Source organism: Medicago truncatula, chromosome 7, assembly GCF_003473485.1.
Source record: "Medicago truncatula cultivar Jemalong A17 chromosome 7, MtrunA17r5.0-ANR, whole genome shotgun sequence".
Classification (NCBI taxonomy): domain Eukaryota; kingdom Viridiplantae; phylum Streptophyta; class Magnoliopsida; order Fabales; family Fabaceae; genus Medicago; species Medicago truncatula.
Genome location: NC_053048.1, coordinates 35,449,962 through 35,722,829, shown reverse-complemented (window position 1 = coordinate 35,722,829; position 272,868 = coordinate 35,449,962). Strand labels below are relative to the sequence as shown.

At 32.6% G+C, this 272,868-nt stretch overlaps 29 protein-coding genes, 1 long non-coding RNA gene, 2 other non-coding genes and 1 pseudogene across 46 annotated transcripts; 13 read left to right on the top strand and 20 right to left on the bottom strand.

The window, feature by feature from the left end:
• Positions 1–447: 447 nt before the first annotated feature.
• Positions 448–11,075, bottom strand: LOC11435890 (O-glucosyltransferase rumi). 2 transcript variants are annotated; one of them, XM_039827641.1, is made up of 8 exons: positions 10,943–11,075; positions 10,454–10,673; positions 10,190–10,354; positions 2,573–3,120; positions 2,003–2,195; positions 1,854–1,918; positions 1,355–1,565; positions 448–884 (listed from the first exon to the last, which is right to left on the bottom strand). In XM_039827641.1, the coding sequence occupies exons 2-8, from the start codon at positions 10,454–10,456 to the stop codon at positions 621–623; spliced, it is 1,449 nt and encodes a 482-aa protein (XP_039683575.1). In that variant the 5' UTR covers positions 10,457–10,673; positions 10,943–11,075; the 3' UTR covers positions 448–620. The 2 variants fall into 2 exon arrangements, with proteins under 2 accessions (XP_039683575.1, XP_003623906.3); XM_003623858.4 differs by having other exon boundaries at positions 10,454–10,650.
• On the top strand, positions 6,284–9,945 carry LOC11435889 (uncharacterized). Its single transcript, XM_003623857.4, has 2 exons — positions 6,284–6,979; positions 8,974–9,945. The coding sequence occupies exons 1-2, from the start codon at positions 6,419–6,421 to the stop codon at positions 9,733–9,735; spliced, it is 1,323 nt and encodes a 440-aa protein (XP_003623905.2). The 5' UTR covers positions 6,284–6,418; the 3' UTR covers positions 9,736–9,945.
• On the bottom strand, positions 10,775–11,484 carry LOC112416762 (transcription factor bHLH93-like). The gene is given in 2 exon segments (XM_024771246.2): positions 10,775–11,218; positions 11,220–11,484. Coding segments are annotated over 2 exon segments (528 nt in total). The 5' UTR covers positions 11,454–11,484; the 3' UTR covers positions 10,775–10,924.
• Positions 11,485–18,887: 7,403 nt separating this feature from the next.
• On the top strand, positions 18,888–26,904 carry LOC11436932 (DEAD-box ATP-dependent RNA helicase 8). Its single transcript, XM_003623855.4, has 10 exons — positions 18,888–19,704; positions 21,680–21,740; positions 22,598–22,832; positions 23,783–24,021; positions 24,568–24,819; positions 24,903–25,083; positions 25,384–25,472; positions 25,554–25,627; positions 25,713–25,840; positions 26,386–26,904. Exons 1-9 carry the CDS (start codon positions 19,364–19,366, stop codon positions 25,789–25,791), a joined length of 1,551 nt encoding a protein of 516 aa, XP_003623903.1. The 5' UTR covers positions 18,888–19,363; the 3' UTR covers positions 25,792–25,840; positions 26,386–26,904.
• Positions 26,905–29,331: 2,427 nt separating this feature from the next.
• LOC11427502 (DEAD-box ATP-dependent RNA helicase 8) lies at positions 29,332–49,839 on the top strand. 5 transcript variants are annotated; one of them, XR_005643166.1, is made up of 11 exons: positions 29,332–30,164; positions 45,249–45,309; positions 46,024–46,258; positions 47,107–47,345; positions 47,504–47,755; positions 47,839–48,019; positions 48,326–48,414; positions 48,496–48,569; positions 48,648–48,775; positions 49,373–49,391; positions 49,428–49,839. XR_005643166.1 is itself a non-coding variant. In XM_039828143.1 (11 exons), the coding sequence occupies exons 1-10, from the start codon at positions 29,803–29,805 to the stop codon at positions 48,724–48,726; spliced, it is 1,533 nt and encodes a 510-aa protein (XP_039684077.1). In that variant the 5' UTR covers positions 29,333–29,802; the 3' UTR covers positions 48,727–48,775; positions 49,373–49,839. The 5 variants fall into 5 exon arrangements, 3 of the variants coding, with proteins under 3 accessions (XP_039684075.1, XP_039684077.1, XP_039684076.1); XM_039828143.1 differs by adding an exon at positions 43,392–43,662 and having other exon boundaries at positions 29,333–29,854; positions 49,373–49,839; XM_039828141.1 differs by having other exon boundaries at positions 49,373–49,839.
• A 1,855-nt stretch (positions 49,840–51,694) lies between these two features.
• Positions 51,695–59,317, bottom strand: LOC112416284 (uncharacterized). 2 transcript variants are annotated; one of them, XR_005643257.1, is made up of 3 exons: positions 58,987–59,317; positions 55,393–55,462; positions 51,695–53,038 (listed from the first exon to the last, which is right to left on the bottom strand). It is a non-coding gene; the product is annotated as an uncharacterized lncRNA (long non-coding RNA). The 2 variants fall into 2 exon arrangements; XR_003006618.2 differs by lacking the exon at positions 51,695–53,038 and having other exon boundaries at positions 54,532–55,462.
• Positions 56,162–56,233, bottom strand: TRNAN-GUU (transfer RNA asparagine (anticodon GUU)). The gene has a single exon. It is a non-coding gene; the product is annotated as a tRNA-Asn (tRNA).
• Positions 59,318–62,850: 3,533 nt separating the features above from the next.
• LOC11432226 (kiwellin-1) lies at positions 62,851–64,020 on the bottom strand. The gene has a single exon (XM_003623849.3). It carries the CDS (start codon positions 63,856–63,858, stop codon positions 63,289–63,291), a length of 570 nt encoding a protein of 189 aa, XP_003623897.1. The 5' UTR covers positions 63,859–64,020; the 3' UTR covers positions 62,851–63,288.
• Positions 64,021–72,634: 8,614 nt separating this feature from the next.
• LOC11433167 (transcription factor MYB17) lies at positions 72,635–76,306 on the top strand. Its single transcript, XM_003623846.3, has 3 exons — positions 72,635–73,120; positions 74,479–74,608; positions 75,397–76,306. The coding sequence occupies exons 1-3, from the start codon at positions 72,985–72,987 to the stop codon at positions 76,043–76,045; spliced, it is 915 nt and encodes a 304-aa protein (XP_003623894.1). The 5' UTR covers positions 72,635–72,984; the 3' UTR covers positions 76,046–76,306.
• A 306-nt stretch (positions 76,307–76,612) lies between these two features.
• On the bottom strand, positions 76,613–78,022 carry LOC11427501 (remorin). The gene is made up of 4 exons (XM_003623845.1): positions 77,986–78,022; positions 77,806–77,893; positions 77,429–77,510; positions 76,613–76,807 (listed from the first exon to the last, which is right to left on the bottom strand). The coding sequence occupies exons 1-4, from the start codon at positions 78,020–78,022 to the stop codon at positions 76,613–76,615; spliced, it is 402 nt and encodes a 133-aa protein (XP_003623893.1).
• A 2,978-nt stretch (positions 78,023–81,000) lies between these two features.
• LOC11436931 (LIM domain-containing protein PLIM2b) lies at positions 81,001–82,574 on the top strand. Its single transcript, XM_003623844.3, has 5 exons — positions 81,001–81,256; positions 81,611–81,707; positions 81,825–81,856; positions 82,085–82,174; positions 82,290–82,574. The coding sequence occupies exons 1-5, from the start codon at positions 81,122–81,124 to the stop codon at positions 82,572–82,574; spliced, it is 639 nt and encodes a 212-aa protein (XP_003623892.1). The 5' UTR covers positions 81,001–81,121.
• Positions 82,575–84,747: 2,173 nt separating this feature from the next.
• On the top strand, positions 84,748–89,592 carry LOC11435888 (serine/threonine-protein kinase rio1). Its single transcript, XM_039827976.1, has 12 exons — positions 84,748–84,906; positions 85,199–85,327; positions 85,570–85,662; positions 86,111–86,190; positions 86,341–86,454; positions 86,802–86,875; positions 87,177–87,253; positions 87,759–87,842; positions 87,926–88,018; positions 88,132–88,239; positions 88,319–88,390; positions 89,245–89,592. Exons 1-12 carry the CDS (start codon positions 84,748–84,750, stop codon positions 89,590–89,592), a joined length of 1,431 nt encoding a protein of 476 aa, XP_039683910.1.
• Positions 89,593–92,141: 2,549 nt separating this feature from the next.
• Positions 92,142–94,810, top strand: LOC25498886 (pentatricopeptide repeat-containing protein At2g22410, mitochondrial). The gene has a single exon (XM_013593868.3). The coding sequence runs from the start codon at positions 92,333–92,335 to the stop codon at positions 94,040–94,042; it is 1,710 nt and encodes a 569-aa protein (XP_013449322.1). The 5' UTR covers positions 92,142–92,332; the 3' UTR covers positions 94,043–94,810.
• A 2,893-nt stretch (positions 94,811–97,703) lies between these two features.
• On the top strand, positions 97,704–114,927 carry LOC11435887 (K(+) efflux antiporter 2, chloroplastic). Its single transcript, XM_003623842.4, has 21 exons — positions 97,704–97,894; positions 98,304–99,941; positions 100,221–100,392; positions 100,478–100,568; positions 101,986–102,122; positions 102,225–102,284; positions 102,397–102,516; positions 105,616–105,684; positions 106,897–106,962; positions 107,160–107,249; positions 109,066–109,170; positions 109,855–109,983; positions 111,380–111,589; positions 111,908–112,057; positions 112,247–112,300; positions 112,374–112,432; positions 112,942–113,008; positions 113,081–113,257; positions 113,423–113,479; positions 114,008–114,082; positions 114,437–114,927. The coding sequence occupies exons 2-21, from the start codon at positions 98,377–98,379 to the stop codon at positions 114,563–114,565; spliced, it is 3,582 nt and encodes a 1,193-aa protein (XP_003623890.3). The 5' UTR covers positions 97,704–97,894; positions 98,304–98,376; the 3' UTR covers positions 114,566–114,927.
• A 1,561-nt stretch (positions 114,928–116,488) lies between these two features.
• On the top strand, positions 116,489–119,040 carry LOC11435886 (uncharacterized). The gene is made up of 2 exons (XM_003623841.4): positions 116,489–116,819; positions 118,554–119,040. The coding sequence occupies exons 1-2, from the start codon at positions 116,615–116,617 to the stop codon at positions 118,775–118,777; spliced, it is 429 nt and encodes a 142-aa protein (XP_003623889.2). The 5' UTR covers positions 116,489–116,614; the 3' UTR covers positions 118,778–119,040.
• Positions 119,041–119,633: 593 nt separating this feature from the next.
• Positions 119,634–124,051, top strand: LOC11426920 (bifunctional protein FolD 4, chloroplastic). 2 transcript variants are annotated; one of them, XM_013593867.3, is made up of 6 exons: positions 119,634–119,965; positions 121,004–121,054; positions 121,165–121,493; positions 122,868–123,104; positions 123,244–123,411; positions 123,570–124,051. In XM_013593867.3, exons 1-6 carry the CDS (start codon positions 119,815–119,817, stop codon positions 123,738–123,740), a joined length of 1,107 nt encoding a protein of 368 aa, XP_013449321.1. In that variant the 5' UTR covers positions 119,634–119,814; the 3' UTR covers positions 123,741–124,051. The 2 variants fall into 2 exon arrangements, with proteins under 2 accessions (XP_013449321.1, XP_003623888.1); XM_003623840.4 differs by lacking the exon at positions 121,004–121,054 and having other exon boundaries at positions 119,637–119,965.
• Positions 124,052–125,003: 952 nt separating this feature from the next.
• LOC11436930 (phosphomannomutase) lies at positions 125,004–129,011 on the bottom strand. The gene is made up of 12 exons (XM_003623838.4): positions 128,756–129,011; positions 128,442–128,537; positions 127,935–127,979; positions 127,734–127,800; positions 127,339–127,415; positions 127,177–127,212; positions 127,021–127,076; positions 126,846–126,945; positions 126,647–126,742; positions 126,469–126,558; positions 125,425–125,476; positions 125,004–125,252 (listed from the first exon to the last, which is right to left on the bottom strand). The coding sequence occupies exons 2-12, from the start codon at positions 128,508–128,510 to the stop codon at positions 125,197–125,199; spliced, it is 744 nt and encodes a 247-aa protein (XP_003623886.2). The 5' UTR covers positions 128,511–128,537; positions 128,756–129,011; the 3' UTR covers positions 125,004–125,196.
• Positions 125,483–126,462, bottom strand: LOC112416511 (uncharacterized). Its single transcript, XM_024770514.1, is given in 2 exon segments — positions 125,483–125,997; positions 126,000–126,462. Coding segments are annotated over 2 exon segments (243 nt in total). The 5' UTR covers positions 126,196–126,462; the 3' UTR covers positions 125,483–125,950.
• A 1,649-nt stretch (positions 129,012–130,660) lies between the features above and the next one.
• Positions 130,661–133,017, bottom strand: LOC11427500 ((+)-neomenthol dehydrogenase). Its single transcript, XM_039827503.1, has 5 exons — positions 132,550–133,017; positions 132,202–132,451; positions 131,756–131,815; positions 131,469–131,648; positions 130,661–131,238 (listed from the first exon to the last, which is right to left on the bottom strand). The coding sequence occupies exons 1-5, from the start codon at positions 132,567–132,569 to the stop codon at positions 130,861–130,863; spliced, it is 888 nt and encodes a 295-aa protein (XP_039683437.1). The 5' UTR covers positions 132,570–133,017; the 3' UTR covers positions 130,661–130,860.
• A 400-nt stretch (positions 133,018–133,417) lies between these two features.
• On the bottom strand, positions 133,418–140,729 carry LOC25498884 ((+)-neomenthol dehydrogenase). Its single transcript, XM_013593862.3, has 9 exons — positions 140,695–140,729; positions 140,252–140,498; positions 139,293–139,334; positions 139,025–139,198; positions 138,165–138,541; positions 135,459–135,663; positions 134,889–134,930; positions 134,547–134,720; positions 133,418–134,068 (listed from the first exon to the last, which is right to left on the bottom strand). Exons 1-9 carry the CDS (start codon positions 140,712–140,714, stop codon positions 133,691–133,693), a joined length of 1,659 nt encoding a protein of 552 aa, XP_013449316.2. The 5' UTR covers positions 140,715–140,729; the 3' UTR covers positions 133,418–133,690.
• Positions 135,045–136,575, bottom strand: LOC120576889 ((+)-neomenthol dehydrogenase-like; annotated as a pseudogene).
• A 670-nt stretch (positions 140,730–141,399) lies between the features above and the next one.
• LOC11433166 (NAD-dependent malic enzyme 59 kDa isoform, mitochondrial) lies at positions 141,400–148,170 on the bottom strand. Its single transcript, XM_003623834.4, has 19 exons — positions 147,862–148,170; positions 146,998–147,094; positions 146,724–146,842; positions 146,461–146,628; positions 145,431–145,559; positions 145,170–145,230; positions 144,800–144,903; positions 144,644–144,727; positions 144,421–144,527; positions 144,164–144,266; positions 143,751–143,858; positions 143,508–143,573; positions 143,346–143,418; positions 143,174–143,260; positions 142,949–143,003; positions 142,791–142,862; positions 142,329–142,391; positions 142,011–142,125; positions 141,400–141,772 (listed from the first exon to the last, which is right to left on the bottom strand). The coding sequence occupies exons 1-19, from the start codon at positions 147,982–147,984 to the stop codon at positions 141,701–141,703; spliced, it is 1,806 nt and encodes a 601-aa protein (XP_003623882.1). The 5' UTR covers positions 147,985–148,170; the 3' UTR covers positions 141,400–141,700.
• A 5,052-nt stretch (positions 148,171–153,222) lies between these two features.
• Positions 153,223–157,419, bottom strand: LOC11432225 (uncharacterized). The gene is made up of 2 exons (XM_003623832.4): positions 157,109–157,419; positions 153,223–153,611 (listed from the first exon to the last, which is right to left on the bottom strand). Exons 1-2 carry the CDS (start codon positions 157,292–157,294, stop codon positions 153,525–153,527), a joined length of 273 nt encoding a protein of 90 aa, XP_003623880.1. The 5' UTR covers positions 157,295–157,419; the 3' UTR covers positions 153,223–153,524.
• A 1,900-nt stretch (positions 157,420–159,319) lies between these two features.
• Positions 159,320–160,435, bottom strand: LOC11432224 (NAD(P)H-quinone oxidoreductase subunit S, chloroplastic). Its single transcript, XM_003623831.4, has one exon. The coding sequence runs from the start codon at positions 160,012–160,014 to the stop codon at positions 159,535–159,537; it is 480 nt and encodes a 159-aa protein (XP_003623879.1). The 5' UTR covers positions 160,015–160,435; the 3' UTR covers positions 159,320–159,534.
• Positions 160,436–160,574: 139 nt separating this feature from the next.
• On the bottom strand, positions 160,575–164,932 carry LOC11431657 (uncharacterized). Of its 3 annotated transcripts, XM_039828179.1 has the most exons (8): positions 164,800–164,932; positions 164,108–164,293; positions 163,663–163,990; positions 163,479–163,572; positions 163,235–163,356; positions 162,986–163,135; positions 161,092–161,184; positions 160,575–160,888 (listed from the first exon to the last, which is right to left on the bottom strand). In XM_039828179.1, the coding sequence occupies exons 3-8, from the start codon at positions 163,981–163,983 to the stop codon at positions 160,838–160,840; spliced, it is 831 nt and encodes a 276-aa protein (XP_039684113.1). In that variant the 5' UTR covers positions 163,984–163,990; positions 164,108–164,293; positions 164,800–164,932; the 3' UTR covers positions 160,575–160,837. The 3 variants fall into 3 exon arrangements, with proteins under 3 accessions (XP_039684113.1, XP_024625745.1, XP_003623877.2); XM_024769977.2 differs by lacking the exon at positions 164,800–164,932 and having other exon boundaries at positions 164,108–164,786; XM_003623829.4 differs by lacking the exon at positions 164,800–164,932 and having other exon boundaries at positions 163,663–164,786.
• Positions 164,933–168,178: 3,246 nt separating this feature from the next.
• LOC11427499 (ribosomal lysine N-methyltransferase 1) lies at positions 168,179–176,292 on the bottom strand. 2 transcript variants are annotated; one of them, XM_024769494.2, is made up of 16 exons: positions 176,157–176,292; positions 175,938–176,028; positions 175,012–175,186; positions 174,811–174,916; positions 174,005–174,087; positions 173,550–173,576; positions 173,354–173,466; positions 173,075–173,188; positions 172,637–172,717; positions 172,409–172,473; positions 171,699–171,755; positions 171,515–171,586; positions 169,653–169,895; positions 169,111–169,226; positions 168,752–168,847; positions 168,179–168,604 (listed from the first exon to the last, which is right to left on the bottom strand). In XM_024769494.2, exons 1-16 carry the CDS (start codon positions 176,202–176,204, stop codon positions 168,445–168,447), a joined length of 1,647 nt encoding a protein of 548 aa, XP_024625262.1. In that variant the 5' UTR covers positions 176,205–176,292; the 3' UTR covers positions 168,179–168,444. The 2 variants fall into 2 exon arrangements, with proteins under 2 accessions (XP_024625262.1, XP_003623876.2); XM_003623828.4 differs by having other exon boundaries at positions 168,179–168,601.
• A 2,697-nt stretch (positions 176,293–178,989) lies between these two features.
• On the bottom strand, positions 178,990–181,154 carry LOC11427498 (putative FBD-associated F-box protein At1g61330). Its single transcript, XM_003623826.3, has 3 exons — positions 180,183–181,154; positions 179,910–180,059; positions 178,990–179,349 (listed from the first exon to the last, which is right to left on the bottom strand). The coding sequence occupies exons 1-3, from the start codon at positions 181,152–181,154 to the stop codon at positions 178,990–178,992; spliced, it is 1,482 nt and encodes a 493-aa protein (XP_003623874.1).
• A 2,556-nt stretch (positions 181,155–183,710) lies between these two features.
• Positions 183,711–190,605, top strand: LOC11436929 (SPX and EXS domain-containing protein 1). 2 transcript variants are annotated; one of them, XM_003623825.4, is made up of 13 exons: positions 183,711–184,211; positions 185,287–185,397; positions 185,719–185,757; positions 185,890–185,982; positions 186,076–186,192; positions 186,513–186,608; positions 186,883–186,996; positions 187,270–187,323; positions 187,546–187,593; positions 188,296–188,446; positions 189,379–189,544; positions 189,762–189,831; positions 189,914–190,605. In XM_003623825.4, the coding sequence occupies exons 2-13, from the start codon at positions 185,299–185,301 to the stop codon at positions 190,160–190,162; spliced, it is 1,296 nt and encodes a 431-aa protein (XP_003623873.2). In that variant the 5' UTR covers positions 183,711–184,211; positions 185,287–185,298; the 3' UTR covers positions 190,163–190,605. The 2 variants fall into 2 exon arrangements, with proteins under 2 accessions (XP_003623873.2, XP_024627231.1); XM_024771463.2 differs by lacking the exon at positions 183,711–184,211 and having other exon boundaries at positions 185,290–185,397; positions 185,719–185,752.
• Positions 190,606–192,009: 1,404 nt separating this feature from the next.
• Positions 192,010–199,827, top strand: LOC11436467 (pentatricopeptide repeat-containing protein At1g62930, chloroplastic). 2 transcript variants are annotated; one of them, XM_039827793.1, is made up of 4 exons: positions 192,010–193,782; positions 194,253–198,891; positions 198,961–199,032; positions 199,560–199,827. In XM_039827793.1, the coding sequence occupies exon 1, from the start codon at positions 192,080–192,082 to the stop codon at positions 193,697–193,699; it is 1,620 nt and encodes a 539-aa protein (XP_039683727.1). In that variant the 5' UTR covers positions 192,010–192,079; the 3' UTR covers positions 193,700–193,782; positions 194,253–198,891; positions 198,961–199,032; positions 199,560–199,827. The 2 variants fall into 2 exon arrangements, with proteins under 2 accessions (XP_039683727.1, XP_039683728.1); XM_039827794.1 differs by having other exon boundaries at positions 192,011–193,782; positions 194,408–198,891.
• An 892-nt stretch (positions 199,828–200,719) lies between these two features.
• On the top strand, positions 200,720–211,063 carry LOC11426919 (SPX domain-containing membrane protein At4g22990). 3 transcript variants are annotated; one of them, XM_024770704.2, is made up of 14 exons: positions 200,720–201,280; positions 201,992–202,053; positions 202,229–202,387; positions 206,247–206,328; positions 206,423–206,483; positions 206,575–206,695; positions 206,786–207,097; positions 207,228–207,341; positions 207,586–208,046; positions 208,387–208,673; positions 209,176–209,363; positions 209,533–209,723; positions 210,136–210,269; positions 210,438–211,063. In XM_024770704.2, the coding sequence occupies exons 5-14, from the start codon at positions 206,431–206,433 to the stop codon at positions 210,674–210,676; spliced, it is 2,100 nt and encodes a 699-aa protein (XP_024626472.1). In that variant the 5' UTR covers positions 200,720–201,280; positions 201,992–202,053; positions 202,229–202,387; positions 206,247–206,328; positions 206,423–206,430; the 3' UTR covers positions 210,677–211,063. The 3 variants fall into 3 exon arrangements, with proteins under 3 accessions (XP_024626472.1, XP_024626474.1, XP_039683726.1); XM_024770706.2 differs by lacking the exon at positions 202,229–202,387; XM_039827792.1 differs by lacking the exons at positions 200,720–201,280; positions 202,229–202,387 and having other exon boundaries at positions 201,650–202,053.
• Positions 203,329–204,731, bottom strand: LOC11435884 (40S ribosomal protein S21-2). Its single transcript, NM_001378307.1, has 3 exons — positions 204,661–204,731; positions 204,454–204,586; positions 203,329–203,560 (listed from the first exon to the last, which is right to left on the bottom strand). The coding sequence occupies exons 1-3, from the start codon at positions 204,708–204,710 to the stop codon at positions 203,498–203,500; spliced, it is 246 nt and encodes an 81-aa protein (NP_001365236.1). The 5' UTR covers positions 204,711–204,731; the 3' UTR covers positions 203,329–203,497.
• Positions 204,137–204,234, bottom strand: LOC112416846 (small nucleolar RNA R41). The gene has a single exon (XR_003007357.1). It is a non-coding gene; the product is annotated as a small nucleolar RNA R41 (small nucleolar RNA).
• Positions 211,064–252,428: 41,365 nt separating the features above from the next.
• LOC11433163 (digalactosyldiacylglycerol synthase 2, chloroplastic) lies at positions 252,429–255,655 on the bottom strand. The gene is made up of 4 exons (XM_003623811.4): positions 255,365–255,655; positions 254,708–254,974; positions 253,292–253,641; positions 252,429–253,146 (listed from the first exon to the last, which is right to left on the bottom strand). The coding sequence occupies exons 1-4, from the start codon at positions 255,644–255,646 to the stop codon at positions 252,651–252,653; spliced, it is 1,395 nt and encodes a 464-aa protein (XP_003623859.1). The 5' UTR covers positions 255,647–255,655; the 3' UTR covers positions 252,429–252,650.
• Positions 255,656–272,868: the final 17,213 nt, after the last annotated feature.

Sequence of the window (272,868 nt, the reverse complement as noted above, 5' to 3'; positions counted from 1 at the left end):
ATTTGATGTATAAATAATATACAATCGATTAAGAGGAACCATTGGATGTGAAATTATCTAAGTCTAATCCCAACACAACTTTCTCTAACTTGTCTTAACTTGCTTGCAATCCTGCTACCAAAACAATTTTACAAACCTTAATTTAGAATTTCAGTGAATTTAAGAATGATTGAAACTAAGCGTGGTCTATGTGGTTTGATACTTTTTTATTTGAAACCGGCATAATACTTATTGTTGTACGAGGATAGGTAAGTACGTCATAGTTTGATTTTCCTGTCTTTTTACAATATTTGTTCCATTCAGATTGTTAGACGGACTTCAACTCATTACACATTCAACTAATGTTGACTTGGGCATAACGGCTATAAATTCTAAGATATAAGTATTCCAATCACTTTATTTGTATCACTTTTGTAGATATTGTGTCGCTTTATGTTATTAACTTAACTGTTGTGAGTTTGTTTTCAACTACATCCTTTTTCTCGTTTAGCCTTGTATTGTTTTCGATGTAATATACATATTTGAATAAATGAATATCTTACTTTCAGCCAAAATAATTTTCTGCTCATTGTTTACAACAATGGCTACAATTAATATACCCTTTCATACCTTGTTTGTAATCATAAATAAGGAGAAAACATAGTACATGGAAGTGTATCACTTGGTGACTTAACCATGGACTCAACCATAAACTCCCTCCATATACCACCCATTGGACATGCCAAGTTTTCAGAACAAACCTCAACTGCTCCTGCAGGTATGGTTGCTTCAAATCTCATGAGCTTTGCATATTCAGTCAATAGATGTAACATATAATCATACACCAATTTCATATTTACGTTCTCTTCTATGAATCTTGTCCCTTCTCTGCCAATCTCTTCTGCCTGTTGAATTATGTATTAAAAAAATCTCAGCCACGATTAACAATAATTATGAAGCAAATTAACTGAATTTTGATTAACAGAATGACTAAATTGAAAACGTTTACAAACTTAAAGGACTTATGTGTGACCAAAATAACTTAAACGACAAATCTATTAGAAGTCTTAAAAGGACTTGTGTGCGACTAAAATACTAACTTAAAACCAATCTGTTACAAACCTCAAACTTAAATGACTCCTAATATAATTTAACCAAAAATATATTATATTGACATTTTTTTGTGTTAAAGATTCTAGCGGCAAAATTAACACAGATTAAATGCAAAGAAATAGAGAATTGCGAATTCGAACTTACGTCACAACATATCAAATGTCTCTCCAATCTTTTATCATTTGAACTTTACTTATAGACATGTATTGACATTTTATATGAGAAAATATTATAGTATTAGGGGAAGGAATATAGGGATTACCTTCCCTGGATGAGTATTGCCCCAATCAACAGCATACTTAATATCTTGACACATGTTTTGCTTGTTGATGGGCCAGTAGTGCTTATAAGGTACTAGGCTTCTTGTAAAGAAATCATAATATCTTGGCTTTATGAACAATGTCATTGAGTCACATGCTATTATATATTTTTCACTCACAGACCATGATCTCCCTTCCACGTAAATCTTGTACCTTCATAAAAAAAGCAACACAAGAAATGTAGCAATTTACTAAGTGACAAACCTAAAGGTATTGGATTTTGATTTGGTTTAGTAACTCCGTCGCCCTGATTTCAAATTAACAGTTGAGATTTTAACTTATTTTGTTAGCGGATATTATAAATCGTCTAATCTTTGATCTTAGATTAACAATTGAGTTAAAAAATTGTGTATAACTATGTCTTTTGTTTAGATCATGATTCGTAATACATAGCAATAAGTTATGAAAAACGCATTAAAAAGTTATTAGATACTTAATTACCTGTGTGTACATTGATCTTCTAGTTTTGTGCTATTGAACCCATGTTCAATTTCCTTATTCCAGTGCTAAAAACAAACAATATTCATTAAAATCAAGTTTTCATAAAACATTTGATAATATTATTCATTTGATAAATTATATATATTTACCACTGAATATATACGAGCATTCCAATCATGCTGGTCTGTGACATTACACTGCCTAAGCTTATACCTTTGTGAGGACACATGTGTGTTTCCTTTCCAAAAAGCATAGGGAATCCTATCCTTCCATGTGATCTTCTTGTTGCTTTCTTGTATATCCTTCAACACTTTCTCCCATGGTTTTATTCCAGTCTCAGCCCTTCAAATTTACGTTGAAATATTTCAAAGTTTAGAATCTGAATAAGATGCATGAGAATCTCATAAGGTGAAAAAAGTAAGGGTTAATGGTGTTTTACCCCCCTGTAATATAGGTTATTTTTTGTTTTCCCCCTGTAAAATTTTTTTTTAATTTACCCCTTGTAAAATTTTTTTTTTTTTGAATACCCCCTAATAGGTCATAAAAAAACGGCTTTTTTTTTTTGCCGAATTTTTTCGTTTTTTTATGACCTATTAGGGAGATATTCCAAAAAAAATAGATATTTTACAGGGGGAAAAATCAAAAATAATCTATATTACAGAGGGTAAAGCACCATTAACCCAAAAAGTAATGACCTAAATTGAATGGAGAAGACTTACCAACCCCAAAAGGACCAATCAGGAAAGACAATATCAAGAGCATCATTTTGTCCACAATAACTAAAAATAGGTGGTAGTGTCACAGATTGTGATCCTTGAAATCTTTTTTTATCCAATACAGTTCTATCACCAGTCTCAAACAATAGCTCCAAATCTGGTACTCTCCCAGGGTACAACCTTAAAAGTTGTACTATTCCCCATACAGTGAACAAATCCCTTGTTTGAAATGAATCTGCATATGTTTCTACATAAGCTTTTCCTTTTTTAATCACAATTCTAAGCTGTGAAATATTTTTTCCACTTTCCACCGTTTCCCTTGTGATTCCTGTACTCTTCCATGGTTCCAAATCTTCATGAATCCATCTAAAGTGCTCTGGACATGTTGATGTAGATGATGATGGATCTTGATCTTGATGAAATGCTTGAATTGGATGATGATCCTTTTGGCATGTTCTTGTCATGCTTCCATTAAAGCAGTTTAGTGTGAATTGTGTTTGTTGCCTTTTGATGATTGTAATTTTGGAAGGTGAAGTGCTTTTTGTTTTGAACTGATCAAAGAAAAGATGTAAAATGACTTTGCTATCTAATTAACGTTAGAGAAATGTTAAATAGTGTCCAAGGACATTAGTTAAAAAGACAAACTTAAAAATGATTATCGAAAACTAATAATTTTTGTTGTTTATTATGAAATTCTTACTCTTTTTCCTATAAATACTTAATTATTTATTATCTTATTTTAAATATTTTTTTCTCTACAATAAGCAATTAGATGCTTTTGACAAAATAATCATTAATACTAGTTAAAATTTTGAAAAACCAAATAAAGAAGAACAAAAGCTTTGGAAAAAAAATGAAGCGAGTAAAACGTTATCATTAAAATGATTTAGAATTTAGACAAAACACTTTATCAAGTGTGAAACCTCAAATGAACTTGACTAATCTAAATCAAATCAAACGCACTCGTTAAAAAAGATAAAACTCTCTTAACATTATTTTTTCTCGTATGTGTAGCTTAGATGATAAAATGTTATAGCGACATTCAATTTATTAAATCAACGATAGACTATTCAATACTAACAAAGAAACACTCTCAATATCTATATTTTTATTTGTTTATAAAGCTCAGAAAAAAGAAAGAAAGAAAAAACCTACCTCATTATCCCCTTAAACTTAGATTTTATTCAAAAAATAGTTTACTACCCTTTTGGTTGATTTTCATTTGTATGTGAGAAATTGGCTCCTCTATATGAACAGAAGGTTACAACCTTAATTTCATGTACCCACACAAAATCTCATTTGGTAGACAAATATGTACCCAAATCTTGTCATTTGTTTAGAAAAATAAAAATAGAGAATAGATGAAGAAATTGAAGATAAACTTACAGGATCAAACTGGCTGATGTAGGTGTTACGGTAACTTATAATAATCAAATTGATGAAGAAAAATGTGCTCACTAATACCCATCTAACCATGCTAACCTTATGCTTCATAAACATTCAAACCAAATGCAACAAGTGTAGAATGGAGTCAACCATAATATATCTACCAGAGATTCAGAATTATTATATTATCATTTTATTTAATAAGAGTTATTATATTATCATTGTTTTGACAAGAAATATGGGAATACACTTAAAAACAAAATATGAAAATATTTCCTGTTGGAAACAATGTAATATGTTGCCTAATTTGCTAAACAAATATTGGGTCAATACCTTCTTTTGAAAAAGATATAAATATAATAAATTGGATCGATACCCCGTACAGATATTATTAGAACATCCCTAAAAAAAATTATTAGAATGGCTATTTATGTATAAATATATTATTTTCCTGCGACCTTAACTTAATTGATAGAGACATAACATAAACAGCCCGTTCTTTGTCTTTCAAGTTGGATCGGAAGAAAAAACTCAGTTTTCTTTTCTTAAACCTCAAAGCATTGTTTGGATTATTAAAGAAAGTGAGAAGAAAGATTGTTAAAGGAAAGAAAGTAAGAAGAAAGTTAATAGAAAATGAGATGATTGTTTCAGCGTTTGATATGAGTGGAAAGTGAAAGGAAAGATAGAGTTGTGTTTGTTGAATGACATTATTGTCCTTATACAAATGCAAAAAAAAAAAAAAAAAGTGGCATTATCCGTTTATTTTGAAAAATGAAGATGATCATTACTCAACAATTTCATTAAAATAAACTAAAAATTTATAAAGCATTAAAAAAATAGAGTTCTCTCAAAAAAATAAAAAATAAAGAGAATAAAAAAACATAATTCATAATAATCAATTAAAAATATATTATTTTATTAATAAAAAATCAAACATAGAAATATTTTTATGCATATGCATATTGTGAGTCGGCATGGCAATAGAGCGGAGTGGGGACGTGTTTTGCCTCCCACATCCCCATCCTCTAATCCCATGTCGTTACCCTACCATATCCAACGGAGATGAGAAATTGAATCTCATCCCCGTCCCCAATGGGTTTAGGTATTCCCGCCTCATCCCCGTTCCCATAGTGAATCAATTTTTTTTAATTAAAAAAAAAAGTTTTTTTAAGCTTCAATGGTAATGTTGTAATGTATTATTCAACAATTTGCGCTCATTTTAACATTTTCTTACCGAATAATTCGATTGCTCCTTTAACTATCAATAAAAGTTTTTATATCATGACAATTATCAAACCAAATAACATGCCATATAATTATCAACCCCCTCAACAAAAACAAAAATATGACCTTTCTACAGTCGGGTAGGGTTTGAGTATGGGTTCGGGGTGGATATATATATATATATCCCCGCTATCCGTCCCGTACCCGTATTTTGAAATCGGGAAAAACTCAAACTCATACCTAAACCCAATCAAATCGGGATTGGTTTGGGCAGATATCCATTAACACGAGTTTTGTTGTCATGCCTAATTGTTAGTTATAAATTGTAAAATATAATAATATATAAAAATAAGATAAACAACAACAATAAAATATGCTCCTAAAAACAAAAGAAAAAAACATCAATAAAATATTATATAACCAGTTTTTTTTTTTTTACAAGGTATTATATAACTAGTTAATTGTTATACTTTTATTTTTGTCCATTTGATTATATACCATCTATTATTATTTTTTTTTAAGGAATATCATCTATTTCTTTGTTTCTTCTTAATTTAGGTGGATTAGTTTTTATTGTGGACCCCACACAATTTAATAATTTGACCATGAAAAAATGGAAAAAATGTGTAGAACCTACAATAAAAATAATCCTCCCATATTGAAAATAAAATAGATGAAAAACCTTGTTCAAAACAATAGATGAAAAATATTAATTATATAATATTTGAATGACATTTTTTAAACTTATTTCTATCAATTAACATTATTCTTTTATTATTGAAAAAAAATCATGATTCTTTTACAATTTATTTATTATTAATAATGAATAAAAAGTATCTCTAAATTTTATTTTTCTTTTTTATTAATAATGTAATATTTGTAATTTATAAAATTGAAAACATTTATTTGATTTTTACGAAACATTTTTCTTTTTTCTTATCTTGTTTTCTTTTTTACAACATTCCACCTCTTCCTTCAAAAACCAATACATATTCTGTTTAGACCATTTCAAAATTAAAATTTACTGATACTTAATTTAATTAGATAAATATAAATATTTAAAAAATGATTTAAGGATAAAATTATATTTTCACAGTAAAACTTCTCATTTGCTTTGTGTTCATTCCCATTCTTACAATCACATCAGGTTTGATTGCACGATATTCCCTCTCAAAAACAACAACGAGCTATTTCCTCTCTGTTCAGTAGAATCATCGTCCCTACCAAGTGTTTGTGAAAATGCCAAACAGAAACCCCACCGTCGTGTACCCACCTGGCGCCCCACGAAGATCACCGAGACTCGTCCTCCTCCATGAAAACAACAACCCCACAACCCCAAAACCCAATTCCACTAACAAATCTTCAACCCAGTCAAGATCCAAAACCGTTAGGGTAAGAAAATCACCCAATTTGAGCCATGAAGTTCCGTCACGTAGACGATCTCCTAGATTCTCCAACAAAAATGATGTTAAAGTGAGTGAATTTGGTTCCTGTGATGAGGGAGTTGTGGTTGAAGGTGGTAGAAAAAGGAGAAGAAAGCGTGGTGGCCATGGAATTGAGGAAGGGGGGAAGAAGGAAGAGATTGAAGGTGGAGAAGAAGAAGGGAAAAGGAAGCACGATGGTTGTGAAATAGTGGAAGACTTGAGGAAGGAAGAAGTTGAATGTGGTGTGAAAAGGAAGAGAAAGCGCGTTGGTGGTGAAGTTGCAGAAGGGTGGACTAAGGAACAAGAATTGGCTCTGCGAACGGCTTATTTTACTGCAAAGCCTAGTCCACATTTCTGGAAGAACGTTTCAAAACTGGTATGTTATCCCTCTGTATGTAAGATTGCAATTTTAGAACAAGAATTGATTTTAAGTGAAAGCAAATTTAATCATTCATGTATGAATATTTGATCGGAAATTGTTAAGTTATATGAGATACTATTAAGAAGATTAATGGGTTGGATAGAGATGTGATATGTGACATAATATTATGGCTTTATTTGATCCATGTAGTCGACCATATTTAGTGTGATAAGGTTTGGTTGTTGTTGTTGATGTGTTCAATGACTTCAGTAAGCTAAATTTGTTCGGTATACTATGAAATTCGTCAAGTATCAGCAAGCTTCAACACTATTAGTAAATAACTAGATAACGTGTCCTAGGTTTAAACTAGTTAGTAGTGTGTTTGTATAGAAAGGTCTTCTCAGGAGAGTCAAAACACAGGTGATGCCTTAATCTCAGAGCGGATTAGTCTGCAATTGTGAGATTTGAAATTTCTGGGTGATTAACCATTTGCTCAAAAATAATCGCTCAAAGATGACGATATTGGTTTGTCACGGACTTATCTTATGCCATTGTTTTGTAGTTTTTTTCAATGTTAGGGAACAAATACTTTTGTTTGAAATGTATGTGAAAGCAGTGCTGCCGCTGTGATGCTGCACACAATGATAAGCAAGGAATTACAGCAGGGCTTACAGCGGTAGAGTCGCACATAGTGTGGTGGTCGCTGTAGAACTATCAAATCTAATTATAGTGTTTAATCCAATGGTTTTATAGAAGGCATTGCATCAGGGTTTACAACGGTAGAGTTGCACACAGTGTAGTCGTTGTAGAACTGTTGAATCTATGAAAAATATCTGTAGTTGGAGAAGAATCTTAAGTAAAAACGAAGTTAATTATTCATGTATGACTATTTTATAGAATTATGTGTCCAAATGAGGAAGACCTCGAAATACTATATGAGAAATTATTAAGAAAAACCTAGTGATTAGTGAGTTTGATAGAGATTTAATATATAACATATTGTTTATGGCTTTGTTTAATTCACGTAGTTGACCCTACTTAGTGGGATAAGACTTGGTTGTTGTTGTTGATGTGTCTAAATGGCTTCAGTAAGCTAAACTTTTTTTGGCATACTATGGAACCCGTCAAGGATCAACAAAGTTCAACACAGTTGGTAAATAGTTGGATCATGTGTCCTAGGTTCAAACTAGTTGGTGTTTATAGAAAGGCCGTGTCCGAAGAGTCAGAGCGGATTAGTCTCCAATTGTGAGATTTGAAACTTCTGAGTGATTCACCATTTGCCCTCAAAGACGATGACTTTGGTTTATCACTACCTTATCTTATGCCTTTGTTTTGTTGTTCTTTTAATACATTGCTTGAAATATCACTTGAAAACAGTCCAGCCGCTGCGATGTGGCACACAATGATAAAGATGGCATTGCAGCAGGGCTTACAGTGGTAGAGCTGCACAGAGTGCGGTTGGATCTAATTATAGTGTTTGATCCAATGATTTTATGGAGGCTGCACAATATCCAGTATGATAACTGTTGGATCTCGATGTTTGGGATGTAAACCGTTTCTAATATGCTGTTGTTATAGAAAAGCTTTCTTTGTGTTTATTTCCTAAAGGTAACTGTTAAATATAAAATATGAAACCTTAAAAAATTAAAAAAAAATAATATGAAATCTTTCATGTCTATCGAATATCGTTTTTGGAATAGTTTATTTATGATATGATATTAGAGTTTCCATGACCAAGTGATCTATCTAGGCGAGCATTTGCATTATTCAGAGGTTAAGCTTTCAATTGCATGGGGGGATATGTTAGATATAAAACCATTCATACATCTTTATGAAATGACAGAATCACTTTAACTTTTCGGATTACTGGTTAATGATTGTTATTTGTAACCATCACAAAGAAAATTGTAATAAAATTCTAATTTGTTGATGGTTAATTGATTGCCAGATAAGTGCATATGTGCTAATTTGCTCTGGTCATTGAAATTGCTGTACAAAATCTGTTGCAGGTACCTGGGAAGTCTAAACAAGATTGCTTCGATAGAGTTCACCACGACTTCCACACACCACCTCAATGTCAGCCTCGATCAAGGGCAAAGGCAATTGACTCATCACCCCTTCATCGATTCTCAATATCTGCAAGTAAACTGCTCATACCTACTGGAAAGAAGGCCGGCAAATCAAATATTCTCAAACCAAAGAGCATCGTAGCTCAGAAGTCTATTGAGAATCTGCTACAGCGCCATCTTAAAGTTGATCAAAATCATAAAGGGGACATATTTTCTGTTCTTGAACCCAACATTGATTTTTCTACTAATGCTATTCTGCCTAGTGAAGAACTTTGTACTCCCAAGCAACAAAAGGAAAATCAAGGGTTCCTACAAATTTGCAATGAGAGATCGTCATCATCTTCAATTCATAAGAAGTCTCTTTCTAGATTTAGTGGCTCATCAGGTGTTAAAGATCTTGCTAGTCCACCTGTGCTAAAGCAAGTAAAGAACAAGGTGCAACATGAAAAATATGTCAATCAATTAAGATTTAGGGACCTTAGGAGAAGAGCAGCATCTACATGGACAAACAAATCTGTAGCTGGAGAAGGAAAAGGCATTCGGAAAACTGATGTTGTTAAAGCTGCAAAAGTTGCATTGGTTTCTGAAGCTAGAGATGCTATCAATAAATTTCAGCAATCCCAAATCAATTTCATGGGCGACACTTGTAGTTCTGACGACGACAATGACGATGACATTGGAGTTGAAGGTGAAAGCCCATAGGCTCTTCTCGAGCTAATTGACTGAAACTTGTTGAAGAATTGCATGTACAGTTTCTTTTGAAGTTTTAGGCATTGTAGCTAGTCAAAATCTAGTTTTTGGAAATCCCAAGTTTTGTAGATGTAGCATTACTTGTAGTAGTTAATAAAAAGAAGCAATCCGCTTTTTTGTTGTTCCAAACTTCCATTGTAATACGGCAATGAGAATTTTTTAGATGTAATGCATTTAGATTAGGCTATAGAGCAATGATTACTGTCTTGTATCAGTCTAGGTACTTTGCTTGAAAGTTAATAAAAAACTTTTCATAATCAATAACCCTTTGGAATTAATTTTACCGCAGTGAAATCAACCATATACTTAAAGCTCAATAGCATAGTTTTTAGTAAAATGACAGTGACACAGTGTAATTCTGCCAAATTCGATATCCATCCGAACATGCAGTAATACAATTACTAACCTCTGAGCAAGATGCTTGCAATGAAAAATCATTGAAACTGCTTATAACACACTGGTGAATCTCAAGGCCTAATGCTTCTAATGTGTTCACTGTTGACAGTAACAATCCTGGCTTTGTGGCACAGCAGATACTGATTCTTGTGTCCTGCTCTCTCTCAACATCAAACTAAAAGAAAAAGAAAAGAACATTACATTGATTACATTTATTCATGAACTTGGTCTATGATTATGCATTAGTTGTTCAAGGATAGGGGAAATTTCTTACCATTACTTCATTTGGCTTTAACTCCTTAGAAATTCCTAAAATGTTTATCTGATTTGTTCCTTATTCCTCCATTTCTTCTTGTAACTTACTAATCCTTTCTAGAAGCTCTTTCATGTAATCAATTGTATCTCCAAGAATTGATGTCACATTTTCTTGTTAGCTCAAATACATTTATATCAAAATCAAACACCAAATACCTGTTGAGAAGCTTAATTGACTTCTATTCAATGAGATATAACATCATAAGAATAAGGTAAAAAAACACTAACATTTGTACCAAAAATAAAACACACATGCATATACATACTATGAGCATTTACATTAACACCAAACACAACACTAATGCTTGACACCGATAATAATTTGACAAAAAAGAATAACTGAACATAATTATATATATCGGTGTCGTGTCAAACACCAGACATATCTTCAATCTGAAGTGTCGGAGCCAGACAACATAAAACATAGACATTATATATATTGAATCACCTTGCTGATCTTAGGTACAATTGACCTAAGCATGGAAAGCCTGTCATTCAAACGCTTTCTTCTTCTCCTTTCAACCCTTTTGGATTTGGCTTTTTTCTCATCACACAAACCCATGTTAAAAACTGGAGTCTCACTAACTTGTTCCTCAACTTTGCAGCTGATTTTACTTTGTTCCAAACTCTTGTTCTCACTTCCAACAAATCCAAACTCTTCAATACTTTCTTGTTGTGGTAAAAGTGGTGCTGAATCATCAAACTCAGGAACTGAGAATCAATCAAGATAGATAAGGATATGATGATGCATCAGTTCCATAAGGACATTCAAATCTATGGTCTAATGGTGTTGAGAATGAAGCAAATGAAGGGTTTAAAGATGGATTGATGAGAAGATTTTCATCAAATGAGTCAAAGGTCCAACCATTAGGGAGTAGTAACTCATTCAAACCATTGGATAAAGTATTCCATGTGTCTTTTCTTGGAGCTAGTAGCTCCTCAAGAAAACCAAGTTCCATTTTTCTCTCTCTTTTCCCACTTTTGTGAACTATGAATAAACTAAGACTCCGTTTGGTTCAATGGAGGGGAGGGGAGGAGTTTTAATGGAACGGATGGAAAGGGAAGGAATGGAAGGGGAGATATATCAATTAAATATATGTTTGATTCAAATGATGGGAGGGAAGGGGAGTGAAGAGATTTTAATTAAATATGTGTTTGGTTCGTACGGGGAGGGGAGGGATTTTAAAACCAAATTACTTTTTTATCCCTCTAACCTTAAAACAATATTATGATTTTTATATTATTCACTTCATAAAAATTTAAACATAAAAACTCGTAACCAAAAACTCCATAAATAATCAAACACAAAAGTTTTAACAAAATATTAGGTATTCATAAATATTAGAGCACTTCTAAAATAATCTAGTACAATATAAAAATATTTATAAAAAATTTATTGTTAGAAATTATTTTTAAAATATATTTATAAAAAATCTTCTACAAATTTTATTAATTATGTTTTAATATATAATACAATTAAAAACTATAAAATAAATATATCAAAATAAAAAAAATAAAAGCAACGTTAGTCAAAAAAGTGAATTCACGTAAAAAAAAAAATTAGAAGACAAGAATATGCAGTTCTCGGTATAAAAAAAAAATTGACATTGGCATGTTACAAAAAAGATGGTAATAAGTAATATGTTGAAAACACTTAAATTTTTAATAAGGACGGATTTATCATTTAAAAATAAACATGAGGATAATTATGTCAATGTAATTAAAATTGCATTAACTCATCTCTCTTTCCCTCCCCTCCCCTCCAAAAAACTCCAATTTGAGGGGGAGCAATAAATTAACTTATGAGGGATTTTGCTCCCCTCCCCTTCTAAAAATTGAACCAAAACACAAAATTTTTAAAATATTCCCTCCCTTCCCCTCCCCTCCCCTTCAAAACCCGCGAACCAAACAGACCCTAAAGAAAAACCAAACAGAAAAGTCTTTAACAATGGGATGAAGTTGAACAAAATGGGAGGAGTTTCAAGTTTGGTTAAATAATGCTATGATAAGTAATTATATGTACTAAATATATATTGTGTACCAATGCTCACTCTAACACCTACTTTCTAACACTATCTTTTTTGTATTGGACTCCCTCGCGGTTAAGGATTTTCTGCATTCATGTGGTAGACACATTCAAAGTCATTCTATCAAGTCGGACAATTCAATTTCATACTCGATATTATAAACTCTAAAATAAAAATTAAGCTTCATTTTTTTGGATTGTCCAATCTTAATCAAACAATCATCAATGTTTGGAATGTGACATTCCTCGTCGTTTGGGAATTCAAATTCCACTATTATATACTCCCTTTTCAAGAATGAGTCATGTATTACTCCGACTTTAAATATAAGCAAAAAAAAAGTTACCCAAAGTTGATACATTTGATTAAAAATTTAAATCAAATTTATGTACTTTCTTTGACGTTTTTTTTCCTTATATTCTCATTCTTGAAAAGGGATAATGTACATTAAAAAAAACATGGTACCATGAATCTACATAAATTTATTCCAATAAGAAGGAATTAGCGAAAAGAAAGCATTAAAGTGAATATTGATCTCTATCATCCAAGTTAAAATAAGGAATTTTTTTTTAGAGTAAGGAAGTGTCACATATGGTTTACAGGTGTCATTTAATTTGGGAAAGGCTTGTTTTTTCCCACCATGGGAAAGTTAGTTTTTAACCATTAGATTAAAGAGGAGTACTAATTTTATCATGGTCTATCCACACTATATTTTTTTCTCTTTCTCTTTCACCATTTTCTTCAACCTCCATCATTGTTCTCCTCTCCACTTCTCTACCTTTTCTCATAAACCCCCAACACAGTCACCACTAAACAAACTTGGTAGATATCTCATGGTGACAAATAGAAAATTATAGTCATAATAATAAAGGAAAATGGGACCTTATTTTAACTAATTATTTCAAAGAATTAAAAAAAGATCTAAAATCGTATAACAAGGAAATTTTCTTCAATGTTGAAGGTTGAAGGTTGGAAGTAGTGTGTTGCTAATTTTCTTCAATAATTTTCCAGCACTTTCATCTTCTTCAATGAGTTTCGTTCAACAACTTCATTCTCTTACTCAAGTTACAATTGTGAATTTCCAGAAACCAAATCACAATCCCGCACTGTCGTTGATAGGATAACGAAAGAAAGAAGGCACGAGAGCTTTAGGAAGGAAAGGAATTTAATTTGGAATCTGCGGCGACCGGAAATTCGAGAGCAGCGGCCAGAAAGAGTTGTTGTGGTCGGTTTAGAAAGTGAACTTGGGGGTGCCGTGAGGGAGAAGATGATCACAATATGTTAAGTTTGTTTAATGGTGACTGTGTTGGGGGTTTATGAGAAAAGGTAGAGAAGTGGAGAGGAGGACAGTGATGGAGGTTGAAGAAGATGGTGAAAGAGAAAGAGAAAAAATATAGTGTGGATAGACCATGATAAAATTGGTACTCCTCTTTAATCTAATGGTTAAAAACTAACTTTCCCATGGTGGGAAAAAACAAGCCTTTCCCAAATTAAATGGCACCTGGTTTACAATAGACCATGCTTGAAAATTGCATAAAACTCTACCAACCAAAAATAATGTCATTATCTAGAAGTAGAAAATCATGGTTTTACCAGTCCTAAAGTGAATTGCATAATATATAGTTTTTAGAATATTGATAATATGAAGTACTAGATTATACAATCTCACAATTTCAATAATCAACTTACTAAGATTACCTCAATGATTAATTTTCATTCTCTACTTTAGCAATCATTTAGGCTTTGTTTGGCTGGCAAAAGAAAGTTCAAGAAAAGAATGTAAGAGGAAAAATTGTAAAAGGAAAGATTGAGAGTGGAAAGTGAGAGGATTGTTTTAGTAGTTTGGTATGAGAGATAGTAGAAGGAAAGAAAGATAAATAGTCATACACTTCTTTTTCTTATAAATTTTGTTATAGACCAAATTTTGTGGTGGATTTTTTTGGTTACATAACCCATCATAATTTTAGCAGAGATGTTTTTTTTGTGTTAACCTTTCGATTTTCATTGAATGAGTCCTAATAATATGAAGTTTGGACGAAAAGTAATTAAAGCCTAGAAAAAAATTAGTAAAGGTCGTGCTGTCATCACATCAACACAATTTTAATTATAAACCCTAAAAATGATCTTAATGAAGTACATTTAAGTTGTATAGAAGTAAAAAAATTACAACTTCATGGAAAACACTAGTTACATCACTAATAAATAAACAAAATTAGGTCTCAAAACATAACTAAAAAAACTACATGAGTTGAAGTTATTCCCAACTTCCCGCACCTTGAGTTAATCTCCTAGCAAATTTGATAAATGCAGCAAACCATTGGAATAAATGCTATTCCGAGATGTGTAACGCCCCAATATTATTTAATTATTATTGGTCGATTTAAAGTCTTTTTATATATATATATATATATATATATATATATATATATATATATATATGATTTTATATTATTATGTGGTGTGTTATATTTTATTAAATAAGTTATGTTACTATTTAATAGAATATGTGGGAATTTAGAATAATTGGAGTTTTGGGGGTTATATTTTAATTAAAGGAATTAAGTAGGAGTTAAGTGTTATAATTGGGGAAGTTAAGAATAGGGGAGAAGTTGGGAAACTGTCAGTCAGAAACATTTTCACGTGGAAGCAGTTTTTGGGAGAAAAACCAAGAGGGAGCCTAGACTATCGAAGAGAAGATCGTGTAGAGATTTGTTCATCAATCTAAGGTAAGGGTGAGACTAACACTCAGTAATCATAGTATATAATTCTAAATTTGTGAATTAACGTGTTGTTGTTCTTAGGTTGAATAATTGGGATTAGGTTTTGAGAATTGCAATTAGTTATTAATTGAATAGAAAATCCATAGAATTTGTGCACGGATGGTGTTTCGATTATAGATTATTCATAGTCTAATGCTCCAATCAGTTTTGGGGTTGGGTTAATGAAAATTGAGATTTTTCCTTGAAAAGTCGGTGTCTAAACGTTTGCAAATAAGAGACTATGTGAGGTTTGAGGAAAATGACCTTTGGGATGGTTGAGACTTGAAATTGTTGTAGATTAAGATAGAGCAAAGTGTTAGGAGCGTGTAGGCGAAAACGGCACCAAAATCCGATTAACGGTTTGAATTTTTCGCGCGAAATGGTGAAAATCGCATTTTTTGATAAGCAGATTTCTGGACCTGATGCTGTTAAAACGTGTCACAATTTGGCAAGCGTGACACGATTTTGTTGGCCGAAAATTCAATGGTTCTGGGCACAAAAACGTGGCACGATTTTCTAAAATCGTGACACGATTTCTGTGAATCAGATCCTTCTTATTTCACTATTTTCACCCCTTTCCGTTTTGAATTGGGTCTTAGTGTAAACATGAAAGTTGTAGATAATTTTGTTAGCTTTCCAATGGCGTTGGTTTGACTTGAAAATGATTTTTAGTTTTTGAGATATGATGAAAATACTCAAGGGAGGTCCTAGTGAAATCTTATGAAAATTTAGCATAACCGTTTCCAAGTTAATCGAAAACTTATGGGATAATTCCAGGACTAAAAACTAGAAGTACTATGAGTTCAATTAAGGTGTTTAAGAGTATTTAACCCATGTTGTGAGTTGATCCTTTGGTTAGGAATGAAGGTTTATTAAAATGTTGTTGATGTTCAGTGAGTCTGATAAAAGATGGTTGAGGTTGTTAATGTTATAGTAAATTTGCAAATGTCTTATGTGGATTATGTATGATGTTTAAGTAGTGTTGACTATCATTTGGTATTGTCATATTTTGAGATGTTTATGTGCTACTAGTGTTGCTGTTGAATCTTAATTACGATGTAAATGTTGGTTTAAGTTGTAAGCGTTGTTGGGTTGAACGTTGCCGAATAAGTCATAAGTATGTTATGCAAATTATCGATGTTGTCATCATCGTTGGTGTTGTTGTTGAAGTCGTAGTTGTAGCCGTTGTTGGTGATTGTTTATGTCAGGTGTTTTATAAGAGGTGGTGTACTCTTACTTGTCCTGTTTATAAGAGGTGGTGTACTCTTATGTTGTTGTGTTATAAGAGGTGGTGTACTCTTACTTTGTCGTTTTATAAGAGGTGGTGTACTCTTATGTTGATTGAGTTATGAGAGGTGATGTACTCTCACGTTGTTTATGTCGTTGATTAAGTTGTTGTTGTTGTTGTTGGGAGAGTTGTTGTCGTTGTTGTAGAATCTTGTTGTTGTCGTCGTTGTTGGTTGAATTAGTAAGTGTTACTAAAGTTAAAGAAGTAAGAATATTATTATGATGATTTGTTGTTGTTTACATTGTTATAAAATGAGGTTTATGATATGTTGAATATAAGGTTGTTATGATGTTACATGATGATGGTTATGAATGTTGTGATGATGATTACATTATGTTAAACTATAAGTTGTTAGATGCATTTGATGAATTATATGCTTATTATTATTGTTTGTGAAATCTCACCCCTTCTGCTTGAAAATGTTGCCCTTCGTATGAGTAACTTGCAGGTTTTAAAGGTTAGTAGGAGCGGTGGCTCAAGTGTCTTAGGGCTCTGATACGTAACGGGATGGGAAATTGTTGCTAAGTTTATCATTCCTTTATGTATCAATTTTGGAACATGTTGTTGAAGCTTTTATTGTCGTTGAATTAATTCTGCTGCAAAGTTTTAATTATTGCGTTGTTGAAATTTGAAGGATTATTATTTAATTATTCAATTTGTGATTTTTAAGAAAGGTAGTGTAACATTCCGTTTAAGGTGTTTTACTTTGATTAATTTATGAAATTTTTATGTTGGGAAAACGGGGTGTTACAAGATGCACCAAAACCATGCCACAAATTCTTACTCTTCTTGTTATCAATGAGACAAACCTCACACCATGAAGTAAACACATATCTTTGCCATATTCTACTCAAACTCAACAAAAAATAATACAACATATTTATTCTCTCAAATAAGATGAAAGTAATTTAGCAAATCTTCACACAATTACACATCATTGAATAGAACCAAACCCTATCATGAACTTTATTTGCTTCATGCGTCTACACTCGATGTTAAGAGAAAAAAAAAGTGTTATTTGAACAACCAATTTGGTGACAGCTTATTTGACAACTATATTTTACAAAGAAAAAAGTTGTATTGGCACGGAAACCATAACAGTAGAGATAAAGTAAAAAGTAATGTGATTACGAGAGAGAAAGTTGTTGCAAAAGTTGTCACTAAATAGATGTTTAAATATCATTTCTAAAAAAAAAAAAAAAATAGCCTTGCTCCCTTTTAACTTGTTAGCCTCACAATCAATCCACCAACAATTCTATTGTATTTGTTTGAACAAAGCTATTTAACTTGACATAAAAAAAAATTAAAAAGTAAAAACAAAACAAGGACGAAAACCAAACAAAAAATTTTACAGGGTGGAAAATCAGAAATAACCTATATTACAGGGTGATAAAATACTATTAACTCTTTTCCATTCTGCTCTTACTTTTCCTTCATTAACTTTAGTCATAAATTGAGTCGAAAATCCTACATAAAATACCTTGGAAATGAAATCAAACGATAGTAAAGAAACAAAGTTTTTTTTGAAGAGAACAAAGAATAAAAGAGAACACAGACATTTTGAATCCATGTTTGACCCGTGCTAAAAAAAATGAAACATATAAATTTTGAAATTTCTTTTCTATGTATGTTTTGAATTTTTTCTTGTAATAGATTTATTTTCCTGCAAAAATATTTTTTTTTGCTGTTATGCCTTCGAATAACAATACTTACAATAGATGATACATAAGTTATTACCATTCTATAAGAATTCGTCACAGTCGTCGTCATTTGCATGCTTTTTGTCTAGACGATTGTCACATTTTCTTCCTCTTCAATTTCAACTTACCCTTCTCTGTTTCGAGTTCATCCTCGTTGATTATCATTTGGTTACTCTTTGTCTTCGAAGGAATCACCTATTGATAACCCACTCATACAATTTATATCTATTCAATTTCATATACAAAAAGCATTCTATGCGATTAGATTTGGAAAAGGGTAGATTAGTAACTATGTTAGTATATTATTATTTGTAGTTACAGTGGATTGGAGAAGATTGAAAAATAGGCGTTTATTACTTCATCCGTTTTAAAATGAGTGTCACTTTAGTCAAAAATAATTGTTTCAAAATTAATGTCGTTTTACATTTCCAATATAACCTTAATTTTATTCTTCCAACTTTTATTTCTCACACAATTTTCAATGCAACTTTAAGTTTGTTTTGTTCCTATAAAATAAGATTATTTTATTAAAATTTCTATGATATTTAACTACTTTATTCCGTTACTTAATCGGTGTGTAATTTGTTAAAAAATTGAGGAGTAAATTAGAGTGTTCGAAACACACAAATCCACTAACTCCATACAAACAAACAAGTTTTTTTTATGAACAATTGGAAATTGAGACTGAAACCTTACTCTTCTTTCGCCCTAACCCTTCAAATCAATTTTCCTCTCTTCGATCTCTTCAACAAATCGCTCCTCGATTCAAAACCTAATCATCAAAATCAAACCCTCAAACATTTCTTGTAGCGTAGATCTGTACAAAAATCCTCACTTTTTGGTCAAATTTTCAACCCTACCCAATTTTTTTGGGTGATCTTGTAGTTGTATCATACCCTTAGAAATTTCACATTTTTCTTCCCATATTTCTTTAGTTTAGTCTTTAATCGTAACCCCATTTTGACAAATCTCAGTTTCACGGGGTTCCGCTATAGTTACCGTTTCGGTGATTCAGAAGAAACCCTAGGTTTGTAGTTGAGTTTAGTTGATTGTACATTCTTTTTGGGTAGAATTTTTTTGGATTTGAAACTTTGAATCATGAACAATAACAATAGAGGGAGATATCCACCTGGGATTGGGTTAGGACGAGGTAGTGGTGGTGGTGGTTTGAACTCAAACCCGAACAATGCAAACGCCGGGTTTCAACAGAGACCACATTATCAACAACAACAGTATGTGCAGAGGCACCTGATGCAAAATCAGAATCAGCATCAGCAACACTATCAGCATCATCAACAGAATCAACAACAGTATCAGCAGCAGAATCAACAGCAGCAACAACAACAGTGGCTGAGGAGGAACCAGTTGGGTGGTGGTACCGACACCAATGTTGTCGAGGAGGTTGAGAAGACTGTACAGTCTGAAACAAATGACCCTAGGTGATTGCTCTTTTTTTTGTTTGACTTTCTACATTTGTATATTTGTTTGAGTGTTTGTCTTGTAATTACGATTTGTTTGTGTTTCAATGTTGTTCAATAGTGGTTACAACATAGTGGAATTTGAACAAACAGCTATTGTTCCACGAATATGCTATTAATAGTACAAAATATTGTGAAATAACGGCTGTAGCAAGCAGCACTATAGGAGTGTTGAGTAGCAAAATTTGAACAACCCGCTATTTTCCGTGATCTGCAATTGCCAATATTGCTGTGTTTTTTTTTACTGTGTTATACAGACATATGCATGTTGATGGAAATAATGAATACAGTTTGTATGTTTGTCGTGTTGAATTTTGGATTATTGATGTTAAGGCACAGGACCTTTTCCGTATTTATGAATTTCTGAGTGAGTGGTTAGTTTGCCCAAGTCTATCAGATGATATGTAATTGAATTGTACGAGAGAAGCTTATATTCTTATGAAGGATATTTGCTGTTAATGTTTGTTGATTTTGATGGCTTGAGAGTTTGAGATCAGTTTCTTCTTCTTCTTCTTTCTTTTACTGTTGAAAGTAAGGTAGACAAAATCGCGATTTGGAGCGTAGAATCTTACTCTTTCACGATCTTGCAATCCCTTGCCGTGTTTGTGAGTGGCTTGAATCAGAAATTAGTGGGAGCGGCTGGGATCGCTGCACATAGACGTGAGGCCGGTAGAAATGAGTGATTCTGCAGATGCTGATTGTGTTACGCTGAGATGTGTTTCACGGGTCGGGTATGCGCCCCACTTTTTTAAAACACCATAGGCTTAAGAAAAAACCTAGAATACCATGCAAAAGGCTACGACTTTCAGTTTCCAACTCACTGTTACCTACTACTTATATACTTTGCCTATTAATTTACCGTTTTGCTTTCTTCTGGTTTTTTTTTTTGGTGATTTTTTTGTTGCCAACTTGAGACGTATAATAATAAAATTTTGCATTAAAAATAATAATGAAAGAAAATATAGTATGCTATATTGCTTTTTAATTAATAAGTATACAATTTATTTGTTTATTGATTGAGTAATTGTGGTTTTTCAAAGTGGTTTTCCACTTATACTTTTTATGCATATCATAGTAGTCAATAGCGCCGCTATAGCGGCCGTGCGGTGCGGTGCCGGAGCGCTACGCAACAAGCCATAACGTTGCGGTGTGAGATAGCAGCGCAACGCTTTGTAGCGGTTTTGCAGTTTAGAACCGCTATTTCATTTTAAGAGAAAATACAAAATTGTCCTCGGTTTAAAAAAAAAACAAGGGTATTTCTGTAAATCTTCCTCTGCTTTTCTGTAAAACTTCTTCACCTCTGCTGTAAATCTTCCTCTACTTTGTCGTGTTTGCTCTGTTATCCTGTTATTTTTTTGTTTAACAATCTCAAAACTCTGTTGTCCTGTTACTTTTTTGTTCTAGTTTTCTTTGTTATTATTGATTCCAAACTCCATTCTGCTCTCTCTGTTTCTGTTTGTAGTTTGTACAAACAATCCTCTGTTTTATTCATATAAAACTCTATTCTGCTCTCTCTGTTTCTTTATTTTTGTTGTTTTTGTTTTTATGAAATAGCGGTCATAGCGCTATGCGCTATCCCGCTATAGCATTTTTGGGGTCGGCCGCTACGCACCGCTATCCGCTCTTAACTACTATGATGCATATACATAATTCTATATACATGTTTCAAAGTCAATTTATGAGCCTGATAGGATCTTACGATCCGTGTTACGCTGCCCCAATTTACACCGATCCTGCCCCGATTTGGTTGTAAGCAATCTATCTGCTTCCACTATGGTTTAGTTAATTTTCCAATCTTAGATGATTTTTTTACAATCAATTTCCAATACTTTGCTGTTGCAAATTTAATCATTACTGCCAGATAAAGCTAATGTGTTTGTTTTACCTAAGGAATGAATGTCTTCTAATTTTATTCTCAATTAATTTTGTTTGTTAGTTCACAAGATTGGAAGGAAAAACTAAAGCTTCCACCAGCTGATACACGCTATAGGACAGAGGTATGATTCTGAACAATTAAAAGCTATTATCCTATATATTATATATATATATATTTATATTCCAATTTCCAAGTGATTGTTGATTTAAAATATGCATTATGTTTTGATCATATATTTTGTTTGGGATTTGCGATCTTTGAGTTTGTACAGAACAGGACACATCTTTTATGGAGTTGATTCTATGAATAGGTTTTAGTTTTCATTTTGTTGATTCATGTAATTTTTTGTACCCTATACAGGGGTGGATCCAGACAATTGATATTGGTATGGCAAAATTTGCAAAGCAACTATATATATTAACAAAGTAAAGCTTTAACAACTTAAAAACTATAGCAAAGTGGTTTGGGTGAGAGCATTTTACCATGGTGTTACAGGTTCGATTCCCTGCAACACCATTTTTAATATTAATAATTTAAAAAAAAAGATCAAAAACTGCAACTCGCCGAGAGTTGAACACAGGATCTGCAAGCCAACCATCAAATGTATACCGTTAGACTAACAAAGAAACTTCAATACATTGATGACTTATATTATATATATACTTAATGTATATCTGGTGTGGCAACTGCCACACCATGTTTCACAGTAGATCCGCCCCTGACCCTATAGCCCATGCTTTCAGTTATTAGACGATTAAAACTTTAAAATTCAGAGTATAAACATGCTTGTAAAACGGAAAACTCTTCTAGTATTATAGACTTAATTTCTTTTTAACAAGAATTTTTTATCCTAAATTAAGTGCTACATGTCAGATTGTGGCTATATTTTCAAATGATATTTCATAATATCCTTTTGAAGGCCTGCTAAATGTTATCATCTTGGGGTAGTCTTGACCTTATGTTAATTTTTCTTCCCAGGACGTGACAGCAACTAAGGGAAATGAGTTTGAGGATTACTTTTTGAAGCGTGAGCTGCTAATGGGAATATATGAGAAGGGGTTTGAAAGGCCTTCCCCTATCCAAGAAGAAAGCATTCCAATTGCCCTTACTGGCAGTGACATTCTTGCTAGGGCTAAAAATGGAACAGGCAAAACAGCTGCATTTAGCATTCCTGCATTGGAAAAAATTGATCAAGATAACAATATTATTCAAGGTGTGTTCCTTCTCTTTGTTTACGCGAGGATATGAAGTCTAGTATAAATGATTATGCCCTATTATGTCTCTGTTTCGTTGTGGTAGCCTACTGCTTGTTGTCAGCACTCAGCTAGTTCAATAATATCATTTTGTGAATATTCAGAAAAACAAGTTTGGCTACATATCTGTTTTCACCATTTTGACCAAAAACACTTGCATTTCGGGCTCAATTTGTTCCTGAGATTTTTCATTTTTACTATAAATTTTAAAATTTCCTTGGAACAACCTTATTTTTAGTGGATAAGTTGTTGTTTTAGACATCGGATTAATGCTGTCAATAATATCAACATGCGATGAATGCACTCTCTCCCTAATGAATTATAAGCAAAATTCTTCATATATTTTTCGAATGCAATATAAGCAAATTGCACTACTCTCTTATTTAATGTTAGCATACATCTCATTTGATTTTTGTATTTTCAATGAATCATATTATTAGTCATGAAGGGTAATTTAGGCAATGTGCTTGTTTATTATTGAAATTGCATTGATTAAATGTGATCGACTACTTTTCTTAATATGCATAATTTGGTCAAATTTCACTTATATTTCACGCCGGAGGGAGTATAAGTTAGGTTAGGCTACTATACAGTATTTTGTGTATCCATCAATTGTTCCCTGTTCTTGATATTAATTCATAATTTATTATTTATAGATAATTGCTCAACAAAATTGTGTTATGGCCTACTGAGTCTTCTATTTTTTTTCATAACAAATGTTCTGATAGTTTCTTGGTGCCAATTGTCAAAGTTAATTGAAAATAGCAAAGGATGTGTTTTGTTGTATTGATGCATGCTTTCATTTTTAATTGCTTTTAGTTATTTCATGACTAGTTTGTTTTTGAGTGATTATTGATTTAGGTTCTACCAATGTTTTGATCATTGCCTTTTATTTTGTTCTGTGATGCAGTTGTTATACTCGTTCCAACACGAGAATTGGCTCTGCAAACATCTCAAGTGTGTAAAGAGCTTGGAAAGCATTTACAAATTCAAGTTATGGTCACAACAGGTGGTACCAGCCTGAAAGATGACATTATGCGTTTATATCAACCTGTTCATCTGCTAGTTGGTACTCCTGGAAGAATATTGGATCTTGCGAAGAAGGGTGTCTGTGTTCTGAAAGATTGTTCTATGCTTGTCATGGATGAGGTAATGACTGTTCACCTGAATTTTACTAAGGGTCTTGCTAACACGTGCGTTCATGAATCCAAAAGTATATATTTTGCGTTGATTTTTTAGTTTTTTTATACTTTTAAAGAATTAAATGCACAGCTTTTGAGACAAGGTTTATATTGAGTTCCTTAACATTTTCTCTTAGGGCACATGTTAGCATTTTCCATTTACTAATCTATATAGCATTCTGTAGAGGAGCATTATTAACTGTTCTTGATGATATTGTTTTACGGAAGAGGACTTAAGATGAGAGTACGGAATGTTGTGTTGTCTGATATCTGGTTATGTTTCTGTTTGGTCTGATAGGATAAGGAATTTCTATCCTTGTGTAAGTTGTGTTGCTAAGTTTGCAGCAGATGCAGCAGCTCTATTTGATCTCTAATTTGTGTTGATCACATATGTCTGATCATCTTCACCTTTGTGTCCTTTGCACGTGTTAATGCTATGGCACTTTTAACATCATTACTTTTAGTAGCAAATCATACATCAAACAGAGTTTTTATATATTTTTCTTTCTCTCAGGCTGATAAACTTCTCTCCCCAGAGTTCCAGCCTTCAATAGAGCAGCTGATTCAATTTCTTCCCCCAACCCGTCAAATCCTAATGTTTTCAGCTACATTTCCTGTTACTGTAAAGGACTTCAAAGATAGATATCTTCGTAAACCGTATATCATTAACCTTATGGATGAGCTTACTCTGAAGGGTATTACACAATTTTATGCATTTGTGGAGGAGAGGCAGAAAGTCCACTGCCTAAATACTCTTTTTTCTAAGGTATGTGATGTCCATGACAAGATATTGTAGATTTTATTATTTGCAAGATTTGAATATGATAGTAATAATGGCTTCTATTTCAGCTGCAAATAAACCAATCCATCATCTTCTGCAATTCGGTGAATCGAGTTGAACTCCTTGCTAAGAAAATCACAGAACTAGGGTATTCATGTTTCTATATACATGCAAAGATGTTGCAAGACCACCGTAATAGAGTTTTCCACGACTTCCGCAATGGTGCATGCAGGAATCTCGTTTGTACTGGTATGCTAATGTTAATGGCAATTCAGTATCCTGCTATAGATGAGCAAGAGTGTTTTTTTGTTTGTTTGTATTTACTGCGACTTTCTTAAATATGTAGCTTTTTCTTATCTTATTTCCTTCATTTTCTGATATTATATCCATTCATTTGTTGGTCAGTTTTATAAGTTAATAGTATCATAATTTATATAATTAATGTAATTCATTAATGCAATGGTGATATTTTGAGTGATAATGTGTTATAATAAAAGATTTATAACAGATCTGATGATTAACTTCTTGTTTTTCTCATTTGAAACACAGATCTTTTCACTCGAGGAATAGATATCCAAGCAGTGAATGTTGTTATTAATTTTGATTTTCCCAAGAACTCAGAAACATATCTGCACAGGGTATGTTTGATTTCTTCCTTCTCCCCTACCTCGATAATGATTCTCTCTATGGGTTCTCATGAATGTTCTGTTGATATGCAGGTTGGTCGATCCGGGAGGTTTGGGCACCTTGGTTTAGCAGTGAACTTGATAACATATGAGGATCGCTTCAATCTGTAAGTATTTTTGTTGGATATGAATTTGAATTTTAGAGCTACTTTCTGTTGATTTCTGATGTGTCTGTATCTCTATGTTGTCCAGGTATAGGATTGAACAAGAACTTGGCACTGAAATAAAACAAATTCCGCCATTCATTGACCAGGCTGTATACTGTCGGTGATTGGTGGTAAATACCTTGTTTGTATTCTCAACTGTGGTGAATCACAATGGTAAGTGATAGGAAGCATTTACCTTTAATATTTATGATGATATTCAATATTGTGAGAATTTATGATCTAATGATGATAGCCAATCTTGTTTGTGAGATTTTATTATGACTAAGTGAAAATAGTTATTTTATTTTTCTGTAATTGTCTGCAAGTTTGTTTCTTTTAGAAACAAATTGGACATACTTTTCTCTGTTTCATTTTTATAAAAAGTTAAGTAAGAGAAATATTTCCATTTGGCTTCTCTATTTTGAAGCGGTGCATAGAGGATTAAGTGCAATGACAACTGTTCATTGAAGAATCAATGGGATTAAATTAACAAACCATATAATCATTTAAATCTCAATCACTGGTTTTCCATTGAACCAGTATAATTCTGCACTTTATCTTCTAAATGCACCCCTCGTCTGGAAAAGTCAAATTCACTTCCATTTCTATAAGAAATAAGCCAAAGCTTAACCAACTAAATGATTTTTTATTCTAATTTAAATATTCTTTTAACTTGCTGTTGTTTCTCTCTCCGATTGATGTGTATGTTTTTTTTCCAGCTTGACGTGACTGCCACACAAGCAGGTGTGAATGCTCTGTTTGAGGATGCAATAAGGAAGTTAGGGTATTGTTGGACCCTTTTGTTGACTGTTTTGTCGTTAATTATGCTCCGAGTGAGTATGCAATAAGAGGAAGTTAGGGCATTTATAGACCCTTTTGTCGACTGTTTTGTTGTTAATTTCCGCTTTTAAGAGCCCTGAAACATGCTTAGGACCTAAAGTTGAACAACAGGGTTTTAAATGCCAGATAGTTGTTCGGTCTTGTTTTTGTTTCCGTGGATTGCATTTGCATATGTGGTTGTTAGCGACTGTTATTACTCTAGATTTTTCCCGTTTTCGTCGGTAAGCTGTTTAGGAATATGCCTTACTATGATGCTCCCCTTCCTTATTGGCTATTCCATTATGTCATTTGAGTCTTTTGTTGTCATTGTGGTTCACACAATGATTTTCTTGTTCCCTTGGGAATTTGCTTCTCATATTATGTTTGCATGTTAAAAGGTGATGATGGTATATCTTCAATTTCTCTGGATAATTTATTTGGCACTATTGTTTTCATCCTAGCTATCCACGGATGACATTCGAGGTTGATCATCAATCAGTTCACATGATAAAAGTGAAAAACGGTTTACCACAATTAGGAGGTTCTTGTGACCTCTTTTGTGTTGGTTTCTTTTGAATGGCAAATATATTATATATAAATAAAAATTAGAAGTACAAACGTATATAAAATTGAGTACAAGTAGTAGTCATGGGATGACAAAATCAAAGAATCTCTCCCGCATTAAAACAAGAGCGAAAGCTGAAAGGTAAAACAACACCAAAAAAACCATCATTCATAGAAGGAACAACTTTGACTAGAATGTTTTCTTAATAACCATTTTCAATAGGTGAATTTAACCTTATCCACCTGCAACCTGTGCGTGCACAAACGTCTCCTTATCCAAAAAGGTGAGCATTTTGAGATCGACACGTGGTCAACACAATAGTTTGCCGGTAAATAAGAAACATAACCTCTCCTTTTTCCTCCACCTAAGTTTTATATAATACTAAGAAGATTCGCTAAATTTGAAGGGAAAACAAACTTCCACTCCAACCACCTAAACACAAGATACCACAACCTAAAAAAAGACATGTGATAAACCAATTGTACATGCACATTAAAGAAAACAAAAGAAATACCACCAGGATCAACTATAATTCTTCTTGAAAAAAATCTTATGTCGAGTCGGAATCTTAACCTGAAGGAGCTGTTTAGAGAAGACAAAATTTCCACAACCTTGAAAAAAGTTGCACAAATTTTAAAGGGTTAGATATGTTATTTGTCCCTACAAAATTATCCTTCACACAATTTTAGTCCATCCTAAAACCAAATTTGTTTATTTTTTCTTATATTCTTAACTTTGAGAAGAGATTCACAAGAAAGAGGGTATTTGAATTGTGTTGCAACCCTTTGAATTTTTTTTTCTGCTTTTGAACTTTGAGAAAAGATTCAAATTTGATAATCTGAAATATATATCAAAATGAATTTAATACTTGAAGATGTTGAATGAACGCACTTGCTAATGAACTATCGTTATATTTGATGACACATTTTCCCTCAATCCTAACGTCCACATGACCCACCACTCGATTGTTGAGGCCAATAGTGATCCCTTCACTAAAGTCGTCATTGCGTATTCCTATAGACTCGTCGATTAGAGTGTTGAGTTAATCAATTATGTATTAAATTTGGGGTTTGAACCGTGACCCTTGCATATAAAATGTGATGTTCTTACCGATTAACTGAGTTATGCTCACAAGAACTAATAAATTGGATGTTAACTAAGTAAAATAATTAATTAAGTGTTTTAAAAAAATGTATAATTGAGTTTAAGGAACCCCAAATGTGTGCTACTTGTGCCAGAGTAAGTGTTGGTAACTTTTATTTGTTATGGAGACTTAAGATTATAGGGTTAAAATGGAATATTGAAAGAAGAAGTTCATGCTATGATTCTTTCTTTTATTTATAAAGCTTTTTCGTGATAACAAGAAATAACCTTAGAGCATCACGTACAAACACAACAATTACATAATAAGGGATACATAATTATTTACTTACATCACTTCTTATCTAATCGTCGAGTTGTTAAACTTACTAAATTTAACCGTCCTTCTCTTAGATTGCTTAAATTAAATTGTAGCATTACCTTTCTATGCTGCAAATTATGGGGAAGTTGAGTGGAGCTCTTGTCGAAGATCCACATTTACATCTCAATAAATTTTTAAATGTGTGGCAGGCAACTTCATAACTTATGGAATCACTTGATGTTGCGTTCAAGTTAAGGTTTTTCCCGTACTGACTCGAGGATAACTCTAAGTTGTTTAAGTTCTATATAGAAACATTCTATTGTTATATGAAATACTTTGACTAATTTTTTTTAACAAATATTTTACTCCTATTAAGAATTCAAGTATAGGGAATGAAATTACTTTATTTAGGCAAGCAGAAAAGAATCCACTATTTGAAGCAAAAAAAGATTGAAATAGATGATAAGGTGAAGTCATCATCATCATATTCACGTGTGCAATTAAATGAAGACTTTTTACATATGTTTCGTCATATGCATCAGACATAAATCAAATCCCTAGTCAAATAGTTAAGGGGTCTCTAAACAAGGTGCCCTTTAGCTTGTGACAATAACTCATTTATGTAGATAACTAATGTACAACGTCATCAAGATGATATTCCAGTCAAGGTTTCGGGTTTGGTTTTTTCTAGTGTCAATTTTGATGGATTAAGTCCGTACAAAACTACGATCTAACTTTAAATGGACTCCCACAAATGAATGGTGGGATTAGACCTCTCGAATTAGTCGGCTCTTAGGTCGAAGACCCTTTTTTAATTATTTTTTTTTAAAAGATGGCACCCCACTTTAGAGGAAGAATTGTTTGATACATAGAGACAACTCTTAGAGCGCCTTTACCCTACCGACCTTGACGCTTGAGGTGTAAAACTTAGGGAAATGAAACAACACTAAGACTGAAACATAGAGCGCCTTCACCGTAACCCTTCAAATCAATTTTCCTTTCTTCGATTTCTGCAACAAATCGCTTCTCGATTCAAACCTAATACTCAAACATCTCTTGTAGCGTAGATCTGTACAAAAATCCTCAAATTTTTGTCAAATTCTCAACCCTACCAAATTCTTTTGGGTGATCTTGTAGTTGTATCATACCCTTAGAAATTTCACATTTTTCTTCCAAGATTTCGTTACTTTAGTCTTTAATCGTAACCCCATCTTGAGAATTCATCGACTTACGGGGTTTGAGTATACTTATCGTTTCAGCGATTCAGAAGAAACCCTAGGTTTGTAGTTGAGTTTAGTTAATTGTACATTCTTTTTGGGTAGAAATTTTTCGGATTTGAAACTTTGAATCATGAACAATAACAATAGAGGGAGATATCCACCTGGGATTGGGTTAGGACGAGGTAGTGGTAGTGGTAGTGGTGGTGGTGGTGGTGGTTTGAACTCAAACCCGAACAATGCGAACGCCGGGTTTCAACAGAGACCACATTATCAACAACAACAACAACAACAGTATGTGCAGAGGCACATGATGCAAAATCAGAATCAGCATCAACAACACTATCAGCATCATCAACAGAATCAACAACAGTATCAGCAGCAGCAGCAGCAGCAGCAACAGTGGCTGAGGAGGAACCAGTTGGGTGGTGGTACTGACACCAATGTTGTCGAGGAGGTTGAGAAGACTGTACAGTCTGAAACAAATGACCCTAGGTGATTGCTCTTTTTGTTGCTTGACTTTTTACATTTGTATAATTGTTTGTGTGTTTGTCTTGTAATTACTATTTGTCTTGTGTTTCAATGTTGTTAAATAGCGGCTACAACGACACTATAGCACTAACAAACTGCTGTTGTTCCACTATTTGCTATTTAGTACAAAATATTGTGGATAAGCGGCTGTAGCAGCACTATAGCAGTACTATAGCAGTGTTGCGTAGCGGAATTTGAACAAATCACTATTTTCCATGATCTGCAATTGACAATATTACCATGTTTGTGACTCTGTTACTCATATGCATTTTCAAATAATGAATACATTTTTGTATGTTTGTGGTGTTGAATTTTTGATGTTAGGGCATGAGATCTTTTTCGATGTTTATCTATTTGTGCATGAGTGGTTGTTTGCCCAAGTGTATCAGATGATATGTAACTGTTCGAGAGAAGCCGATATTCTTATGAAGGATTTTCTCCGTTAATGTTTATTGATATGGTTCACGTGTAATTTTGATAGCTTGAGTATATGAGCTCAGCTTTTTTTTTTTAATTTCTTTTACTGTTGAAAGCAATTTATCTGCTTCCACTGTAATTTTCTTATCTTAGAGTGCAGTGAATCTTGTTTTTATTTGCTTTTTTCTATCTGTTGAAAGCAATCTATCATATTCTCAATTAATTTTGTTTAGTTCACAAGATTGGAAGGCAAGATTAAAGATTCCAGCTGCTGATACACGCTATAGGACAGAGGTATGATTCTGAACAATTAAAAGCTATTATCCTTTATATATATATATATATATATATATATATATATATAATCCAAGTGAGGTAGACAAAATCGCGATCTGGAGCATAGAATCTTACGCTTTCAGGATCTTGCAACCTCTTGCCGTGTTTGTGAGTGGCTTGAATCGGAAATTAGTGCGAGTGGCTGGGATCGCCGCGTGCATAGACGTTAGACTGGTAGAAACGAGTTCTGCAGATGCAGATTGTGTTACACGGAGATGTGTTTCACAGGTTGGGTCCGCTTTCCTTTTTTCAAAATGACACTGGCTTACAAAAACCCCAAAATACCATGAAAGGCTGCGACCTTCAGTTTCAAACCCATTGTTACCAACTACTTACACGCTTTGCCTATTAATTTACCGTTTTGCCTACAGAGGTATGATTCTGAACAATTAAAAGCTATTATCCTTTATATATATATATAATCCAAGTGAGGTAGACAAAATCGCGATCTGGAGCATAGAATCCTACGCTTTCACGATCTTGCAACCTCTTGCCGTGTTTGTGAGTGGCTTGAATCAGAAATTAGTGCGAGTGGCTGGGATCGCCGCGTGCATAGACGTTAGACTGGTAGAAACGAGTTCTGCAGATGCAGATTGTGTTACACGGAGATGTGTTTCACAGGCTGGGTCCGCTTTCCTTTTTTCAAAATGACACTGGCTTACAAAAACCCCAAAATACCATGAAAGGCTGCGACCTTCAGTTTCAAACCCATTGTTACCAACTACTTACACGCTTTGCCTATTAATTTACCGTTTTGCTTTCTTTTTATTTTTGGTAATTTTTTTGGTTGTCATACTTAATACATATAATGATAAAAGTTTGCATTAATAATAATAGTTATTATGATTATGATGATGATGACAATGATAATAACGAAAGAAAAGATAGTATGCTATATTTTTTTTTTTAATAAGTATAAAATTTATTTGTTTATTGATTAAGTAATTGTGGTGTTTCAAAGTGTTTTTCCACTTATATATATTTTTTAGGCATATGCATGATTTTTTATATACATGTTTCAAAGTGAATTTTACGACCCTTGTTACGATGCCCTGATTTTCGATCTTGTGACCCACCCCACCCTGTTACTGCATCTCGACTTTGACTACCTTGATTCCAAGTGATTGTTTATTTAGAATATACATTATGTTTTGATCATATATTCTTTGGGGTTGCGATCTTCAAGTTTGTACAGAACAGGACACATCTGTTGTAGGAATTGATTCTCTGCATAGGTTTTAGCTTTCACTTTGTTGATTCATGTCATCTTTTGTACCGTATAGCCCGTGCTTTCAGTTATTAGACGATTAAGACTCTAAAATTTATAGTAGAAACATGCATGCTTGTAAAACTGAAAACTCTTCTCTAGTATTAATCATTTATTACACCTCTAGAAATCTAGGAAATAATATTTTTTATTATTATAGAATTAATTTTTTTTATCCTAAATTAAGTGCTAGATGTCAGATTGTGGCTATATTTCCAAATGATATTTCATAATATCGTTTTGAAGACCTGGTAAATGTTATATCATCTTGGTGTTAGTCATTTAAACATTGTCCAGTCTTGACCTTTTGTTAATTTTTCTACCCAGGACGTGACAGCAACTAAGGGAAATGAGTTTGAGGATTACTTTTTGAAGCGTGAGCTGCTAATGGGAATATATGAGAAGGGGTTTGAAAGGCCTTCCCCTATCCAAGAAGAAAGCATTCCAATTGCCCTTACTGGCAGTGACATTCTTGCGAGGGCTAAAAATGGAACAGGCAAAACAGCTGCATTTAGCATTCCTGCATTGGAAAAAATTGATCAAGATAAAAATGTTATTCAAGGTGTGCTTCCTTCTCTTTGCTTACTTGAGGATCTGAAGTTATACATGTTTATGCCTTATTATGTCTCAGTTTCATTCTGGTAGCCTACTGCTTATTTATTGTCAGCACACTCATCTGTGTTTTATTAAATTTGAAAAATAAAAATAAAATGGAATTTGTTAAAGGGTAGGTCCTGCTAGTTTAATAATTTCGTTTTGTATTCAGATAAACAAGTTTGGCTACATATCTGTTTTCACCAGTTTGACCAAAAACACACTTACGTTTTGGGAGCAATTTGTTCCTGAGATTTTTCATTTTTAATATAAATTTTGGAGTTACCTTGGAACAAACTTGTTTTTAGTAGATACGTTGTTATTGTTGTTTTAGACATTCCATCATTGCTGTCAAGAATATCAACATCTGACGAATGTACACTCTAATGAGTTATAAGCACAATTTACTTCATATGTTTTTGGAATGCAATATAAGCAAATTGAAAAGTTTTCTTATTTAATGTTAGCATCTCTAAAATACCCCTCATTTAATTTAATTTTTGTATTTTCAATGAATCAAATTATTAGTCATGAAGGGTAATTTAGGCAATGTGCTTATTTTTTTCTTTGAGATTGCATTGATTAAATGTGATCAACTACTTTTCTTAATATGCATCTTTTGGTCAAATTTCACTTATATTTCACGCCGGAGGGATTATAAGTTAGGTGAGGCTACAATACAGTCTTTTGTATATCCATTAATTATTCCTTGTTCTTAATATTAATTGTTAATTTACTGTTTATAGATAATTACTTGACAAAATTGTGTTTTTTGTTGCCAATTGTCGAAGTTAGTTGAAAATAGCAGAGGATGTGTTTTTTGAGTGATTATTGATTTAGGTTCTACCAATGTTTTGATCATTGCCTTTTATTTTGTTCTGTGATGCAGTTGTTATACTGGTTCCAACACGAGAATTGGCTCTGCAAACATCTCAAGTGTGTAAAGAGCTTGGAAAGCATTTACAAATTCAAGTTATGGTCACAACAGGTGGTACCAGCCTGAAAGATGACATTATGCGTTTATATCAACCTGTTCATCTGCTAGTTGGTACTCCCGGAAGAATATTGGATCTTGCAAAGAAGGGTGTCTGTGTTCTGAAAGATTGTTCTATGCTTGTCATGGATGAGGTAATGACAGTTTACCTAAAATTTACAATGGGTCTTTGCTAACATGTACCGTAATGAATCCATAAGTAGAAATTTTGCATTGAAAAAAACTATTTTTAAACTTTTACAAAATTGAATGCATGACTTTTGAGGCATTTCTATCCTTGAGTAAGTTGTGTTATCAAGTTTGAAGCAGATGCAACAACTCTGTTGCATCTGATTTGTGTTGTAAACATATATCTGAACATGTTCACCTGTGTCCTTCACTAATGTTCATTCTATGGCACTTTAAACATCCTTGCTTTTAGTAGTGAGTTATACATCAAACAGAAGTTTTATATCTCTCTCTCTCTCTCTCTCTCTCTCTATCAGGCTGATAAACTTCTCTCCCCAGAGTTCAAGCCTTCAATAGAGCAGCTGATTCAATTTCTTCCTTCAAACCGTCAAATCCTATTGTTTTCAGCTACATTTCCTGTCACTGTAAAGGACTTCAACGATAGATATCTTCGTAAGCCGTATATCATTAACCTTATGGATGAGCTTACTCTGAAGGGTATTACACAATTTTATGCATTTGTGGAGGAGAGGCAGAAAGTCCACTGCCTAAATACTCTTTTTTCTAAGGTATGTGATGTCCATGCCAAGATATTGTAGGTTTTATTATTTGCAAGATTTGAATATGATAGTAATAATGGCTTCTATTTCAGCTGCAAATAAACCAATCCATCATCTTCTGCAATTCGGTGAATCGAGTTGAACTCCTTGCTAAGAAAATCACAGAACTAGGGTATTCATGTTTCTATATACATGCAAAGATGTTGCAAGACCACCGTAATAGAGTTTTCCATGACTTCCGCAATGGTGCATGCAGGAATCTCGTTTGTACTGGTATGTTAGTGTTAAGTGTTAATGACAATTCAGTATCCTGCTATAGATGAGCAATCATGTTTTTTGTATTTACTATGACTTTCTTAAATAGGTAGCTTTTTTTGATCTTATTTCCTTTATTTTCTGATATTATATCTATTCATTTTTCGGAAATAATTTTTATAAGTTAATAGTAGCATAATTTATATTGAAAAGTGCTGTTCTGACATCAAAAGTTTCCTAAAAACACAAGTAAATGACGAAATTACCCCCAACGGTAGTTAAGTACCGTTGGGCAAACCGGCAGCAGTTAACTACCGCTGAATTCAATTTTTTCAATTTATGTCACTGTAGTTGCTTCAAGCTCATCATCTTTTCATAACAAAAAAGGAACTAGAAAGCATTAGTAATGAATAATGATTAATGACGGTATGACACAAATAACATTGGACAAGCTAGCTGTCAACATGAGAGAAAGAAAAAAGTGGGTTGATTTGATTTAACATCGATGGCAAAAGAAAGTAAGCATTGGACTAGCTAGCTGTCAAAGAGTAGAAGAATGGGCAAGGAATCTTGACCCTTTTTGTTTTCTTTCCAAATGAGGAGGAGGTGCCTCTGCCAACATGATATACAGTGAGCACACATGCACTCAGTGTGTTTGCGTAGAAAACAACTAAATTTTCATGCTCCACAGTAGTTAACTACCGTTGGAGCTTTTTTTTTTTTTTTAAGCTGTGTTGGTATACAGCGGTAGTTAACTACCGCCGGATCTATCCAGCGGCAGTTAACTACCGTTGGGGGCAAAAACATCATTTACATGTGTTTTTAGGAAGTTTTATATGTCAGAAAAGCAACTGTCATTTATATTTATATGATTAATGCAGTTCATTGGTGCAATGATGATTTTTGAGTGATGATGTGTGTTATAATACAATATATATAACAGTGATGGTCAACTTATTGCTTTTCTCATTTTGAAACTCAGATCTTTTCACTCGAGGAATAGATATCCAAGCAGTGAATGTTGTTATTAATTTTGATTTTCCCAAGAACTCAGAAACATATCTGCACAGGGTATGTTTGATTTATTCATTCTCCCCTACCTTGATAATTATTCTCTTTATGGGTTCTCATTGATATTCTGTTGATATGCAGGTTGGTCGATCCGGAAGGTTTGGGCACCTTGGTTTAGCAGTGAACTTGGTAACCTATGAGGATCGCTTCAATCTGTAAGTATTTTTGTTAGGGATCCGGCTCCTCTAAAGCGAGCAACTCACTTTAGACTAAAGTTAGCAACTCACTTTAGAGAGTAAAGTGGACAATATTAACCATTAATTAAAAAAATTCAAAGTAGATATTGTACGTACACAACAACAAATCACGAGTTTGTTATAATAATAACCCTTGATTTTCTCACTTTATTCTTTACTCTTTACTCGCTTTAGTGGATCCTAAGCCTTTTGTTAGATATGAATTTCAGATCTACTTTCTGGTGATTTCTGATGTGTTTGTATCTCTATGTTGTCCAGGTATAGGATTGAACAAGAACTTGGCACTGAAATAAAACAAATTCCGCCATTCATTGACCAGGCCATATATTGTCGGTGATTGGTGGTAAATACCTTGTTTGTGTATTCTCAAAGTGCGGTGAATAACAATGGTAAGTGATAGGAAGCCTTTTCCTTTAATATTTATGATGATAGTGAATCTTGTTTGTTTCTTTTAGAAACCAACTCTATTTTTCTCGGTTTCTTTTTTCTATAGAGAGAAGTATTTCCATTTGGCTTCTCTATTATGAAGGGGTGCATAGAGGATAAATTGCAATTACAACTATTCATTGAAGAATCAATGGGGTTAAATTAACAAACCATATAGTCTTTTAAATCTCAATAATTGGTTTTCCCATGAACCAGTTCAATTGTGTACTTTATCTTTTAAATGCACCCCTCTTTTAGAAAGGTCAAATTAATTTCCATTTCTATAAGAAATAAGCCAATGTTTAACCAACCGAATGATTTTTTTATTCTAATTTAAATATTCTTTTTACTTGTAGTTGTGCACTATATATTTATTCTTTTACTGCTTTGTAGACTAGAATTCATTTATGTAGTTGCTGTTGTTTGTCTTGCTGATTGATGTGTATGCATCTTTTTTTCAGCTTGATGTAACTGCCACGCAAACAGGTGGGAATGCTTTGCATGAGGATGCAATAAGGATGTTAGGGTATTGTTAGACCCTTTTGTTGACTATTCTGTTGTTAATTATCCTCTGCGCGAGGATGCAACAAGGAAGTTAGGTTATTGTTAGACCCTTTTGTTGACTGTTTTGTTGTTAATTTCTGCTTTTAAGAGCCCTGAAACATGATTAGGACCTAAAGTTGAGTAACGGGGTTTTAATTGCCAGATAGATGTTTTGGGTCTTGTTTTAGTTTTCGTGGATTGCATTCGCAAATGTGGTTGTTAGCAACTGTTATTACTCTAGATCTTCCCGTTTTTGTTGGTAATCTGTTTAGGAATATGCCTTACTATGACACTCCTTCCTTTATTGGCTATTCCATTATGACATTTGAGTTTTTTGTTTTGTCGTTGTGGTCACACAGATTTGCTTGTTCCCTTGGGAATTTGCTTCTCGTTATTATGTTTGCATGTTAAATGGTGATGATGGTATATCTGCAATTTCTTTGGATAATTTATTTGATACTGTTGCGTACATCCGAGCCATCCACGGATGACATTCGAGGTCATCAATCAGTTCACATGACAAAAGTGAAAAACATGGCATCAACCAAAGCAAAAATGCAACTCCAGTAGCTAATGTTCCAACCATACATAAGCTCATAATGTGGTATGAATTAGTCAGGTACTTGGTATGTACTCCATCTAACAACATTTTGTTTAAGGCTCTTCAATAAAATTATGTGATGGTGTGGAAAAACAAATTAACATCTCCTTTACATTATGTGACAGTGTTAGTAAAATACTTCCTACCATTACTTCAATATAAAAAATCACACTATCATTAACATCAAGAGTTACTGAGTCTGAGAAATATAGGAGTAGTTTTTTTTCTCTCATGGAAACTGCAACTTTGCATTTATTACGTCTTGATATTAATTTTTTTTTTTTTTTTTATCATTTTTTGTTTGATTCTTTAGGATTTATTTAGGTCATGACATCTATGTATAGATTAGTGGCCGGGGCCATAGATCATGCTAGTGATCAATTGTTATTTATAAGACCAAGATGGTGATTATGTTTTATAGGGAAGTGTACGTCGTTACTTTGTTAGGGGAGGAAAAAACACTAGTAGCAATGATCAAATTTTGGACCTCCATAATACTTCTGATGCTGACATGGTGCTATTTAAGATCAAGAAACACATTTGTATCTCTAACAAGTTAGTACCTTGTTTTTGAGGCACCTACTGTCGTGGTTGAACCATCCGGTTGAAAGTGCAACTACTGGAGTGTCATTACTGATTATCACATTCGGAAGGGTCACATCCATCTCCAACTTTTCTCCTCTTTGTTGTTTTTCTAATGTTTTATGTTTTGGAGGAGACTTAAGTTAATATACATAGAGAACTCTCTGTAAAGTAATTTAGTTGGCTTTGTAATAACAAGCAAAAGAAAAAGATAAATAGAAGTTGTTAGATTTTGGGTCAAAGTTATGTGTTCTAGGCTGCTGATTGCTGAATTTAGCCTAAATGACAAGCACAAAACACTATAGGATCCCTTTTGAGGTCAAAGAACAAGTTCTACACTATCATATATGACAACTACAAATTCTTTTAGTAGATTCTTTTTAAAGATTTTTAACTATTGACAAAAGATAGTGATTTGTTAAAATGGATGCTGTGAGGTTTCAGTTGAATCGGTATGCAACTAACAGATTAATTATTTTCATTATCAATGTTTGAGAATCATGTTGAATTTGTTGACACAAAATGAGTTTTATACAGTAGCTCTTAAAAGAACAATTGGATATGCTAATGTATGTTCAAGTGCTGAGAACCAAAACTAAAATTTAATGTATCAAATCAAGTTTTGGTTATGGAAGAACATATACAAGAGCAATTGGAATTTAAAGAGAAGTTGAAGTTCTAGACTAGACTCTGAAGAAGTATAACTTCTGGAGGATCAGACTTTGAAGTCCTGCACTCTGAAGAAGTACCTTCCAAAGGACATCAGACTCCGAAGGTCAGAAAGCTCCGAAGACTCTGAATGACACGTCAAAATTGTCGTCTTCTGAAGATGTCACTATCAGACTTAGGTAGTACACTTTGTCTTCTTACCACTTGCAGAAACAAACAAAGAACTTCAAAGACAATTGTAATGAACGGATAATTTCTTTTGAAGCAAGGGGATTTCAAACGACTTTTCAACGACATTAACCAAATCAAGAAACATTTTAACATCTATGATCAAGCTTATCAAAAATTAAAATATGCGCTGACATCTCTCCATTGTCTATTATATCTTTCTCTACACATGGAGCTGAAGACTTTAATAATTAAAGTGTCATTACTCAGTCAAAATCAAAGCGCATTTGAACTTCGAATTTCTTACAAACTTATCATCTTAGAAATTCTTAAGTCTCAGAGTCTACTATGTTTTGTAATTGTTTACACATCTGGTTGTATATTAAGTGTAAAACCAAACCATCTCTTATTTGATTAAGATAGAGTGTGAGAAGTCTCTTTTAGTTGTGCTTGAGCATTTAGTTTTTTTATTATGTGATCGAACGTTTGTAATCTTTAATGATTATAGTGCAAATCTCTTCGAAGTGAAAATCTCTTACTTTACTTATGTCAAATAACTTAACCTATCACTAACATTGTGTGAGATGTAATTTTTTTTTGTTAATTAATTTTCAATTCAATTTAAAATAATATTTTTATTACAATTTAACATTTACATATTTTTTTGTTGAACAGCAAATTTAATATGTACGTTTTTTAGACACAAAATTTAATACGTACGTTGATCCCTCGTGCTATCATACTAGTAATGCTAATGTTGTTTAATTAAACTTCCTAAAAAATTGTTGTTTAATTAAACGTTTTTATTTAGTTTAAACGTGAGATTTCACAATTGTATGTAAAATTTATTAAAAAGTTTTTATTCTATTTTAATCTCAAGATCTTGTAGTTGTGAGTTTCATCGAAAAGAGGGGTATTATTATTTTTTATTTTTTTGAAAGAAAAAGAGGGGTATTGTTATTTCACCGATATTGAAAAATGGGCAGCACAAATCCACATGAGAATTGTTGTTGACACATTGCATAAGGCTGAGACACACGAGTAAAATACGTTTTTGCCCCCTCAGCAGTTAGCTGCCGAAGAATTCAATATCCGGATGCAGTTAACTGCCGAAGGAAAACCTCGGTAGTTAACTGCCGAGGATTTTCTGCTACAAATCTGACAGAAGCTCTCTCATCCATTATTCATCCCATCTCATCTTCCAAAATTTCAAATCTCTCTCACAAATCTCTCTAAAAAACCCAACCAAATTTATTCAACAAAATCACAAGTAAGTAATTATAATGTTATTAACTTACATTTTAGTTATTATAAATGTTTTTATTTGTTAGTTTTTGAGTAGATTTTTTTTTTTTTTAGTTTTTGAGTAGATTTACATGTTATAATTAATTTTTAGAGTAGATGTTAGTTGATTAATGTTGTTAAAATATTTGCATGATGTTTATGTTATAATTTAGAATTTTAGGGTTATTTATTATTTTGGTGTTTTATATTTATTTTTTTATTTTAGTTTTTAATTAGATTTACATGTTATAAATCATTTTTAGATTAGATGTTAGTTGATTAATTTAGTTAAAATGTTTGCATGATGATTATGTTATAGTTTAAAATTTTAGGGTTATATTTTAATTTGGTGTTTTATATTTATTTTTTTATTTTAGTAAGAGTATATGATTTATTTTAAGAGTAAATATAAGTTGAATAATTTTGTTATATTTTAGGTTATAACAAAAAAATTTATGTTAAACATAAGTTGAATGATTTATGTTATAGTATATGATTAATTTTTTTATTTTAGTAAGAGTATATGATTTATAATTTTAGGGTTATTTTTATGATTTTTAGAGTCTATGTATAATTTGCACATCAAGTGTTTGATGAAATGTTTGAATGAGTTTTTCATCGATTTTTTTTTTATTTCTTATTGTGTAGATTTGAAACAATTGTCGGGTGGATCGACGTTCATGCACAATTCAACGGCGGAGAACCTCAGAGGTTGAAGGTTCGGTGCCTTGGTGTAACGTTAAGAGGTCTCAAGGATGAACTGACTGAATTCAACCAAGGAGTCAACCCCATAGACACAAGGAGGGTGGAACACGTTCGGTATAAACGTCCAACGCTCGACGAGAGGAGAGTATCATTCACTTGGGTGAAATTAACGAGCGACAAAAACGTGACGAGCATGTTTTGGGAGCACAGCATGTTCCAGTGGATCGATATGCGGGTGACGTTGCTGAGATCAACTGAAGATCGTCATTAGTTAGGGTAAGGTGCATTCCAACTGCAACAATTGTCTTACCTCTGAAATGGGGTAATTCAAACTTGCCAAACAGCCAGGACTAAAGCATTTCGCTCGACATTCATGTTTGAGTCCTATTGTTTGACAAGTTTGAATTGACCCAATTCAAAGGTAAGACAATTGTTGGAGTTGGAATGCACATTCCAACGTGCATTCCAACTCCAACAATTATCTTACTCTGAATGGGACAATTCAAACTTGTTAATCGGCAGGACTCCAACATTCGATAAGCGTCTTGCACGCTGGTATTCAAGTGTCAAGGAATGAACCTCATTCTTTTGACACTTGAATACCACCGTTCAAGATGCTGATCGAATTACTAGAGTCCTGTTGGTTAGCAAATTTGAATTTGCCCCATTCAATGGTAAGATAATTGTTGCAGTTGGAAGGCACATTCCGGAATGTAATGTAATGTGATAACATATATTTTGTTTTGAATGGAACAATAATTATCTTATTTATTCACTTTTGAATTTATTTATTCCTTACACAATTTTAATTAGTTGAATTCACGTTAGATTTAATTAGTTTTTATTTGAATACGCAATTTTTCAAAACGCGACTTTAACCGAAATTATTTCAAATGCGATTTTATTCTAAGTACCATAATGTCAAACAAAATGTGCGCGACACAAAAATAAAACATAAAAAATCCAAAACAATCAGACATTAAAAGTCTTTACATTCATTCTTCCTCGTCACACAAGTCAATCGGGTTGCCCGCTACAGTCCCTGTGGCGCCTTGTTTTTGTTGAGGACCAAAATAACATGTCCTCCCGCTCCTCCTCAACCTCGAGTGATTGTACACCGGGACCTTCGAACCCTTCTTTTTTTCGGAACCATCACAAACAATTCCGTGCCACGTCATATGCGATTTTTCTTTGTTCTTCTCATCACCCTGAACATTACCCTGATTCTGATTTTAAGACATATTTACATTAAAAAAAAATGGCGATCAAAACCTAACTAAACAACAATGCCATAAAATCGTAAAATAAAAAACTATACCTAAACCTAAACTATCATCAAAACCTACACCTAAACCTAAACAATTCTAACAATTCTACAACGATTCATCAAAACCTAAACCTAACAATTCAATAAAAAGTTCTCTAACAATTCTAACCTAAACTATCCTAATATATCATAAAATCAACAAATCAATATAGTCGAACCTATATAATCAAAATTTAACAAAAAAAAAAAAATAATTCAACCACAAAACAACAATGCAATAGGATTAAAAAAACTTACTTGTTTATGTGATTGAAATTGGATTGGAATGACTTGAAATAGCTCAAAATCGCACCTTGAAGATCAAAAATCGTAACAATAGAGTTTTGGAAACTCCTATGTCTGTTCTTATAACATTTTTCTCGACAGTTATCTGCCGAGGTTTTTCCTCAGGAGTGAGTTAACTACAGCCAAATTTTCAATTCTTTGATAGTTAACTGCTGAGGGGACAAAAATGTATTTTATCCGTGATTTCCTTATCGAATGCGGGAACAACAATTCTCAATCCACAAACTAACAAGTTTTTTGTACGTACAATTCGAAATGAAACAACATTGAAACTGAAACCTTACTCTTTTTTCGCCCTAACCCTTCAAATCAATTTTCCTCTCTTCGATTCTTCAACAAATTGCTTTTCGATTCAAACCTAATCATCAAAATCAAACCCTCATACATCTCTTGTAGCGTAGATCTGTACAAAAATCCTCAATTTTCGGTCAAATTCTCAACCCTACCCAATTTTTTGGGTGATTATCAATTTATCATACTTTTAGAAATTTCACATTTTTCTATGCACTTTTCGTTAGTTCAGTCTCTAATTGTAACCCCATTTTGAGAATTAATAGTTTTACGGGATTTGGGTATAGTTATCGTTTCACTGATTCAGAAGAAAACCTAGGTTTGTAGTTGAGTTTAGTTTATTGTACATTATTTTTGGGTTGAAATTTTTTGGATTTGAAACTTCGAATCATGAACAATAACAATAGAGGGAGATATCCACCTGGGATTGGGTTAGGACGAGGTGGTAGTGGTGGTGGTGGTGGTTTGACCTCGAACTCGAACACCGGGTTTCAACAGAGACCACATCATCAATATCAACAACAACAACAGTATGTGCAGAGGCACATGATGCAAAATCAGCATCAGCAACACTATCAGAATCAACAACAGAATCAACAGCAGAATCAACAGCAGCAGCAACAACAACAGTGGTTGAGGAGGAACCAGTTGGGTGGTGGCACCGACACCAACGTTGTCGAGGAGGTTGAGAAGACTGTACAGTCTGAAGCAAATGACTCTAGGTGGATACTCTTTGGTCTTTTGACTTTTTACATTTGTCTATTTGTTTGTGTGTTTGTCTTGTAATTACGATCTGTCTGCGTTTCAATGTTGTTAAATAGTGGTGCTATAGCGCTATTGCATAGCGGAATTTGAACAAACTGCCATTGGTCCACGATATATGATTTAGTACATAATATTGTGAAATAGTGGCTATTTGCGCCACTACATAGTGGAATTTAAACAAACTGCTATTTTTCCATGATACACTATTTAGTACAAAATATTTTGGGATAGTGGCTATAGTGGTGCTATAGCATTTTTTTTTTGTTTTTTGAAGGAAGTGCTATAGCATTGTTGTGTAGTGGAATTTGAACAAACCACTATTTCCGTGATCTGCGATTGCTAATATTGCTGTGTTTGTGACTGTTATGCAGACAAATGCATTTTGATGGGAATAATGAATACAGTTTATATGTTTGTCGTGTTGAATTTTGAATTGTATGAGAGATGTCTATATTCTTATGAAGGATATTTGCTGTTAATGTTTGTTGATTTTGATAGCCTGAGAGTTTGAGCTCAGTTTTTTTTTCTTCTTCTTCTTTCTTATACTGTTGAAAGTAAGGTAGACAAAATCCCGATCTGGAGGGTAGAATGTTACTCTATCACGATCTTGCAATCCTTTGCCGTGTTTGTGAGTGGCTTGAATCAGAAATTAGAGAGTGGCTGGGATCGCCGCGCATAGACGTGAGACCGGTAGAAACGAGTGCCCCGCTTTTTTAAAACACCATAGGCCTAAAAAACCCTAGAATACCATGCGAAAGGCTGCGACGTTCAGTTTCTAACTCATTGTTACCTACTACTTACATACTTTGCCAGTTTGCCTATTAATTTACCGTTTTGCTTTCTTGTATTTTTTGGTGATTTTTTTGTTGCCAACTTGATACATATTATATTAAAAGTTTGCATTAAAAATAATAATGAGAGAAAATTTAGTATGCTATATTATATATATTTTTTTGGTACAATGCTATATTATTTTTTAATTAATAAGTATACAATTTATTTGTTTATTGATTGAGTAATTGTGGGTTTTCAAAGTGTTTTTCCACATACATATTTTTTATGCATATATATGATTCTATATACATGTTTCTAAGTGAATTATGAATCTGATAGGATCTTACGATCCGTGTTATGCTGCCCTGATTTACGATCTTGTAACCCCTTCCCCGATCCTGCGTAGGATTTGGTTGAAAGCAGTCTATCTGCTTCCACTGTGGTTTAGTTAATTTTCCTATCATAGATTGCAGTGACTCTTGATTTTATTTGCTTATTTCTATCCAGTGAAGAATCAGATTAGAGTTTTTTTTTTGCTTCATATAATCAAGAACTTTGGATGATTTTTTTACAATCAATTTCCAATGCCTTGCTGTTGCAAATTTAGTATGGTATGGATTGATGTTTGTTCTATCATGAGTTTGTGACAGGTTTGAAAATAGCATGTAAAATTCAATCATTAGTGCCTGATAAAGCTAATCCGTTTGTTTTTCCTAAGGAATGAATGAATGCCTTCTAATTTTATTCTCAATTAATTTTGCTTTTATAGTTCACAAGATTGGAAGGCAAGACTAAAGCTTCCACCAGCTGATACACGCTATAGAACAGAGGTATGATTCTGTACAAATAAAAGCTATTATCCTATATATACTCCAATTTCCCAGTGATTGTTATTTAAGATATGCATTATGTTTGATCATAAATTATTTGTTCAAAAAAAAGTGATTTTTATTATGGAAAACAAACACAAAATAGATTCTAGTTTTTCATAAAATCTCTAAAAAATAATCTCTAAATTGTTTTATGTCAAAATGAATTTTATTTTAATCCGTAACAAACAGGCCCTTTGTTTAGAATTGCGATCTTTGAGTTTGTACAGAACATGACCACATCTTTTGTAGGAGTTGATTCTCTGAATAGGTTTTAGTTTTCATCTTGTTGATTCATTTAATTTTTTGTACCCTATAGCCCATGCTTTCAGTCATTAGACAATTAAGACTTTAAATTCAGAGCATAAACATGCTTGTAAAACCGAAAACTCTTCTAGTATTAATCATTTATTACTCCTCTAGAAATCTAGGAAATAATCTCGTATACTACTCAGTCTCACTCTTCAAATATTATTATTATAGACTTAATTTTTTATCCTAATTTTTTTTTTGAACAAGAATTTTTTCTCCTAAATTAAGTGCTAGATCAGATTGTAGCTATATTTTCAAATGATATTTCATAATATCCTTTTGAAGGCCTGCTAAATGTTATCATCTTAGGGTAGTCATTTAAACATTGTGTAGTTTTGATCTTATGTTATTTTTTCTTCCCAGGACGTGACAGCAACTAAGGGAAATGAGTTTGAGGATTACTTTTTGAAGCGTGAGCTGCTAATGGGAATATACGAGAAGGGGTTTGAAAGGCCTTCCCCTATCCAAGAAGAAAGCATTCCAATTGCCCTTACTGGCAGTGACATTCTTGCTAGGGCTAAAAATGGAACAGGCAAAACAGCTGCATTTAGCATTCCTGCATTGGAAAAAATTGATCAAGATAACAATATTATTCAAGGTGCGCTTCCTTCACTTTGTTTACGCGAGGATCTGAAGTCTAGTATAAATGATTATCCTTATTATGTCTCTGTTTCATTCTGGTAGCCTACTGCTTGTTGTCAGCACTCAGTTAGAGGAGTGTCCGAGGATCTGAAGTCTAGTATAAATGATTATCCCCTTCCTTCACTTTCGTTTCGGGACACGCCTAATCCGAGGTGTGTCCGTGCTTCATAGCATGTGATGAAGGCACTCTCTCCCTAATGAATTATAAGCAAAACTCTTAATATATTTTTTGAATGCAATATAAGCAAATTGCACTACTCTCTTATTTAATGTTAGCATACATCTCATTTGATTTTTGTATTTTCAATGAATCATATTATTAGTCATGAAGGGTAATTTAGGAAATGTGCTTGCTTATTATTGAAATTGCATTGATTAAATGTGATCAGCTACTTTTCTTAATATGCATAATTTGGTCAAATTTCACTTATATTTCACGGCGGAGGGAGTCTAAGTTAGGTGAGGCTACTATACAGTATTTTGTGTATCCATCAATTGTTCCATGTTCTTGATATTAATTCATAATTTATTATTTATAGATAAATTACTCAACAAAATTGTGTTATGGCCTACTGAGTCTTCTATTTTGTTTCATAACAAATGTTCTGACAGTTTCTTGGTGCCAATTGTCAAAGTTAATTGAAAATAGCAAAGGATGTTTTTTGTTGTATTGATGCTAGCTTTAATTTTTAATTGCTTTTAGTTATTTCATGACCAGTTTGTTTTTGAGTGATTATAGATTTAGGTTCTACCAATTATTTAATCATCACCTTTTGTTTTGTTTTGTTTTGTTTTGTGATGCAGTTGTTATACTGGTTCCAACACGAGAATTGGCTCTGCAAACATCTCAAGTGTGTAAAGAGCTTGGAAAACATTTACAAATTCAAGTTATGGTCACAACAGGTGGTACCAGTCTGAAAGATGACATTATGCGTTTATATCAACCTGTTCATCTGCTAGTTGGTACTCCCGGAAGAATATTGGATCTTGCAAAGAAGGGTGTCTGTGTTCTGAAAGATTGTTCTATGCTTGTCATGGATGAGGTAATGACAGTTTCCTGAAATTTACGAAGGGTCTTGCTAACATGTGCGTTAAAAAATCCAAAAGTATATATTTTGCGTTGAAAAAAGCAATTTTGAACTCTTAAAGAATTGAATGCACAGCAATTGAGCTAAGTTTTATATTTCTTTCTCTCTCTCAGGCTGATAAACTTCTCTCCCCAGAGTTCCAGCCTTCAATAGAGCAGCTGATTCAATTTCTTCCCCCAACCCGTCAAATCCTAATGTTTTCAGCTACATTTCCTGTTACTGTAAAGGACTTCAAAGATAGATATCTTCGTAAGCCATATATCATTAACCTTATGGATGAGCTAACCCTGAAGGGTATTACACAATTTTATGCATTTGTGGAGGAGAGGCAGAAAGTCCACTGCCTAAATACTCTTTTTTCTAAGGTATACGATGTCCATGCCAAGATACTGTAGATTTTCTTATTTGCAAGATTTGAATATGATAGTAATAATGGCTTCTTTTTCAGCTGCAAATAAACCAATCCATCATCTTCTGCAATTCGGTAAATCGAGTTGAACTCCTTGCTAAGAAAATCACTGAACTAGGGTATTCATGTTTCTATATTCATGCAAAGATGTTGCAAGACCACCGTAATAGAGTTTTCCACGACTTCCGCAATGGTGCATGCAGGAATCTCGTTTGTACTGGTATGCTAATGTTAATGGCAATTCAGTATCCTTCTATAGATGAGCTAGGGTGTTTTTTTTTTTTGTTTGTATTTACTGCGACTTTCTTAAATATGTAGCTTTTTCTTATCTTATTTCCTTTTATTTCTGATATTATATCCATTTATTTGTTGGAAATCAGTTTTATAAGTTAATAGTAGCATAATTTATATGATTAATGTAATTCGTTAATGCAATGGTGATATTTTGAGTGATAATGTGTGTTATAGTAAAAGATTTATAACAGATCTGATGGTTAACTTCTTGTTTTTATCATTTGGAACACAGATCTTTTCACTCGAGGAATAGATATCCAAGCAGTGAATGTTGTTATTAATTTTGATTTTCCCAAGAACTCAGAAACATATCTGCACAGGGTATGTTTGATTTCTTCCTTCTCCCCTACCTCGATAATGATTCTCTGTATGGGTTCTCATGAATGTTCTGTTGATATGCAGGTTGGTCGATCCGGGAGGTTTGGGCACCTCGGTTTAGCAGTGAACTTGATAACCTATGAGGATCGCTTCAATCTGTAAGTATTTTTGTTTGATATGAATTTCAGAGCTACTTTCTGTTGATTTCTGATGTGTTTGTATCTCTATGTTTCCAGGTATAGGATTGAACAAGAACTTGGCACTGAAATAAAACAAATTCCACCATTCATTGACCAGGCTATATACTGTCGGTGATTGGTGGTAAATACCTTGTTTGTATTCTCAACTGTGGTGAATCACGATGGTAAGTGATACGAAGCATTTACCTTTATTTATGATGATAGTCAATCTTGTTTGTGAGATTTTATGATCTAAGAGTGAAAATAATTATTTTATTTTTATCTGTAACTGTCTGCAAGTTTGTTTCTTTTAGATACAAATTTATTTTTATCTGTAACTATCTGCAAGTTTGTTTGTTTTAGATACAAATTGGCTCTACTTTTCTCTTTTTCTTTTGTAAGATAAGTAAGAGAAGTATTTCCATTTGGCTTCTCTATTTTGAAGGGGTGCATAGAGGATAAAGTGCAATGATAACCGTTCATTGAAGAATCAATTGGATTAAATTTACAAACCATATAGTCATTTAAATCTCAATCGTTGATTTTCCAATGAACCAGTATAATTCTGCACTTTAACTTCTAAATGTACCCCGTCTGGAAAAGTCAAATTCACTTCCATTTCTATAAGAAATAAAGGCAAAGCTTTAACCAACTAAATGATTTTTTGATTCTAATATTTTTTATTTTTTTAACCTGTGCAATTGATATTTGTAGGCTAGAATTCATTTATGTTGTTTCAGTTGTTTCTCTCTCTGATTGATGTGTATGTATCTTTTTTTCAGCTTGATGTGACTGCACCGCAAGCAGGTGTGAATGCTCTGTGAGGTTGCAATAAGGAAGTTAGGGTATTGTTAGACCCTTTTGTTGACTGTTTTGTTGTTAATTATGCTCTGTGTGAGTATGCAATAAGGAAGTTAGGGAATTGTTAGACCCTTTTGTCGACTGTTTTGTTGTTAATTTCCTCTTTTAAGAGCCCTGGATCATGATTAGGACTTAAAGTTGAATATTTAAATGCCAGATAGATGTTGGGTCTTGTTTTGGTTTCCGTGAATTACATTTGCATATGTGGTTGTTAGCGACTGTTATTAGTTTAGATTTTCCCGTTTTCTTCGGTAAATTGTTTAGGAATGCCTTACTATGATACTCCGCTTCCTTTTTGGCTATCCCATTGTAACATTTGAGTCTTATGTTGTCATTGTGGTTCACACAATGATTTTCTTGTTCCCATGTGAATTTGCTTCTCATATTACGTTTGCATGTTAAATGGTGATGATGGTATATCTTCAATTTCTTTGGATAATTTATTTGATACTATTGTGTTCATCCGAGCCATCCATGATTGGCATTCAAGGTCATCAATCAATTCATCCTAGCCATCCATGGATGGCATTCAAGGTCATCAATCAATTCACATGACAAAAGTGAAAAACTTAGCAACAATGGTATACCACAATTAGGAGCTTTTATAACCTCTTTTGAGTTATTCAATTATATTTCACTACTTGCTGCTACTATGTAAAGATGCATTTAAAAGCAGAAATATGAACTGCTGGATAGTATGATTGAATATCTATGTATTATACTGGGAGCGTGCCATTAAACTATCGTAATGCATTCTATCACTAAGGATTGAGTTTAATTCACCGAGTCAATCCCAAGGTATAAGGGGGGTAGAACTAGATATTTGTAGGAAGTAGGAAACCATTGCAAAATTACAATTGAGAAGCCAAAAAATTATATCTTGAATCAAAATACTTTATCTCAAGACGGACGGAGCATTTACATCATATGCAAACAGCTTTTGTGTAGATCCTTTTTGCCTTAGTGTATTTAGTGAAGATTCTTGTTGATCACATAAAGAAATTTGATCAAGATAATATGTATTCGTTTTGATCCTTAACTATATGGTTCTAGCAATTTTTACTGGTTGATTTTATTCTTGTGTTTAATGTTATATTTATGATTTGAAATGATGTTTTTGAATCTAAGGTTAGAATAATCATATATCAATACGTCAAAGTTCTAGACATGGAATTTAGGTTTGATAATCACTTTGAATATAGGAACTTAAAGCTTTTGTATCGTTTAATAGTTCGGGAAATTGACATTTAAAAGATTCAATAGAAATCATGACATCATTTGGACACGAATGATGTTGTTGAGTGATAATATAATATCGAGTAAAGCTAAAGTTTGTTTAAGCGATCATAAGAATGCACTATTTAATGCTTGGTCATTGATTCTAACCCCAGATATGAATTACCCACCTTGTCTCAATTTTAATCAATTAATTATTTGAACCATAAGTTTAGAACGATATCGATTGTTGAACGGCTCAAATATCGTGCTAGTTCCTATGGAGACAACACACAAAAATACTAACTTTTGATCCCACATCACAAACCCATAAATTAAACCCATCAAATCCTTTTCTCTCACCCATCATCACTATTATTTACACCATCATCACAAAAATTACCGAAACAGTAAACACATTCACCACCTCATGTAGAAAAGAGAGAGAGAGAGAGAAAAAACAGATTTGGAGAAGAAGAGATCGGGGTTCAATGCACTTTTCCTGGATTTGTTTAGATTTGGGGTATAAGTTTCAATGCTCAATTTGGATTTGAAATGAGTTAACCATGTAATGTAATGAATAAATGTACAGTGCTTGCTTTATGTCAAAAATCAGTGTTACAAATAATGAAAGATACAATTAACCACATACTAATTAGTATTCATAATTAACTACATATTTAAATTATGTTGGTGAGTAGTAAAAAATGATATTTATGTAAAAAATTATATCTAAATAACATTTCACATAAAATTTTGACATCGTAATTGCACATTATTAATCTTATTTTTAGAATTGTTTTATCCCATTTTTTTAAAATGAAAAGAAAAATGCATCGGCTAGCTAGCAGGTAACAAGACTTATTTTTTTTTTGGTAAATTGCGAAGAAAACAATAATAGCATGTCCCCATGAACATAACTCAATTGGTAGAGACGCATTGTTATATAAAGGGGCCAGGGTTTGAACCCCGAACATCTCACTTATTCACCTTGAAAAAGGTGAATTCCACTCTACTACTTGACCAAAAAAAATATATATATAAATAAATAATTTTGCAAAGCTCATATCTATTTGCGATCTGCATTCTAAAATAATAACAATCACTAAAACCATGTTTCCCTTGATAACCAACACTGTTACCATTCACAATTTAGGAGCACATAGTAGAGAACTCTCGAGAATTGGAGTGAGAATGGAAAACAATTATCCCTATGAAACAACTAATGATAACAATTAGCAATACAATTGTCCCTTTACATAGGAAAGGATTGCTCTCTCGTCTGTCAAATTTGACAGGTATTAGAGACTAGCATTCCATGATGGTTTAACATTTTCAGATGTAGTTGCATACCATTAGAGGAAAAATTGGGAGCAAGGAAAGGATTGAGCATATTATTTTCAATCAAATCCTTGACTTAACTTCAACATCATGGATGTCAACATATTATGGAACCTGGTAACAAAGGGGGGCAAACTCTATCCAATCCTTATACCAAAATTAAAGATCACCAGCTCCTACCTGAATCTCTGAGAATAATTCCGACCTTAGTAATGAAGTTCCAAACTATGGAACCTAAAATCTTTCACCCGACCGTAAGCAATTTGTAGTTCCCACACCAGGTTTCCAAGCAAAGTATTATTGACTTTTGTGGCCATTCTCACACCTAAGCTACAGATGTTTCTAGCCAAAGTTATCACATTCGATGTTCCTTTTCATATAAAGTCTCTGGTTGTCTTATTCCAGCTAACCATGGATCTTGTTTCTTTCCCTGCAAATAACACTTTGAGCATGGAAAAAAGAGGTGTTGTTATTACCAAACTTAATTTGTTGCTCCCTGGGTTTTAGATACCGATGCAACTTCTCCTAACAAAGAATTCTATTATAAAAAAACAAATACAGAGAGTCAATATTCTAGAAAACCAAACTTTATGGACTCCTCCTTGGCTTTATTCATTGCAGAAACAGACCTGCCTCATTCTACATATCAAGCATTTTCATCCAACTTATGATAGTTCGTTAGTTCTCATGAATGATCCATGTAGCTTCAAAATGAAAGGGGCAAGGGCGTTTAATTTGAGGAAGACACCCCAACCTCAAAAGGATGGGATTACAATCCAAGTGTTGGCAACACGAGATCTCTACAGAATGTCATTCTAAAGCTAGCCAATCATCATCTATAATGATTTTTAGTAAATGACTTTATATCCTTTCCATCGTCTGTGCCATTAAAATCTTCCTTCAACGATGTCCATTACTATCAATTCAAATCTTTCAAGCACCTGGGCAAAAGCTTTAACTCTTACCAAGAGAAAGTTTCCCTCTATTTGGTACCCTGGAAATCATACCTTGATGAAATCTCCCATTGTAGTCTGCAGACGCCAATCACAAAAGTAGTGAATGTGACCAATTCAAGCATAAGACTAGCATATATACCAATGCAAGCAATGAATCACACTAGCATAAATACCAATGCAAGCAATGAATCACACTAGCATAAATACCAATGCAAGCAATGAATCGTGCGGGTCCTATAACATATTATAGATGAAAATGACTAATAAGTGTAACTTTTCCTTGAATTGAGACAAATGCAAATCTAGTTTTTTTCATTGATATTGTTGAACTACTCCCCTCATTGCCAGCAACTCGCAAAAAAGATAGAAAACTATTGTTTTATTTTATATCGAAGAAAAAAAATGATGAATGTGACCTATAGTTGACAACAAGTGCTAAACAATTTCAGTAATATCAACATAGAAAAAGTAAGGTATGAAGGCAGAAACGGAAAAACAATTGAAGCCCTTCATGTAGTTTTCAAATAGTGTACCTTACAAATGAAATATTAATTGGATACCATATGTTCAAAGGTTTGAAGGATTGAGTTTCTAACAGGCAAGAAGAAATTCTCTTCTGCAGAAGGCAACTCAGATGTTCCATTAAAATAAAAGTTTTGCCAATTGTAAGATTGTATTGCACAAGCAATCCCATTCAGTCATTTTTTTCACAGCCAAGGAGTACATAGATACATTTACCTTTAATTATAAAAACGTATCTTAAAAATTATTTTAAAATGATTAAATCCCCTTTGTCAAAATAGCAAGAATACAAACCTGCAATATTTCTATGGCTATACAACTTATTGTAATTTATTCCATTAACTGAAGGACAATGGGGACACTTAACAAATATGACTATGTTTCTACTATCAAAATCTAAGCTTTTGCTTCTCATGCAAAAACATAGAATATTGATTAACCATCAAAAATATATTGTCAAGGAAACAATAAATTAGTATTCTATTGTTGTGTATGATACATTTAAATAAATGGAAGACAAATCCTTAAGTAGTTTAATAAAAAACATCATGGCCCGGTTTGATCACTCAGAGTTTTGCACTTGCTAATAGTATGTGACAATTGGAGCTTGAAAAATTGTACTAAAAATTAAAATAAAGGATAGTTACTTGGTTATAGAAAACTGGTACGAAGTTTCGTTCAAAAGTCCATTCTGGTTAGGAGAGCTGTATTATTATACCCCTTTTTAGGCTTTAGCTAGCTTTACATTGAAACCTATGAGACAGTTCTGGGTTCGAATACTTATATCGGTTCCTTCACTTGCACCCTAGTTTAGTTTCATCTATATTTGGACTGTTGGTAATGTTCCATTTCTACATCTGATTTGATATTTAATCCTTTTATCCACTCATTTATGCTTTAAGTCATGAACTTGGTTCTCGGGGTGCAACCGAAGTCCTGGTAGTATACTAGATCTGGTTTCTGGCGTGAACATAGTAGTTAGCAAACAAAAACCCCATGTCAAAACCTTTTTTCATTTGAAAATTATCCCATTCTGAAGTTGAGCCTTTTTTACATGATTTGCTACATACTACAATGTCAGTTTGAGTTTTACTTACAATTTGACTGAGATTTTGTGTGCAACTCTTTTCAATATTTATAGATGGAATAACAACAAACTAACTTATTCCAACTCATATTTACAAGTTTGATTTTCCACATTCTTAATCTATGATTTAGGTGGTATTTTCTCACAATTTCAAGGCAATTACCTAGCACTACCACCTTACTTCATCTCCAATTGATCTGTTGTGTACCAAGGTTGATAACACTCATATGGAAAAAGAGAGCCTAGGCCTGGATTTCTAAGCTATCTAGCGTTTCTTGCCATTTTTCAAATGACCTATTTTCAAACTTACCAGAACATAATAAATCAATTAAAATATGTGGTGATAAACACACTTCCAAAATCTAAAATCAACCTTACCCCAAATCTCATGAATTGATCGAATTTCAAACAAGCATTCAAAGCATATTATAACAGAACCTCTCATCAAACAGCAACAATTATAATCATATTTATGGAGGAATATCCCAACTATGCATACTTGTAGAGCAGAACAAAATCTCAGATGTACAAAAACAAAGCATGTAAATCTCAATAACATGTAGATCATTCACACAAGACTTTTAACTCATGAAAGTCCCCTGCTATCTATCATATTTGAATTTACTTTCTAACAGAAAATTAAGTCATGCACAAACCTCACCATGCAGCATGCAAACAACATTTCACATACCAATGTGTACATACTTAAAGATCCTAAAATCTTTTATTTTTTACTTTGTGCATGTTTATATAATTCATTTCAAAGATCACTCCCTTAAGTTTGTTGATTCAGTAAATTCCTCCCTACAATTTTCTAAACCTGAAATTGAAGGGAAAAGAGAACTTCCTTCCAACGTCGTCTTTGCTTGACCGCCAGCAAGAATCCTCCTCTTGATTTAGCATACATGCATGATCAAGGAATACAAAAAATGGTTAGAAAATAGTAGGATTAAACCATTACATGAATGAGTTATGCAAAGATCATCAACAAAGATGATTACCACCCACTGCATCATACTCTAAGATTGTGAAGATTTTACGCATGTGAGCCACCCGAGATCTGGGCTTTAGCCCAAATCAGCTTGCACAGCTGAAAATTTACCTTAGCTATATATAGATCTCAGGTTAACAACCAAAGTATTTAACTCAAATTAAATTTACTTTTTCAAAAAGCTTCCACATGTCATATTTTATCACAAAAAATTACATAAAAAAAGCTTCAACATATTTCCTATTGATAAATCACGGTTATTTTATCCCCATGTATAACTTCTCTCATGATGTTAAGGGTAACACTTCTCCAAGTATATTAACACGTTTGAAATGACAAACCAGCACTTCATGAGTTGGGTCGCTGCAGTGCTAGGGCCCAATACAAGGTGTTTGCGTAATTAGTAAGGTATCTATGTAATAGGAATGTTCTACTTAAATACCTCATATTGGATTCTAACATGCAGGTTCTTTTCATGGTCTCAACTAGAAAAAAAACACAATAAACTTTCCACCTTTGATGTCCCACTATTCTGCTAGTTTAGAAACTCAGGGGAAGGACAGGGGTCACTAGGTCAGAAAAGCGATAACTCAAAATTCTCCTCAAGTAGGATTTGAACCTACGACCAATCGGTTAACAGCCGACCGCTCTACCACTGAGCTACTGAGGAACAATGGACTTAAGTTAAGGAAGCCGACTCTCGTTCTTTGGACACCAACCTATGATCGAACAAAAAAGGGTTTGTGACTCTTTTCGACATACACCAGGAGAAAAGGTTACGATAGCAAGCCACTCCGTGCAGCGGTCAACCATCCACTCTCGAGATTCATATTGATCAATCGATCTCTGCGTCCGCATTTGCCTATATTTCTATAAAGCAGAGGATTGAAGGTTCTTGTGAAAATGTTTAGCCTAACAACATGTACCAATAAAACCAGAAGGGTTTGTGAAAATTCCATTTACCTTGGCTAAGGAAAATATCCATAATTCATATTCCTTTTGGGTCATCGAGACATCCTTTGTTCCATCTCATTGTGGCAGTTTACAATTAAGAAATTGCATTCAGGGTCATAAGAGCACAATGGATCCATCCTTTATATTAAGAATACAAATTCATACCAATATCACATTTAGGGCAATAAGCAACTTTTGCACTATGAATGAATTGTTCATCGTGTTTCCTTTAGGGTATCGAGGCATCCAAACATTTGCACCATTTTTTAAACAAATAGTATACATTAATTCCTTTCGGTCATCGAGTAATGGATTACATTGTGAATATAGTGGCCACGGTATTCCTTTTAGATTCATCTAACCATCCAACAATAAATTTCTACAGATTCATTCCTTTAGGGTTGTCAAGGCACCCTAACCGTTTTAAAATTTAGGCTCGTATACGAAGGATTTGTCTATATTTGTATGAAGCAGAGAATTGAAGGTTCTTGTGAAAATGGTTAGTAGCCTAACAACATGTACCGGTTATTAAAAAACCAGAAGGGTTTGTGAAAATTCCATTACCTAGCCCAACGAATAAATTATCTTTCAAGACATCGGTGCCAAAAGGGTATCCATACAAAAGCAGAGTTTGCTGAATCATTCTGGTACTACCAATTCCACTATTAAAAAATTCAAGAATTAAAACCTGAAAAAGTGTAGAGATGTTACCGTTGAAGGTGAAACTGCAAATTTTTTATATTCCGTTTTTTAAAGAAGATGAAAGGAGCGTGTTTCACCTTCTTTAAAACATATCAGAACCTTCAAAGACAAAAATAGAGAAGTATTGAAGCAACCCATATAGCAGTGGCAAAAAGGTCATAAAAGCACAATGAGTACAAACCTTTATATTACGAAAAAGCACTACAGTAAATTAATGGAGCATATAAAATTCATATATCTTTTTGGATCATTAAGGTTTCCCACATAGCATGAAATGACAAATCACGGTCTAAAAATGAATTCAAGGTCATAAAAGCACAACGAATACAAACCTTTATATTATGAACTCAAATTCATATCATCGAAGTGTTAATAATGTTCCTTTTAGGGTCAAATCAGGCATCCAATACCTCAAAAATTTATGGAACAAATAATATCCATGATTCATATTCCTTTCGGGTCATTCAGGCATCCTATGTTCCATCTCATTGTGGGAATTTACAAGAATTACACTCAGGGTCATAAGAGCACAACAGATCCATCCTTTATATTATGAATAAAAATTCATACCAATATCTATGGCATCATGCAACTTTTACACTATGAATGAATCGTTCATAGTGTTTCATGTAGGGTCATCGAGGCATCCAAGAACTTGCAACATTTTTAAAACAAACAATATCCATTAATTCCTTTTGGGTCATCGAGACATTATGAATGAATAAAAATTCATATCGATATCACATTTAAGGCATCGAGGCATAATGTTTGCTTTAGGTTCAACGAGGCATCCAAACACTTGCAACATTCATGGGACAAATAATATCTAGTTCCTTCGAGTCGAGTCATCGAGGCATCATAATAGTATCAAAATTTAGCCGCATATATCATATAAATATGAGTGACAATTCAAAGTCTAGAATTGCACTCAAGATGATAAAATCACCGAGGCATACAAACACTTGCAACATTTATGGGACAAATATTATCCATCAATTCCTTTCGGGTCATCGAGAGTATCAAAATTTAGGCGAATATATCATATAATATGAGTGACAATTCATAGTCTAGAATTGAACTCAAGATGATAAAATCACTGAGGCATCCAAACACTTAACATTTATGGAAAAAATAATATCCATCAATTCCTTTCGGGTCATCGAGGCATCATAATAGTTTCAAAATTTAGCCGCATATATCATATAATAAACGAGTGACAATTCATATTCTAGAATTGCACTCAAGATGATAAAATCAGTGAGCCATCCAAACGCTTACAACATTTATGGGACAAATAATATCCAGTTCCTTTCGAGTCGAGTCATCGAGTCATCATAATAGTATCAAAATTTAGCCGCATATATCATATAATATATGAGTGACAATTCAAAGTCTAGAATTGCACTCAAGATGATAAAATCGCCGAGGCAACCAAACACTTGCAACATTTACGGGACAAACAAATAATATCCATCAATTCTTTTCGGGTCATCGAGGCATATAATATATGAGTGACAATTCAAAGTCTAGTATTGCACTCAAGATGATAAAATCGCCGAGGCAACCAAACACTTGCAACATTTATTGCACTCAAGGTTTTGTATATAACCTTTTTAAATTTGTTGTTAAAGCAGAAGATTGAATAAGCAAGAATGATGGAATGGCTATCCCAACAACAAAATTCCCAACACGTACCAATTGTATAGCATAGGGTTTATGAAAATTCAAGAATCAAAACCTTAAATCAAGATAGAGTTAGAAAAGTACCATCGAAGAAAAACCCATAACGAGACAACGAGACGAAACCACCAACACATCGTAACCTTCAAATTGCGACGGTTTCACATCATAACGCGACAAACCCCATAATCTGAATTGAAAACCCCAAGGTTTTCATCGGTGATCAACTGAGTTAAATTCTGAGACTCGGTGTGATCCGACTCGGCGCAACCAACCTTGCAGTCGTTAAAACTCGGTATCTTCGATCAGAGGTTTGAGTTTGAAACGATTTATTGAAGGAGTTGGATTTTGTGAAACATCGATGAGGAAGGGTCTGAACCGCGAAAGAAGAATCGCGTTTGGAGCGAAAGAAAGGAAAACAGCGTGTCTCCAATTTATAGATTTTGCTCCGGGCTTTTCTGTTTTTTGGGCCTAGTCATTGTAACCCTAATTCTAAATATTAATATTACTTTTTTACTTATATGCACTCCCGTTTTTACTTTCTATTTATTATATTATACTACTTTATATAAAAGCTTAATAGCGGTTTTGACCCCAAGTATTAACAGTTTTTTAATTTTTTAAATTATTAACTTTTCCTTCTATTTTTTTTTAACACATGTGACACCTATTTGGGTGCCACGTATGTATTGACCCAGTCAAAATTACATAAGAGGCAATACTTAGAGGGTTGAATTGTATTTTATTTTGTTAGGGACCAAAATCACAACTTCTTGATACTTAGGGGCCAAAACTGCTATTAAGCTTTATATAAATGATTTATTGTAGAGACGATGCGTTGCAATGTGTGGAAGGCAGAGTTACCTTGAATTTATCGCTTATTCACTTTTATATAGCCAACATGCAATTATTTGAGAGAAGTGATTTTCTAATAAAAAAATTAGTAATTTTAATTATGTCTAGATGAGAGAAGGTTATTTGTTAAAGTAATTTTGACAAATAGAAATTGGCTTATGCTTGATGTAAAGATCTAAAACTAATGTCTAGATTATTTTACTACTATTGCTAAAAAAAAGATTATTTTACTATACTGATAATAAACAAAGATTAGCTTATGCTTAATATAAATTACAGCTTTTGTTTTAATCTTAAACAAACAAACTGTTCCCCTGACAAAAAAAATTGTTGTCTAGCTTTGCAACGTGAAGATATGATATCCATTTTTTTGACAAGATATGAGTCATATAATTTTTTTATTGGAATAATTGAAAATTTGTAAGGATCATCGTTGTCCTTTTTAAAATGTTATAATGTGTGCTTATATTGTAGGCCAAATGCATCCAACGGTTCTTTTCTACAAAGTTTTTTTTAGTATGGTTTTAATGGGACATATCCTTCATGTTGAACATCTCATTCTCTAGCAGAAAGGTACAAGAAAAAGGAAAAAGGAGCAAAATCAGTAATTATAATTCAAAAAATATAAGTATGGTGTCAAACCAAAAAATAACACACGAAGTAATGTGATCAGTAAATCAAACTTTACAAAATCTACACTCAAACTTTACAAAATTGTTGCATTTTCTATTATCATTGAAAACAAGCCTACTTTAGTACTATTGCAAGAAGCAATTGCAACTGGCCAGCTTCCCACATTTTTCTTGTGACTTCATGATTTCTTATTGAGTATCCTGATTCTCATTATATGTTCCATCATGATTCATGAATGATTAAAAAAATAGTACCAAAGTTTATTCATGCCTTAAAGTAATGCTCACAAACCTCCATGAGAACCTCGTTGATACAATCGAATAAAAGCTTCCATTGGTGGCAAAGCATGTTTGAGAAGAACTCTTATTTTAGTGGTTGTACTATTATTTTAACCGGATATCATGAATGAATGTGTCAAGAGATTAAAATTAATATGATAAATAAAAAGGTTGGTTAGTTTTTGAAAAAATTCTTCCAATTTTTCTCTATATATAGGATTTTATTTTATCCTTTCCAAAATTATTTTAACAAGTTAGATCTGTTCCCTGAACCTTAGGTTGCAAAAGCAATCTTTAATTGTTGCACCATCATTAAGTTTATGATAACAACACACATAACATCTCATCTCATATCCCATCTCATATACATACATTAAATAGAATGTTTAACTACACATGTCTCCTTAATAATCTCAACAAACTTTAGACGTGACATTCATTGACAATTGTTTAATCATGTGCAATATCTATACTATATATAAAGAAAACAACTCTTTCGACTCTTTTAGGTTGACTTTTTCTTTTTTCAAAAATGCCTTTAATTTTTAATACAAATAACATATGTAACAAATGGATAATAATAAATTTAAACGATACGAATACTGATAAGTGCTCAAAAAAGTGATATATTTCTTATGTTAATTTAGACACTTTAGTGATTTGTTTTGCAAATTACTTAAGGGAAAAGCTACAATTTGATGCAGTTATGCCGTTTATGCTTTAGTGCCTTATTCTACCCCTTTTTGTGCAGGAAAATACAAGCAAGAACAAAAAATCAACCAAAGTGCAAAAGCTGAGTTTTTGGCGTTTTTGGCTTATAGCGAGTTTTGTCGAGAGCCAACTCGCCATAAGCGAGTTTCAAACGAGTTCAAAAAGTTTAAGAGGATAAGGGACACGTGGAGGTCATCCATTGGAGCAGAGTAGATTTTCGAGCAACTCGATATAAGCGAGTAAATTTCGCTATAAGCGAGTTTGACAGATTCAGTCATGTAAATAGCTTTTCTCTCATTTTCTGAAAGCTATCCATTATTTTTGATATTTTCTGATTTTTAGAGAGAGAGAGAAAGGGCATTTCTAGAGAGAGAAACATGAAGCAAGAGTGTTAGAAGTGGATTCTTCCCAAGATTTGTAGAGAAATTATGAATCTTGTCATGAATCTTCATATTTTCTTCCATTTTTGCAAAGCTACTATGAAAGTAAGTAGCTAAATCTATCCTTTGAGGTTAGAGGTAGTTTTATAATTCTTAAGAATCTTATCTGTTGAAAGTGATAATCAATTATTTGCTTTTTCCTCTTCTAACGGTTGGCTGAAGAGTTGTTAAGTTGATTGATTATTTCCAAGGATTCATCATACAAAAATTCAACTCCAGTAGCAAATGTTCCAACTTCCAACCAATACATAAGTTTATAATGTGGTGTGACTTAGTCTGGTACTTGGTTTGTACTCGATCTAACAACATTTTGGTTGTGTTTGGTAACACAAAAAAGCTAGCTTATAGCTTGTTGGATTAACTTATAAGCTCGTTAGATGAAAACGTGGCGTGTTTGGTAACAAGCTTTTTTCATGAGCTTATAACGTTTTTTGAAAAGCTATTTCAAGTAGCTTTTTAGCTTATAGCTGGTAGCTTTTTATATTTTCTTCCAACTTTAACCCTACTAATTTAAATTAATTATTTTTTTAATTAAACAACTACCCATGTTCATCTTTATAACCGCCCCATTTTTTCCCTTAAAAAAAATGTCAGGTTGTTTTTTTTAAGGAGCACTTTATATATATATATGTGTGTGTGTATTTTTAAGGAAATTCTTTATATTTTGCTATAACTAACTTGCCGTACACCACACAAAAAATAACTAGCCCATTTTTTTTTTAAAGGAAAAAATAACTAGTCTTTTGTACGTTGTAAAATTTTATATATTCTAGCTCACATTTTGTTTCCACTTTCTCTTATTTAATTTGGGATTCATAAAACATAGATCAAAATTGTCGGTGAATTTTTTTTTTAGGATTAAAGGTCGAAGAATTTTTTTATGGAGACTAAGACCAAAAGTTTGAATATTTCTAGGACCAAAAACATATTTAACTATAATTAAAAATATTAAAAAATAAATACATTACAAAAAAATGTGTGTGTCCATATGTATATTAAAAAAAAAAAAATGTCCTTTTATACTTATCAGCCACTTCAACAACTAATTTTACCAAACACATTATTTTTAATAAGCAAGTTTTTCAGCTATAAACTATCAACTATCAGTCACAAGCTATCAGCTAGCTTATAACTTATTTTTATCAAAGAGCCTTTTAGGCTCTTCAATAAAATTATGTGATGGCGTAGAAAAACAAATTAACATCTCCTATGCATTATGCGACAGTGTAGTGTAGATAAAGCTTCTTGTTCTGCCAACTGTGTTTAGTAACGTAGTACTTTTTTGTTATCAAGGCAAATATTTAAGTTTAGGATTGAGCTTTATAAATAGAAGTATGTACGAGATTTTCTTAATTTATAACAGAAGGGTAACTACAAGTATATCATACACATATAATGAGAAATGAGAAATAAAAGTACAGAACGCCACTAAATTAAATCAGACACAAACATTGATTTCAACTCATACTATATCAAGCATCTGACCATGTAATGTCAAGGCCACCCCATTGATCTTGAGGCACACCTAAAGCTTCCCACACAGCCTTGGAAGCATCAACAATGTTGTTTGGACAAGGAGGTTGGTAATCATGTTCTTCATCACATCCCTTTGTGGAGTCACACTCATCAACAACCATGGCCACCACACTTTTCCCATTCGCACTAATTGTAATGTTTTTGAGACACCTGCTCTCGTGGTTGAACCATCCGGTGGAAAGTGCAACAACTGGAGTGTCATCAGAATGGTATTGATTATCACATTCTGAAGGGCCACCTCCATCACCACCATTTTGAAAACTATTAAGAGTGAGATATGCCTTGGTGTAAGTAGACACTGCTGGAGAACATTCATAAGTTGTGTACATTTTTTCTTGTACACAACAATCAGAATCGTTCTCTTGATTACATTGTCCTGGAGGAGCATTTTTTCCTTCAATTCTACCGCTTGGGCGGCAACTCTGAGCTTCCGAGTATACAGAACTTGTTAAAACAAGAGTAATAATGAACAAAAGAAAAGAAGCTTTGGGGCAAAATCTCTTCATCTTGTGTTTCAAACTTTATGTTTCTCCTCTTTGTTCTTCTTAATGTTTTATGTTTTGGGGGAGATTTTAGTTGGTATATATAGAGAACTCTTGGCTGCCATTGTAATAACAAGCAAAAGAAAAAGATATATAGAAGTTAGATTTTGGGTCAAAGTTATGTATTCTATGCTGCTGAATTTAGCCTAAATGACAAGTACAAAGTACTATAGGATCCCTTTTGCGGTCAAAGAACAAGTTCTAGACTACCATATTTAGACTATGGCAACTACACATTCTTTTAGTTGGTTCTTTTTAAGGCTTTTAAACTATTGATAAAAGATACCGATTCATTAAAATGGATGCTGTGAGGTATTTTTATTTGGTAGACAACAAAATAGATTGAATTAACATTAATAAATCAAATAGATAAGTGAAACTCCAACCAATTTCAATTATGCAATATTTATTTTTATTTATTATGTATTAAAACGTAGACATCTGATAAAATTTCCATCAAGCAACTGGTATTTTGTCTTTGTTGTAACAAGAAAATGTTATTTTTCATGTATTAATATTGTTACAAGTTATTATTAACCATTTGCATCTAGTAGTAGTGCCAGACAAGACAACTTATTGCATAAGCAAGACAAATTCGATTGTAGGCTGTGATTCATTCATTTTACCTTGCAATATTATATTTTACTTCTTGTCCTTTTTCTAATTAATAAAAATTAAAATTTTAGAAAGAAGAACTTGTATATATGCATTATGGAGTGGGATATTAGTTCTGCTTTGTGTCTTACATCCAGAAAAAACAATAACTATTAAAGGATTAATAAAATACAAAGGCGTTGTCTCCATCAGAAAACAAATAAAATATTAATCAAGAAACACATATAGCTACTTAAACTTGTACATATAATATTTTTAAAATTAATTTGAACTACATGCTTTCTTCTTCGACTGTAAAAAATAATAATTAAGGATTTAAAAATGTACAATTAGTATTACTTCTTGTAGTTGTTATTTGCACTAAACATGCAAGGTAGGACTCATTGCCTTGACCCTAAAACAAACATTTTCTTTTCTTATCTTGTCTTGTTATTTCGTAGACAAACGATACGATTTGCTTTATCAAAATAAGGAGTTATCTTAATCTAAATATATCCATTAAGGAGTAAGGAGTTATCTTACTACTTAATAGTATAATAACCATCATAGATAAGTTAACATAAAATATAGATGTTGCTTCAATATATATGTTTGTTTGTGCGTGCATTTACTTAAACTAATTTACATAACAAACAAACCAGTGACCAGTACCTTGGTTGGACCGATCACTAGAGAATTTCAAGCATATGATTTTTTATGTCATTCTCGAGTATAAAATATATTCTATTTAGATTGACTTTCATGTTATGCTAAACATAAATATCTTGAATATTGTATCTATTGAGATCTAATAGTATATGAAAGGAATACACAATCAAGTTTAACATTAATTATTTGTAATACTAAAGACACCATGAAAGAAATACTACATACTAATAAACCAACACATCCTTAAACCCAACAAATACTAATTATTTGTAGTTGTCTATAGCCAAAATTTTGAATGAGTTGGATTGAGGAAAGCCTCCTCAACATAATTTTCATGTAACTCTACTAAGACCCTTGTTGATGCTCTCCAAGAACAAAAAAGTTTTTCATATTTTGGTGCATCTTCTATTTTGAACTTGAGTCGACCATTAATAATCTTTGGTGGAATCAAAATCAACCTCTCCAAGATTGTTGCTCTTTGCAAAACTTGCTTTACTAATTGAAGTTCAGCTGACATATATTCAAAATTTCTGATTACTACAACTTTGAGTTGAGTAAATCTGTGATTGCAGTTGTCAATGTGATGTTTATGATACAATTGCCAATATATTGCAAGGTCAAATTGGTAATCATTTAACTGCACATATAATTTAAAGTCAGGCACAAGACAACATAAATAAATCATAGATATATTTTTAAATTTAGATTCATATCAATCAAGATTAATTAATGGTTACTGTTAACTAATTATTTGAAAATGAATTAGTTGTACTCACATCAATGAACAATTTTTCTAAGGATGGACAATTTTTGGCAAACATTGTTATATCATATGGATTGCAAGACATTCCCCCTTTCATAAACAATTGAAGCTCAATCAGATTCTCAAACCAATATTGGGCTTCTTGATATATCCCATTACGAATCCTTGCAGCGACACTCTGAAATTATAAGATTTGATAGTTAAGACTTATTAATAAAGAGAAATGATATTTGCAAAACAATTTTCGTTTACGTTATGCTCTTATTTTTGGGACAATCCTCTCTCTCTCTCTCTCTCTCTCTCTCTTATTACGTTATGTTCACATTTATGAGAAAATATTGTTTTTTTTAGATTTATTGAATAACTGATGTATCTGAATTATAATATTGTCCAAATACATAAGTTATTTAATGAATCATAAAACGGAATAGTTACTTATAAATGTGACTTGAGGGAGTATATTTCTTTGTATATCTTTGGTTGTTTTGTTTGTTGTACCAAAAATAGTTGTTTAAATAACATACCGGCATCATTTGACAATAATAATAAATGTATAAAGACATATAACATGCTATAATTTGTATGGAATTAAATAGATTAGTAAAGAACAAAATGTAAATCAAAGTAGATTAAGAATATACCTCAATAAGTAGAGGTGTAGTGGTGAGAACGGAGACATGAGAGAGATCTTTGACTAGAGCTTCCAAATGATCAAACTTCATGTAGTTTTGGGAAGGTATAAAGTAAAAGAAAGCTTCATACAATTGCATCCCTTGAATAATTCGAACTATTGAAAATTTTCCATGATAAAAAATTGAATGAAGAGTTGGTGAATCAATTTCAATCTCTTTCAAATCTCGACAGTCTACAATTTTTAATTTTTTGAAATATTTATTTTCTCTAGCAATTAAGTTCAATTTCTTAATTGTGGAGCAATTAATCAAATCAATAGATTTAAGCATTTTACAATGCTTAATCAATACATCAAACATATCTTTAGTCATGTGGAGGTTACATAGACTTAACGTTTGCAGAAATTGCAAGCCATTGGGAACGTTTGGACACTGGATCGCACATTTAACCAATTTCAGTGTTTTTAACTTGGATAGTGCATTAAAAACATTAAAATCAACTGTGAAACCAGGTTGGTAAAAATGCAACTCAAGATCTTCTAGATCCTTCTTAGTGCATATTTGTAACCATTTCCTTACCAAAGCTTCAATCCCAACGGGATCGATATGTAACATAAATGATTTAATTTTTTCACCTTTGTGCGAATTGAATAAACGATCAATGGTTGCAGCTTGATATCGTTGAGTGTATCGAAAATGGAAGTCCTTACCGAACAAGAATTGACGATTATGACGCAATGAACTTTTGTACATAGGAGACACAGTTGATGCAATCACTATTGCATCTTTGATTGGTAAAAAGGTGAAAATGTGTTTAATGATATCCTCTGGAAGATTACAAGGTGAATCGATTTTGGTTTTCTTTTCTTTGGAAAATTGCTTTTGGTTTTGGTTTCGATAATTGGCCATTGGTAAAGAGATTAGCAAAAACAATGAAGAAAGGAATAAGAGCAGGGTTGGATTTCATGTGTGTACCACTGGACTGAATTTATAGATTGAAATTCATAATTAAAAAATAAAAATAAAAATTGTATTAATGAGAAAATGAGTTTTTTTATAAGATTTAAATTAAAGAAACATTTTCCAGACACTAAATTAGTAAGGATTTAATGCATACACACATAATTGAAAATAATTTTTACACCATGGATCAATCGTTGTCGTTTCATCATTAAAATGACTAATTAGTATCTAACCAGTCGAGTCTAGTCAAAAGAAAAATATCTTACCATGTAAGTTTTTACATTAACTTTTTTTCTTCATATTATGCGCAAATTCATTTTTTTAATATATATATGTAATTATTATTTTTAGACCGAATTCTCCCGATATGGTACAATAAATTAATTTTTTTCTTCATATTATGCGTAAATTCATTTTTTAATATATATGTAATTATTATTTTTAAACCAAATTCTCCCAATATGGTACAATCTCAACTTCAAAAGAGAAATTCAACGAATCGGTAAAATAACTCCAAAAGTTAATTTTCTAAAAAAAAAAAAACTCCAAAAGTTAATTAGTAATTATTTTTAAAAGAATTAACTTATATATGATAACAATAATTATTATACTAAATACATTTTTTAGGTTTATCATATAATCGGTACGAAGTTTCCGTCGTCATTTAGCAGTGGTTAATTTTCTTTCAGGAACTTATGAACATAAGGTGGTTTCTTGATGACAGAGCATCATATGATACTTTAGGCTATGCTTTTAGTCATTTTCTTTACATTTGAAGATAAATTAAAAATTATTTAGAGGAGTTGTTTATGGTTTGAGGAACATATTTTATTCATTTGAGTCATTGTAATTTAGTTTCTTCTCTAATCATGCAACTTCATAGACGTTTTGACAAAGAAAGACACCACATGGAGGATCAAGAGATTTAAAGAATGATATTCGATGGTACTTAAAAGGTTTTTGAAGACAATACAAGTTAGCAAAATTCATCCTAGTTCCAACACATTTCAAGATGGAAGAACGTTCGAAAATGACGAAAAACCGCATAATTCACCACATGGTGCCCCTCTGATTTTCAGAGAGGGTTAACACAAGAAAAAGTTAGATACTTTTTTTTTTAGCCCTATAAAATTATCAAGTTTCATTTTTCTTCCCTATTAAAAAAATTGTATATTCTCGTCACTACAAAATTATCATGCAATTAGTTTTATTCCCTATGCAAACTTATTGAAACAAAAGATTTTTAATTAGCCTTCAAATTTTAGAAGGATAAATATGTTATTTGCCTTTAAAAATGAGAGTTTATTAATTCGATAAAATTAAAATAAAAAATAAGAATAGAAGTAGATGAAATTTGGAATCGAGAGAAACAGAAATTCTATCACACAAGTAAGAGGTGAATACAACAATGTGGCCATCTGCATACATAAACACATCTCCACCATGGCCAATCATAATCCCTCTTCATGCTTATCTTCTTATTATTTGATTTTGTGGGAGGAATGTCAGTAAATAAATTCTGAGAAGGAGGAATTTTATGAGATCTGAAAAAAGACATCAAAGATTCAATTTTACAAATGACTTATTTCAATCTCGTTGAAACTTTGGAGTGTAATAATAGACGCGATGTGCTTGTTCATCAGAGGTTGTTGCACCGAGTCTTTAACCGGTTCTAATAAGTGGGTACGGCCGTACGGGTTTAACTTTTTTTTTTTCTTCCTGAAAATGGGGTTGATTTAGTTTTTTAACAAATGGATTTTTTTTTAAAACTCGGTATCCGATCCAAGAATTGTCTAGTTCGAGGGGACCAATCCCACCGCCGACTTGCGAGGGACCCGTTTAAAGCCAGAGCAAGCTCTATATGAACTTAGCCCACCGAAATTGGCACCAGAGGGAGTCGAACCTGAGACCTCTGAAGGAGCAAACTACTCCAAGACCCCAAGCCAACCACTAGGCCAACCTAAATGGGTTGATATGGTTTTTTTCTTAATTAAACAGTTCTAGTAATTTGGCTCTAAATCAGTTTAAGTAATCCAGTTTTTTTGCACACCCCTAAGTGTCATGACTACACGCAACAAGACAAGTGTCAAGAGGAACACATGTAACAATTCAAGTGTTACCTATGCAATAAACCAAGTGTTGTGACTCACGAGGAATACATACAACAAGCCAAGTGTCAAGATGAATGAATGCAACAAGTTAAGTTTTACCCATGCAACAAATCAAGTGTCAAGAGGAGTACATGCAACAACCAAGTGTTACTCATGCAATAACTCAAATGTCATGACGAATGCATGCAACAATTCAATTGTTATCCATGCAGTAAAAAAGTGTCATTAAGATTACATGCAAGAAGTCAAGTGTTATTCATACAATAAAACATATCTCTTTCTTCTGCCCTCATTAGGGCTGGAAATGAGTCGAGTCGAACCAAACTGCCTGAGCTCGGCTCAACTCGATAAGAATTGGTTCGGCTCGAGTTCGACACGAACTATTTTTTTCAGCTCGAGTTCGGCTCGTTTAAAGTTCACGAACAGTTCGGTTCAGCTCGTTAGGTTCAGTTCGGTTGCTCAACTCGTCCAAAAAAAATTATAAAAAAAAAAGTTAATTTATAGATCTTTGATATTATATATATATATTAAAATTAAATATTGAATTAAAATAAAAGTTCCCACAAGCATGCATGTAATACACATAAATTATATAAAGTTAAAGGTTGCATAAATACGAAGAAAAATATCTGATACAAGTAACAGAGACAAAAAATCCAACAAAATTCAATTAGCTATGAACAAAATTCATAATATTCTTTTACTTTTATTCAGCCACATTTGCCACATTTGAATTAATTTTTTTAAAAAAACTACCTCAAATTGATTTATATATATAATCGATAATCGAGTCATTTCATGAACCTAACGAGTCGAACTATATGTAGCTCAAGTTCAGCTCATTTAATTAACGAACTTAATTTTTAGCTCAATTCCAGCTCGTTAGGTTCATGAACCAAGTTCAACGGATTAGATATCGAGTCGAATGTCGAACTATAATCGAGTTGATTCGGTTCATTGCCAGCCCTAACCCTCATGAATCCCACCCCCTTTCTTTTTCATTAACTCACAAAACCTCCACTCTCTTTCATCTCATTGTTTTCTTCTGAAAATGACATCTCTCTTCTTCTCTCATCAACCACAACCCTCTCTATTTCTTATGGATCCTCTCCTCCCTCTCCTTATGTGCTTGCTCTCCGCAAATCCCGTGATATTTAGAACATGCATCTCTAATGCAGCTTCTTCAATCAACGAATTCTTCTATGACTCTGTCAACACCTTAATTCAAACCGCCAAAGGGCCCACCTCCGACGTCAAACCTTCTGTTAGGTCAATATAATATTTTTAGAAATTAGACAATAACATGTACACCCTCCGGTCACTAATATAAGCAAAAAACTACATTCTAGGTTCATTCATTTAATGATGTATGTGGTCTATAATAAAGACCATATGCATCATTAAATAATGAATGAATCTAAACTGTAAACTTTTACTTATAATAGTGATCGGATGGTGTATAATATTGTTAGAAATCTAAATCAGACAATGACACATATATGTTTATATTCTTTTCATTTCATCTTCATGATGACGGGAAGAGCAAATAATTTTGTCTACTCAATTTGATTTGGATTCTAAATACGATGTCATCCATGTAGTAAATGAGTATTGTATGTCACGAATTTTAATTATTTTTTATGTTTGAAAATATCAGGAGAAATTTTTGTGTAGGAACGAACCTAACTATCATTCTTACAAACAATAAATTAAAACATGACACGTCATTTTTTTTCTTTCTTTTAACCATGATTGGTGGTGGTGAATACTAACCGCAAATAATGGTTCAGAGAGAGAGGAGGAGCAGTTATTTTTCATTTCTTAAATTATTTCCTACACAAGAATTTCTCTATCATTCAGTACTTTTATTGTTGAGATCATTCAGTATTTCCTATATATATATTTTTTTTCAAATCGTGAAGCAATACTTGAAATGGTTTGGGGTTAGAGCAATTAATTAGTGTCTATTTCAAAGAAATCGTGTGATCTGAAATTTTGTTGAAGATTGAAGTAAGATAAGAAATGAAATTTAAAAGTTCACGAATGGATAGATTTTTTTAAAAGATCAATTAATTTTACACACTATTCATAATCTAAAAATCCATAATCGCAGCCCAATTCACGATATATAAATCAAACACTATTCTAGGAGAATTTGAATCCATTTTATTTATCAATCCTACCTCACCATTTTAAATCTTAATTCATTTCCTTATTTTTCTCTTATGGCTTGCACAATCCTCTATCATTGCTAATGTACCAATTTTGTCTCAAGTATTCATTTGTTGCGTATTAGAATCATCTCATTCAAAATGTATAAAAATACACCAACGTATGCGCGTCGCGCGAGTCACATTCTAATATTTTCTATTCCAACAAAGTGTAAATGAAACCCTAGTCTTTATCTATGGATGCAGAGATGTAGAATGATCAATTCACTCTTATTTAGTTTTTGTTAAAAGTCTCACATAAGATGATAATTGATTTGGCGAGAAGGTCCTTACTTTACAAACTAATTTTGTAATAGTTGAGATAAACTTGATCTAAATTAAAAGATAACATCAAAGTCTATCTAAGATCTATTAGTTGCCCACTATTTTGGGTCACGGTTATCAGACTACTACGCAGGTCATGCTCTAGATATTTAGATTGTCATTTAATTGAGAATGTGTGTTGATGAAATATACTATGAAAATGTATTTATGTAAGTGGTGGACAGTCTTCACCACAGGAGCCATTGCACATGTGCTAACAAACAGATGAACTAAGCTAGTGTAAAAGTAGAATACTCAAGTATTCATTTCATGGTGAGTGACTGTGTTGGTACCCTATGCAAACCCTAATAATTGCACTCTCCATAAATGCTAATGTCCTTCTCTTTTAACTGTCTGTGTTGGTTTTCAATCCTACGCTGACTTTTCTGCAAGAGAATCCAACATAAATGCATTCCATAGTTGTTCTGTCTCTGCCATTAATGCTATCACTATCATCTTGACTGCAAATTTTCTCTCTCATCCTAGTTCTGTGCAAAATGAAAACCAAAAAAATCTCTTTCACTGTTTCAGCAAGTTCTTAATTTGTCTCAATGATGATGCAACTTCTCCAATGCTACAGAACATGCATTTATTGCTAATAAATCCAGCTTGAAACTCGCTGATGCTGCATGCCCCCCATCCAGTAATAATGCCACCTCAGATCAACTTTTTCAACATCCATGTTCTTCCCTATTTATTATCTCACAATACTCTTGAGTCTAGTTCAAGTGTTGAAAACATGCTCTAAATTCTGCATTTTTTGTTGTCACCTTTTCTTTATTAATGTGTACTAGCTGTTCTTGAGAAGTGAAGAGAGAAAAAAAATGGGAAGGACACCTTGTTGTGATAAGAAGGGTTTGAAGAAAGGACCTTGGACTGCTGAAGAGGATGAAATTCTTGCTAACTATATTAAGAAGAATGGTGGTCATGGAAGCTGGCGTTCTCTTCCCAAGATCACAGGTTTCATTTCATCCTTTATATATGTCTTTCTTTTTTGCTTCTATTTGACTTGCTAAGTGCATTTTAGGGTTGTTTGTGAGTGCATGTTTTTTTAAAATAGTTAGCTAAAGCTGTAGTTTTGTAAAATCATGGTGACCGGCTACATGTGATTCTAACAAACTCAGTGTGATATCAAGTGAAATCACAGTGTCACTGTGATTTTGTCAAACTTATAGAAAATGTCAAGTTCAAAGTCAAACCTAAGTAATATTAAGGATTTGGAGACTATAAGTTTTCTTAGAGAAAATGTCTGCTGTTGCAATTTGAACCAACATTTTGATGTTTTATGTCTTCACTGCAAATTAAAATATTCTATATGTTTGAATAAACTTTTTTCAAGGTGAAAAAGATATTTCATAGAGAACTTTCTTAACTTTTCTTTGGAATCAGTTACAAACCTTGTTTTTAAGTAACTTTTTTTGAACAATGTTTTTAAGTAACTTAGAATAATTTTTTTATGTCTCTCAATAATGGTGGGCATATTTTAAGCACTGAGCTATAATAAAGTTTAGAACAAAAGTGGGGTCATGGAGTGAAGGGGAAGAAAGTTCCTATCTTTGGCTTTATATACATCCATGGTAGTTGCTGCTTTTTTGCGACACTAACACATCACTTACCAATTTAAGGACTCTTTAACATGTGAAGGGATGCTATCACTCTTAACTCCTTGTCTCCCACTCTATTTTTTTTCTTGAGTTATTAAAAGTTAAAAAAACAGGAATGTGTCAAAAGCAAAATAATTTGAATAGCAGACATATTTAATGCCATGCTTGGAACATTATAATTACTCTAAATTTTATTTATTTATAACCATTTTATTAGTCCAAAAGTATCCATCAACTTTGTCAATAATTAATTTATGCTAAAAAACCTTGCTAGCCATCTTAAGTGAATTCTCCCTTCTCAACCATATTTTTTTTTTCCTTTCTACAATACTTAAGGAATCCGAGTTGGTTTCCACTCGAAATAACAAAATGTTGGTATATTAGTTGCTACATTAGATTTAGAAAAACAAAAATATGCTTTGATTTTTATTGCTCTCTTGTTTTAATTTGTTTTAACCTTTCAATATTCCTAACCAAAACTTTGGTTTTCATTTTTCATGCAGTACTCTAATAGGTTTCAATTGTAGACCAGCTAGCCACGTGGCAAACAATGATTTATTTTCTTTGGACACTTTTTCTTCTATGTTCTTTAATTAATAACCATTGTCAAATTAAAGAAACAAAATAACAACAATAATTGATATTTTATTCTGTTTGTCAGCCCAACATTAATTAAAGACTTCATGTTTATACAGATTAGTAATTTACTTTCAGGTCTTCTTCGTTGTGGTAAGAGTTGTAGGCTTAGGTGGACCAACTATCTAAGACCTGACATTAAACGTGGACCCTTTACTCCTGAGGAAGAAAAATTAGTCATTCAGCTTCATGCTATCCTTGGAAATAGGTAAACAGTTCAGCATTTATTATTAAGCTTGTTTTCAATTCATACAGTTTCTTTGGTAGTGAAGTATTTGCTCTTCAGTTTTGTCTCATCCTTCACAAATCTAGATTCCTCTTCATGAGATCCACTGTTGTTGTGAAACTTTTAGATCTCTATAGAATATATCATAGTACTTTATCATAAAACATAATTTTGAATAGAGGTCACATTTGTGTCACAAACTTTGATATTGTAGAAAATTGTGTTTAAATGCTGAGGATTGCCCCGAGCATAAGGCGACCAAAGCCTTCGCTCTAGACTTATTTTATCAATAACAAATTAGACCCCCGAATAAAAATATTGTTTAGGATAAGTAAATTGCGTGTATAAAATTTACTAAGTTGTTATGAAGCATAATTCGCAAAGAGCTCTACTTTTATGCTCGGAGACTTAAGTTCAAAACCTACATTGTGCAAGTTATAATTATTCAAGCTCAACTTAACTAAAATACATGGCTGTGAAGTTAAAGCAAAATTACTTTTCGCCCTTATTTAAATAAGTCTTAGGCATACAACTGTGTTGAGTCGGTCCGGTAAATACTGCTGATGTGTCCTCGACCGCAGTTGCAGAGACATCAAATACTTTGATGTCCTGACCAAGATTCCAGTTTCATAATTTTTTTCCCTCAAAAATCCATGATCATTGAATCTAGATAGTTGGATGCATTCTTTGAACCTTAATCAGTTCAAACTCTTTGAGTTTATTAACATATAACTTACAAAAATAATTCAACAAATTTAACAAAATTTCAGGTGGGCTGCTATTGCATCCCAGTTACCCGGAAGAACAGACAATGAGATAAAGAACTTTTGGAACACACATTTGAAGAAACGTCTCAAAAGCTTGGGAATTGATCCAAAAACACACGAGCCAGTAGCCTCATTAACTAGTTACCCAAATCACAAGTCACATGCATCGGTTTCAACACGTCACATGGCTCAATGGGAGAGTGCAAGGCTTGAAGCAGAAGCAAGACTCTCAATTGAGTCATCACACTTCAACAACAATCCTAATTCCTTCACAAAAACTGATTCTTCTTCTGATTATTTCCTCCGTATATGGAACTCTGAAGTTGGAGATGCATTTCGCAAGGTTCAAAAACCAGATACAGATCATATTAACATAATCACTAGTTGCTCTCAGAGTCCTATTTCTGCAGGATCATTATCTTCCAACAAATGTGACTCCATTTCTGCTGTTACAGCAAGCAATAGTATTGTGAAAGAAGAGTTGGATTGGAGGAACTACAAGTTTAGTGCTGAAGATGTGCTTCTTGAGTCTGATTCATCAAGCTCCAATGACTTGCAAGATTCATCAGACACTGCTTTGCAGCTCTTGTTTGATTTTCCTATGAACAATGACATGAGTTTCTTAGGAAACTCTTTTGCTTCTCCTTTTTAGGCATTTGTCACTACTAGTTGGACTTGGAGTTGGAAAAAAATGAAATATTTTCTAATTCTTTCATCATTAAATTTTGTGATGGAATTAGGGAAATATTTTGTATTTTCTACTCTATATTTATCTTGCTAATTATCTTTTTCTTGTTGTGTGTATATCTATGATATTTGTTGTTTTCTGTTTGGTGTTTTGTAGTATTTCTATCAATGCAATTCAAGAGGTATGAGAATGAGATGACTTTGTGGTAGGTTAGCATTGGTGACATTGAGGATTTTTAATTGCAACCTTAGCTGTTCCATTTGTACACAACATTTTGACATCAATCTTTTACACTAAATTAGATGTTTAACACAGTTCAAATATGTAGTTAATTCTATTTAGACAGTTAATAAATATAACAAAATGTCGCAACTCGAACACTGCATTTATGCCAGTTATCTACAAAAGGCATTAACCAAAACTGTTTATTCTTCGGACAATTTTCTTGTGTTTTTTGCACACAAACATATTGAGGTCAAAGACAAAATTTGCTGCAACTACATATTTATTTTGTTGGAAAAAGAAAAACTATCAAAAACATCCAATGGTCTTTTTTGGAGTGGTTCCAGTTGCACGGTATTTAGCAGCCATTTCCTGTACCTTAAGAACCTCTTCACCTCGTTTGGCTTCAATCATTGCCCTCTTCTCCTCTGCTTCCTTGTGAACTAATGCTATCTTGTTTCTCATTATTTCACCATATCTTGCTTTCTTTCTCTCTAGTTGTTCCTGCTCATGTAAATAATATGTTATTCGAGAGTTGTATATGAAGCACCGACACGATATGGATGCCGATACACCGACATTGATAATAATTTGATAAAATGACATAACTCAATGTAATCATCATAGTCCGTGTCGTGTCGACACCGACGCATGTCCGAAACCATAACACACCTAATCTGAGGAGTGTCCGTGCTTCATTTGTATTGTGTGTAATAGTTGCTACTTCAAATAAATTTTGAGATAAGTTAACCCCTTTTACTTGCATATGTGGCCATTTTATTTTTACACATAAGTATTTCCTTTAACTTTGAACTTTTTTTATTAGCATGCATAGCCCTTTACTTTATAAAAATTAATGTCTTTGAAGGTGTTCTCTAGTGTTATGATATGAGCTCTAAGAAGGATTCTTAGAGCTCGATCTTGGCTGTTAATATTTCCTTAACAAATTAATCACTAACATTTGTTTATAAAAATTAATAGCAAATAATCATTTTACATGTGAACCTAAAGCTATAATTTTAATAGTCTTACCCTTGACCATGCATCTTATTTTATATGTAAGTTTTTTTTGGCATTAGTCAAGAAATATAATGTTATCATGTTGAGAATTAGGTTAGTAATTACCTCAATTTTTTTGAGCTCAGCTTCTAGAGCTGCCTTTTTGCTGTCTTCCCAAGCAGCAATGGAAGAGATGTGCTTGTGAGCTCTGTTAACAAATTAAATCATTTCCAAAATTTAGATTGAGAATTCAGAGAATAGTAAAATACAGAGATGTACTAAAAAAACATTAAATCAACATTTGAAATTTGTAAAAATATTTATTACATAATTTATCAATTGGTCATTTGTAAATTCACATAATCTTTTCAGTTTTGAGACTAGTGTGAATTATGATTATTGTCTCATTCATGCAATGTAATAGTGCCATACAATGTTTCTTGATTAAATAAATAAACTATGCTTATAACTAGAAAATGCAAAAACACATGAAATAGTCATACTTGTTATCTGCTTTGGTTTTTTCACTTTCTTCCCATGCTTTCACATAACATAGCTTTTTCTCTTTGGTCACTTCTGCTAGAACAATATCTGTACTCCAAAAAAAGCACACAAAGTCAATTGGTTATTCGGTACGACGTTGTTTGATGATACCTCAATTACAACCAGATGTGGAGATGAACCAGATGATGATTCTGATTTTACTTGTGTCTCTGCCATTGTTATTGGAAGAATTGGAAGAGAGAGACGCAATGCAAAAACAGAGAGAAACAGAGAAAGAAGCTGCGTTTTTGGAGTTTATATGTTTTTATCTAGAAAAGTTGCATGAAATATGGTGGGCCCCTTGTGAAGAGGATGTTTTTTGGGGGATCACCAAATTTGCGAGCATGAGCCATATGCAAGAGTTTTGAACCGTTGATCACAAAATTACGAAGCTATTTATGGATTTTTATATGCCAATGGCCCCATAAACCCAATAGGAAAAATTATAAACTTGAAACATACACATTCAAACAAGGGGTTCCACTTTGGTGATTTGAGTTTGATGATGAATTCTCAATATATGCTCTATTAGTTAAGCTTATTTCTTATTTCATTCCCTATGTTAACACATTTTTAATTCTTTTTTTTTGCTTCTAACCCTATTTGTAGCTAACCATTTTTCATTCTCTTTTTGCTTTTACTGTATGGTGGTTAAGTTTTGTTAGTCAATTTTGACATTTGATGATCACCAAAGACTTAAGATTCTATTAGAGTGAGTGTCATGAAGACGTTCAAGGAAGTTCAAATTGATTCAGAAGTCGATTGAAGAATTCTAAGACCACTACCACTTTATCAACTTTTTCTTATTAGCCGATGTGGGGTACCACTTGTATTTTTTCTTAATTCTTAGTTGAAACACTTCCAACTTAATGAGGCTTAGATATAGTTGGCTTTATATATGCGTTGAAAATTAAAATATTTGATTTTTTAAAGAATAATTTTTAACTTTGTAAAAAAGGGAATAATTTTTAATTTGAAATCATTGAAGAGTGTCTTCGAGACACTAGTTAACAAAGCTTAAAAAAAATCAATGACCGATGTTGAGTTCATCCCTTTTATTTTCATGTGTTCAATGATACTTCTTCCATCTGAAAGTATAAGCAAAAAAATTATGCTCTTTTTTTTCCTAAATTATAAGCGAAAAAAAAAAAACTAACTTGATCCTATTTAATTACGGTGTTTAAAACCATCTTTTCCAAAGTGAAATTAAATGCAAATTGCATTAAATTTGGACCCTTCTATTTTCTCCAAAACCAAGAACCAATTAAAATTGTTTTTACATATTCTCATTTCAAGTTTTATGGAAAATGCTAGATCCAGCGACAGGCGCTTTCACGATATTTTCCCGACATGAGGTGGCATGTGGTGATTTGCTACTTCCCCCTCCGTGTTTGCCGCTCATAATAGAATTTCACAGGTTAACTTCATTTCATGAGCATTTCTAGATATTAATTGTCGCTTTAAATAGCAGTCCTCTATTTTAAAAAATTGAAAGTAGAGCATCTTTCTAAGATAAAAATTGACACCATAATCACATGGTCCTTCCGTCCTAAAATATAAATAAATAAATAAAAATTAATTCAGACTTATCAATAAAACTTGGAAAATGCTAGAACCAGCGACAAGCGCTTTCGCGACATGCAACATGCTAATATGAAGCTTCTGGTTATAGTTTTATAATGACCGTGATTCCAAACACATTGATAGTTTCATATCTTTCACCCACATATATCAAAATATATTCTTTCTATTATGATTATGTCAAAAAAGCATATAATTATGTGTCTGTAGTTACGAGTTATTATGTTGTAACAAAGATGCATCAGAAAATGTTGGATGTGTTTTTTCTTTTATCAAGTAGTGCAGGATTAAACTCACACTATAAGTATGAAGAAATAGGAAATTTAGGTTTCAAACTCCGACCCACTGGTATTTTGATATTTAAGGCATTAGTATCTCATAGATTTGTCGACCCCATTTAGTGGGATAAGGCTTGGTTGTTGGTTGGTAGTATCTCATAGATTTGGAGCCAATAATATAGAGTTATGTCACTATAGCCTTCTTGAAAATTGATTGAGCAAATTTTTAATAAACCGAGGTATTTTTTGTTAGGTTAAATAATTTTTTGTCCCTATTAATATATCAAATTTCATTTTTAATCTGCCTACAAAATTTCAAATAGTTTTGCTCGCCTAAATGTTTTTTTGTCACGACTTGTTCCCTGCTTTTAGGTAAACTCATGCGCATTCTTCCAAATTTTGAGTTATTTTTTAAGTCATGCTTAGTACTTTATAGAAATCTCTTTCAAAAAAGTTTAATTTTTTTAACAAGAAATAAATTAAATACGAAATTTTATGCTTTAACGCTTAAAAATTTATTTAATTCATATTTTGTTAAACACTTTTAAATTTTTGTGGGAGTGATTGTTATAATATATATTTTAAGCATCTCTATAAAAAAAGTCACTCAAGAATGTGAAGGGTAAGTGTGAGCTGACTTAAAAACAGAGATGAAAAGTCGTGACGGAAAATATTTAAGGGACGAAAACTTGTTGACAATTTTTTAAAGGGATGAAAATCAAAATTTGATATTTTTTTGAGGAGGAAGTTTTAGATATTGATAGAGAGAAAAAACTTATTTAATTTTTTTTATTTCATTATGTTGTTGTTATCAATATTATTATTATTATTATTATTATTATTGTTGTTGTTGTTGTTGTTGTTGTTGTTGTTGTTGTTGTTCCTTTAAAAAAATTATTAATGATGTTATTGTTATTATTATTACTGGTAATATTCTGGTAATACTGTGTGTGTGTTCATTTGTTGATATTGTATGGTATTATGGCAGGTTAATTATGAAATTCTAAGACATTCATTGTATTTGACAAATTTAGGAGCCATACATGAATAGCAAAATAAAAAGTTGGAGTTATTTTGGTTATATACACATTTATTTCCAACTGTTGAAAAGGTCAGAGATCAACCTGTTTTCACTCTAAACAACTAGATTGTATCCACAAATTACAACATATTATTTTTACACCATTTCCTTAATTTGTGAGGTCTCTGATCACTAGTCAATAATTTACCACAGCAATCAAATCCTTTGTTTAGAAATATCAAATACCTTTATTCAATCCCATATTTATCATCATGAGGTGCAAGTAATGAGTCTCGTTTTCTCTTATCCTCAGATTCTGTGTTAAAGGGAAGAAGAAGAAGAAGAAGAAACACAAGCAGAAAATAAGGCTTGATAAATAATTAAAGAAACAACAAAATGTCATTCACTGGAACTCTCGATAAATGCAAGGCTTGTGACAAGACTGTTTATGTGGTTGATTTGTTAACTCTTGAAGGTATACCTTACCATAAAAGTTGCTTGAAATGCACTCACTGCAAGGGAAATCTTACGGTATGCTTCTTTATAATTTTATATTGTTTGATTCTTGAATCATTATGATTGAATATTTGAATTTGGCATCAATGGTTTGTCTTTCCTATTAACGACCCCTTGTCGAAACATGCAATTATTTAGCAAATTACATGCACATTTGATATAAAGTGAAATATGGTTATGACTATTTTGGATAAACCGGGTATCCTTTATACACAAGTCGGGTAGGACCATAGTATGGACAACAAAGTTCTTTCTCAAGAGTTTTTTTTTTAACTCTGCCGCATTCTTAAGGTTGGATTTGCACATAGAAGAAAAAAAGTATAGTTTAAACTTGTGTCTAAGTTGGGTTTCATCATATATGTTGGTCAGATGAGTACTTACTCCTCAATGGATGGTGTCCTCTATTGCAAGCCCCATTTTGAACAACTTTTCAAGGAATCTGGAAATTTCAGCAAGAACTTTCAAGGTAATTAAGATTTACGATGTAAAACATCTTTTGTTATCGATTCTTTGTTTTCTACTGTTATTCAGTCACAATCTTGCTAACATATGATACTTTATTTTCATGGCTTAATTCTGGCAGCAAAGTCTTCTGAGAAGATAAATGAGTTGATGGTATGTTCACTATCCAACCTAAACAAAGTGTTACTATTTTGAACATTGTTTTAAATTGCGGTCGTAGTTAAACATCAAATTTTATATTATGGGAAAATGCCGTTGATGCAGCCAAAGCCTTAAAATACTTTATATCGCGGCCACAATTGGAAATCATGATTTTCTGTGTCTTTAAGTATTCTTCTATACTCTTTCTAATATATATGTTATAATGTTCTTCCTTTACAGAACAGGACACCCAGCAGACTCTCCTCTATGTTCAGTGGAACTCTAGACAAATGTGCAGTTTGCACAAAAACTGTTTATCCTTTGGAAAAGGTTTGTAATATCACCAAACTCAATTTTATTGTAAGATTCATTTAAGATTTAAACTCTTTATAACCGTGTATTGACTAAACCGAACTAATTATAAAAAATTTGCTCGGTGAAATAGATGTCATTGGAAGGGGAATGTTACCACAAGAATTGCTTTAGGTGTGCTCATGGAGGTTGCCACCTTACACATTCTTCCTATGCTGCACTAGATGGTGTCCTCTATTGCAAGCATCATTTTCAACAGCTTTTCATGGAGAAAGGAAACTACAATCATGTGCTTCAAGCTGCTGCAAACAAAAAGAATTCCACTCCACCACCTGAACCGGCTGATGAGGAAGAACCATCAAAACCAGAAGAAACTGAGGCACAGGCAGAAGAAAAGTCTGAAACAGCAGAAACATGAATTGCTTCTTCCACCCCCTTTTGATTGAATTTCAGTATTTAACATTTTTTACAAATTAGTTTTAATTATAAGCTAATTTGAGAGTTTAATTAATTTATGTATTCAGAAAAAGAGTTGTTCAATATATACATTATATTAATTATATTATTTCATTTTTTTGGAGGTTATTCTCGTGGAGTCATTCCACTACCATGTAATAGTAACATCTATAGTAAAGTGAGATAATTTAATATTGTCCATAGATTTATGTGTCTATCAATTTCTACTAATTCAGCTAGCATAAAAAAAAAAAAAAAAAAAACAAGTGAAATTAAAGAACTTTTTTTTTTTTTTTGCTAAGCAAGGAAAAAGACAGACATCAGGGAGGCCACACCGACATCCCAACTAGGTTGGCATCCCGGAAAGCCTCCATCCTATGCCCGTCAAACTCTAAAATTTTATTAAAAAAGACTACTAAAATTTATAATTGGGCAAGCCAATTCTATCTCGAAAGAAATCCATATACAACTCCGCTGGAAGCCTGTCTAACCAAACATAACCTTGAACTACATTCCAATATTCATTGGGCAGTAGCACGAGTTTTTCTCCATTTATTATAATCACATATGTTGAACCTATGATGCAAGTTTCATCTGACTTTTCAGCATCTCTAATTTTTTTTTTGCACCTAGGTATGCTCTCTTGAGTGTTTATTTGGCTTTTCTCCTCAAATGAGACTCTTTGAAATTCTTGTCAAAATAATTGTCTTGCAAATATTTGGTAACACAATCTCCAACCAAAGTATCAAAGATTCCTAAGTACTATGTCTCACCAATTTGCTCTCTTCGTAACACAACTAAATCAAACTCACAGACGTCAGAATCCCCATTAATCCAATCATGCTCCACTACATGATGACCATGTGATATTGGCTTCAGTCAGGATTGCTTGTTTCCAACTCCATTATTTCTTCTTACCTTTCTATTTCCTAAACATGAAAATTAAGTGCCTTGACTTTGAAGTGAAAATCGCTGATTCCCATTTTTTTTTTTTTAAAAGTCATACACTCTAATATACCAGTAGAGAGAATTCATTGACGAGTTGGAGAAGGTCCCTAGAGCGGGTGCTATATGGCGGCTTCCCATCAAAAAGTTCTTTACGCATCATTTGTTTTTGCTTCAATTAAGGAACACTTAAAGTAATAGACTAATGATTCAAAACCAACTTAAGATTGGGACACCACATCTCCATCTAAATATTAAAATTCTGAGTGAATATGTGGTGTCAAGATCTATAAGATCAAATTTCTTCATTTAATAATTAAATTTAACAAATTAAAGCTAAACCGGTTCTAATTTGAATTTTAAATAAAATATAATTTAATTTTTAGATCAATTTTAACAAATCAAATCTATAGTAATCCTAATTCAAATTATGAATCAAATATAATCCAACCATTAAATCAATGGTAAACTTATCCTTTTTTTTAATAAAGGGAAAAATAACAATATGAAGGCTAAGAAACAAACAAGATAAAAAGTTCTCTCTACAATCATTAGCCATTAGAAGTTGGAAAAAGAAGGGAGGATTAGACAATTTATACAAAAATTAATGAGTCCATTATGACCAAGATTACCTAGATTATCGGCGCAACAATTAGAGTTAGAGTTATAAAACCAAATACATTAATTATTCAATAAATCTAAAAAGTCAATTGTTTTTAATAATAAGGATTGGAGAGAGTATTGACAAGGGATAATTGTGTATATAAAACTCGTTTGGATTTACTTATTTTTGAGCTTATAAAAAAGAAGATTAAGCAAATAAACAAGTTTTTATGTGAATTCATAAGTTGTCATCGACGAAAATTGTATCTTACCTTGATAAACTAAAAACTTATTTATTTGTATAAGTTCAAAATTAAGTCAGTCCAAACATGCCCATAATTGAAAGAGGAGGGGGTAATGTTGAGTTTTTTAAAGAAAGGTAAAAAATTCCAGGGTTTTGGTTATTAGTAGTCTAGCTTGACGCCCACGTTTCTGAATTATTACTAATTACTAACTTTTTGATTTTGTTTGACGAATGAATTATTACTAAACTTGTGCACACTAAAACTAAAGCAAATTAGGGTTTTTGCATCATCACTCTTTTCTGCCTTGGTTTGTTTCTTTCGGCATTCAAAGCGGCCATAACAATGGTCATGGAGGTCGAACAGAAAATCGATGATGATGAACTAGAATCAATGGCCATTGAGGTGGAACAACAAAACAGTTATGAAGATGATGAATTCAAAAGCGATGATCATGACTCGTTTTCCTCAGGTTCCGAATTTGATGATGCTTCCCCATTAGAGGTTCCATTCTTCATAACCCTCTCTCTCTCTAACGACATTACCATGCATATTTGTATGCTTTCATCTGTAGACATCACATGTATGTGTGAGTTTCACATGTTGCAGTTGTTTTCGTGTGTATGTGGTCTTCAACTGTGACATATATTTTATTGATTCGCAAATGTTACTATGAATCATTTAAATATATTGGTTTGGTTTTTCTGTTGTGAGATGATTTGTTTGATTTTGTGTTCTGTGCAATGTGTTTTTCGGTTCTAGTTTTAAGCTAAGTTAGATGTTATTGTTGTTGCAGGATTTGGAAGGAAGAATGAATATTGCCATGTCTAACAGTGTTACAACAGAAATTCGTGGATGTGTGAAAGAGATGGCCATTGGTAAAACTAAAACTAATGACAAAGCCGACCGAGCCACTGTTGAGAATGTAAACAATAATTATTTCATAGCATTTAGTACCTGAATTTTTCTTTTGTCTCGCACTAGGGCATTGGTTAAGAAATCAATGAATAGAGATTATTTATTGGAAATCACAACATCTAGTATATATTAGTACTTTCAAAAGCTGCACTTGTCAATAGAAATTTTCTATTTTTTACTTAAGGTTTCCTTGTTTGCCTTAATTCATTCTCAATAATTCTTGTGCAACTAACGCTAAAAATCCCCTAGGCAATTGATCCCAGAACGCGCATGGAAATATACAAGATGATGAACAAACGTTGGTTTCAAGATTCCAATGGATGCATTTTAACTAGAAAAGAAGTATGTCATACACCAGAAGCTTTTACTTACATGTTTCAGTTTTGTTTTTGTGATTTTGTAGTCAAGGTTTTATGATGGGGATTGGATGTGGATAATTGATTCTATTTGTTATACATATTTATTTTTACTTAAAGTTTCCTTGTTTATCTTATTCATTTTCAATAAATACATATGCTCCTAACAATAAAATTACAATAGGTAATTGATCTCAGAACGCGCAAGATGCTGAACGAAGAAGATTTGTTTCAAATTCAATGTATGAATGGATGCATTTCAACTGGAAAAGAAGTATGTCGTACACCAGAAGCTTTTATTTACAAGTTTCAGATTTTTTTATTTTTATTTTTTGTGATTTTTTTATTAAGGTTTTATGATGGGAACTTAATGTGAATAATTGAGTCTATTTGTTATTATACTTATGTCTTTACTCTCTTTTGTTTTCTAACAGGCAAATGTTTATCATGCTACAAAATCCGATGGTCGAGAACTTGCAATTAAAATATACAAAACATCTGTTCTGGCATTTAAGTGAGTACTACGAGTATCAGATTGTTCTAACTTCTGTTATTTTATTTCATATTATCTTGATTCTTGAACGCTGAAATATTAAGAAAGAATTACACAGGCTGCTATAATATTTTATTTATAAACTGACTTTTATGATCTAATTGATATCAGGGATAGAGCTAGATATGTGAAAGGAGATCGCCGGTTTGAAAACGAGTACTGTGGGTCTAATCCCCGAAAAATGGTAAAAACATGGGCAGAAAAGGAAAGGAGTAATCTTTCGAGGTTTGCATTTGCTCTTTTTTCATTCCTGTTTTTCTCTTCTGTTGGATTTTTTCTTCTTCTGTTGGATATGCACTTAACTGAAAAATGTTAAAGATAGTACTGATGTAAAATGTGATATATTAAATTACACTGTCAACAAAAATAATATGAAAAAAAGAATTGAAGAAAGGAGAAAATCATTCAAGTTATCCACTATTTTTTTTTTCCAACTGTATTATATTATTATGGTGTTAAATGGCCTCCTTTATGTATAGTTTCTTCTTTCATATTTTTCCAATTAAGAAAGAGTTTGATTAGTTTTTTGCCTAAGTTGTTCTTTCTTTCTCCCTGTCTGTATTGGAGTGCAGGCTAAAGGCAGAAGGAATTAGGTGCCCTAAACCATATCTTCTGAAGCAACATATCCTTGTTATGGAATTTATTGGTATTGCTTTTATCCTGGATTTTGATACAATCTGATTGTCCGATTATAGTCAACTACTCTTAATTGTGTTTGTTATATTGAATACCAGTGTATATATGTCAACATTTGATTAAAAAAGAAAGAAAAATGGAAAGTAACGTAGTGCATCGTTCAATAATGATCAAATGCATTATCAGTCCTACAAAATTCCAATTTCTTGGTGTAGCGTATCATCTCGTTCTTGTAATACATACTGCAGTTTAGACAGAACAAATGCAAGTAGGAGTTTAACTAAAGTTCTCTGGTTATTTGAGTCATGCAGGAAAGGATGGTTGTGCCGCTCCACGTCTCAAAGACGCAGATTTATCTTTAGACAGGCTACGGGAAGGCTATGTTGAGGTGTGTCATACAGTAGTCTAGTAAAGTTAGCATGGTTTAGAATGTTGTTGGGATGCTTTAATATATGGCTCTTGTTTTGGTCCTCAGAAGCCTTTTATCTAGAATGGTTACTAAAAGCCAGAGTTGTTCAATAGCGGCTACAGTAGCACCATAGCGCTCCCGTGTAGCGGAATTTCAAAAGATTGATATTGTTCTGCGATACGCTCATTAGTACGACGTGTTGTTGAATAGAGGATATAGTTGCACGATGTAATACTGTAGTGTAGCAGAATTTGAACAAACTGTTTTTCTTTTCCTGCCTTCCTCAATTGACAACACTGCTAAAAGCTCACCTGTGTGATTAAAGTAGTTTAGAAGTCTACACTATCTTATGGGGCATCATTTAAGGATTATCCATGGAAACACTTCTCACACATTTCCCATACCTTTCTAAATTATAAAGGTGCTAAAGTTTAATCTGTTATGCCAATTTTTGAGGCTGACACTATGAGCTTTTGTGTTTCAGATGATTGTTGCAATGCGGACATTATATCAGAAGTGCAGATTGGTGCATGGCGACCTCAGTGAATATAATATACTTTATAATGAGGTGAATACTTCTTTGGGTGTTTATATTTTAGTGACGAAATGTCTCTCTATACATAGTTTACTTATTTATTCTTCATTTATCAGGGTCACTTATATATTATTGATGTTTCTCAAGGGGTTGACCTTGACCATCCTCTTGCTTTTGAGTTTCTGATTGAAGACTGTATTCACGTATCCGTAAGTTCCTCCCGAGGCACTATCTGTAAATCACATATCTCTTGTCATCTTCCTCATGTGTGGGGGGCTAATAAGAAAAAAAAAGTGATTTTAAGTACTTGTTTTACTTGCAGGATTTCTTTAAAAAGCATGGTGTAGGTGTCATGACAATAGTAGAACTGTTTGTTTTTATTTTTGATGCATTGATTGCCGACGATGCTGTGGATAGTTATTTGGAAGAGGTATTTGTCGTTAATTTGTCATTGATTACATTCTCTGAACAACTTTAAACATATGCTTATCATTTTCAACATTTCCCAGGTGCAACAAAAACTTTTGGCCAGAGGAGATGTATCGATAGAGGATGAGAATGCAGACCGTCTATTTGCGAAGGTAACTGGCCATATAAAGTTACTTTTTGTATGAATGTAAGAATATGAATCAGAACGCAAGCAAATGAAGAAAAAACTGAAGTCAGAAATTTAGCGAGTATAGTCTTAGATATTTGTATTTAAGCAAAAAGGTGTAACAAGCTATGGAGATAAGCCCCTTCGGATACTAGAACTCTTGCCATACAGAAAACACCACTACAATGCTGGAAACGCAACTATTAGGCACTAAGTTTTTTTATAACTAAAAATAAGAGTATAAGCGATGTTGTGAAAATTGAGATTCAACCTAGGATCGGGAGGGGACAGTTTTATGGAAAACTGATCCGGATAATAAAACAAGCCAATGTGCATGACTTTCCGCCTTCTTGAATCTGATGATCACACAAGAAAGACCCATGTGAAAGTGAAATGCAGCTACGCAGCACAGAATGGGGGGATCTCGACTTGTGAAATTGTGCAATCCCACAATTAAGATTGTGATTTTAATAACATTGAGTCATCAAGTATATAAGCATAACAACTATTCTAACACTTCTATTTACAACTGATTCTAAATATAAGTATTCCCAATTAGATATGATATTAGTGCAGTAGTTTGTTATTAATTTACATATATGATAAAAATGTAAAATTCATACTTTTGTACCAAAAAAAAAAATGTAAAATTCATACTTTATTTAACCTGCCAATATCGTGTTTTCTTTCTAAAACATTATGAGTCTGGTTTTGATATAAAAATTAAATGTATTTTGATGAACTAAAAGCACTATAGTCATGTTGGTCTATTTTCTATTTAGCTCATTGATTTTTTCTCTCCATTATGACATGTTTATTTTCTTGAACTCTTGTTACCAGGAATACATTGCAAATAAACTTGTCGATGTTAAGACAATGAACGGCAAAGACATTTTAGATTTGTATTATCAGACAATTCCTGGACTTTTAGTTGCCGCAGCTGCAGGGCCAAACAATCTATTAGATGATGCCGAGTCTCAACCCAGTGAGGACAATGGTGACATAAGTGATTCTGAAGAGATTTTATATTCTGAAAGTGGTTCAGATACTCAAGAGAAGAAAGATGCTAGAAAAAAAGCTAGGAAAGAAAATAAAAAGAAGGTGAAAGAAGAGAATAAAGAAAAAAGGAAAAAGAAAAAACTGAGGAAAATAGAGAGAAAATTGTCTAAAGCCCCCAAGACCAGATAGACAGTAACTATTTGTCATGGTGCTATATGAGTGTAGGTTTTGGATTTTATAATACAGCCAAAGATTTTCAAAGGTAGTGATTTTGTTTTCTAAGCATATATTAGGAGAGGTTAGAATTAATTTTATAAACCTTTCAATTTTGGTGTATTTCAATTTGTATATGGATGTTGAGTTTTGTCTACACTTGCAAAGTGCAAAATAGCTATGCAGATGTCGTCTGTTTGATCAATGTGTTGTTGATTTTATGAATCTTTCAATTACAAATCAGCTTTAAATAAGTGTTTTCATTGATTTAGATGAAACGATGAAGAATGATAAGTGTGTCACAGTTACCGTAAGGAAATTGATTTTGCATGGTAAGTGAGTGAACCACCATTTCAATTTGAAATGGCAGACATTTTCCAATTTATCTTTCTAAATATACAATCATGAATTACTCTTTTAGGTAATCCTGTCCTGCACGGATTAGATAATTGTTTGAGCTATAAACGATTACATGTTTTGCCCCACCTCTGTCATGGTTCGGTCAAGAGGATCTGGAATAGACCCCTTACAGGTAATTTGGACGTGTCATCGGCTTATATGCTGCTATGCAATTTCAATGAAAATGAGCTGGACAGGGATTTGGTTTAAAACCTGGAAATTGAACACATCAGAGTGAGTTAGAAGTTTCCACTGGAATCTGGATGGCTAAGCATGATCGTATTCTCACTAATTTATAAGAAGAGTAAGATGATGATTAGTGAACCTTGGTGCAATTATTATCAAAATGAAATTGAAGACGCTCTTCATGTCCTCCGAGATTGTCCTTCGGCAAATGCACTGTGGTGTAAGTTGCTTAATCCTACAAGAAGTGGTAATTTCTTTTATTAAAATTTTCATGATTGAATTAATTTGGAACCTCTGTCATGAGCATGGTAAAATAAATGATGTTTCGTGGCCAAGCATTTGTGGGCTGTTACCTGTCATTCTCACTGGAAGTGGCGAAATCACGAGGTCTAAAACTCTACTTTCTTCGTCCCCAACAACCGTGGTGTGAGGTTCTGGTGTGGGCTCATTATTATGAGCAGGCGCGAACCAGCAATGTTGTCATGAGTCGTCATGAGTTGTCATTATTATGGGGGGTTGATTCAAAGGATCCGACGGTTATAGTTTTGGATTGGAAGATTAAGGTTTGTCACTCACTTGTTCTTATCGTGAGGCGAATTTTTGTGCGGACGTGGTTGCTAAAATGGGCTAGGATCATGAGCATGTTTTGATGATATATGAGTAATGTCTTACTCGAATTAGTTATTTATTGCTAGTTAATGTTTTAGGTTGATTACCCATGGGATGATTGTTATTTAGTTGTTTTCTTTTGGGGGCTTCGGCCTTCTTGTATCTCGACTAAAAATAATTCACAAATATAGCACAATAGGCAAAATTGACTTTTTTTTGTTATGATTCGTACATCAAGTGACGGTCATTAAAACTGACACTCATAACCGCAACGTATGGTAAAGGTGTACAACCAAACAATATTGACATTGTCGGTTGAACTATTTCTTACATAATTTTCAGCATTCAAGCATTTGGTACATTAGTAGTCGTCGACTAAGAGAAAGTCTATGTATTTTTGCCTCGTCAGAGTAGTTCACCGTTTTCCCTCTGTCTCTGGCACTATGTTCATCGATTTAACTCCACCTTAAAAGCTCCAAATCAACCTAAAATCAATTACCATCATCTTATTGTTGAATACATATATGATCAAAGAGCTTCTTCCCACATACCCTATCTCCATTTTCAACCTTCTCAAATTCTATGCAATTTCGCCCACCATGAACATCATAAGTGATTAATGAGTTTGTATTTAAATCAATAATAAAGTGGATCACTTAATTTACATTGTAATTAACTTAATTGATAGCAAAAATAATTAAATATAATTATTTTTCAACGGGGGGAGGGGGGGCTGATTTTAAGAGAAGACGTATAAAGAAAAAGAAATACTCCAGATATACTATTGAAAATGGTAATTGTATATATCTATAACATTATATAAAGGATTATAATATTTATTTAAATTATCAACTAAAAAAAATGAGTTTCCTTAAAAAAAAATATCAATTAAAAAATGAGTTAACGAATATACCACAAAAGTTGGAGGAATTATTGGTCATATTTTACTTATTTTATGGTCGAACTCTAGATTATCATAATCTTTTCTATGAAAATTGAAGAGTAAACAAAATATTAAAGGGGGATTGTTAACGGCTGCCCGAGGTATTGTTTAAGAAATTAAACAAATAAATATTTTTTTAGATATTGTGTATTCTATTTATTTATTTTTTTGAAGGAAGTGTATTCTATTTTTAAAAAATTAAAATATTGCTCTTTTTAATATAAATCATCTCTTTATTTTTATTTTTAGTTTTTAACTAGTGCATGGGAGTTATATATTTTACTTGTATAGATACATCCGGTCTATGTTATGAAACGATCGAATAAACGATTAAAAAAAACAAATGTGTCACTAACTTATTGCAAAATTAAATTTCTGAGCAAAGGAAAAAAAAAAAAAAATCAACTTAACTAACTAACTCAGCTTATTAACCAGCGCCGTCATTCTCGTTCGTATCGTCTCTACGCCGGCAGCTTCCACCGCCGTCTTAGGTTCCATTTCTTAGATTTCGATGAACTGAGCTCCGAACTTCGAACACCACGTCGTTTCATATTTTCTCTATCTTGCTCTTTCTCAAACATGATCAAGGAGCTTCTTCCCACAGACCCTATCTCCATTTTCAATCTTCTCAAATCCTACGCACTTTCACCCACAAACATTCTCAAAGCCAATGAACTCTTCCGCCAAATTCCCAGACCCACTTTATCCCATTGGAATATCATGATCCGTGGTTGGTCCCAAACCAACCAACCCATTGAAGCCATTCGCAACTACAATCTCATGTATAGCCAAGCCTTATTTGGTAACAACCTCACTTACCCTTTTCTCCTCAAAGCATGTGCTCGTATATCTAATGTTTCATGCACTACAGTTCATGCTCGTGTTTTGAAACTTGGGTTTGACTCGGATTTGTTTGTTTCGAATGCTTTGATTCATGGGTATGCTGGATTTTGTGAACTGGGTTTTGCGCGTAAGGTGTTTGATGAAATGTCTGAAAGGGATTTGGTTTCTTGGAATTCGTTGATTTGTGGGTATGGTCGGTGTAGGAGGTATAGCGAGGTTTTGGTTGTTTTTGAAGAAATGAGGATGGCTGATGTGAAGGGTGATGCTGTGACAATGGTGAAAGTTGTTTTGGCGTGTACGGTTTTGGGTGAGTGGGGTGTTGTTGATGCTATGATTGAGTATATTGAGGAAAATAAGGTGGAGGTTGATGTTTACCTGGGAAATACATTGATTGATATGTATGGCCGGCGCAGTATGGTTGATTTGGCTCGACGAGTGTTTGATCGGATGCGTGATAGAAATATGGTTTCTTGGAATGCTATGATTATGGGTTATGGGAAAGCAGGAAACTTGGTTGCTGCAAGGAAATTGTTTGATGATATGCCGCATAGGGATGTGATCTCGTGGACTTCTATGATCAGCAGTTACTCTCAAGCGGGTCAGTTTGGAAAGGCAGTGAGGCTTTTCCAAGAAATGATGGTTACTAAGGTGAAGCCAGATGAAATAACGGTTGCCAGTGTGCTCTCTGCGTGTGCTCATATTGGCGCACTTGATGTTGGGGAGGCTGTTCATGAGTATATCAGGAAATATGACGTGAATGCTGATATTTATGTTGGAAATGCTTTGATTGATATGTATTGCAAGTGTGGTGCGGTTGAGAAAGGATTGTCGGTGTTTGAAGAGATGGGGAAGAGGGACTCGGTATCGTGGACATCAGTTATCGCAGGCCTTGCTGTTAATGGTTCTGCAGATTCCGCACTTAATTTATTTTCACTGATGTTGCGAGAAGGTGTTAGGCCTACTCATGGAACCTTTGTTGGAGTTTTGCTGGCCTGTGCTCATGCTGGAGTGGTTGATAAGGGGTTGGAATATTTCGAAAGCATGGAAAGAGTTTATGGACTGACACCAGAAATGAAACATTATGGTTGTGTTGTGGATCTTTTGAGTCGTTCTGGCAATTTAGGAAGGGCTTATGAGTTCATAAAGAGGATGCCCATGGATCCTGATGTTGTTGTATGGAGGATATTGCTCAGTGCTTCTCAGGTTCATGGAAATCTACACTTGGCTGAGATTGCCACAAAGAAGCTTCTAGAGACGGATCCTTCTAATAGTGGCAACTATATATTGTCCTCTAATACTTATGCAGGGTCCAATAGGTGGGAAGATGTTATTAAAATGAGAAGATTGATGGAGGAGAGTAATGTACATAAACCATCAGCTAGCAGTTCCGTAGAAATAAACGATTCAGACAGTTCTCAAGATACACGTTTTGTTGAAGTTCCGTAGAAGAATCATTTATTACTTTATAAATTGATTACTTTTGTGGGACACCACGGTCAATAGAAGGGAAAAAACAAATGGTCTTGAGATTTACACCTGACTCTTGATGGCCTAATCGTCTTCGATTTCTCACAAGTGACTTATATCTGTCGCTACATGTACATGTTGAGTTGCTTGTTGTGGATTAGAGATTGAATTGCTAAACAAGCAGAGGATTAATAATGCCTGGTTGTATCTAACCATTAAGAATGTGTCTTAATGTACCATGCTCATACTGAAATCACCGGTGGCTGCTGTTACCTCATATTACCGCTTCATAATGACTCATCGAAGTTGCAGCAGAAGACGACAAACCTCTTAAAAAAGACTAGCCATATAGCAGCTTGAGATAATGACATTAAGGACATCATCAAATTCATGAGGCAAAGGTTGTTTAAGCTTCTGCTTTCTGTGATACCATTTTATCCACTTGGGTATTGAAAGGGCAGACAACTTGACTCTTTTCGAACCCATATATACTTCCAGTCACATCTTTCAACTGTTATTAACTAGACACTGGTGTATCAAGCAGTGTTATAATACTGCACTCAAGTTCCAGGATATATACAGCATGAAACTTATATACATATTACATTGTTAGCAATCAATATACAATACTTGATAAGAGATACTAGCACGTCCAATCACATACTCCCCAAATTTGGATATAATTTTTTGTATAAGCTGTTCTTGGCACCATTTGAGCTATGATTCTTGTTTTTTATTTTTGGACAATTATTCTTGGTCTTTTGCATGATTTGTCTTCTACAACTTATCAATGTTGTACTGTGATATACCAATACTAATTATGGACAAATGAGAGGAAACAAGTATTATTTTGCTTGTCAAAAAAAAAAGTATTATTTTGTTTGCTGTAACCACTGCATGATTTTGTTCCTACTTTTTTTTTCTTTCTTTTCATTGTTACGTACACGAAATGTTCACTGTTGAGAACATATCATTTCGCATAAGCTTCTTCGAGAGTGGCTTATGGTGATGGTTCTTGTTTGGTTTAGATCTGACGTCTGAGTGATTAGTTTTATAAGAGATGTGACGTATATACTCGATGTCTCAAAATTTTGGATGAAGATGTGTCAATTTTTTTTTTATGTTCTTGGACTATATTTGAATTGACGATGAAATGGAATGCAATAGGATGGTATAAAATGGTGTGACGAAGTATTTCATTGTTTGGATATTTTTTTTAAATGATGAATGAAATCTAATGGCATCCATTCAGTCTCATTCCATTGTCTTTTCTCATTGTGTTACCTCTCCTATTTGAAGGGTACGGAATGGAATCACTTTTACTAATTGAACTTTAGATTTTTTTTAATTACAATTTTATCCTTATATATTTTAGGGTTAAATATATTTTTGATCCCTATAAAATTGGGAACTTCTAAGTTTAATCCTTACTTAATTTTAATAGCTTTTTTAGTCCCTACAAAAAGAAAATTACATGTAATTTTAGTCCTTGTATAAACTAAATTTGTTTAATTATCTTTGAATTCTTAAAGTTTTGAACGATTTTTTGGAGACATGTTTAAAACATTATAAAATGTTCATTTACTAAAAAAAATATAATTTTTTAACAAGAGAATAAATATGAATTTTTTTTAAACGACAAAAGTTCAAGAAAAGAGTAACAAAAATCTGGACGTAGAAATCAAATTGAGATAATATTTTGCAGAGGAACTTTTATAATGTTCTTAAAAAGTTTACAAAAAATTGTTTATAAGTTTACGAATTTAAGCATAATTAAACAAATTTAGATTAAGAAGAGACTAAAACTAAATGCAGAATGTTTTTATAGGGACAAAAAAACTATTAAAATTAAGTAATGACTAAATTTAAAAAGTCTCAATTTATAGGGATTAAAAACATATTTAACCTTCTATTATAATCTATTATTCAACACTTCCTTTATCCAAGTTGAGACAAATCAAACAAGATGAATGAGTGTAACCAAAAAAAAAATATTCAAGATGAATGCAGGGTTTTTCAATTCAATCCAAACTCCAAAGTCAAATTCCAGGATGTGAATGAGTAGTAAAGGGATATATGAAGTTCATTATGTTCCTATGTGTATCTCTGAGTTCAACTTGTGTCTGCTAATAAAGTGATGACGTTATAACGTCATAATTAACACTCCATTGTTTTTTTTTTAAAGTAGTTTAATGGTCAGGATTTCACCCCATTAAGATGAATAAATGAAAAATTTATAATTCAAACCATGACTTATGTATATTGTAATGTCTTTATCAAGTGAATTATGTTCACATAACTAACACTCTATTGTTTATTGTTAAAAAAAAAAGTATTAAATAATTGTCACGTATTGCACCTCAAACAAAAGTTTTTTCTTACTCTCAAAGAAAAGCTACAACGTTTTTTTTTTTTTTAGGTAGACATTCTGAATATGTAGTTGAGCTTGATATGTTGAATAGTCAATGTATAATAAAGTTTGCATGGTATGGTCTTCCATACTTGTTCAATTATTCAAAGACCATTAAACCCTCAAATCGATAAATAAATTGGTCCAATTACTTCCATTTCTCAATGGAACCTTCCTCCGATGGACTCTTATAAATGCAACATTGATGTTACGGTTTATGATAACCAAGACTTCATGTCGATAGATATGTATATACATATCAAACACACAAAAATATGACGATTTATCGACTAGTGTTCCTTTTTGTTCTTCGATACTATTTGAAAATTAATGGATTGGACCTATTTTGTTAAGTAATCAAAATCTTAACACAAAGTTATAAAGTTGTTAACCAATTAGCAAGATCAACTTAGTTCAAGCTAGTCCTGTTTTTATTCTCCCTCCGTCCCACAATAAGTGCGTTTTTTTGTAAAAAAAAAAAATTGTCTTAAAATAACTGACTTATTTCATTTTTCAATACAATATTAATTATTTTTTTATTTATAATTATAATTAATATCACTTTCATCACTCTCAATTTATTATCTTCCACTTTGCATTTATAATAATGGTGAATGCACCAATACTTGACAAAATCACTTAAAACTACATTTCTCTCATTCATTTATACATTTTTCTTAATACTCCCTTCAGCCATAAATATAAGAGAATAATATTTTTTACACTCTCCAATCATAAATATAAGAGAATAATATTTTTTTTAGGTTCATTGAATTATTAATGTATATATACTATAATATAAACTAAATACATCATTTATTCAATAAACTTGAAAAATTAATCTTCTTTTATATTTAGGACTAATGAGAGTATGTGAAATGAACAAATAATTCACTTAACGTAAGACGGAGATAATATCATATTCAACCTTATAATACTTCTTATCTTAAACACAAAAGAAGGAATTTTTTTAATTTTGTACTCTATTTTCTTTCACTTTACTATCCTTGATATTTCTTTTGAAAATTAAAACAAAGAGAAGACAAAAGAGCTTAGGAATATCCCCTCATATACCCAATGGCCGTTTTTGCAGGTATTTCAAAAATTTAAAAAGGGTCATTTACCTTCAAAAAGACAAACAATATTGACTTATTATTATTGATAATATTTAATATTATTACATTTATTTATTTTTACATATAAAAGAAATTTTCAGTTTTTTTATTCTTCTGACAAAAAACAAATGTGTCACTAGCTTATTGCAAAATTAAATTTCTGAGCAAAAGAAAAAAAACAAAAATTCAACTTAACTAACTCAGCAGCATATTAACCAGCGCCGTCGTCATCGTTCGTATCGTCTCTACGCCGGCAGCTTCCACCACCGTCATCGCCGAGTTACTTCGTCGTTTCCGCCGTCTTAGGTTCGTTCTCGTTCCATTTTGTAGATTTCGCTGAACTGAGCTCCGAACTTCGAACACTGCGTCGTTTCATATTTTCTCTATCTACTACATTTCTCGATCAATCTTCACACTCTTCGATGCACTACTACACACTTGCAACGTATTCTCTCTCAATTTGTTTCAATTTCGTTTTCTCACTAACTTCACTCAATTATTTGTTTTTGAATTATGATAAATGGATGTTGAAATTTTGTTAGATTTGATAGTTTTTTTTTATTAATTGCTGATTAATTACAAAATAAAAGTGTTAGGAAATGTGGTATCTGAGTTTTTCAGTTGTGAATTTGTTATTACTGCATTACAAAATTTAGTGATTATTTTGCTTTGGATGAATTCATACATATCTGACTTTGTTATTTTTTTGCATTAGGTTATTGATGAATCGCTGATTGGTGTTGGTGAAATTGTTTGTGTGAGAGTTGAGTTGTGCAAGGTCGAGAAATATGAATATTGATATAGGTTGTAGTTTGCCACAGTCAAGAGTTTTACACGGAGGCGCGGGGACTAGTTACGGACAAAAATATGTAGGTCAAGCAGGTTGTTTCGACTTTAGAAGGAGAGGTTTTGGTTGTGGTTTACTGGGTAAAAGTGTTTTGAGGTCGCGTTTTAGTGTGGAGAACAAAGTTAGTTGTATTTCTGCTTTGAATGATTCTGGTGATGAGTTTAAAGTTTTGAACAAGAAGAGAAGCGTGTCATCTAAGAATGAGAAACTTCTTATGGGATCTAGAAAGATTTGGTTGAAGTGTCAGGGTAGTGATTCTTTAGCTTATGTTAATGGAAATGGTCGCAATGTTGATTATGTGGAAGGTTCGGGTGAGGATTTAGGGGTGGTACCTGTAGCTGGTGTTGAATTGGATGTTTCAGGGGAAGAAGGAGGGAAGGTTGAGAGGGAAATAGGAGTAGAGGAAAAAAATGTTGATGAGTTGAAAGAACTATTGCAAAAGGCCGTGAAAGAGCTTGAGGTAGCGCAAATAAATAGTACTATGTTTGAAGAAAAGGTTAAAAAAATATCAGAGACTGCCATTTTTTTGCATGATGAAGCAGCCCGATCTTTGGATGATGTTAATTCTACCCTTGACAGCATTCAAAAAGTTGCAAATGAAGAACATATCGCTAAAGATGCTGTCCAAAATGCTACAATGGCTCTTTCATTGGCCGAGGCAAAACTTCAGGTAGCTATAGAGTCTTTAGAGGCCGTGAAAGAAGTGCATGAAAGTTCTAATGAGAGTGATGGCGATAAGGACTTGACAGAAAAGGAGAGCACGCTTTTTGTTGCGCAAGAAGATATAAAGAAATGTCAGGATAATTTGACAAATTGTGAGGTAGAGTTGAGGCGCTTGCAAAATAAAAAGGAGGAGCTGCAAAAGGAAGTTAGCAAATTGCAAGAAATTTCTGAAAAGGCACAACTGGATGCAGTGAAAGCTGAGGAGGATGTTACAAACATAATGCTCTTAGCGGAGCAAGCTGTTGCGTTTGAACTTGAGGCTACACAACGTGTGAACGATGCTGAGATTGCTTTACAGCGAGCTGATAAGTCTTTTCAAAATTTGAATGCTGAGGCTGTAGAAACTATACAAGTAGAAGATGTCGTTCTTGTTTCTGAGGAGAACATGGTAGAAAGTTTTTCTGATGATGTCACAGTTGGTAGTGACAAAGATTTGGCCACAAGCGATGATGCATCTTTGCCTGCCAAGTTACCACCTGAAACACAATCTGAAAAAACCGGCCAAATTTTGGAAGAACCAACACAGTTGGATTATATAAGTGATAATGAGAATGGCGTCCAAACAAAAAAGCAGGAAACACAAAAAGATTTTACTAAAGATAGTTCACCATTAGCTCCCAAAGCATTATTGAAGAAGTCATCTCGATTCTTTCCGGCATCGTTCTTTTCTTTTCCTGAAGAGGAGGCTGAGTCCACACCAACATCGGTTTTCCAGGGCCTCATACTATCTGCGAAAAAGCAGTTTCCCAAGCTAGTTCTTGGATTATTGTTAATGGGAGCAGGGTCCGTATGATCTTCATATATCTTATTCTTTTATTGTTATCTATTTCAAACTTTCTAAATATTAGGACGACTTTTTTAAGATTTATGGACAATATGATTTAAAATATCAAGTACAAAGGGATATCTCATAGATATACGATACATGTCACCTTTAATTGAGTTGCTCAATAAATTTAAAGGAGACTATATTGTGCCTTATTGCCATGTATATTTATATGCAAAGATTATATACAATGAACATATCCAGTATTCAACATATGATGGACTTTTTTATTTCAGAGCTGCTGTCTATGCCAGTAGAGCAGACAAAAATGCTCAGCTCCTTCAACCGGCAGATGTCATTATGACCAGTGCTGAAGAACTTTCTTCTAATGCAAAGCCTCTCTTTAGAAAACTCCAGAAAATCCCCAAGAAAATTAAGAAGATTATTGCGTCGTTACCTCATCAAGAGGTTTGCTTTTCTTCATTCTTTTCACTTAATTTGATGATTTATTTTATAAATTTCATCTAACTGTAGCATAAAATATTTATCCCAGGTGAATGAGGAAGAAGCCTCCCTCTTTGACATGCTCTGGTTATTACTTGCAAGTGTTATATTTGTGCCAATATTTCAAAAAATCCCTGGAGGTAACTCAATTACCATGATTTCTGAGTCTTGAATTGAACATAGTCTCTTACAGTATTATCAAGGTTGCTTGTCTATGACTAGATGTTTTAGACAGAATGTGATAAGCCACCAAACTACACGGTTGCTTCGATGAAACTTCTATGTATAGATAATCTCCATTCTATTTGACTCATTCTTCTGTTTCTTGATGATTAGCGATTATGATCAATGTTTTCAAAATTGGATTGGTCCTTGAACTGGTAAATAGACTTGTTTTTTATGGTTTTGAGCTCTGGTGAAGGTTGAAGAAGGTTTTAACATGCCTATATATTCTATAAACATATACTAAAATATTAATATTTATAACATACATACGCATATACATGTAAGATTGAAGCATCACCGAAAGAGTACAATATATATATACAATTGATAAGAATAGTACGCTACCTATACAATACATTTATATCGATCAGATATAATATTCTACAATAAATAATCAAGTTTAGCAACAGATAAATACAATAGTATTCTAAAATTTCCTTCATTTGAAGGATTTAATATATAGAATGTAATGTGATATTTAAACATCAGACATAGGGCCCGTTTGTTATAGTTTTTTTTTAAATAGATTTTTATAATGTAAAATCTTTGTTATAATTTTTTTAAGAAAGCTTCAATGAAAAAATTCGTTTGAATAACTTATCTTAAAATGTCATTCTAAATATTTCATCATTTTGTTATAATTTTTTTTGGATAATAAAATTTTAAAAAATCTCTAAAAATAAAAAGCTATTTCAAATAGCTTTTCATTAAAATCATTTTTGAAAGATGTCTTTTTGAAAGAAAAAAAATGTGATTTTTATTATGTAAAATCTCTAACAATGAATATTTAAGATAGTGAATGTCAAAAATCTCTTTTTAACTTATGACAAATGAGTTTGAAATAACTTATACTATTAAGTAAATTTCCAAACAAGAATCACTTTTAGAAATACTAAGGAAAATCCATTTTTTTTAAAATCTAAAACAAACGGACCCATAATTTGGCTTAGTGGCACCAACATTTGTTTGGTCCTCATTAAACCATCTCCAGTTTTTATGGTTTGACTGGTTTTCTGGTTCAGAATGGTTTCCAAACATAGTTTCTGAGGCCTTATTTGACCTACCAGTGGACTGGTTAATGGGTTACCTGCTCTAACTTTCTGATTTGGTCAGAGTTTGTAAACTATGGTTATGACATTATGAAACTGTTATATTTCGGGAATTTTTTTTACTTCACTTGAATAGTAAATTGTTGCTTTCGTCAGAAGGTTCTAACCATTATCTGGATGTGTTAAATATCTTTTATAATAGCCGGGCATACTAAAATTTCTTGTCCTACATTCACATTTCATTGTGCTGATGCTATGCTCTCTATCTTGCAACAATGTTTAGGTAGTCCTGTTCTTGGCTACTTGGCTGCTGGTATCTTGATTGGGCCTTATGGTTTCTCCATCATTCGTAACGTTCATGCGACAAAAGCAATAGCTGAATTTGGAGTTGTTTTCCTTTTATTTAATATTGGCCTGGAGGTGGGGTTTTCTATAAGTTATTGTTCTACCTTAACTTCGAACATCACCATTATCAACTAATCAGGAGCTAAACTGAAGATTTGAATTGCTTTGTTGTTTTAGCTCTCTGTTGAAAGGCTTAGTTCTATGAAGAAATATGTTTTCGGATTAGGTTCTGCGCAGGTGATTGGGAACCTCCATCTTCCATCCTTGTTATTATTGTTCACCTCAAATTTTTTGTTACACTATAGTAATGCCTGACGATTCATAGTATGTATGGCTGCAACAAATATAGGTTTTGGCAACTGCTGGAGTTATTGGCTTGGTGGCTCATTATATCTGTGGCCTACCTGGCCCTGCTGCTATAGTTATCGGGAATGGCCTGGCTTTATCATCCACTGCTGTTGTTCTGCAGGTTAATAAACAAATCATTATATGCTTTAAATTTTTTATTTTTCAAGGTATACTTTCACACACTAGTTTGTTTAACATTGCTACTTTCCGTGTCTTGTCACCGTCTGATTTTATAATTTTATCATTATGCTTCCAATGTTTCGGTAGAATTTCCCCCAGAATTCATTTCAATTTAACCTGTTCAACAACATACATACACATATCTAGAAAGTAGAAACGTCAACCAGAATTGATATCCTTAATCTATATATTATGTCAGTCTTAACTCTTAATTACCTAAAGGCAACTATGTCAAAGAACATATCAAAACTCTATTTTTGTAAACATTTAAAATAAGAAACTATCCTTATCCCATATAGCTTCATTATACTAGTGTTAACATAACACAAACCACTGCAAGCCATGAAGACCTGTTGATAAGAATAATGACTTGGTAAGATCATCAAATCTCACAAACCTACTACTTTACTACTTGCAAACCTAAAGGAGAGAAATGGGGTAGGTCACACTAACTTGGTAAGGGAATAATAATAAAGAAAACATACAAGAAGGTGAAGGATGTTTTTGCATGAGTATATAGACCCTAACATAACCCAAGACGTAATGTAACTAAAGGAATAAAATTTTACTGTAATCCGAATATATTATGCACACCTGTCATTTTGTTTCCTCGCTAATGACAAATGGCGTTGTAACATCAAAAGCCATCATGGATATTTGACGCTTGTAGTTAGAGAAAAAGTGATAATTAAATCCCATCCATCAATGCCAAGAACATTCCTTTCTAGATTTTGATTACAATTCAATGCTATCAGTAGTTTCTTCCAATGAACTAGCACAAACCATATACTCATCAAAACCACCATTTTTAAAAATTTAGTAAAGTCGAAATAAATGAGAACCATGGAATATAGGTTGGTGAAAAATAAACAAATTATTGAAGTAATAAAGTAGGGTTTCAAATATTAAGTAAAGGGAAAAAGAATGAAAACTTCATGTTATGATTATGGTTTAACATAATAGGTGATTTGATGAAAAAAACTAAACACTAGCTCTTATTTATAGTAATATATAAGACTCAATATCCTAATAAAGTAGGGAAACAAAGCATTACAATAACTAATAAAACATACGGAAACCAACACTAAGATAATCTTTGTTACTTTAAAAAGATGTTTAGATTTTTTTATCATCTAACATTCCCTCTAAGGCTAAAGCATACTAACCTTTTTGTATCATATCTTAATTGAATAGAAGATCCATATTCTTGGAAAATTTTGTCTCTTTCATTAAGAGAAATAATCAAATAAAAACATCACTATGTCAATATTCTCAAACCACTTTGAAGAGCCTACTTTATCTCTTCCAACGACTCGGGAAAAACAAGCTAAGTTGTTCCTGTTTGGAAATCATCCAAATGGAGGTTGTGGGCAACACAGTGATGTAGCTATAATATCTCCTGCATTTGGTTGAATTTGGAGTTGGAAATTTAATTCTATGGCCAGTAAACTTACTAATTCTTCTATAATTTTAAAATATCATTCGCAAATATGAAACAATTTTTATAACCTCAATTCTTTCAAAATGAATTCTTTTATGCTTTATTCTTTAAAAATGAATTCCAGTTTATGGAGCACAAACACTGCTAGTTTTAGGCACCGCACGTTCTTTTTCTTACACGTATTCAAAACAACACCCTTACAACGACATGTGTTAATAGTGTCCACTAGTTTTGTTTTATTTCATTTTTGCTCTGACACCTCGAACACAGGCGAGACGAGACACTATTTTATGATATATTGTGTCATAAGCATAATGTATGTAATGACTCTTAACTGCAAACAATATTATATAATATTTATTATGCTATATAGTATTAGAGATATAATTTTTATAATCTAAAATTTATTAAGTAGATATGTATAAAATTTACAAAATAGAAACATATGTGTAAAGATAAACAAGGAAAAGACATATCTTGTCATTAAATAGAAACATATCTTGTCATTAAATAGAAACCTATGAAGCACGGACACGATACGTGTATCGGATACGTTACGTATCCGATACGGCGATATGTCAAAAATTGAAAAACATAGGATACGATACGTTTAAGATACATATATTAAAAAATTAAAATAAATGAAAATTAAAAAGCAGTGTTTCAAACCAAACTCAAAACTTTGGCCAATTAAAATAAAATGGAAATTGTGAACCATTGTCATAAACCAAACTCAGAAGCCAACAAAATCTTTAACACATTACTAAATATTAAATCTAAACTAAGATATTGGAATGGTATCAATGTCATCTCCTCCTTCACCATCATCAGTAAACAGAACGGCTTCTAAATTTGGTTCATCAAGAGACAATGATGCAACTTCAAGAGTTCCAACACCATCAAAGCTTTCCCATGCATCTCCACCAATGTCCCACATCTTAGTATTCCCTTCTTTGTATTCTTCACTTTTCCTACCCAAAAGCCTCAAATTTGTATGCACATAAACCAAGTCTTCAGCCCTTTTAGGATTTAACTTATTTCTTTTTAAAGAGTGAACGAATGAATAGGTACTCCAGTTCCTTTCACAACAAGATGAAGAGGTAGGTTGCACAAGAAGCTTCAAAGCAAGCTTTTGAAGAAGAGGGGCTTAACGGTCAGACGTATCTGAGACGAGTCGGCGGCGTATCTTGGCGTGTCGGCGACATATCAGATTTTTTTATTTTTATTTTTTAATTAAAAAATTCCGGATACTCCTTTGATATGTATCGACGGCATATCGGAGTATCGGGACGTATCGGATACGATTCGGTGGCTATTTAGGCGTATCGGTGCTTCATAGATAGAAACATATCTTGTCCCTGGGAGATTAGCTCACATGGTAAGGGATAATGCATATTATATGCAGGGGCCGGGGTTCGAACCCCGGACACCCCACTTATTCACTTTAAAGGTGAATTTCTCTAGCCACTAGGCTACTTGACCAAAAAAAAAAAATAGAAACATATCATGTCATTAAATGGGAAAAGACACTGTACATTCTGTCTATATTTTTTTGTGAGTCTGTCAAGCTGTAATAGTTTCAGTGAACTTGTTTTGCAGGTGTTGCAGGAAAGAGGCGAGAGCACATCACGGCATGGACGAGCTACATTTTCTGTTTTACTTTTTCAGGTAATTTTGCTTCTTACCCATTTTTATGGATGCTTACAAAATTTCTCGTCAAATGATGTACTAAAGTTTACAGAGAATTTAATTGTGAAACATAGATGGCGGAACTTTGTCTTATGAGTGAGTGGTTTATGTAGTTTGTTTCAGTACCTCATACCGTCGCCTGTATCTTCCAGCTAAACAGGATCTCTCATAGTTGCAGGAGAGGTTATTTGAGTGATCATATCAATATCATTGCACTTTGCAATTTACATAGTTTACAATTCTACGTGCATACTGATTCTATGCCAGTACCATGTTATGGGAGAGTTAATTCATGACACATGATAAACAAGGATCTTCCTAATGATCACGACATCTTCCTAATAAACTGAAAATCTGCATCTGCTGTTGAATGTTGGGGAAAATGGCTGCACTCATTTACAGATCTGCCCATCAAGATTTTTACGTACTAGTTTATTAACAGGGTACATTAATGGCACTATTGCGGCACCGCGCCTCGTTGCCACAGCTGGCCACTATCTAGGGTTCTTCGCATCACATTTTGGTGTTGCGATGAAAATCACAACTTTTTGCGTGCTTTTGGAGAAAAAAGTGGAAGTGGTCGCTGCGAGATCCTTCTGACGTATCTACAATGGGTGTTTGGATCCTGTGGGTAAAGGCGAAACAAAAGTAGTCAAAAGAGGGGAAGTGGTTGCATGTGGGTGAGAGTTGTTGTCATGTGAAGAAGAGAAAAAGGAGGAATTGTGGTTTCTAGATTTTGGGGATTACTGAAGCAGGGGCTACAGCAATAGGGAGTAAGAAGTGTGATTGCTACACTTTTTTGAAAGGAAAAAATTATAGTGAGGAGGGTAAGCTGATGGGGAAAAGGATTTTTATTTTTTTATTTTTGAGCATTAATATACAGATAATATAGATTATTTAATTGCTAACTTTTTTTTATTAAAAATAGCTGCCACCAGTGTGCGCTATCTTGCTATAGTGTTTTTTGGGTCAGCCGCTACACGCGGCTATCCAAGATTAACAACCATTATTCTATCAAGATTCTCAATAAGCATCCTTCACTTTGTTGCTCTATCTGGTCAACTGTTTTGTGAATTTGAAATTCCAGATTTTGCCTGTTTTTTTATTAGCTCTGAATGCCTTTCATTTCTTTCTTTAATCGGTGTTGCAATATTTTGACCCAAAATTTATTTTACTCTTGTTTCTATTCAGGATTTGGCTGTCGTAGTCTTACTAATTCTCATACCTCTTATTTCACCTAATTCTTCCAAAGGAGGGGTAAGATTTTTCTAGACACTCCCTTGTCATCATAAACTACTTATTTCTGTTAGGTACAATATATTGCTGTCATGAGGTTTAGCTGTTTTGAATATGTTTAAATTGCATGAACCTCGGTGGAGAGTGAGAACATTTGTGACATGAGAAGTTCAATGATTTAGTTTGTCACGTATAAAAGAGGCAGTCTTTGTTTTCAGGTTGGTTTTCAAGCCATTGCTGAAGCTCTTGGACTGGCTGCTGTTAAGGCAGCAGTTGCCATTACTGCCATAATTGCAGGTGGACGATTGGTAAGTGGTTTTCAAAATGACATGTGAGGTCTCATCAGTACGACTTCTAATTATTATTACATAACCCTAGTCTTGTAGCTAAAGCTTTTTTATACTTGAAGGAAATATCAATTTTTCTTGTCCTCATGAATTGCTATATCTATTTTTGTTTTACTAATATTTAATTTAAGTGCTTTTCAAATCAATTGTGTATAGGGCATAAAGCTAGGCCATCAATTCTATAGTTTCACATGATATAGATGCCCATGTGAAGCACCATTAGATATTCAACTAGTCATAATTGATGGAAGTTACCAACCAGTTGCAATAATATAATGTTCCTGGTTGTTTATAACGCATGACCTGCCATGGCCTATGGGCACTAAAGCTAGTGCTTTAGGCCCAAAAGTTTGCATATTATATAAATATTTTCCGTATTATTACAATTCTTGTATAGTGGCACTGTGGTTAACCGATTTTTCAAAAAATAATATTCCATGGGTTCGAATCCCATCTGTCACTTTTTAACATTTTTTATATAATCTTCTTTACTAAAAAAACGGTCCGTAAATACTAAAATGCATTTTGCAAGAATTGAACACATGATCTACATTAATAAAACCCAGTGACATCACCACAATCACAAATTACAATTGAAGAAGTGTTTTCACTATATCTTGTTTGCATATACTTTTTTTTTTGTCACATTTACTTATTAATAATAAATACATTATTTAACCATTTTGACCTCTCAAATAATGGTTAAGTTCTACTATACATATATATATAGGGGTTTGCTAGGATACACCCACTAGTTTTTATTAAGGTGTGTTTTAGCAAAGATATAACTAAAAAGTTGTTAAATACACCTTAAGGTGAATGTTGCTAAAACACACATTCTAAAAAATAAGTGGGTGTATGTTAGCAACTCCTATGGGCATTTGCTAGGATACACCCACTTATTTTTTAGAAGGTGTGTTTTAGCAAGTTATAACTAAAAAGTAGTTAAATACACCTTAAGGCGTAGCTTGCTAAAACACTCCTACATAAAAACTAGTGAGTGTGTTCTAGCTAACCCCATATATATATATATATAACAAAAATTTATATAACTTCAAAATTTACACATATATAAAATATCAATTTTATAACAAACAAATAATACAATTTTTTAAAAAATTATCATTAATTTAATAAAAAGGCCTTATTTAACAAGGCTAAAATATGGTTTTAGTCCCTGCAAATATGCCTCGTTTTGGTTTTAGTCCCTGTAAAAAAAAATTGTTTTTGGTCCCTGCAAAATTTTTTGAGGGACTATCAAATTTTGCAGGGACCTTTTTTAAAAACAAAATATTTTGCAGGGACCAAAAACTACAAAATGGGTTCAGTTATAATGTGTCACGTATGCAAATCATCACAAAAGTGGGGTCAGGGACTATTTTCAAAAACAAAAAATTTTGCAGGGACCAAAAACAATTTTTTTTTTTTACAGGGACTAAAACTAAAACGAGGCATATTTGCAGGGACTAAAACCATATTTTAGCCTATTTAACAATTTGCTTTAGGCCTCCAAACACGTTGGACCGACCATGTTATAACTGTCGAACTTATGAGGCCATGGTGAAAGTTTCTTTATAGTTTTTGTGCCTTGTGTTAGTGGATTAATGCTGTGGCCATTCAGGATCCTAATGATAAAACATAAATCATAAAAAAGCCATTTGTTCAGTGGAAAAGTGATATTTTTTTGGGGTTCAATTAGAAGGCTTTGGATAGTGATACTTCATTTGCAGATATAGTGTGGGCTTTGTACTGAGTTTCCTCTTCTTCTTCTTTACAGCTCCTTCGGCCAATATACAAGCAAGTCGCAGAAAATCAAAATGCTGAAATATTCTCAGCCAATACACTTCTTGTTATTCTTGGGACCAGTCTTTTGACTGCCAGGGTACGTGATTATCCTATTGCTTTGCTTTTCATCCTTTCCTTTGATTTTTGACTAGCTGAAGAGTTTCTTCTAGTGTTTTTGTTCATTATAAAAGCAACTGTTCATGTTTTCTGTAATATTATCTTAGAATAATTTAAGACAAATTAGAAGGCTAACAACCAAGGTTTGATTGTTTGGTTTAAGCACTACTCTGAAAACGGAACAAACTGGTCGGACCAGCTCAATGTGAACTGCTCCAGTAGTTTATCCAGTCAAGCCTGTATACTGCTCCAGTAGCTAATCCAGTCGAGCCTTCATCATTGTAACTAGAGAACTAGTGTCATGACCGATCAAACCTCTATAATTGAAACTTTTATAGAACTTGTCTCACCAGTGAATTAGATATTGACTGCTTAAATTAATTACATTTTGAAAATTTAACTTGTTCAGATTTTTAACCACAAGATGCACCAGTTATGGTGTTGTTTGAACCACAAGAAATTCAATATTTTTTTAAACTTCAACACTGTTAAATGTTAATTATATAAAAAATGATAATATTCATGTGTGTGTGTCTTCTTGTTAGACCATCAACCATAACCCGACTCGATGACTGGTCTAATGCTCAAAACTTAGGGTTTAAGTTCATTACTTGTTGTGTCCATTAGCCCGACTTTGACATTTTGTCCTTTTTTCTTATAACAGGCAGGACTTTCCATGGCATTGGGAGCATTTTTAGCTGGTTTACTACTGGCAGAAACTGAATTTTCCTTACAGGTTGAATCTGATATTGCTCCATATCGTGGCCTTCTTTTGGGGCTCTTCTTTATGACGGTAGGTGCTGAATATAAAAAATTCGCAAATTTACTAACTGTTTTATTTTATTTGTTCATGTGACAAACATTGTTTTCATTTTGAACTGTTGAAATTTGGGGGCTAACTCATCCTTACAAAACCGGCTTGTAAGGTGAGTGCTGAATATAAAAAATTTGCAAATTTACTAACTGTTTTATTTTATTTGTTCATGTGACAAACACTGTTTTCATTTTGAACTGTTGAAATTTGGGGGCTAACTCATCCTTACAAAACCGGCTTGTAAGGTGAGGAGTGCCTCCTCTTTATAAACTCTTCCCAAGAGTCCTATCTATCTTATGTGGGACTAAATCCACCCCCTCAAAGCCAACACAATGAAGGTGTTGGAGGCTGCAATGAAAGCAAACCAAAGGGCGCAATTTAGGCGACTAGGGGCGGACCACAATAAAGGCGGAATTTCCAACAAGAACTATCCTTACAATTTCATTATGATGTCAATAGTTGCAGACAGTTACTATTGATGTGACTACAATTGTGGTTGTCGAGTCCATCATTACTGCAACAGTTACTATTCACGAGCAATGAATTGGCCATTTGAGAAATCATACATTAGAGATGAAATCATACAGTAAATTTTTTCGAAGAGCAGAGTTCATTTTGTGTTATATGTGTCCTCTTCTGAAAATTTATTTCCTGCATTGAATGCAAACTCTACAGGTCATCTCTGTCTTCTTGTTTCCTTTCCAGATCGAAATTTGAAAGATTCTCCCTCTTATCTCCATCTTCATTATTCACCATAAATGATTATGATCAGGATTTCATGCCACTAAGTTATAGTTCAAAATGGAAACCAAGTTAGATCCTTCAATGAAGAAAAAGCGAAAAACTATTTGAAGTTGAAAAGTTTAGATATCAAACATTTTCTTTTGCTTCGTCCATACAAAGTAACTAACTGCTCTAATTTTTTTATTAATTTAGTTTTGTATTCAGCAACAGTTGTGTGAAGAAGAGTTCAAAGTTTAAGATTATAAAGCAACTGAAAAAAGAATTCAAGTAGAGTATTTCTTTGTGCTAAATTCAATAAATTGTAAATGCTTGTTGTGGACTGATAGTCTCACAAAAGCATCACATATGTAACAACATTAACTGAACTTTATCACACTTAAGTGGGATTTGCGTTGGAGATATAACTTCATATTATTACTAGAAAGAAAACTGATATTTTTCAAGCAAGCTGAAGGGTTGATCTAAAACCCAGATTTAACAGTTATGTTGAATTGACCAGAAAAATATTGATTTTTGTTGTTGATTTGTCTTTGGATTTCCCAGTATTATTGTTGCAAATGAGTTAAAGATCAACCCAACGTCAATATGTAACTTGTGTAATCAATAGCAATTATATTTTGTGACTTTTCAGGTTGGAATGTCAATCGATCCAAAACTTTTTGTTTCAAACTTCCCAGTCGTCACGGGGACATTGGCACTCTTAATATGCGGCAAGACTCTCTTAGTTTCTTTGATGGGTAGAATCTTTGGGATTTCCGTCATTTCTGCTTTAAGAGCTGGACTTCTTCTTGCTCCTGGTGGAGAATTTGCATTTGTGGCTTTTGGAGAAGCTGTTAATCAGGTTTTTGTTTTTTAATACTGTTTTCCTTACCAAGAATCTGTGATTTATTAATACTATTTTGCTCTTGATCTTTATATTAATGTAAAATAAGTCATTTTTCTGGAGTTAGTTTAATAAATGGATAAATAATAGTTGCTGGTTAGAGTGCCAGACAAGTGCTGAAAAATTAAATTTGCATTTCGTTGCCGTTAGTTTTGTTTATTATCAATCATCATTGTAAGTTGAAAAATACAAAATTATTTGTGTATTAGTAGCTGCGGAGAAGTTTCGTTTTCTTGATGATATGTAAAGACCTTTTGCTAATTGACATTTCTGCAGGGCATAATGTCTTCCCAGCTATCTTCTTTGTTGTTTCTTGTTGTGGGCATTTCAATGGCCATCACTCCATGGCTAGCTGCAGGAGGCCAGCTGATTGCTTCCCGTTTCGAGCAGAATGATGTTAGAAGTTTATTACCTGTAGAAAGTGAGGTAAAATCTCTTAAATTGGTTGCAGCCCTGTAACTTCGTTAGTTGCACATGGTCATAAATTTTTATCCTTAGAATCTATGAAGCACCTACTCTGACACTGACACCTGTAGTTTTGCCATTTACATTTTTTTATTTGGAGTTGACGTACAAACTTAGTAGTTACTGAATTTTGGATGTCATCTTTTACAGACAGATGATCTGCAAGATCATATCATTATTTGTGGATTTGGACGAGTTGGCCAGGTAAATTCTCTATATTTTGGTTTGCTTAGTTAGTTTACATAAATGTGCTGGAATTTACCTTTGTTATTTTCAGATCATTGCACAACTTCTTTCCGAGCGACTTATTCCATTTGTTGCACTAGATGTGAGAAGGTAACACAACATCCCTAATTTAAATTTCTATCCTTTTCTTGTAATTGTTCTTATGGATGAATGATTTGATGTCTATTACTATGTTTGTAAGCTTATAATATGTTACGTTATCTCTTGGGAATTAGTTTATTGTGATTTCCCTATTTATTTAGGATCGAGTCTGCGTATCCCTATTACGTTAAACTTTTGTATGAAGTTAGTATCAAGTTATTATCGATAATATTCGAAGTTCTTATTATTTTTCTCATCCTTTTATCTAAAACATATATCTTCAACACTTTTCATACTTCTTTTATCTTAAATTTTCAAGTTGTTTTATAATAGGAGTAGTTTAGATAATAGATACTCTTCTTTAGTACAAGTCTTTTTGAGTTCAATTGAGGCCTTTGACTTTCGTTCAAAGGTTTGTAGGAATAAATCTTCCATCTTCCCTTGATGTCTGTGCAATTTTGGGTAGGACACAGAAGATGATGAACTAACTTGCTATCCATATTTGCCAATATTAACAGTGAAAGAGTGGCAGTTGGGCGAGCACTCGATCTCCCTGTGTACTTTGGAGATGCTGGCAGTCGAGAGGTAGTACTTGCAACTTGGGTACATGTGTCACATACTTGTCGTTGCCTGATTTTCTTTTTAACGGATGACTAGGTCCTTCATAAGATCGGGGCTGAAAGGGCATGTGCTGCAGCTATTACTCTAGATACGCCTGGAGCAAATTATAGAACAGTTTGGGCTCTGAGTAAGTACTTCCCAAATGTGAAGACTTTTGTTCGCGCCCATGACGTTGATCATGGAGTGAATTTAGAGAAGGCTGGAGCTACTGCGGTAATATTCTCATACCTACTTCTAGTATTCATGTTTTAGTTACCTTACAGGACAGTCCCAAAACCGTAGGAAAAGAGTCATTTAATTCTTGCTTTTTTATAGCAAATTGAAAGCAAAACTGGCTTTTAGTGGAATGATTACTGTAGAATTTTCTGTCATTTGCAGGTGGTCCCAGAGACCTTGGAGCCAAGTCTTCAATTAGCAGCTGCTGTGCTTGCTCAGGTAAATCAAGTTTCATTGAATGCTCTAACCAAATGCTCTGCATCCGGTGCAGCCAAATCTTGACCGTTAGATCATATATGATTTGGATTCAACGATGTGGATTTGGCTGGACGAGCTGTACAGATGAAGAGGGTCTGAGTTGATTTTTTTTGCCACATAAATATTGATCAAATGAAAATATTTTTGTCTCACTGTCACTGGTAATATGTCTCTTTTATTTGATTATGACATTATTGAGAGATAAAAGATCGTGGTCATTTCTTCTTGAAATGAATTCCTGGTTACACTACCTGAAAATTTCCCTTCTCATATTAATTTACTGAGGAACAATAGTTGTACTTCATAAAAAATATGAAGAGAAAAAAAAAGGAAATGAATATGTTAGGTAATGTTTAATGTAGGCCTTCTGAGAATCAAATCATTCAAAGAACAAGTTTTGATTATACCAGCTTATATGAATATATGAAACAGTAATATAGCATGGAGATCTTTGGCCTTCAATTTTCTAAGCATTCTTTCTTTCTTCAGGCTAAACTTCCGGCATCAGAGATTTCAGCTACTATAAATGAATTCAGATGCCGACATCTAGCTGAGCTTTCAGAGGTATGCATTCTGAATCACCAATCTAGTCCTTGAAGTAGGGCGTTGTCAAGTTAGTTCCTGGAACTGAAGAGTTTCTGAATGATTCTCAAATTGAAATCCTCAATCACATTAGTCCTTGCTACTTGCTAGACAATTTCAGTGTCTAAATTGACTGATCCAAAATGACTAATATGATCAGAAAATTTTAATTGTAGGGACCATTTTAAAATATTAATAAAATCAGGGACTAAATTGATTGCACAACATTATTTTAGAGATTAAATTAGTGATTTTCTCTTTTAAACTAGTTCAAAATTATGAAATACTCAAGTGATGTATGAATGAATGTATTTTGTTCTTGTTCTATTTATGCAGCTGTGTGAAGCAAGTGGAAGTTCTCTTGGTTATGGATTTACAAGAATTATGAGCAAAACCAAATCTCAATCTCCAGATGCATTAGATTTAGATGATGCCCAAGTCTCTGAAGGGACACTGGCAGTATGAACTTACCTCACGTATACAAAGTAGAAAGCAGAAGAAAATAAAGGTTAGGGAAAAGGAAAAAAAAAAAGTGGGAAAAAAAGTTGTATAGCAGATTGTAAGTTTCATTATGTACAGAAATATAGCGGGATAGAACGAGATGCAATATATTTTCATCTCATTGTCATCTTTTCTCTCTTGCCGGAAAATTTTGGCTCCAAAATTTGTCAAATTCATGTCGAGAATAATTTCTCTGTTGCTGCTGTTGTATATGCTGATGGCATTTGTTTGCCTCAGTTTTTTGGAAGACATTGTCCCCCATTTTTGTATTTTTTTCACTTTCCAATTCGGTTCTTACAAATGGAATTTCAATCATAGTGAAATAATCGCAATTGATGAAGATGAAGCGATTAAGGGTGGTAGATCAACCGTAGTGTTTCAAATACTTGGATGTTGTCTGGCTCTCATGCCTTTCTTCACAATAGGTTTAACCTTTGATTCAACATGTTCGTCACTTCCTTGAACCTTCCACTTCATGCTCAGGGGTTTCATTTGATTATTGGCTTAAATGTACTTTTGGTTTACCTATTTTCAGAAAAATGAAAATTTGATCCCCCTATTTTAAAAACAACATTTTGTCCCCCAATTTTGATTTTGAGTTTTGGTCTCCCACTCCATTTTGTCCCCCAATTCCTTGAAGAATATAAATATCACATTAATCATTTAGAGTACTTCATTAACTACTAAAATGAAACACACTAAGTGGTTAATGACTTAAATTTTATGATATATCAATAGATATACGATTAATCATAACAAAAAAGTAGATAAACCGTCGATATATATAATAATGTTCTTACAAATATTTGGGAGGGGATTTCCTCAAGTGTTTTTCTCATGTTGCAGTGTGGGAATCTACACCATTAAATTTATTATCTCTCTTAATTTCAAGTTTTGAACATTTAGATTTTGAAGTATTTATTGTTTAAAGGTTGAGATTTTACTGGACCCTGTAGTCACCGTAGAGGATCCATTTTCCAAATATCTTGTTTGTGGTTTTTAGGTACATTATTTTAAGTTTATTGTATTTTATGAAAGCGAATAATTAAGTTGAAATTGCAAAAAAAATAATAAATAAATAAAGTTTAAACATTTGTTTCATGGTTTAAAATTTTATTTTTCAAATTCACGTGCTTAGGAATCCTATTAAAGAGAATATCATTTTCACAAATGTGTTTAATAAATAAATAATTGTTATAAAAAAAAAAATTAAGGGTGTGTTTGTTTCAAGTTTACCAAATTTATTCCTAGGAATAACATTCCTTGGAATATAAAGATGAGAATTTTATTCTAAGGAATTTAGGAAAAATATGTTTGGTTAACTTTATAATATTCCTAGGAACCATAAAAATATGGATTATAATAGGTAAACTATTTATGAATTTATTCCCATCTCCATGGGAACTTTATTCCCACCCTTTTTCTTATAAATTTTTTTCTATTCCCAGAAACATTTTATACCAAGGAATAAATTTTAGTAAACTTGTAACAAACATAGACATATACATTTCTATCATTTTATTCTCGGGAATCAACAATTATAACTTAAAACAAACACACCCTAAAAGTACAAGATCAAAGATGTAAGCTTTGTGTATTATTCTCTTTACAAGTGTGCATTTACACTCAAATATGAATCTTATTTATAAGACACAAAATAATTAAGGATCATTAACCATCCATTCATTTATGGAGTTTATAAGAAGGTGAATGGCTAAGATGAACATCCACTAAATTATTTATTCATAACAATAATCATATTTTTAGGAGCAATAATAAAGAATTACTTGTCAAATAAAGAATAAGATAATTGTGTTTTATTCATCCTCGAGAATAAATATATTGTAAATTTAATACTTCGGAAACAAAAATTATGACGCCAAAAATAAAACCCGAGCAAAAATTGTTGATATAAATTTTATAGGTTCTCACAAACATTGGCCGTTAATAAAAACACGCCCTCTGCATCATTTATGTGTTGTTATTGTTCAACTTGAGTATTTGAATCTGAATATGGCTCCAGAAATTTCGAAAACCCATGAAGCATTTCGCAGCTCCGAAGATTCAGATTCAGAGGAGTTGGAGAGGTTGGAGTCTGATTTGAAGGAAATGTCGCACAAAATTCTTGAATTTCGATCAACTCTTCCGGATCAGCTCAAATCCACACTCCTTTCGGTTCTCGAATCCCAAAGACCCTTTCTTCCTCAATTCAATTCAGGTACTTTCTAGGGGTCAACCAAAATTTGATTTTTTTCCTTCCTATTTTGGAAAAATATTAATAAAAAGCTGATTTTTGCATTTAACTGGGTGACCCAACAATTGATGTTTGGAATTTAATGTTGTCTTGAGTTTGACGATGAAGCATATACTCGGACACGACACATTATGAGATTCAAAGTTTATTCAATTTATGTGTTTTTGGTTATGGGGTTTTATGGAAAATTTAACTGGTTTGTTTGGGTTTTATTCTTGTGTGGGTAATGCATATTAATTGCTTTCATTTGATCGTTACTAGCAACAGCTTGTGCACATTCACATGAAAAAGTCCATAAATCTACTCTAGTATTTAGATTTTTACCCTTGTTTGAACCTTTAGTAGATTCAGAATTAGCACAAAAAATGGATGGACTTTTTTATCATCCCTACAAAGAAGTACCTTATATCAATACCATTCATCAAATGGCCTCTTTTTTCCCTTGATGATATTCTAAAATCTCCAACCAAAGTACCCTCTTCATTCATCCTCCAAACATCACTTGGATAATTGAAAACAGCTTCTGTGTCTCTAAATGGATCACGAGGGGATTTTATCATAGGTGTTATTTTCTGGTGAATCATAATCGACTAGAGAATTATCAGTGCTGTAATTGCACACTCATTGCTGTTTTTAAAATGCATGAAAGTATAACACATTTAAGTAGATTTAATTCAACTGTTCAGCATATTATTTTTATTTTGTGCGGGTTTTAGGTTTTCTGCAAATCCCTAAATATTTTGATCATCTGCATGTTGGTAAAGCTAAGTTTTTTTATGTAAAGATTTCAGTGGCATGTGTGATGAACTTGTTTTACTATAATTTTCTTTGTACTGAACATGAAAACTTTAAGATACTGATTTAGCGATAGTTTTTTGAATGACCTGTTGGTTATTATCATTTTAATCTTCTATATGAAAAGTAGAATAAAGTTATCATTTGAAGGGTCTTTCACTTTCTTAAAAGTAACCCTGCATTTTGTTAGTTTCAGCTAGTATGCGTAACCAAATACGTTATTGCCCTTTGTCTGTTCTGAAGCAATATTTCTAATCTACCTACCTGCCACCTGACTTCGAAACTTTTCCATACAAGTTTTGGGTGATAATGAGATACAATTTGGAAATTTTCTCTATTGATACTAAAACTAGCATCTAGGGATTACTTGTTAATGATATGGTGTTGATGACTATAGTGATGGACCGATGATTTAGACTTCAAACTTTCTTATATCGTCATCTGGTCCATATAGTTGACTCTATCTAGTTTGAAGAGATTTTGATTCTTGTTGTTGGTGTAGTGATGCTTCAAGCTAATTTGAAATTCAAAGTGCATTTTGAATATTATCATGTAAACAAAAAGTTCAGTTTTGAAAATACTTGGAGAGTTGACTGATTATATTTTGTCAAATTGTATATGCAGCCTTTCGGGTATTCCTTTCCCTCTATGGCTTATGTATTTTTCATCTTTCCTGCTACCTTTTGTTAATCTAAGTCTCTGCATTTGTTTTCTATATGGATATTGCATGCTATTATTGTTACTGTGACTCACTATATTGGTAGCAGAATTATCTTGTGCCATTTGGTGGTTAAGACTTTTCTTTGTGTTACACCTCTATTTAACTCTTTCAAGATGCCATATGTTTAGACATTTTTTTTCCAAAATGTATTTAATATGTTGTCCTTAATTACATTGTTACAGGTGCTTCTGATCAAAACATTTCCAGAGAGGGAAGTTCATCTACTGCAGAAGATCCAGAGAGTGCTGAGAAAGTAAAATTACTAAAGGAGAAGATCTCAAGCAATTGTGCTGCTATGCCAATAGTTTTGAAAAGGATGAAAGATTGCATTGCGAAAATTGAAAAGTTAGATTCATATAATGCTGCAAACATACATCAAGGCTTCAAAAGGAAGAAGACTGGATAAAGACCAAGGAACTTGCTAGTGTAGAATTGTACGGCAAATCACTATTTAATGAAACTGAGATTGTTTTGAAGAGGAAGATGAGGAAGATATGTCGCATGTTTTGCAAGGAATGTAAATTTGGGATAATACAATGCGTGTTTTCAAGAGTGCAATGTAAAAAGTGTGTTTCATTTCGCTGAGACGTATGTTTAGTATGAACCACATGGTCCTTGGTAGCTGATTAAATTTCATAGTTAACTAATATTAGCTAGCAAATTTTTTTATTATGCCGATACGTCAATTCAAGCTCATTCGGAATCCAATTGAAAATACCTTTTCCCAGTAAAGAGTCATTTGATACCTTAAGACATGTCAAGCATAATAATTAATTTGATTTGATTCAAGTAAAAGAGTATAAATTATATACGATGCATTTGACGTAGTTAATTTTTAAAAGACTAGTGCATATTGATTTGAAGTTTACAAAGCACATATATATAACAAAAGTGTTTTTTCACATACAAATGAAAATTGACTTCATATTTGGCACACTCATTGAAGGTTTGTTCCGATTGACTTAATTAAGCTTATCTATCGATATAAATTTTGCAAGAGTATTTGAGAGAACATTTTGAAAACAGCTTATGACATTTTCTCGTAAGGCTTTTTCAGCTTATTTTCATAAGTTCTTAAAAACAGCTTAAATCATATACAAAGATAATTTAACTTTATTTTATCATTTGATAATAAAAATAATATATGTCCGATTAGACATAAGCGCTTATCATAATAAATGCTTGTGTTATAAGCTGCAAATAAGTTGTTTATCCAAATAGGTCCTACGTATTATTGGGCTTATGTCTATTACTGTAGCAAGGCCCAGTCACATTGTTTCCCCTTTTGATCATCCATCGCCGGAGGAGACTGAGAGAGGGAATTCGATTCTGAGTGAAAAAGTCGATAAAAAGTTCTGAGAAGGAATCATTGCACAACAAAGCAACAAAACCTATAGATTATTATTATTACTGAGTCATTGTTTAAGAAGAAATCACACAGTAATGGCTTCTTCTTTGACTCATTGCTATTCTTCTCCTTCTTCCACCACTACTCTCCTCCTCCGCCGCCGCCATCCCATCAATGTGGGTCCCACCTCTCTCCGCTTCTTCACCATTCACTCTTCTCCCTCTTCATCCCGTGTTCTCTCCATTGGTATAAAGCTCTCACCTTTACTCTACTCTTCACTTTTTAGCTTCTGGGTAGTCTTATTTTTTTCATTATTTGTTTGCTAGAGTTGATGTAATTAGTTGCACATGAACAAAAAAAAATAAAAATTATGGGTTTTGAGATTTTTGGATATTTTGAGTGCATGGTTTGTTTTTATTTTACAATTTCCTCATAACCGTAAAACCATTAAATGTTAAATCATTTTCTACCTAGTATTGTCACTCAGATTGCGAAAAATATCAGTTTATTCAAATTCTGCTATGCTATATAGTGCTACACTGCCTTCTGTTATCACGGAACAATAACGGTTTGTTTGAATTCTTCTATGTAATAGCGCTATAGCTGCTATTTGCTAGCTCTATTTGTACCTATATTTTTTGCTTTTATAGTGTGATTAATCATTTTAAGTTTGTGCATGTCTTAATTGAACACTTTTATCTTCTTTTTCCCAAGGTTATGATACTAGTATGTGGGAAGTGCTTGGTTAAAGACCTGAAAAAGGGCATGATCTATTTGGTTCCAAAATTTGAAATATGAAAGGGAGTACTTTAAATTGGATGACTTTGGGGTTTTCCTGTAGTTATTTATCAATATATAGCTTTCTGGTGTCATAAATTATGAGTGCTTTGGGGTGTTTTCAGAACACTGCATCCACTTCAATTTGGCTGCGGATTGGTGTTAGTATAAGAAGTCATATGTCTAAATTAACTGCTTATTAGATTTAAGATTATGATTTGTCCAAAGCTGTAGGCTTTTTTATAGCATGTTTGAAACCCCGACCAAATGCCTTTCATTCGCGCATCCAGCAAAAGCTAGGAATCCTGGCTTCTTATATTCACAGAAAATACGATATTGGGACGCAAGAAATGTATACCAAACACGAAACCAAACACACCATAAATAGGTTGGAGTCAATATATTAAACTTAGTTGTGGATGAATGGGATTTGTTTCTTGAAAGGTTATTTTGTTCTTTTAGCTATTAGCCTATTGTTAACTTGTTGTCTTTGCTTTGATATTGTAGGTTCATATGTCGCCCGATACAATGCTAATTTTTTTTCCGGTGCCTATATGTGTATATTTATTCCCATTCATGCTCATATTGTTGTGTTTTTCCTCTGCATGCTATTGACCAGAAAAAGGTTTAGTTAACCTGTTTATATGTTTTCATATGACTGTATGCAGCTGCTAGTGCTACCGAGGCTTCTTCTGCCAAGGTGATTGATGGAAAAACGGTGGCAAAGCAAATCAGAGATGAGATAGCAGTTGAAGTCTCCAGGATGAGAGAAGCCGCAGGTGTGATTCCAGGGTTAGCTGTTATCCTTGTCGGAGATAGAAAGGACTCTGCTACTTATGTGCGTAACAAGAAGAAGGCTTGTGAAACTGTTGGAATAAATTCGTTGGAAGTAAATTTGCCCGAGGATTCCACAGAAGAAGAAGTTTTGAACCATATTGCAGGTTATAATGATGATCCTTCGGTTCATGGCATTCTTGTTCAGCTACCTTTACCATCTGTATGCTTCTAGTTCTCTAACTTTATTTTCTTTTTCAAGCTGTTATAGTTATCTTTTTTTTTTTTTTTTTTAATTTCCTTTATTCTTTGATAGTTTGCGTATACTGTTTAGTTGTTATTAATTTTGTTAATCTCAAGGGATTCCAGTCAGGTCCCCTTCCCTTGTATATATAGCTGTACACATTAACTTGTAAAGAATACAATCATTCAGAGTATTTGAGTAAGAAAAAGTATGCTAACTTGTGTAATTAGCCTATTTGTGTATTTGCGTCAAATATTCAAATTGGTCACATGATAAAATTAAGGGTTAAATATGTTTTTGGTCCCTACGTTTTGCACGATTTTGAGAATTAGTCCTTACATTTCAATAAATGTTTTTAAAATCCCTACATTTTTCCTGAGTTAGTGTAAATAGTCCCTGTTGTCAAATTTCTAACGTGATGCCAATGTTGGCGGTTCAATCTCGCCGGAAAACGGCGGAGAACTTCACCACGATCTTTCTCCGCAGCTTCGTAGATGCGGATCGCCGGTGTTCGTCACACTTCCGGTGAAATATGTTGGTTTAGAGGGGAAGATTTGGAGGCCGAAAGCGATGATGTTATCGTTGAAAGCGCTTGTTGTTGCGGGTGTGGAAGGTGTTGTGGTGGAGATTTGGTGGGGTTGGGTTGAACTTGTTATGATGGCCTGTGTTTCATCAACATGGCACTGATGGCAGGGACCAATTGCACTAACGGAGAAAAAATGTAGGGATTTTAAAAACATTCATTGAAATGTAGGGACTATTCTCAAAATCGCGCAAAATGTAGGGACCAAAAACATATTTAACCCTAAAATTAATAACTATTAGAATTTGTGTTGAGTCCAACTCAACCCATAAAATTGGCTTGTAAGGTGAGGGGTGCCTCCCACTTGTAAACACTTCTTTAGGTCATATCTCATTCAACGCGAGACTCTCAAAATTGAGTTGAGTTAAATTCAACCCCACAAATTTGACTTGTAAGGCAAGACATGTCTCTCACTTATAAACACTTCTTCAAGTTATTTCTCATTTGGACCTGAGTAGCCCGATAAAGGGTGGCCTAATAGATATTGGATAGGCTTTGATACCATCCATATAGAATTTGGGTGGAGCTTAGCTCAACCCCACAAAACCTACTTATAAAGTGAAGGATTCTCACTTATAAACACCCTTTCATGTCATATCTCGTCCAATATGAGATTCTCAACAATAACTTACTCATATATGAGATTCTCAACAATAACTTACTCTTGTAGGCTTGTAGCTAAGTTTACTATAACCTAAACCAAAACTTCAATTCATAACCTAAATATTTTCTTGTGGAAGTTGAATTGATTTTCATTGATCTTGTGACAGCATATGAATGAACAAAATGTGTTGAATGCTGTTAGAATCGAGAAGGATGTAGATGGTTTTCATCCATTGAATATTGGTCGGCTTGCTATGCGAGGGAGAGAACCCCTGTTTGTTCCCTGTACACCAAAGGGATGCATAGAACTACTCCACAGATATGGCGTTTCTATCAAAGGAAAGAGGGCTGTTGTGATTGGCCGTAGTAATATTGTTGGAATGCCAGCTGCTCTCTTGTTGCAAGTAATATCTCATTGCACCAAACTCAAATTTTTAGTTAACAGTTCAAAACTAGTTTTGTTTGAGTATGAACATTCGTTCCTTTCCTTTTTGCTTCAAAAGAATACAATTTAATTTCTTTATATGTCTCTTATGTTACTAGAGGGAAGATGCTACTGTCAGTATTGTTCATTCCAGAACTACTAACCCTGAAGAGATCATTAGACAAGCAGATATCATCATCGCTGCTGTTGGCCAACCAAACATGGTTAAGGGAAGCTGGATAAAACCCGGTGCAGTCATTATTGATGTCGGAATCAACCCGGTAGATGTGAGTAGATTTTATTTCATGGTCTAGTTTATAGTATGCTGCTAGGGCTCTCTCTGAGTTTGTACTGTTTTTAGGATGAATGAACAGATTTAACATTTGATGCTTAAATTTTAGGATGATGAACAAGTTTACATTGCGCTTTCTTGTGTTTGTGACAGGATCCAAGTAGTTCTCGAGGTTATAAATTGGTTGGAGATGTTTGTTATGAAGAAGCCGTAAAAGTTGCCTCTGCTATTACACCTGTTCCTGGAGGTGTTGGTCCAATGACTATTGCAATGCTTCTACAAAATACGCTCATCTCTGCAAAGAGAATCCATAGTTTTGAATAATAATCTAACAAAATGATGTATATCATTATGAGCCATCAGTTCTTGATTAGAAGAGTCTTGGATTTTGCCTTATCTTTGATTTTATTGTACTTTGATAAAAAGTTGGAGGTGGAGGAGGAGTTTACCACTTCCATATAGGTTCATTTGTCGGAAAAAAGTCTCCGTCCATGTCTACTTAGAGTACACAACTCAATAATGTTTACGTATAATTAGAGTACTAAAGTAGACATGTTTGTGAAAAAAGGTGTAATTTAATGAAAAAATTATAACCCACATCAATCTTATTGATCTAGTTACTTTTGTCTCTAATATTTCTGAGTGCAAGTATATCTAAGTATAGGTCTCACTCTTTTGTTCTTCCATGCTCTTTGGTTACAAAGAAAAACATAGGTGTGTGCTCAACCATTTGTTTAGTATTTATTTACTTCTCTCAAATTTACTTGATACACTTTCGTAGCTGTCAAGACTGTGCCAAGGAGGGAACTACAAAAGTTCAGTGAGGCATGACAACATTGGTTGGGCATAATCCATTGTTGTCCTTTTGCCAAAAAATTTAACTGATTTTGCTTGAATCCTTTTTAACAACCATTTGGTGAAGTAATGATTTTCAATTGGCATACCTTTCCTACACGTGTATCCTCCTTTCAATGAAAATGCATGGTGTTTGCATGATCGTCAAGTAGGCCTGTATTTGAAGGATTTGGATTCCTTGCGTTCAAGGAAGCCTTCATTCATCACTCCGATCATTAGATCAAGATTCAAAGCAAGGTTCTATCTACCCATAAATTGCTGCAAAAGCCTTTCATATCAGAAGCAACTTTTCAATTGCATAATTTTTACTTTAAAAGTCTACGGATTCTACTTTTCAATCGGCTTTTTTTCCTAGGATTCTATTTGTGATCAATCGACGTGGCGGGGGTTAATACAGAATTTCTCCAAGCTGAAACGGTTTGCATGGGGTTTATTTTTTGAAGTGTATCGTGCTTTATATGGCTATCCATATTGCTTGATTGCGGTATCATGGGATTATGGAATCCAAATCGATACTCGAACTACCCTATTTGAGATTTCATAATATAATCTTGTGCCTTCACTGTATGGATATATGGTTAATATTTTGCATGATATGAACCAAGTAATAGTATCCCACATATTACTGACACTTGAACCAAATCAAGCCTTTTGGAAATAATTCTTTTGCATGGTTTTTATCCTTTTAAACCAAATCAAACCTTTTGGAAATTAGAGAAAACCATGAATTTAGGTAATTAACAAATTATTGAGAAACCAAATTTAATTGAATGATATGCTTCTTATTAAATCCACAATGTGAAGTACTATGATAAAATTACAATCAGAAGATATAATTATATTCGAATCATGTGGCCCTCTCCTCTGTCAATCATTGCTCCATGTTGTTTCCAGTATCAATAATGATATGCTGACTGCAAAAATCTTAATGTCCCAGGAAGAGAGATGTACACTGCTTGATAGTATCTTCAGGGCTGGTAACTGAAAAACGATCAGTATTAACGCGTAAAGTTCACATGGAAAACCGTTTTGAACTTGCATTAATTTGGTTTTTAGTTTAATTATAACAACAAAATCAAAATTTTCACCATGTAACTGAAATTCGGTCATTTCTACACAACTACATACGATGATACAATTTAGAGCAACATACCTGTGTGCCCGATAGTCCGTTCAGATTCATAAATTTCATGGTCATTTCCACCCTGCTCAGTGAAAATAAAAAAAAAAACAAAAGTTTAGGAAATTAATAGATGGATTTTGTCCTATATCCCTATACAGTGATTAGAGAAGCTTTTTTATTTTTTTCTGGTGGTAATTTCTGTAGACATCATCATAAAACAGACAACACACACAAAGATGCCAAGATCTAATTTATAATTCCAGTGATGGATAAATAGAAAATAAACAGCAACTCCAGTTCTAAGTAGAAAGAAAAAAAAAATTGAGTCTCACAACTCAAAGCCACAAAGTTAAAAGTTAAAAAATTAAAATCATCTGGGCATCAGTATCATCCCAATACAATAATCTAAAATGGTGGGGCAGGTGGATGCTGATCCTTCAGTAATACTGCAAGTCTGCAACACAGAAAGGATTCTAAACATTTCAGTGATACTTAATGAAGCTAGTTTCCTAGGCATTCCTTGGAATTGCTATGGAAGCACTGCCTGCAACACACACTAGAGTTCCCACACACACGACAGGTGCGAGAACCAGGTCCATAGGTCTTAGGGTGAGAGTTCCACACATTGGAGTGACCCATGGCTGGCCGTTGATTTGTTCCTCGGCGATTAGGGAAGATGGAAATTGAATAAAGAACCCTATTGACGCGCGCAGTCGCATATAAGATGAACTGCTTGTAGAAACTAGAAATCGAGCAGTGAAACAAAAATGATAAATCTCTTGCAAAGTGAGCGACCGTCATCAACTAACTAAAGTTTGGGAGATATTTCAGTTTCACCATTATATTATTAATTATCTTTATAGTCTCTTCTAAAATGAGGGGTTCATTTTAAAAGATAATAAAATGAAGTGATATAGCCATAACCATTGATTGATTTTAGGTAACTAAACTAAATTGCCAAATACATTCTTGTTACACAAATTTCTGCCCCAATTCATAGGAATGCACAGAGGTAGGAAATGTAACAAGACAGACATTGATTTCGTAGTATTTCACCGTAAATTATGGACTGACCTTGTAAGTTTTGTCACCAAAAAAGTGGATTTCATTGAAACCATCAAGGTATCTCAAGCAGTATGTTTTATCCCAACCTTGAGGGAAAACCTGCAGAGTACATATATAATCAAGACCTGTTGGCCTATCACTTAACCAAAAAATAAATTCACCATATCATTATGAAGATCATCATTACATCAAAGCTTATCTGTCCTCCAATGGAAAATGTCAAGTTAAGATGAGCAAACTTCTCGCGAAGTATAGAAACCATTTTTGAGCGTATGTTCTGAACCTGAGAAATCATTGCAAATTTTCAGGATAAAATTAAACCTATAGCATTTCAAATTAAAGAAAGCAACAGTTCTTGTATGATAAAAACTAAAATATATCATCACCTTGTCATACTTCTCAAACTCATCTCTTTCTTCTTGGCTACAGTTTCGCCCAATCGGTGATACATTCAGCATCCCACTACGGAACTCTATAAATGTTCCCCTAGATTTTTTCTTACATAGATTAGGATTAAGAAGCTTGATATAACAATGTGATTAACCACTGAATCTCACTAACCTCTTAATAGGGATATCCAAGTCAGCAATGTAATGAAGAGTAAAATTAATAAATTCCTGCAAAATACCCTCTGTTATTAATGATTAATCAATATGAACAACTCATCAATGCAATGATGTCTAATGTTTTGAATAGGAATAGAAGTATAGGCCTCACCTTGAGCTTTTCGTCCCCAACGAACGTCTTCAAGCTCTGAAAAGAGGGAAATTCACAACTTATCGTGGTGTATTACATAGGGGGTTAACCGAATCTATTTGAATACATCCCCAGTCACGGTGGCAATTTTATTCAATTATGGATTGAGTTTGGATGGTGTACCTGAGTTCCAATGAGCTTTCCTTGCTTATGAGCCACAAGACCATTCTCAGAAAATACGTAATCATAGTCAGTGGTAACTGCAACAGGCAAATAGGGACAGGACATTCAAAACTCAAGATAATATATCATCTAAGATTTATGTTTTCTCAAAGATGAGGAAGAAAAAGGAAGTAGGGTATGTAAAATAGAACTGTAACAATAATTATCAGCTTAGATCGGCGCACATGATTCCATCCAATTTTGGAGATTGGAATAGAACACAGAAGAACGAGAAAAAAAAGATGGAATTAATTAGTAATGAAAAGAAAAACTAAAATCAAGAATTTTCAAAAAGTGGCTTCCTACATGTTGTTAACACTGCAGCATCAGAAACCAAAGAGATACTTATAGCTAACCTGTCTGGCCAAGTTGCTCAGATATCTTTACGAGATCAGAACCCCCAACAACTCCAACTGTTACAAACTGTGACAACAAAGCAAGATTCAACAACAAAAGCAAACAACTTTAAGAACAGGCTTTTGCATGACAGAGGAAAAAGGCATCAACAAACTAAAAACATGTAATGTAAAAAAAGTAAAAAATCCCAAATCACATACCTTGCGTAGGTCTTGCATGAACTTCAACATCTCTGGAGTAACCCCCTAACAATTGAGTAGGCAACAGTAAATAGATGTGATCCAAAGCCAAACAATAAAAAATAACAAATCCATATTTTCTAGTCTTGTTCACAGCAAGGAGAAGTCACGGCATTTTATGATAAGCGGACTGATGATTAAGATTAGATGACTCAACAGCAATATTGCCAATTACGGATCATGCAAAATAGCAGTTTGTTCAAATTCGGCTATGCTATAGTGTTATAGCATCGCTATATCCATTATTTGGAAATCCTTTTGTACTAAATAAAGGATCGTGAAACAGTACTGATTTGTTAAAATTCTGCTAAGTTACAACGCTACAGCCGTTATTTGACAATACTGCTTAGCAGACAATAGATCTGATAACAATTCAGAATCATATAAAATTGCAGCATTGCTAAATTGATCACAACAAAATAACTACACTAATGGAGTGTCAATATCTGTAGTAGAAGAATGAAATACCTTCCTTGGAGCTGTAAGAGTCCCATCAACATCAAACAAAGCAAGCACACCAGGATTCAGGGAAGCCATTATAACTTGTTAATCAAGCACTTAAACCTGCAAAATTGCAAGCAACTAAGCAATGAACACTAATGGAGTGTCAAAAACAGAGTGAACAGTTCCATAGATTACACAAGAGATCAAATTTGAAAATTTGAAGACACCCATGAGAAAATAAAAATGACCCAAGTTATTTTATGATAAAAAAGAGATAAAATTGGTGAAAAGGTTGAAACTTTGCAAATGAAGAAGTAGAATTGAAAGGTAAAAGTTACCTGGGAGGAGAAGGATGAAGAGATGTATCCTTGAATGGGGTTTATATAACACAAACTGGATGAGATCTGATGTGAGAGTGAGACAAACAGTGGAAGAGAAGATTCAAGTGGGACCCAACAAGCGGGAAAAAGAACATGTGCTTACGTTGTCAAAAGGAAACGTGAAAGAGAATAAAGTTGTCGTTGTTTTCTTTCCTTGAGAGGATATTCGGAGGAAAATTTAGGATATTTTGGGAAAGTTTTCAATTTTGACAGGTTTTTATCCATGATTCAGGTTGTTTTTCACAAAAGCTTCTAAATGGAGTTAACAAGGTTTATCAGTGACATGGATTGTATAATCCACTTGTTAAATTATTAGAGGTTAAGCAGCATCAACACAGCATCATATGTTGACAATATTTTCCGTAAACAATATTCAATGTTTATGTATTTTAAATCAAATGTATAAAATTTTTGCGTATATCAACGTGAGTTTAGCCTCAGTTGGTAGGGATACACATATTATAGGCAGAGGTTGGGGTTCAAACCTCGGACATCACACTTCTCCACAATTAATTGTGTGAGTTCTAGTCACTAGACTACTTGACCAAAAAAAATAAATCTGCGTATATATGACTCATTTATTTGATTGAATTTTTTTTTTTTTAAGGTAGCCTAATGGCTAGAATTCACCTTTTTAAGATGAATAAGTGACTTGTCTGAGGTTCGAACCTCGGCCCCTGCGTATAATAATGCATGACTGTTTGATTCAATTCTATATAATACAATGCAAAGGAATTTGTTTTCATTTGACTCAGTTGAATATAAGGGAGGAGTTCGAACATTGATGACGAGGGTATTTTTGTCCATTTTCATGCCATTTTGCTAATTTGATGACGTGACAGTGATTAAGTTAGTCAAAAGACGAAATTTTAAATGATTAAACAATGCAAGGGTAAATTGCTAGGATTAGCGATTACAAGGACTAATTTTTAAATGACGTCTAATTGCAAGGACGAAACACATCATTAAACCTTATTATATATCTACAAAACTTACATCTTTATTTTAGACATCAAACTTCTTAGAGACATCTTTAAGAGTGTTTAATTATACTTGTTTTGACTCGAAAATCTATTAGACACGTCTTAAACATGCGTCAGGAGACTAGATCAACACTTATATACACTTCTCAAACATTTATAACTCTAGATTGAATCTCTTACTAAAAATAGAGAGCGTATTTGACAAGTGATAAGGTAAGGGAAAGTAATTGTAGCATTTGGAAGGATTTTCAAAAAGCCAAAAAAATGTTACGTGCATTAGGCTAAAGGGAAGTTTGGATGAATCATGACGCTAATAATAAGCAGTTGCATCTTAACAAGCACTTTTGGCTTTAAGTAGGAAAGCAGCTTCTTAGCAACTTCACTTCATTGTCTTGCTTCACACTAAGCCTCCCCTTTTTGTCAGTTTTCTTACAATAGTAGACTTTCATATTTCTCACAAATCTGTTGGAATCAAAGATTGTTTGTGCTTGATTTTACAGTAAAAAAAATAAGACTATTAAAATTGATTTGTCTTGATGGAATTTGGTTTTAGTTGATTTACATATCTTTGATTATAGCTAGATAAGATGGATTTTGTCTTCAAATCTTAATTTTAACTAGAAGTGTGATACATTCAGCAACAAAAAATACTAATTGGAAGAAAGTGACTTTTGGATTAGATGAAAAGTTTACTATAAGTTTTACATTAAATTTAGTAATTTTAAAGTTTAGAGTATAACTTCAAACTCGGTTCTAAGATTACTCGTGATTCTTGTGGTTGTCGGTTCGAGACTTGGCATCATAAAGTGCAGGAGTAAAACATTTACACATAAATCACTTCAATTTTACAAGTGAAGTTTATTCAATCTTGTTTGGTAAATGCAAATTCAAAAGTGTATAGTAGGATTGTATTTGTTCCCATCAATGTGCCATTTTATTTTTGTTGTGCTAGGTTCAAACTTGATTTCCTAACATGAATATGGCCTATTATTCATTCTCTTGGATACATAACATAAACTTTTGATCAAAAGGGTGTCACTTCATTTCTAGAATATAAGAACACTATTAGGATAATAATGATCAAAAGGATATTACTTCACCCTTATTAAAGAAACAACCAGAAGGACCATTATTTGACCATAGTGCCAACATTAAAGGAGTTTCAACACCTTCATCAATGCTTAAGTTTCCAATATTGTTATTCATATCAGTCTTGACAAAGCCAGGACACACAGAGTTTATATGAAAATGAGGATATTTCTTGGCCATTATCCTTGTGTAAGCATTTAAAGCTGCTTTTGACATTGTATAAGCAGAAGCAAAAGTTGGCCAATCTTTGATCTCTAGTGATCCTTCTTTGTAATCTTTCTCAAACTCTTTTAGCACCTCATCTATTTTTTCCTTTGTTAGGTTTTCAATGTCATTAAACACTATTCTAGCCCACTCATTTGATATATTCTGAAACAGTTAAATTAAATAATAATATTAAGAATAATAAATCACAATGATTATAGGTGAAATGATCAACTAGCTTTTAGACATTGATCATCATGTGTCTTTTATAGTTCATCTGACCATAGTTCAATTGTTAAACTATCAGATTTTATATTAATTCAACGATTAATCTATGGTCAGATGATCTATAGAGATATGAAGAATCCAAACAACATATTCTAAAAAAATTGTACTTTCAATAGTCCTGCTCTGGAGGAAACATTGACAATTGTTGGAGAAGTGGATAGTTGAAGAAGAGGAACAAGAGCTTCTGTTACTCTTTCTACTCCATAGAAGTTTGTTTTCAAACATTTTTCAGCTAACTCATAGGTTTCATACCCTATTTCCTTGGTATCAATTTCTGCTCCATTTCTCTACAATAAATTCATATGTTATATATTATTCACTTGTTAGTCCTCCATCATATATAGTATAGACCTAACAAAAAAAATTAAATAACGTAATTTTCCCCCAAGAACACCTTTCTAAGTAGAGCATCACCATCTATTAATTTGCCCCCAGGAACACCTGCATTATTCACCTGCATCAATATATAAATAGTAAATTTTTTGTACTTTTTTTTAGCTAGGATAACTTCCTTCATGCCCAATTTCAAGATTTCTTGTAACTTGGTCAATAGTGTGGCACAACATACAAGATGAGTAAGTCATTAAATAATGTGAGAATAGTGTATAACCTTAATCACTATATTTTTTTTTTTATATTGTTTCTATCTTAATTTTTTTAAACCAATGTATCCCTGCATACAACTGCGGAGAGTAATCTCTCGAGATAACTGAGATTCATTTAAGGGTTTGAAATCTCCCAATATATTTTTTTCACACGCATTGGCTAATGATCGAATACTAGACCAAATGCTTATGAGACCTAAGCATCTACCACTTGTGTCAAAACTATCATTCATACCAAGATATCAAGTTTCCCAAACATGGTTTTAATGAAAGAAGCTAAAGATGCAACACTAGCAGGGTCATCAACATCAAGCTGATGAAAAACCACAAAGTCAGAGAAATCAAACTCATTTTTTAGTCTTTCTACTGCTTCCAAGCCCCTCTCTTCATTTCTAGCTGTTAACACAACGACAACACCACTTGAAGCAAGTTTCTTACATATTCCATAACCAATTCCCTTATTTGCTCCTGTCACAACAGCATACCTGAAAACAAATTTCATAAAACTAAAAATCAACTATGTTGTTACAAAGTATTTGCTATTTTTTGTATACAAAGACCACCTAAACAAAACAAAAAGTACCTTATGGCTTCTGTCCCCATTATGTAACACTTAGGAGGTGATTGATGAATCTAAATTTGTTGTATTAGCACCTATTTCTTACAAGCTTGTTCCTTATATAGTATCATCAAAATGATGAACCTTCTTTTAAAAAATAATTATGTTAGTTGGTTACAATGACATATGTTAATGTTTTTTTAAAGGAGTATATATATCTGGAATCAATTGCCGTTTGCATGAATATTGGTAACGGAAAGATTGAAATGTTATAAAGAAAATAACAACTAAGAATAGCTTATGGAAATTAGAGTAAGAAAATTAATTAACTATGATTATATTACTGTCATGTACTCATTATTCCAAGGTCATATTTGGCCTAGGTGATCATTTTCCTTTTGGATTTGGATATTTTGGACGGCAATTCTCTCCCATTTGAATTTGAAGGCTTAAATATTTTTTGGTCTCTTAGATTACTGAGGTTGGTCTCTCAATTTTTGAAAAATCAATTTCGTCTTTTACATTAATATATTGTTTTTATTTAGTTTATGAACCTTTGACAATATAGATGCTATTTGTATGATTAAAACATCAAATTTTAGATCACCATCTAAATCATATCTTAAACCATCAAATCATAAATGTATGCTACAACCATAATTTTGGTACTTTTTATTTTATCTTTTGTGACGAATCATAATTTTGGTACTTGTTTCTGGTAAATGTTTATGTATATTATATTGCATTTTCTTGAAAAAAATTATTGCAAACATACTATTTTTTTTATGAAGTAGAATTTAGATTAGGGGAGACACATCGTCATGTAAGGTTGGGAAGAGCTACCAATCTCATTGAAGATTTACATATAATCTACCAATTGCAAAATTTAAAGTAAGAGAAATATGATCTTTTTATATCGCCTAGTAATAGAGGCGTAACTATCGTATCACACCTGTATCAAGGTTTCATAGCTTTAAAATTAATTAGGATTGGTTTATAAAATTTCATAACTGAGGATGGGTTCATCTAATGTTCTAAACATTGCAAGTCCATAAAAACATGGCAAATAGCAACTATGATCATGCAAAAAGTGAACAATTTAACAAGGGTACAAAATATCAGCAAGAGACACATTCTATAATTGTAATACACTTCATAAAACCATTCAAAAGTTTGATATTTCTTCCCTAATAAAGAAGAGGCCAGAAGGGGAATCATCAGGAAGCAGAGCTAATCTCACAACACTAGCAGCACCTTGGTCAACAGGTAACATGCCAGTGTTTTTGTTGATGTCTGTTTTAACAAAACCAGGACACACACAATTGATGCACATGTTTGGATACTTCTTGGCTAGAATTCTTGTGTAAGAATTCATGGCTGCTTTTGAGATAATATAGGCAGACATGATTGTTGGCCACCCTTTGTTTTCTAGTGAACCTTCTTTGAAGTCTTTGATAAACTCTTTTAGTACCTCATCTATTTTCTCTTCTGTAAGATTTTCAATATCATCAAACACCCTTTTAGCCCATTGATTTGGTATATTCTGAAACATCACCAAAATTTTGCATATGTTGAGAAGGTAGAGTAAAAACATATTATTATAAAATGGACTAAAGTTAAAAACAAAAAGTTTAGGACTGAATCATCGATTTAGTCCCACGAAGTTGTACGACATTGTCAATTTAACCTATAAAATTGTTAATATTTCAAAATAGTCCTTGAACATTGAAGTCTTTGATCATATTGATCGTTTTGGAATTTAGTTCTTGAAATTTTCTACTAGAGGCAAGTGCATGTTTGGATTGGCAGAATCATGACGAGCCATTACAATTTTGACAAAAGTTACATTTAGAATTTTAACAAACTTACCGTTGCAATTAACAAACTCGCCAACAATCCAAACATGCACAAATAAAATCATGTTGACATTGTGTTAATTTAATAAACTAATTTGACAAAGCTAGCAATTTCATAAACCAAATTGGTGAATCATTCAAAAGATCTGGTACTCTTGATTGTACCTTCAATAATGCTGCTTGGGAGGAAACATTAACAATCTTGGAAGAATTGGATAACTTGAGAAGGGGAAGAAAGGCATCAGTTGTTTCCTTAACACCATAGTAGTTTGTTCTGAGGCAATTTTCAGCCATGTCACTAGTTTGTGTCAGTTTCTCCCAATCAACTGTTGATCCCACCTACATTCATGTTGAATAAATTCAAAGCTTTGATATAGAGGCTTCACATACACCAATGGTAATACTTACTACTCCCTCCGTCCTTATATGTAAGCACCCTTTTATTAGAGGAAAATGGTGCTTACATATAGGGACGGAGAGAGTAGTAAATAAAATAAGAACACTAACCGTTTCATATGGATTGACACCACTAACTCCTGCATTGTTCACCTACAACAAAATTTAAAATACTTAAGATTTCAAAAGATTCACTCGTATAAAACTAAGGATCACAAACAAGTTGGCTTGTCATGTTCTTTTCTTTTTGTGATATCATAAAACTTATTATTATTTTGCCATCTATTATAGACAGCTTAGGGAAGTGTGTCATGATCTATCATGAACTGATACTTGAAAATCGTTTGAAATTTTAACAATCATCTGTGCTACTCACCATAAGTAGAAACTCACTAAATCAGTTGTCCTCCTCACAACTGAGGTGACCCAATCGGGCGTCATAGTTATGCAAAAAAACTAAGAAAATGAATATTAGTGCTTCAAAATCTTTCTAGCTTATATTCGTTTTCTTTTATATTTGTTGAATCTACATTGATCAAGTCACTAACTCTAAGGATGTGGAGAACTAAAAACTTCTACTTTAATAGATCAATTGAAATTTTGAACAATTTTTAAGCATCAGTTGACTATAGATCACATGTGACACTTCTCCACCTCAACAATTTCTTATATTATGATCACAAGTGAAGTAATACTAGCAGAGTCAGTGACATCAAGTTGGTGAAACATAACTTGGTCAGAGAGACCAAACTGTTTCAATTTCTGAATGGCTTCATTCCCTTTTTTCTCATCTCTAGCTGTAAGCACCACCTTGACACCATTTGAGGCCAACATTTTAACAGTCTCAAATCCTATCCCTTTGTTTGACCCAGTAACAACTGCATACCTGAAAAGCACAAATCTTAATTAAACAGGTCCATATAATACAAAGTAATATATGGAAACATACTTATGGAAATTGAATCTTTGCATGTGTGCTGATTGATATGCATGAGCCACAGAAAAATGAAGTAGTTCAAAGTGGTGTAGCACAGTACTATATATTATATTTGTGAGTAAATATAATATTTTTGGCTATATGATTCTTGATATAGCCAAGCAGCATATCTTTTTAAACAGGTTGGGAGCATTCATGGGTTGGATCCCTTGGTACCTTCATATGGTCAGAAAACTGTATGATTTGATCGGTGCTGAAAAGTAAAGAAGGGAAGAAAAGTCGGTGTGACAGAAATAATAAATTAAAGCAATGGAAGGATATTTGGGGTTTAGATGCAAACTCTTTGGGTCAAAGGTGCAAAGCAAAAAAATTCATGGTGGTCATAATGCAAAACTATAAGAATATTAGTGCAATTTTTCAAAGTTTAGGGTATGCACGTGCACACACTCGTCATGCACTGGATCCGCCCCTGGTAGTAGTGGTACTAGTAGTAATACTAACCTTAGTTTTGCTTCTGCCATAGATGCTGAAATTCAATGAATGCATGAACTAAGGAGAGGGGTGAATAAATGTAATCTAATCAGAAATATAAATAATTAGAATGAAAATCCAATTTAGTCATCGACAATTTTATGTCAGTCCAAATTAACCTTGGACTAAAAATAATATTAAATTAGTCTTTGAGTCGAAACTAATTTGCCTTTTATAAATGAAATGTTAGAGACTAATTTGTAAATTATTTTTTGTAAGGGTTAAATTAAGCAACGAGAAAATTATGATGAATTTTTACTCAAATAATTAATAGCAATGATTTCTACAAATTGGTGGGTTGGCAACTTATCATGAAATGATTTAAATTTTTCAACAGCTTCATTGTTCTTGATATATATGTGTAAATTTGGTAGTGGTAGGTAGTGGTAGTGGCTATACTTGATGACAAGTTACTAGACTAACCACCACATGTGAGGAAATAGACGAGACAAAATCCAAAGAATGTTCCACCTAATCTCATTGAGATTTTTATATCATTCTTTTTCTTCAATTCGGAAACATTTTTCTACTCTATATTATTTTCTTTTCTAAATGAATATCTGTTTATTAGAAAGAGTTTCTACTTAAACTCCAAAGGCTTAAATGCAATTTTACCCCCCCTATTTTGATTGAATCTGAATTTCACCCCCCCTATTTTAAAACTCAGAATTTTACCCCCCTCTATATTACCTTTTTCAAAATTTTACCCCCTATTTTAAAATAAAGAACCAAAAAATACTAGAAAAATAAAGAAACGATTAGAAAACATTAATTTGGTAAAAAAATATAAGAAAAACACAACAAAAAAAAACTAAAAAATAGAAAAACAATGAAATTACAAGAAAAAATTCAATTAAGAATTCATGAAAAAACTAGTTTGCACCTCTAATTATTTCCTATTTTCATGTATTTTCGTACTAGTTTTTTATTTTATTTTTAGAGATCATACTAGTTTTATGCATTTTTTCTAGTATTTTCTATTCATTTTTTTAGTATTTTTTTGGTTTTATTTTTATTTTTTCATTAAAAAACATTTAATACAAATAATTAAGGCTTAAAAAATGCATAAAACTAGTATGATCTCTAAAAATAAAATAAAAAACTAGTATTAAAATACATGAAAATAAAAAATATTTAGAGGTGCAAACTAGTTTTTTCATGTATTCTTAATTTAATTTTTTCTTGTAATTTCATTGTTTTTTTATTTTTTAGTTTTTTTTTGTGTTTTCTTTATATTTTTTTTTACCAAATTAATATTTTCTAATCGTTTCTTTATTTTTTTTGTTCTTTATTTTAAAATAGGGGGCAAAATTCTAAAAAAACGTAAAATAGAGGGGGTAAAATTTCGAGTTTTAAAATAAGGGGGGCAAAATCCCAATTCAATCAAAATAGAGGGGGTAAAATTCCGAGTTTTAAAATAGGGAGGGTAAAATTCAGATTCAATCAAAATAGGGGGGGTAAAATTGCATTTAAGCCAACTCCAAAAAATCAAATTTTAGATCACCACCTAAAGATGTATATGCTATAACTATATATTTTATGTTCTTGTTTATAGTAAATGAACATGTATTATTGCATATTTTAAAAATTATTACATACTTTTTTTATATAATAACATTTAGATTAAGAAATACACACCTTATGTAAAATCAGAGAGAATCATCAACCTCATTGACGATCTAAAATGAAATTTATGTATAACCTATAAATTAAGAAATTCAAGGTCATGACCTTATTATATCTCTTCATAATACATGCTTAATTATTGCATAGGGGCAAATCGAGTCCCTATGAAGGGTTCAATTCAACCCCCTTGACTTAAAAAATGTAAATATACCCCTGTATATTTTGCAATTTGAACTCCTCAATATTGTTTTTACACCCCTAGATATGGTTGCAATACATTTAATAAAACCATTCAAAAGTTTGACATTTCTTCCCTAATAAAGAAGAGGCCAGAAGGGGAACCATCAGGAAGCAGTGCTAATCTCACAACACTAGCAGCACCTTGGTCAACAGATAACATGCCAATGTTTTTGGTGAGGTCTGTTTTCACATAACCAGGACACACACAATTGATGCACATGTTTGGATACTTCTTGGCTAGAATCCTTGTGTAAGAATTTGTTGCTGCTTTTGAGACAATATAGGTTGACAAGAAGGTTGGCCACCCTTTGTTTTCTAGTGAACCTTCTTTGAAATCTTTGATAAACTCTATTAGTACTTTATCTATTCTCTCTTCTGTAAGATTTTCAATATCATCAAACACCCTTTTAGCCCATTGATTTGGTATATTCTGAAACATCACCACAATATTGCCTATGTTAAGAAGGTAATGTAAAAACATATGTTAAAATGGACTAATGTTAAAAAAGATAAAATTCAGGAATAAATCGTTGATTTAGTCCTATGAAGCTGTACAACATTGTCAATTTAACTCATAAAATTGTTAATATTTCAAAATAGTTCTTGAACTTTGAAGTCTTTGATCATGTTGGTCGTTTTGGAATTTAGTCCTTGAAATTTTCTACGAGAGGTTAAGTGCATGTTTGGATTGGCAGAATCATGATGAGCCATTACAATTTTGATAAAAGTTACACTTTTGAGTTTCAACAAACTCACCGTGCCGTTGCGATTAACAAACTCGCCAACAATCCAAACATACACTATTAAAGTTATATTAATATTGTGTTAATTTAAGAGACTAATTTGACAAAGCATAGCAATTTCAGAAACTAAATTGGTGAATCATTCAAAGTTTTGGTACTCTTGTTTGGACCTGCAATAATGCTGCTTGGGAGGAAACATTAATAATCTTGGGAGAATTGGATAACTTGAGAAGGGAAAGAAAGGCCTCAGTTGTTTCCTTAACACCATAGTAGTTTGTTCTGAGGCAATTTTCAGCCATGTCACTAGTTTGTGTCAGTTTCTCCCAATCAACTGTTGATCCCACCTACATTCATGTTGAATAAATTCAAAGCTTTGATATAGAGGCTTCGCATACACCAATAGTAATACTTACTAGTAAATAAAATAAGAACACTAACCGTTTCATATGGATTGACACCACTAACTCCTGCATTGTTCACCTACAACAGAATTTAGAATACCTCATATTCAAAAGATTCACTCATATAAAACTAAAGGATAATAAAGAAGATGGCATGCCATGTCTTTTACTTTTTGTAGTAGCCTACCCCTAGGTGATATCATAAAACTTGGTGCTATTTTGCCATCTATTATATAGGCAACTTAGGAAAGTATCTCATGATCTACGGTGGATTGATACTTGTAAATCGATTGAATTAATTGTAACAATGACTTCTTCTGCTCGCTATAAGTAGAAACACAGTATATTAGTCGTCTTCACAACTAAGACGGTGATGCAATCAGAGTCGGTTATGCAAAAAAAAAAAAAAAAAAAAGGAAAACGAATATTAGTGCCTCAAAAGTTATCTAGCTTATATTCATTTTCTATTATATTTGTTGATTCAACACCGATCAGGTCATTGGAGACTAAACTTCTACTTTAAGGTGGCGGTGTAGATCAATCAAAATTTTGAACAATTTTTACGCATCGTTCATTATTGACCACATGTGACACTTCTCCACCCCCAACGATTTCTTGTACCATAACCAAATAGTAAAACACATTTTTGTGTCTTATATTTATTGACGGTGATATTGTCCAATTGGCGGTGAGCCATTGTGAGTTTGTCAGAAACTATATTTTGTAGCTTCAACAAAAGCGCCATGATTTTTAGTATTTTTCTCCCTTGTCAAGATTCAAAACACCAGACCTTGAACTTCTTTAATCCCTTAGATCAACCAAGTAAGCTATCCATTTCCCCAAACACAAAAATCTCTCTTATTTTTAAAATAAAATTCATAAAATTACATTTTTTTCCTGAAAAAAAAAAAAAAAGAAAAAGGAATCTATCGAGAATGAAATCCATAGTTGGAATATTTAGTATATGCCTTCTTAGTTCTTACCAAGAGTTCTTACCAAGATATCAAGTCTCCCAAACTGTGTCTTAACAAATTCTACCAGTGAAGTAATACTAGCAGGGTCAGTGACATCAAGTTGGTGAAACATAACTTGGTCAGAGAGACCAAACTGTTTCAATTTCTGAATGGCTTCATTCCCCTTTTTCTCATCTCTAGCTGTGAGCATCACCTTGACACCATTTGAGGCCAACATTTTAACAGTCTCAAATCCTATCCCTTTATTTGAGCCAGTAACAACAGCATTCCTGAAAAGAACAAACCTTTATTAAACAACTCCATATAAAGCTACAAATTATGCAAACATACATAGGAAAAAAAATATATTGAATCTTTGCATGTAGGCTGGTTGATATGAAAGAATTTTGTCAAAAAAAGAAGAAGAAAATCATATGGGCCCCAGAAAAGTGAAGTAGTTCAAAGTAGTGTAGTAGTCATACTAACCTTAGTTTTGCTTCTGCCATAGATGTTGAAACTATGAATGCATGAACTAAGGAGAGGGGTGAATAATGTTGTCCAATCAAAATATAAATAAATATAATCAAGATCCAATTTGATGTTTTCACTCAAACTAATCGTACATATTATTTTTTGTAAAGACTATTAGGCCGCGAGAAAGTCGTGAGAAATCAAACTAGATTTTCACTCAAATAATTAATAGAAAACCAAACATTACAAAACGGATCTAAGCAACATCAGAAAAATATAACATTACATTGATGTTGGACAACTAGCTAATGTCCCTTATTTTAGCCAGACCGAGTTATATTCAATTCCCTTTGGAGTTAAACATCTTGGCATTCTAAGGTATCATACATACTTGTCTCAAACTTTGTCCATATTGAAGTATTTTATGCCCAACAGGAGTAATAATGGTTACAACCTACTAGTTGTCAGTTTCTTAATATTATTGAACTAAAATATTGTTATTGGTCAATTCATGCAACTCCTTAATATATATTTTTCAATAAAACATTCAGTTCTTATTTTTTGGTTTGTTAACATTCAGTTATAATTGTAGTTTTATTTACTTTTTATTGAGAGTCGAATAAGAAGTGGATGACTGTACTCATCATGTATCAATCTTTATTTGTAAGCAAGCCTGTAAAACTGTTTTCAATCAAAATTAAGAAGAAAAAAATCATAAAAGAGATGAAACGGCATTCAATTTTTTACAACTAGGGTGACTGTAATATGCCAAAGAAAATGTATATTAATTAGAATCTAATATAAAGTCAATAGCATGGAGCTTCTAAAATAAAAAAACCAATAAATATTAAATCAAAACTTCATTACTGATTACACAAACAATTTACGGCTGCAACAAAGGGACACTTTTTTTTTTCTTCCTTCCCCTTCCCCTCCATTATTCGACCTTCAACTCTCTAAACCTTGTCAGTCATGAATTGCTGTAACTAAATATGAATAATGCAAGGCCTTCACCGAAATTTCATTTTTCATGAACAAGAGGGCAATACTCAGGGTACCACATATTTCCTCTGACATACTCCACAGTATCATCCTGAAATGCAGCCAAAGCAAATAACAATGAGTTAGCAGCAGCAGAATACGAGTAAAACCAGGGTAGCATTGACATAAGAACCATATATAACATAAAATAAGAGGTTTGGTCAATTTTGCAATGGACTGTTTCTAATCATGTTTGTATTCACTCTTCCCTGATAGAATACAAATTATATCAGTCCACTCAACCAGAATATGCAATGCATGATTAGTGAGTAATCTGAAAGTTTTCATACTTCTGACATATGTTCAAGTTCTTTGGACCCAACACCCCCGTGTCCTTCAGCCAGTCCTTCAGCAATTGCTGCACGTAGAACAGCAGCCCCGACCTCTGCTGTAACATTTCGTATACTGTAGTGCAAAAGTAGAAATAATTTATTAGCTTCCACAAATAACCATATACATACCATTATTTTTTTTAAAAACTTGTGTACATAGTTTTGTTTTAAACAAATTGATTTTTATTTTTCTAAGCAGTTCAGAAACGTGCTAAGGAAAAGGAGAGCCAAGAAAAAATGAAAATCAAATGATAAAAAAAAAAAATCGAACATTACCAATCAATGGATGGATACAAGATTCCTTTTTGGATATCTTCCTCTGTCATGTATGAAGCAAGGCTGTCAGGATGACAGTATGGTTAGTATTAAAAGGCATTGAGTGGCATTGCATCATAAGGGTAGACAAAATCCACAATTGATCTAAAAAAATAAAAATATTAATAAGCTTTTCATCACATAATTTTAGAAGAAATGTGCTGAAGGTAGTGTAGAGCTGGTGGCAAGGGTGAGGAACCTCTATGTATGTAAATATTCTTATTTATTACTTCATACAAACAAAATCCCCACCACACATCAAGACGTGTAGAGAAATTTTCAAAGAAAGGAGGTAGAAAACAGATAAAATGATTTGACAATACGTGAGAAGGTCAGAGTGCTGAATTTTTTCGGCATTATACCAAGCCCTACAAACATCAAACAAGATAAATTTTCTAAACTTCCACTGCCCCCAAACTATACCATTCAGATGCTGCCTGCAACATTCCATCTGTTATATGATGAGCACCAGACAGAAGTGATCCCAAGCCAATCCTGAAATGGAAGGTTACAATAGAAATTACCCCGACATTTTCATTCAAAGGCATGATTCATGAAAATTTTATAAGCTCACACCCTACCCTGGAAACAGGTACATGTTGTTGGCTTGATTTACATGGCCAGCTCTTCCATTTCCTGTACAAAAATGAATTTGAAGGTAATGGTAAAAACTAAAACATAATACCGAACAAATCAACCAAACTTTGTACCACAAGATGTATATCCTATATAGCCTCCATATCTGAGAAATATATGAAAATGACAAGATACTTCAAAGCCAAAAAATCATATTAAGAGGTAATTACCAAGATCTACATTTTCAAAAGGGCTTCCACTTGCAAACACTATGTTTTCTCCAGCATGATTAAATGCATCAATAGCAGTACACTCAGCTGTACCAATAATAATAAAAATATCAGAATGAAAAACATAGACATTAGCAATTGTGAGTGCTGAATAAGCCTTGTACAAACAAACCATTCATAGTGGGATTAGACATGGCAAAGATAGCCGGTTTTGTTGAAACAGATTCTCTCATTGCCTTAAGAACCTGAGTTGAATCCCAAAAAAAAAAAAAAAACCATTAAGATAATATACCACTGAAGAAGAAGACACTGTCAGAGTATAAAAGGTAATTACCTGCTCATTAAAGACACCACCAACCCCAGACAATCCAAGCAGCACATGTGGCTTAACCTTCTTAACCTAAAGATAATTGGCATCAACAACAGCATGCACATGAGTATCTTTAACTAGCATTATTTAAGTATCTTCTTATACAAACATGATTATTTATGGTGTCGTAAATTGATACTTTATTTTATCCAAAAATAACAGACTTAAGCCAATGGAGTTTTCCTCAAACAAATTCAGGAGCATTACCACTTCAATGATACTAGCACCCTCTGCAAGCCCTTCAAGGTCTCTTGGATTTTTAGCAAATGGAACTGCAGCTGGATCTAGATTACTCCTTTCTGTCGTGACAAGACCCTGCATTCAGGCATCACGTCATTATTGACAGACTTAGATGATGAATCTTATCAACAATGGCTGAATCGGATAGGTACAATGAAATAACATAATCCAAAACAGATATGCCAAGAGCGTATATTTTTCATGCCGTCAAAACTATAAATGAAAACAAGTTAAAACAGATTTTGATGATAAAAAAAATGAGGATATTTTGACAATAATCACTAAGTAACATCATATAGAATCATGAAGATGATTATGGATTAGGTGCTTCAACTTGAAGCAATAGCAATGCAACTGTGCAAATAAAGACAGAAACATACATTTTTATCAATTAAGAAAAATTGACTTTTTGCAGCTGTTTCGCTGCACCCTGACATCCTTGAAACTGCTTGGACAGCCATGTTAAGAACGCCAAGCCCTGCACTGCAAGTCAGGCAAAAAAATATCATGTAAGGCAGGAGCGGACAGTTTTTTGGCAGTCATGTTAGGCATAAAGTAGCTATAACGAGGAGCATGATGGAACAATAAAACAAACTGGACACAATAAGGATTACATCACAATAAGTTTTGCGAGTACCTCCCAGCTCCAACTATAACTATCTTTTGTTTTGCAAAATCAGACAACGGTCGACCTTGGGCTCTTACAGTTCCCAGTAGTCCAGCAAGTGCAACACCAGCTGTGCCCTATTGGACAATGAAAATGATGGGAAATCGAGATTTCAGTAGTTACTTCAAGAACACGGCTCCATTACTTAAATGATTGAACATTTTCAACATTAACAAATATATCACTTATTCACCTGTATATCATCATTAAACATGCAAAACTTATGGCGATATCGTTTCAGGGTTTCAAAAGCCCACTTCATTTGGAAATCCTCAAACTGAAAAAAGTCATTATCAATCAGTTACTAATGTAAACATCAAGAGCAACATGTTCTAAAAGAAATGCAAACCTGCACAATAGCCTTCGGCCACCGTGCGTGAACAGCTTCCATGAATTCATCCACAATAGACAGATACTCTTCACCTTCCAACCTAGGTTGTCGAAGTCCTAAATCTGTCACATGAAAATCATGTCAGTACTTTCACACTGTAAACTATGAAGAATTAGCATGTTTGTTTTCTTCTTGCTCAAGAGACCAACAAAAGTGGCAGAGCCATTATAAAATATTATTTAAATGTAATCACATGATCTAGGATGCTGAAAAACATGAAACCTTCCTACAGTTTGTAAAGCAAATACATCCCCCGAAAATGAGAGATGAGACAATACAACAATAGAAATAAGAAAATTAAATATCTAACAGAATGAATTTTACTCACAAAGGCGATCATCAAGTAGCTTTTGATTGTTTGTTCCAACATCCAGCATGATCGGAAGTATCTGCCACAGTTGAGAAAAAAGCATACAGCATAAGTTAACGAGAGTTGCTGGCCATACTAAGTTCCAGTTAAAAATGAAAACATACCTAAAATAAAATTATTACGCAAAACCAATAAATAAATTAAAATACATGAAAAATACACAAGTTGAGGGGAAATTAAAGATACATAGAGTGTGAGTAAGGGAAAAGAAACACATACTCTTTGTGGGTTGATACCAGCAGCTGCAACATACATATCAAGTTTTCCTACAGGTATTCCAATGCCCTGAACTCCAAGGTCACCTAACCCAAGAATACGACTACCATCTGTCAAGACAATCATGTCTACCTGAAAAAGGGAAACATGTTAAAGACCAATTCTAACAAATGAATAACAAAAAGTCAGGAACAAGAATGTTACTTAATGAACCAAAAACCTCCTACATTGAAACAAGGCATATAGTCACAGAACAATGCATCTAGTAACTGCGACATTTACCAATGCAGTCAAATAAAAAGATAAGAAATGAAGTAACCAGATTCAAAGCTAAATACCTAAATCGTTGAAGAAGTTCTATAAGTTTTAAAATGAGTGCCAATGCATGACAGATGTTTAGAGAGTGCAAAAGAACATATTTACATAAAGAAAGAATAAAATAAACTAACCTCCTCTATATTTTCCTATTTTTACCTACCTCCCCTCTACTTTTACCTACATGCACCTGACTCTAGCACGGTATATTTGCCAAAATTCAAAAAAATAAGAACTTAAAAAGAAAGTATATCAAGTTACATGTCTAATAGAAGTCCTCAATTCCACTAATAAAAATAAAAAATAAAAAAATGGCACAACTAACTGGATCCATAACAAAAAGGCAACATCCTGCTCACTTGAATTACACTTTATCCATCAGCAAGTTAAAATTTTACTAAATTCATCGACAGAATTAAAGTAACTGCAGAATTTGTTATATTCCGACCCGCACAAACTTGAACAATACTATGTCAATGTTCCAGCCCATAGAAGGGAATAATGAAAAGAAAATGTCACTTCCATTTCAATTAAGAACAAAAAGAAAATGGATACAGTTTACCAAGATCAATTCAATACCTGAGGGTGCTGGTGGTTTTTCTTCGGGGGATTTTTGGTGTTTTTATTTTCTATTTTTGGTGTAATACTTGGGATTTAATCCCCTTATATATATAATATATTTTGCCATTCAAAAAAAAAAAAAAAAAATATTCAATACCTGAGGAGCTGGCCAGTTATAGATCATTGACATCATCTCTCCTTTATCTTTGGCACTAAAATACATTCCACGTGGGCGTCTATATAACCCACAATAATTTTGACACACTAACCCAACTGTAGGAGTATAAATTATTGGAGCAAATTCTTTGATGTTATCAATAAGTGCCTGAAGAGAATGAAAGGTAACAACATAAGAACCATTTGGAAATAAATGTTACCATATTTTCTCACATAACAGCCTAATTTCATCATCAGACTCACTCTATAGTACAATGTCTCATTCCTGTCATGTAGTCTATTTAAGATCCTCCATTTGGATAAGGAAACAATTTTATCTGACTGGCCATGGGTATTCTTCTCCAATGATCTATATGAGCTCACTGGAAAATTAAAATAATAATATGTTATGGCTATCAAAAAATAAAAATTAAAAATAAACATGAAGATAATCACACTAGCAATGTAGATAATGCAACTTTAAGATAGCCAAGAACATAGATGCATATAGTATTAGAAGATGATGCATAAAACTTACTAAAACGGTCATATTGCTCCTGAAATGAAATGATACGAGGAGGAAGGAGGCCTCGAAGACCCAAACGATCTCTTTCAGTTAAAGGAAATCCTGTATCCTACATTTTGAGAATTCAAAAAAAATATATATATTAAATCCAAACCAATGGTTAAGAACGGGAATCAGAAACTTGAAATTTTACGCAGATAGTACTTATTCGTTTATCTAAATCCTCAGTATCCAGGACCAAAAATGACATTGAACCTAAACTAATTCGAGGTGAATTGAATGAACACATATAATGGTATAACTTTCCCAATGTCTATTTTCTCATTCATAAAACTAATATCAGTATTCAAACTTTAAATCAGCTGAATCAAATCACAAAATCATCAAATTTTGGGACTTCAAATGAACATTGACAGAAAACAAAAGTGATTATCAACAAATAACACTCAGAGCCCCATTTGTTACACCTTTTTTCATAAAAACATCATTTTTTTAAACAAAATAACTATTTTTAGATGATTTCATAATCATATCATATGTTTGTTTTAATCTAAAAACTGCTTCAAATAAGTTGTTAAAATCACTTTTTCCATAACTGATTTTTTTTGTATGTAATAATTTATTTTCATAGTGGTAAGCAAACACAAAACAACTTCAACATTTTAAAAATCTATCAAAATCACTTTTTTTTTTATAATCTGTAATAGACAAACCTTCAAAATAACTACATTTTTATATCAAATCATTGATTAACATAACAAAGAACTAAAATTAAAACAATTAGAACATCAAAACACTAATAAAAAAAAAATAAAAACGAAGATAGAAACAGAGTAATAGCGAACTCAAAAAACTAGTGAGTTAAAGATGATGAACCTTATTGAACCAAGGATCATGAAGAATATCAGCACCACGTTTATGAACCATACACGGTGCAGGTATCGCCGTCGAGAACAACCGCGATCGCGATGATGCGGCGAATCGCGTAACCTTCCACATTCTTCCAAATCAATGAGATTTCGCACCTTTTTCACGTTGCAGGTGAGAATTGAGGTAGGTGTTATCAGAGAGAAAAAGCGAGAACAAGAATTTATAGGATGAGGAGTGAGAAACTTTCTCTCTCTGCGTGTTGTGTGAGAGAGAGGTGAAAGAAACAGTTTGATTCAGTTGTGGCAGGTGCTGCCCGATACTGATACGGGCAGCTATGAATTGTAAAAGAGGAAACTGCCCGAGGAGATACGGGCAGAGGAGAATAGGGTCAGTGTTGTAATGTGAAAGTGACTAACCAAATAGTAAAATGATTGCAATAAATAACGTGTGTACTATCGCTTTTCTTTCTTTCGTCATTAATATTTAATATTGATTTTCGGTTTTTTATATAAATTGTCAAATGATTTTATATAATATTTAAATAAATTGTCAAACCGTTTTTTAGGAAACAGATTTTGTTTAGGAAAAATATTAATTGTAAACAAAAAAGATGGAATGGTGGGTAATAATATATAAAAAAAAGGGAAGTTGATTGAGTGTAAAAAAAAGTGGATGATATTATTTAGAATGTTCCACTAAAAAATAATATTTAAAATGTCAAATACATATTTAGTATATATGACTAATTGCTATGACTACTGAATTTAGATCATTGGATTTTTTTTAGGATAGATCATTGGAATTATAAAATATTAAATTAAATGAGAAATTTTAGAGATATTATCACTAAATATAATAGATTTTGTTAACTTCTAGACATATATAAATCCAACCAAAACTATTTGACTATTTATATGTAGAAGCATAAGTTCAAACCCCAAACTCCTAATTTATTAATCTTAAATAGATTAATTTTTAGTTAATAGAATGCTTAACAAAAAAATCAAAATAATATTTATTTTTAGGGAATATACTATTTTTACTTATATTTCATTTCTTTCTAGATGAATGTCGAGTTTAAATCAACGTATACTAGAAGAAGAAAAAAATAGCTTGACATATAGTTAAAATAATTGCATTTTTTATATAATTGTAATACTATTGATTACCAATATTGTTACAAAAAATAGAGTAATAATAATATAAAATAGTGATTTTTCATAGAACCTTTATAGACGATCTTTATATATATATATATATATATATATATATATATATATATATATATATAAAAGGTTGTTGATGCAAAGGGCATCAACTATGTATTAACATCAAAAGAAAACCAAAAAGAAAGGGGGACATGAAGCTTTAATCTTTCCACCATTTACAAACCTCTAACAGGGTAAACCTAACTTATCCCTAATGTAATCAGTTCTAACTTTTAAGCGGCAACGGCGCGATCATTGTAGTAATAATACATATTTTTATCTTAAAATTAGATAGACTCATGGTATACGACAACTGATTTCACATAGAAATAACATGTTTGTAAAAACTCCCAATTTTTACAATCTTGTTATTAACTTGTCAAAAAATATTATCATTAGAGTTTATATCATTTTTAAATTTTAAGTAGTTTGATAGGTACAACTAATATAATAAAAATGCTACTGAGAATATATAATAGGTGAGTTTTAGCATGGGGTAATTGTGAAATTGCTCCATCTTAGATCAATTTTGTTTTATTTGTTGTTACATGTACACCCTGCATTTTATATTCCAATTTATAGTTCTACTCAATTATAATTTGACTCAAATTAATTTACTTGTAAATACATTATTTTTTAATCTTCTGTTTAAAAATCTAATAGGTCCAGCTCATTCTCAATAATTTTTTTAATACGAAAACATTTTTTTTTTTTAATTTGAAAACATAGTCATGTTTAAATCTGGGCGAAAAAAAATATGGCGTAAATATATATTTACTACATTATTGATAAAGAAATAAATTTAGTTTGTATCTAACTTTGTAATATTAATCCCATCCACAAAACTTTTTAATATTAAATAGGGTTAAATATATTTTTGGTGCTTATAAATATAACTAAATTTGTTTTTAGTTCTTATAAAAAATGACATATTTTTGTCCCTTCAAAATATTTTAGTCCCCATTAAATTAAAATTAAAACTTATATATTATAAATGAATATGGCTATAAATTGGAATATAAAAATGCAAGATGTACAATTAACTAATAGCAAATAAAACAAAATTGATCTAAGATGGGGCAATTTGACAATTGCCCCATGCTAAAACTCGCCAACGCTCTTTGACGGTGGCATTTAGGGTGGGTGATGGAAAGATTTTCCCATCATAGGAAAGTTGTTTGTTTACATTAGATTAAAGTGGAGCACTGATTTTATCATGGTCCATCCACACCGAATTGTTTAGTTTGTCTTCAACTTTATCAACCTCCACCCACAACCACCATTAATGGCTTGTCTTTAAATACCAACCCAGATTTCCCATCACCATCAAGTGTCCGACGTGGCTGTACCAACCTCAGGTGCCTCCATCTCTTCCAGAACTACTTCACCGACCAAATCTTAACGACCTCAAAACACTGACCCATCTCAATCTTGGCGGCAAGAACTTCACCGGCGACATCCCGGCAGCGAAAAACATGATTCCGACTCAAAATCCAGTCTCAGATTCACATCATCTTCACATCTCAACCTTTGTCATACTCATTTTCTTCTTTCCATCACCATAAATCAACTCTCCAACACAAACCCACGTCAGATTTCGACCGACCTGACCCAGATTCATGTCATCCCGACCCAAATTCGATGAGAACGTTCAATAAAACAATTGGGGTTTTGATTTTGGATTTGTTCACAGATAACACAAATGAAAATTATTTCCTCAAATTCGTTCAATAATAAAACAGTTGGGCTGAAACAATTGGATTCGTCGGTGAAGAACTTGTAAATTGGAAATTATGAGTTTCATCCATGGACACAAATAAAAATCAATGTTCAAGAAAAATAATGACTCATTTGACATTGTATATTGAAATAAAAACTATTGAAAGAGATAAGAAAAATATGAGAGTAGTTTTTAAAGTGAATGTTAAAATCGGTGTTGGTGACAGGTTTATTAGTGTCTCATGGAGATGGAGTTGATGTTAGTAAGGTTGAAGACAAAGAGAATAAAACCTAGTGTGTGGAGAACATTGTAAAAGATTGTTCTTTATTAAATCTGATAGTTAAAATCAGCTTTTCCATGGAGGAAAATTCTTTCCCTCACCCACCCTAAATGCCACCGTCATCTTAAAGTAACACGATACTTTTCAAAGCATAGTTTGATTACTTTTTTTTTCTTCTTCTAAATTTTACCTATTTTAGAAATATGATATCACTATCAAGCATTCAAGCTCATGTCGAATATGCTAAACAAATAAGTAGCCCTTTAGTTGTATTTTTGTTTCCTCTAATTTTCAACATCCTTCCATTTTATCAACTTTGTCAGTCTAAGAATATGCCTTGTCCACAATAGATGGTCAACAAATTAAGGAATCTTTCACAATATAGAAACACTTGCAAAACAATGAAACAAGACGATATGATTTTTGTTGGAATGTGTTCCATGCATATAAATTTGATTCGAATGAGTAAAGAATTTGTTCGTAGAATAAAATTCATTTATCTATTCTCGTAGTAAAGACATATGGAGATAGGATGAATTTGGTTGAAAAACATAGAATTTGATTCCATTAAATGCAATGGATGGAGATAGATTTTTAACCTTTCTAAAATCATGTGGAAATTGGAACCAAATCTGCACATATTCTATTATGTTAGAACTTTCAGCTCATTCGATTAGTAGGCAACTGGTCATTACCACTGGTTTAATTTTTAATTTTTAATTTAAAGTTGGGAAAAAACCTTTTGCCACGAACCATAAAACAACAAAACCAAAAATTTCACTTACCACCACTCATGTTTCCCACCAAAGACCAATTTATTTATTATTCAATTAAAAATAAACTGTCACATGCTTGTGTGTATCATATATTTCATGGTTTGCTCATTTGTGGTATATATCATCCTCATTGTTTACTTGAATTTAGATTAGTTGGTAATGATATTGCATTATATATGTAGAGTCATAATTCAAACGTCGGATTAATTTATTTTTTAAATGGGGATAAATTAAAAAAAAATATTTTACAGGGGAAACCAGAAATAACCTAATTACAGGGGATAAAGACCTATTAATCTAAAAAATAAATAGCACCCTCTTTTAAGTTTATGATTCTTTTTTCTCATAGTATAATATAATCAAACAAATTAAAATACACATACATTTTTCAGTCCACAACAGAAAGAAAAGGCAAGCGTACATTATAAACGGTGTTAGGAACCCAAAAGCGTTTAAATGAAATGACACGGCTTTCTTCTAGTTTAATCAAAGTCCTGATTCGAATTTAGTCTTGGCATGCAATAAAACTAGGAAGTTTGCCGCCTATTTGAATTTCACAAGACTCAAGGGATTATTTCGATACAACTTTTTTTGGGGAAGGATATTTTTAATTATTTTTAACCCCAATCATGAGCAAGATAGTATACAATTCATGGAGGTTGTGTGGATTAAATCACAATCTGTTGGGATTAGTCATAGCTAGCCTTGCGACACTGCCCGTTCTTTTCACATAAGAATGGACAAAAGCAATCGCTATGCAATTTCTCATAATGTTTCCGGTAAGTACAATTTTTTTTTTTTTTAAAGGATACAATGTTAACTTTGTTTATTGGGTAAGGAGTTTGATACAATTTTTGTGTGAACCGGATATCATCCGCGTATGATAGTGGAGACGAATTGCTCAAGTGTGGAATTTAGATGGATAACAAACTCTCTTCTAAAAGTTTTAACGATATTAATGCATTCAAACCTAAGACTTTAATTAAGTTAGAAGATACTCATGTGATCTTATCTAAGCGCTCTTTGGTAAGGAGTTTGATACAATATCATTAACCCTTACTCATAAACATAATACAATTTAGTCCCTTGCAAAAATAAAAGTCTAAGTAGTCTCCAATATTGTCAGGTCACGAGAAAATTATAAAAGAGACTCTTTAATGTAATGAATTATTTTCTCAGACTCTAATTATAACTTTTTCTGTAGAGTGCAAACGGCTGCTTGAATCATTTATATATTCCATTCATTTGATACAAAATAATTTTTTACTCAGAATTAAAATGGGGAATATCGCATTAAATAAGTTTTGTAGAAACTATCCTTCAAAAAAAGAAAAAAGTTTTGTAGAAACTCAACCGCCGAGTACAGAAGAAAATGAGGGCCTATAAACCAAAAGTTATTATATGAACAAAATCGATAAAGCATCAATTACTATATAGTAACCAGTAATGCCAATTTGAACAAGCTCTCCAAAGAATCCAGGCATGAGCAGCTTATTTAAAATTTCTTCAGTTTTCAAATGAAACTCAATGCAGCAAAAAAAAAAAAAAAGTTCTATTACAATTATCCTAGACCCAAGTCTTACATAACATTGACAACAGCAACTCTTCAATGCTGTTCATAACAAGGAAATTTTAGTTGACAATATTTGAACACCCACGCAACTGATGTAATTGATAATCCCAGATTATTCGTAGTCTTTGTAGTCTTTGGTTCCAAAGTTCTTGCACCACATTTGGGAAGGGATTGGACGAACCGGGTGATGTGGTCGTTGCTGAAGAAAGAGTTCAAAAGATATTGTTAGCCAATATAATATATACTATTTATGGCAAAATGCTATTAGTAAACATCATAACACTACCAAAAAAGAAAACATGATATACAAAAATTTCTGGCATTTCAAAAAGTTAAAACAGAATAGCAGCAGCAACTAGGAAAAGTAGAACTAGATTCTTCCAGAAAGAAATTCAAGTCATCCATCTATTTCCAAAGCAAATCATTGGTAAATTTTCTGGCTGTTGCAAAGAGAAACAAATATTCTATTTATATGCACATAAATCTAGAAACCAGAGAGCATAGAATCTATATGATGCACACACGACAACTGCCAATTAAACATAAACTCTGCCATAGTCTCTTGCAATTCACGTACTGATCTAAATACAGCTATATTTCACTCAAGATTGTAGATTTCAATCAATAATTAACCCCAATTTTTTGAAAGTGGAACAACAGGGGAAAAGACAAAGGGAATCAAAATTAACTGATCACATCTACACAATAATGTTGGGTGAATCATGGAAAATCCCAAGAACGTTTTCCCCAAGGTCTTCAAATTACTGTCTACAGGCTTCACGGCAAGACCGCCTTCACCGTCAACCTCACCAAAATCGTGGGAAGCGAAGAGGTGATGGCATCCTTTGCATTGCAAATAAGGCAATGAGAGCACACATATCGTCGAAAACTTGTTCCAGTATTGTATTAAAGAACACTTAAATTGGGACAAAGAAGTCAAATTCTAGCACATTTCTTCTGGTCGGGGTGTGGGTTGTTGCAAGTGAGAAAAAGATGGAGAGAGGGATGAGATAGAGGAAGGCAAAGAACCATTTTTTGAGGGGGGGAAAAAAAACCATTTTTTTTAATATACAAAGAACCTGTTTTTTCATGGACTAGCATCCTCACAAATATGTAAAGCAGCAGCATCGGTTTGGCTTGTTGAGATGTGGTGGCTGTGTTTGAGTTTGAGCACCACTAGTTTTTTGTGATTCTCAGAAGTGGGATCTCTACTCTCACAAGAGATAAGAGTCAAAGCAGAGAACATTGAAGATTTTTTTTAAAAGTTGAATAAAAGAAAAGTGTGGTATAGCTGCATAGTCGGTTAGCCTGTAATGCTTTTAAAAAAATAATGCAATGGTTGAGTGTTCAAGAGAGTGTATGAGAGAGACGTTGTCCGTAGCATTGCTCTACACTCCAATTGTTTCGACCTAACTATTTGGAATTAATTTACACTCTACAGCTACATATATCACACATGAATAAGAGCTTAACTAATCTCTTTCTTTGGGAAAAAGAAGAGAGGGTGGGGGATACGTGATAGACAATACTGACAAACGTGTGCCACGAAATAATCTTCTTTTAAATTTGACCTATATTTTTTGTGAAAGGAAAAAAAAAATTCTAACGATGATATGTTTTTCTTCGCTATAAAAATTGGCAAATTTTTATTTGGTCTTCATTTATTTGTTTTTGATCCCTGCAGTTACAAATAATAGTATGTTTTTAGTCCCTCACCAACGACTAAAAAAGCACATCATTTTTGTATAGCACAACATATTTAAAATTAATATGGACCAAAATCAAAATTTGCCAAATTCACAGGGATTAATATATATTTAACCTGAAATTTCCATATCCTAAAAAGGTTCTCTTTCAGTCAAGACTTGCCAATGTATTCCTAAAAGAAGAAGCTAAACTCTTCAATCCTCATTACTATCAATAAAAAAGAGGTGGGCAGATCTACTTGTTAGCATTTACAAATTTAAAACAACATCCATTTGCTCTCCCGAGAGACAATGTGAAAAAAGAACCAATAAAAGCAAACCATGACAATGGAGAAAACAGTTTACACCATTTGAAATTTTGAATTCAACACATCCACTACTTATCATAGGTTTGTACTTGTGTACTTAACTCATCAGTCAAAAATTTCAAATCACAAAGGATGGCATAAAACCCCACCCCATAACAACAAAGACAACTAAATTCTTCCACACTAGGTGAGAAAAAGCTACATGGATCAAACAAAACCATAATGCCCAATCATGAATCATGCCTAAAGACAGACATTTAAAATTCTTTTAATTTTTTGGCATAAATTATTTATGGTCTCTCCTGCCTCCAACAATTGGACTATTCTCCATTTGTTTCTATGAGTCCTCTCCATATATGACAAAATCACTAAAAACAAGACTCACACCTTTTGTACAATGGGAGAAACCTCAATTTTCTCTTTAATAACTTGATTCCTATTCCTATCTTATTTTGCGTGCACAGTGCTGACTCATTTGCAACATTGAGCTTACTTTCTAGTTGTCTCTTTATTGCCCAATATTCAATTCCATATTACATATGATTGTGCAGTAAAATTTTCTTATAAGTTGTGTATTTCTATCACAAATTCCCCTTTATCCATTTCATCCACCCAAATTGGGTCCTTTGACTAACATCTCTTTCCATCTCCCTATCATACTGTATAATGGAATCAACATACTTAAACCATGGGACTGGAGGCATGGTATATATTCTCCAATTTTCACATCTATGCTAGAATTGTGTACTTCTTGCTAAACTTACATTTCATGTACTTTTTATGGACCTCAACTAAAACCTCAAGACCAAAAGGAGAATCCAAGTTCCATGACAATATCAATGATCTTTTTTTCCGGTAGCCCATGCAGGTCTCAAAACTACTATAAAATCAATGATCTAGAACAGTAGCATTACACAGAAAATTCACACAAAGCTAAAGCTATAATGACAGAACAGGAAAGCAGTTCCAATACAGAAGGAAAGAACCCACCGAAGAATAGTCTAAACAGAACCTTGATAAAGGTGAAAACGAGGAAAATGAATGAAAAGACACTTCTTCCAACAAATAAGCTAGAAAATAACCATACACCATCCAACCCATCTTTGACATTCATGCAGAGTACCTTAAAGTCCATGTCCAACTCATAATTCAAGGAATCAGTCCAAACTCAAATGCCAACCCTTACATGGTTTAGCAATCATGCATTCTAAGAACCACATATGAAATCTACAATACCACAGACTTATATTATGGTACCCAGTCCCATGCATCAGTGAAAATCTCACTCCCCCTTTGATTGAAATTGTTGCTACTACATAACTAACAATTCAGAACCATATTTTCTAAGCACAGAACAACAACCCAGCATACTAACCAGTGTATCAAAGTAAACATTGAAAAGATCTTCATATGCCCAGATCGTCGTTAACATTAACATTAAAATTAGCCCAAAACATTCTTAATTTCGCCAAATAATAATAACAACAATAATAAAATCCAATCAAATTAAGATTCCGTTATCCAGTACCTCATTTCTACACATCATACAGAATTAATCAAAAACATGATACAAAAACACAATTTCCCTAAAAATATTCATAATAATTCTGAGAAATAAAATCAAAACATGGAAATCTGGTAAAGAAAACAGGAATCAGATTGAGAAAGAGAGAATGAAGAACCTCAAGTTTAGCTGAGAGTTTGAAGATGGGAATACAAACGAGGACGATACCGAACATAGCGATGGCGGTGTTGCGTTTCCAGTGTTTAGGGCGACAGTGAGGGCCACCAGTCATACTCCAAACCTTGTACCTGAAATCTCCTCCATTGGCTCCGCCATTACCGTGATCTGCTCCACCACCTCCCATTTTTGTTCTACAATTTCAGAACCGAAAATTCGAAACCCTAATTTGATCAATCGCGTTTGATTTTACACAATTGTGTTTGGGATTGGGAGGAAGTGAGGAATGAGAAGGAGGAAGGGATGTAACTCAGTGTGTGACTGACCACGGGCTTATCGTAGGGTTCACTAATTTCTAATTATCCTATTGGTTGGTTGACTCATATTAATAAATGAATTGTAAAATCACGATAAATAAAAATAAAAATAATTTGTAGTATAATTTTATTATTTTTAGCTTTTTCTTTCTTTTAATCATCCGTAATTAGTATTTTTTTTACCTTTAGATGTGTTAAGGTATCTCCACGACTTAGATCTTTTAAATGAACCTACTATGAGATTAATCATTGAGTACAGAGAAGACATATATATATATAATTTTTTTTTTCTTTCTTTTTTCACTATAGTTGGACAACCTTTCAAATAGACAACTCCAAAACTCAAGATCAAGTTATTTTTTTGAGGTTTTTTTATTTTTGAAAAATATATTAAATTAAATTAGAATTTTGTTTTGTATTAGATAGGAAGTTGATATTTATGCTAAGAGAAATGATATTTGTACATCCATTTTATGACAACTTTCTCTTTCATATTCATATTATTATCTTATTCTCTCTCCATTGTTTTTAACCGATGAAAAGAGGGAAAAAAGAAGTTGTCACAAATGATTGTTCAAATATCACTACTCTTATGCTAACCACTATAGTTTTAACTTCTTTTTTCCTGAAGCTAGAGTTTTAACTCTTAACATCTCAAACTTGTTTTGATATCTTATTCAACTAAGTGAGGTGCGTCTTTCTTTTATAAAAAAAAGATAAATTATAACGAGGAGTAATGTTCCTAAAACCTTCCTTCTTACTCATATATCACTCACAAAAATATTTACATTTATTTACACAAGAGATTAACAAGGCTTGATTCTTGAACTCTCAACATGCATATCCAAAACCTGCATTATTCTCTTTAATCAACCCTTAATATCATATCACTAGAAAAATGAGTTTATGACTAAATTAGTCACTCAAATATAAATGATGGTAATTTGGTCCCTAAATCATATGAATAGACAAGTATTTCCTTTAGTTTTTAGCTTTTGGTCAAACAAAAATATTTTCGTTAGAAATCGGAAAATCGTCACGTAAATGTCAATCATACTTTAGTAAACTGTTTAAATATGAGGTTCTTACGGAACATATTGCATGATATTCATCACTTTCCTAAAATCACCTCTGTCACTGAAAAAATCCTCCGCGTAAAAGACTTCGAATGGACCAGTCCCCACATAGATCTCCACTTACATGTTCAAATTCACATCCTTAAATTCAATGATCATATATAGTGCATATGGTTTTTTATAATGATAATAATAATCAATCGTAGATTATTATAATTGATAAATTGATCAAATCATAATTTGGATTAATGAGCTTGAGCAGGAAATTGCTTGTTTACAAATACATGGACAACCCTCATCTTGGACAATCCAACAAAAGAAACATTGGACACGTTTCAACTTGTTGTGGTGAACAACAGAATATAGACAACTTGGAAGCTGTCAAAGCATTTTTGGATTCTACATTGAACTTGAAATCATGGCCAATAAGGATGTTGATGCAATTTTGATATCTAACCAAGCACATGTTCTAAAAAAAAAAAAAACACATTATTTTTTCTGTGGCTATAATTCATCAAAATCGACCAACAATGTTGTTTCATTTTATCTCTAAAAATCGAGTACAAGTTAAAATGTATCAATTTCAATTTTCATGTGATGCCTAAATTATTCTAATTGACAGCTATGGACTGAACACAGCCTACACAGGATTGAAATAGAACATTATGATCAATTCAATTTGTGCCAATAATAATACTAGTGATTTAGAGTAAGTAAACTCCCATTTTGATTTCTCAAGACTAATTTTTGTTGATCTAACCATCAGATTGAAAGGTATTCTGAATTTATTTTTTAAGAAGTTACTTATAACTGGCCTCATTAAAAAAAATGTCCTATTAACATTGAACAATGTTAAGCAAAACATAACCTATATAATTAGAAAGAACCTAGATACATAGATACCAGTAAAAGAGAAAAGAATATTACTCTCCACAAAAATCTTGTCTCACCTCAACCTCATCCATGTTTGAATTGTCAGAAATCATATGGGAAAACATATACATCAAATAAAAGTGGACAGAAAGAGAGTTGAACTATGTTGCTTTGGATTCTTCAACAAGACTTTGATTTCTTTCTTCATTAGTAAAAGGCTGAGAAGAATTCCTAGGTGGATTTTTCTCAATGAACTTAATCAACCCTTTTTCACCACCAGGAAACCCTCCAGTTAGCCCCATCATTTCCTTCTCAAAACCATCTTCTGGAATTGCAACAATATCACTAGTCAACTTTTCTGATCCATCTGAGTTTTCTTGCACTTTTTCATTGGATGATGTTGTTTCTTCTTTATCAACTTGCCTTTTCAGCTCTTGTTCAAGTCCTTTTTCTCCATTGCATAATCCTCTTCCTCCCATCATTTTTAGTATGTTGAATTCAGCACGTGGTTGTAGTTGAGAAGCTGGTTTTCTGTGATGTGTTGTTGAAGATTTCATGAGAGTGAAGTGGTGATCTTGGCCTAGGAATTGGGATCGTAGGAGAGAGCCATGAAGGCCTTGAAGAGTAGCAAAAGCAACCATTGTTTTTACAATAATAAGATGAGGAAGTGAAGTTTGGTGCAAAAAGAAAGAGTTTTGATGTAATCCTTAACATGTTAATGAGTTTTGGATGTATAGTTTGAATATCTAGATGAATAGATTCCTCATTTAATTCTAACCACAAATTAATATCTTACATAACATAGTACATCCAATAGGTGGTTGGTTGTCATTGATTACATTTATCCAAAATATAGAAGTGGACAAAAGTTGAATGAATTGTTGGAAAGAACATTAACATAATGCACACGTATCCTCCATCTACCACCCCTTCTATCTCTCTAGTAAAATCAGTCATTGGATTAATCTAATGGTCGAAACTTTAAAAACAAGAATTTTAGATTCAGAGACACGTTCTCGTGCAAGGCCAGATAGAAAATTTGAGTCCTTAGACAAGTTTTCAAAGTTACAGAACATATAGTTTATTTTGTTCAATTTTACCTCGCAGAGAGAGTTTCTTATGATCGTTTTTGCACAGAAATGAAATTAATTTGAACATGCTTTCAAAATATATATGGCAGTGATCACATTCGGAACCATTGTTAACTCGGTTGTTAAGTACTTAAGTATATCAAATGAACCACATACAACAGAGAATAAGAAAATGGAACTAGGACAAATATTATGCTATGCAATCACAACTTGAGATTCCAAACATCTAGTATTCTATACAATCAATCAAAATTGGGAGACTAATAAACACAAAAATAATTACAAATATTGCTTCATATTTCCATAGATATAAACAAGGTATTACTGATTAGAAAACTCCAACTCAATTCTTGCAGGGCTGGCCTATGGTACTTTAGCTGGCGTCGAGAGAAGGATGGGACTTCGCAATAAGAAGCTCAAGTCTCTGGTCATTATTATAAAGGAAGAACACAATTAAAGTACAAATGCAAATAGTCAAAAACAAAATTGAAAAGCATAGTTCACAGGCCTGCTGTTCTGTTTTGTAAAATAGATATATTCAACGGGAGCATGCTGAGAATTTGGAGCCAATAGAAAATATATAAGTTCTTCAATAGAACCCATGTTCTATTAAACTAAGATGCATACCTTTACCGATTTATTGACTTCTTCGAGTTTATTAAGAATCAATCCTCCGCCTATTCTGCGCTCCACTGAAGAAGAATGTGGTGAGCCTATCATCTGCAGATTAGAGTAAGTCAGAGGTTTATATGCCTGAAATTCAAGCAATGCTTTTGATACTATTGTGATATGTTTACGGCTTGAATCTTAACAGCAAAATATCATAATGAATTATCTATGTCTCTCTCTAAATGGTAGATGTATTAGTATCAATCTTACAACCAAAAAGTAAAACCTTGCAAAATTGCATTTCTATCAAAGCTGATCAGCTAAATTACAAATCTACCACCTAACCTAACTGATACCATACATCATAGAATGATTATAGCATTTTTAAATAAATAACATGAATACATTACTGTGATTGTCCTCCAATATATTTTGAAATTTCTAATTCTAGTAGCAGGTGCATATATGGATTGCTTTCTTGTACAAGTACATTTTCCCACAGATAAGTGATCATTTTCTGTGCCCCTCAGTAACCAGATTAGTAGAAAGATTCATCCTACTATCAGATCAGTTATCATTGGGCCATGATAACCTAAATCCACAACTACAACAACGACAAAAACCAAGCTTATGCTACCAAGTGGGGTCGGCTACATTGATCAAATGAGATCATAACGTTCTATCATATAAAATATTTCTATCCAACTTATTAATCTCTAGATCTTTCTTAATAGTTTGTCTTATAGTTTTTCTAAGTCTTACTTTGTCTATAGTGATTTGACAATGCTCCATCTGAATCTACTCTTCTTACTATAGAATCCACAGGTCATCTTTCTACATGCCCAAACCACCTAACTTGAGTTTCTACCATGTTTTCTACAATAGGTGCCACCCCATCTCTCACTAATGTTGTCATTTCTAATCCTAGGCGTCAACAAGTCGAACTTGTTTTCCTAGTAGTAACTTCTTCAACCTGTTAGATTTTTAGGGAACTATTTTAAAATTCTTTGAAATTCTAGGCTCGAAGCCAGGAATGCTCATCAACAACCACAACAACAACAAAAGAAACATGAGAATGCTAGGAAATAGGACTTCTATCACTAGAGTTCATAAATTGCATTGCTTTATCCACTGAGTCAAAACTGGATGTTTACCTTCTAGAAAACCCACAAAATTCTAACTTAAACTTTTGCACAAAATGTAGGTTAAATTTGTACCGACTCGAGCATGCTTCTTACAAAGACCATCACAAGGCCTCAAATGATTCTATGTTAATAGAGGGCCTTAGGTTCAATTTGCACCGGCTTGAGCTCAGGTAGCTCTGGGATGATGATTTAGACTAACTGCTAAACTTTTTAATGGTCAAAAAAAAAATCAATCTATGATATATTCTAACTGACGGCATATTGCCTAGTCCTTTGTCCCCCATTTGTCCAGTCTCATGACCAGTTTTAAAATCAAACATGGAACAACTAGAGTTGTGTTGTCCAGTCCCTTACATTTAGTGTGCAAATCATATGCACCCTAAGATTAGATTATGGAGAAATTATTTCTTCTCTGCATTTATTCAACTGATTTAACAGCACATATATAGGCTAAACAAAGAAACGGAAAAAGTTCCTAAAATTAACTAGGAACCCCTAAAAGTTAGCAACAATAATAAAACAGAATGGTCGACTACAATCCCTTGAATTATGAGATATAGTTATTTCTCATCCAGTTTGAGATTCCTTTCTAACGTACACAAGTGGAACCTAATTTCCTTCGCAAGGGTTACTTCACACCATTATAGAAATAACAACATTCTAGACCAGATCATTTATAGTATGTCTCTTAGAATTACAAGTTGTAACATTTTCTGTACTAGGAGCAGCTTTTTTGTTAGGATGCATGGAGGAGGACTATTATTTACCTTGTGACTTCTTGATGGTGATCTCAAGACAACTGGTCCCTCAGTTATTGCTGGCATACGAGCCATGTTTTCCACGTCTATGCTTGGAGCCATAGGATTCCAACTTTTCCCTAAATCTCTTGAGATCTTTGAAGCTTCAGTTATGATCACCTGCAAATCAATTGCAATATTTTGTATGATGATACCATCCTCTTTGCTAGCACTTAGGTAGTATAATGTAAAGAAACATCCCCTTTGTTATGATCAGACCTTTCTCAAAAGATCAGGGTCAGAAATTCCTTGAGCTTGTAGTTGATCTATTGCAGCAGCCTTTCCATGAGCAATACTTTCAACCCGAAAAGTATGGACACCATATATAGACTGTAAACAACCTGAAAAGAAGTCATAATAAACATCATAAGAACCATGCACAATAATCTGAAAAGTGAGGTTTTAAACAAAGGATGTTAGCGTAGGATGCAAGAAAATAATCCAGTAAGGCTTGCATCAGTACCTTGTTCAATAATAATATCAATCACCAAAGAAAGAGGTAAACGCCTCTCAATTGTTATGGTGCCCCAAAAAGGTATATATGAAGGCCTTGACACCTTGACCAAGGGAGAATGGAAATTAAAAAATCACTTCTCAATCAAACTCGCAATACAACACCATGTACAAACAGAACTATTCATATGTACCTCATAAACTACTTCAGTATGTGTAACATATAATCTGCGAGACGACAAATCCTTTCGAAGCACATATCTCCTAAAGGGGAGGTAGAGCAACATTAAAAGACCAAATCCCCAAGCTAAAACCAGAAGTAATGATATAGAAAGCCATATGACTGTATCATATTTAATACTACTGCTTGCAAGCTCTTCAAAGGAAGTTGAGTAAACTATCTGTTCTGAACAAGTTTCCTCTTCATCGTTGCCAAATTCAGACACAGGGTCTGCCAGTATTTGATCATTTGATGATATCAATTCTTCTGTTAGTCGATCGGTGTGACCCAACATCCCTCAACTACAGCCCATTCAAGAAGAAAGGAACACAAATAACAATATTAGCCCCAAAATATAAAATTAAAAGCCTTTATCCTAGAATAAATACTACTGACATAAAATAAAATAAAAAATTCACCGTGTTGTGGCAAGTGTGAGGTGAGTTAGAAGTCTGACATTGCTTGGAAAAGTGAAGGTTGAGTACTTTATAAGTGACATGCCTCATAAATCTAATGCCTTAAGGTTTCGGGTAAAGATGTGGTGCGTCTCTCATATGGGTTGAATTGAAACAACCACCAAGTCTTACTCCATTAAATAGGATCGGCTACATGGATCAAACAACGTCAGAATGTTATTTCATGTATCATATCTCTAACTCATTGATCTCTAGGTCTTTTTTTTAATCTTTCCTCTACTTCCAACCAACGATACGAATACCCTAAATCTGATTTAGTCTTCGTACTACATAATCTATATGTCTTCTCTCCACTTGCCCAAACCATGTTTATGTAAATACGTCCTAAAGTGTATTGGTCAACTCATTTTTACATAAATATATCCAAACATGACTAGTTTTACATTTAACTCATTTTTAACCAAAACGATGAATTTAAAAGCAATTTTAGTCACCACATAATCAAACATATGAAGATTTCAACTTTGGCAAACAGCAGAATATGAAGAAAAAAGGAACCAAACAAAACAAAACAAAACCAGATATCTCTTTAGAAAATATGCGAAGAAGGTTGAAGGAAACAGAAGAGATTAATAAAATATAAGATGAAGTTTTGTCAAAAAAAAAATAAATGTAAGATGAAGTGAAATTATTACCTCGTACTTGCAAGATGTGTGACGAAATGGTTTGATGCTGTAAAAAGTGGAAAACACTGAAAATGGTACCAAACATTCCAATTCAAAGGATGGTCAACAACCTTCCGAGACGGTTTTCTGTTTTCGCTGATCAGGACTATACTACTTTCATGAATAAGCAACCAAAATAAAAAACTTTCTATAAATCTAATGTGTAATAATTACTTTATCGAAAGTAAAACTTATATTTTTAAAACAATATTTTTTTTATTTTTTATTTTACAGTTTTCTTAACTATTGCCCTTAAAACCTTTTATTTATAAGTTTCTATAATATTTTATATTTTTCAAAATTTGTATTAATTTTACTTGATAAATATTTTATCTTTTGCTTGATGATTAACAGCACGGACTTAACAACATTCGGTTAGAAAATTAACAACATAGGTTAATTTTGATAACTGAAATAAAATGTGAGGATTTTAAAAACATTTAATAAAATGTAGGGAGTATTCTTTAAATGGGCGCAAAATATAAGGATTAAAAACATATTTAACCCAAAATAATAAACGGTTCACATATATTTAGGCATTTTTTTTTAACAAAAAAAAAATTAGGCACTTCTAAAATACATACATACAACTGATTATTAAAAAACACTTAGATGAGATGATAAGAGATATCTTTGAGTTTAACGAGATGTTGTAAGGTCAAACTCAATCCTGATAATGCAATAGAGCTAAATCTATTGCAGTTCTACTTAGTTGAAAAGATTAATCTCTACGGTTGTACAAAGAGATAGCTAATTCATTTTTTTTTTTATACTTAGATTAATATGAAGTGCGCGAAAATTAATCTTGCCTTAAGTGAGGGCATCATCTCCGACCCAAGGATCTATTCTTTTTTTGTTACAAATAAGATTTTTTTTTTATATGATGAAGAAGTAATGAGTTATTCAATTAACATTTTTATTTAATCTAAATAAGTCTTGTGGTATTCAATCAATATTTTTTAAAATTTAAAAACAATTTTGTGGTATTCAATTAAAATTCTTTTTAATTAAAAAAAACACGTGGCATTCAATAACATTATAATTTTGAAGGATTGTTTAATAAATTGTATTTTGTGGGGATGTTTTTAGTGACTTTTTTAACAACTTCTGTAATAGCTCCTTTAATTGAATTTTTCTTTGTAAAATATAAGTGACTTTTTTTCGAAAGAGTTTTGTTAAGGAAGCTATTATAGAAGTTGTTGAAATGAACTTTAAACAAACTTATGCGGAGCATTAACCTCTACCTCCATCTTCGATTCCCAGCAAACTCATTTTGTTATTTTATTAGTCTTAATTTTATGTTTGATTCCCCACTTTAATTCAATAACATCTTTTATTCAATTTTATTTATCAGCACCTTTTCTTCCTTCTCTTATTTTGTGTGCGTATTTCTTTTATCTTGCTAAATTTATTTATTTTTAGATTTATATTTTTATATCTTATTATGTCTTTTTAATTTTTTTATTTATTCATACATATATTATTAATATTTTCTTTTTTATTTTCAATTTTTCAAATAAATAAAAAGTTTTAATTCACTGGTTGAATTGATGAAATTCATTGTCCATTTTTTAGATAGGTTTTTTAATACATTAAAATAGAATTTTATAAGAAATTTCGTAATTTAATTTATAAAGGATTTGTATTGGTGTAAAAATTTCTCTACTTATATATCTAATAATATTTTACCATATATTAGTCACTTTGTTATACTTTTTTTTTTTGAGAGATCACTTTGTTATACTTGTTCCTGTATAAAATATTTCACAAAATTGTATAAAGAACATATTTCCACCAATAGTTAGCTCGTTTGTGTAAAAAAAAAAAAACAATATTCACCTGGTGATATGAAGTTATATGAACGTGTTAAATTAGGTGCATGTGAAATATCTCTATCAATAATTAGATGCATATGTATAAAAATAGTGATAATACCTATTAATTAAATGCATTTGTCAAAAAAACCGATTAGTTAAATGCTTAATTCAATTATGATAACTAATAAAGAAAATTATAAGTGAAAAAACTAAATTACCAAACTTTTTAGGCTTAAAGTTATTTTTTGAACCTATAAAAAATATAGCTAATACCAAACAACTTTAACTTAATTTACAAAGTTCTTATTTTCAACTTTAGTTTTAAAGTAGCTTCTAAACCTCAAAAAAGCTAGGCCAAACACACCCAAAATACTGTTTGACCCTGCTTCTTCTTTGAAGTAGAAGAGAAGTTGAGAAAAAGTCAGGCCAAACACACCATAAGTTTCTATAATATTTTATATTTTTCAAAATTTGTATTAATTTTACTTGATAAATATTTTATATTTTGCTTGATTAACAACACGGACTTAAAAACATTCCCTTAGAGAATTAACAACAGAGGCTAATTTTGATAACGGGGATAAAATGTGAGGATTTTAAAAACATTTAATGAAATGTAGGGAGTATTATTTAAATGGACACAAAATGTAAGGATTAAAAACATATTTAACCCAAAATAATAAATGGTTCACATATATTTAGGCACCTTTTTTTTTAACAATTTTTTTTTATGCACTTCTAAAATACATAAATACAAAATTATTAAAAAAAACACTTGGATGAGATGATAAGAGATATCTTTGAGTTTAAAGAGATGTTGTAAGGTCAAACTCAATCCTGATAATGCAATAGAGCTAAATCTATTGTGGTTCTACTTAGTTGAAAAGATTAATCTCTACGGTTGTACAAAGAGATAGCTAATTCATTATTATTTTTTTACTTAAATTAATATGAGTACGTGAAAATTAATCTTGCCTTGAGTCAGGGCATCATCTCCGACTCAAGGATGTGTTCTTTTTTGTTACAAATAAGATTTTTTTTTATATGATGAAAAAGTAATGAGTTATACCAAAAGAGACCTCCTAATATTTTGTTAAAATTTACCTTTTATAGATAAATTATCTTTTGACATCGAAATTGTGATGCCAAATACAATTTTCTTTTGATTATTTTGTGTATTTCAAATGTTTTTAAGCTGTAAAAGATAAAAAAAAAAAAAAAAGTAAGCCAAAGATAAATGCGAACTATGTCATATACGGTGTATGGATCTCAATGTCAAAATAACACAATTGTTTCTAAAAGATTTAACTTTGTTGCTGTCACAAATTCCACAAATTCACATTGTGAACACATTAGTGACTATTGGATCAAGATCAAAGGGACCAAATTTCAAACTCGGTATTTTGAGTTTGAAGGAATCAATTCATTAGCTTTCTGCGCCATCTAATCTCAATCTAATGATCATCGATGTATTGAACAATAAATGTTTAAATGAATTGCTCAAGAAAATTCAAACTCTTTGGCAACATTAGTTTGGTAGAGCAAGAATAAGTTCTTCATATTATTTGTTTATCATAAAAACTTCATTTTCACCCCAATTAAGGGCGTGCGAATAGAGTATAAGAATTATAGATGTCACAGACATTTTTAAGAATCAACTTTCAACACTAAAAAATTGGAGCTAAATAACCCTTCGAACAATCATGTAAACTGCCAAGAACTGAATTGACAATGAATAAAAATCTAACTTGGACTAAAGATCAGGTAACAAGAGGAACTTTACAATGTGACATGGTTATCAAGGAACAGCCATCTCTTCGCTCATCGATAAGTGCAGAGCATGTTCTGCTTCTTTCAAGAATAATCGAGTTAGCTGCTTTTGACCTCGTCTATATACAATAGCAGACCATTTGTTTCTAGTCATCAACGTTGTTTCCTCTGAGTCATTTGCCATTCTGCTTAAAGGAAATTAATAAAAAGGTATTACAAAGACATCAATATATTGTAGGAAAATTAGTGAGAAATGCAAGTTTTACTTAGGGTGAAAAATGATGATTATAGATATCATGCAATTGCAGAGCTTATGAAAATTTATAATTGCATACTGTTTGCTATCTTCCTGGCTATCAATGATAAGGGCCTTCTTGAGCAATTCAAAGTCATTTTCCTCTGTTCCAGAATGCTCTTCAAGGTCCATTAACCTTAAATGCAGTGAATATATGAAAGCAAATTAGGCATTGCACACAAGATACATCAATGTTGATACTCTAGTTTGTCCTTTTTTCTTCAATAAGTGAAATGGTGCATCGGATATAAAAAAGAACATTCAACTTCATTTGCATAATCAAGTTGCAAAGAAGCATGTAGTGTAGGATTTAGACACTAAATATATTTTAGGTTATAGTTAACGATTAATATATATACAATCAACTGTTATAGTTGTTATGTAATTCCTGCCACTCACTTGACATGAAGAAGATCAACTAGCAATTGTAAAGCTCCAGAATCACCGCAAACCTCCCATATTGCTGACTGGACATCTATATCTGATAATTGTCTCTCCCCTTCAGGTCCAACAAGCTTCATGTGACAGAATAAAAATTGTATTAATGTTGAATTCTGATGAAATTGAAACTAAATAGTCCAAATGAAAACAAAATTGCCCGGTCTATTTTGTCTTTGAAAGATAAATGCATCATACAATTTTCATATGCTGTCCTGATGGCAAAAAGCAGAGTATTACATATCAATAGTCTGCTTGGGTTAGCTAAGTTTAGCTTTTTCCATCTACTGGCATAATCAATTATATGATAAGCACTTATGTTACAAGTGGTTAATTAAGTTGCTTATCCAAATAGCAGAAAAAATCATATCACTTGCAATAGACAAGTGATGAAAAAGGGTATCATGTATGTGGTATATCTTGAGATAGAAATGCAGTTTCAGTGACTAAGGCTGGAGCTAAGTAACTGAACCATTAAAAAATATATTGCATAGAAACTGCACCTCTTCAAGCATTGACGAAACCTTGAAAAGCTCATCCTCTTGCATGGCTATGGTCCTCAAGGTAGCCATAAATTTCTCAGGAAAAACAAGCTTGTCTACATAAGATGGAGTCTTGCGCTGACCACTCCAACTATATTTGCAAACTTTGTTGCTCTTGTTATTTTCTCCACTGTTTTCGGTGCCTGATGGAAAAAATCCATTATCCAGCAGAGTTTTGGGTAAAAGACATCTCATTTCAGCCTTCTGTAAACAAAACCAAAATAACAGAAACTGAATTTACAAAAGAGGGAAGCTTTAAAACAATAGATAATATCAAATAGGTAAAATAAAGGCTTTAATATGCAAAACGTCCCTGTAACTTCGCGTGTTTTTGCAAATCGTCCCTGTATCTTTTTTTGTTTCAAAATCATCCTTGTAAGTTGCCAATCGTTTGCAATTCGGCCCTCCCGTTACAAAAACGTTGTGGTGGCAGACGGAGACACACGTGGTGAAGTGTGAGTTGGCAAAAGCTTGCTTATGTGTCAAGAGAGATGATGAGTGGTTAGAAAGGAGGGACCAAAACCAAAAGCGCAAAATTGCAGAGGGATGAAATTAAAAAAAAAAAAAAGTAAATTTAGTTCATTCCTCTCCCTCTATTTTTTTCTTCTTCATCTCCAACCCCAATTTCTTCATCTCCAATCCCAGTTAAAAATGTGTATGTGTTGGATTTTTGATGATAAGAGTGCATCAACATATTCTTAGTTTTTCTCCCCAAAATCAAGAACACTTCACACTAGGTAAAGGCTCATGATACCACTTGAATTCATTGATTTCATGAGAAGAATAGAAAAGAAGGGTGAGCTGAGTGTGTTGTTGAATGGGTTCAAAAAGAGAAGTAACATGGGGAATCACCAACAGAAACATGGCTGAACGAATTGCAAATATCTACTTCTTTTTCTTTCTTTTCTATTGAAACAAGAAAAAGAATCATGGAAGGAAAGGAGAAGAAGAAACATTGCACATCTAGGTGTACTTTTGGATCAAGCGTTTGAGATTTGATACTCTGAAATTATCCCTCTCAAACCTGTAGAACAATCACTCATTCTCCATTACAACAATGGGGGTCAATAATTTGTGGGACATTCTCGAATCTTGCAAGTAAACGGTTCCTTTTCACCCATCTCTAGTTAACTCACTTACTCACAATTTCTCCTTTCAAGTTTCTCCTCCAAAATTTGGTTTTTCTTGTGGAATCGACTACCCTTTTGGATGAATTAAAACGTGTATGTGTTGGATTTTTGAGTTGTTGCATGAACAAAAGGGTGCTTTTGGATCTGTCTTGTTTGAGGATTTATGAATTTTTGGGTTTGGGTTTAACACTAAATGGGAAAAATGGGTTTATTTATGTTCCTGTTGTGGTTTAACATGTGAGTGATGCTTGGTACTTGCAGACTAAAATATGTTAATGCTTAAGATGGTAGAGTTTTAATTGGGGTTGGAGATGAAGAAGAAAAAATAGAGGGAGAGGAATGAACAAAATGTAAGTTTTTTTAATTTCATCCCTCTGCAATTTTGCGTTTTTGGTTTTGGTCCCTCCTTTCTAACCACTCATCATCTCTCTTGACACATAAGCAAGCTTTTGCCAACTCACACTTCGCCGCGTGTGTCTCCGTCTGCCACCACAACGTTTTTGTAACGGGAGTTAACGGGAGGGACGAATTGCAAACGGCTAGTAACTTAGGATGATTTTGAAACAAAAAAGATACAGGGACGATTTGCAAAAACACGCGAAATTACAGGGACGTTTTACATATTTAAGCCTAAAATAAATCATATTCTACTTAAAAGAATTGCATAAAGTTGAAGTCAAATTATTGGCATACCTGCACTTCAAGAAGCTGGCTTTTAGACTCTGAAAAAGAAATAGTATTGATTGCTTCTGAAGGATAATGGACCTGAGGGACAACAGAAACTGAATCATGTCAACAGAAACAACTAAGGAATGGAAGTAATATGTTAGGTATAAATTTTAGTCTTGGTGCACAGGATACAAGTGTAAGCCATTACCATGAGGTAGTCATCTGTGTTACCATCAATGACGAAACCATACAGATATAGAAGTTCCTGCATCAAGTGGAAAAATATGGAAACCATGTTAACACTTGAAATAAGCTTCAAAGCAACTTACACATCTGCCTTCAACAGAACAGAGTTCCACTGGGCTCATGCATTTAGTAAAATATCATACGCAAGCATGTATTCAAAATTTCAAATAGCGAGTCCAGTAAGCTAAAAGGCCTAGTGTATGATCCAATGCCTTGATGGAATTTTATTGATCAGTAAATTATGGATCCAGTTCTATTAAACCTTTTGTTCAGTCAATTTGAATAAACAGCCAACAAAGCATTGAACCAGAACTGAGCACGTGGAAAACTCATATGGTAAGCCGTATGTTTCCCTTGCATACCTCTTTGATAGCATCATATCATATTGGTGCTTGATGAAAATATATTGAAATCTATATATTTGTTGTACAGGCATATTGCATCATGTCATATCATCTAAATAGGAATAATATCTCGTTTATTTATTTTGTATTTATTGTTGTAAGCCTATATAAAATCGACTTTGCTGTATAGTTGAGACGATTCACAATATTATGCCTATGCTCTCACTCATTCAACAATGCTCAATCAAAAGAAGAGAAGAAAAGAGAAAAGTAAACCATAGAATAAAAATTGTGTTTTGTTTTTCAATCATGGGACCATATAAAGTACCTCATTTCCCTTGTTGCCATAACTAATGGAAATTTCTCGATCAATCTGCAAGGGACTTTGAGCAGCTTTACAGCCAAGAAAACAATGAATTAAAGGGGAATAATTTCATGAAATGTGATTTTATGAAACTGTTTAAATGGAAGGAGAGAAACCAAAATGAAATTAAGTTAGAAATTCAATTAAGTCAAATACACGTGCAAGACTAAAAACGCATAAAAAGAATGTTACCGGAGAGAAGATACATGGAGACAGGAACTCCTGTTGTTAAGCCAGTTCCATCAACTTCCCATGTTGCTATTGGCTTCAAATCTGATTGGCCATGTAATCAAGGTAAATCACATATTCTCATGAGGCATTTGATATATCTACCATACTACCGTATATGGCAAGAAAAGTAATTTAGCCGGCCACAAATCCAGACATGCATGTATATGTATATGTATGTATATATTAGAAATATCAGCTGTTTGATCATAAGGACTATGATGCTGTGCAAGAAATTAATGACCAATATTTATAAGGTGTTTAGTGAAGGTCTAAGAATACGTATCATATAAAAAATATATCAAGGGGCAAAAAATCAGATCCCAATCAATGAAAAAACAAGGAAAGCATTTTGAAAGCACATAGTAAAGTGAAATATTAGAGCATCAAGCAACAATTTACCATGGTTGCAAAAGTCAATGCCAGGTACAAGACCCTCAACCCAAACAGTATCTCCTTGCACTGTGCTATGTGTAGTTTCCTTGGTTAGATCGTCAGATTTTGTGACTTGGCTTCCTGCAATATAACTTCCTTACTTTAATATCAATTTTAACCAAAAAAAATCAGAGAAATACTAAACGGAGACCCATCCACTGGACACATCACAGGAGACAATCTTTACAGGAAATCAGTTAAACACAAAAATGAGAGAGAGAGAGAGAGAGAGAGAGATGGACTAACCATTTTCATCAGCTTTTGGAGTGCAACTCTGATGAACATCTTGCATCTCAGGAAATACATAAGAACGAGGCAATGGAGTGTTCAAAGCACGGCTCCAAAATACTGAATTTGCCCTAGCATGAATGCAAGTCGGATATCAACCTCCAAGGAGTTAGTTGAAGTCATACTCATATACAAGTTCACTAGAAGTACATACCAAAGGAAATCTTCAAAGCACACCTCTCTGGAAAAACAGGGCATACACAAGAGAACCATCGTAAATGTATGTTTGAAACTTATAAAATTGCAGTTAGAAAGCAATATCTACAAAACACGTTTCAATTTATCATCCTGAAGGTAGTTGAGAAGGTATATAGCCTTGAACGTATAAACTTAAAAAATGAGTAATAACTAGTTATTTAGTATATTTAGTGCAATAATGGTTTTCATATAAAGTGAAGCAGTGAACGTACTGGTAAATTATACTTTCAAAATCGTAGTTCTCATTTTCAAAACCAAATTAACATGAATGACATAAACCTAACAATAATTAAATCAAACTTTAAGATGTCAAAATTTTAACAGGTCTATGTCAAATACAAATAAACCACTTAAAAACATAAACTAGAAAACAAAAACAAAAACAAAAAAACAATTTTACCAAACACATACTTCTCAGAATCGCTGTCAAGAGTCAAAAGTTTCTTTACTATATCCTTCACTTTAGTTTCATACAAATTCAACAGGCTTTTCTTCTGCAAGACAAGACAGTCATCAAATACTTCAAAATACAATGGAAACAAGTTAATGCCAGAAATGACATCTCGTTCTATCGCAATTGCCTAAATCTGTTTGCCTGAAAGGTTCAAAAAAGCCATAAATAAAAGCTACATACCCATTACACCATGGAGATTATATTAGAATAGCTAGGTTTGGCTTTTAGGTAATGTTGACTTTGACTCTATATAACATTCTAGTGCATACTCCTCATATAACATTCTAGTGTTGTCAATCGCGGAAAATAGCGGATTCTTTAATTCTGATATGCCACAGCGATATAGCGCCGCAATTGACTCTATATAACAACACTTTGTAGTAAATAACGTATCGTGGAACAATAGCAATTTGTTTAAATATCTCTATGATATAACGCAGCTATAGCTGCTATTTCACAACACTATATCATTCAGTGATTACTAAAAAAGTATACTGCAGACGACCGCTTTAAATTAACTATTTTTTTCAAGGAAGGAAATAGAATAGAGCTTCAGAGCTCAGAAGAGAGCAATCATAACTTCACACAGATTGTTTTTTAAAATTTCGGGAAACACATAAAGCATAGAAACCAACACATGGATGACCACTGGCCAACCAGCATGTTTTATTAATAATGCAGTGTATTTAAATTAGCTAGTAAAATACAGGTTTACTCAAATTGGTTAATGGTATCAAAAGATGAACTTCATCATGTATATTACCTGTAATTCAGTTGCACGATATAATGTTGTTCCTCTTAGCTCTTGAAGTTCCTCTTCACTAAACCAAAGTGTATTTCCAAAAGTGGTTGGAAGCATATCAAGGTACCTGTTAAAATTTCAGCATCTCCACAAGTGAGTGAAACTCCCAACACAATCTGAAGTTCTGAACCATAAAAGTAAAACAAAATAAACCATACATACGGTTTCCATAGAGAATCCTTGCGCAAACGCTCCACCGTCAATAACAACATCATTAAGAGCCTGTCATCTACATCTCCTTCTTCAAACAATGCTCTACATTCTGGTCCTAGAAAAGGATCTTGCAATACCCTCATTGGAGTAATTGATAATTCTAGTGGAACAACCAACAAAATCCCTTTTTTCAAAGAAAACCAAAATTACTTTCTCTGTTTTCAAAAAGTAAGGCACATAGCAATAAACACTGTTCAGGGTTAAAATGTTTCGCATAAGAACATTTAGCGATCAGCGTCTCAAACTTTTGCTGTTTTCTGAAGAATGACTTTTTTTTTTGCTTCATAGCCAAGATGGGTATGAAGCTATTTGAATTGACTTGTTTGAGCTTGTTTATTGTCATAAGCACATGTGATACTGTTTAGGAGAGCTTCTGAAAACAACTTATGACATGTCCATCAGTTGTTTTCAGTTTATTTCGATAAGTTCATAGCATATGAAAATAGCTTATAGCTTATATGAAAATAGCTTTTTATCAAAATCAGTTGTTTTATCTTTTTTTATCGAAATATCTTATACATAAGCACTTATACAATAAGCGCTTATGCTATAAACACTTAATTAAGTTGTATATCCAGACAGGACCTAAATTCAGTATCCAATATTGCAATAAAATGGCATTAATAGAATTTCACATTATATCCATTTTTTTGTCTATAGACGAAGTGGCAAGTACCACTGAAACACACGACTACGAAGTCCCGGGTTCGAATTTCCAGCCTAACAATATAGGCATCATCAGTTGAGTTAGGTCCTAACTCGTACATACTATTATATCCAATTCAAAACAATGACAATAACAAAATTATATGCTAACCAGTAACAAACTCCAACTACAATAAAATCCATTCATATTGATATTAGTACATGATTACCATCAGAAACATCTTTATCACAAAATATGCCAAACCCTTTTCTGGAATCACAGTACTTGATATTGCAACCTCGTAGCTCCACCCCATTTGCCTGAATTCAAAACCAAATCAACATTCAAAACTATGCAAAAAAACCATTTTGAAAATTCACCATCGAATGGTATAAAGGCTTAACATGTTTTACCATTAGGCCTTAAATTACAAACCAAGTTAACAAACCTGTAGCCACTGCAAGAAAGTTTCGAGCTTTGCTTCTGGGTTCGCCATTGCAACCTACTTTGACAAGAAAAAAAAAATGGTGAAGGTTTAAAGGTTTTTTTTTATATATATAATTTTTTAATTAAGTACTCTCTTCGTGCAAAAAAAAAATGTCATTTTCTTTATCCCAAAATATAAGTAAAAAGGATAAATTTTTATTACAAAAAAATCATCTTTTCCAAAATAAAATTAAATATAAATTACATTTAATTTTATCTACTTTCTATTCTCTCCATAATCATTAATCAATAAGAATTGTTTTTCCTATAAAACTTATTCCAAGAAAATCACAAAAAATTATACCTCAAACTACTATGTTTTTATTGTTTTAATAAGCGTGAATTTATTTTATTCTAATAAATTGGGACGGAGGGAGTATGAAGTATTTTCTTGAGAATAATTTCTATGCACCAAGAAATGATGTAAAACTCTTTTTACACGTAATCAAATAAAATCACACCAAAGTGTTACTTTTTTTTTATAACTTACATTCTAATATACTAGCGCAAAAAGACGAGCACACATATGTGCGGCTTTTCATTTTTTATTGCGCTAATGTGTGTATATTATCAAGATATTTTATCAAATTTATGTGTATATTACAAATAATATTTTATATAAATTTTTTGATATAGATTAATATTATATGTATAGATATATGTGATTTTCAAATATAACAAATTTAATAAACCATATTTATCTTTTCATATTAACAACAATAATATAACAAAAATAATAGAAATTCTTTTTTTTTTTTTAATAACACCAACAACATAACATTATTATATGTGTGTGTGGTTTGCTAATTTAAACCAGCAAAAAAACATGAAGGTTCAAGTTAGCAAATGTGTACCTTTTCGTGTGGCGAAGCATTTTTAGTGCAAAAAGATGATTTGCTAATTTAAACCAATAAAAAAAACATGAAAGTCCAAGTTAGCAAGTGTGTACCTTTTTGTGTGGCGAAAATTTTTTAGTGCAAAAGGGGTTGTCTGTGAAGGTGTCAGATGGAAAATCAAGAATGGTATAAATATCCTAATTTTCGAAGCGCCTTGGCTAAAAAAATGGAGGTTGTATCTCGGGTGTAGGACAATCAAGCGAGGTAATCCAGCAAGCAAGAGTTCATTCTCTCATTGATCACAATAATAATAATTGGAATTATCATTTGATTAATTACTATTTTGATCAACACATTATTTAGAAAATTCTTAAAGCTCTTCCTTTTCGTCAAGTTGAAGAGGATAAATTAATTTGAAGAGTTGAGAAAAAGGGCATTATTATGTTAGAAGTGCGTACATATTGTGTATGGAAAATATAGCAGATAATTCTCATTTGTTTCATCTGGGTAATTGGTCTAGTATATGGAAGCTTAAAGTCTTCTCGAAAGTAAAAAATATGGTTTGGAGAGTTTGTAGGGGTGCTTACCGACACGAGCGCAGTTACTGGACAAAGGGGTTAATTACATATCTTAGTGTGTTACGTGTGAAGAAAGTTATAAAGATGTGAGTCATGTGTTGTTTGATTGCCCGCGAGCAAGGAAAGTTTGGCAAGACAATTTGCTTCTAAGCAAGGTGAATTCGGTAATGCTAAATAATAACATAACAACTGCAACCATTTTTGCATTGTTACAAGAGTTGTCACATGCTCAAGCTCAGTTGTTTGCAAGGGTACTTTGAAGTTTGTGGAAAAGCCGCAATTTACGGTTATGGTAGAATGTTACAGAAACAACACATGCCATTTTGGAGCGCACGAGGCGGCTGTTATTTAAATGTACAGAAGCGAACATAAAAAGGCAGCAGGGTGGATTGGTTGTTGTATCAGTTGGGTCGAGCGCATATGTACAACTAACAGAGGTTGAGAATAATGTTGTGCAACTTGTGTAGGCTTGGTGGCAGAAATATGTTCATGGTAGGCTAAAATGTTTGATGTGTCGTTTTTGGATGATTTAAATTGTGTTGGTTTTGGTTTTTGCATTCGGGATGAGGCTGTAAACTTTATAAGAACAAAAACAATGTGATTGAATCCGGTTTGCTCAACAGATGTTGGAGAAGCTCTAGGACTCTCACATGTTATCCGATGGGTGCTTGAACTACAACTTACAAATGTGGATTTTGAGTTGGATGCAAAAAAGGTTGTATATTACTTCAATAGAGGTATAAATGATATACCTGAATTTGGAGCAATAGTGGAGGAGTGTCATAGAAGTTGTGAACTTTAATTTAAAAACTCTAAGGTAGAGTTTAGTCGGAGTCAAGCAAATGAGGTTGCTTACTCTCTAGTTCGAGAGGTCACTGTCTTAGTTGGTCTCCATATCTTTAATGATGCACCTCTTTATATTTTGACTTTGATTATTAATGAAAAACTATAAGCTATATATTTTCTATCTTAGTTCTACGGTTCCAGGTCTCAGTAATTTGAGGCAGACTGAAACTAAGTAAAATATAATGAATAAATTATTAAATCAGTATTGAAATTCGGATTCTCTTGAACGATTCGACCTTAATTTCATTAAGTTTTTAAGCTCGGATCATTAACTAATTTGTAAACATAGTGTCTCCAAATGAGTCTTAAGACACTTTGTATCTTCCTAACTTGTGTTTCATCGTTATAGCCTAGAAGGGGGAAAAGTATGGATGAATGAAAAAGAAGCTAGTCATCAAAGTAAAAAAAAAATATAAAGAAGAATACATAACAAGTTTAACATTGAAATATATAATTGTTTGTAATACTAAAAACACCATAAAATAAGCAAGCACATATAATGCTAAATTGGCACAGTGCCATTATAACACCAAACTCAATTTGCATCTGTATGAAGCCAACGTTTTGGATGGGTTGGATTGTCAAAACTCTTATCAACGTACTTTATTATGACCCTTGTTGATGCTGCCCAAGAACCGAAAAGTTTTACATATTTTGCTACATCTTCTCCTTCAAACTTGCTACTACCATCACTCTCTTGTGAAATTAAAGTCAACCTCTCCAAAATTGTTGCTCTTTGCAAAACTATCTTTACCAACTCAAGTTCTGAAGGAAGAAACTTAAAACTCCTTATCACCAGAACTTTGAGCTGAGTAAATTTGTGATTACAGTTGTTAAGTAGAGGCTGCTGGTTCAATTTCCAATACATTCCAAGGTCAAATATGTAATCATTTAGCTGCATATATAGTTTAAAGTTAGACTCAAGATAAAAAAAAAAAATAAATATGAATTATTCGAGAGATCAAAAGTATGCTTCAATATTACAATTATATAGTTTTATTATAAGTCGGGTTCAATAAAAAAAAAAATTCTAGATTTGCAGTATGTGCTATGTTTTTTTTTTTTAAATAAAAAAAAATCATTATTTTTCAATCTTTATTTATAAATAATGGTTTTACTTCAATGGTAATAGCATGTGTCTATTTTTTCTTCACCTTTCATATTTAGCTTTATTTTTCAATCATTATTGTAGAGTTTACTTCAAACTTAAAATTAGGAAAAAATCAATATAACAAACAATTTTAAGTTGTTAGAATTACTCAGTTAGCCCGTGAAGGCTTGACCGTCATAGGTACTATGTGACACCAAAAGAAAATTATCGTGGATTGTTTGAGATGTATCTAATAAATATGAATCTTAAAAAAGAAATACAGTTAGACTTTAGATTCATTCAATCAAAAATAAATTTATAGATATTATTGTCTAGTTAGTTAAGAATGAATAGACAGTACTCACATCAATGAAAAGTTTCACCAAGGATGGACAATTTTTCAGAAACATGAATATGTCATATGGATTGCAAAACACTGCCTCATCCGTAAACAATTGAAGCTCCAGCAGATTCTCAAAACAATATTGAGCTCCTTGTAATACCCCAGCCACACCCTAAAATGGGGCATCAAATGGTGATAATAATAAATGTATAACATGCTATAATCTTTACGAAATTAAATGAAATAGTAAAGAATTAAATGTAATTAAGTATACTAAACAAACATGTATATTTACCTCAATAAGTAGAGGTGTAGTTGTGAGAATGGAAACATTAGAGAGATCTTTGACTAGAGCTTCCAGCGGAGTGGATTGAATGTAGTGTGTGGATGGTATAAAGTAAAAGAAAGCCTCATACAATTTCATCCCTTCAGCAATTCGAACAGTACAAAAATTTCCATGATAAAAAATTGAACGAAGAGTTGGTGAATCAATTTCAATCTTTTCCAAGTTTGGGCATTCAACAAGTCTCAATTTTTTGAAATGTTTATTTTCTCTAGCATTTAAGTTGAGATTATTAATTGTAGAGCATTTAATCAAATCAATAATTTCAAGCATTTTACAATGCTCAATCAACACATCAAACATATCTTCGGTAATATGGAGGTTACACAGACTTAGTGTTTGCAGAAATTGCAAACCACTCGGAACCTCGATTAACTGAATTGCACAATTAACTAATTTTAGTGTTTTTAATTTGTGAAGTGCGTTAAAAACACTAAATTCAACCGTGAAACCAGGTTGGTAAAGATGCAACTCAAGATCTTCTAGATTTTTTTCAGTACATATATATAACCATCTTTTAAGCAAAGCTTCGATTCCAATGGAATCGATGTGTAACTTAAATGTTTTGATTTCGTCACCTTTGTGAGAATTGAATAAATGATCAACCATTGCTGCCAAATCTGGTTGACTGTATCGCGAATGGAAGTCACTATCAAACAAGAATCGACGATTATAACGCCATGAACTTTTGTACCTAGGAGACACGGTTGATGCAATTACAATTGCATTTTTTATTGGTAGGAAAGTGAAAATATTTTGAACAATATTCTCTGGAAGGTTATCAGGTGAATCGGTTTTATTTTCTTCAGGTGATTTGTTTTGGTTTTCAGAATTTTTCATTGGTAAAGAGACAAGAGAAGCCAATGAAGAATGGAAGAAGAACATTGCAATGAAGAAAGGAATAAGAGACAAAATAATTTCCATTCGATTTATGGTGTTACCACTAAAACGAAAATGCAATGACTGAACATTGTAGGTCTTTGAAATTTATAGACTAAATTTCGATAATATTGACAAAATTATTTAATTGGATGCGTTTCTTTTGACTACTTTTTAACGTTTTCTATAAAATATAAATTAAAGAAAAAAATAAATTAATGAAATAAAATTTGAATTAATGCATAAAAGATTAAATAAAGAAACAAAATTTAAGAATAATTCATATTATTTTAGCGATTTTAAAAACATTTATTAAAATGTAAGGATTATTTTTCAAAATGATGCAAAATGTAGGGACCAAAAACATATTTAACCTTAAAATAATTGGAACCCACTAACTGCCACATCAGCATTTCGTTAGAGAATTAACACCAATGACTAATTTTGATAACGGAGATAAAATGTGAGGATTTTAAAAACATTTAATGAAATGTCGGGACTTCTTCAAAGGACACAAAATGTAAAGACTAAAAACATATTTAACACTAAAATAAATGAAAAGACCATTAAATATATTACAATATTCATATTCAAAAAATACTTTTTTCATTTATTTAATACTTTGACTATTATATATAGATATACTTCGGTCCTATATATAAGAAAAAAATTCTTTTGTTAGGTACATTGAATAATTAATGTATCTCGTTTACAATGAAGACCAGATACATTAATACTTATTTTTAATAATACACGCTATCATTCAATTATTTTTAATGTTTTTTAATAAATAAGAATAAAAAATTATTTTTCTAAAAAGTCAAAACATAAATTCTTAGATTATTATTCCCAAAAAAATTACATTCAATAATCAGTGTTAATAAATTATAGATTTATTTATTCATTTATTTTACTTTTTCTATTTAAATATTAAATATTTCAAAAGTATAATTACTACTCAATATTTATTGTAAATGATTAATTATATATTTACGTTATTTTAGACATTTTCATTAAAAACTATTTGTTTTTTTTAATGCAAAATCAAATATATATTTATATAATCTAGAAATTCATTTATGAAAAAAGAAAAACAAAATACTTAACGGGACATAAATCTAAACCCATTAGAATAAAAAGAAACAATTGTTCAATTTGATCCTATAATATACGCGATGTCTGAAAAATGACCCTCTGAAATAAAAACACATATGATAACCTTTTTTTTTTTTTTGAAAGAACATACGATAACCTTGTAATTTGATATTCTTCCTATTTTTTTTTTCCTACTATAGTATACATATGGTCCAAAAAATGACCTAGATGTTGATATTTTTTATTTTTTATTTTATAACTTTTTTAATGATTTTTTCCAGGCATGTTTAGGACGTTAAAACATGACCTTTTTTAAACAATTCATATTAATTTGTTTCTCGTTAAAAAACTCTAAAATTTCATTGTGAAGGTTTTTATGATATTCTAACCATACCTAGAAAATTACCGACATAGAGTATACGCTTACTCGAAACAAAATTGCAATTTTACACATTTTAATTGAAAAATAAAAAAAAGATCGAAACAACTTCAAAATGCTAAGAAACTTTGAAGATCCTTTTAAGGTATTTTTATAGATGCCTTTGCAAACAATCAACTCAAAATTGAATTTCTAGGTCGAGATTTCAGTTGTTTTGTTTTGAGTTTTTGACGCTTTAAAAATTTATAATTAATTTTGTATGGTTGAATAATTGATTTTTATTTGTGGAAAGACATATTTTAACGTCCTAATTATGTGTGGAAAAAATCATGAAAAAATTCTATTTGCATATCACTTTTCTGGACTTCACATATATTACAGGGTCATAAATAATAAGAATATCAAATAACAAGGTTAAAATTTGCGTTTTTATTTTTTATTTTGCAAGGTCCTTTTTCAGATTTTGGGTATATTACATGGTTAATTTCAGCAATTAATCCGAATAAAAATGGTGAGAAATAAAAAAAATATCCTTATATTACACAAGGACTTCATTCCTATATTCTTGAATACAAACACTCTTTGTCACTACATCACTCCAAAAATCAATAATGCACATGTCAAGAAATCAATTACCTTGTTGATCCTCTATTTATTTCGCTGATTGATTCTTTACCAAATTTATAGCACGTTGTTGCACTTGAACTGATTCACTAGTGATACACGTTAATGACTTTGATCTAAACAAAATTTTAACAGCATTAATGACAATGAGATTACTATTTTCTCCAAACATAACATGTCCTTTTACATGCCTTATATTAGATTCAACTCGAGTATTTCTACCAAGTATTTTATTACAAGTTATAGTTTAACATGTCCACTAATATCTACTTTAATATGTGCATTTAAAAAATAAATTAAAAAAAATGGAAAAGAATAAGAATCACATAATTTGAGACGGTGAGACCAAATTTTATCTACTTTCTTTTCTATTTTAATCGTGGAATCCTTCCCGAAAAAAATAGATAACCATTTTTTTCCTCTAATAAGAGTCCTTAATATGTTAAGGTCTTTGTTAAGTAAAAAACTCCTGTTAAAGACGCTATGAGGTTTTGATGTAGACCCCTCACTTGATAGAATTTTTGGTGCAACACTTGAACCACCGTTAGTTCCTAGAATCTTTATCTATAATCAGATTATCAATATTTTTGGACAAATAGAGGATTATTTTTGGATCCAACGAATAACTGTTAAAATATACAACACAAGCTGAGGGTTGGGTTCAAATCACGGTCACCTGAGTTAGGAGTTAAACTAAACAATTGTTTGTCCTAAGAATTGCGAACCCATCTCTCTCTCTCTCTTTGTCTTGTGACATCAGAATTTAGAAGTGAGAATGTTTTGGTAACACAGACACAGAACAGAGTGGCGGTTAAAAGAACAACACTGCCACTTCCACGCTTTTTGTCCAAATCTCAATGCCAACATTGTAAGCAAACAACATTTTCTTTGAGATTTACGCAACATCATCATCATCGTTGTTCCCTTTTGTCATGTTGCTGTCATCAACAGTTTCCCATAATTCTGTTGTTTTCAGATCGGACTCACTCTGACTACCACAACAGGTAATTCATCTGATTGATATTTCAGAGGTATAAGGTCTTTCTGAATCATGGGTCATTGTCAATTTTTGTTTTTGATGACTTTTTTTTTTATGTGGGCTTTTGGGCATGATTATGTTTTTGTACTCTGTGATGAGATTGATTTATCGTGCATGATGGTTTTGGAATTTTATTGTAGAATTGGAAATGGATTTGTTTTTATTAGTATTTCGTCAAATGTTTGGACTTTGAATATTTTGATGTGGTGTAGCTTACAATTCATTGAGGAATTGGATTTGCTCCAATTGTAGTTGATGCTAAAATTTTGTGCCTTTTCATGTGGGATGCTTGGATTTTTATTTATAATGTGTGTGTGTGTGGGGAAGGGGGGCTTTATCTCGATAGCTCAGAATTCTCATTTGGATGATTCCATGGGTCTTAACCCTTGGGCTCCCGAGGCCCAAGGGGAAGGGGGACCTTGATAACCGGAGTTTGACTTGCAGGTAAGTTAAGTCTGGTTAATGATTGTTCCAGCTAGGACTCAAACTTGGGTTCTCCTTAACGATTCGTCCTTAACTTGAGCTCATCAACCACTTGATCTCAATCACTTGGTTTCTCATTTCCAGGAGTTTAAACAGCCCAATTTATATGTGCTCAAAATTGATTACTTTAATGAATTAAAAGTTTCTGGTTGGATATGCTATAATTAGCAATTAAGGTGCGACCCTATTGACAAAGAGCAATGCGATGTTCCTGAACATAATTTAGCCGTAGAAGCTTAAATACAGCCAATCTTGGTATTGTATACAAGGAGATTTCATGCATGCCTTGGGTTAACTTGTGCCAGGATTGACAATGGGATGGATTACATTTTGACAATGACATAGGTGCTAATGAGCTATAAGCAAGAAATTATGAAATTTTTGAAGCAAAATAAATTTAGTCTAGATGAAAATAAAATGGAATTGTAAATTCTATGTGGAGAACTTTAACAGTGATTTTTGATTATCAAGTCCCTCAAACTTTGCCCCCAAATCATTGTCGTCTTTTCCTTTTAGTCTCGACGCACTTTTTGACCAATTATTTTTTGTTTTTGCAGTCGCAGACCTAAATGGCCTACGATAAAGCAGTGCTGTCGGATACAATGAAGAATATGATTTCACCCATTCAAAGTGCTGCGCCATCTCCTACTTTTCTATGGAGGTTCAAGGTCTGTTAGGATATCATGTATAATCTGCATAGAATATTGTTGTGCTCTATTTTTAATTGCAAGCTAGTCTTTTGTTGCAGCATCTGTGTTATAGTGATGTTCTTTGGTGATGTTATACAAACTATTTTTTTTTTTTAAATTTCTGGAAAATGATTTTTTTTTCCCTTCAGATTCAGACTGAAATTTTAAATATGTTGAAGTATCAGATTGTTGTCTATTTAATTGTATTCCTATTTTAGTTGCATGTCTGTCTCTACTTTATCTGTTATTTTTCAACTCCCAGTGTTTATGAACCTCTTGCGTGCTCATTTTTTTCTTCAGGTGACACTCTTTCTGATATGGGCACTTACTTGCTGTAAGGTTAAATTTTGTCTCTCCACTTAATAATATTTACAATTGTCTACGTACCAGTGAAGATCTCTTGAGAAATTTCCTCAGCATTCATTTACCTATTTCACGTCAAGTATTAAATTTTTTCTGCTCTTGCATCAGATTAGTTGGGATTCTGTCATGAGAATGGATGCTAAATTGCGAGACCTGTTTTTATATGAGGCATTTTTGTATTACAACCCTCTCCTACTTGTGGTGAGTTGGGGGTTAATCATGCTGTTTATTTTTTATGTTGAACACAATTTTTGTGAAAACTTTGCTTGATGATTTTTGCTGTTACTTTTACAGACTATTATGGTCTGGCTTTGGGGAGTGAATTTATGGGTATTTCTACAATCCAATGTAAGCTATCCCAAGATTTTTGATCTTGATCAAAATCACCTTACCCACAGAGAAATATGGAAGGTAGTCAAGTTCTTTACCTTTGTTTATGAGAAATCATTATTCAATACTAATTACTAAGTGCAAAATGCTCTACGTTGTTTTTCTTGATTTTCAATTTTGACAATTAATATTTCAACCATGGAGTTGTTGTCTGTATCTGGTTCCCCAAAATATATTGGTAATCAAAGTAATTGTTGAAGTTGTGGGAATTCAGATAAAAGGAAAATAGAAGATAATAACTCTGAATGTTGTGTCAACAAGATGATGCCAATACCGTAGATTTAGAGCATAAACTCATATGCATGTTTATATATTAACTTCAACTCTTGTGTTATTTTCAGTGTAGTACTTGGATGACAATCATTGTCCCTACTAGCATGACTGCTTATCTCTATCTCTATTCTCATGGGGAAGTATCGTTGGCTGCATCTCAACCAGTTCAGTATCTGCTCTGTTCTTTCATTCGTTGACTTTTTGATATACATGTTTTTTTTCTTCTTCCTTTTGATATATAAATATAACATATAGATGTAATTTCATTCTATCTGTTGGTGTTGAGGGATTCATTAACTTCTTAAATTATTTGTTTAAGGAACAATGGAAGTAAATTTTTCTTATATACCAGCAAATGGATTGCTTCCTGTAATCCTTTCTATGATAATCTTTTTCTTCTACCATATATTCTAATCATGTAATATTTACATATTGCAGGTGCTTCTCTACATTTTTGTTGCAATGGTCTTGATCTTTCCCTTCGATATTTTCTATTTGTCCTCTCGGTACTTCTTTTTGAGGACATTATTGCGGATAGCTTTCCCTTTGCAGGCAAGATTCTTGACTATCATGCGCGATATCGAATTTTGAGGGTTTATCTGCTTTTCATTACTTTTGTAAAGCCATGCAACATCTCCAGTAGGTTCCTTTTAGTTTATTGATGCATAGACGTGAAGTTAGCAGTCTGAGAACCACTAGTTTGGTTTAGTGGTGTTGATATTTTAGGTGTAGTTTACATCATTAGATTCTGTAAGCTTGTCAATTGATGTTCTTATATAAAGCTTATCATTTGGCTCACAAATAACGGTTCTTTTTTTCATACAGCCAATTTCCTTTCCCGACTTTTTCTTGGCTGATATTTTAACCTCCATGGCAAAGGTACAGTACATAGCCTAATGTACATTCATTGCTCTAATTTTCTATTAACTTTGCAAATGTCAATTTCTAAGTGCTAAGAAATTTATATATTTAGACAGTCATCTTACTGCTCTGCTAATTTTTTTAACGAAAAAACCTACTACTGTGATATTTTCTGATATTTTTGTGTTAACAATCAATTCCTACATTTAGTTGTGGCTCCTAACTGCTCATTTCATTCAGGTGTTTTCAGATTTGGAGCGTTCAGTTTGTAGAATGGTAAACAGACAGGTATGGTTTAAATCAAACTTGTAAATCTATGTTTTCTAGTAAACATTGTCAATATACGTGTGTGTGTGTGTGTGTTGAATACATATTGTATGGCTATTTTAATACGTTCATGTATTGCTTTTAAATGGTAAGAGACCAAATTGCTCTAGATTTTGAATGGGCGAACTTCTTTTTTCCTTATACTTCAATCATTTTTCTCTGTTTTTTCTTTTCAATTTTTTGAAGAAACTGTATTATTTATGTATTGGTTTATTTATTTTTGTTTAATTTTGATTTCATTTCTTATTTTATTTTTTTAATGTGTTCGAGATACGGTGACAAATAGTGTTACCTAGAACTAAAAGTCTAACTTAATGAGTTTCTTTTCAAGTTATTATAATGAGACTCATCAAATAGAAGGTTATTTTTTCCTTTCTTTATTTTTTAATTGTTTAATTTTCCTTAATATCTTAATATTTATTACTGAGAGTCTGAGACAACATTGGGTTCATAGTTCTTACATTCCTCTATGTTTATAATTATCATTTGCATTTATAACTTTGATTTAGTCAATGCTAAACTTGGTAAAACACTACAGATACATCAAAACTCTTTTCCATTCCTTGTCATTGGTTGTCTGTTCGGTTTGATGTATTTCCTTGCATTTTGTTCCATAATAGGGACTTGAAAATAGTATTTTCATTTTTTATAATATATATTCAGGTTGCCACAATTGCTTGGCTTGAAGCTGATTCAGTTTGTGGTAGTCACTCAATTGCGATACCAATAGTTCTTGTTCTTCCTTATTTATGGCGTCTATTGCAATGTCTTCGCCAATACAAAGATACCAAAGAAAAAAACTGTCTCTTCAATGGTAATTTCTCGCGGCATCTTTTCCCCTTGCTCTCCTAATAATGTAACATGTCATGGATAATAGTTCATTGTTCATTTTGACAAAACTTAGTTTCTATTTGAATATTATTAGATTTTGGACTTTAGGCCTAACTCAACCCCAAATCTAGGAGAAGAGAAGAGGTGAGAATTAACAAAAACTTACAAGGACAAATTTGTCCATATCTATAGTCTATGTGGGATCTCAACAAACACTCTCACGCTCGGTATAGAACATATAAAGTTTGAACAAATGTGAGTCACCTGATCATTGAGATCTTAACACCCACGTCTAAGACCGAACATCTAGAACATGGACAGGGTAGCCCAATAAAAGTTAAGGTTTAGGCCTAACACGATCCCAAAAGCTAGCTCAAAGAGGTGAGAATGCCTATATCTTATAAGGACTAATTTAGTCATATCTCTAGATGATACAGGATCTCAGTTCTCAACATGTTCCCTCATGCTCAAGATTAGACATCTAAAGGGGACATTAATGTCGTTGGCCAAATAACAGCAATGCTAACGAAGTTCTTGATAAGTTCTGTATACAGTTGAGTGTTATACTTTAGCTGTCATATGACTTGAGAGAATATTTTTGTCTGTGGAACTACAACACATTTTTTTTATTTAACTTATGCGTACTAACTGCAAATTTATTTATTTTTAACCACATAAGTTAAGGACCAAATAACCACTCTGAACATAATGTGCTAGATCAGTCCTTAACCATAAGTGTAAGATCCCCTTTATAGTGTCCAGCATGACTTGTGCTGTGATGTGTAATCTATTGTTGTAAACATTCTCTAACACTCATGGCACATGTATACTTTAAATAATTTTAATGAACTTGTGATCACAATTACAATTGCTTAGTTTCCTAGTATTCTAACTCCATTTGCACTTGTTTTCCAGCTTTAAAATATTCGACAGCAATCCCAGTAATTTTTCTTTCTGCCCTTAAATATCATGTCTTCCCTGAGAAATGGACAAATCTTTATCGTCCGCTGTGGCTTCTCTCAAGTGTCATTAATTCACTCTATTCATTTTACTGGGATATAACCAGAGATTGGGATTTAAGGTACCAAATCTACCATCTTTCCTTTTCATGTTTACAGTAACAAACAGACCTTATAATTTTGTACAGATACATCTATTACTTATGCAAAATATCAGTTTTAATTTCATTAGCAACAAATAATGAAAGAAGTTGACATTCACATAGGTGCCCAAATGGAATACATTCACCCTGATTTTTCTCTGTAATGAAATTTGTATTTTGTTTCCTTGTCTAACAGCGGCTTTTCACGCATATTCAAGTTCAACAAACCAAGTCTAGTTTCCAATGTGTTTTATGGACGGCAATGGGTAATAACCTGATTAATGCATATCATATTGCAACATATTTTCATTTGATTTGACAATGACAAATCTAATTTATGAGTTACAGGTATACTTTTGGGTAATTGGAAGCAACCTTATTCTACGTGGTTCATGGACATACAAGTTATCTGCTCATTTACGTCATAACTACCTGACGGTGTTTGGCATCACTCTGTTGGAGATGTTCCGGCGCTTCCAATGGGTGTTTTTTAGAGTTGAAAATGAATGGAACAAGATTACTCGGTCCGGTGTTCAACTCGCAGAAATTCCAAGAGAGGAGGAGAAATTGCTAGGCACGAACATTCATGATGTATAGAGAAACTCAGCCAAACCAAATTTTGCCTATGTCTTCATACCATGGCTAGGACTAATTCAAATTTTCAGTTAAAATTATTGTTGTAATCCCAAAAAGCATTTTCCTTCATGTGTTCTCGGCCTACCGACAGAAGGGAGTTTTCATGCATACATACATGCAAAGATGCTTGGGAAGAGACTCTTTTCAGACCATTTGTACTTGATGGAAGTCCCAACAGCTCAATGAAGATGAAGAGCTGCAACAAGTAGTAGATGAGAACAGTTGTGGCCATGATGGACGTTGCTTTCAATTTTTTTTCACCCTATTTGTTTGTGTTACTTCAAATTAGACGAGCATTTGTAACAGGGAAAAATATGAACCCAAAAGTTGTTTGCTGGGTTAAAAAAAGTTAAATCAGGATACATACACTTTTAATAAAAAAAATAGAGGTTGAATCAGTTAAACTAACTTATAGATAATATCAATCATGCCATTAAGTTTGATTAATGGATCTTGCTTGACTCAAGAATAAAATACTTCGAAAATTTTCCAAACATGTTCAAAAGATATGCATTTCTGTATTGGGTTGGGAAATGATGTTTTACACATTTAAATGACACATGTTTTGCTTAAATGGGGTAGCAAATGCATCACAACCTTACAACCTTAGCCATCCCTTATGTACACACAAATGCCAACACATTCAAGAGTAGAGGAGAAAGATGTATCAACATTACGCATGAACTTTTTTGTTGTTGATGAATAATGCTTGTTGTTACGAATTGTAAGGAAGAAATCTCCACCGCTCTTTACAACCATTGCCCCATGATTTCCACAAAAAATAAGTTAACAGTCTTCATCATTATAATATTTTTTTTTTTTTTTTTTTTACAATGGAGGGCAAAACCCACCATTTCATCATCTTTAAAATATTGATAAGTTCACGAGCATTTAGATTAGATGACGTGAGTCTCTTCTAGCTTAACTAATATTTTAGGTTCGAATTCAACTTTAAACATGTAGCAGCGTTAAAACTCTCAGAGAGAGTTTATCGTCCATTTGGGTCTCACAAGGCTCAATGGATTAGTCTGCGCAGTTGCTCGCGGAGGATCCCTGGTCTACAAAAAAAAAATGATAAGTTCTGATTTGTTTCTAAATTGCCTTCGTAATAAATGACTTACTCATTAAAGAAAGGAAAATGCTAACAAATACCTTTATAATATCAACTCGTTGAAACAAAAATTTTGTTCTTACCAACCAAACTTTTGAATCCTTAACAAATGTCATAAGTTAGCATAAACTTTCACTTTTTTGCGCCATCTTTTGATCTCTAACCAGCATACTTAGCAAGTGTTTCGATTCACGTTTGAGTGGTGTTTCTCGCGTCCCAATGAGCTTTTAATGTGAATTTTGTGAAGCTACTTTTCTAAGCTTCTATGTAGAAGTTCGTTTTTTCCCTCTTGGATGTTGTTCGAAACATACCATTGGTGTGTGTTTGGCACAACAACCAATGCAATATTTACTTTAAAACACATACTATCTAAATCTAAATTGGAGAGTTTAAATTTCGTGTGTTTGGGAGGACCCGAACTCCCAAACTTAGACTCAAACGTGTATTTAACTATATTTAGAAAATATTCAATAATTCTCTCTCACAAACCAACAATATGTCAACGAGATATGAATCTACGACTATTGAGACTATAATTGATTATGATTAAACAATCAAGATTATACAACAATTTTAACACTATTAAATGATGTCGGCCATTGATTCAAATCCGACGGTTGACATAAGTAACTTCTTATCCAAGTCCAACAAGCTATTTACTTTCATGACCGTGACACATTTATTACAACAAATTTTTCACTTTCTCTTCCACAACTCGTAGTATTTAACCAATTTTCAAATCTCAATCTCCATTACATTTTTTTCACATGATGCTGAATCCAACCTATTTCACCACCATTCTCTTCACCTCTCTCCGCAATTCATCCTCCACCACCACAACCTTCCTCCTTCTCTACCCTTTCACAACCTTCTTCGCACGCACCCACCACAAAAAACTCCACAAACTCCCAACCTTCAACGACACCGTTTCATCCTTCCACCACATCCTCCACCACCACCCACCACCTCCAATCCAACACTTCAACAAGCTCCTATCAACCCTAATTAAACTCAAACGCTACAACGCCGTCGTTTCACTCTACACCATCTTACAATCCAAACCAACCATTAAACCCTCACTCATCACCTTTAGTATATTAATCAACGCTTTTGCTCAATTGGGTCAAATGGGTTTTGCTTTTTCACTTCTTGGGAACATTCTCAAAATGGGTTTTCAAATTGATGTTAGAATACTTACTACTTTGATGAAAGGTTTGTGCTTGAAAGGTAGGGTTTTGGAAGCTGTTAGCTTGCTTCATGAGTATGTTGATAGAGGGTTTAGGTTTGATGAGGTTTGTTATGGGACTATTATTAATGGGTTGTGTAAAATTGGTAAAACTAGGGATGCTATTCAGATGTTTCCTAAGATGAAAAAAATTAGGGTTTATCCTAATTTGATTATGTATAATACTGTTATTGATGGTCTTTGTAAACAAGGACTTGTTGACGAGGCTTGTGGTTTGTGTACCGAGATGGTTGAGAATGGTATTGAACTTGATGTTTATAGTTATAATTCTATGATTCATGGTTTTTGTTCGGTTGGTAGGTTTCAAGCTGCGGTTAAGTTGCTCGATGAAATGGTTGTAAGGGGGAAGGTTTATCCGGATGTGTATACTTTTAATATATTGATTGACGGGTTGTGTAAGCTAGGGAGGGTTAGTGAAGCGTATAATGTGGTTGCGGTGATGATTAAAAGAGGTTGGAAGCCGGATATTGTTAGTTATAATGCTTTGATGAATGGTTATTGTTTGAGTGGAAGTGTGGGTGAGGCTAAACAGGTGTTTGATAAGATGGTTGAGAGAACGGCTTTGCCTAATGTTATTAGTTATTGTACTTTGATTAATGGATATTGTAAGGTTAGGATGGTGGATGAAGCTATGGTGTTATTAACGGAAATGCATAATAAGAATTTAGTTCCGGATACTGTAACTTATAATTGTCTTCTTGATGGTTTGTCGAAATCGGGAAGATCGTTGTATGAGTGGGACCTGGTTGAGGCCATGCGAGCCAGTGGACAACCAGCTGATTTAATCACTTACAATGTATTGTTAGATGATTATTTCAAACATGAGAAATTTGACAAGGCACTTGCATTGTTTCAGCACATTATTGAGATAGGGATTTCACCAAACATACGCACGTATAATATACTTCTTGATGGTCTTTGCAAAAGTGGAAGACTAAAGTATGCAAAAGAGATTTTTCAACTTCTGTCTGCCAAAGGCTGTCAACCAAATATTCGGACGTATAACATTATGATCCATGGTCTTTGTAAAGAGGGTTTTTTAGACGAAGCGGAGGCCTTACTTTATAAAATGGTAAACAATAATTACCTTCCTAACTATATAACTTTTGATACCATTGTTCGTGCGATTCTGGTGAAATAATGGGAATTTGTTGGGGGCTAAGAAACTTTTTCAAGGAAAGGTTGCCGGGAGATTTATAGGAAAATGACATGACAAGTGACAAGGTTAGAATATTTTTTTTTCTTCCATGTTGAAGTTTTTTTGAAACTTTGTATGATTAGCAGATACTTGTGTCCTGCATCAAAGAAGTCAGAGTAGTCAATGGCCTGTAATAGAGTAGATAATAGATTAATAGTTAAAAGCCAAACAAGGCCTTATTGTTGTAACTGACTGTGCTGAGTCAACAAAGTCTCGAGTGATCTCGAATCAGTATATAAACATCAATCTCTCAAATGTTGTTACTAACAATTCATTAATGAAATACAAGAAAGCATTGAATCTAATTTCCCCTCATTTTCTCTCTGTTTCTATCATGAATCTAACATCTCTCTGAGTTTCTATTAGCCTGCTTGTTCTTGAAGAAGTTTTGATTTGATTGATTAATGTAGCTTAAATTTCATTTTGAGCTTATGTTTTTCCCTGCCGGCTAAATTTTTGAGTCTTTAAGTTATCATTATCCTTGTTCCTGCCTCAGGTATGCTACGTGTAATCGGATAAGTTATTATATGAGAAAAATTGGACTCGATCAGTTAGAGCTAGCTTGTTGATTTGAGTAGCAATGGTTCTTCAAAGAATATATTTTGAAGTATTTTATCTGATTAAAATCCTTTTGGAAAATTAAACCAACAGAATTATCTAAAGATGGGGTACGAGTATGTTCGACAGAAGATTTCACTCTGCTGGACTAAAATCTGGGCTAAGATCCTGTTAACTGGGCTCTTGTACGATAGCATTCTGTAGGCGGTATTTCTCTCTCTAAAAGTTTTGATTTTATTAATTGGAATAATTTGCCCACTTGTTTATTCCATTCCGAAAAGTCAGGTTTAGAAGATTCAATGGTGGGTCTTCACATATTTTCTTTATTGCTTGAATCAGGTATGCTGTACCATTTAAAACTAAGTCATCTGTTGTGTCCCTATTTTCAATATCTTGTATCCTTTTCGAATTAGTGCTTCAATATGATCAAAATTTGCTTTATTTCGTTTTTTGCGAGTGGGATTGCTCATTTAATTTTCTATTTAATTGGTTTAAGAGCCATTCTACCAAAGTTCTGGAATAGCCATGTTTGGGATTCCTCATTTAATTTTCTATTCATGAAAATAAATTTAAAAGGTTTTTTTATGTGGGACCCTTGATTGAACTTGGATTGCAATATAGTTCAAATAAGTGTGGAAGCGTACACATGCATGCTTTAAATAAAATTGTTTGATATTAGTGTAGTTTATTTGGTAAGGTTTAATGCATGTAAAAGTTGCAAAAAGAATTAGCTTTAATCTAGGATAATTGTTACTGAACGATGAACCAAGAGTTTACTGGTTAATATATTTTATGTATGTCCACAAGAAAAGACAATTATGTTTTGTGAACCTAAGTATTTCATTTTACTCCTTTTGATTTGAAAGAAATTAATTTTGAAGGTATTCATTTCAAACCATTAATGGGTGTTACCTTAATCTTGGTGTTGTTGGTAGGCATGATTACCACCTAAGAAACCCAGAAGAGAATCTTGAATCTATCACTTCCCCTCAGTTTCAATTTTCAATTGAGTAGTGTTATTTGAACAACCAAATGAGACAACTTATGTGACAACTTTTGTTTCCTCTCTTTTCATTGGTCAGAAACAATGGAGAGAGAAAAAGGAAGAGAGAGAATATGAGTATAATGTGAATATGAGAGAGAAAGTTGTCAAAAAGTTGTCAGAAAGTGGTTGTACAAATATCATTTCTCTTTTCAATTCCCCTTACCCATCAGCAACACTACAAACCAGCAAACCAATTGCGCAAGGAAATCCCCTTTAGTTTGCATCATTTCTAGGCATGTCAACGGGGTGGGTATTATTCCCCACTCTCCGCTCCCATATTACACCTATTCCTTGATACCCTCCACAAGGAGTTTTTCTCTCCCTACCGCAGCCCCTGCAGATCACTGCAAAGGTCCGGTTAGCATGAAAAATAGCAAATTATTCAAATTCTATTAGTACAACTCAACAAACACACTGTCAATTATTCATTGTGACCACACCACATATCTTCTAAACAATATAATACTTGCAAATGTCTTACTAAGGACCATAAATGGGAAATCGGCACTACGATTATTGTATCTCAAAATAAACAAACTTAACCACTATGACACAAAGCTGTGATTCAGGGGATTTTGAAATTAAAAGAACTTTGCATCAATAAAATACAAAAACAGTAGACATATTTTTAAATGCCTTACTACAGACCATAAATGGGAAATCAGCACAATGGAAAAAATGCGAGTCAAGCTTTACAGTAGTTATTGCCAAGGGAAACTGGCTATATCAATTAGGGGATATTGCATTAACTTCTTTGAAGAGAAGGGAAATCAACAGATCTGTGTTCAAATAACTGCTCAGCTGTGAAGATAAAGAGGATGTGAACGCGGCGGGGATGAAGAGGACACAAACGTAAGCAGAGACGTAATAGAGCAGGACACCTAAAGCAAGCACAGACGCATGGAGCAGAGATGGAGCATCAGCACAGTGGGTTTATTAGGGTTTGAATCTGCTTGGAAGTTGTCAAAGGAATACAATGTGATCTGTTGTTTTTCAGTTCTCCCCCAGCAATTACTAGTTTCTCAATTCTCGTGGCGCAGCGAGTTGTTTTTTATTTTTTTTTCCTTTTTTTTTACTGACAAAAAGATACAATATAATACTTGCATACATTTATGTGAGGGTGCTCCGTTAATCTTCTCAGGGATTGGGGACCTCGTGTGAAAAAAAATCCCTTCCCGTTGACCCTCGAATGGGGCAGTCCCCGCGGTGACCCCCACTTCCAGGTGCAAATAAAACTCCCTAGTTTCCGGTGCACGTGTTTAGCCTGACACATGGTCTGTGACCAAGTGTTACTAACTACATTTTGTGTTTATTAAATAAACTACTAGGGTTAAGCTACTGTCTTTCATAGCCAGGGGTCGTGTATTCTAGTGTTTGAGACAGCAACATGGAAGAAAACTTTAATTCCGCGTTTACTTTGCCAAGTAACTCGAAGGAAGATCCTCAAATGAATGTAAGCTTTTTGTTGATTGAATCATTTGACATCACTGAATTTCTTCGGATCAATTAATGTGTCTGCTTGAGATTCATGCTATTGGAATTTTGTTGTGGCTTGTTGGGGATGGGTGTTTAGTTCTTTGTTTCCTTTTTTTTAATGTCTCCTAGATCTAGATCTTTTCCCTCTTCCATCTGCTGAACTTTTTGAAAAAAAGAAAAGATTTTGGATATTTAATTGTGTGAATAAAAATCAATTCCTTTTTGTTATATATATGGAATAGAATTTTAATCGTGTGAATTCAATGCTCGAATCTGTCCATCAATTATGTTGATTCTTTGATATGTTTGCTAACCTCTTTATAGCATTAGCTGGCATATTGTGGGCTTGTTGGGTTCTTACCATTTGTTTGTAACATAATTTAGGCTTTTGTTTGTACCTTTATCAATGTGAGTTCTTCTTGCTGAAGAAAGGAATTTGATTTCTGTTCGGGTGGATGGATATGTTACTCAATTAAAGATAGCATTTTGTAATATACTAACCAGTCATCATGATTTCGTGTTTGATGGTTTTTGTGGTTTTACTGTTAAATTGTCACTTATTTATACTGTTACTGATATTTTCTTTTAGGATTAGTTGTGGGGTTGGGTCTCGATGAGGATGCTCAACTCCTAAACTGATCCTGTTACTAAACCCTAAACGCTAGCTGAAGTAGTGAACAACTACTTTCCTTTCTTCTCCCAAAGAATGTTAGTGTTTTTGTTGGAACTTAGGTTTGTTACTTGGTCTGGGATCTTTTGAGTGCTTCTCTCAGTTTGTAACATTTCTCTCTTCTTGATTTTGTCTCCTGCTCTTGAGTGTTACCTGGGGTTACTCAAAGGAGGGGTAATGTCTCTCATCCCTCTCCTACCCCTTGGAACATCTCGTGGTAAGCATTATGCTCAGCGAAGTAAAGTATGATGCTTTGCTTTGTCGATGCCTCTCCTAATCAGACTTCATAAATGATGTGTCTTCTTAGTTCTTTCACTTTATTATCATTGAATCATTTTGTGTACAACCAGCATAACAATTTCATAATTTACTCTCTTTATCAGCAATTACTCTCCAACTTTGCTGGCTTAAAATACCTATGAATATTAAATGCGATCTATCACTATTAGGTTTCCCTTTTTTTTGCAGTAGTACTCCTTAGGAATAAAGGAATGCATGTCAAATGCTGGAATAAAGCTTGTAACATGCACTGTCATCCTCAATCTCATAAAAAAAGTACCGCAATAAGAAGCATTTTTAGTAGTTGAATTGCACTAAAACCAGTGACCTGACTCTCCCACTCCAATAACGATACAGTTTCCAATATACCTCCTACTCTGTTACAATCAGAGAGTCACTTAGAGGTTGTTATCCTCTACGACTCTCCTATTTCATATGGGGCTGTTGCCTATCAAGCTCACCATCGTTCATTTAATTTTTCTGTCGTTCTTATTGCAATATAATTATCTGAATCATCGATGGCATCACATGCCTAATAAACCACATGGTGTTATTACTATAATAACTACTATGTTTTTTGTAAATCTAGTGAGAAAGCTGAGATATAACCTTTATGATAGAGGAGGGGCTCTGAGCAAAACTTAAGATAAAGGAAGGACAGCGGTGGCATGCTTTATGAGGTCCTTTATGGCTTATAGTACGATGGCAAAACCTATTGTGTAAAAAATTATGCATTATAGGAATGAGAAACTGGGAACGAACAAGCTAATTAAGTTTGTATCTTTGAATGGTTTTATTTGTTTGTTGAAGATTTTATGTGAATCTGCTTCATGTACCACTTATTTCTCAATTTGTATAATTTATTTACCAATTTCCTCAACTTTTTGATGTAAAATAGACTCTGACGATCCATTCTAGAAACACTTGAATTTTATCTACGAGGATAACTGAGACATTTAGTAAGTTGAGGCTGTGTAATTTGTGGTTGCAGGATCAAACTAAAATGGCAAATGCATATAGATCATTTGCAGGTGAAGGATATAGATCAGTTGCAACCGAGGTTTTCTCAACTCCAGTATGCAAGCATTGCATACTGGTCCCAGAAAAGTTAGTTTTTAATTATTTCTCTGTTTATTCTTTATTTTTTACCATGAATAACGTAATTTGTGGTTGTAGGATCAAATTAAAATGGATCTGAAGAATCAATCTGGGAAATCAACTCTAGCAATAAAAACTGGTCCCAAAATGGTGCGTTATTAATTATTTCTTTCTGTTTATTCATTTTGTTTTACCGTCACAAACATAAGAATTAGCATTACGGTGTATTTCCTTGTAACCTACCACTCTTAGTGTTAAAACATAACTAGTAACAAAAGATTAAATAAAACACAAATCACAAACAATGGAACACGATCGTTTGTTTACCTATAGTTCCATATATTACTTGAGTGAATTAGAGTTTACAGTGTTACAAACCATATATATAGTATTATGGTCCAAATTACAACAATACCCCATAGTCCAAACCTTTAAATGCCCCCCTACCCCTCTTCTGTGTCTATATACGAGCGAGACTCAAAACTTAGTATTTTCTTTTTAAGTTGAGTGACTTTAAATGCTTGCAACATATCAAACCTTTTTAATGGTCATGGTTTAGCATTTGCTTCTCCTTTCTTCAGTAGCGAAGCTCCTTAAGCAGAAGGTTAATTTGCCACCTCTAGATAATAAGTATGTGACATACATAAATACTATAACATCATATTCTCTATTTGTAGTCTGATTTTCGTATAGCAAGGAAGAGGGCGATGGGGTGTTGCAGAGTCTGTGGTGAACAAGGGCACAACCGACGCTCGTGTTTCAAGTTCCTTTCATTCAAAGAAAGCATTTCGAGACATTAATGTCTTAATTATTTTGTGAGAACAGTTTATGCATTCTATTGTTTGAACTTTTTTAGACTTTTGGCTGGTTTATGTTTAATTGATGTTTCCTTGAACTTTTAATTTTATGGAAATGACATTCAGAATGAAGCCTGTTTTATGGTAATTTGTTATGCTCTATAGTATGCATATATATAGCCATGCAACATATTTGGGGAATCATTTAGTTTAAACTAATTTTCAAAAAATTAGTTTAGACAACCGAAGTTTACACTAATTTTCATTCATTTCCTCTCCATTCTTATCAATCACCACATCCTAAAATTCTTATCACAAAGTAGTTGATGCAAAAAGTGACTGGTTAATATAAATTCCAAACCACACAGCTTTCTTAGCAACAAAACAGAGCATATTAATTATAACATTATTTTACTTAATATCTTGAGTTCAATTCCACCGACCCATTAACATTAGCATAATCCAAGGCATATACTCAAAATCTATGCATGACTGTAATTAACTATTAAGTTTGCTCCTTTGTGGTGCCACGTACTTGAACTAGAGTTAGCAAAAATCAATTGAAAAATAAGATCAGAGACTTAAAACCAAGTTGGTCAGTTATTTTATAATTGTTAAAGGTTGTCGAGGTAGAAAATAATTTTAAAGTTAACCCAAATTGTTAATATATTTCATGCTTAAAACCAAATTGGTCAGTTAGTTTTTTTATCCATTAGCATGTTACAAAAACTAGATACCAAAAGATTTGGTTTCATGTCCAACAAAGTTAAGGATACGAATCTGACCTTACCTACCTCTCTTACAGTCAGACTATCTTTGCCTAACAATTGAATCGAGAAATAATACCTCCACTAACATGATCTAGTGAAACTATTTGCAGAGAGATTATTATTTTGCATTTCACATGTTCATGCATGCATTATATAAAAACAAATTGTATTACAACTTGCTAAAACTTACCAAATATCTTTCTTTTTTTAAACTTTTATGGTGGCTAATTTATTTTATAAAATCAAAAGAGCATGCATTTAATAATCTCTTGTTATTAAAATATACAGTATAAAATTTGATGGCCCTTGTATGTGGAATGTTGAGTTGCTTTCATTGATTTATATCTTTCACTTGGATAACTTAATGTAAGTAAAAGACAAAACGCCACAACTTTAAAAATGGCCTATAATACTGGGTTTGTGTGTTGATACTTATTTTTTAACCATTTTCTCAGTTGGAGTTTCTAAGTCTTCCACTAAAATCACATCTAAATAACACATCAGCTTGCACATTCTTATCTATGTCTGAGTGGCCCACATTTATAGTGTAAAGAAACTATAAAACGCATAAATTGTGGGAACAAGGGAAACCATGTATATATATATTATTATTCATCATAAAAAAAGAAAATATTATTCATCATTGTGAAATTGAAAAGCATAGAATATTCCTTGTAGACCATACAATTTGTGGATAAAAAAGAAGAAAAAAAATGTATTAGGCATGTGAAAAGGATGCAGTAGACAGGAACACCAACATCTGCCACGAAGTTGACGTACAAGGACAGCATGCAATCACATTTTGACACCCGAAACATATTAGATTCTGAGGTACTACTTTCCACTTTCTTATGAAAATTTATTATAAAGTAAATACACTATATTACAATGATATTCAATAAATCTCTATTTTTTTCTGCATCATTTCATTTTAATAAGTGTATTTTGAAATTAATTTTAAGAAATAGTGAGTTTTTATTGGATGTTAAGGTAAAACTAATTTACAACGACATCGTTTAACCCTTTTAGATTTGAGAAAAAGAAATTTTTTATTGATTAAGTGTATTTCGAATAAATTTTTTATTGATTAAAATCACATTTTTTATATCAGTGCTTATATTTATAAGGTATGCTATTAGAGTGTTCATAAGTTGGGTTAATAATTATGGACAGAAATAATTAAAAGAACCAAGCTGAATAAAGCCACTTTTGAACTCAGGACAAAACATACCCACTACTGATAAAAAAAGTAAGGTAATAATAGGTTACTATTCACAAAAAATCATAATGGTGGTTCTAACAATGCTATAAATTCAAGGAGGACTTTGGATAGCATGTAAACGTGGCATTTTGCTTTTGTATGAGCCAAGAGATTCCACTATTTTTGGCTGTCAAGTCACTCACTTTGTTATATTATATATCGAAAACTTACTAACATGTTTGTGAACATTACTACTTTCATTTGTCACTAGACTTTCCATATTTGTCACTTTTTTCAAACAAAATTTTTCTCCACTGAGCTCTGGTCCTTCAAAATTCTAGCTGCATGAAGCATCGAAGAAAATGAGTTACAATGATGGAATATTATCTTCATATCTCTACTGGTAAGTCCAAATTATATATGATATAATTTGCTGTTTTTCCCTTCATTTTCTTTGTTGAAACATTTAGAAATACATTTTGTGGAATTATATGATCCTTTAAGCAAATATAACATTCTTGCAAGAAACTGAAGTCTAATCATGTTACCTGAATTGATGTTTTCTGCTGATTGTCTAGCATGTCATACAAACAGTTTTAAGGATGTGCTGATAAATGTCATTGTTCAAGTGACACTTCTTGGCACTACTTTGAAATTCATGTCACTCTCACCATTGTGGATCAGTTGGTTTCTATATATCAACAAACAATAAGAAAAAGTTGATTACATACATTCATGTAAGATTTAATAATATTTGATTGGTTTCTATAATATAATAATAACTGTTGTTTACCTCAAAAATAATAATTGTTGTTGTTGTTGTACGATGTATGCATGAATGCTGAGTCGAACATTTTGTCCTGGCTAGATTAGCAACCATAATATCTTTACTAATTAATAGAGCAAAATTGTCATCATGAAGTAAAATTTTAGATTGTGTCTCACATCAATAAAATTTATTATTGTTTTTACATAATTTTATTTGGCTTACATATGATATGGTAATTTAAAATTTTGCCTTATATAATACCAGCAATTAGCAAAGGATAAGCCACTTGTGGCACCTCTCAAAAAACAAAAACAAAAAACCACTTGTGGCAACAAACTCTGTATCAGTTTTGTTGTCTCTTATACATATACTTCTTATTTTTTATGTTAAATGCTTTTATAAATATACTTCTGAAAATAATAGTTTTTGTATGTATGTGTTGTATGGTTATTAACTACTATATAACTACTTCACAAAAATTGACATACGCAAATATTTTAAAAAACAATTTTGATTGGCTTAGATAGTTTAAGAGGAGGACATGTGTCCAAATCCCTCTTAGTCAATAGTTTTGCTTGGTGGTCATCCTTCCACAAAGTGATCTTGGGACACACACAAGTTACAAGTTAATGGCTTGCATGTGAAAAGATTCTTGAGTATACTATTTGATGACAATTTATGTGACAACGTTGTTTTTCTTTTTTTAATTGGTTAAAAAAAACAATAGAGAAAAAGAAAAGATAAGTATATCATGTGAAAATAAAAAAGAAAGTTGTCTAAAAGTTATCACATAATAATTGTTTAAATATTATTTCTCATATTAGATTGCTAGAACTCTAGAAACAATCTTTCTACTACAATTAGACATAGATAAATAAACATTGGAAATGTTAAAGAAAAGAGTTGAAATAAGAGAGCAACTTATATTTTAAAGCAATTAATAAGAGAGCAACTTCAGTTGAAGGTACCAAAAAGAAATTCAAAAATGATATTGCAATACATAGATCACAATGATCCAATAATATCTCTAGCAAAAATTAAACTCAGCACATAATAAAGAAAGATGTGGTCATGACATCTATTGCTTAATTTCAGCTTTCTTTTTCTGCCATAAGCGATCAATTCCACTGTCAGCATCTCCCTGAAAATAAAAATGATATAACATGAAATCATGACCTTAGAAATGCAATTCATAAAACCTAAATCATCAAGGTGTATGAATAGAACAACATAGTATGTTCAATGGCTGACAGAAATCAGAATACAATATGGTATTGAGAGCATGTCCAACATGAATATAAAGATTAAATATTGTTGTTCAACCCAGCATTAATAAACATGTCATGATTCAGTCACACAACATAAACTAAAAGCACATATATATATATATATATTTCAATATGTTTCTAAAGAATAAAAACCATTGTAACATATCAATTTTCAGTTAAGTTTTTTTCTTACAAAAGTAGACAGTGTCAGTTCCTTTCACTTTCACATACTCTTCTTGCGACCACAGATTATAAGTATTATCAGTTCAAATTTACTCAGAATTGATGCAATGAAATTCTTGACAATTCTATCAGCCATTGTCCTTCTTTATTCAGTTGGAATCACACTAATAAGTTGTAATATAATCTATGGACTATAAAATACAATCTGAACTAATAGAAGCCCCACCCCAGACATACAAGACAATTTTTTTTTTTTTTTGCTAATATGAAGGCTCAGAAGGATCCATTGGTAATTTTACTAATCATAAAGGAAAATTCTCAATTCCTTCATAAAATAGGTAGTTTTCAACATCATCGCCTTCACAAAACTAAAAATAAAAACAATAGAACAGCATTTATGACAACAACATGTAGCTTATATGAAAACAATTTGACTTAATTTCATGATAATTTGTTATAGAAATAAGCATTTATGTTGTTTACTCAAACAGAGTCTAAAGCTAATTCAAATTCTGTTCATACATAACACAAACATAGCTGAAGACACAATCCAATTAAAAATATCCTAAACATGATTATAGACCTGTGCGCGAGTGAAGCCACAAAGGGCAAAAGTGGAAAATTGACCATTGTAGACACCGCTTTCATCCAAATGACCAACGTTAATCTGAACTGAAGCGTGATCCTTGGCAGTAATCAATCGATTTGTAGCAGAACTGAAACAAATCCAAAAACACGTTTTTCAAATTCCATAACCAAATAACAATCAAAATAACCAGATATATTATACCATTTTCTAGGAATGTAGAGTTCGGTGATTTGGCCTTCTTCGTTCTGCATTTTTAGGGTTTCTTCTGAATCACATTCGCAAAAAAGAATGTATGTATATATAATCCCATAAACCCTTAAAACCATTAATGTTATGGGCCGGGTTTTCAATAAGGTCCAATTGGAGTGCTTTGCTTTGGTCAACCATAAATTTGATTATGAATTTTACTTAATTGCTTAATCATATTTCAATATCTTGCTGCATAATAATTCTGTGTTTAAACGTTTATTTATATTTTGTCATGATAATGAAATGAAAATTTACCTTTTTTTTTTTTTTTTAATAAAACATCAAATTCATATCTTGTCAAATAATAAAAAAAAAAATAATTAACTTTATTCTATTGAATTGAGTTTACTTGACTCAAATCAATATATGTAACTTTCCACCTCTAAAAGAGTTTCTCACCACCAACGATAGATCGATCGAAGTGATAAAAGATTTGAACTTGTAAAATATCTGGTTAGGGGTTCGATTCTTAATTCATGCATATAGAAAAAATTGATTAGAGGGAAGATGTCACCTTGTCTGTCCCACATGTTCTTTGATGAAGATTAATCACTGATAAATAGTGGTGGAAATTTCGTATGATAACTAAAAAATAAACATCTCACCGTTAATTTAGCGAATAAGTCAATAATTAATATTATTATAGTAGATCATAGATATAAACATAACATATTATGGTACGTTAGACCTATAAAAAAAATTATATTTATGGTACGTTGAAATATCAAAAAGTAAGCAAAAAAATTACAAACAATTTACATGAAGAAAGCAATCTTGAAAAATGTTTGAGATGGTAAAAATGAAATCACTTTTGTTTTGTTTTGGTTGATATATACTTTTCTCTTCTTGTCTTGGGGTGAAAATATGAAATAAATAAATATAATATAATATAATATAATATAATATAATAGCTAGGTGTCAGCTTGTAAAACAGTTCCTGATCCTACTCAGCAGGCTACCAACCCTCTTAAGGACACAGGATCATATGTGCCTACATTCTCGTTCTCTCCTAATTACTTTTCTTACATGATTCACTTCCACTAATGTCTTTTGTGTGCTTAACAAAACAAACACTCACTTTTGCATATAATAAAATAAATATACCATTTTCATCATCCACATGCAAATTTACCACTTTTTGAGTTTGTTCATGCACCATGTTGTCATCACTCACACTCATGTTTCTTGATTTTCAATCATCAAAGGAATGAATGATTGTTTTGTCTGCATAAAATCAGCATTCTCTATTTTGGAGCAAGCATTTTCTTTCATTTGTGCGGCAATTAAATTTTTTCAAACATGTTATTTTTGTCATTTATGGGGTTTCTATTTTCATTATTTACTTTGATAGTGAATATTAGTGATCATGGAGTTGATTAAATGACAAAACAATTATTAAAAAGCGAAATTAACGTTAAACAAAATCAGAATTTATAATTTATAACTGATTGTGCTTTTTATATTTGTCACATTTCAATGCTAAATGTTTTCTACTTAATAGGAAGTATTCATATTGAGCTATACTAATTTGGTTTCAGATACAAAAGTCAATGATATTGTTGCAATTGAAGTTTGATTTGATTTCAAAGAAGAAAGAGGGATACTGCTAATAATTACAAGGTTTAATTTCTGCTTCTATTTAAACATTCTTTTGTAGCATCTTGAGTAGCTTGAAAATATTGTATTGGTCTTAAGGTTTTTTGTATTTTTTTAGTGCACAATATGGTTGCTTTTGGCAAGAAGTTGAGAGAATCACAGATTCAAGAATGGAAAGGGTAACAATATTCATGCTTTTTTCTTTTGATTCTTGTACCAAAGTCAGAAATGTTTTGTTTAATTTAGGTAACACGTTTTAATTTTTTACAGATACTACATTAACTATAAGTTTATGAAAAAGAAAGTCAAGAGATATGTAGAACAAATTGAGGTTGGAGCTCAAAATCACCATAATGTACTCCGAGATTTTTCACTGCTGCTAGACAATCAGGTCAATACGCTTAACGAAATGTTTAGATTGGCGGTACATTTTGATATTACAATAAATTTTAAGACTTCTTTGCTTGCTCTTGATTTTCAGATAGAAAAAATTGTTTTATTTCTACTTGAACAACAAGGTGTACTTGCGCGAAGGCTGTCGCATATTGGACAAGATCACCAAAATCTTCTACAGCAACCAGATAGTTCAAAGATATCTGAACTCCAAGAAGCTAATAGAGAAGTTGGAAGAGACCTGTTAAGGCTTCTTCATTTTGTGGAAATGAATGCTACTGGTTTGAGAAAGATCTTGAAGAAGTTTGATAAGCGGTTCGGCTATAAATTCACCGACTATTATGTCAAGACACGCGCAAATCATCCTTATTCTCAGCTCAGACAGGTTCTAAGGCACGTGGTAATGTTTCTAACCCTGACTATATCATGCTTAATGTTACAAAATATAAGGTAGTATTTTTGTATTAGAATCCTTTTATGCGATCTTTGTATGTTCGAAACAGTATCATCATGTAGTAGTTTCTTTGCAGGGAATTGGTGCTGTTGTGGGAGTCTTGTCTCATAATCTTGCAGACCTTAATGATTTACAGAAGTGTCAAGGAAGCTACATTTCTATATATGACCAACCTTCTTATGCTCATCAAGTTAGTTCTTGACCAACCTTTACTAGTTTTCTAGTCGTTCTTGTGTTTGATCTAATACTAATTTGAGGGAGATAAAAGAGTAGCATAGAAGATATTAACATACAAACATAATTAATATCATTAACAACAATTGCATAATTGGAGTTTAGCTTTAATTTTTTGTACTTTTGGTTTACTCATACGCAAAATCTAAGGTATTCTTCCAACTTTTGATGAGGATATCCTTCTGTCTTTTTTCTTGAAGGATCCAATTCTTGAATCTATCAAAGTAGCTGCAGACAGATTATCCAACTCAACAAATTTCCTTCAGTTTTTGGGAAGACACGCTTTTATCATGCAACCAGAGGAGATATCACCATCTCCATCTGAAGAAAACATTGTCGATGAAAGATATCATTTCATGTCACTTCTTTTGAACTTGGCAAGCACATTTTTGTATATGGTCAATACTTACATCGTTGTACCTACGGCTGACAATTACTCATTGAACCTTGGAGCTGCTGCAAGTGTTTGCGGTGTCGTCATCGGATCAATGGCTGTTGCACAGGTTTTTGCTTCTGTTTATTTCAGTGCGTGGTCGAACCGATCGTATCTAAGACCTCTCATATTCAGTACCATTGTTCTTATGATTGGAAACATCATGTATGCATTGGCCTATGATCTTAACTCGGTAGCAGTTCTTCTTATGGGACGCCTTTTCTGCGGGTAAGTAAAGTTACACTTTTTGTTTTTTAAGGGAAAGTAAAGTTACACTTATTACTCTCGTAAGTAAAATTAAGTTTTTTATCTTATTAGGAAAAGATAGTTGCTTCCGATTCTGGTATATTATTGGTTTAATCATGTCTTCAATCCCTACAGAAGTTTTGAGTATACTAGATATGCATCTTGAGCATTGCTTAACAGAAATTTTGTTTAGACTGTCATGAAATTATAAAAAATTAAAATTATTGATGCATATACTGTATCATCAATGTTTGGTAAGGGAATTGCAAATTTTTGATAAATTGAAGTCATTGATGTGGTAAATGAATCAATAATATTTCAGGCTAGGCTCTGCAAGGGCTGTGAATAGGCGTTATATCAGTGACTGTGTACCATTGAAACTTCGGATGCAAGCATCGGCCGGTTTTGTTAGTGCAAGTGCTCTTGGAATGGCTTGTGGTCCAGCTATTGCTTGTTTGTTGCAGACTGATTTTAGGATTTATAAGTTGACAATGAACCAAGACACACTACCTGGATGGGTAATGGCTATTGCATGGCTTGTTTATCTACTGTGGTTGTGCCTTTGTTTCAAGGAACCAGGAAATCTTTTGGCTTATGAAGCAGAAACTGGTATGTCAGCAAGGTTCCATGTATTCATTTTGTTATATGAAGTCACTTTTATATGATGTCATTTTGGTATGTCAGGTGGGTTTAGTTCAGTTCGTGAACTATCCATCATAGTTCAACGTTTTTCCATGCGGTTCAGTTTGGTTTTTAATTCTTTTTAAATAGTCCTAATAATCGATTTAATTTAGTTTTGGTTTGAAAAAGCACAATTCATTTTTTTTAAGGTAGTTCGGTTTGGGAAGAACCGCCAACAGTTCAGTTTCAGTTCGGTTTTCGTTTTTCTAAAGAAGTCAGTTCTGTTTTTCTTCCTAAACCCAACCATGAACAGTCCTAATTACAAGTGCTTATGCCAGTAAATAAGCTTAAATAATCCAACACAATCAGGTATATGAAGCAGGTTCAAAGTGTTAGTATTGAAAGATAACAGTTTCCCCTTCCTATGCTCAATAGTTTATCTCTTAGATTCATGCTAATAAATTCAGTTTCAATATTTCTAAATGCATAGGACAACAAGTACATATTGCAGTAGAGAACATGCATACGCAACCATTGCTAATGAATTCAGAAGCAAAGGAGCAGGAGAAAGACGGAGAAGAAAAAGATGACGACGAAGAAGTTAATGATAAAATTGAAGCTCAAAAACCTGTTACTTCAATTGTGCTGGCATATAAGTTGCTTACACCATCAGTAAAGGTAAGGAACAGCTATTGATTTTAATTTCATGCATTTAATTTTAAATATTTTCTACATAGTCTTGACTTATGAAACTTCTTCAATATGAATAATATGAATCTGTCGTCGGATTTATAATATGAAGTATAATTCAATCTTTTTATGCACTAACGATGAATGTTTTTATTAGGTTCAATTATTTGTGTATTTTATGCTCAAGTATGCAATGGAGATAGTGCTTGCTGAATCAAGCCTTATAACAGAATACTATTTTATTTGGTCAACCACCAAAGTAGCCATTTTCCTTGCATGCCTTGGTCTTACTGTCCTTCCTGTGAATATTGTTATTGGAAGCTACATCAGCAACATCTTTGAAGAAAGGTAGACCTTCAAGTGTTATCTTATCCAAAAATTTAAATGATGTTCACCGTTTCTTGTTAGTAGCTAGAAAGTGTATTAAGAATGAACCATATTTTATTAAACAATATATAATAGACCTCTTCATTAGCAGACTATATTAGTAATTTTAAAATCTTAAGGAATTGCTTTAATTATATTGGACCAACTTACTTTCAAATATCATAAAAACTCTACCTCTGGCTTTAAATTTATTGTGATTAAAATTTTGAACAGTTCTTTTGTTTTTCATTTTCAAAAATCTCAAGGCTTTGATTTGAAATAAGAAACCTAGCAAGTTGGGAAAAGAGTTTATGCACAAATTAAAATGGAGTTTGTACCATAATTTAATCTGATGAGTCTGTTTGACCACTTGATGGTTGGCTTGTACTTGCAGGCAAGTTCTACTGACATCAGAAATCATGGTTTGCATTGGACTACTTCTAAGCTTCCATATATTAATCCCTTATTCAGTCATTCAATATGTTGGATCTGCCCTTATCACATTTGTGTCCGCTGAAGTTCTTGAAGGTAATTTTTTCTTATCATACCCTAAAATTATTATTGTAATAAATAAAACATGCATGGATAGAAGGAATGATGACAAATGTAAACTGAACTGCTTCTGATAGAACAATACCTAAGTTTTGTCTATCTTTAACATGTCTTCATATTTGTGTTTTTGCTTGTTCAATCCAGGAGTTAACCTTTCACTTCTATCAAAAATGATGTCATCAAGGCTTTCTCGCGGAACCTATAACGGAGGATTACTGTCAACCGAAGCCGGAACTCTAGCTCGAGTAATTGCAGATGGTACAATAACAATTTCAGGGTATTTCAGTGAAAGTAAACTACTCAATACAACCTTACTACCTGCACTCCTCATCTGCATCTCATCCATTTTTGCTACCTTCTGCACCTACAACTCTCTCTATTAGTATAGTATAGTAGTAGTTAACTCTTCCATAAAAATCATAAGACGCTGTTCAGACTTCAACTTCAAGTCCGCCGCACGGCTTTTTTGAGGTATTATCTGAGGCGCTTAGGTGGATTGATGAGAGTGGGTGTTCATAAACTACCATGAGCCTCGATTCTCAAGTAACGTGAAACTTTTTGGTGTACCAGAATAGAAGTGTATATATTTATTAATAGTGCAGACATTTAGAAATGTTTGCTAAGGTTTTGTGGTTTTTCGTTTTACTTATTCTAGAGGAGAATATGCAACTTTAAGTGGATCTATTGTAGTTGACTTAAACGTTTTTGTACGAAAACAATATTTATGTGTTGGTTTTAGCTCTATAAAGGGAGCAACTTCTTAGAAAAAAGAGTCTAAGCTTCTACTTAATGTCATGGATAGTTTAGAAACAAATCTCCATTGTGAAAGACTCTTCTATTATCTTCAAAGTTATCTGATACAAGTTTCATCCAAGACAGTTTGCAGATTATTGCTTTATACGATAGCTTGAAATTCAACGTCAGCCCCTAATTAGACAACTACATTTTGTTTCTCGCCTCTACAGTTGATGGGATTTCCACTCAAAGATATACCATATCGTGAAATTAACCTTCCACCGATCACTTTTTTTTTAAATGATAAATATTAGTATGATAATCTTGACAAAAAAATTAATATACTAATTATTATGCTATTATTTTCTCTCTTGTTAGAATTCTAACACTACACATTTAACTATTTAACTTTAACTTTATTTAAAAAAAAAAAACTACTCAATTATTTGGATAGTATTTAACTCCTCCAATCGTGTACTTCAACTAACTGAGCTACCCATCTCCCCAACCTTCTAAGTTCTATCAATCATTGAACATGCATATCCAACGTTCATATGCTTTCATGGTATGTTGAAGGTATTAACATTTGCAATGTTGCATAGATTAGAAAGTCAAGTCCCTCAACTATCACTCGAATCCCTTAACTAATAACTTGAGGGTCGACTGTTTCGATATGGGCCAACACTCAACTCTTGATAGGTTTTAGATATCTCTTTGGTCCTCAAGCATGACCATACTGGAATAGTGAACCCTAAAGGGGATTTATACCATCCTGTCCAGATCTGATGTCATCTCGTCCTAATCCTCTCACAGTTTCCCGTCAAGGACTACAGTGTCCGTTGAAGATAACTGTTCAAGTAAAGGCTCAAGGGCCAAAACCCTACTAACTCAAGGGCATTGGCTCAAGTTCGCATATTGTTACCAAAAATATTGTATCACCCATGACACTCACTGACTTGATCATCAAAGTATGTGCAGGTACGCCACCCCCACTCGCTCGGAGAAGATGGTTATCGCTGACAGAAGTATCCTACTCAAAGGTCATTCAATGACATCACCCAAGGATCTCAGGTATGGCAGGATCATTGTTGTCACAATTTAAAATTGTGGCAACAAAATGACGAAACAAACTCCCAGGTTAGTTAGAGAGCTATGCATATGCTCGACGATTGGAAGATTGCGCAAGAATTAAGAAGGATTAATGCTACACCTACTACTGAAACTGCACCAGGGCCGAGCAACACTCACAACATTCAACGACAGTGACCCGTCCCAAATGTAATGCAGATGCATCATTCTCTTCATCTGAAAATAAGGTTAGCATTGACACGTGTATTTGTGATGTTGATGGCTGTTTTGTGCTAGCGAAAACCGCATGGCTTTCTCCATTTTGTTGGGTAGATGTTGGTGAAGCATTGTAGTCGGTGGCTGTTTTGAGGTTTGATAGCATGAATTTTCTATTGATTCGAAGGTCATAGTCGATGCTTTCAATGGTGATAATAATAATAATAACAATGACTTTGAAAACATTATTCGTCACGCCGGTAAACAACTGTTTAGGGATTCTTTTAACAACTCTATGGTGTTGTGACACCAGAAAGGATATGCCACATTACCTAAGTTAGTTGTAACAGAAAGAATGAAATCACATGCAAGGAAAGGGGTGTGCAAGGAAGATGGAGCTCAATGTATATAAGAAATGAAAAAGGGGTGCAGATTGTTGATGAGAGCATTTCCTTCTCTCTTTGAGACATTTTGCTTTCTAGCTATCAATAACACAAAGTGGTGTTTTAATTTTCCATTGAAAAATTAACTTATGCCATCTTCCAATTGTACTTTTCTATTTCAAAATGTGGATTGGTTATAATGATCCTTTGAATTATGATGAAATCAGCATTGTTTAGAAAACCCTAATTTCAGTGTGTCAATTTTGCCAAACCTTACTTTATCGAAGACAATGCTAAATTGCCAATTGAAATCAAAAGTAAAATGCAAATTGATAAGAAATCATTAATTACAATAGCTAATTTTTCCAAAGAAAAACATGATATTAAACCAATCTTCTTTCATACAGGAGTATTATAGATCACCATTTGGTGAAAATACAATGTGTTACAAATCAAAAACAATAATGATAATACACTATCTATATGCAGTATGGACTGGCTTTGATCTTGCCTTGAACTCGATCTATATATAGATAATTTATTGCACCGCAAAATCCTGCAACCAATAAAATTGATAAAATGAACATCAGGAAATTCAAAATATAGACAAAACAATCAACAGCATGTATTCAAACAAGTAAAACAGTGGAAGAGAAACTTACATTCAACGAGACAAAACAAAGCTTTCAATATACATCCATTGCGCCTGCCTCAAGGTTTCAAAGAAGTGCCACATGCATTGCTAATTGTTTATGTGTTGATGCAATTGCTTTGTTTTTCTCATGATTTCAAATAATCCATTTTGTTATATGGAAAATGACAAAATTTAGCTACCATAATATTCAAATAGATACCGGTTGAACTATCATTTTAAAATCATTATATATTTGTCAGAGATTGTCCTAACACACTGTGTATGATACAAACCCTATACGGCATGGAGGATAACGGGTTGCGTGATGGTGACTCAGTGGAATACTTCCAAGATTTCTTGAGGAGGATCCATGACCTCCACATATCAAATATCCAAAAGGCATTGACAACAAAAGTTGAGGAGACATTAGTTTTATTTTTACTCGTGTTTTTTGTATTTTGGTTGTAAATAATTGAATCACTTTTTTATGACCTTATCGTATGTAAATTAATGACATTATCGTATTAATGAATCATTTGAATTTTATTTTATTAAAGAATGGTTGATCAGGAGGCATTGATTTTAGAATGTATTTAAGAATGATTGAATGAAATTGTTGATAAAAAATAAGCAATTCTTCAAGAATGTTGTTCTGCTTTTGTTATCAGAGCGCAGTGGTAACTTCCGTTGCTAGCAAATCCTTGTAGAATTGTTAAGTAATGTGCACGTATGTCACATTTTTTTTTGGTCAAGTAACCTAGTGTCTGGAGTTCACACATTTTTAAATATGGAGAAGTGGGGTGTCAGGAGTTCGAACTGAGCTAAGCTCACGAGGATTTAACTCGGTTGATATGGACAATGCATAATTTATGGAGGGGCAGGGGTTCAATTTATGGAGGGGCAGGGGTTCAAACCCCTGATACCCCACTTCTCCACATTTAAAAATATGTGAACTCCAGACACGAGACTACTTGACCGAAAAAATAAATAAATAATAGTGACATATGTGCACAATACGTGAAAATTCTACAAGGATTTGCTAACAACGGAAATTGTCACCGCGCTCTGATAACAAGAGCAGAACAACATTCTTGAAGAACTACATTTTAAATATGATTTATTCTATTATGAGTAACTAATTTTGTTAAACCATATGCATTGCCTAATTGGCTAACAAATCACCATAAGTTGATTGTATTTGGTCTTCCACTTTTTTTAGCGATTTCGTTCCCATAAAAAAAATTCATTTTTTTTAGTCAAGTAGTCTAGTGGTTAGAGCTCACTCAATTTAATTGTGGAGAAGTGGGGTGTCCGGGGTTCTAACCCCGACCCCTGCATATGATATGCAATATCCCTACCAACTGAGCTAAGCTCATTGAATATAAAAAAAATTCATTAGACAACCTTAATATAAGATTAAATATGATTTTGGTTCGTATAAATAGAATAAAGATTGGTAGACACCCTTAATGTGTATACCCCTTTGTATCACTCTGAAAAATTTAAGTTAACCAAATATATGGTATGTGTGACCACATTTTTTCAGTTGCGTGATCACGATTTTTTTTATTTTTTTGAAGGAAGTGATCACTATTTAGAAGCTGAAAAATGTGGTCACACAACCAAAATGCGCGGACCACTATTTTTCCACTTAGTTAACCAAATAAATTATGGAAATATAGTGGTCACACAACTAAAAAAAAAATGTGGTCACATAGACCATATATTTGGTTAACTGAAATTTTCTAGAATGGTACAAAAGGGTGTACATATTAAGGGTGTCTACCTATCATTGCCGGTGTAAATATATCAAATTTTATTTTTAGTCTTTCTAAGAATTATCCTCCATATATTTTTAGTGAACAATTTTGGTTTATACTTTTAAGTCAACTCATGCATTTTCTCACATTTTTTTTGTAGCAATCTTTAGTAAATTATAGAAATCTCACTTGAAAATTTTAATATTTTTTAATAAAAGATGAATTAAATATGATTTTTATGTTTTTTGGCACCTACAAATTCATATTTATTTCATCTTTTTTTAAAATAAAAAAACTTTTTTGTTTAGGATAGATTCTTATAATATTTTAAATTAATATGCATGTAAAAACTCATTCAAAAATATAAAGGGTACACATAGGTGACTTTGAAATAGGAACATAAAAATATTAATGAAAATATTTGGAGAACCAATGTTTGGGAAATTTTTTGAGACCAAAAACTAATTTGATATATTTTATAGGGACCAAAAACATAAGAAATACAAAAATGAAGGTACCTTAAAGAAATAAATAAAATTGAGTTGTTTTTGAGTTTCCATTTAACATTAATGCTTGAAAAACCAAGTAATAATGGACATAGGAGATTAGGATTAATGGTACACATGAAAATTGATAAGGGTTGTGTTTTCTGGTGAGGTTTCTTGTCACGACCCAAAATTTAATATCGTGACCGGCGCACGAACTAGAGCATCCTAGTCCGGCAAGTCTATTGATGACACTTGACAAACTATAATTTAAACAATTTTTAAATTGTTTTTCACTTAAAATGATATCCACTGAAATTTCGACAAGGTATTCTCTATATTTTGAATACTTTTCAAGATATGAATCATGTCTATATACCTTTATTATCAACATAATCTCAAAGTGACATAACTAGATGTTCGTACAACTCAAAACAAAGCATTTCTAGACTACCAATAGCTGCAGATACATCGACCATTCAGTTTATACATAGAGGAGACCTACCAAAAGAATGACATTGATAGATCTTTAACTCTGCTACAAGCTTTCTACGCATTTGACTTTGAATCTGAAAAAAAATGTAAGAAGAAGGGGTAAGTCACAAAGACTTAGTGAGGAGACAACAATCACCACCAACTAGAAGGGAAATACACAAGGGCACGATTATTTACTTTTCTCAAATCAAATTTTAATTACAAAGTTATTAAACGTATAAAAATATAATAAACTCCCAAACAAGTGCACCGTGAAAATTCAGAAATCTTTATAAATTTATCAAATAAATAAGGCCAAACCAAAATTCCAATGTCGTAAAAAAATGAACCCAAATCCACAATTTTAAAGAGAATATAGAAATCGCATATAATGAAAAAGGAATCGAAATAATCAAATCCAAATAGAGTATAAAAATTGGACTTAATGAAATGGAATCAAAATAATCACTTCAAAGAAAATATAAAACCATATTCAATTTCATAATACCAAAATAATCAACTTAAATAAAGTATAGAAATTCAACTTTAATGAAAATAATCAAATGGGTGAATCGAGAACTAGCTCCATCTCGTTGATAGCCCTCTCCTCCTAATGGTGGCCTTTCCATGGGGCGGCTCCATCTAACAGATAGCTCTTTTCTCTCGACTCAAAAAAAGGTGTAAAACATTTTCAATTAGGGAGTTTACCTCTCATTGATAGCCCTCTCCTCCTAATGGCGGCTTTTCCATAGGGGCGGCTCCATCTAACGGGGTAACTCTACCTAATTGAAATCACATACTAGGTGCACCTAGGTCGTCGCCATTATAACCGTAATTTTCAAAACATCATTCTTAAATCACAGTGCTAAAACCATATATCACAACATAACGAAACTTGTTTCAAAATACGTATCATCAAAACTCAATCGAAGATCTACTACTTAAAATCATAAGTAAATTCAAATCCGAATCGTATACAAATATAATTAAACCTTTGAAAAACGCATATTTCAACCCCACGTTTCACACCATATCAAAACAAATACGAAAATACATAAAATCCAATCCTCCGTTTCAATTTCTTTACTTTATAAATCACAAGTAAAATCCAAATCCAAATGAAGCGCATATTAACATCGAAAATTTTCAAAAATATGTATCTCAAAACCGTATTTCCCATATCTCAAAACTCATGTCATTGTATATGCAGCCAAATCTCAATTTCAAATCATTTGCTCAATAAGCAAGGATAAATCTAAATAGAGACCATGATAATATCAATGACTTTTACCATAAGTATCAATGAGAGGAGAAATGTTCAAAGAGTGTGTTCCCCATTTTTATAAACACTTTAACATATAAAATCATAAAAATATCAATAATAACGATAATGAAAATATGTGATAATGATCGTCATCAACTCACTGTTATGACGAATCAGCTAAGTTTGCTCTCTAACCACTCCTAAAGAAGCATGTGAAGCGTCCGGCGTCATATCTGAGCATCAATAATATTTTCTCATGAATTAGAAACTCATTCTACTACTTCTCTAACAATGTTAACGATAAAATCCCCATTTCATCTACTCTAATCTCAATAATTAATTTCTAACACTAATCATGCCTAAATATACACTAATTGAGTTGTCAATTGATAAATATACCTTCAAGAAGTCTCAATGAGAACCTTTTACAATATGGGTATTCTTCTTCCTCAAAGCACACACCCTAACCCCCAAATTATATATTACTTAGTTTTTCAAGCTTTGTCAAAAGAACTCAACTTTATCTTTTTCATAAAGCACTCATATTTTACATTTATTACTTATACTATTGTTGCGTTTCATGTATTCTTCCATTGTGTTATGTATTTTTATAACAGATTTCATTCTAAACATACAAGATCGTGAGGGGAATAGAGTAGCAACTATTAAAAAGAAAGGGAAGAAAAACCATTCCATGTATTAAAGTAAAGTACCCATTTGGGATTCATAGGAACAATGCATCGCAGAAGTCCAAGTTCTTACAGTTGCTACATATTTGCTTTTGCTCATCTTCAGGTACTCTCTTAAAACCCTAAATTAAGAAAGAACAAAAATTCAATATATATATATATCGGAAAACAAAACGAGAGGAACAAAATATCATAAACTAGATTCATAAATAATTTTATCTTTGGTCACCTGGGGAGAGCTGAGATGAAAAGCATGTAAGGTTTCCATCTTTAGTTTACCACATCTCTCACATCGTTTATCATGTACACCACGAGTAATAGCCATCCGTCTATGGAGTATGGGATCGTTCAGAAATACATCTGCAATGGAAGACTCCTTTGCAATGGTAAGAAAAGGAATGAAGGCAAACTGCATAGGCTCCAATAGTGGATATTGATGAGTGTGACCTGCTTGCAATGAAGGAATACTAATATGAGAATATATATCCATAGTGGTTATTTGAATAACTTGTTAAAATAAATAAAAAGTATTAACTCCTACTAAATCTTGATAAAAAAATATAGGATTAAATAAGAAAACAAATGAAACCCAAACCTTCTAAGTTGCGATAATTATGGGTGAAGAATATATGCTAGGTTGCATTCTTTGTCAGAACTACTTCGAAGACTAATATTTTCACCAAAAAAGCTACAAAATCTATTTCCATGATCATAAATGGATTTCATTTTTCATGCATTTACTCTACTTATAAAACATAACTCCTTTTAAAACATCCCATTAGAAAGAAACAATTCCTAAACCTTGACAATACCAAGTTTGATATATTGCAAGCATTTACAACCATGGACGACAAACAGAAGAGGCAGTACAACCATGTCAAGGACATTCCCATACTTCCGTCATATGTACCTCGGTTCCCCTTGGTTCAGCCCAGATATTACATGCCTTCCAAGACTTCTTGATTCACATCATATCACATGCTCAGTGCACTACTAGAAAAAGCAAAATTAGCGAGGGAAATTAGTGACAGAAAAAATGAAATTCCTCACAAATTTCTTGGTCGCAAAATTTAGTGACGGAATTAGAGAGGGATTTCATGTTTTCCCTCACTAAATATCCCTCACTAATTTTTGTTTTTTTAGTATTGGTGGAGTCCGATGGTAGTGGATTCGTGGCAGTGTACACCGGGGTACGTATCATGGTTCTACAATGTTTCTCGTATGCAATTATACCCATCTGCGAAGGTGGTTCAGGTACCACCTCCTAGGCTGATTAATGAGGAGGTCATTACTCAAGAGGATCATGTCAGAGATTGTCCTAACACACTGTGTATACATACCCTATATGGCATGGAGGATAAGGGGTTGCGTGATGGTGACTTAGTGGAATACTTCCAAGTCTCTTGAGGAGGATCTATGACCTCCACATATCAAATATCCAAAAGGCATTGACAGCAGAAGTTGAGGACACGTTAGTTTTATGTTTACTTTTGTTTTTTGTATTTTGGTTGTATATAATTGGATCACTTTTTTTATGACCTTATCATATGTAAATTAATGACATTATCGTATTAATGAATCATTTGAATTTTATTTTATTAAAGAATGGTTGAGGAGGCATTGATTTTAGAATGTATTTAAGAATGATTGAATGAAATTGTTGATGAAAAAAAAAAGCAATTCTTCAAGAATGTTGTTCTGCTTTTGTTATCAGAGCGCAGTGGCAACTTCCGTTGTTAGCTAATCATTGTTGAATTGTCACGTAATGTGCACGTATGTCACTACTTTTTTTTTTGTCAAGTAGTCTAGTGGTTGAAGCTCACACCTTTTTAAATGTGGAGAAGTGGGGTGTCAGAAGTTCGAACCCCTGCCCCTACATAAATTATGGATTGTCCATACCAACTGACCTGAGCTCACGGGGACTTAACTCAGTTGGTAGGGACAATGCATAATTTATGCAGGGGCAGGGGTTTGAACCCCTGACACCCCACTTCTCTACATTTAAAAATGTGTGAGCTCCAACCACTAGACTACTTGACAAAAAAAAAAAGTAGTGACATACGTGCACATTACGTGACAATTCAACAACGATTAGCTAACAACGGAAGTTGCCACTGTGCTCTGATAACAAAAGGAGAACAACATTCTTGAGGAACTATTTTTAAATATTATTTATTCTATTATGAGTAAATTAATTTTGTTAAACCGTATGCATTGCCTAATTGCCTAACAAATCACCATCAGTCAAATACTGTAATTGTATTTGGTCTTCCACTGTTTTTGAGCGATTTCGTTCCCATAAAAAAAATTCATTAGACAACCGTAATATAAGATTAAATATGATTTTGGTCAATATTAATATATCAAATTTTATTTTTAGTCTTTCTAAAACATTTCTTCTAAGAATTATCCTCCATATGTTTTTAGTGAACATTTTCGGTCTATACTTTTAAGTCAACTCATGTATTTTCTTCACATTTTTTTTTGTCGTAATGTTTAGTAAATTATAGAAGTCTCTCTTGAATTTTTTTTAATAATTTTTTAACAAAAGATGTGAAGAAAATGCATGAGTTGATATAAGAAGGAAATTTTTTTTTAATAATTTTTAACAAATTATAGAAGTCTCTCTTGAAGAAAATGAAAAAAAATTCATTAGACCCTTTATGTTTTTATTCTCTATGATTTTGCAGTCCCCTTTCATTTTCCTCCAAATTTTACATTGAGTTACATCATTTATAGACATGACACCAACCTTTCATAGCCATCATGGTTTTTCTTAAAGTTAAAAACTCCAAATAACCCCAACAAGTTTGATACTCTAATTAGGGATTTCATTTTCTCTCAATTGTAGAAGTTGATTTTTAGCTTTGTTTCTTTTAAAGAAAAGTAACGGTGGCTATGAGAATTGGGTGTCACAACAATAAATAATGTAATCTCAGTATAAAACTTGGAGGAAATTGAGAGAGCTAGACTACAAAATCACAAATGTTAAAAACATCAACGATCAAAGTCATAAAAAATTACTAAAATCGCATAAACACGTTAATCGAAAAAAAAATCGCAATTAAACCAAACATATTAGGTTGTACAAAAAGATGGGGCCAAAATACCTTAAAAGGTTGAAAACCAAGGATAAGATATCCAGTATAGTCTAAAAAAGAGAACATAGACATTCTCACAAACTAATCTTGACATTCAAGTTTCACATTGATTTGAAGCACGTTCATCGGTGTTCCATCCTAGTCCATTGCAGGCTCCGCAACACGTTTTCCTTCATATATGATGTTTAACCTACAAACTAAGAATAAGAAGTTGCAATATACATGTGACAATCCATCCTACCAACAATATAAAATGTCAAATTCATCCCAAGTTACTTTTCCACCAATTCATTCATTCATTCCACTCTTCATGGGAAGCTTTACCCTAATACACATCCTTGTCATTTAATCAAATTTTTATGTTTACCATTAGAATTCTAATCTCATATATTATATTATATTTATATATTGGGAGCGTATCAAGTGAGAATGAATGTTTATTGTGATACTAATTTTTCTCTGGCTCCTTCAATGTATTATATTTATATACCGGATACGCTTCCTATGTAAACATTAGTTCTCACCAGATAGGCTCTCTATATATATTACTTAGTTTTTCAAGCTTTGTCAAAAGGACTCAACTTTATCTCTTTCATATAGTACTCATATTTTACATTTGTTACTTATACTATTGTTGCGTTTCATGTATTCTTCCATTGTGTTATGTATTTTTATAACAGATTTCATTCTAAACACACAAGATCATTTGGGGAATAGAGTAGCAACTAATAAAAATAAAGGGAAGGAAAAATATTCCATGTAGTAAAGTAAAGTAAAGTACCCATCTGGGATAGAAACAAGGCATCACAGAAATTTGTGTCTATAAGTTCTTACAGTCCCGTCTAAATTAAAAAAGAACAAAAATTCAATGTATATAGGAAAAGAAAATGAGGGGAACAAAATATTATAAACTAGACTCATAAATAATTTTATCTTTGGTCACCTGGGGAGAGCTAAGATGAAAAGCATGCAAGGTTTCCATGTTTAGTTTACCACATCGCTCACATCGTTCGTTTATCATGTACACCATAAGTAATAGCCATCTGACTATGGCGTATGGGATCGTTCTGAAATACATCTGCAATGGAAGACTCTTTTTTAATGGTAAGAAAAGGAATGAAGACAAACTGCATAGGCTCAAATAGTGGATATTGATGAGTGTGATCTGCTTGCAATGAAGGAGTACTAATATGAGAATATATATCCATAGTGGTTATTTGAATAACTTGTTAAAATAAATAAAAAGTATTAACTCCTACTAAATCTTGATAAAAAAATATAGGATTTGATTATGGATGAAGAATACATGCTAGGTTGCATCCTTTGTCCAAACTAAATCGAAGACTAATATTTTCACCAAAAAAGCTACAAAATCTATTTCCATGATCATAAATGGATTTGATTTTTCATGCATTTACTCTACTTATAAAACATAACTCCTTTTAAAACATTCAATTAGAATGAAACCATTTTTATAATTCTTTTGTCTGGTTAAACAAAATGAATAAACAGAAAGAAATAAATAAAAACTCACATTTCAGAAGCAGTTTCCATTGCTATAGAGTTGTTGCAAGAGTTGTTTCCTGAAAAGAATCAGATGAATCCTTTGTTGAAGAAGATCTATCCCCATCTCAGTTTTTCCTCGAAGGATTTCACTGATTTGCTTATGTTGGATTGGATCAGTCTTATTTCCAGTTGTGTTTTTTTTAGAATTGCAACCCCATGGTAGTGGCAGAAGAAGAAGAAGATCCATTACAAGTTGAAGCCATTGGAAAAGGTCGAGTTAGGGTTGCCATTTGATTAGAGTTTGTTTTGGTGAGGATGGGTGAGAATGAGGACAACGGGTTTCAATTTTATATAGGAAGTCGTGTTGATGGTGAGGAAAACACGTTGCTTAGCCAGCATTGGACTAAGACATAACTGACGATTGTGCTTCAAATCAATGTGAAACCATAACATCCAGATTAGTTCGTGAGAACTTTGTCTATGTTCTGTTGTTTAGAGTTTTGGATATCTTATCCTTGGTTTTCAAATTTTTAAGGTATTCACCCCATCATTTTGTACATCACATTATGTTTGGTTTAATTGTGATTTTTTCTTATACGTAACGTGTTTGTGCTATTTTAGCAATTTTTTTTAATGATTTTGACCATTTATGTTTCTATCTTCTATGATTTTGCAGTCCCCTTTCATTTTCCTGCAAATCTTACATTGAGTTACATCGTTTATTGACATGACACCAAACTTTCACAGCCATCATGGTTTTTCTTTAAAGTTAAAAACTCCAAATAACCCCAACAAGTTTGAAACTTTAATTAGGGATTTCATTTTCTCTCAATTGTAGAAGTTGATTTTTAGCTTTGTTTCTTTTAAAGAAAAGTGATGGTGGCTATGAGAACGGGGTGTCACAACAATAAATAATGTAATCTCAGTGTAAAACTTGGAGGAAATTGAGAGGAGCTGGACTACAAAATCACAAATGATAGAAAGATCAACGGTCAAAATCATTAAAAAATTACTAACATCGCATAAATTCGTTAATTAAAAAAAAAATCGCAATTAAACCAAACATATTAGGTTGTACAAAAAGATGGGGACAAGATACCTTAAAAAGTTGAAAACCAAGGATAAGATATCCGGTAATCTAAAAAATAGAGCATAGACATTCTCACGAACTAATCTTGATATTAAGGTTTCACATTGATTTGAAGCATGTTCATCAGTGTTCCTTCCTAGTCCATTGTAGGCTCCGCAATGCGATTTCCTTCTTACATCACTGAAAATATTTGGAGAACCATTGTTGCGAAATTTCTTAGAGACTAAAAACTAAATTTGATATATTTATTAGGACAAAAAACTTAAGAAATGCAAAAGATGAGGCTACCTTAAGAAATAGATAAAGTTGAGTTGTTTTGAGTTTCCGTTTAACATTAAACCAAGTAATAATGGACATAGAAGATTAGGATTAATGGTAAACTTGAAAATTGATAAGGGCTGAACATAAAATTATGTCTTACTCCTTTTAAAACATCCCATTAGAAAGAAACAATCCCTAAACCATGACAATACAAAGTTTGATATGTTGCAAGCATTTAAAACGTAAAGAAATAAATAAAAACTCACATTTCAGAAGCAGTTTCCGTTGCTATAGAGTTGTTGCAAGAGTTGTTTCCTGAAAAGAATCAGATGAATCCTTAGTTGAAGATGATCTATCCCCACCTCAGTTTTTCCTCGAAGGATTTCGCTGATTTGCTTTGGTAGGATTGAAAGGGTTTCGCTGATTTCTCTAAGTTGTTGCTAGAGTTGTTTCCTCGAATAATCGGTCGACTTAGGGTTATCAAATGAATTGAAATAGGTTTGTTTTGGTGAGGCTGAGTTAAAATGAGGACAACCGGTTTGAATTTTATATAGGAAACTGGGTCGATGGTTCGACTCGGGTTAAGGGACGAGCCGGGTAAAAAATGACCCGTTTCAAAAAATTCCCTAATCCTTCAAAATTGTTTAACTGGCTGCAATTTTGCTGCGGTTTCACGATTTCAAGTGATTTTTATGTGATCTTAACACGGTTTTGCAAGTTTTTCAATTCTGTAATCGATTTGGAACAAGGAAGGTGAGTAAAATTGCAAAATCATCCCAATTTTGACAACAATTCCAGCTATCTTTAAAGATGAAATACAAATGCTCTTGCAACAAATCATCACCTTATATTTTCAATCAAAAAGAAGTTCAGGAAATTGATAAATAAACAAACAAATAATAAAAATTGAATAGTTTAATAAGGAAAATTAGTTTAATTATTTGGATTCATATAACAAATAAATTATGCATTGTCCTAAGCAACTGGACTATATGCTCACCAGGACAAATAAATTATAATTATTAAAACATCTTATGCCTTTTTTCGCAATAAAAAATTAATAAGTTTTTTTAAGATAAGGTTTGACTATAAAAATGGAAACAACTTAAATTAAGAAATTTTATTTTATATTAAGAAATTAGTTTAATGATTTGGATTTTATATAACAAATAAGGTATAATTAATAAAATATCTTATGCTTTTTTTTTACAATTAAAAAATTAATAAGTTTTTTTAAGATAAGGTTTGACTATAAAAATGGAAACAACTTAAATTAAGAAATTTTATTTTATATTAAGAAATTAGTTTAATGATTTGGATTTTATATAACAAATAAGTTATAATTATTAAAATATCTTATGCCTTTTTTTTACAATTAAAAAATTAATAAGTTTTTTTAAGATAAGGTTTGACTATAAAAATGGAAAAAACTTAAATTAAGAAATTAGTTTAATGATTTGGATTTTATATAACAAATAAGTTATAATTATTAAAATATCTTATAATTAACTTAAATAATTATCGTAAGATAAAATTTGACTATCAAAATGGAAAAAGTTGTATTAATAAATTATAATTATAAATATTATATACATTTTTTTACTATAAAAAATTACACAACATTTCAAAAATAAAAGTTGACTGTAAAAATGGAAAAAAATTATATTAAGAAATATGATTTCTGATCATACCTGATCAGAAGGTGACTGTCGGTGTTTTGAATGCGATGATTTGAGGGTGGTTGAATACGTTAAGAATGGTTCTTGGAACGGCGGGGGATGTGTACCTGCACGCACTCCGACGCTCAAGTCAGTAGAGATCAGAGAATGAGGGTTTAGAGGGAGAATAGATTCTACCTTGGGGACTGTTAAGAGTCCCCTATATATAAAGGTGAGTGGCTGCATAGCCGTTGTAATGGCACACGTGTGTCTGACGGTTACGAAATCGTGGGAAGTGTAACCGCCAGAGAGAGATTCGGGAACGTGTGAAGAGACGTTGCAGTTCGTTTGAACATGTCTCGTTTGCTTTATGCACCCCCCCCCCTCCCCCGCGGGGAAGGGATGTGTTGCGAGCATTGTTGCCAAATGCGTTATCTGGGTTTGATTGTATTGGGCCTAAGATCCTTTCGACCGGTCCAGAACAATTTCATATTATCAAATTAGTTAAATGATATGAATTTTATAAACAAATAAAATATAATTATTTAAATATCTTATATCTTATACAGTGTTTTACTACGAAAATTACATAATTTTTTAAAAGATAAAGTTTGCCACTAATAATGGAAAAAGGTTATATTCAAAAACTAGTTTAATGATTTGGATTTTACATAACAAATAACTTTATTTTAGAGAATATAACAAATTTATTTTAGAGAATATAACAAATAAGTTATAATTATGAAAATTTCTTATACTTTCTTTTACTATAAAAATGATATTTTAAAACAAGAATGACAAACAAAACAATGTCATACTACGACACAAAATCATGATTGAACAACTAAATATAGTGCATGTCAAAAGAAAAATATTCTCATTGTTACAACCTAGTATGCTTTGGCTTAGAGTACATTTTATGTGAAATTATGGGTTTGAATTTGGGTAATAATATTTTTCTTTAATCGTGTGTGTTTATTTGAATATGTTTATAAACCGCCCCTTATCAATGGATGGAAGAAGAAGAAGAGAGGAATATGGACAAAAAAATTGGAGCGGCAGGCAAGATTAAAGGAAAGATAGTATTTTGTTCATGGAAAAGTCCTTTCAATGAAATATCTTATATTGTTATGTTCATTATATGCTGTACATTTTTTTTTTAAAAAAAAATAAAAAAGGCAAATGAATTAGATTAAATAGAAAAAAGGATACAAGGTAAACACAACCAATACTTAAAGGCAACAAACGGCACAATACGGTGGAGTAACCAATGCAAACAGGATAATTGCTCCACCAATCATGGTAATTAAAAAAAATTGGGTCTAAAACCTTTAAACCACCACCAAGAATGAAGTTTCACTATGGCAACCATTCTGAGAGATTGACGACTCGTTGTTCTGAAAATTTGAAGGTTACGCTCCTTTCAAACTATCCAAATACAAGCCATCCATATTGTTTGAAAACAAATATGCATGTCCTTCATGAAAAGACGGACACCACCAAACTAAGAAGCATGCATGCATGTTTCTAAGGAATGCGCAATAGATATTTCCATCCAATGCAAAACATAGAAGACCAAACACCTGAGTACAATAGCAAGCCTGGTTGGAGGATTCCACGCCAAGCCAAGTTATAGTTGCTAGACTTTTATTTATCAATCTCCATACAAATAGAGACACTTTGAGAGGCATCATCGCTTTATTCCATAATATGTCTATAATTGGCGCTTGAGCTTGCTGATTCAGAAGGCAACCATTTGTAAACTCCTTTAACCAAATAACCATATGCTAGATCAAGTTTCCAAAACCAACTATCCGTAACAGAGTAGTGCAAAACGATGTTATCCAAAAAATAAATGACTGCACAAACAAATCCTCCTCCCAAAAAAAAAAAAGCCTCCTCCTCCATCTCCACTAGTCTCCCTCAACCCCACACCTTAATCTCGTCATATCCTCGACTAGGTTATTATTCATGACATGAATGTCATAAAGCCGACGAAATATAATTCATAAAATTCCTCCTTACAACATTGAATTGTTCCAAAATGATGAACTTTCACAATTACCCAAACGATGCTCTATACCTGCCTCAAGCCAACCAACCTCATGCACAGCTACATCCTCTGTAACCCCATACGAATCTTTCCATCAACTAGACACGTTTACACTTCGCCACCTAATACTCCCACCCTCATCCCCATATTTCGCCGCCACTTTCGTAACATTTCCATATTAGATTTTATAATCTTTTTCATACCTAAACCTCCAAACTCCTTGTTAGAACATATCTTACCCCAACAGATCCTATTTATTTTGCGAGCAGCTACACTAATCCCCTTCCTCCTCGACCCCACCACCACCACCACACAAAAAAGATTTAAATATTGATTCTATATAAGAAATAATACATGTGGGAGCCTTGAAGAAGGGACTAAATAAATTGGAAGAGACGACAAGATATGTTTGATCATGACACGACGACCACCCGTAGACAAATTTTTACTCTTCCAAACCGATACTTTTTTTTTCTTATGAATGTTATCAAGCCGAGGCTCCTAAAATGATAATCAACACGAATTACCATCAATATGAAGGCCCAAGTAAATAAACGGTAATTGACCCACCTTAAAATTAAAAACCACGACAACTTCTAATAATCAATACTCCTCCACATTAATACTTACCAACATACTCTTGTGAAAATTCACTTTTAAACCGAAAATGATTTCGAAAAGAATTAAATTTGCCCTCAAAGACCGAATTTTACTCCAACTTTTCTCGGCCAGAAGTAGTGTCACATTAGAAAATTGTAAATGGGAGACCTGAAAGTCCGAGTCTGCCGAAACACCATATCCGGTAAAAATGGCCGCACGAGCAGATGCATTTAACATTACATTCAAACCTTTTGCTGCAATAAAAACAAGAAAGGTGAGAAAGGGTCACCTTGATGCAACCCCCTGCCTAACTTAAACTGATATTGGGATTTCCATGAACTAAGACTGAGATTGTTGCTGATGTCACACATTCCATAATCCAGTTGCATCAAATTATCAAAAATCCCATTTTTTTGCAAAGCCACTTCCCACTCTATTGAATCATAAACCATTTTGAACAAAATCAGATCCCCATCTAACAAAATATGAGAATTAATAAAGGGTATTTTTGTAACATTGGTATTACATAGTGTAAAATTTGGTTACTCTACATATATTTGACGTGACAACGACATGGGTGTCCTTGATGGTGCAAACAACTCTACGGAGTTGTGCCTATGAAATATTGGGGCCTCAAAAAAATTATCATATATGTAGGTCTGATTGCTCTTACCCAATTATTTAGAAGATTTCTTTTTAGGCCCCTTTATTATCTCTCTTTTGGCTAAAAAATACCCTCTGGGATTAATCTACTGAAGATGTTATAATTAAAAAAAATGCCCTCCTTGAATTATCTCCATTTTTTTGGTTGACTAAGAAACATTTAGGAGGTAAAGTCTAAAGGTTACTGGTTCGAATCATGGGGATAAATTACTAATATAACAACAACATACTAACATTCGCTATTAAAAAAAAATATAACAATGTTGTATCATAGAAACAAATGTCTGTTTCATTTATTTTTTATTTTTTTGGTAGATACAAGAAATGATGATAGTTATTGAAAACTCAAACATAAGTATGAATTTTTGTCGGTTGAGATAGAAAAATTCTTTTTTATTAAACAAATACTTATTTGTAACCTAAAGATCTCTCAAAATTCACCCAAGTTGCAAACAAATCTATCATTCCCCTCTTTTCATTCCCCAATCAAAAGATTCTTTTAGCAACTACATCATAAAATAAGTGATTTTCAGTTTGCCCACTTTTAAGGTCAGTGCATGGCAACAAACCTCGGTGTAAGGGCTAGTTTTAGTACCAACGAAAAACCTACGAGAAACAAAACATCTACAATCATAAAAAATTATTTACAATCAATTGTGTGTAGAAGAAGTATGGAGGAAATGAAATTGTCTGTGTTTGTGTGTGTGAAATTGTTTGTGTATATGCATATCGTAACACATTACAATACACCAAACTTCAGTCTGAATGCTATTTAAAAATATTCGGATGTAGCAAAGGATACGGCAAAAATACCTTAGAAAGTCGAAAACCAAACATATAACTATCCAAAACTCTAGAAAGGTTTAAACAAACAAACATAAACATTGTTTTCATAAAAGGTTTCACGTTGCTTTAGAGCAGGTTTGCCTATTATGTCCTCTCACACCGCAAGCTCCGCAACGGTTTTTTCTTGTACGTCCATCCTACAGGTTGAGAATAAGATGTTATATTATGCATGTGAAAGTCCATTCCACCAACAAAATCAAATGTAATATAATCTTCATGGGAAGCTTCATCCTTAAACATGTCTCTTAGTCATTTTATCAAATTTTCATATGTACCATTAAATTCTAATCTCCTATATTGGAAGAAGGAGGAGTTTTAATGTACAGACTAGCTTTGTGATTATTAACCTTTGTGCTTGAGGGCTTAACTACTTGAAAAGAAAGAAACAATATAAGGTTGGTATGTTACTTGTTAGCCACGCCACTTGAGAAGCAGTGACTTTGTTTACAAGGAAACACACCAATCTTTGAATAAACATAGAGAAATACATAAAATTAAGCTCACTTTTTCAGGAACAGTTTCCATTGTTTTTTTTGAACAAGAACAGTTTCCATTGTTAGAGTTGTTACCTCAAGAGAAATAGATGAATCCTCTACAATTGCACATGATGCCAATTCCAGTTTAATTTTACCCTACAACCACAAATTAAATAGTTTCAATTTCTCATAAATCAATAACTTACCACATGTTCCAGTTATTGTCAGAGATCAAATCCTAGACTTCTTAGAATGGATCATCAAAGTCTATTAAGTAATTTGGAGTACTTCCTCAATCAAAAACACCCTCTCTAATTAACACTCTTGAACTTATACACACTATTATTTGTTGAAAATTCAAGTGGAATATACTATTTTGGAAACATATGCCTCGAAATCATGTATACCCTACTTAAATTTGAAAGGACCCACATGAATATCAACCAATAAGAGTGTTTGTATTAAAAAAAGGGATAGATAGTATTTTGCTAACATTTCTCTATCAAGTATAGATTGACAATTTTGATATAACTGAATAAAAAAACTATAAAAGGAAACATATTTCCTTTTAAACTTCTCATTTGAATGGAAAGGTTAAATATATGCATATAGTTATTATTAAGCATCTATTTAAGGGCTTCAATATTCAAAGAGAGGGAGAAATAAATGGTAGAAAATGACTATATGAGATTTGATATGTTGCCTGCATTTAACTCCATACAACTTGAAAAGCAATTACAAAGAGAGATACAAGGTTTGATATGTTGTATACAGTTAAAGCCATTATGGTAATTCTTATGTCAGTGGTAATAGGTCAGACCAGCGTACAAGGGCTTTAAAAGTTACAAAGTTTGATAGGTCGTCCTAGTTATGCATATCTATTAAAAGTCTATTTAAGGCCTACGAAGAAAACCTACAAAGTTTGATAGGTCGTCCTAGTTATGCATATCTATTAAAAGTTTTTTTAAAAAAAAATTATATTAAACATAAAAATCACGAAACAACTCAAACAATGGACTCCCTTTAAAGAAAAAACTCAAACAATGAACTATTTAAATAGGCTTTAAGTCCTTACAGTGAAATTGGCCCTTAAGGCCTTACAATGATATAGACATGCCTTAAAGTGAAATAGTCTTTTTTATTTGCTCAAAAGGGTGTTTAGCCTATTTAAAAAACGGTAAAATGGATTATTTAATGACCTCAACAAGAAATAAACCTATAAATAAGCTTTTAGGTCATACAAGGTTTTTAAGTAGACCAGACAAAGAAAAAAGGCCTACAATAGACCATAAGTCAGACTCCGACCTTTTAAAGTCTGGCATGACCTGACATATTCTCAACCGGCCTAGTCGGTGGTAATAAACAAAAAGAATGAACAGAAAAATATTAATAATAATTTAAAACTCACTTGCTTTGCCATTGCTGCAGTTGCTTCCTTAGTTGTGGATGGTTTCTCCTCAAATTTTATTTTAGTTTGACCCTACAACCACAGATTACATATATAGTTACAATTTTTCAGAAATGTAATATCATATACAGATGTACCAGCTAAGAGCTAACCCCATAGATCAAATACAAGTGTTATTAGAATGTATCACCACAATTCTTCATTTGAATTACATTTCATTGTTTTCCAAATTGACACACGCACAAAAAAGAGCATATGTAGTAATAGAAAACTGGTTATGGTGCACTTAATGTACCAAAGTCCCAATTTGATACACGCACAACATGCATATCACAAGTTTTAAGCCATCATTTGAGACACATTTCTCATTGTATAAAGATATTGTAAAAATTGCAAAATAAGTTTTGAAATATTAATACTGATCTGCCAAAGTTGCCACTTCCTCTATCACATGACATGTTACTTCTGATGATAAATTTCTAATGAGATGAAAAGAAAAAAAAAACATTACATATGATTTATGCTAGATATGTAATTAAAGATGCTTTGAGAAGTAATGAACGAGCTAATAAACATAAGAGAATGCAGATCCAATACCTTCCTCATCATTTTTTTTACAACATTTGGTAATAGATCTAGCATTTTTATAAATTTCGAAAATGCTAAAAATACATTCTTCATATATTCCCTTCCATCTTCTCTCTATCACAATTGTTCACTACATAAGTCTTCCATCCGTTTGGTGGTAATTTAAAATGAAAAGTTAGATTTTTTTTTTCTTTCAGAAATTAAACGGGACCTTAGTTTCAAAAGGAGTAACACTGCAAAATAAAAAATAAAAAAAACAGGAAAACTCAAAAATTAATAAAAACACGTTTCATATTTCACAAGTATTTCAAGGCAGGAAAGTTAGATAATTAATTACTGATCAAGAGAGTAAATTAGAGGTACATACACCACTTAGGTTAAGTGTTAATATTGGTTGTGCACAAGAAAATGAGCTAGAAACTCACATATTGATTCGGATAGGCGTCAACAAAGCCAACAAAATCCCCACTATAACGGAATATTCTTCCTGTGTCCAGATTTATGAAACACTGCAATCATAAATTCAAATTCAGCATTAAAAAATTTATATAACATTCATACAATTTTAACAGCCAAACCAGATAAACCATCAAACACATAATCATGATCACCTGTTAACAAACTGCAAAATATATCCAAAATTCTTAATTACTTTACTATCATATCAAAGAATTAACATAATTGATTGATAGATCTGAGCATTGATTCAGTAAAAAAAATGGATATGAGCTTTGAATTCAAACAGAATGAAATTTCTATTCCATATACATAACAAAAATTAATTGATTTGCTGAGTATGACTCATGTTCACCCATAAGTGGACACACACTTGAGCGCAAGAGAGGGAAGCTACAAGCGCAATCTTGATTGTAATATTAGCTTCTAAAATGCAACCCTAAAGTATAGCAAAAAAAATAAAATAAACTATGGCAGGCACACAGTTGTCGAAGACGTAACTCCATGATCCATCTTTGTGTTCTTGTGTGCCTTATGTCATGAGCCGATTTTTGTTCTCAAAAGATAAATTCAATATCCAAATCTATTTTCTCAAAAATAATTCAGCAAACTCAAGAACAAATAGGATCTAAGGAACATCAGAAAAAGGAATTAAAGAAAAAATGAAAATTACAAACTACAACTTAATTCCAAGATAGGTAAAATGAAAGTAGGACTTCAACTGATTTGAAGAAATTAAGTGATGAAAAATATTACTTTGGTTTCAGGATCATCCCTCCAATTTGGTGGCAGAGTAAGATAATCGTGGGGATTAAAACCTTCTTCTGCCATGTTGTTTTCTCAAACAGAGAATACAAAGCCTCAAGAAATGAAAGAAAACAACTTTTACAAACAGCAGAATACAATGCATCAAGAAATGAAAGAAAACAAATTTTATAATGCTATCCAAACATGGTAAGAACACAAAAGTGCAGGTGAGTAACATTTGTTTGATGCCATGTGGCAGGCATTTTGGAGTGAAGAAGTGCACGCAAACATTGTAAAATTGTGAAGGGTTTTGTTGTTTTGTGAATGAATTAGTTTGAAACTGAGGTTGTCTTTCTAGATTTTGTGATGTGGCAACCATGCCATAACGAACATCACAGAATTTGAGAAAGCAAAAAACTGGTTTTCGAGGTTTCGGTTTCATTTGCATTGCTTAGCTAATACTCTACACGGTTATATTTAGGCTTAATAGCAGTTTTAACCCCATAACTTTTCCAAAGTTGTGATTTTGGCCCTTAAGAAGAAAAAAAACTACAAAACTGCCCCATAAGTTTTGCATTTATGGCAGTTTTGACCCCCAAGGCTAATTTTGACTCGGTCTACGCTGACGTGACACCCTAAGTGAGGTGCCACGTGTTATTTTTTACCAAAAATTGGCCTTTGTGGGCCAAAACTACAACAGTTGCAAAACTTAGGGGGCGGTTTTGTAGTTTTTTTTTCCTAGGGGGCCAAAATCGTAACTTCGTGAAAGTTAGGGGGCGGAAACTGCTATTATGCCTTATATTTTTAAGCAAAATACAATTTTTTTTAGATTCGTCGAATAACTAATTTATCTAGTCTATAAATGTGGTCAAATACATTATTTATTTAATAAACCTAAACAATTGTTTTTTGCTTATAAATGTGATCGAAACGAGTAGTATTGGTGGTAGTACAATAACATTGTCCAAAAATCACAATAGTTAATAAGCTTTGACTTAAGGGTGTTTGTGGTGCGGTTTGGATAAGTTATGAGGCCAAACCTCATTTGATACAAAAATTATGTATGGTTTCGTTTGAATGATTTCGGAAAAAAGTTCAATCTGATTCAATTTTATGTGTTTTAATAGTATTCTTAGAATACTAGTTAAAGAATTTTTTTTCTTTTGACTAAAGTTTTTTTTAAGGAAAAGTGAATGTATAAAATTCTAGAAAGAAAATACATTATTCTTTAAAAAAAAAATCGTAATTGTTTAAATATAATTATAAGATTTTCAACGTGTGTTTTCCTTAAAATAATAATATTTTTTTTAATTGCACCAATACAGTGTAACACAAATGTTTGTGTTTATTAACTTGTAGATGTTTGTCTAAACTAGTGTGTATGGGAAGGTTAGAAAGAGTGAAGATCTATTTTAATTTCTGACAAAATGTGTGGAGCCCATATTTATCCTTGAAACGAAAGCCATATTTCAATATGTATAGTTAAAGAAACAGTCATGCACAAGTTTGGATACAGTTATTGGAACTGCCGCAAGAATATTGGATGGAACATACACTTTGGGAAATCTCAAGTGCGGTTGGCACACTGCTGGTCATTGAAGCTGCTACGTTCAAGAGAAATTTTGGCCACTACGCGAGGGTTTTAGTCGACATGGATTTCTCTAAGAAGTTGTTTCATGATATTATGGTAGAGAGGGAAGGTTTCTCTTTTTGCGTGGAGGTGGCCTATGAATGGCTTCTGGATTTCTGCTCCCATTGTTAGAACCTTTGTCATGATGTTACCAATTGCCGTTGGTTGTACCCCAGAAAGGAAAACATAATTAATAAAGAGAAGGTTGTTAAGGGGAAATCACAAGTTCCATCTAAAAAACTTGATTGGGTTCCAATTCATGAGAATCCTCCCCGCATTGGTTCTTCCAAAGCCTTTGAAGTTCCTCCTCCAAAAGCACCGCTCAAAATTGTCCCTATAGTTGAAGATGTTGTTGCTAATAAGGTTCCACAGCCGCAGACACAACAAGCATCAGAATCCTTCAATTTTGATTTGCAAAATGTGTTCGAAGAAATCCCTCATGGTGACCCTCTAGCCTGGTGTTGGAATTGACTTCCCAATCGGATGTAGTAGAGCAGTTAAGTCCGGACTCCCGTGAGGAGGAGGTGGTTCCCCGGTCTCCGGATGCGACTACTACGCTCTCATCCTCAGTGACGCATGAAAATGTGCATAGTTTGTCTGTTGAATTAGTTTCCTCCACTTCTAGTAGGGAGGAGTCACTGATTCAACAATTTGTAGCGCACGATGATATGCAAGATAGCTCTCCTCTCAGTCCTCTTATTGCGCAATCTATCCCTTTTGAGACATAATTGGTATTTGAAATGGAGAGGCTAGATCCAAATGAACCCCCGTCATTGTAACACAGTTTGCGGCTTCTGATGACCATGGTGACATGGTTTTATTTGTTCATGAGTATACTCACATCAACCCAAATATTCAACACAGCTTGGAATTATGGCGGCGCATCCGTGATTATGATAAAGCAAATGGTGAGATGCATTTTACTCCGGTCTTATCTAAGAAGCAAAAACAACAACTAAAAGAACAACTTCATATAGGGAAGTCGCCATATAGAACTCGATCTAGGGGGATCCTTCTCCAACTGATCAATGAATGTTTTCTATTGGATTTCCCACGTTTTTGGGCATGGTATGGTTCTCAGTGTTGCCTCAGGCTTTGCAGGCTGTCTTCTTTAGGGTCCGTTGGGGAATGCCTAATTACAGGTTTTCTTAGGCGGTTGTTTTTACCTGTTTTCGTTTTTTTTTTTTTTTTTTATTTCTTGCTTCTTATTTTGAGGGTTTTGGCCTAGTCCCTCCTCTTGTATATCTTTTTCCCCGTTTTTTAATAAAATTTTCATTTAGTTTGGCGGCATAGGTTGGGGTTTCCTTGAGGTGTCAACCTAGTTGGGATGTCGTCACTTCCCTTTGATGTATATCCTTGCTTCTGGCTTAACAAAAAAAAAAAAAAAAAACGAAAGCCATATTTACTCTCTTATAAAATTAAATTAGGCAACGTTGGTCGCTCTTGCAATATTTTTCTCCAACCAGTTATTTATTTTTTTATTTTTATCGTGATTGGGCTTATGTTACAATCCAACTCTCTTACGAGAAACCACATGTTTTATTTACAAAAATAAGGAACATTAAGGTTCCTACACAAATGATTCCTTACTTTATTGTTATCTTCAAGAAAATATTAAAATTGTAGTTTGTGAAATTTAAAAGGATCAAATTAATATATATTTTTTGAAGAAATTGATGCTTTTTTTTTTTGTCATGGGTCAAATTGCTAGTTTTATCTTGTGTATGGACTATATTGATACCAAAATTAGAAATTTTGTTTTTGTCTGTGTATGGACTAAAATTGATTTTTCTTGTGAGATTAAAATCTGATTTATTTTTCTTGTAAGATATAGTTGTTTTTACACTAAAAATAATTATCCTTTTGGTTGAATTTGGTAAATAGGTGATCGAACAATTAGGCGAGGAGACCGTTCAACCAAGTGAAGGGTGTGCGATGTTGGAGCAGCCAACTTTCTAAATGCCATTACTTAGAACGTGGGTCCTCAAAGGCTAAAAACTTAGTCAAAAAAATATAGTGGAACTCGATGATGACGTGTTACCCACGATTGCTTCTCTCAACGCCAAATGGGGTTAGGAAATGTCCACTAATACCGATCCTTTCCCAGCCATGGAGATGTCCATGGTGTCTGTTTATGAGCAGAGTGGGTTCAAGACAATTCAAAAATGAAAGAAGGCGACGAAACGGATTTGGCAGGCAGAATATAGCCCAACCGAGTCTCGGCAGACATATTGTTGGCAATCTAAAAGGATGTCACAAAGGCTTCACTTCCCCATCAATCCATTGGGGAAAGAGTCTCCACCTGAACTATGAAATTTGTGGGATCGGTTAGAAACATACAAATTTGAAGCGAAAGTATTCGATATTATGCTGGTAAATGATGAAAAAGAAGACAAGGTGAAGGGAAAGATTTAAGCTTTGATTTTTAATAGATTATGACATCTAGAGGTATATAAGAACAAAAAGTACTAGATATTCTCTAAGGGCAAGCATGGCCTATGATGATAAAGTCACACAAGGATGATATTTATGATGGAAAAGCATGAAATCCCAATAACCTCAATCCATAGATTCATACGTCTTTCCAAAGTCGAACCTAAATATAATTTGCTTGTCTCATCTTGCTCTTTGCATCACAGCCAATTTGTTTGTTATCAAAACTTCATCCAAAATTAGTCTACCTTTAATAAATCTCGTTTTGGAAATTTGTTGAACTGAATGTGATAGATACATGGAGTTAGAGTGAGATATGAACTACTAAAATCATTTTAAACTAAATGAGTTAATTATGTTGCCAAGTGTTTTGGCCTTTTGGCACTCTTGTAATTGACTCTTTTAGCTGGGGTTTTGGCACTCCTTGTGCTGAAATCTCCAGGCTTTCAGTATTTTAATCCATTTTAGTTTCTTCAAAAAAAAAAAAAATTTATGTTGCCAAGTATATCGCATCACCATATGCACTTTTGGCCTCTCAAATATGGTGATTATGCGACTTTGGTCTCCCAATTTTTTGAGTGATTTTGTTCACTTATGTTTCCATTTTTTGTGATCTCTATGAAAAAAATTAAACTCATACCAATGGAACCAAAGAAAAATTAGTTCTCAAAATAAACATTTGTTCTCACGTAACATCTTATTCTCAGTTTGTAGGTTGAACATCCAATAGTAAGAAAAAGGTGTTGTGGAGCTTACGGTAGATTAGGACATAATCGACGAATCGGCTTCAAAGCAATGTGAACCTTCAATGTCCCAATTAGCTGGTGAAAATAAATTTAAACTTTTGGATGGTCTGTGCTACAGCCGGCCCTGTGGTAGGTTTTCAACTTTTTAGGGTATTTTTACCCCACACTCTAGTATGTCGTCAAATGTTTGGATTAATTGCAATTTTTCCCCCTTAGGTATCACAATTATGCAATTTTGGTCCTAATATTTTTTTGAGCGATCCCGTTATGTTTTCCTCCTTTGTGATTTAGTAGTTTTCGTTCTAATTTCCTTTAAATTTTACGTTGATGTGACATCATTTATTGACATGACACACAATTCTCATAGCCACCATGACTTTTCCTTAAAGTTATAAAGAAAAACGCCAAAAATCAATCTTTTAGCTTGAGAGAAAATGAACTTCATAATTAGGGTTTCAAACTTTTTGCCATTACGCTTCATATAAATATTGGTTCTCACCGCTCCCTGTATATTACGTTGTTTTTCAAGCTTTGTTAAAGGGAAACTCAAAAGGACTCAATTTTATCTCTTTCATAAAGTACTGATATTTTACATTTATTACTTATACTATTGTTGCATTTCATATATTCTTCCATTGTGTTATGTATTTTTATAACAGATTTCATTTTAAACACACAAGATCATGAGGGGAATAGAGTAGCAACTATTAAAAAGAAAGGGAAGAAAAAACATTCCATGTTTTAAAGTGAAGTACCCATTTGGGATACACAGGAACAAGGCATCGCAGAAAGAACAAAAATTCAAAAGATATGGGAAAATAAAATGAGGGGAACAAAATATCATTATAGCGACTCACATAATTATCATTATAGCTTTGGTGACTTGGGGAGAGCTAAGATGAAAAGCATGCAAGGTTTCCGTAATGGTTATTTGAAAAGCATATTTTCATCAAGAATCCTTATAAGTTGAATCTCATTTGCGATAATTATGGATGAAAAGCATGCATCCTTTGTCAGAACTACTTCGAAGAGACTCATATTTTCACCAAAAAAGCAATAAAATCTATTTCCATGATCACAGATGGATTTGATTTTTCATAAATTTACTCTACATATAAAACATAACTCCTTTTAAAACATTCCATTAGAAAGAAACCATTTTTATAATTCTTTTGTCTGGTTAAACAAAATGAATAAACAGAAAGAAAGAAATAAAAACTCACATTTCACAGGAGCAGTTTCCATTGCTATAGAGTTGTTGCAAGAGTTGTTTCCTTAAAAGAATTAGATGAATCCTTAGTTGAATACGATCTATTCCCATCTCAGTTTTTTGACAGAGTTCTTTCCTCTAAGGATTTCACTCGATTGCTTTTGTAGGATTAAAAGGGGATAGCAAAATAGAAAAATATATTGCAATCAAACTTGAAGGATTTTACACAATTGCTCTAATTAATTTTTATTTTTTTTTTATATCAAAGAGAGAGGACATGCATCAAGAGGCAACATCGACATCCCAACTAGGTTGGCATCCCAAGAAATCTTCATCCTATGCCGCCAAACTCTAGAGATTTTATTAAAAAAAAAAGGGAAAATTAATTACAAAGGAAGGGGAACTAGGCCAAAACCCTCAAAAGAAAACATAAAGGAAATAAAAAGCAGTAAACAAAAACAACCAAAAAACAGATTAAGGAAATTTGTAGTTAGGTAAACCACATCTATCCTGAAAGAAAAGGTTTGTGAGACAGATATAAATTCTTTAAAGCAATCCGAGTATGAATTACTGATACCTCTAACATTCCAATAGAGAAAATTCATGGAGCAGTCGGATGATTACCACCCCGAGAACGGGTTTTAGTAGGTTGCTTTGCTAAGACCTATTGTAATTTAATTTTCTGTTTCTGCTTTCTTGTTAGAACAGGTGTGAAGTCTTCAGCAGTTGATCTTTCATCATATTCACGAACTCAGTTTTTTTACCCTCGAAGGATTTCACTCAATTGCTTTTGTAGGATTAAAAGGGGATAGCAAAATTGAAAAATTGCAATCAAACTTGAAGGATTTTACACAATTGCTCTAATTAAATAATTCACACACACACACAAGCATATATACACACAATTGTAACTCACACACAAACATAAAAATTAAAAATCATACAAGAGCAAAATAACATATAAATCATAAGTGCATTAAACTAAATTAATACGTCATAATCATCCTTCTTCAAATTCATAACAACAAAGTAATGAGTTGGTAAAGTAACTCAAAATCGAAAAGACTAAGTTCGTAAGTACTCAAAATATCTAGTTCAGAAGTACTCAAATCCGTAAGACTAATTAAGTTCATAAGTAATCAAAACATCGAGTTCATAAGTAATAAAAAAACCCACTAAGTTGAAAATAAATTTCTCATCTCTGCTAGTTCCCTCTTCATCTCTATTAGTCCCCTCTCTATTTCTTCCAGCTTGATTAAAAACTGCGCAGTTTTCTTGACATCCGGAGGTACCATTCGACAAGACTGAACATCTATATCATGAGTTCCAGCCAAATGACGCTTCCTTCTGTAAGCAGGTCCTGTAATTATTAACTCACAGAATTTACACTTCACATTTCTTGATTTTACATCAAGCAAAACAATGTATTGCCTAGTTGAAGCCATTGGAAAGGGTCGATTTAGGGTCGCTGATTGGGTAGGGTTTGTTTTGTTAAGGCTTAGTGAGAATGAGGAGAATGAATTTCAATTTTATATAGGAAATCGGGTTGATGGTACGACTCGGGTAAAGGGACGAAACGGGTAAAAAAAATGACCCGTTTTAAAAAATGCCCAAAATCCTTCAAAATAGTTTAATATAAAAAATTAATAAAAAAATTAAGTCAAAGTTTGACTATAAAAATGGAAAAAACTTAAAATAAGAAATTTGATTAGATATTAAGAAATTAGTTTAATGATTTGGACTTTATACAACAAATAAGTTATAATTATTAAAATATATTATACTTTTATTTACTATAAACAATTACATGATTTTTTAAAGATAGACGTTGACCATAAAATTGTAAAACGTTATATTATGAAATTTGATTTTATATATATCTCATGCCTTTTTTTACTATAAAATAGTAAATAGTTTTTTTAAGATAAAATTGACAATAAAAATAGAAAAAAGTTGAATTATAAGCATTAAAATATCTTATACTATTTTCTTACAATAAACTATTACATAGGTTTTTTTAAAGATAGAAGTTGACTACAAAAATGGAAAAGGTAATATTAAGGAATTAGTTTAATTATTTGGATTTTAGAAGATTTCTTTTTAGGTCCGTTTAATATTTCTTTTGGCTGAAAAATACCCTCCGAATGTTATCTACCGAATGTGTTATAATTAAATATAATGCCCTCGAGGAACTATCTTCCAAAAAATTTAGGCTGACTAAAAAACATTTAGGAGGTAAAGACTAAAGATCCATGGTTCGAATTCCGGAGAGAAAATACTAATATAAGAACTAACACACTAACATTTGCTATTAAATATATATATATATATATATATATATATATATATATATATATATGGGTTTTGCTTCAATAGACCCACTCATTTTCATCAAGGTCTATTTTAGCGACCAACACCTTTTTCTTTGGACAAAAAAACACTCATTTTTGTTTTTTGAGCAAACCAACATTAAGGGATAAACTTGTAATTTTGATGTGCAATTATTGTTACTATCAGATGTCTATCTCTCCAACGATTTCTTCTCTCTTTCTTCTTCCAGGTTAATTGAGTTTTCTTTCTACTTTCTTCCATTTTTATCAATTCAATTTCAGCATTTGCGTTAAAACTTCCAAATTTTTAAGATCAAAACTGGTTCAAAATTTCATTCAAAATCAATAAGACACCAACCCAATAACTCAATCAAAATTAAAGAAGACCCAAATCCAAAACTTATTCAAAAATTCATTGCTTTGACTGAGGATTTAATTTTTCATTTTTGTGGAGCAGTTCATACAATTTAAAGAAATTTGTTCAATTCATTGGGGGTTTGTGAGAAGCTTGAATATACCATTACTATTTGCAATCGAAAACATGAAAAAAGTGAGTGTAGTACACTTAAAGAAGATAATGTTTGGAACAATTAGGATGAAGGGAACCGTAAGCGTTTTTGAAGATTATAAACAACAAAAAAAGATAATGGAGAGAAAGAGGAAGACGGCACCAATCAACGGAGAGAGAAAAGTGATACGCAGTTAATGAGAATTTGATATTCCCTTTCTGCCCTCATATTTAAGTTTCACTTTGTTTAAAGAAATGGTTTTTTCGGTCCAAAGATAAAAGGTGTTGGCTGCTAAAAGGAATTTTTTTTTTTTTTTTAAGGATGGTAGATAAAAAAAATAATGATAGTTATTGAAAACGAACACGCATATTATATATATATATAGTTATTGATATATATTTTCTGGATGAGTCAGGGTTCGTACTCCGATTATGATATCCAACCTATCAATTTCTGAGATAATAAGAAGTTTCTTTTTTATTAAACAAATTCTTATTTGTAACTTAAAGATCTCTCAAGATTAACCCAAGTTGCAATTAACAAATCTCTCATGTCTCGGGTCTTTCCCGTCTCATGAATCTCTCTCCCAAAAAGCCCCAACCCCTTTTCAACTGTCACCTCTTTTCATTCCCCAAGATTCTGATTTCTGTGGCCTTTTTAAATTGAAAAAAGCATTGCCTCAATGTTTCCGGCATGAATCATGTGCCTCCTGCACAATATATATCTTACTCCTCACCCAGCTTACCTGCATCGTGGTGCAACGTATAGATTTTGAGGCCTGCTTATGAAAAACAACTCACAATTGCGCCTATAGCGCAATAGTCCTTGCATATAGGCGCTTGGGGTGGAAGATATATCTCAACAGATTCCAGCTTGTTGAAACACACAATCAGGATAAGTGAAAAAACAAGAAGATGAAGATTGGTTCATTCTTTAAAAAAAATGAGATGAAGAACTGTTATGGACTAATAGATATTAGAATAAATTAGAACATGCAAAAATATATCATAATATTAGTGTTGTGTTTTCGAAACCAACTTATCCACAAAATCGCTTTCTTTGCTTCTTTTTTTAAAAAAAAAACTTCCTCTTGAACCTTAAGATGGGTAAGTCTGACTCTGAACTGGTTGGAGACTTATGTAATCCAGAACGTGAAACCACAATTTTAGCAACTTTTTAATGTGAATAAAAAAGATTAGAGAGAGAGAGAGAGAGAGAGAGAGAGAGAGAGGAACTATTAAGATAATTGTAAATTATATAAACGATGCCCCAAGTATGTTGCATGTGTATATATATGCATATTATAACAAATTACCGTACACCAAACTTCGGATGGAGCAAAGGATAAGGCAAAAATACCTAAAAAAGTCGAAAATCAAACATAAAACTATCCAAAACTCTAGAAGGTTTAACGAACAAACATAAAGGTTGTTTTCATAAACGGTTTCACGTTGTTTTAGAGCAGGTTTGCCGATTATGACCTCGTACACCGCAAGCTCCGCAACGGTTTTTCCTTGAACGTCCATCCTACAGGTTCAGAATAAGATGTTATATTATGCATGTGAAAGTCCATTCCACCATCAAAGTCAAATGTAATATAATCTTGATGAGAAGCTTCACCCTTAAACATGTCCCTTAGTCATTTTATTAAATTTTCATATGTACCATTAAATTCTAATCTCCTATATTGGAAGGAGGAGGAGTTTTAACTACTTGAGAAGAAAGAAACAATATAAGGTTGGTATGTTACTTGTTAGCCCCGCCACTTGAGAAGCAGTGACTTTGTTTACAAGGAAACACACCATTCTTTGAATAAACATAGAGAAATACATAAAATTAAGCTCACTTTTTCAGGAACAGTTTCCATTGTTAGGGTTGTTACCTCAAGAGAAATAGATGAATCCTCTACATTTGCACATGATGCCAATTCCAGTTTAATTTTATCCTACAACCACAAATTAAATAGTTTCAATTTCTCATAAATCAATAACTTACCACATGTTCCATTTATTGTCAGAGATCAAATCCTAGACTTCTTAGAATGGATCATCAAAGTCTATTAAGTTTTGGAGTACTTCCTCAATCAAAAACACCCTCTCTAACACTCTTGAACATATACACTATTTATTTGTTGAAAATTCAAGTGGAACATACCATTTTGGTAACATATCCCCTAAATCATGTATATCCTACTTAAATTTGAAAGGACCCACATGAATATCAACCAATAAGAATGTAATGCTAACATTTCTCTATCAAGTGTAGATTGACAGTTTTGATATAACTGAAGAAAAAAAAAACTACAAACGGAAACATATTTCCTATCAAACTTCTCATTTGAATGGAAAGCTTTTATATATATATATATATATATATAGTTATTATTAATCATCTATTTAAGAGCTTCAATATTCAAAAAGAGGGAGAAATAAATGGTAGAAAATGACTATATATGAGATTTGATATGTTGCATGCAGTTAAAGCCATACACCTTGAAAAGCAATTACCAAGAGAAATTGGTTAAAAGGTTTTATATGTTGCATGCAGTTAAAGCCAATATGGTAATTCTTATGTCGGCTGTAGGGTGGGAATAGGTCAGGACGACGTACAAGGGTGTACGGCCTGACCTGACCTATTTGTTATAAAGGCTACGCTTAGGCTTTTTAAGGCCTACGAAAAAAGCCTATGAAATTTGATAGGTCATCTTAGTTATGCATATCTATAAAAATCACGAAACAACTCAAACAATGGACTCCCTTCAAAGAAAAAACTCAAACAATGAACTATTTAAATATTCTTTAAGTCCTTATAGTGAAATAGGTCTTTAAGACCTTACAATGATAGACATGCCTTAAAGTGAAATAGTCTTTTTAATATGCTTAAAGGTCTGTTTAGCCTATTTAGAAAACGGGAAAATGGACTATTTAATAACCTTAAAATGAAATAAACATTGAATAGGCTTTCATGTCAGACTAGTTTTTAAATAGATCAGACTAGACAAAGAAAAAAGGCCTACAACAGACCATAGGTCAGACTCCGACCTTTTAAAGTCTGGCATGCCCCGACATATTCTCACCCCTAGTGGTAATAAACAAAAATAATGAACGGAAAAATATTAATAATAATTTAAAACTCACTTTTAGTTCCATTGCTACAGTTGCTTCCTCAGAAGAATCCTTAGTTGTGGATGGTTTCTCCTCAAATTTTATTTTAGTTTCAGCCTACAACCACAGATTACATATTTAGTTACAATTCTTCAGAAATGTAATATCATACAGCATGTACCAGCTAAGAGCTATCCCCATAGATCAAATACAAGTGTTCTTAGAATGTATTATTCTCTCTATTTCTCCGCATATGGTCACCACAATCCTTCATTTGAATTAAGTTTTGGACTATCAAAAAAGTTACATTTCACAAAAAAGAGCATATGTAGTAATAGAAAACTGGTTATGGTGCACTTAATGTACCAAAGTCCCAATTTGATACACGCATAACATGCATATCACAAGTTTTAAGCCATCATTTGAGACACATTTCTCATTGTATAAAGATATTGTAAAAATTGCAAAATAAATTTTGAAATATTAACACTGATTTGTCAAACTTGCCACTTCCTCTATCACATGTCATGTTACTTCTGATGATAAATTTCTAATGAGATAAAATAAAACATTACATATGATTTATGCTAGATATGTAATTAAAGATGCTTTGAGAAGTAATTAATGAGTTAACAGTATACTCATTTAACTAAGAATCTCATGTTTCCTGTTTTCATTTTTACTTCAAATAATAAACATAAGAGAATGCAGGTTCCATACTTTCCTCATCATTTTCTTTTACAACTTCTGATAATATATAGTTTCCCTTCCATTTTCTCCCTATCAAAACTATTCACTACATAAGTCTTCCATCCCTTTGTTGGTAATTTAAAACGAACATATATTTTAAGAAATGAAAAGTGAAATTTTTTTCAGAAATTAAACGGGACCTTAGTTTCAAAAGGAGTAAATTAGAGATCAAGAAATCTCGAAAATTGATAGAACACTTTAATATTGAACAAGTATTTCAAGGCAGGAAAGTTATTACATAATAATTTTTTTTGAGGGATTATTAGATAATAATTACTGATCAAGAGAGTAAATTAGAGGTACATACACCACTTAGGTTAAGTGTTAATACTGGTTGTGCACAAGAAAATTATTTGACCTATAAAAAAATAAAAAGAAGCTAGAAACTCACATTTTGATTCGGATAGGCGTCAACAAAGTCAACAAAATCCCCACTATAACGGAATATTCTTCCTGTGTCCAAATTTATGAAACACTGCAATCATAAATTCAAATTCAACATTAAAAAATTTATATAACATTCTTACAATTTTAATAGCTAAACCAGATATACCATCAAACACATAATCTTGATCACTTGTTAGCAAACTGCAAAATAAAATGCTTTCTTTCTTAAGCAACATATCCACAATTATATTCTTAATTACGTTACAAACATATTAAAGAATCAACATAATTGATTGATAGATCTGAGCATTGATTCAGTAAAAAAATTGGATTTGAGCTTTGAATTCAAACATAATGAAATTTCTATTCCATGTATATAACAAAAATTAATTGATTTGCTAAGTATGACTCATGTTCATCCAGAAGTGGACGGACACTTGAGCGCAAGAGAGGGAAGCTACAAGCGCAATCTTGATTGTAATATTCTGTCATAGCTTCTACAATGCAACCCTAAAGTATAGCAAAAAAAAAAAAAACTATGACAGGCACACAGTTGTCGAAGACGTAACTCCATGATCCATCTTTGTGTTCTTGTGTTCCTTATGTCATGAGCCGATTTTTGTCCTCAAAAGATAAATTCAATATCCAAATCTATTTTCTCAAAAATAATTCAGCAAAAGCAAGAACAAATAGGATCAAAGGAACATCAGAAAAAGGAATTAAAGAAAATAAGAAAATTACAAACTACAACTTAATTCCAAGATAAAATGAAAGTATTGTCAAAAAAAAGGTAAAATGAAAGTAGGACTTCAACTGATTTGAAGAAATTAAATGATGAAAAATATTACTTTGGTTTCGGGATCGTCCTTCCAGTTTGGCGGCAGAGTAAGATAATCTTGGGGATTAAAACCTTCTTCTGCCATGTTGTTTTCTCAAACAGCAGAATACAAAGCCTCAAGAAATGAAAGAAAACAACTTTTACAACAGCAGAATACAATGCATCAAGAAATGAAAGAAAACAACTTTTACAACAGCAGAATACAATGCATCAAGAAATGAAAGAAAACAAATTTTATAATGCTGAAATGATCCAAACATGGTAAGAACACAAAAGTGCTCGTGAGTAACGTTTGTTCTGACGCCATGTGGCAGGCATTTTGGAGTGAAGAAGTGCACGCAAACATTGTAGAATTGTGAAGGGTGCGTTTCCTTGTGAAGGGTTTTGTTGTTTTCTGAATGAATGAGTTTGAAACTGAGGTTGTCTTTCTAGATTTTATGATGTGGCAACCATGCCAAAAAGAACAACACTGAATTTAAGGAAGCAACTGAAAACTGGTTTTCGAGGTTTCAGTTTCATTTACATTGCTTAGCTAATAATCTCTACGATCACAATTATAAGCAAAATACAATTTTTTTAAAATTCGTCGAATAACTAATGTATCTAGTTTATAATTGTGGTCAAATACATTATTAATTTAACGAACTTAAACAGCTGTTTTTTGTTTATAAATGAAATCGTAGGGAGTAGTATTGGTGGTAGTACACAAAGTTGTCCAAAAATCACAATAGTTAATAAACTTCGACTTAAGGGTGTTTGCGGTGCGGTTTGGATAACTTATCAGGCCAAAAGTCATTTGATACATTTTAGACTCTATTTTTTTTTAAGGATTATGGACTCTATTCTTTAGCTAAATTTTTTATAATGTTTTAAAATACGTAAAAACTCAATTGGTAGAAAAATTGCATGTAATATGCAAAGTTTAGGATAGGAACTCTTATTTCCAACTTATTCATCTTCAGAGTAAATTTTTAGTCAATAAAGTACTTGGACAAAAAAATATAAAAACATTAACTAAAACTCTAATAAAAAATTTATCATTTTTATTTAAAGATAAACTAATTAATGTATTGGATACTATAGTTGAATTTAAAAAACTATTTCCTTTTTTTTACAACATTTATCTATTTCTTTTATTTAATAGTATACTTTTTCTTTTACGAAATATTTTAATAGTATTCTTAGAATAAAAGAAAAAAATTTGACTAAAGTTTTTTTTAAGGAAAGTTAATAATTATAAAAAAAAAATGCTTTATTCTTAAAAAAATCATAATTATCTAAATATATTTATAAGATTTTCAAATGTGTGTTTCCCTTAAGATAATAATATTTTTTAAATTGCACCAATACAGTGTGATACAAATGTTTGTGTTTATTAACTTGTAGATGTTTGTCTGAACTAGTGTGTATGGGAAGGTTATGAAGAGTGAAGATCCATTTTAATTTTCGCCAAAATGTGTGGAGCCTAGATTAATCCTTGAAACGAAAACCATATTTACTCATAAAATGAAATTGGTCCACATTAGTTTCTCTCGCAATATTTTTCTCCACCCAATTTTTTCTTACTATTACTTTTCAGACCCTATTGCATTCTCATCCACCCTATTTTTTTCTTTCAAAAATTCTTTTTCTTCGGATTTTAGAATCGGAAACCAGTTTGGATTCTAAAATTCGAATTTCATACATTGTTGGAACCTAGAGCACCTTGGAGATGTTTGTGTAATCTCTGTAAAACTATGTGATTGTATAATTTGAAACCCTTTTAGTCATTTCAGATTATAGAATACAGAAAGTGTCAAACACCCTAGAAAAGTCTAACTTTGGAGTAAAAAATGGTACCTTTCGGATTATATAATCTGAAATGTCGTAAAACCTTTCGAATTATATAATACGAATTGTCTCAGCACAGAGACGTCTTTTGGTTGGGACATATATATCGTAAGAAACTACTTCCAAATGATATAAACATGCATTTGTGGTCGTATAAAATAAAGGGAAATGTTAACGAGTGCCTCCGGAACACTCTTTAAGCACTCTAAATAGTAAGTTTTTAATGAAAAGTTGTGTATTGAATGCATTGGAAATTGTAATAGTTGACTTTTCAAAAGAATAATTACTAATTTTGGGATGCTTAAAGAGTGCCCCGGAGGCACTCGTTAACAAGACCCAATAAATACTTAAATAAAAACAATAAGAAACAACACAATTTTCAAACAATAAATTTAAAACTGAAATTATCCAAAGGTTACAAACCCAATGTTCAAACATAAAATGCAAAACATCAAACATGAGTCAAAATATTACAACATCATACAACTAAGTTATGTCACCCCCCACCGCTACCACCACGTCTACGGCGATAAACCCGTCCTCCATGAACCTCCGCTAGAATTGCTTCCAAATGACTCCATTCATCAATACCTTACGCCACCACACCACTAATCATGATGGAATAGACATGGTCTTTGATACTTCCCAACATTCCAGCTAGGTCTAGGTACTCATGCTTTCCCTCCTGCTCAGCAGCGATCTCATCAAGGGCATCCTTCTCGGGTGGCCTCGGGACATGAACAACCTCGTTTAGAAGTATGATGCGTGGATGTGAGATGGAATAAAACCATCAGATGTATCCTTGTGACGTCTCATTACCAGTCATAGCAGCAAACCATGAGTCTTGACCTGACAGCATATGATTAAGATGGTGAGCATGGTGGTAGCTGATCTTCGATAAGGTTGTATGAGGAGATGCACTCTCACATGGATGTCTAGGGACGGTTTGGACAAACCCAAACTAGCGAAGCACCTGCTCTGGAAGATATCTCACCCTACGAGTATCATATATGAGCCATCCAGAATAAAGGATAACCCGCTCGAACGAACATGTTTGACGGTGTTCAGCATACGGGGACATGATAACATTCGCTAGATCCAACTGATCCATATGCTCCCTTTATTCGTCTAGTGTAGCCAGACCTCTCATCGGTAGATACATCAAGGCACATGGATGTTGTTGGTTCAGATATCCACCTCATGCATCCCTGACTCCCATACCCTTGAAGTGATGAAACACCTAAGCATATAACAAAGTCAACAACATATAAGTATACAAACAACCAAGACATACGAATGAATAAACATGCAGTCCATTATTATTTATACCTGCAACAAAGATAAGTATCATGTTTGGTCTTATAATGGGAGGCATAGTTAAGCTCCATGTATAGGTGTGCAAGGGAAGCAGCTCCCCATGCATAATCAGAGACGGACTTAAAATCTCTGAAGTACCTCAAATAAGTGACATCCACATAGGTGGCGCTCTTGTCAGTGAAGAGCATGATACCCATCAAGTATAGCAAATATATGCGGAAAGATTGTTTCCGCTTCTCCTGCATCTCAGCCAAATGACCAACATGTAGGCCTATTGTGCCTTCTGAAGACGCTCCTTGAAAATATCATTCAACCAGCTAAATCGTGCATAGGCACCATTTGTCCTTTCCACCTGATACCATGCTTGGTCCACATCAGCCCCCAACAACTACACCATAGTCTCAATAGCCTCAATCCTAGGCACTGAACCCACGTGGGCCACGAGCATGCCCTCAATGGGGAGATGCATCAGACTGGACACATCATTAAGTGTCATTATCTTCTCCCCATATGGAAGATGAAAGCTTGATGTCTCTTAGTAACGTCTCTCAACAAAGACAAAACACAACCCATGGTCAATTTGACTGTAGTTGGTATCTTGCAACCACTGAAGACAAGTGACTCTCAGGTCATCCTTAAACCATTGTGCTGCCATCCAAGCCATGTTTTCTTTATCATGTATCACCGCAATCTTCTTCTTGTTGTTTACAAATTTTAAATTGCTACGCCACTGCAAAAATTAAAAACAAAAGATTAACATCAACTTCACAATAATCAGAATAATAAATGAAAAATATTAACAACAGCTTACGTTAATTAAAACAACATAGGAATTCAATTTATATTTAATAAAAGATGTAGCGTCTTACCACTCCATTAGCCGCCATCCTGACCACGTGAATATGATACATGGTCAGCACAACCAAGTCGTGTGGACCACCCGGATAGTCATCGAGTTGCTTTGGCTCTGGCTCCACACCCACCTACTACTCAATAGCGCCCTCCTCATGCTGCTCAGCATCACCCTCCATATGGGGCACGTACTATGGCTCAGGATCGTTATCCTAAGTTGTTCCCTCGTCATCTTCCCTTGACACTCATAAGCACTCCCCTCCCTCGTCTTTTTCTTTTTCATTTATTTTCAGCGTGTGATTGAGCTTATGTTGCAATCCAACTCTCTTATTGGCAACCACATGTTTTATTTACAAAATCAAGGGACATTAAGATTCCTACACAAATGATCCCTTATTATATTGTTTTCTTCATGAAAATATTAAAATTGTAGTTTGTGAAAATTTAAGGGATCAAATTAATATATTTTTTATAAAAAAAAATATGGATGCTTTTTTTTACAGGGGTCAAATTGCTAGTTTTATTTTGTTGTTGCGGACCAAATTGGTACCTTAATTTTTTTGGTCGAAGGGTATTGATACTAAAATTAGATTTTTTTTGTATGTGTATGGACTAAAATTGAATTTTTCTTGTGAGATTAAAATCTGATTTATTTATCTTGTAACATAGTTGTTTACACTAAAAAGAATTATCCTAATAGTTGAATTTGGTAAATAGGCGATCGAGCAATTAGACGAGGAGACCGTTCAACCAAGTGAAGGATATGCGATGTTGGACCAGCCAACTTTCTCAATGCCACTACTTAGAATAGAACGTGGGTCCTCAAAGGCTAAAAACTTGGTCAAAAGATATAGTGGAACTCAACAATGACGTGTTACCCACGGCTTTTGGCAGAACAACTGCCAACTAGTGAACCAGCTACATTGATGAGCTGACCTGACATGTAATCCATAGCTCATTTTGTTAACTGTAGTGTAGTTCTTACTTCATTTAAATGGGGTTGGAGTTGAACTTATTACTACAAACAATATGAATTACACCAGTCATCTCAACTCAGGTGAAATAGTCAAATTCTCCAACATTTACTGATGCTAAACAAAGATGCCTTATTTAACATACATCTATTCAAGGCAGTAAACTTTTTAATTCCTATCCTGACTAGAAAGAGAGCATTTGAATGAGCAAACCACTCTCAACCTTTTAGGAATAAATTAAACAAATTTTAACTACTGTCGTTAATAACACATAATCTTTCAAACCTTATGTCCCGGAAGTATTAGCAAACCCGAGTTCCTTGCGCAGCTGTTCATCGGGTTGCAAGCTATGTGGAATGGCACCAAATATTCTTCGCGATATTTCAAACCCAGAAGCTACATGATGTACAAATGCTGATGCATCCTCTACTGTCTGTTGCAAATATAACGAAGTAGACAGATAGTTTGAAGTAGATCTTGATAATAATTCTCTCTCAGATGGCTTGTCAAGGTCAACGGCCTTAAGAAACCGTTCTGTGGCAGCCTCCCATGAAAGGTCATGTCTCTGAGCGTCTGTAGGTTGGCCGGGTTCTTCGGTCAATGCTTTAAGTGTTAGTGCAACAAATTCCTTGGGGTTATTATACGTCCAACAATTCGGGAACTGCTTGAAAAATTCATTTGAGCAATGGTCAGCGCACACAACAATTTTTCCCATTGCTAAAGCTTCTGCTGTTGTTGTGCAAACCACATCTGTTGTGCTTGGATTAATAAACAATTTGAAACTGGAGCAGAGGAAATAAAGTGTTAAAGAGTAAACATACACATGTTCCCATCAGTACATTGCCGAAGAGATAAAAAAAAAAAACTTTAACACGCCATTCAGACAAAAACAAAATACAAAGCGAAAGAGATAAATATGAAACTTACTCATGAAATAGATCATCGGCGTGATCACGGGCTGGATGAACTCTAACCGTCATTTCCAGCTTTTTAGCAGCTTCTTGAACTTCATTGGAGTCCTCCCCACTTCCAAATAAATCAAGCTCAAGAGCAGATAATTCCTTTTGATGATCATTAAGAAGTTGGAGCAGCTCCTTGTAGCCTTTGCTCCATATCATCTTCCCAATAAGATAGGCACCTTTGGTAAAGGCATTCTCTCCATTTTGTTGTTGCTCCCTTTTTTTCTTGCCAATCTCAAGGAACTTTGGATTAACTCCGTGAACGTTACAGACGACAGACCCAGGGTAATCCTGAGTGGCAGCAGAGAGTCTGATTACCTGTGATCATACAGGTAATCAGTTCAAACAGAGCAAGCGCATGCAATGGTTGCAATAAGTTCATGAAAGTGGTAAATATTATTACCACTTTGACTCTGTTTAATGACATGTATCCTAAAACACCCTTTCATTAATATGTTTAATTTTCCAATGACTCTTTTATTCTCATGGAACCTATGAAGGACACTTTTGAAAATGCACTGATATTTTTTTGAGATCAAGATTAATTTCATTTAACTAAATTTCTTAATAGGTGAAGTAACTTATTTTTACTAATCAAGATCAGAGGGAGTATTTTCACAACTAATCATAAGAACAAAGCTTCATTTCCCACTGCGGTGATATTTATGAATACAGCTTGAGAATGTAAAGCTCCCACCTCAAGAAAAAACTCATGTTATCTTTAGATAAGGTGTTAGTTTTACCCACACAAATGAATACACCAAAAAACATTATGAAAGCTCAGTGATGATATACAGATTACACACCAACCAAATGAACCAAGTAGTAGCATGAATCTTATGCACAGATATCCACACTCTTCAATCATTTTATATATATGGGAGTTAGGGGATTACATTGTTCAATAAACTTGTATGAAATACATAGTCATTGGATTGCATACTTTTATCTCGATCATGTACGTTAAACTTTAGATAAATTGAATATTCAAAAGTATGTTATAGTCAACATGCACTTGTATTTTAAAAAATAGCGTGCCATAGTATCAACTAGAAAAATTCAACGAAATATAATTGATGAAATCCAAAGTCTAAAAAGTTATCCAGTAGTGTATGAAAAAAGGGTGAGTAGATCCTCCCTGCAGGTCAATATCACACCATTGTGCTAATGTTTATCAACCAGTTGATTCAGTAGCATCAACTCATAATCTAATTGTTAGTAATGGGGCAGATAAGATGACCATTTAATTTAAGTTTGCAGGTGAAAAAAAAATGCAATAATTTCATGGCTATAGCTTCTTTCATTGCAGAAGTAAAAGACAGTATAGTATGCCAAGGTAAACACTGGATACATAAATATTGATTGTGAAAAAAAAATAACTTACCTTGTGACAATATATACCAACAACCCAGTTGTTTAAATATTTCAGTAAAAATGCTTGCAGGTTTCCATTCTTCTCTCTCTTCACATATGCTAGATAATTGGTGTGAATAATTCCTATAACTAGCTTGAATTTAGTTTTCCATCTTTTCCCATGATGAAACCACGTCAGGTGCTCAGGCTCTTCTAGAACAGCAATATCTGCATCATTGTCGGGGATAATTTCTGAAATATCGCCCACAGCAAGAATGCTCCTTTTATCTCTAGAAAACTGCATTGTAAGCATATCATAATTAGCACTACTTGTATTCCAAAAGGTATCATGATGTCAAGTGGAAAACACTCAGGTCTCGTAAAATTGCAAGTAAACAAACTAAATAATACAGAAATGGAGAATTTTGAAAACTGGTAAATGGCTCAAACTATGGACCCAAGTATGTCAAAGAAAAACATATTACTATTCAAACAGTGGCAACTTGAAGTTGCAAAACCTCATTCATTAGCAAACCATTTTTCCAAAATAACTTTTTTTCCATGATGGCCAAACTTAAACTTTGGTATTCACTTTCATGTTTGCATATTTCAGTGGTTTTGTTTTGTGTATAACTTTACAATATTTTCTGTTAATGGAAAATGTACAAACAGTGAGAGAAGTTAAAACCTTTCCCGGATAAAACTTTATGCTGAAACCAGATGCAAAACCAACTCTATCCTCAAGCCATTGGCGAATATATTTCTCCTGCTCTGCAGGAGAATCAAATGTAATATTGTTCGGATATACTACTTTTTGATCTTTCAATGATAACCAAGGGATCACCAAGGTGACATTCTTTATCCCAGATTTGTAAAGATACGCCGCACGAAAGAGAGGATTCACTGCGGTTCCGGTCAACCATGGAAGGCTAGCAGTAGTAAAAATGGCAATATGCCGTTTCCAATCCATCTATTTGTTGGATATAGAAGATAAATCTCATAACACTTCAGAACTCCCAAAAGAACGTGTAAATCACCAGCTAAAAACAGCTTGAGAAGAATAACTAACTGATCACTTTAACTGCATTATGAAACAAATGAGAATAAAAACTAAACATTAGCTGAATAACTTTCAACACAGGTCCAAAAATACTACTCCGGCCTGTCTCGTATATAAGCAAAGATTCTTTTTTCAAATTCATTAATAATTAATGTGTCTGGTTTATAATATAGATGAATCTGAAAAGAAAACAATAATATTAGCTTAAATTGTAAATATTTTTTTACTAAACAAAGTTACAGAATTGAATCTCATATACCCTTTAAACTTCTTTCTGATATTTCAAACATAGAACACTTAAAAACTCAAACTTTGCAAACACATATAACAAAAAAGAAAGATTAATAATGAAATCAAAGACATAAAATGGGAAATCGGTACCTTGAAGGAACGAAGAGGAAAGAGTGGTGAAGAGAGTAAAACGAAGGAAGATGAGGAGAATGAATATTTTTCTGTGTTTGTCTGAAGTAAACGATGTCGTTTCGTGTACGCAAGTTCCCGAGGTTCTCTGGTTTCATACTTCTGCAACCAATCTATGAAGAGAAAAGAAAGAGAAATGACCAATCTTGTGAGTCAAAGAAAAAATGTAAACGACTTAACGACCAATCCAATTTTAGAATCATTAATTGTCAATTTATTTATTTTCTTCTTACAAAATGTAGGTTTAAATATCATTTTCGTCCTTGTAATTTAGGTCTGTTTTGATTTTCGTCCCTTTAAAAAAAAAATTGTTTGAAAAAGGTCTCTAGCCCCACATTTTTGATGATATGGCATGGGTTTTACCACGTGGCAGTTGCTGACTGTGCAACTTCTGCACGTGCCGCTGACGTGGTAGCCACGTAATTAAAAAAATGTGAAAATAAATTCAAAAAAAACAGTTAAAATTAAATTTTCGATCATTAATTTTTTTTAATTTGAAAATTATAATTTTTTCTTCATATTTTAAAAGAAAATTAAAAAAATCATTTCATTTTTTTTCAGAAATTTCAGATTTTATAATTTTAAAAAAAAAAATATTTTTTTTAAAATTATATGATAAAAATTATTTCAGAAAATTATTTTAAAATTTTTTTATATTTTAAAATTTTAATATTACGTCAGCGCCACGTGGCATAAGTTGCACAGTCAGCAACTGCCACGTGGCAAAAACCATGCCATATCATAAAAAATGTGGGGTCAAGGACCTTTTTCAAATAAAATTTTTTTTACAGGGATGTAATTCAAAGTTTTTTTTTTACAGGGACGAAATTCAAAACCAACCCAAATTACAGGGACTAATATCATATTTAAGCCCAAAATGTATTATCATGTATTATCAAAAACACAATTTTTGTTTAAAAAAGTTTGTGGATTTTAAAAGATTTGGAAGATTTTAAATTATTATCAAGAATTATAATTTAGATTTTAAAATATTTAAAATGACTTTATTAATTTATAAGATTTTGGAGGATTCTATAATTTTATGAATTTGTTGAAAAAATTACTATAATACACTCTCTTTCGCAAATTCTCACTATTTTATTTCTTTTCTTTTTTGAGAGTAAAATTTTAAAACAAAATAATAATTCATAGAAATCTCATATTTTTATGCTAAAAGTTCACTAAAAACATCCCCACAAAATACAATTTATTAAACAATCCTTCAAAATTATAATGTTATTGAACGCCACTTGGTTTTCTTTAATTAAAAAGAGTTTTAATTGAATACCACAAAATTATTTTTAGATTTTAAAAAATATTGATTGAATATCATAAGACTTATTTAGATTAAGTAAAAATGTTAATTGAATATTAATAAGAAGAAAAACTATTAATAAACCATACAAGGACCTTTTCAAAAACGTAATCAAAATTTGAAATGCTAATGGCAAGGAGAGACAAACTAAGAGTGTGAGTGGGAGAGTGAAGGAATGGCAAGAGGTCTAGGAAGGATTGGGTAAGGGTAAGTGTTGGGGGAGGAGGAGAATGAGCTAGTCACCACTTGTCTAGTTCATTGTCAGATTTGACGTAAGTGTCGGGGGTGAGGTAGTAAAATATCGTAAAGTGTGACACTATAACACGTAGATACATGAGTCTTTTGTTAGGAAATGTTATTCCTTAAATGAATCTTAAGTAACTTGAATGATTAGTTTATGTAATTGCGCGTAAGGATATCTTGTTTTAAAAATAAAATATAGTTAAATGTCTGAATTATAATAGCTTGATATTATTTTGATTATATTCAAATTTTACAGTTAAATATGTTAATTAATTTGATTATAGTTAAAAATCTTGATATTGTGTTCAATAATCGATGCAGTACTTGATAGTAAGAAATTATCCCTGGGACTTGTGGTGAATGGTGATATAGCAAGCGAAGTTCTGGAAAAATGGATAGGATTACACAATAAAAGTTGAGTTTTATTATTATTATTTTATTTTTTTTATGATTAGGACTCGAATACCTACCACTTCCGTAGTGAATATTGAGTATATTTTTTAAGGGATGAATATATTCCAGTAAAAAAAAGGATGAATAGTATTATTTAAGTCGTACAATTAGTAATTACAAACTAATGGAACAATTTAAGTCGTGTTTGAAGCATTGTTTATATATTTAACTATAATTTAGTTGTTTGTCACTATAAATGGTGTTAAATATTTTTCAATTCTTTTGAAGATATTAAATTTATATATATATTCACACTTACTTTCAATATTATTTACACATGAATAGGAGGAGACTAGTGTGCAACAATTCTTTTTAATTTTAAATGAAAATTTGTCAAAATTAAATTGGAGCTTCCGAATTGTCGGGGACTGTTTCCAACACACATTTCCAAAAATATGTATGTGATAGCCTTGAAACAAACACACCCAAATATATTAAGAACGATCTTGTTAAAATATCGTATATTGAGATTAAGAAATAGAGACCGAACATATCATCTAATATGTCGATACAAAGTAGTAATTTGAGAAAATAATTAATTATAAATATAATCATATATGTTAGTCTTGGGTGAGTGTCAAACACAAACACATAAAATATTTCACACATCTTCAATTAAGAGTGTTGGTACAACAAAGATAGAAGTTGCCGAGTTTCAACCATAAATCTATAACAACAAAAGTTAAACTTCTCATCCACGGCATCATTTGACTCTCCGTCACCTATTGGTTCTTACAACAAAATTGCGTAGGTGTTTGCCAGTTTAGAATCTTAACAACCATTGTTATTCTAAATGTAGGAGTGCAGTTAATGCCACTGTAATGGCTTTGAAGATGCATTACCTTTAAGTTGAGAGGACTATCCATGTGTTTCCTAGAATATACATGGTTTTACAGTGCAGTTATTGGTACCAAGCACAAAGTAGTCATATAAGCACTTTCTTAGTTTAAAGTGAAAATATAAAAAGAATATACAATAACATTTTGCAAAAGACAAGTTTCTAGTTAAGGCAGTTAGAAATTTCAGAACTATTTCCAATGATAATTAAGGTTATTTGAAACTAGCCTTTGGTCTATGTCCGTTTATCCAATTTTTTTTATTATGTTAACGTGTATAAATTATGAACGATAGTTTTTATGCAATTTTGATTTTGATCAAAATTATTTTAATTAAAATTATAGATATAAATATTTTACATTTTCATATTATAACAAACTATACTTATTTTTTCAATGACACTAACAATATAGTAAATATAATATAAAAGTCATCACAAAACTATGTATTTTCTTTATAAGTAATATAAACATAAATATAGATGATGTGAACTTAATAAAATACAAAGCATTTCTATTTAGATTAGAATTTTTTTCATTCAAATCCGGTATATTTTTCATATGCATAGGAGTACATTTATGTTTTTTCTTTACAAATATGATATTTTTTGGGTATTTCTAATAATATCAATTGTTATTGCTATTTTGGCATTTATAATTTCTGAAATTTTAGCTTCAATTAGAAAAGGGGCAGAGAAACTTGCCAGTAGGACAGAAAATGAGTCAAGCCAAGTCGAGAGTTTGGCTTGAGTTCGTCACGAACTTTTTTTTCAGCTCGAACTCGAATTAAATCAAGCTCATGAACAACTCGATTCGGCTCGATACCTCAAATTATTAGAAAGAGAAAACTCTTTTTTTCACTTCGAACTCGACTCAGATCAAGCTCATGAGCAATTCAACTCAATGCCCGAATCAAATGAACCATTAAAAAGAAGAAGAAAATAAAACTCTAAACCACCAAGGTGTTTAAGAGACAATCAAGGGAAAATGTCAACCCTGCCCATGAAAATAACCAAAATAGTTTCTACCAGTCTCAAGATCATTTAGGATCTGTTTGGATTGAGTTTATGTAAAACAACTTATGAAAAAAAAAAAGTTTTTATTTATTATTCATAAGCTTGTTAAGGTAGTTTATAAAAAAATAACTTATAAAGATAATATAATATTTGTTAGTAAGAACTTATGAATTGATATAAAAGCTTATTTGTTTGCATAAGCTCAAAATAAACTCAATTTAAACGGGACCTTAATCCGGTAACAAATTATCCATTACTTGAGTGCATCAACTCAAGTTTCTAGCTACTCTTTTATAGCCACTATTGCTCTCTATTGTGCCTAAGGTGCCCGATATGGGACTAATATCTTTTCCACGCTACTTCTTTTTTAATTTGAAAGCTACGTTACTAATGCAAATAAGCTAGTATATTATAGCTTCCAATAAAAAATACAAAGTGTATATATACAGCTGGTTCATGAACAAACGAGTCGAATCATGTATTGTTTAACGAACTTAATTTTCAACTCAAATTCAACCCATTTGATTCATGAGCCAAGTTGAACGAATTGGGTCTCAAACTATTTTCGAGTTGGATTGGTTCATTATCATCCCTACTTGCTAGTTATAAATTCGGGATAGAACCGATGGACGGTGCTTGATTATGATTTTAAATTCGTTGTTATATATTTGCTATGGTCTTCCTTTATGCATGGACAATGAGTTTTGATTTATATAAAACTTTCACGAATTAATCTATGAAACATAATAGATTGTTGAAAAATTTCATGCTTGTGATGGTAAGGCAAACAAACTTGTTTAAGCACTTATTCAAATGTTTTTCAAAGCTTAAAATTAATTGTCAAAATGGAAAATCACCGTCTCTCCCTAAATATGATAAAAAAAGATCTTATGAATATTTCCAATGGTAAATTTACAATGAGAAAAATATTACCATTTATTTCTCCTACAGTGATGATTCAATTGCTAAATTAATACAATACTTTCTTGTTCAGCATTCACCTCTATCAATCCGTTGTACTTTACTCGTCACACATCAAGTCTAAAGTTGTAGTAAACATTGTCATCCATTGGTTTGGTTGAAGGCAGACATTATATCTCCTGTGTGAGAGAAAGATCTAAGTTGGATGGGACAAATAACCCAAATGTTAACCCGATCATGGTCCCTATTTTATCTTTGTTCATGTCTTGTCCTATATTTTTGTTATTTTTTGACCGGGTCAAACCCAACTCTATGATTTGTAGGATGAGTCCGGTTTTGTGCACCCATAATCTTATCGACCAACTCACAAGAGTTTCTCAAATAAGGTAGCTCCTTCCACTTCACTAACACTTCTATCTCCCTTGTTTATTCAGGGTGGGTTTCAATGAAAGATGATAATTTGGTATTATACCAGCATTATGCCCGACTGAGCGACTTAATTGATTCCTTTCTATTAAGCATATGAGATATGTTTCGCAGAACCTACTCACTATTTTTATCTATCCATCAATTTGTGGATGCCACCTCTATATTTTATATTTCTACTTAGTACTAGTTTGTTTAAATATTCTGACCAGCTAGAATGAGTTTAGAAACACCTTGTTCCTATTTGACAATGTAAAAAAAACTTTGACCCTTTATGGAAAAAACATTGTGTTTGGTGTAATGATTTTTCCTTTCTTTTAATTTTATCCTTCACTTAAAAGCAAAAAGACAGATACATTACTAGCTCTGTGACGCTCGTAAACATAGAAAATGATTTCTTGAAAAATATTGGAGAGTTTATTACTATTTTATGATGGTAACAAAATAATTTGTTTTTAGTGGTATCAAACGCACACCTTATATTGTACTTGAAGAAATAAGAAAGACGCACACTCGCATTGCTCACACATCGTCCGAGATGAAAACGATTGTGCAAATTTTTTAGCTAAGCTAGGTGCTTCTTCTAGTATTGATTGCACGACCTCCTCTAGGTCCCTTGGACCTCCCCACTATAGACTCTACGAGAACATGATTTTGTACGGTGTACTCTCTCTCTCTCTCCCCGGTTTATTTTCTTGTTCTTTTAGCTTTGTAACAAAAAAAAATGAAGTGAGATGGTTTTCTTTTGCTCATTAATGAGGTCGAATAAAGAATTTAATATATAATATTTCCTAAGATCCGAAGAATATAACAATCAAAACTAATGATGTTATATATATTTGTATTTTTTTTTCAAATATGCCCTCGTTGAAAATTGTGAGTTAGTAAATGCACACATTAATACTAAAAAGATTAAACAATAAACACAACCCCTTGTTTTTTTTTTTTTTACATTTAAACAATAAACATAACTTAAAAATTGTGACATTTTCTTATACATATGACCAAAAAAGAGTCTTCTGTAATATGGGTTAGGAGATAGTAAATACTTAATAAATTTAGAATTTGTAATCACTTTATATTTCTACAATATATAATATTTTTTGAAGACATCTAACATATATAATATTCATTCTCAGATGATATGTATGACTTAAGAATTATAGTTAATACATGAAATGGTTTTACATGATATATCAATGATTTTATGAATGTAGTTATATATGTTCTTAGTGATTGACATGCATGACTGTAAAATTCATATTTAATACATGAAAACAAGTGAAAATTAATTGCGTATGATTTATGTAATATTTAAAATTGATCTTTTATTTAATTAAACTTAATGATATATATATATATATATATATATATATATATATATATATCAAATTTTCGTCTTTTTTTTTTCTTTTAAATTGAAACTCGAAAACACTTGAAATTCTAAATTAAAAGTAAAATTATCAATTTTAAATTAAGTTTAAAATTAAATTAACTATCAAAAAGATTTAAATTTGATTGTTGATTTCAATAATTTATAGATTTTACTTACCTCCTAACTAAATTTCAAGTTACCTTACTAATGACTTCCCTATGACAATTGGAGGGATATGGCCAAACCATAAATATTTATCAAATTTTCAAAATTTAAAATATCAGTACTATAATATCTAAAATAATTAAAAAATTATACATTATAACATTCTTTATTCAACAAGTAATAACATAATGTTCACCAAAAAAACAAGTAATAGCATAACATTCTTATCATAAATCGAGTATCTACATTTACAATTGTTGATATTTTCAATAAAGAAGTTTATAAGATGACCTTCTTGACTTAGACTATGCCAATTCCAGAATTGGAAATGTCACAAATGACTTCGAACACCTCAACAAAGTTGGGAAGGGCTAGTGATGACTTCTCATAATATGCAGTGTTTAGAGTCATTTAAGTCAATTGTTTAGTTTATTTCTTTCAATTTGATGTTGGTTTTTTTTTTTTTTTAACAAATTGTTCTTGAATTCAATAAGCTATTCATTCTCTCGTTATCTTCATTAACCAAGCATTTTGCGTAATTTTGTTTTCTTTATTTGGTTTAGTGTAGTGATGAAATTTCATGCAAGCGAATATGTGTAGTATTTTGACCATATCTCGAGTTGTAGATATCCAAATAAGGTCAAACCAAAGCCAAATGAAAGTTAACATTGATATCTACAACTTTCATGAAGACACTGAAATCCAATTTGAAACATAAAGGGGTGAAAATATACATTTTAAGGCGCTATAAATACCATCTTGTGGCGCTAGGTCCCTAAAAGTGTGCGCTAGATGCCATGAACAAACATCCAGAAGTGCCAGGTTCCTCGAAGTGGGCTCTAGGCGCAACGCAACGTCTCATGTCGGGTCTGTTTCACTATAAATATGTTTTTTTTTAATCATACTGGACATGGGCTGATCTTCTAAAGGGCAGGCAGGTGCCATGGCATCCCTTGAATTTACTATATTTATAGCATTATGCCCATAATTACAATAAATTCTTAGTGGTTGCAGTGGTAAGGGGGTGTCTCTATATGATAAAGGTCGCATGTTCAACCCTTTGTAAGTGTCTTTTTTATACATTTTGATGTATTTTTAATCTTTTATCCAAAAAAAATGTCCCACATGGGACTCAAACCTGCACCAACCAGGCATGTTTGCAGCAATACATACCACTTTCTATCTCTTATTTATTTGTGATGAGTAATTAAACACTCTGTTGTTGGGGATGAGTAGAATTACATGAACACTTTTGTTATGTGATTTGATCTTTGATTGGTGCAAACGTGATTGGTACAATTGGAACAAAGACAATTGGATAAACACTTTGTAAGTGTCTTTTTTATACATTTCTGATGTATTTTTAATCTTTTATCCAAAAAAAATGTCCCACATGGGACTCAAACCTGCACCAACCAGACATGTTTGCAGCAATACATACCACTTTCTATCTCTTATTTATTTGTGATGAGTAATTAAACACTCTGTTGTTGGGGATGAGTAGAATTACATGAATACTTTTGTTATGTGATTTGATCTTTGATTGGTGCAGCACGTGATCAACAAACAAGCTTTGGTTGGTGCAAACGTGATTGGTACAATTGGAACAAAGGCAATTGGATAAACATTATTGTTGCCTCCTTTATTTTTTCTTCAATTGTTGATGCAATGAACATAGAAAGAATACCTTATGTTGGTGCAAGCATCACGATTCTGCTACCAATGTTATGTATTGGATGGATACATACAAATCATTGGTGTGCGGGGTCCGTTAGGCAGTGGCGGAGCCAGAAAAAAAAAGTTTGGGTAGGTCACTAAAATTAATTATAATATATAATACAAATTAAAGTTGTAATAAGTATTAAGTACAAAGTTGAAATGATGGAGTTTGAAATGTTAGGCTGGATACTTAAATAATTACGTATTTAACAACTACTATAAATTATGAAACCTTTTTTGTACATTACGACTATTACTCTGAGAGAATTTTTAGTTAACATGATAATATGTCAAGTATAAGCATCACAAAAATCATGTATGCCCCTTTTGAAACCGTAGAAAACTATAATCGTTGAAAAATTGTTTAAAGACTTGGAAAATAGACTTATAATTGAATTATTTAATTTTTTTGGGTGGGCCACTACACCACCTTGCAAAATTTGGATCAACTGAAACCTAAAATTGACATAAAATTGTATAAAATCTCGCAAAGTAGACATATGATCGTTAATTTTTCCAGGTGGGCCATGGCCCACCCTAGCCCATGAAAGGCTCCGCCACTGCCGTTAGGCTCGAAAGGGCTGATAATGCCTGCTGTGATTTGTCGCAAGGGTTGTTGGTACGTGAATCTTGTCTGTATTGGCGGTCGATTTAGACACAATCCCTCAAAAAGATAGGCTCATGCTTGTCTCTGATTAATTGGTTCGTTCAATTCATAATGTTCAGTAGATATGTCAGAAAAGACGGTTTTCTCTCCAGCGGCAAGCTTCAGCTCGGATCCCAACCTACCGTCGTCTTCATCCTCAAGGTTGTCGTCGTTCTTTAAGGTCTGATAAGGGATGCATGCTGGTGTTGATCCGGATGTTTCTGGATGGTGGTTGCGATTATGGGCTATAGCTTCCGGTATTCCTCCCCACGCCGGAAGGAGAGTCTTATTTGGTATGTACTTTGGGGCTCGAAAGAGCGTTTATCTTGTTGTGTTTTGCAGGGAGATGATGGTACCTAGATCTGCTCTGTGTTGACGGTTGGTCCATTCAACCGCAGTCTAGACCTCTACTTAAGAGGATGTTATAATCCACTTGTGTTGTTTTTAATTTTCATATTACCCGTTTGGGTAGACCTCCATTTTGTGAATATACTGGTTAGATTTATGTTCGCCAATTTTTTTTTTCTTTGATAATATATTTTTGAGCATCTGACAGATTAGAGTTGGGAGCCACTCTTTTTTATGTCATTTGCTCTTGTCATATACAAAAAACTTTAATTATTGATGAAACTTAATAAATTATTTTTATTATCTCCATGCTAAATGTTTTTATTGATTTATCACCTTTAAACTGTGAAATAAAAGGTGAAATCAATAACTCGAGTTAGAAATCGCTAACAATTTTTATAATCATCTAACCAATTTTTATTTGCTTAATTTTCATTATTGCTATATAGCAAACGAGACTTTTTTGTTCTATTAAATTATAAATATATAATTTGATAGTATAATGTGGTCCTCGAGTTTGACACTTAATCTTACCGTTTTAATTTTATTACTCGCATAAATTCATACAATTACGAAAGTCGTCATTAGCTAGCACGAGTGTTTCAATCAAATGTTTTACCTGACCAAAACTTTTTTGTACTTGTTGAAATTTATCTCCCTTATGCAATATGTGAGTGGGTTGACCAACCTTCTATAAAATGAAGTTGATCCATGAAAATTTACGTGATGCATTAACTTTGAATTGACTTTGCTTGGATCAACTCGTAAGCCATCAGCAATGATGATGTAACTAAGGAAAGTAACTCGTGTGCTTTAAGAAGAAAGATGGAACACTTGTTTAGACTGTCATAGAGTTTTTGCTCACAAATGGTCCGTAACACATTTTATGTTGCCATATTTTGAAAGTATATAATATATGGGATGTGAAACAAATTCCTGATCATTACACTGTGCATATATGGACAAGAGAAGCAAAGGATATGGAAAAAATTTCTGATCAAGATATGAATGGAAAATGCTTCGCAAATCCTAGATTCTAGTATCATCTCTAAGTCATGATTTTGCACCTCAGGATTCATGCTAATCAAGTGAATTTACAACAACATAGTGCTGGGATTAATAACAAGCTACATCTGGCAGCTTTCTCATTTAACTTGGCTTTAGAGATAATTTCTTATCATTTTTAGTAGAATTTTTTTTTTTTTTTGAGGAATTGAGTAATAATTGAGTTTGGTAAATTTTGTACAGATCCTTTGATTCTTTATTAGTGTAGGCGTTTCCAGGAACCTAATGCAGGGGTTCAAACTTTTGAATCTTACTTAATAATTATAATAATATATAAAACTAATATATATTCAAAAATTCATATTGTACTAAAAAAAATTACTTATATAGAACGCTATATTTGTCCTCTACGGGGTTTCATATTTTTAATCTATAGAATAAAACTCATAATCAATTTTATCAAACAAATGTCTTAATATAAGTCAAGAGACAATCATTTATCTATTCATTTATCCCCAATTTGATTGTGTAATCTAGTAGTCACAATCTTCATAGCAAGTAAAATTATTTAATCCTCAAATGTGTTTTTTTTGTTCAATTTTGCCATAAAATTATTAACAAAATAGACATTAGAGATGTGTTTGCAATTTTGATAATTTTAAAGACTAAAGTGACAATATCTCACACATCAAAACCAAAATAGTTGTTTCCCTGATTAAATTTTGAAGACACAAAAAAATGATAATTGTGAAAATTATCATGATATATATGAGATAGGATCCGTTAACATCAAACATCAAGTTTTTCTTTTATACTTAAATATTATCCGTTGATTTTGTTTGAACGGAAGTCAGGTATTTATTTTTATTAAATTCGTTCCTCCTTCCTTTTTATTTTCTACATTTTCATAACTCAATTTTTTATATATTTTGTTACTCCTCGTGTTGTTGAATCTGACACATTCGAGACATGTATCTTTGTGTAACATACAGACTTGAACTAAGTGGCATATGAGGTTAGAGAGGCAAACTCTAGGTGAATGGTGCAGACTATAGGAGGGGATTCAAAACAGACAAAGCATAGGATTATAGGAGTAAATTGAAAAGTCGAGGGGTTCAGCTGATGTAAGCTGGCTTCGCCCCTACTTATCATATTTCCTTCGGTTACTATTATAAGCAAAAATTAATTTTTTACATTCATTCATTAAATGATATATTTGGTCAATAATATAGACCAAATACATCATTTAATGAATGAAATTAAAAAGTTAACTTTTGCTTATAATAATAACCAGATTAAGTATAAATATATCTATATTTTGCGGTTTGATTACTACAATTACTAGATGCGAGGAGAAGATTGAACAAGTCAAAACCCTTTAATTACAAAATTTACATGAATTATTAATACAAAACAACATAATTGACAATTTTACAAAATTAATAACTTACTAACAATGAATGTTCTGAACTGTCTAAACAGCTTAGATGAAGTCTCGTTCCTTTAAAGTCAAATTATAAAGACATGTTACAAACGATTGGTCGTTGTCCCAATTGACATTAATGATCTTCAGCTTTACCCGTCACTAATAATGTTAGTGTCACTTTGTGTGAGATGTAAAAGTTGTTTTAATGTTGTTCTGAAATGAAACTGTGGTTGAATTAACACAATTTTTTAGATTATATAAATGTATAAGTTGATAGTTTCTCAATGTATCGCATATCACATGAATCTACACACTAGCTACAACAGTGTTATTGCATTAAAACACTCAAGCAACATCGCCTCCAGACCGGACGTTGTGATCAGATTCAAACCCTATTATCTAAGTTTTCAATTGTTATTGTCATTTCTTCTATTTATAAAAAAATATACCAATTTTTTTAATGTTAGTAAGGTAACAATGTGTTCAAATGATTGCCTTTTATTTTTACATTTACATGTGTTGGCAAAATAGAAAAAAAGAAAAGAAAGTATCAAATAATAGATGAAGAAAGGTGAAAGACTAAAGAAATAATTAATGTTGATAGAATTAATTATCTAAGTTCATTCAATGTAGAAAATAATGTAATTTATAGTTTTAAAAACATAGCAATAATTTAATTGATTTAATTGATGTGACAATTTAAAATGTTTTGATTAATTGTGTGTGTAAAATTATTTTGGATTGTGAACTCACCACAATTAAACTCTAATAATTATTAGTTACTTCCGTTTATCTTGAATATAAGCAACAAAATAGTCATATCTAAGGTCTTAATTACAAGTAAAACTTCCCAAACTCTATCATGTTTAATGCTATAATTTATAGGGCAATGCTAACCGGTGTCCCAGGGGCACTGGATAAGGAACAATAAATAGGCAATAAATAAATGGATCTCACTTAGTTTACCTTAATTAAAGTGTAAAATATTTCAACTAATTAAAATTAATAAATGTATATTCAATATCTCTCTGCCATCATCAATACCATATTCAATCTTTTTTTTTTTTTTTTTTATCTTTAAAAAAATAAAATATTCAATCTTTTTTTTTACGTTACGTTCAATTTATTATGTATTATTCAAAAAAAAAATGTTCTTTTTCTTACATCTTGTCTTTATGTTTTTTTTATATATTATCGTTTTTATTTGTAGATGATAAATAACATAATTGATGATGTTAGTGCTACAAAAACAAACAATAAATACAACTATATCTTATTTTAATTAGTTGACTTATATCTCACTTTAATTTAGATAAACCAATTGAAATTCATTTATTTATTGCCTATTTATTATTTTTTATCAAGTTTAATTCCTTAAATATATATGAACAAGTTTCAAAGAAGGGTATTTTAGATAATACATATTATCTTCTTTTATTGTTGTGAAAAAGTTAATGATATATAATTTTTTTTTCTTAAAGGGTGTAAGATGGTTTTCTTTTGCTCATATAATACTCTGGAGTTTGAAAAACAAAAACAAAAAATCAATGAAACTATAAACTGTTGTAATTTTTTTTGAATATATTGTAAATATATTCTGATTGAAAATTTTGAGACATTATATTTGTAACGAAGTAAAAAGTTTTTTAATCGATAAATATATCTTAAATGTTATGATTTTTCTTATCAACATGATCAAAAAATCGCAAAATTATCTTATAACGAGGATTTCACATAATTTGGTTGCGAAGTGTTGTTTTTCTCTTTTGGATAGGAACTTAATATATAAATGTATTAGAGGTAGAGTTCATAATTGCTTTGTATTTCTAGTATAAATAATATCATAATTCCTTTGTGTATTTCTAATATAAATACTATTAGAATTTTGCTAACCGGTGCTTTAAGAATAATGATTAAGGATGTCAAAAATAGAACATTTTTATTAAAAATATCATCTTTTTTACTTTCATAAAGTTAAACATTCTACTTTTCATCAATTTCCAATGCATAATTTCTATATTAATCTTCTTAACTAGTGCCCTAAGAGCACTGGCAGGGCCGTCCCTGAAAATTCGGAGGCTCGGCTCTGGGAATGAAAAGAGACCAATGATAAAATCAAAACATATTTTTTTTTCAAAAGAGCAATATTCTATTTATATTTTTGAAAAGATAAATACAAGGTGCCGTATATATGCGGTACACTCAGATGTGAAAATACTACCGTATACATGAGGGAATGAAATAATTATTTTTTTTTATTGGAGGATATATATTATACTGGGTATAAAAAAAAATAAAAATTTGAGGCCCATCCTTGAGGGAGGCCCAGCTCGTTTGAGCTGTTTGCACCCCCTCAGAGACGCCCCTAAGCACTGGTTAGCTTTTCCGATAATATTATCCCCATTCTATAGGATCCCTTAAGTAACTCATGAGAATCAACAAAGTCAGTTGTGATATTGAATTTATAGAACTTATGTATTGTTTTTACAAGTTTACGTTTTAGCTAGGCGAGAAAATTAGTTAATTGCATAAAGGTATTTATTATAGATTATAGAAAATGATGTAACATAATTAGAGGTATGTTGGCAAATAAATAATTAATAAATCTATAAATTTGAAAGGGATATTATAGAAAACGACAAAGAAAAAACTCAAGAGTCTTCTATATTTAACGACAAATGTATTTTTTTAAGACTTTTAACATATATATAATATATTCCTTCTCACATATAACTTAAATTCATATTTAATACATGAAAGTGAAGGATAATAGATCGTTTTACATGATATATTGGTGGTGTTATTATTCTTGATGGATGCATGACTTCAAATGTCATATTTAATATATGCGAAAAGGAAGAATCTATTATGTATGATTCATGTAATATATTTTTTTTTATTTAATGTTAATGACATACTAAATGTGTTTCTATCCTTTCTTTTTAATTGAAACTCAAAGACACTTAAATATTAAATTGAAAGTAAAATTCTCAATTTTAAATTAGGTTAAAAATTAAATTCTTAATAGACTAACCATGTATTATTCGATTTTTTAGTGGTTATTGACCAAAGATTATTGTTTGTCATGTGATTTCAAGGATAATCTTTCAATCATTGGAAAAATCGATGAGCAACTGATAATGAAATTTAAGATGCAATGATGTTCGTGCATTTTCCTTATAAATCATTTATCAAGTTAATTTAATTAAGTAAAAGATTAAATTAATTTTAATGTATTCTATTTTAAAAACAATGCAGGTCATTTTAGAATTTAAAAAAATAATCAACATTTCTCTCTCTTTTGTTTCTCTTCTCTTTCTGTTAAACGAAACAATACCTCAAATCTACTCCATTTTTCACATATTTCTCTTTTCTCACACTCTCACCTCTTTCTCTCATATCACTTTCTCTTTATAACCAAACAAAGTATTGCAATAAATTGATAGAGTTAAGATCATCAATTATTTTATTTGAGGTAATATTTTTCATATAAAGAACTAATGATAATGAAGAACTTATTTTTGTTATATATACCAAGCTAATGTTGCTTAAAGAGTTTGGATTTTCTAGATTATTTTTTCAGTTCTTGTGGCTCCTTTGACAATTTAGTATTAAAACTAAGAAAATGCCAAATTTGTGACCCTCACTGCTTGAGAAACACAAACATGCTAATTAGTTTTAAAAATTGTAACTAAATTTAGAACACTATTCGTTCTTAATGTGATATGTATATGTGTCGAACTCATGTTTATCTTTCAAGACATTAGGATAATTCATAAATAACAATATAGTTGGAAAATAATATATTTCTAAAAATTTAAAAGAGCAATGCTATGTTTCGTGAGAGAGTTTCTCGTGAATTTTCACGATTGTCATTTTACCATATATTTAGTTTTTTAAAAGAGGTTTGGATAAGCAAAATGCTACCCAAATGCTACCGACGATTGATCTGGATTGTTCATCTCCTATGTCCAACTTCATTGAAATAATGGACCTGAACCGTTCTTTCATTTTCGGAAACGCGATGCTACGATTTTACGCAGGTTTAATCCGTGATGACATGGTTTAGAAAACCCACGCATCAATGTAGAATTTGATTATTTCTTGGACAAGAAACCGGACTTGAAACTTTAAGGCGTTTTGATTCATGTTTTAGTTAAGAAAAGTTCAAACCAATTTTAAATTTTAATCAATCATGAATATGAAATTGATTTACAGAGTTAGTAGAGATTGTTGGGAGAGGTTCAACGTCTGATTCTTCTAGTTGATTTGATTATGCAATTCTTGAGCACGCTTACACTTCTCTTTGAAGAAGAAACACTTCATTTTGTGATATATGAATCCCAACTTGGATTGATGGAGAGTTACCCAGATGAGAAAAACTAGAGCTTTGTAGTAAATTACTTTACTTGATGAATGTTTAGCTGGAAGAAGAGGTAAGGGTGTGAGGTTGTAGAAAGATGAAAATTGGAAAAAGAAAATGATGGAACAGAGAAGTCTTTGTTTTGGAATATGGAACAGAGAATCTCTGACGATAGAAAATAGATGCATATGTGATCATAATAACATTCAAAAGTTCAACTGATATAGTCTCCAACCATCACCACAAAATTTGATTAGCGAGCATACTTTAGGATTTTTAGAAAATTAGCTACTGTTATGAGACTTTAAAAAATTGTTTTCGTCTGGTCTTTAAAAAATCAAGAGACTCAACAACTGGTTCATCAAAGTTAGGTTTCAAATCTGCCGGGGATCCTCCATACTTGGAATGGTGTCATGGTCAAGTTTTGATAACCCAACGGAAATTGAAAGACAAAG

What these genes read in the sequence shown, in the direction of transcription:
- LOC11435889 (XM_003623857.4), top strand. Translation starts at nt 6,419, where the DNA reads ATGCCAAACAGAAACCCCACCGTCGTGTACCCACCTGGCGCCCCACGA. An exon ending in GGAAGAACGTTTCAAAACTG is followed by an intron (nt 6,980 to 8,973) that starts GTATGTTATCCC and finishes AATCTGTTGCAG; the next exon opens with GTACCTGGGAAGTCTAAACA.
- LOC11435890 (XM_039827641.1), bottom strand. An exon ending in GATTGGTCCTTTTGGGGTTG is followed by an intron (nt 2,196 to 2,572) that starts GTAAGTCTTCTC and finishes GTAAATTTGAAG; the next exon opens with GGCTGAGACTGGAATAAAAC. An exon ending in GAAGATCAATGTACACACAG is followed by an intron (nt 1,566 to 1,853) that starts GTAATTAAGTAT and finishes TTTTTTATGAAG; the next exon opens with GTACAAGATTTACGTGGAAG.
- LOC11436932 (XM_003623855.4), top strand. Translation starts at nt 19,364, where the DNA reads ATGAACAATAACAATAGAGGGAGATATCCACCTGGGATTGGGTTAGGA. An exon ending in ATACACGCTATAGGACAGAG is followed by an intron (nt 21,741 to 22,597) that starts GTATGATTCTGA and finishes TTTTCTTCCCAG; the next exon opens with GACGTGACAGCAACTAAGGG. An exon ending in TAAATACTCTTTTTTCTAAG is followed by an intron (nt 24,820 to 24,902) that starts GTATGTGATGTC and finishes CTTCTATTTCAG; the next exon opens with CTGCAAATAAACCAATCCAT.
- LOC11427502 (XM_039828141.1), top strand. Translation starts at nt 29,803, where the DNA reads ATGAACAATAACAATAGAGGGAGATATCCACCTGGGATTGGGTTAGGA. An exon ending in ATACACGCTATAGAACAGAG is followed by an intron (nt 45,310 to 46,023) that starts GTATGATTCTGT and finishes TTTTCTTCCCAG; the next exon opens with GACGTGACAGCAACTAAGGG. An exon ending in CAGAAACATATCTGCACAGG is followed by an intron (nt 48,415 to 48,495) that starts GTATGTTTGATT and finishes GTTGATATGCAG; the next exon opens with GTTGGTCGATCCGGGAGGTT.
- LOC11432226 (XM_003623849.3), bottom strand. Translation starts at nt 63,858, where the DNA reads ATGAAGAGATTTTGCCCCAAAGCTTCTTTTCTTTTGTTCATTATTACT.
- LOC11433167 (XM_003623846.3), top strand. Translation starts at nt 72,985, where the DNA reads ATGGGAAGGACACCTTGTTGTGATAAGAAGGGTTTGAAGAAAGGACCT. An exon ending in TTCTCTTCCCAAGATCACAG is followed by an intron (nt 73,121 to 74,478) that starts GTTTCATTTCAT and finishes ATTTACTTTCAG; the next exon opens with GTCTTCTTCGTTGTGGTAAG. An exon ending in CATGCTATCCTTGGAAATAG is followed by an intron (nt 74,609 to 75,396) that starts GTAAACAGTTCA and finishes ACAAAATTTCAG; the next exon opens with GTGGGCTGCTATTGCATCCC.
- LOC11427501 (XM_003623845.1), bottom strand. Translation starts at nt 78,022, where the DNA reads ATGGCAGAGACACAAGTAAAATCAGAATCATCATCTG. An exon ending in AAAATCAGAATCATCATCTG is followed by an intron (nt 77,894 to 77,985) that starts GTTCATCTCCAC and finishes TTTGGAGTACAG; the next exon opens with ATATTGTTCTAGCAGAAGTG. An exon ending in CTGAGCTCAAAAAAATTGAG is followed by an intron (nt 76,808 to 77,428) that starts GTAATTACTAAC and finishes TTACATGAGCAG; the next exon opens with GAACAACTAGAGAGAAAGAA.
- LOC11436931 (XM_003623844.3), top strand. Translation starts at nt 81,122, where the DNA reads ATGTCATTCACTGGAACTCTCGATAAATGCAAGGCTTGTGACAAGACT. An exon ending in ACTGCAAGGGAAATCTTACG is followed by an intron (nt 81,257 to 81,610) that starts GTATGCTTCTTT and finishes TATGTTGGTCAG; the next exon opens with ATGAGTACTTACTCCTCAAT. An exon ending in CTGTTTATCCTTTGGAAAAG is followed by an intron (nt 82,175 to 82,289) that starts GTTTGTAATATC and finishes TCGGTGAAATAG; the next exon opens with ATGTCATTGGAAGGGGAATG.
- LOC11435888 (XM_039827976.1), top strand. Translation starts at nt 84,748, where the DNA reads ATGGTCATGGAGGTCGAACAGAAAATCGATGATGATGAACTAGAATCA. An exon ending in ATAATATACTTTATAATGAG is followed by an intron (nt 87,843 to 87,925) that starts GTGAATACTTCT and finishes TTCATTTATCAG; the next exon opens with GGTCACTTATATATTATTGA. An exon ending in CAGACCGTCTATTTGCGAAG is followed by an intron (nt 88,391 to 89,244) that starts GTAACTGGCCAT and finishes TCTTGTTACCAG; the next exon opens with GAATACATTGCAAATAAACT.
- LOC25498886 (XM_013593868.3), top strand. Translation starts at nt 92,333, where the DNA reads ATGATCAAGGAGCTTCTTCCCACAGACCCTATCTCCATTTTCAATCTT.
- LOC11435887 (XM_003623842.4), top strand. Translation starts at nt 98,377, where the DNA reads ATGAATATTGATATAGGTTGTAGTTTGCCACAGTCAAGAGTTTTACAC. An exon ending in CGTCGTTACCTCATCAAGAG is followed by an intron (nt 100,393 to 100,477) that starts GTTTGCTTTTCT and finishes TATTTATCCCAG; the next exon opens with GTGAATGAGGAAGAAGCCTC. An exon ending in TATTACCTGTAGAAAGTGAG is followed by an intron (nt 112,058 to 112,246) that starts GTAAAATCTCTT and finishes CATCTTTTACAG; the next exon opens with ACAGATGATCTGCAAGATCA.
- LOC11435886 (XM_003623841.4), top strand. Translation starts at nt 116,615, where the DNA reads ATGGCTCCAGAAATTTCGAAAACCCATGAAGCATTTCGCAGCTCCGAA. An exon ending in TCTTCCTCAATTCAATTCAG is followed by an intron (nt 116,820 to 118,553) that starts GTACTTTCTAGG and finishes ACATTGTTACAG; the next exon opens with GTGCTTCTGATCAAAACATT.
- LOC11426920 (XM_013593867.3), top strand. Translation starts at nt 119,815, where the DNA reads ATGGCTTCTTCTTTGACTCATTGCTATTCTTCTCCTTCTTCCACCACT. An exon ending in TTCAGCTACCTTTACCATCT is followed by an intron (nt 121,494 to 122,867) that starts GTATGCTTCTAG and finishes ATCTTGTGACAG; the next exon opens with CATATGAATGAACAAAATGT. An exon ending in CAGCTGCTCTCTTGTTGCAA is followed by an intron (nt 123,105 to 123,243) that starts GTAATATCTCAT and finishes TTATGTTACTAG; the next exon opens with AGGGAAGATGCTACTGTCAG.
- LOC11436930 (XM_003623838.4), bottom strand. Translation starts at nt 128,510, where the DNA reads ATGGCTTCCCTGAATCCTGGTGTGCTTGCTTTGTTTGATGTTGATGGG. An exon ending in TCATGCAAGACCTACGCAAG is followed by an intron (nt 127,801 to 127,934) that starts GTATGTGATTTG and finishes TTGTTGTCACAG; the next exon opens with TTTGTAACAGTTGGAGTTGT. An exon ending in GAGGACAGATAAGCTTTGAT is followed by an intron (nt 126,559 to 126,646) that starts GTAATGATGATC and finishes TGTACTCTGCAG; the next exon opens with GTTTTCCCTCAAGGTTGGGA.
- LOC11427500 (XM_039827503.1), bottom strand. Translation starts at nt 132,569, where the DNA reads ATGGGGACAGAAGCCATAAG. An exon ending in ATGGGGACAGAAGCCATAAG is followed by an intron (nt 132,452 to 132,549) that starts GTACTTTTTGTT and finishes ATTTGTTTTCAG; the next exon opens with GTATGCTGTTGTGACAGGAG. An exon ending in TTGGGAAACTTGATATCTTG is followed by an intron (nt 131,816 to 132,201) that starts GTATGAATGATA and finishes ATATTGATGCAG; the next exon opens with GTGAATAATGCAGGTGTTCC.
- LOC25498884 (XM_013593862.3), bottom strand. Translation starts at nt 140,714, where the DNA reads ATGGCAGAAGCAAAACTAAG. An exon ending in CCCAAGCAGCATTATTGCAG is followed by an intron (nt 138,542 to 139,024) that starts GTCCAAACAAGA and finishes GTGATGTTTCAG; the next exon opens with AATATACCAAATCAATGGGC. An exon ending in GAAGAAATGTCAAACTTTTG is followed by an intron (nt 135,664 to 138,164) that starts AATGGTTTTATT and finishes TGTGCTTTTCAG; the next exon opens with GTATGCAGTTGTTACTGGGT.
- LOC11433166 (XM_003623834.4), bottom strand. Translation starts at nt 147,984, where the DNA reads ATGTGGAAGGTTACGCGATTCGCCGCATCATCGCGATCGCGGTTGTTC. An exon ending in GGAGCAATATGACCGTTTTA is followed by an intron (nt 146,843 to 146,997) that starts GTAAGTTTTATG and finishes TTAATTTTCCAG; the next exon opens with TGAGCTCATATAGATCATTG. An exon ending in GTGCTAGTATCATTGAAGTG is followed by an intron (nt 143,574 to 143,750) that starts GTAATGCTCCTG and finishes AATTATCTTTAG; the next exon opens with GTTAAGAAGGTTAAGCCACA.
- LOC11432225 (XM_003623832.4), bottom strand. Translation starts at nt 157,294, where the DNA reads ATGGGAGGTGGTGGAGCAGATCACGGTAATGGCGGAGCCAATGGAGGA. An exon ending in AACTCTCAGCTAAACTTGAG is followed by an intron (nt 153,612 to 157,108) that starts GTTCTTCATTCT and finishes CTCTTTCTTCAG; the next exon opens with CAACGACCACATCACCCGGT.
- LOC11432224 (XM_003623831.4), bottom strand. Translation starts at nt 160,014, where the DNA reads ATGGTTGCTTTTGCTACTCTTCAAGGCCTTCATGGCTCTCTCCTACGA.
- LOC11431657 (XM_039828179.1), bottom strand. Translation starts at nt 163,983, where the DNA reads ATGTTGGGTCACACCGATCGACTAACAGAAGAATTGATATCATCAAAT. An exon ending in CACCATCAAGAAGTCACAAG is followed by an intron (nt 161,185 to 162,985) that starts GTAAATAATAGT and finishes TCTAATCTGCAG; the next exon opens with ATGATAGGCTCACCACATTC. An exon ending in AAGTCAATAAATCGGTAAAG is followed by an intron (nt 160,889 to 161,091) that starts GTATGCATCTTA and finishes AATAATGACCAG; the next exon opens with AGACTTGAGCTTCTTATTGC.
- LOC11427499 (XM_024769494.2), bottom strand. Translation starts at nt 176,204, where the DNA reads ATGGCGAACCCAGAAGCAAAGCTCGAAACTTTCTTGCAGTGGCTACAG. An exon ending in ATGGCAACAAGGGAAATGAG is followed by an intron (nt 171,756 to 172,408) that starts GTACTTTATATG and finishes CACTTGATGCAG; the next exon opens with GAACTTCTATATCTGTATGG. An exon ending in AGCCAGGAAGATAGCAAACA is followed by an intron (nt 168,605 to 168,751) that starts GTATGCAATTAT and finishes ATTTCCTTTAAG; the next exon opens with CAGAATGGCAAATGACTCAG.
- LOC11427498 (XM_003623826.3), bottom strand. Translation starts at nt 181,154, where the DNA reads ATGGAAATTATTTTGTCTCTTATTCCTTTCTTCATTGCAATGTTCTTC. An exon ending in CTACACCTCTACTTATTGAG is followed by an intron (nt 180,060 to 180,182) that starts GTAAATATACAT and finishes GCCCCATTTTAG; the next exon opens with GGTGTGGCTGGGGTATTACA. An exon ending in TGGTGAAACTTTTCATTGAT is followed by an intron (nt 179,350 to 179,909) that starts GTGAGTACTGTC and finishes CTATATATGCAG; the next exon opens with CTAAATGATTACATATTTGA.
- LOC11436929 (XM_003623825.4), top strand. Translation starts at nt 185,299, where the DNA reads ATGGCCTACGATAAAGCAGTGCTGTCGGATACAATGAAGAATATGATT. An exon ending in GTAGAATGGTAAACAGACAG is followed by an intron (nt 187,594 to 188,295) that starts GTATGGTTTAAA and finishes ATATATATTCAG; the next exon opens with GTTGCCACAATTGCTTGGCT. An exon ending in ACCAGAGATTGGGATTTAAG is followed by an intron (nt 189,545 to 189,761) that starts GTACCAAATCTA and finishes CTTGTCTAACAG; the next exon opens with CGGCTTTTCACGCATATTCA.
- LOC11436467 (XM_039827793.1), top strand. Translation starts at nt 192,080, where the DNA reads ATGATGCTGAATCCAACCTATTTCACCACCATTCTCTTCACCTCTCTC.
- LOC11435884 (NM_001378307.1), bottom strand. Translation starts at nt 204,710, where the DNA reads ATGCAGAACGAAGAAGGCCAAATCACCGAACTCTACATTCCTAGAAAA. An exon ending in CTCTACATTCCTAGAAAATG is followed by an intron (nt 204,587 to 204,660) that starts GTATAATATATC and finishes GATTTGTTTCAG; the next exon opens with TTCTGCTACAAATCGATTGA. An exon ending in GTGGCTTCACTCGCGCACAG is followed by an intron (nt 203,561 to 204,453) that starts GTCTATAATCAT and finishes TTTTATTTTCAG; the next exon opens with GGAGATGCTGACAGTGGAAT.
- LOC11426919 (XM_024770706.2), top strand. Translation starts at nt 206,431, where the DNA reads ATGGTTGCTTTTGGCAAGAAGTTGAGAGAATCACAGATTCAAGAATGG. An exon ending in GGCTTATGAAGCAGAAACTG is followed by an intron (nt 208,674 to 209,175) that starts GTATGTCAGCAA and finishes CTAAATGCATAG; the next exon opens with GACAACAAGTACATATTGCA. An exon ending in GTCCGCTGAAGTTCTTGAAG is followed by an intron (nt 210,270 to 210,437) that starts GTAATTTTTTCT and finishes TGTTCAATCCAG; the next exon opens with GAGTTAACCTTTCACTTCTA.
- LOC11433163 (XM_003623811.4), bottom strand. Translation starts at nt 255,646, where the DNA reads ATGGATTGGAAACGGCATATTGCCATTTTTACTACTGCTAGCCTTCCA. An exon ending in TAAAGTTTTATCCGGGAAAG is followed by an intron (nt 254,975 to 255,364) that starts GTTTTAACTTCT and finishes CTTACAATGCAG; the next exon opens with TTTTCTAGAGATAAAAGGAG. An exon ending in GCCGATGATCTATTTCATGA is followed by an intron (nt 253,147 to 253,291) that starts GTAAGTTTCATA and finishes CCTCTGCTCCAG; the next exon opens with TTTCAAATTGTTTATTAATC.